We start from the raw sequence: 233,628 nt of genomic DNA on the forward strand, positions 1-233,628 counted from the left end.
GAAGAAGTGCCCATACAAGGAATTCTGCCCTTTATTACGTAATACAGGGCCATACTCGCAAAAAACTTTTCAAAACTTGTACGAACTCTGAAGGAGTGTATTTGGCACAGAAACACTCCGTCATACGTCCAACTCGTGTTTTGAAACTTTGGCCATGTTTAGCAAGAGAATCCAAGTCTTTAATAGTATAAATAAGTCAGAATGCATAAAATAGCATTAGACCTCCCTTTTAATATTTTTGTGGAAAGTGTGATATAGGCCTACATTTTCTTTCAGGATTCTTTGATAAATAGAAAATTCAAAACAACAGCATTTATTTGAAATATACTTTTTTAATAATATAAAATTCTTTACTGTCAATTTTGACCAATTTAATGTGTCTTTGCTAAATGAAAGTATTAATTTCTTCAAAAAACAAAACAAAACATATACTTCTATGGTTATTATGGCTTTAGCACGGTATATCTGTTGTGGTTCTGATATGTTGCATTTTTGCAGGGACTTTTATATGTGTGAATGTGAAAAAGACAGAGAGATTTTACAAATTCAGCATTATCTGCTTTATTTCAGGCTTTGCACAGTCTTACATTGTACAAAGGCAAAATCTTCAGAGAATGTGTTTTTTCCCTCTCATTTCTCTCATCTAGATTAAAACAATAATTACTTCAAAATCAAATTTAGCATCCTTAAAGACTAAACTGGAACCTGTTACCTTTAAACAAAAAGACATACATTTAAACATAACTTCCCATCACCAAGAGAGTGATGTCACATTCGGTACGCCATGAATCCAAGCATGACTGTGCGGTCAGTAATTCGTTCAACATCCCACTATTCCCAAACTCAAACCAATCAATAGAAAGTTTTATCACTGACAGACAAGAACATTAGCCAATCAACGGCAATGACTCATTTATCTGATGAACGAGCCAGCTTCAATTTGCTGTATTGATCCGAGCTAACGATCTAACCTCAGCTATCCAGGAACTGCCAACGTGAGGTGAAATGTTTTTCTCAGAGGATATAATAATATGAGAATTCAACTATTAATTCTAAACTAAATCTATACTACGGATCCTAAAAATATCAACTGTGCCAATTCTGGCCTCTTAAATGCACAGTTGTTGTTGCAGGGAGTAAAATTTGTCGCTCACCAGGGAAAGTAACAAAATTGGCATTGGTTGCAAGATTGATACTGTTGCAGTTTGGCGCTGCTGACAGCAGGGGGAGTTTAGGAGCGCGTTACCCCTTCAGGCACATAATTAGATCAGTAGCATGATTGGAAGTGAACTTATGAGGCTGCATTTCCAGTGTACTCAAACAAGGGATGAGGAAATAACAAAACAAAAGTCAACAACAGATACACATTACTGTGGTGTTTAAACCACAGCTTTTGTGAAACATATTTCCTCCCTTGGTCTTTCTGGAGTCATATTTAAGTAAAACCCTGGTTTCAAAGAGGGTGAAAACTCAAATATGGAAAGTCCCACTTCAGTAATTCATTTCCATGTGCACATACACATACATACAGTAAGACAAAGAATTTTAAGCTGTGCTTTGCTGGCATGTGATTGGTAGGCACCATGGTATTGTACATTCGTGTCTTTGCACCAGAGAATGCTTTGTATTATGTATACGTTCAGCATGTGTGTGTGTGTGTTTGTGTATGTTCAGTGTGTGCGTGGTACGGGGTGTTGTAGCGTCATGTGTTCTGCCCCGGTGAAAGGTAGGCGCTGGGTACAGTAGTGGTGCACCACTTCTGGGATGCTTGGGAACACACAGCTGCTCTTTTCCAGTGTGTAGCCGCATTCTTTAGTCTGTGCTACAATGATGTGCACACATCCTTGACTCGTCCTTTAGAGAGAGGGAAATAAGGATCTTATATCATCTACGTCAGCTTTTCAGGACTGCTAACTCATTTCTTCTTCTCTTGATATCAAGCATACACAAGCACGCACTTACTTGAGGGCAATGGAGTATTTGCTGGTAGCTGATTCGCTGTCTCGCACCAGGAAGCTTGCCTCCCTACAGTGCTGTAGCTGAGCCTCCGCCTCCTGACGACTCACACTGCCATGATACCAGCTGGAGAGAGAGAGAGAGAGAGAGAAGAAAATGGGAGGAGATTCTTATTTTTACATCGTATGATTATGTAATATGAACAGTACTTTGAAAACAGATTAGATAAAGTATAGACTATATAAGAAGAGAATTAGGAGGGATTTAGAAAGATGGACAGACAACTGTACAAATGGATAGATCTGGCAAATATTTTTAGTCAGTGGGGTTCAATGTTGATGTGGGCACAAATTTTATTACAACATAAATATGAATAAATATTAAAATGTATATAAAAGATTAAAAAATATACTCCTATATGAAAAAAATTAAGTGCAAATTCCCGAAGTGTTGACATTCTTCTTGAAGATATACTCCCTGACATGTAAACTAATATTAATTTGGCCTCTATTATAGTAACTAGGTGATCAGATGTTTCACATCATAACTGTTAATATATATTGCATATTTTAGCACATAGAGTCCCATTACTATTTTAATTTCACCATTTCATTCAGGTAATCTGCATAAAATAACCTCATTCACACATTGCCAGTAGTGTCTAAAACACGTTTTAAACACACACCTCTGTTTCTCCAAGGGCAGGGTGGGATCAACTATTGGTGTCTCGCTCTCTGGGGTAGTGCTGGGAGATGATGGGGAAGTCGGGGAGGGGGGATTCGGCCGAAGAGATTTGGGTGTCCAGCTCTTATGTCTCAGGGTCTGCTGTTTTACTGTAGGAGAACCTGATTCTTCCTTCGACATGCGCTCCACTCCATCAAACTGGGCTGTACACAGAATAAAACATCATTTTATGATGGCATCTGCCAATAATGGCCTCCCCCTGTTATCCCAAATGTTTGGAACAACTGCTGCATCATAATCACCCCAATAACATGTCATTAAAACAAAATGACTTTTAAATAGTTTTTCTTCATCATATTGTGTTTATGTAATGGCAATGCTAAATAAAGAAGATGCTGCTAATATGAATGTGAGGGATGTTACCTGACAGTGCTCTAACAATCTGCTCCTTCTTCCACTCCCAGGGCAGCTCATACTCTGCCGGTGGTCTGGGGTCGGACTCAGGTCGGGTCAAGGGAATTCCCTCCAGAACCTCTTCATATGGGACATCATAGATCTGAGGGGGTCCAGATCCTTCACTCTCTCCTCCATTCAACACTACGCACACTTTCAGCAGGTCCTTCGAGCCTCGTCGCCGAATCTCTGCGTAAGGGCACCAATTTATATTTCAGAGTTGTTTCCACAAAAGAAATGTATGGGATAAGAACATCGTTTAGAAAGTTATATGTAGTACATCGCCCAAGCTGCTTTTAGGCTATAATTATGGTAGTTACATAAATGCTTTCATTTTTCTATTGTCAATAGCGTAGCGATGTATGAAGCACAACTCACAAAAAAAGTCACTTTCAAACCAAGCAGCTTCCTGTTAGTCAATGCAGTGAATTTGTCAATTCTGTGTGGGCAAATTGCATGGATTCTTAACGAAATGACTCAATTTCGGCCACAAACATTTACAGAACAATAGTAAATCTGACGGCACCTTCAGACTCAAATTTATCAAGCTTCTACATATTCTCATATTTAAAAACTGTTGAAATTAATATAACACATTCTGTTATGGAATTTGCATATAAAACACTGTGAGCAGCTGATCACTGACAAATTTTTCCAAATTTATTATTAAGAAAGATTAAATTAATCACACTTAGTTTCATTAAAAAGTGGAAATGGATGGCCTTTTTTGTCCCTAGAAATCACTATCTAATGTGCATATCGAGAATCCTTCATGTACAGATATATAGTCTGTGTGGTAAAGATGCAGAACAAGCTGTCAACATTAAATAACTGTGAGTGAAACCACAGGAAATTATGACCAAGTCAAAGTTGAACCTGTACCAACAAATACCACATCAAGTCATAAGTGTGTGCGCCTCTCTGCAGCAAACTAAATGATACAGTAACGGGTTTGCTTCTTTAAAAGATTATACTTTATGGGAGCAAGAGGCAGCAGAACTAAAAACAGCATTTGAAAAATAATTATGATGATGCACAATGGAAATGCATGTGGCCGATATATATAAGCAGAAATGTGCAGCTAAGCATTTTATGAAAGAACTTACATTATATTTTTCTGCTAAAGCTGCAAAGTTTTTCTTTATACACAGTCTGCTTTACCGCTCATGAGTTTTTGTAATCATTTGCCTTTGTGTATTGTATCAGCTAACTATTTGGTTCTAAGTTTAGATTTTACATTTAGACTGAATATTAAAATATGTTTTTAACTTTTGGATAATTCAGATACACATACAATAGGAAAACGTACCCATATAATAGGAAAATGAAAAAAATAAACCTTATTACACAACACAAAACATATCTGATAAAATATAGAAACCCATCTCGAATAAGCCTTTTTAAACTGTGATGAAAAGAAAAAAACGCTGATAAAATATGGCATTTTCTATAATTCTTCTTATATATATCTGTATCATACAGCATTTTCAGTCAGTCTAAATTAATTTCTCTAAATTTGTTAACGTTTAAAGTTCAACATCAACAAAACTACGCCTGGAGCTCCATCGTTCTTCCCTCACTCTCTGTTTCTTTGCTGTCACTTTGTGTCTGGCCTATTGTGTGAGAAAACAATGGTCATACCAGGGGAAAGTCAGACCGAGTCTATGATTGGCTGGCTTAGCAAGCCACTTCCTGAGTTCTGGGAAGTGATTGGGGGGAGTGGGGAGTGTTGGGGGGTCTTTCTCACATAGCTAGGCATACTGGGGGGACGGCAGGGGTCAACTTCCTGTCCATAGAATGGGGCAAAGGAAACACAGACAGGAAACAGGAAGCAGAAAGAGGAAACTGCACCCATTGTCCCAGCACAACACTGTCACCGTGGAAACCACCAACCAGGGGAGAGAGGGAGCTGTGATTTTTCATACTCTTAAAATCCCTGAAAATCTGCTTATTACACTGTCAAAACATTTAAGATAAATAAATGATTAAAAGAAAGAGAAATAAAGGAGAGAAGAGGAAAATAAATGAGTGCTGTACCTGTAATAATAAGCTGGGCATCATAAGGTTCCATGTAGCCATCATTCTCTCCTTCTCTTTCAGCCTCTCTCTGTTCCCTTGTTTTCTCGGCATCAAATGGGTCAGCATAATCCTCCAGGATGATCTATTAAGAGTGAGAGGAAAAGAAGTAAGAGATATCAATGATTTGTGTTAAGGTCTATAATAGAACAGGGAATGTTCTCAGAACTTTGGCTAACGTTCTGGCAAGGTTCTCTCAATGTTCCAGGATGTTCTTCCAGGAATGTTTATTCAAAGATACCTGGTCTTTAATTACTTTCTCAATAACACAATATTATATATACATTGTTCATGGAACATTTTTTTGTTGTTGTTGTTCTGAAATATTTTAGTTGGACGTCATCTAACATTTTTTAAATGTTACTTATTGTTTCAGAATGTTTAGAGAACATTAAAAAGCAATGTTACCTTAATTTTTAAAGAATCATACAAAAAAGTTTTTGAGGTGTAAAGTTGTTTTCTTAATTTTTATGATCATTTTAGTGTTTAGGTGTTACATTGACATGGTAATGAACTTGTAAACAGAAAAGGTTAGTAAGTAATTTCTTCACACTAAAATGATGTTAACATGCTTATTGTTTACATCATGAGAATATACTATTGAAACAGTGAATGTTTTAACATTTAAGGACTGGCCCCATTCCCTTTCATTTTAATTTTAATTTTTAATTTTTTTTAAGAAAAGGAGGAGGTTCAACATTATGCCACAGATGCTATCGATTGGGCTTAAAGCCATAGTTCATCCAAAAATGAAAATTCTGTAATTACTCAGCCTCATGTCTTTCCAAACCTGTGAGACTTTCGTTCATCTTCGGAACACAAATGAAGATCTTTTTGATGAAATCTGAGAGCTTTCTGTCCTTCCATAGACAGCTACGCAACTGACAATTTGACGCTTCATGAAGTTCAAGACATCATAAAACTAATCCATATGAGTTGAGTGGTTTAGTCCAAATTTTCTGAAGAGAAACAATCACTTTATATGATGAACAGATTGAATTTAGGCTTTTATTCACATATAAACATGAATCAACTCACACATCAGTTGTGGTAAATGGAAGCTCAAGCATTTTTGCTTGATGCGCGAGAACCAACAAGTTACGCAGCACATTTGAAAGAGCTTTGTTCTTGCGTGTAAAGCAGGTTAGGTTGAGCTTCTGTTTATGTTCGCTGATCAATGTTTATATGTGAATAAAAGCCTAAATTAAATCTGTTCATCATATAAAGTGATTGTTTCTCTTCAGAAAATTTGGACTAACCCACTCAATTCATATGGATTAGTTTTACGATCTCTTTATGAACTTTTTGAAGTGTCAAAGTGCGTAGCTGTCTATGGAGGGACAGAAGGCTCTCAGATTTCATCAAAAAGATCTTCATTTGTGTTCAGAAGATGGACGAAAGTCTTACGGGTTTGGAACGACATGAGGGTGAGTAATTAATGGCAGAATTTTCATTTTTGGGTGAACTAACACTTTAACTTGTACTGAACCTGGAACAGTCCTTTAATAATATGATGCTAATATATTCACTAGAGGAGCTGAAGATCTACTTCAGAAATAGTGCAAACCCAGCTAAAAAGGGCATTTAGCCAAAACCTGGAGTTAAATTACATCTTATATGGCTGGAATTCTTTGTTCCATCTTGTAGTTGAATAATCAGTATTTCTGAAGAGCTTAAGCTTATTCTCTGGCCCATCTTTCCCCTTTCTTTCTCTGATTCTCCCTCTGGACGTTGTGTGTGTGTGTGTGTGTGTGTGTGTGTGTGTGTGTGTGTGTGTGTGTGTGTGACCTCATGAGATTCTGATTTCTGTGCTATTATGTTCAAAGTGTAGCTAGAGGGGATGTCTGTAAATGGGAGAGGATACAGCCTATGTATCAGGTGACATAATTCTTCAAACACTGCCTTCACCAGGGACTGGAAGAATGGGATAGAGCCATTGTGTTATATATGCATTGTATTCTTTGCGTATTTGTGAGCAATGGTGTGTGTGTGTGTGTATGCGAGCACAAAAGTGTGTTTCCCACAATGACAGAGTGAAGAGAGTGTGCATGACTAGGAAAAGAGACAGGAAGAGAGGCAAGGAAAGGCTCTCATTGTGTTTGTTGCTTTTCAGCTCCGCTGTGTCTGCTTATAATACAGCAGTTCAATGAAAAGAGAATATAGGAAGAAAAAGAGAGACGTAGGGAGGGAGGGAGGAAAGAAAGATACGAAAGAGAGAAGAGGGGGCTGAGGGAGGGGAGAAGAAGATATTGCTTAAACAAAGAGCTGGAAGAGAGATATTGATCTCAATTTTCAAAACAAAGACATTTGTTTGGTTCTCACAGTCAACAGGGGGAGTGGGAAAATTGGAGTATGTCATGTATTAAAAAGAACTCCTGAAAAAAACATCGGTCAATGAGGCTTGCTTTATCACTCAGATCAGGGCTATTCTTCCTTAATCCCTCCTGAAAAACCCACCCTAAGATGCTGGTCTCAGTTGGTTTAAACTGGTCTTAAGTTATTTCAGCTAGCCAGCAAGTAGACCAGCAGAAGAGTTCCCAAAACCCCACTAAAACCACCTAAGACCAGCAAATGGTAGTTTTTTTCCAAAGATGAATTCATTAAATTTTCAGAAAACAGTTGTTACCTATACTTTAAATCTGTCTAGAAACAAATACATAATATAATAATAATTATTATTAATATATTATTATTTATTGTTAGTCTACATTGTGGTGCCTCATTCTCAAACTTACCGTTTCTGTTCTGATTGGTGACTTGGCCCTCTCGCTGTCTGGGGATGATCCTCCTGCACTGGATTTTGGATCATTAACCTTGATCATTCTGCTCATATACGCGTCAGCAAGACTGGTGGTCCGCAGGGTGCGATGGTCTTCAAACCCCTCCATTTTGGTGTTTTTCTTACTTTTCCCAGGGATCAGAATTTCCCATATCTTCCCGTCTTTCATCGAGCCGGTGCTGGAATGGTTCCGTCCCAGCTCGATGGCCGAATTTTTACGATTTCTCCCGTGGAGTAAGGAACCCACACCACCACCACCACCACCACCGCCACCGTTTTCCGCTCCAGAATTTTTACGCAGACTCCCCTTGGAACCAGTACCGACGGTCAGAACCGGTTTGGGACGGGACTGAGTCCCCGATTCCGAAGCAGAACGGATCCGGTCGGATCCAGTCTTCAAACTAGTTGGGAAATCTTTAAACCACCTCGCCATGACGAATACGCACAGGTGTCTGCGCCACTCTCCATACACACGCGCAACTCCTTTAGAAAACTAATCAGCTTCTAAAATATCACTCACTATGGCCCCTATAATTGATTTTTGACTTATTAACAACACTTTAACGTGCAGTTCAATTGACACAAGGTTGTTGCTGTTGTTATTTGAAACAAGAACTCTTTTTAATTTACTTAATTTTAAAAATCTGTCAAATTGATTTAGGGAAAGGTTCCGAATGTTAAAATCCCTTTTATATAATCTTGATCACAGAATTTATCCCATTCGTATTTCTTTTCAGGAAACTTCTTACACTCTCAACTAGTATACTACGATTCTTCACATTAGAGAATAATGTCTTATTTTTGCTTGCTCCCAGTTATTCCCGCAAGATAAAGAGGAGTCTCTGAAGGGCATAAACGCGGAAAAATTGAAAGTTTTTCTTAGCTCTCGCTGAAGATCCCATTCCCGGTATATCCACTCCAAGCGACAGTCTAAATGAAGTGAAGGGGATGTGCATGTACGTGTGCGTTTGTTCTGCAGCTGTGGGTGGGGGTGGTTGCAGTTGCAGCTACTGTTCCCCTAAATGGGAACTTTTCATTTGCTGGGCGCAACCCACCTGTGGATGCAAACCTCACTTAATACTCTGGTGCACAGCAAATAGCCTAGATTTACAATAGTTTTCTAGTTGTCACACTCTTTCCTTAAGTGAATATTTCTCAGTGTATTTTTTTAACTGAAAAAACAAAAACAAAACAAAAAAACATCGATGAGCACGTTGCGGGGCATGTTGTCACACATAAGTCATGGCAATGTGGACTATCTGACCTTATTACAGGCTTTTCAGCTTAATTTAAAATGTAGCCTAAAGCAAATATAAAACAAATCAATTATGACAGGAAAAAAACACGTAACATAGCCTACAAATATAGCATATCTATTTATCTATAGCCTACTAACCAGGCAAGCTCTAACATTTAAATGATGAACATTTATTGTGCAGACACTACCACAGAGGGGCAGCAGTTCACACCGGGTAACTAGCCCAAATCACTTGTAAAAGCAGACACATGGGCAATTTAAAGTCATTTATACTGCCTCCATCTAGTGGCTAATTAATAGCCGTAAAAATGAATTAAAGGCCTACATTACTTTAATTAATTAGATCTGATAAACGGTCTGTTTAAAAAATATTCCTGAAATTCCATAATGTTATGGTTTTTACTGGCACCGAGTTTCATGCTTGCCTACTTGCCTGCTTATACATACAATTTTACATTGTTCTGAAAGTATTTAAATAGTGGAAGTTGAGCTGTGAACACACAATCTGTCTCTGTCCACACACGTGACTACTGGCGGTTAGCCTACTATAGTAAAGAAGAGTAACATCATTATTATCAGTGTGTTTATCAACACTGTCAGTCAGCCCAGCTCATCGTGGAATGTCTTGCAGAATTTATTGAGAAGCACCTGGACCTGTTTTTCCAGTTATTGAAAACGACAAGAAAAAACAATAAGGGAAAATGAAATCCAGATGCTATAAATTCTAGACAGTAGCCTACATACGGGACATTTACTTTCATCGGTGGACCAACTAACTAGCATAACCAAATGTACTCATATTCTGCACTATTTTGACTGTTCAACATGATTTTGCACTAGGCCTGTAGTCAGAGTTTGATTGTAGGCCTACTTAGGCTATGTGCGCTGCTAAATTTGATCATTTCCGATCGGCGATCAAATTCTGATTTTAGATAGGCCTATTTTATTTACAAAAACGGACCTTTTTATTATACAAACAGTTTTGCACCTGATTTTTTCACTGTGGATTAGCCTATTATTTGTAAGAATTTATTTATAGCCTACGAGATCCGTAAAAAAAAACCCTCTCAGTTATTTACATACATAACGAATTGCAAAACAGGCAGTTACATGAACTATAAGCGTGCCATAGAAGTGTAGCCCATTGAGCCAAATTTGTGACAAACTAAACTTTCATTTTGTCTCAAAATCATAATACCGAATTTATTTTTCACGGCTCCACAGACAAACGCGTTCCAGATTTTATTGTGATTGACATACAACCTAACCAATAATCGAAGCAGAAATGGTTTCGTGCGTTCCACCCACGACGCCACTATCAGCCAATAAAATAATTCCTCGCGCGCAAAGTGGGCGGGGCAAGTGGTATCGGTCTGAAAGGTAACAGGTTGTCTTTAGCAAATGTTTCCCTGGGGATTATTAGTTAGACCTGTCACATTCAAAGAAACGTCCTCTACTTTTACACTATTAGTTCTCATGAAGGAGAGCAGCAGGAAGTAACAGAGGAACATTCAGCAGAGTGAAATATAAACTTTGCCGTAATATCAGGTAGGTTAAATGTTATTTTTGTTCGCTATCACCGCTAAACCTGTTAGCCTGTGACTAGAAATTGATGCTAAGTTGTTTGTCGCGCGCCAGATGCTTAAATGCATTTTCGAGCTGAACTTTCTTCCTTTGGGAATGACACACTTGTCTCGCTCGCATACTGTTAAGCTTAGTTGTTTTTGACCTGTTTCGTGTTCTTCTTAAGTGTGCTTCTCTGAAGATGGATTAATGTCTGTTCAAAGGATTATTGTCGAGCCCACGTATTTACAGTATTTTCCATCGGTTTACGCTAAAAATGAGCGCTTTGCCTCGAGACTTTATAACCCATTGAGTTTCGCACGAAGCGCAGGTGCATCGCCAGGTGAACACCTGCGCTTCTCGCTTTGGGAGCAAATCATGAGAGAAAGTATTGACGTGGCAAACAATCCTGTTTTAACAGTGTTGTGATTGTTTACCTCACCACAGCCCACGAAAGTCCGCTAAACACTCAAAGCTTTGTTTGAATAGACCAGTTTTTCATTCAAATGAATAAGTTTCAAACTTCATTCAGTGTCAAACTTGCCGCGATCAGGTTACTGTGTCAGGTTGGCTGTCAAACGTGTGCTGTTTAAAAAGACTTAAAAGGACAACCAACTTTTTAGTTTAGTAGTTTAAGCATTGATCTCGTTTATATTTGATTTATAGCTCTTTTGGTAGTTTCGTGATGTTATCCAAACGCCAGGACCTTTCGAGACCTGAAACCAGTGACTCAGTGTAGAAGAATTTTACAGGCCCAGGTGAGCAGTGGCACACAAACTCTGTACATACTATTTACAGTCATTTTAAATTAGTGTTTTACAGCGTTTTTTGTTATTAGGCTTAAATATAAATGTTACTTTTTATCTATTACATATAATTTAGCTTTATCATTAATATTATTAAAGTGGCTATTATTAAAATGATTCACTTTTAAAGTTGACATGAAATTAAATTTCATGTGAAAATGAAAAGAAAGTCCATTTTCCAAATTATTGTTATTGATCTTGTGTGAATTTATCTGTGCTTGTTTTATTTTTTTTTAAACATTTTTATGTCATAATTCAATTCTTAAGCTCACATTCAGCCGATTTCCCAATACGTCCAATCAACATACTCCATCCAGTACATTTTGTATCTTTTTCAATAATTAATTTAACACAATACATCACAATATGGAAGAAAAGGTCTGTTGCTATTTTCATCATGACTTAAATGAAAAACATTCAGTTCTGTGGGTGAAAAATCAAACTCGCCAAGTAGCTTCTCCCTAATGAGACACATGAGCTTTTGATTTTCATAAGTTTTAAACAATTCTGGAGTAATTTCCTCAAGAAAGACCTAACGGCACATTTTATTAATATGAAATCCAATTAAGTAGTAATTTGTTTTATAGGTTTAACAAAGCTTAATTTTTCCAAGCACCCCCTTGAACCTGCTAAAGTACACTCAGCAGTGCATGTTAAATTAAAAGCTCGAATCATTCTTTGAACATTTTTAGACCATAAAACCAAAATGTATTGTTCTTGCATCTCGCATGTTTACAGTGGCATCTTGGTTATTGACCTGTGACTACATTGTACTGAGCCATGGACAAACATAACACTATCTCTATCACTAACATGAGACGTTAATCCTCTAGTGTGATTCACAGCTGAGAGTCATGCTTTAATTTTTCCAAGCTGATATTAGATAAGATTTCATTTTATGTTGTGTGAGTTTCTGGCCATATGATTTGTGTTTGGCAACACTGGAGTCAGTCATGCTGGTGAGATCCTATAGACGGACAGAAGAAGAAATTCTTGTTTGTCTGTCTTTGAAACAAGAAGAGCGATTGAAGTTTAGGAAGGGTGGGTGGGTGGGTGGGTGGGGATAAAGGAAAAGAGAGATTTAGAGGGAGTTTGGCAGGAGACAAAGAATGCAAAGGGGAGTCGAGCACTAATGGAGGGATACCAGACTCTTTAAAATGAGATGAAAGCTTACGATAGGCTACACTTTCTCAGATGCATTCTCAGAGCAACTCGAGATCTTTAATTTAGACTTATCTAGATGAACTCTATATCTCACCTCTGTCAAGTAAATCACTCCAAAGTGAATTTCAGTGATTGGTTTATCCTTTCTATGTAAATGAATAGAAACTAGATCAGAGATTCAGCCTTTAGGTTGTGTTTGTCTTTAATGAGACTGGTTGTCATACTTTTAATATATGCCACCTCAAAAGTGTTGCTGTCTTAAGTATGCTGAGAGGTTGGTGTTGAAAACCTAAAGGACTCTGGGAATGCTAAGCATGCTTGTTCTTTCTACTGTACCTCCCACGTTAAATGAGGTCTGACCTGACAAAATGTGTCTAAATTCACATTTCATATTGATATGAAGTCTGATGTGATTCATGTCTGAGAAAGATTAAACATGTGACTCATGCATTGATTGTAGATGCATTGACTTTGGTTTGCATTGATTTGTTATAGTCAACAGAGATAATACAAACAATACTGACTGTGCAGATGTCTCCTGAGTCCTACTGCTTCAGTTCCCTCCTAATTCTATTAGACGTTCCACATCTGAGAGTCTCGATTCAATTTAAGATCAGAGAATTCAATTTAATGGGAGAACAAGAGGTCATAAACTCAGAGCTGTGGACAGATGCCCGTGGAGGGTCTTTGCGAGGGTTTTTTTTTTTTTTTAAGAGTGGTTCATTAAGACTTTAAAATTGCAATATTTGTTGTTGCATCATCTCCCAGACCATGTGGAATGAGACGTGAAAGGTACAATACAGAATGTGTCTGTCCTAATGTGTAAGTATATAATAATCAGTTATTTTGACACTGTTTTGTTGTTGTTGTTTGAATCAGCTAAATCTTAATCTGTGTTGGCAGAACTTTGTGTACAAGCATTTGAATTCTGTTGACAGTCTGCAGTGCTTTCTGTGGAATTCTGCCGACACAGATTCTGTGGTCATCATGTTTAAAGGTGATGAATCAAGTGAGTATGCCACTGACTGAAGTAAGATGTAAATCAACCTATGAACAAATGGAGGAAATTGAGGATGTGGGGGGCAGATTAGGTGCTGTGTGTCTTTTTTAACCCTGGGTTAATGTAATCCTGGACCATCTTGTTCCACGTTTCATGTGGTCCAAATTTTGTCCTGGGTTAGTATTTAATCCTAGACAGTTAAAGGGTTAGTTCACCCAAAAATTAAATTTCTGTCATGTCTTTCCAAACCCGCAAGACCTTCGTTCATCTTTAGAACACAAATTAAGATATTTTTGATGAAATCAGAGAGGTTTTTTTTTTTATCTCCCATAGAAAGTAACAAAATTACCACATTCAAGGTCCAGAGAAGTAGTAAAGACATCATTAAAATCAGCAAGTGACTAATGGTTGAACCTTAATGTTGTCTATATTCTGTGTTTGCGTCCGAACTAATTAGAGTTGCCATTAGAGTTGGTGTTCTGACGTAGAACACAGATGCTCTGAACTGCGTCAACTGCGTAGGGGACTGACAGGGAAGAGGAAAAGTTGTTGAATAAAATCGTTATTTTTGTTTTGTTTTTGCGCACAAAAAGTATTCTCGTCGCTTCATAACATTAAGGTTGAACCACTATAGTCACGTTGAGTATTTTAACAGTGTCTTTACTACTTCTCTGGACCTTGAATGTGGTAATTTCATTGCTTTCTTTAGGAGATAAAAAAAAAAAAAAAACCCTCAGATTTCATCAAAAATATCTTAATTTGTGTTCCGAAGATGAACGAAGGTTTGGAACAACATGAGGGTGAGTACTTAATGACAGAAATTTCATTTTTGTGTGAACTAACCCTTTAAGTTATGAGATTGCATGACTTTGTAAACCCTGGGTATATGTTCTTATTTGCATATCTATGAGTTCAATATATTGTTTGAGTTTGAGCTGTGGCTACAGCACATGAGAACGCAACTGCTTGTCCATTGAGTGGTGCAGGTATGACATAAATTTGTAGGCCAAAACGCAGAAACGCATTAGCGTTTTAGCACTTCCGGTTCCATCATCCAAAAGTAAATGGGTTTTTTGACTGGGTTTTTGGTTAAATGGCTGAAATAAGGTATGTGGTTAACACAAGCTCAAGATACTTTCACGTTTTATTCCATGACATAAAATACATCAATGTTACCCCACTCATGACTTTTTTTTTAAGCTGTTAGATGTTTTGAAAAAAGTGGCTGCTAACAAGTGGCTAAATGGGACTACAGAGGCTGTCGAGGACATTTAAACATCATCACGCCGAACAAATAAACTCAGTCTGCTTTTACAGCCTCGTTATGTTTATAATTGTGTTCTTATAAACTATTCTAACTCAAACTTTCTGGGAAAATGTTTTTAAATAAAAACTGAAAGAGTTAGTGGCGGTGACATTAAACTCGTGGGACTGTGGTGTAGTTCGTTTATAGCCTACCTTTAGCTTTTTACTTCTGCCGACTGCATTTAGGCTTCAAAATTCATAAAAGTTGTTCATCTGTGAAAAATGATCTTGATGGACAAAACATGTAAGTATCAAACTTGTTTATCACAGAGCTTGTTTTTGTTGCAATAATCCAAAAGCCTATGCAAACATCTATTGGATTTTTGTCGAAGGAACCAGTGTGATGCTACCTGCCGATTGGCCTACAAAGTGACGTCATACCTGCACCCCTATTTTTGTAGAAATAACATAGAAGTAATACTGTCTTTTCATCACTCTAGTTTCCCTAATGTGTGGAAGCTAAACGTGGCTTGTGAAAGTTTTTGCGACTGTACACTATGAATATTTAACGAGGCAAGCATTGTTTTTGTTTATGATTGGTTGTCGGTTGCTAAACAACTTGCTGTGACCATCTAGCACACTATTGTTTCACATTGTACCTTTCTCACTGCATTTCAGAAGTCTTCAAAACTTTAGAATTTCATTAAGAGGAGTGTTAACCTCCTTTCAGATTTACTAGGATGGGATAGGAGAGAATGAGATAGGAGATAGAATAAGATGGGGTAAGGTCAGTGCGGATAGTACTCTATTAATCTCTGGAGGAAAATTGAGGCATTGCACCACATAAATCATAGAATAGTGAAAATAATTAAAAACAAAATAATTCAAAAATACAATGAAAGAAAGGAAATTTGAAACATTGCTTGTTTCAAGATTAAATCTACAGGCAGAAGTCATCATAAAATCATCATTAAGAGAAATAGATAGAACAGATTTAATGAACAGTGCTTCATTATGAAGAGAGGAAAAAGCAGTGGGTCGATTTTACATTGTTTTGCCCTTAAAGCACAGATACTTGCTCCTAGACTGGTTAAATCAAGTGTGTTTGTTCTGGATGTAAGTAAACGTCTGCATACCGTAGGCTATTGCCTATGAAGGGAATAGTGACATCTCTGATTTGGATCAGTGTATGAGAGCAGGAGAGAGCGAATGTGATAGAGAAGCCAGTGTTCTCAGCATAGCTGCCCTTGTTTTCTGCCCCACTTCACTGTAATAATGGGAAGAGGGTCCTCATACTCCCCCTCTGTCCCACTCACAGGCTCCCTCCATTCAGCCTATCAGATAATGCAGTGCTGAGACGCTAAATGGTGCCTCTGTCTGCCTGGCCACTGACACACTGACACAGAGAAATGAATCGTTTTAGACCGTGACCGAATTTTGGCTGTATGTTTGACCAATGACCAGATCACTGTCATAACTCATAACAGAATAAATAATCTGTCCGTCATCATGTGGATATTCAAAAGTGATTGAGCAGAGTTAAATCAGTGTTGTTATTCTTAACTAAATCTATTAAAATAGTTTGTGTTAATTGGAACAAAGCTGAAATAAAACGAAAAATAAATGGATGACAAACGTTAACTGAAAAATAGAAATGCTGCATGGGAAACTAACTGAAATAAAATAATTTTAAGTTGACATACTAAAATTACTAAAACTGAAATAAAAATGAAAGCTAAATATAAATATTAATAAAATATAATAATAATAAAAACCACTGAATTCAATCTCCCAAACTAACTAACAAGTTGGATGAAAATGACATAATCGCTTATGCTTATGAGACTATACCTCCAATTAAAGGCCTTTTCTGTAGTTCAGGGGCCACTGTCATGGATGTGATTGATGTCACATGCTTTTTACATAGAAAATAATGTAATATATTTCATGAATAGTGCATTGGTGAAGTACTGTTTTTTTTTTTTTTTTTTTTTTTCGAGCTCTTTTTTTGAATAAAAGTAGACTAGCTTGCTTACCTTAAAGGGACTTTAATAAAAGTGCCAGCATTACTGTTTGGCTCAAAGCACAATATCTTTATAATGTGAAAAATTAAAATGATTTATTGCCATATTACATTTGGCTGCCACACAAATTTTTGCAGCATTTGTGTGGGCCCTCAGGATACATTTTCATCATATTCAACATAACAGTGTCCCCCCTGTATCTCTAAAGAAGCCTTTCCTTCTTTATAGTTCTTTTATGGTGTTCAAAGTCTGTTGTCTGATATTGAAACTCCGCCTGTAAGTGTGAGGGCTGGAATTTAATTATCGTCACTGTAAAGTACATAAATCCTTCCGCAACCACAATAAACATAGTTGATGAATGAGACTGTAGAGTGAAAAATGATCAGTGAAGTGCTGCTGCCACTTTCTCACTACACCTGTATAACCCTCCGCCTGTATATCTGTCAGCACAGGAGCACCCGTATGTGAGCTTGGCTCTCTTCAGTCTGCTTTCAGCCGTCAGACACGTCAGCCGTCTTAAAAGTTTTCTGATATATATCTATATCTCACTCTCTCACACACATGTAAGAAGACATATTGGATGTGTCTCTTTAGTTTATTGGACTGATGTAGTTTGCTACTGAACAAGATGGCAAGTTCAAGAGTAAAAGAAAAAGACAAAGAGAATCGGTAAAGATGTACCACTGTCTGGGAATGCACTTTGTTCCCTGTCACACCCTTCATGCTATAATGTTCCTTACTGAGATATTTTCATTCCATCACACCAGCCACACCTTCAGTTTTCTGCTCCATTATATCATGAGTAATGCTGAAGCTTTCCTGAGTTTTGATGAAAAGTAGTATCATGCTAGGTCTTAATAAAAATCTAAAAAAGGTGTGTGGTTTAGGATAGAAAGTCAATTGAACGTCTACACCATGAAAAACAAACGTTTGTGCTCAGGTTAATGAATAATGAAGGCCATTGGGTCTTCTGTGCCAGGAATCGGCGGTAACGGGCAGCATTGAGTAGTGTGTAATTCAATCCTGCCTCACTGGACTGTCTGCATGTCTGTGTCTGTCTGTATCTCAATAGAGCACAACAGTAGGGCTCTGGTAGTAAAAAAATCCCATTCAAATTCTCCTTTAGAGAGTAACATAGGCTAGAAACATTTCAAAACAGACCATCATTATCTACAAGGTCAAGGCCATTTACTTTATTTTAATGCATTATTAATATCTTATTGTGAAGGATTCATAAGTGCAAACAATGTTTGTCTTCATAATCCTTTATCAATATGTAACTTGCACTGCCTCTGAAATAGCTGTTCCTGTTCAGCCCCTCCCCTCCAACCACTTGGCTTCATTCTGGAGTGTAATGCCCACTTTTCACAATCCAATCAAGTCTAAATAAAACACAGAAATCTTTCAGATTATGACATATTATATTAAATTATTGATAATGTTTATTAAAAAAAATTAGTTTAGTATATAAACAGATTATTTCTAGCATTTAGGCCTGAATGCAGAATGTTTTAAGATCACATATTATTTAATGAGTAAAGTAGGACACTGCCCCCAATCCTGAACCAAGTTCCACAAATAAGAAAAGGGAATGAGGAGAGGAGCGTCCGTAGAGGGGAAAGTGGCTTCACATCAGGTTGTGCAGTGGAGTATAATCTGAGGGACATCTTATTGCTTCTGTCAGGGCCTGTATGAGAGAAAGAACATGCAGGGATGTGATGGAAAAAGAAATACTTTATTTCGTTGTACTGTTGTGATTCAGAGCTGGTTGGTTTGGTTCAAGGGTTAGAACATTTTTTATTGAAGATTTTTTTTAAATGTCTTTGCAGAAAATGAGAGGGGAAAAATAGTTCTTGAACCCAAGAGAGTTTTTGATTTTTGAGGTCACTGGAAAAACACACTTTGACACTGTGCATTGTGCAGTATACTTTGACATTTTCTTCCTGTTCTTTTCATCTCACCTCTAGGATGTCTGCTCCTGTCTCAGGTAGGAAGACCCCTGTGGACTATGGCGTACAGATTCGCTTTATAAATGACCTGCAAGACACCGGAGGGGGGGTGAGTGGGCAGCCTCGGAAAGAGGGGCCCAAAAAACAGCAATCTCGCTATGGAGTGGCAGTGAGGGTGCAGGGCATCGGTGGGCAGCCCTATGTTGTACTGAAAGAGGGAGAGAAAGGAGATTCATATGGAGTACAGCTGAGAACCCAACCACCTGCCTACAGCAGCCTGCCTAGGTATGCTCCAAGTCAAATTATTATTTTATTAAATACAACATATTTATTGATTTTTTTTTTTTTTTTTTTTTTTTTTTTTTTTCCAATATCTTTCATTTTTCATTATCTTTAAACTCTTTGATCTAAATGACTGTACGTAAATATAAAAATATTTGTTACCTATATATAAGTATCTTTACTGAATTAAAATACTTTTGAAATCATTTTCTTGATAAAATTAATTTAATCATGAAGATTAATATATTATAAACATTAACATCATGCTTTATACAGTAGTTGCATTTAGAGGATTAGAGCTGGCTGATAATATAGTTAACGTTTTGCTGCGATACAAGCATTCAAGCATGAACAAATCCTTATGCGAGAAAACTATGTATGTGGATTAAGTTGGACATGCTTATATATCCAACTTTATACAAAGAGTTAGGAGAATAATTGTAAATAAAAACATTTTGCAACAAAATAAAAAATCAGGTAGTGTGTACTGTATGTATGCAAATAAAGTTGGATATAATACACAATATATACAACTTTTTATATATAGAGCTGTTTACATTAAGTCGATATAAAGAATCATGAAGCCGAGATTTGCTAATAGTATACATGATTTTACTGTATGCATGCAAGTAAAGTAGGATGCGCTATATATACAACTTTTAATATATATTATATTATATATATATAATATATATAATATATTGTTGAGCAGTGATATAGTTTACATTTTTTGATGATATAACAATCAAGCAGTTGAGATTTGCTACACTGTAGTACATAATAGTATTGTCATGATATTGGAATTTCTATCTTTGATACGATACCTTGAAAAATATCGATATCCGATACCATTTTTGATACCACAGGGAAAACTGCCATATAGATATTTTTATTATTATCTCATAATTTTTTGATAATTTGGGTAATTTTGTTTTCAATAACTTACACTTAGCACAGGGAGGCTTTATTTGAAACTCTGAACTAAATTTACACAAAAAAAGACAAGTAAACAGTCAGTAATAAAAAAAGAACAAATAAACAAATTGGAAATGATAGCACAAATAAATACAATAGAATAAAGAGGAAAAAAACAACAACATGGCTTTAATTTTTTCGGGTGAGCCTAACAGTAGTATTTGGGTAAGAAATACTACAGAAATTAAAGTAATCAAATGTGAAATAAAACTGGATAGTCTTCATTGTAAAAATTAACTGCAGATTAATGTTTACAATTAAAGTTACAAAAGTTATTCAGTCAAGAGCAAAAAGTGACTTTATCTTTCTTTTGTTCTCTGATTAAAAGAATAGTTAGACAAAATGAAAATTATCCTATAATTTACTCACCCTTAAGCCATCCTAGGTGTGTTTGACTTTCTTCTTTCAGCCAAACACAATAATATTCTTGCTCTTCCCAGCTTTGTAATGGCGTTGAATAGTGTCTTTGAATAATTTTTGAAGCCCATAAAGCACATGTTTTCTCTCATGAAAATGTGCATTTTGCAGAAACTTGAGTTGGGATGCAGATGTAAATTTATTTTCATTAACAAAAACAGTAACGTCTATAAAAATTAACATGAGTTACAACTTCTTTTAAAAAAATGCTTACTGAGTTAGGACTCCTCTTTTTAAAATTAACCATAGGTCTTTCATAGTTGCCTATCATTGTAGATAATAACCACAACTAAAACCACAGTACCTCACCTCAAAAACGGATATGGATTCTATGGTATTTGTTATATAAAAAAAAAACATTAGCCTAAACATTTAGTATAAATACAAATGCACAAAAACTGCTATAGCTTAAATACTGTAATGATATTCCATTACTCATTTAAGTCATGTCTACATTAATAAAATAATTCAATTCGATATGTAAATTTCACATTTCTGCAACAATACCATGGTTACAGTTAGTGTTACTACAGTAAATCCATGGTAAATTTTGGTGATTTGTGGGTTGAAAAGCTGTTTCTCCTGTTTTCCGCATCAGTGTTATTGAGAATGTCAGCGCGGTTTCATCTGGCTTTAAACTAGTTTAAATCACAGAGACGTTTGTGGTTTGTATCAGAGCATTCTGTGCTAAACTCAAACTCTTCTCGTTGGATCTCACAGCTCTGTTTAGTGATCGAAACCGGTCAGCGAGTAAATGCACTTGCTTGCTGTCTTTTGGGCCGAGCTGATAAATGTCTGTGTGGCGCACTTCAAATGAGTAGCTTAATGTTTCTCATACACAACAAAAATGGCAGCGCTTATCAGGCAGTGCTTCTTTTTTTTTTTTTTTTTTTTTTTTTTAAACAAATTTTAAATATGTATCTTTGTATTTTGCTGATTGTGTTTGCGTGTTAGGAGGAGAGAGGATGGGGTAATCCAGGGGCCGTATTTCTCATCTGGAGATAACACCCCCTTGCGCCGTGCTCAGTCTCACGGCTCCCTGTTGGAGAGAGAAAACAGCAGCGAAGACTTTACAGATGAACTCCGACGGCCGCTTGGTGATGGACGCTCTGGTAGCTATGGCAACCTGGATGGAGGTGTTGGTATGGGACCAGAGAGGGAGCGGCCCAGAGAAAGGATGGAGAGAAATCAGTGGGGTGGCTCCTACCAGACCGGGCTGAATGGCACTTTAGGAAGAGGAAGAGGTCATTACACCTCATCTGAATCAGTCGAAGGATCTCCACACAACCAGCACACTCACAGCCAGCCAGCTCACAGCTCCATCCGTCAGCCTCCTGCCTACAGACTCGTCGACAGGTTCGACGGGGGCTCTGTTGCACAGCCGGGTAACACTGGGACCACCACCAGGGGGCACTATCCCGTCCTAAAGGAGGACAACAGACCTGCCTCAACCTCACCATTGCCTGCTCCATCTCTCGTTCCAAACACGTACTCTTCACCACTGTCTTCCTCACCTGCTTCTGCCTACAGCAGCCTGGGACGTGGCTCAGGTTCTGTCGCCAAGGTCATGGCCGTCACTTCATCTGCTCCAGTTGATGCACCTGTGAGTGATAGATGAAATATATTGAGGCTTATTAAAAGTATGCTCTTGTTGATTTAACATTGTTTTGATCTAGACTTTGGAACAGAATTTGCATTTGGAAGTGTACCTCTGATGCCTTAAAATGCTGTCAGGGTTTTGGAACGGTGTAATTTGAATAGGTTACAGTAAAGCAATTCATCAACCTGATACTCTGTTCTCTCTGGCATTGAATGTCATTTAGCTTGATGTAGCTTGTTGGTGTCAGCAGACAAAGTGTTACTACTCAGATGTATCAATTGTAACGTACTCATTATTCTAAGAAATGTTACTTAGTTGGTTCGTGGGTTGTGTTTGATGTTTCATAGACTGTTGTCTCCATTTAGGTAACCCCTGACCTGTTGATGGACCAGGGTCAAAGTTCAGGGTCAGAGTTCTCAACCGAAGATCAGATACAGCAAATAATCTACGATGTTCTACGTCAGGGGTAAACCATTGTTCTGATGTGTAAGAAATATATATAGACTGAATGTCATCAGTAACATTTTGTTTCTCCTAATTCCTCAGAAGCACAGAGGGAGATGCTTCCATTAAACACAGAGTTCGAGTCATCTGTAATAAGATTCAAGGCTTGAAGGTACAGTGCATCTTTGTTAATCACATTTTAAACATGTTTTGAACATAAAACATGTTAACACCTGATCACAAAACAAACCCTACATTTAAAACTAATGAATGACTTCTATTTAGTGTGCTTCCACCACCAATATGACACAACTAGTTCAGCTCAAAGCTGAACCTCTGCTCCCAAAACTATTTCAGGTGAACTGAAGTACAATCTGTGACAAAATGAAGAAAAAAGACACAATTTTCTGTACAGGATTCGATAGTATTCAATGACATATATCATGAAAGGCAGTGTATTAAACCAGAGACTGTTTTTGTGTAATTTTTGCCTTTCAGTTAAAAGAGCCAGTTGGCTTTTTTTAATCGAGATACTGCTTGTTTGTTTACTGTAAAATGCACACTTTTAGTGCAATTTGATCTATTATTGAGACATAATCTTGACAGTTTTGGATATTGCCACCATTCCCCATTCAAGTACATAAAAGATGTACTTGTATTATCTACTTAGAAAATAGCTGCCCAGGGTGTAACCAAGATAACCACAGAGTCAACTGACTTTGATTAAACCCAGCTGCAAATAAATCTGCCATTTTTAAAAAGCTATCATAAACAAGTGTCAGCAGTGAGAGGTGATTTACTCTAGTGATAAAAACACCCAGTCTGGCTGTGGAGGTAGGCTCAGTTGGCACTGTATTCAGTACTCAGACAGGCATTGCTAAAATGGGCATTACATTTGATGGCTTTTTAGGTGTTGGCATATTTTGCTAAGCTGTAATGAATTGGCAGCGGATCCCACCTCACTTACAACAGCTGAGCCCATTTTAGAGTGAGAGGAGGAAGGAATGTTTTCCTCCACCATCAGCTACACACACTAACACAATTTTCTACTAATAGACACAAAAGTGTGCCAGTCTAATCTGATATAAATGTATAAATCCCAATAACATACCATCAGAAATTATAAATAAGCACTTAAAAAGACTGCAAGACAATATCCCTGTCAATCTTATATTTGAACTTTTCAGTATACCCTGAGTATATGTTTGAAATGGAAGGCACAGTTGCTCTCTGAGGCAAACAGTGGACCATTTAGCCTCAGTATAATTACCTGACATAGAGAGAGGATCTAGACGCCTGATGGATGCGTCTGGGTTTTGCTTCCAGGAACAAGTTAACATCATGGATAAGTTTCTGAGCAACTGAGCTCAAGATAATTATGAGAATTTTAAAACTGGCACAGCAAATCGAAAAAGAACTCGAAGTTATACTGTTAAATTACTTTTAAGTTTTTTTTTTTTTGTTTTTTTTTTAAACTTACACAACTTATAAACCTGCACACTGTGTTGATTGTTGATGAAGTTAGTTTTTATTTTATGTTAAAACAAAATATTAATATTAATTCAGTGTAATAATGGTCTAATAGCCTATAATTTATGTATGATAAAACATCATATGTATGTATAATATTATTCATTATAGTCTTTGTCTTGAATGCTGAGCTTTTGGGAACTTTTTATAATGTAGAAATCTCATAAACACTTCATTTGTGAAGTAATGATTTCTTAAAAGCAAAGGACTGTTTTTTTCAGTGAGCAATTACTTGGAATAGTGAACTTTACACAGGATTAAGCCTATTATGTCTCAACAGGGGTAGCAAACCACTAATGACTACTCTGTCGTCTAGATAATATCATAGAGGTGCACTTGGATTATAGTGTCCTGGGCTAATTGGAGCGTAATCTGGTAATGCCTTGTTTACATAAAAAACTGTTTGACGCACATGACCGTCCTGGTTAGTCCTGTTAGCCACTGACAGACTATGCATGGAGTGGGCAAAACAATGGAAACACTAGATGTCAGTTTACAGTTATCATGCACTGTTGGGAAATTATCCTGTCCTGTCAGAGATCTTAGTAGATATAGACACTCTTGATATCTTTGTATGCAATTCTGCTCATAGATTTACATTCCCCTGCAAGATGTTAATCTTAATTTATATAGTATATTTTTTTTATATATATATAATATTTTATTTAAAGGAATAATAAAAAAGTTATTAATTATATTATTTATTACATTCTGAATGATTTTACTTTACGTTACGTTATGTTACAGGTCCTGCAAGCTTTGCACATTTGAATTTTTCCCCATAGTGGCTCAGATCATATTGGGTATCATATACTTTGATCACAAACAGTCATTGATGCTTGAAGCAACATAGGATGAAATGTGAAACACAAATGCAACAAAATAATTATGATCTCTGTTTATTTTTAAATATCTTAAACACCTTTGAGATTTCGAAAGGGGGAAGTAAACATAAATATGTAAGCTTATGAGCACAACCATAGAACCACTGTCCCTTGAATTTCAGGTGAGCAGATCTGATGACTTGAAGGAGGAGCTTGAGAAATGTCTAGATGAAAACATACAACTGCAGGAACAGCTGGGAAGGAAGAGCACAGAGCTGCACCAATCACATTCAGAGTAAGACAAACACAACTAGATTTGTCACTATTGTGTATTTACCAACATGGACATTCAACACATCTGCAGTTTATATGCAGTGCAACATAAGGTATAGTTGCTAAGTTGTATTTGTGTGCTTATCTCTCTCTCTCAGGCTAACTCAGTTGCGAATGGACAGAGAGAATGCAGAGTCTCATGTTAGAGAGCTGGAGGATCAGCTGGCAGGACTACAGGAGGAGCTGAGGAGAGAGACAGACAACAAGGCTCAAGCTGACACTATGCATATGGTGATCACACACGCACAAACACGCATACGCCCCAGACTAAGACTAAAATGGTCTGTGATGTCAAATCAAAATCTTTTTGGTGTTGGTGAGAAGTGAAATGTGTTTATATTTTGAAACCTGTGAAAATTCTTACAAATGTTTCATTCACACATAATATACACATTTGAGATTATTAAAAAAAAGATATGATTTGTATGTACAGGAGTTGATGGCGGTGAGAGCTGATTTGGCTGAAGCTGCAGTGCTGCGTCAGAAGCAGGAGGACATTCTGAGGCAGAGAGAGAGGGAGCTGACTGCTCTAAAGGGTGCACTGAAAGATGAGGTCTCCACACATGACAGGGAGATAGAAGCTCTCAGAGAGCAGTACAGCCAAGACATGGAGCGACTACGAGCGAGCATGGAGCAGGTTTCACAGGTACGCATCCAAGGGTCTGCAAAATGTACAGGAAATTAGAGGCACTCAAGACAGAACCCTGGTGAACACCTATAATAAAAAAGTACAAGGAGCAGTGTTAAAACTTGAAGCAGTTTGTGTAGGAATCATGGTGCATATATGTACAACAATATCTCTTTGCCTTAGTCTCAGGCAACTATTGAAGCTGAGCGTCACCGTGTGAACTCTACGGTAAGGTCTCTCCAGCAGCAATTGGAGGAGAGCAGAGATGAGGGAAACCATTGGAGAGAGCAGTTCCAGTCCAGCAGAGAAGAACTACGTAACACCAAACAAGAGTGAGTCACACTTACACTAGTTAGTTTTTTGCTATAGTTGAATTAGTTTTTTTTTTTAATATGTTTATGTCTCTCCTTTTTCATTGTACGCATTTTGTCGGTGCAGTGGACAACGGGTTCAACCTAAAGCAGAGTGAGATACACTGTCAGAGTAGATGAGACAAAATTGTAGATTTATTTGTAGAGATGTGATTGCAACTATTAGTATTTGTAAGTGTGATTTGAAGAGTCTTAAGATCCCGCAACCGTAATTTTAAAGAAATGATTTAATAATAAATTTAATAAATGCTTTTGTGTGATATTTTTAAGTGTACCAAATCACAATTCTAACACATTAAATACTTACTAAATTCAGAGGAACAAGCTTTTAAAAATATTACGATTTTATATATATCTGCTATTCAATTTCATTCTGATTAACCTGTTTCATTAGATTATCACTAGTTCATCATTACAAATAGTGAATAATTTGGAAATAAAATCCTTCTGCTTATTATTATTATTATTATTATTATTTATTTTTTTTTTTTTTTAATTCAGAAAATACACTGCTAATCTACTAATTTAAACACACCTAGCTAATTTCTCCATCTCTAAATGGTTTGCCTGTAACAGAGCAAGATGGCACCATTAATTGAGACGGAGTCTAATAAAATGTGCACATAGGGAACATTGCTTTTATCATTTTTAATCACATTATGGTGGATCTTGACACTAAATCAATAGTTTGTCCACCCAAATTAACTCTATCAAATTATAGGAAGTCCTCATGGACATTTTAATAGCTGCTATACACAGCAGAATATGTACATATTTGATATTAATCACTAACATTTTATCAGTGTTTTGTATATTATGTTTGTGTATTATGTTTATAGTGTGTGTGTATATATGGTATGTTAGGTTACTCCAGTCTCGTCTGGAGAAAGAGGAGTTTGAGGAGGAGCTGAAAGATCTGCAGGAGAAAATGACCACAATGAAACAGCAGATACCAGATCCCAAACAGACACAGACAGTCAGCCAGGTACATACAGTACACTCTAATCTGCTAGTGAATGTTAAATGAATAAATGTTCTCACATTAAGAATTAAAGTACTCATTGTATTTTCATAGGAACTTGAGCGTTGTCGTGCTGACCTGCAGAAGGCCCAAGCAGATATGGATAAATTAAAAACAGATCTTGACAAGAAGACAATGGAAATAGTGTTATTAAAGAAGAGCAAACAGGAGCTTGAAGCAGAGCAGAAATATGAAATTGACAGGCTGAAGGACCAGTCACGCAGAGATAAGGAAGAGCTCACAAAAGCTCACGAGAGGGCCAAACAGGTACAGTATGGCTAAAATTATTGACATAAAAACAGTTGACCTCCCTTTGTGTTATACTTACGATTTTTATAAACCTCCGACAGCTAGCTGAACCCTCACTGGTGGAGGACTTGCGCAGGGAGTTGAGTGACATGCGAGAGGAGGTGGGCCAACTGCGCAGTCAGCTGCTCTCAGCTGAAGAAGAGCTGCAGGCAGAGAGAGACAAACTCAGCTCTGCTCAAGCCCAAGCAAACAATCTGACACATGAGCACAAGGAACTCGAGGAAACCAACACGCGTATGAAGGAGAGGCTCACACGCCTGGAGGTTAGGACACACATTAACATAAGCTACCTCTAAACTAACCTGGATACATTTGAAAACTACTTTTTTTTTCTCTCTCTATTTTGGCCTTTCATCCATGCTGAGACTATTTTTGTCTTGCGAAAATGTAGCTTTTTGAAGACATTCTCCCAAGTGTAGAGTTGTAAAGTGGACTATTTGAACACGATGACACGTTTAGTCATGTGACCCATATTGTACCGATGTTGCTAAAGATAAATCTTACTTTGTACAATCTTTATATTACATTCCTGCAAAGATGACAGAAAATTTACTCTCAATTGCTATCCTGTGAAAAAAAAACAAAAAAAAAAACAAGTGTGTTTTACAATTTTTCAGCTTTTCAGTATGCGGGAGAAACTTGAGGAAAACGCTAATGTGGACTGAGAGGGTTTTGAAATAAAAACCGTGTTTTCAAATGTATCTGCATTTTATGTAGACTTAGCCATAGTTATGTAATTGTACACCCTATTTTCCCTCTCACTCAGACTGCAACAATCTGTTTTCATCAGTTAATGGTTGAAAACTCACAGTTATTGTGTTTTCATGATCCTATCTGCCACTTTTGAAATCCCTAGTTGATGTCATGCATTCAAACAAACATATTACTCATCTGTTCGCTCTCTTTTTCTGTTGTTTAACTGTCTGTGTCTGTAGTCTCAGCTGCAGGAGCGCATGTCTCAGAGTATTGAGGCTGAGCAGGAGCAACAGGAGGAGACCAGGAGACTGAGGCAGCAGCTGGAGGAGTCAAGACGTGAGAACTCCAGACTGGGCCTGGAAAGGGACGAGCTGGCTCGTAATCTGGAAGAGAAGGAGAAGGACAGAGATGCAGTCCGCAAGGAGAACACGCAGCTCGATGACCAGAGGAGGCAGCAGGAGAGAGCGCTAGACAAACTCAATAAAGAAGTATGTGCTCATCAACACAAGTTTGAGTCAGTCTTGTGTCATTTTTCATTGTTATTAGTCGGTCTTTTACTTTCTGTCATTTCTAATCTCCTTCTTTTGCTTCCTCCTGCCCCTTTCCCTCACTTTTTCTATGTCAGATGGAACGCTTGTCTGCAGCATCCCGTGAGGAGGTGCGGCTCCTGCAGGCTCAGCTGGATGAGCAGAGAGAGAAGTGGAGGAAAGAGCAGCAGGACTTGAATAAAAACACCAAAGAGAAGCTCAGTGAGCTGGAGAGAGCTCAGAGCACCATTCTTTCCCTACAGGAGGAGGTGCCACACTCATACAAATATTCTTACTTTTGAATTTGTCCAAGCAAATTAATCAGTCAACAATTTGTGGTCATTCAATTTTGTTTGTTTTTAGTTGGCCCGTCAAAAGAAGGAGCTGTTCTCAAGTTATGAGGATCGAGACAATGCTTTATTAGATAAAGAGCTGCTCACCAACCGCCTCAAACATCTGGAGAGTGAGATAGAGACTCAGCGTACCACACAAAATGACCGTTCACGAGAGATCCGCAGCTTGGAGGTGTGTGTTTCACCTTCACCTTTCCACATCTGGTGTTTAAAGAGTCTGGTGTCTAATGTTGGTGGTGTAACCCTCTTCACTATATGTTATGTTTGTCTCCACCTGCAGGACAAAATCAAACATTTGGAGCTTGAGTTGGATGAGGAGAAGAACAGTGCAGAGATGCTGACAGAAAGAATCACCAGGAGCCGAGATCAGGTATATATATAAACCGTTATCATCAGTGGACATTGCGGACTTAATAAGTGCCATATTATAACACAGAACTACTGTACCAGAGTAAATAATTCATAAATTAATAACTAAAAATTAAGAAAAAGGAAATGAAATGCTTTAATGTAAATGTGGTGCTGTGTGTAGATTGAACAGCTGCGTGCAGAGCTCATGCAAGAACGATCCTCTAAACAAGACCTGGAGCTGGACAAAAATGCTCTGGAGAGACAGGTATGCCTCATGACCATCCAACAGAATAGTAGATTTATCTGTCATAGTGTATGCTGCATTATCTTAGACTGAGTTTCTGTACTAATAAGTTTGATATGAGTGTACATTTAAACAAATGCATTGATTCAGATTGGCCACAGGATTTCATCTAATCTATATCTCTTTCAGATAAAGGAGTATAAGTCTCGTGTAGCTGAGATGGAGGGCCAGTCACGTTCCTCTAATGGCATGTCTCAGCTGGAGAGCAAAATCCAGGAACTCGAGGAACGACTGCGCACAGAGGAGAGGTAAACAAAGGACCTAATGAACTAAAGTTATAAAACCACTACTATGAAGTGGCAGAAACAATTACATTACCCACAAAGCACTACAGATTGCTTGAGAAAAGCACTCCTTTTAATCACTCTATGCTGCTAGAAAATACACAGACTGCAGTTAGTAAAGCAGTTCCCGAAAACCTCTAGTTAAGTTAATGAACTTAAATAATTTAACTACATTTTATTACATTATTTTAAATTACATTCGGGAAATGGCCAGGAGGTTTATTTGCTACTTGAACAGATTTTAATTTGCCCTGCCAATATTTTCGCTGGCCTCACTACAAAAGAAGTTAATTTTTTTTTTTTTATTAAATTTTTAAAAAAGTTGTTTTAAAGTTATTTACATAAAAAAAGTAACAAAATTAAAACGGCACCTGAAGAATCTTAAGCATAAGAAAACTCTCAATACACTACAAATTCAGAACATCCTGAGGTACAAGCACATAGTTGTTTTTTTCAGAGAGAAGACCTCTGTACTGTCCTCTCAGCGACGGTTGGAGAGGAAACTAAAGGAGCTGAACATCACCTTAGATGAGGAGAGACAGCAGCACACGGAGCAGAGAGACCAGGTGAATCATACACACCTTACATGTACACATATAGAGCTATGTGTCTTCTACAACATGTGATGATCCGTGTATGTGGTTGAGAGTCCTGTGGAGTGATTTTGTATTTAATGCATGTTGTGGTCCTGCAGCTGACTCTGCGTGTGAAGGCTCTGAAGCGGCAGGTGGATGAGGGAGAGGCTGAGGCAGAGCGGCTGGAGGGATTGAGGAGGAAGGCCATCAGAGACATGGAGGAACAGCAGGAACAGAAGGAGGCGCTGCAGTCCAGAGTCACAGCGCTAGAGAATGAACTCAAGTAAGTGTGTGTGAAGTCTTTTTTTTTTTTTTCATATAAATAAGAGTTCGTGTTTGGAATACTGAATTATTTTTTAAATAAAGAGCAATTATGGATGGTTTCCTATGTGCTTTTTCCTTAATGTGCTTGGTGCAGTATTCACAATAAGACCTACAATACTTTATACAGTAATACTAGAGATGCACCGATTGATCGGCCAGGGATCGGAAACGGCCGATTTTCCACATGATTGTCCCGGATCGGTGACCGGCCGATCAGTCTTGAGTCTTACCGATTCTGAGCCGATCCGTTTTGTTGCCAGCAGCACAGGCCATACCGTCAGTGCGCACTCTCTCTCTTCTCTCTGACAGCAAAGTAACACACACCCGCATCCTTTCACTCACTCGTTGCTCATAATTTTACTAATTCCCGCAGGATTCGAGCTCACACCAAAAGTGCGTGAACCACTGATCTATATAAGTGTATCGCGCACAAGCCGCTTCTCACTCTCAAGTCTCGGGGCTTTATGATATCCGCCATGCAGAAAACATGGACGGAATCCAGTCATAAAAGCGGAATTTATTGTATAATGCGGAATGTCACAGAATTTGTCAAATTTTGGATGAATAAATCAAAAGTAGGTCAGTACACTTAAATCACTTCGCGATATGGACTAGTGTCTGTGAATATTAAACCGCAAGAAGACTATATAAATATGAATCCTACATGTTCTGCGTGTCTGTGTGTGAATGAATGGCGCAGACACGCGAATGTGTATTACACACATTGAAACACGCGTGATGCTTGCGGTGTTACTATATGACGACATGAACACATGAATCTCCAGAGCTGCTCTGAGAGTCATTTCATGAGCATTTTACCGTTTCATTTGAGAAAAACTATTGTCATTTCATATACACACAGAAAATTTAAGATCTTCACACCAGACCGTCAAAATAAAAGTTCAGTATAACTCGTGACAGAAATATATTAGGATATTGTTTAGTATTATGTACTATTGTATTACTGTTGTACAGTATGTTGTAGGTCTTAATGTAATGCTGCTACTACTACTGATAATAATAACAACAACAATACAATAATTATTAACTTTATTTTTAAAGGAATAATCACACAATTTTTCTTCCATGTTTAAATTTTAACAGTAAACCTCTGTTGTGCAGCACCTTGTTTGCCAAAAAATGAAAGGGTTTATTTAAATTGAATTTGATTAAAATAAATTAATGTTTTATCGTTTAATTTGATTGCCAGAAAGAGTAAAATACATAACACAGAATTTCTGGAAAAAGGGCCCTATTATTGTAAACAAATTAATAAATTAAGTCATTTTTTTTTTTAATTAATTCAATTACTTGGACATGTTTAAGTCATTAAATCATTCAAATGGAATCCAGAAAAATTAAATTAAAAATTAAAACTGAATATGAGGAAAAAATAACTTATTCTATTGCATTTATTTGTGGTGTTTTTTTTTTTTTTTTTTTTTTCTAATTTATTTCTTTTTCCTTGTTTTTTATGAAAAGAACATTTTGCATTGCAGAAAAGTCATTGTTTGTTTGTATATGCTGTCAATTAGAAAATCGGAATTGGCAAAAATCGATGTCGGCAGGTCACACTTACAAAAAATCGGAAATCGGAATCAGCCAAGAAAATTGCAATTGGTGCATCTCTAAGTAATACTCAGTAAGGCCTGCAGAGGGCAGTGTGTCTCTTAAAATACTAGAGTGACCAGACTGCCTACAGTGAAAAATTAGCGCTGAAAAGGCATGGACACAGATATTTTTGCGGCTGACCTTATTGCATATGCATTTGTAGGAGTTTCCCTTTCAAATGCAAAATTTATGAAAGGAGATTATTTAAATGAGTTATGCAAGGTGATTTACTAAGGTTTGCGCTAGTCAATTTACTGGTATTTGCGCCATTATTTACCGCTCAAAAAAGTATGTCTTAAACCAGACGCTAATTTGCGCTGCTCTTGGTAGATTGTGTTGTTCATTATGGAAATGAAATGGCTGCGTCTATGTTTTTTAATTTGCCTTTAATAAATTGCCTTATTTCATCCTCAGGAGGAAGATCCAGCAGGCCCGACAGTCAGCTCTGGAGTCTTCAGTGCTCAGCTCTGAGGATGATGATGATGATGGATTGTATGACCATTCCAGCATAACCTCCATCCTCACCGAGAGCAATTTACAGACCAGTTCCTGCTGAAGTCGAGAGAGGAATCTTATCTGTGGAATGGGGTGTGAATGAGAGCTGCCCGTTGATACAGTACATAAAAGGAAAAGGATTGACGCTTCATTCGTGGACACAGAGTACCTTCAGTCCTGCTCTAAAATAAATAATAGATCCTGAAACTCCAGTCTTCTGGATTCCACCCCTGAGCTTTAACTGCTGTAACACATCAACCCCAATTATTGTACAATCTGGGGTTAAACTCTTTTCTGTCCATAAAACTGGACAACATCTTTTCACACATTGAGACAATTGACATTTTATCTGTCAGTGAGTCTAATAGATTTCAGGCATTATTCATCTAGACCTGAGGTCACCTTAGAGACCCTTTTGAAAGAAAAGCCTTAATGATACCTTTAGATCAGTGTTTAGTGTAAAAAAAAAAAAAAAACAGTAATTTTAGAGGAGATCAGTTCAGAGTTTAAGCCATTTAGAAACTGAATTGAGAATATAAGACAATTTGAGTCATTATGGTTTATTACTTGAAGTAATTAGGGATAAATAGAAGAAACAAGAAGCTTACTTTTGTATAAAGTGAATGAATGAAAGGAAACATGATTGAATTCTGTTTTAAGGGCCCAGAGACCAATCATGAGCACTGATGATTTCATTAGGTATATGTTAAAAGAGACTGATAGGAGATGAAGGATATCAGGGTATTAGTAGAAGGGAAAGGAACACATCAGTGAACATTTTTCCACAAATGCCAGTTGGCACAGAGTAGTCATGTGAATAAAAGAGATATGTATAAAAAGTAAATGTTTGTCATTATAGTGTAGTGTAGCAAAAGCAACACAAAAAACAATGCAGTTAATAGTCCAAAACATGCATCTAAAAATTGTTCCTGTTTTACAGTTCTTACAGGTGAGAAATAGTAAATTTGTTTAGTAACAAAAAAGCTGTAATATGTCATTCTCTGCTTAGCCTCCAGCTCTTCATAATATACTTATTTTTTATGTTTACAGAGTGAAAAGGCATATCTATAGGTACGAGTGACTCAGTACTACACAGATGCGTCAGTTTATAACAATATAATCACAGTAAAGATATTTACATTTCAGCTCCTTTATTTACCAACATTTCTATATAAAACAATGAACTTAAAGAATGAGCAAGTTCAATACTGACTTAACCGTAGCAAATGTCATTTAGCGTTATAAAATAGCAGAGAGTTTTTTTTTTTTTTAAATCAATTGTACTGTGAAATTGTCTTTTCTTATGCAACTACTAAAGCACAACCAGTTTTTCTATTTCCACCAAAACTGTTAATTGTTAACTGGCAGGTGAAAAAAAAAAAAACAAGATCAGTGTTTGTTCCATCATGCCTGATGAAAAAAACAATGACATTAATTCATTTTTTTTGTTTACAGCACATGATATACTGTTGTTAACTTCAATGTATAATACTGAAGCAGATTTATATAAAATAACAGCATAACTGATATTTCCTACCATTCATACAGTAGTTGTCCTATAATCCTGTAGTGGAAAGATTATCTCTGGTGTTTCTTGATACCAAGCTGCCTTTTCTCGTCTATATCTACAGTACTTTATCTATGCACACCTCATATGATTCACGTGAATGGAAAACCACTACAACGCCTTGTATATCTAATAATTATTTTTTTGTAATTGTTCTTGTTCCAAAGTAAATGAGAATGATTTATGTACTTGTATTTTGTATATATTTGTAATAGAATTTGCATCACGCACTGATCAAATCAAAGGTTTGTATTTTTCTGGAAGCAAAACCTTTTCTATCAAAAATAAATTCAGTACTTTAATAGATCCTGTCTTTTTTTTTATGGTGTGCCTATTAATTGCAGTTATACTTGTATTTTGTACATACTGTAGCTGATGTGTATCATAGATATACACTGATCAGGCATAACATGACCATAACATAACATTTTATTCACAAGTAAAGTGAATAACACTGATTATCTCTTCATCGCGGCACCTTTAAGTGGGTGGGATGTATTAGGCGGAAAGTGAACATTTTGTCCTCAAAGTTGATGTGCAGGAAAAATGGGCAAAGGTCCAAATTGTGATGGCTAGATGACTGGGTCAGAGCATCTTCAAAACTGCAGCTCTTGTGGGGTGTTCTAGTCTGCAGTGGTCAGTATCTATCAAACGTGGTCCAAGGAAGGAACAGTGGTGAACCGGCGACAGGGTCATGGGTGGCCAAGGCTCATTGATGCACGTAGAGCGCAAAGGCTGGCCCGTGTGGTCCGATCCAAAAGATGAGCTAATGTAGCTCAAATTGCTCAAGAAGTTAATGCTGGTTCTGATAGAAAGATGTCAGAATACACAGTGCATTGCAGTTTGTTGTGTATGGGGCTGCATAGCCGCAGACCAATCAGGGTGCCCATGCTGACCCCTGTCCACCGCTAACAGTGGGCACGTGAGCATCAGAACTGGACAACAGAACAATGGAAGAAGGAGGCCTGGTCTTGAAGAATCATGTTTTCTTTTACATCACGTGGATGGCCGGGTGCGTTTGCGTCGCTTACCTGGGGAACACATGGCACCAGGATGCACCGTGGGAAGAAGGCAAGCCGGCGGAGGCAGTGTGATGCTTTGGGCAATGTTCTACTGGGAAACCTTGGGTCCTGCCATCCATGTAGATGTTACTTTGACATGTACCACCTACCTAATGGTTCAGGAATGGTTTGAGGAGCACAACGAGTTTGAGGTGTTGACTTGGCCTCCAAATTCCCCAGATCTTAATCCATTCAAGCATCTGTGGGATGTGCTGAACAAACAAGTCCGATCCATGGAGGCCCCACCTCGTAACTTACAGGACTTTAAGGATCTGCTGCTAACATCTTGGTGCCAGATACCACAGCACATCTTCAGGGGTCTAGTGAAGTCCATGCCTCGACGGGTCAGGGCTGTTTTGGCAGCAAAACGGGACCAACACAATATTAGGAAGGTGGTCATAATGTTATGCCTGATCGGTGTACAACTGAGCATTGTATACTGGATTTTTGTCCTTATCCACCTTATTTTTAACACAAGAGAGTGCAGGGCCATTTGCAAATTGAATGCGTCTGGCTCCCTGTGTCGTACACTTCCAGGCAAGGCAAGAGAGAAATATGTTTCCTCTATATCTTCTAAACATTTCTCCTTCAACCCTCAAGGACCCCAAGAGAGGGATACAGTATATCTCCTGAAAGCTGCTGACTGAGACCCCGGCTCTGTAACTTCTCTACGACCGCCTCACCAGCAGACCGAAAAAGCCAGAGTGTGAGATCAGAGCATTAAGGAGAGAGATTTTACACAGATGTCTCTCCATGGCAACTATAGCAACCATTGAACGGTCGATGCACTGGCTGTGTGCTTTGTGGTACGGATGGCTAGACCTGTGGCTTGCGCAGCTTCTTTTTTTTTTTTTTGGAGTGCCTCAGGAGATAAAACCACTCAATATGTGAGCCTGGAATCCCTGCAACACCTGTGTCTCAACACCTTCCTCAGCACTGCTGAGAGGAGATTGGGTGGATTTCAGGGTGTGCAGTGCGCAGGGTGTCTAATGGGAGAATGCAATCACACTGTGCAAACTCGTGATTCTCGTTGCTCAAGAATCGAGCAATAACAGAGCTTCCTACTGCGAAAGCATCACCATGAGTGCCTCTAAACCCCTCGAGAGCTGACGCGCTCTGTGCAAACACTAGATTATTATACCTTGAGAGAGAATCAAGCAAGACCAGAGCTCCTTAACGCAAATGCATCGCAAGGGGCGCATCCAACTCCCTCGAGAGTCAAATGCGCTTCAACAGATTCTTATCTTACACGCGCATACAAACAAGCGGCACCTGAAGACAAAAAAACAAATCAAGTGTAACTCAGGCGCCCTTTTATACTCATGGGTGCTGGACTCCTGGGGCTTTATCTTAGATAAAATGTTTCGTGGATAAAAAGAATTCTCCTAAATAGCAGTAAAAGTTCTTAGTTAAGAGTTTTCTCTTAAAACCTATTCACAAAGCTGCTGAGACAAACTTTTACTAGGGAATAGAGAGAAGCCTTAAGCTAAAAGAAAAGGGCGGGGCTGACCTCGTTGGATGATGTCAACACGCTTATTAACTATGCCCACAGTGATTGGCTGATGGGGGAGGAGTCTCTGCCAGTGATTTATTCAAAGGAATATTGTAGAATGAGGTATCATGTTGTATCATATTTAAATAAAGATTTTAAAATAAAAATATTGCCATATTCAAATAAAGATTTTAAAATAAAGATGTTAAAATATAGGCTAAGGCTAATTAAAGTAGTATATGTTCAGCTAATTGTCAGCCTCTTACATGTCTGCGTCTGTCGAGATCTCATCAAATGATGTTCTATAAACAAAGTTCGGGAGGAGCATGTTCAAATGGTCTATCTAATCAGTTCGAAGCATATACACAGCCGACTCACCTTGACAGTTTTCTGCATCCCTCCTGCCACCCTGACTCCTCACTCTCGGCTGGTGCCTCTTCCCAAGATACGGGTGAGTACTCTGGGTTTGACCTAAATTCCTTGCTCTGAGCCTCACCTCGGACAGCATGGGATCGATAAAGGTCTACGAGCCGGAATTCGAACTCTGGTCACGCGAGCTGCCCACAAGGCTATCGGTGCCGACGATAGGATATTATTTTCAACTTGACCGCAATGTTTTATTCTCTAACATTCAATACATTTTGCCTGTACATAAATGAACCTTTATGTTATGTCATCGCAGATTAAAATCAATGAATCGAAATATTTATTGCATTTATGAAGAAAAGGCCATCGCCTATTGCTTTAATGGTGTACAGTGTCTTTGGGCGGATTGCTGTGGCGGATTGCCAGCCACAACCATTTTAGGATTGTTTGTGATTTGGTCTTAGTGAGTCCTCTTGACTACTTCTAAATTCTACTTCTAGCTATTTTTAGCGCTAAAATGATTTGTGAAATATCCTTAGAGCAAAAATGTAGGAGTCCTAAATTTAGGACTTATACACCCATTATTTTTAAGAGTTTCTCCTAAATCGGCAAGTTAGGAGCTACTTTTAGCCTTAAGATGTTTCGTGAATATGGCCCCTGGTGTTTCATGGATTGCTGTCTGTCAATGAAAATTGGTGTGTGTGTGTGCACATGCCTGAGACACTGGTCATGCTGATGGTGTAGCGTTCCCCATAGCATCCGCACCAAGAAGCAGCTTTGAAGTTCCACTTCGAAAGGGAACTCCCCATCACATGCAGAATCTCACAGAAGGCTTCCATATGAGCACAGAATTAGATCTTGTCTCTTACTTCCGCATTTGATTTAGAGTACTGAAGACAACTCTGGTAGAGTGAAGTGATGTGTCCTTTGTTCATATAGAGTTCAGCTGTCCTGCAGTGAGCATCTGTATATGATGGGGAGTTTTCAGCCTTCATATTTCCAACTTCTATATCTTCTAATAGCGTCTTTATTAGAATGCAAAGGTAAGTGTTACTAAATTAAATTAATTTCCTTTAACCAAAACACAAACAAGATATATAATATCAATATACTTTTGGTGTGTAAACGTGGCATGGGTGTGACATGCATAGGATCAGTATCAAGTCAAGTGTGTTTTATAGCACTTTTCACAGTGGACATTGTTTCAAAGCAGCTTTATAGAAAAATGCTCTAGTATTTTTTTGGAAATTGCTGTTAATCTATTTTTATTTGTATAAAAATATGTAACTGTTTCCTTTTTTTGAAAGTGAAAGTGTTACTGAGTCCATCATGATGGACAGTTTCAATGTTCAAAGATTAAACTGCATTACCAGTTAATTATCACATCACTAGTTGCTTTGGTTCAGAGGGAGTCCAGACAATATATATACAATAGTAGCCAAAAGTGATGTCTAGCCAATCTAATATTATTCAAATATTATTAAAAATGTGTTAAAGATTTTGTAAGCATATTGCGTAGTTGTGCTTGGAGTCAATTGCTTTATTTGTGATAAAGCAATGAAACATGCCAAATTGTGCAGACATAATTTTATATATTAATAACTATTCAAAATATTAATATTTATTAGTATTTTAATTTTAATAATAATAAGTGATTATGTTGTAGTCAATGTATTATTAGTCAATGTATTTTTTTCCCCAAAATAAAAATAAAACCTGTAGCTGAAGTTTAAATTTTGCCAAATAATTTTGTCATATAAATGCCTTAACAAAATTTAGTGTTTTGCTCTACTCTTATATTTAAAATATTTTCCTCATTTTGGTTTCATTGAACTTTTGGCCACTATATATACACACTGACATTCAAAAGGATTATTTTCTTAAATTCTGACAGTTCACTGAGTTGTGAATTTTTTCTCATTTCGTAAAATGTAATACATTTAGAGGTAGAACCACTTGGTAAAAAGTAAATGCTGTTTATTTCAGTAAGCGCTGTGGTTTCCATGTCTCAGCTCTCTCAGTATGTCTGAACTCTCTCAGTATGTCTCGTTTTGCTCTTTATTTCCTTTTAGTGGCGACACAGAGACCCTGCAAGCAGGTCCATTGGTTGAACATAAACTATGTTCAGGGCGACAATATGTCTATTTCGTGCCTAACCACAACCCACCCGCTGGAGTCTCTGACAGTGAAACTACGCAGAACCGACCCGGTTCAACACATCCTAATGTATTCAGACACATCTCCAGCATCAGAACATCAGAGATGGTCTCTGAGAAATGATGCTGGAAATGTTACGCTTGATCTGAAGAACATCAGTTTTCCTGATAACGGACATTATGAATGTCAAGTCTACAAAGATTTGGACTGCCTTAGTGCAACTCTTTTTAACCTGAGGGTCAGAGGTGAGAATGCCAATTCCTGAAATGAGCAAATAGTCTAATCCCCAAATCTATTGTAATAAATATGTTTCTCTGGTTTCAGAGTGTAAAACTTTGGATTCTGTCCATGCAACTCCCGACTCTTTAGTATTGCTGCCATGCTCTGAATATTCTCTACAGCACAATGCTGGACAAGTCACTTGGAAAATCATTAATGGTCACAAACCAACAAAAATAGATGAATACCGCCCTCCAAACAAGCCCTCAAACAGCACAGAGAGAGAGAGGAGGCCTCTGAATGAGAGAGCGAGAATAATAGGGAATGGATCTCTGCTTATAAGGGATGCAGTAAACACTGATGGATCATGGTATCAGTGCAGAGTGAGTGAAAAAACCTGCTATGAGGTGAAGCTGGTGATGAAAGGTGTGTTTTCAATCCAATATTTCTAACCCTCTAACAGACATTGATTACTTTTAAAATATTTAAGTTATGCTAATAAATGTGAGTTGTGGTTTTAGGTTAATCAAAAATATTTTGTTTGGATTTTGGTACTAAATAGGACGGTAAAATATATAAAATATGCTAACAGTAGGTTAAGGTTCAAATTGAAATTAAGTCATGTTGTGGTGATTATTCAGTCAGGGTTCTGTCACCTCTGTTTTTTTCCTGAAACTGTGTGTTTATACTAGCTGGAAAATGTGGGTTAACATTTGTATTATTGTCTAAATATGTTCTGAAATTTTATACTTTTCATACTGTAGAAATAATGTTTGTATTTTGATTATAGGTGAAGAAAAATTGTATTCAACTACAATATTGGAAACATTTTCCACAACATTGTTAGCCACAGGTAAGACCATAGGCCTATATGTGTGTGATAAAAATAACCTAATCAAACTGATTTAAGTTTATCATTTCTCTAGTGATCACAGATGCTCCAACCTCAGCTTACATTCCTGTTGTCCAGACTGAAGGCAACATTGGCCTGAGTACAGCAGTAGTGATGGCCACGATAGTGTCTCTGTGTGTCCTCATATCACTGATCATCTGTGTGAGTCTTTATTTCAAAAAAGGAACGAGCAAAATCAATAGCCAAAGTAAGTCCTTAACTGAGGTCCTGAAAAGTTTAACACTATTTAATTGTTCTTTAACAGTTAAGTCATACTAATAGCTTATTGGAAAGAAGATTGCCTAAACATACTGTGGTTATATTATAATATCTGTCATTCTCAGTTGTCCAAACAGAAACCTGGATCTGCTACAACTTACATTTGTTTATTTTGCAATTGTTTTCTTTTAAATTAGTGAATTTAACTGATGTTCTTATTGCAATTGTAAGATTTGCTGTTAATGTGTCAGAAAGGGAAAGCAACCAAAATAAATGTATTTAGGATTTTAATGTTCTTCTGAGTGTGTTGAAATGAGATGTGAAATACAGCCCATATCATGCCATCATAGTGATGAGAGTCCTCATGTTGAAAAGAAAGACTTATTGTAACTTTTATGCCATATCCTGATAGTAGAAGTTTGATCAGATGGTAAAGTACTTACTTTTGTATCTTGAAATCTAGTTGAATTGAACTGCTGGTCTTCTGTATATTATTGTGAAATTTCAGGAGGTAAGTGATATTCATGCATAAGTCCTTATAAAATATATACAACAAATGTACTTGATCAAGTTTTTTAATTAAATTCTCTTGCAGGGTTTGATGCCCCGTTCAATTCTTTAGTTGAACAGAACACATGAATCATGACCTCCTGTAAGTTACTGCAACATATGACTCGGCGTAATTTTGTAAACCACACAAGATATGCTACAGATATGTAGCTTGCATTGCCAAGTTATTTGTAAACTTTTATTAACTCACTTAATAACATGGCCACATATATGCAGAGTGCACACATTTGCAAATATTCACATAATTCGAAGAATACATTTATTGATTTTTTTAACTTTATCTTCCAACAGTTGGTGTGAACAAACAGAAGCTTCTGAATGCAAACCAGATGAGATGTATGATGATTTAAATGACTGTGTTTTTAATGTGCTATTTTTTGTTATTTTTTTAAATAAGAAAGTCCTAATTTAGTCGTTTAGCCATCTGTCATAAATTATAAAAAAGGGGGAAAGTCAGTTATACACAAATGTTTTTGGTAATACTCTGTGTAATGTTTTTTAATTTTGATTTAATGTAACTGAAATTTAAATCCCCTCCCTTATAAATGTATTGATTATAACTTACTTTAGTCAGCACAGCATCTTTTATTTTCAGTCTCTCTGAAAAGCCTGCGTTGAACCATGTCTTGTTTAAAAATGAATGTGCAGCAAAGTTAAGTGAACAAACAAACAGTGTCTGGAACTTAGTTTAAAAAAAAGTTCATCCACGCTTTCTTAATGTTAAGATCACAAGAAAGGCAATGCAAAGACAGTTTTTCCACAACTTGGCACTGCAAAACATCTTTTAAATCTCAGAGGCATCTTTATTTTGTTGCTGGAGTAATCCTGTGTTTGCGCTTCTCTCGTATTTACTACTACATGACGTGCAAATTTGTTGGCGGGGCTAAAGAGGTAACCATGCAGAAGTAGGTGTGGAACTTCTGCTGAGGCGGTCTTTCATCGCACTGTGATGTCATTCTGAGACAAAATCTGAAACGAGTAATTCAGCAGCTTGCTTTAATAAAAAACTTTTAGTTTAATGTACAATGACTTCTTTGTGTTTTAAAAAGTGCAATTAAAATCCACCCGAGACAAATATAATATTTGTGGAAAATTCTTGCTTAATATCAACTGTCACACTGCTGCGATTTACACAAAACTATTTGTGTGTATTTGATCTCTATTTTCATGAATGGCTTATTACTTTCAAAATGCTTTTTCTATGTATCATTTTAACAAATAAAACTATTTAAATATAGCTTAAATTGTCAGTGAATTTTATATAGACCATATATACAGGTGCTGGTCATATAATTAGAATATCATCAAAAAGTTGATTTATTTCACTAATTCCATTCAAAAAGTGAAACTTGTATATTATATTCATTCATTACACACAGACTGATATATTTCAAATGTTTATTTCTTTTAATTTTGATGATTATAACTGACAACTAAGGAAAATCCCAAATTCAGTATCTCAGAAAATTAGAATATTACTTAAGACCAATACAAAGAAAGGATTTTTAGAAATCTTGGCCAACTGAAAAGTATGAACATGAAAAGTATGAGCATGTACAGCACTCAATACTTAGTTGGGGCTCCTTTTGCCTGAATTACTGCAGCAATGCGGCGTGGCATGGAGTCGATCAGTCTGTGGCACTGCTCAGGTGTTATAAGAGCCCAGGTTGCTCTGATAGTGGCCTTCAGCTCTTCTGCATTGTTGGGTCTGGATCTTCCTCTTCACAATACCCCATAGATTTTCTATGGGGTTAAGGTCAGGCAAGTTTGCTGGCCAATTAAGAACAGGAATACCATGGTCCTTAAACCAGGTATTGGTAGCTTTGGCACTGTGTGCAGGTGCCAAGTCCTGTTGGAAAATGAAATCTGCATCTCCATAAAGTTGGTCAGAGGCAGGAAGCATGGAGTGCTCTAAAACTTCCTGGTATACGGCTGCGTTGACCTTGGACCTCAGAAAACACAGTGGACCAACACCAGCAGATGACATGGCACCCCAAACCATCACTGACTGTGGAAACTTTACACTGGACCTCAAGCAATGTGGATTGTGTGCCTCTCCTCTCTTCCTCCAGACTCTGGGACCCTGATTTCCAAAGGAAATGCAAAATTTACTTTCATCAGAGAACATAACTTTGGACCACTCAGCAGCAGTCCAGTCCTTTTTGTCTTTAGCCCAGGCGAGATGCTTCTGACGCTGTCTGTTGTTCAAGAGTGGCTTGATACAAGGAATGCGACAGCTGAAACCCATGTCTTGCATACGTCTGTGCGTAGTGGTTATTGAAGCACTGACTCCAGCTGCAGTCCACTCTTTGTGAATCTCCCCCACATTTTTCAATGGGTTTTGTTTCACAATCCTCTCCAGGGTGCGGTTATCCCTATTGCTTATACACTTTTTTCTACCACATCTTTTCCTTCCCTTCGCCTCTCTATTAATGTGCTTGGACACAGAGCTCTGTGAACAGCCAGCCTCTTTTGCAATGGCCTTTTGTGTCTTGCCCTCCTTGTGCAAGGTGTCAATGGTCGTCTTTTGGACAACTGTCAAGTCAGCAGTCTGCCCCATGATTGTGTAGCCTACAGAACTAGACTGAGAGACCATTTAAAGGACTTTGCAGGTGTTTTGAGTTAATTAGCTGATTAGAGTGTGGCACCAGGTGTCTTTAATATTGAACCTTTTCACAATATTCTAATTTTCTGAGATACTGAATTTGGGATTTTCCTTAGTTGTCAGTTATAATCATCAAAATTAAAAGAAATAAACATTTGAAATATATCAGTCTGTGTGTAATGAATGAATATAATATACAAGTTTCACTTTTTGAATGGAATTAGTGAAATAAATCAACTTTTTGATGATATTCTAATTATATGACCAGCACCTGTATATAGACTGCTAAAAAAACTTGTTGCATTTACACCCAATTTTGAGACTTATCCCATAATTTACTCACCCTCAAGCCATCCTAGGTGTATATGACTTTCTTCTTTCAGCCAAACATAATCGGAGTTATATTAAAAAATATCCTGGCACTTCCAAGCTTTATAATGGGAGTGAATGGTGCCATTTTTTTTTGAAGCCCAAAAAAAGCACATTCATACATCATAAAAGTAATCCATACGGCTCCAGGGGGTTAATAAAGGCCTTCTGAAGAAAAATAAAATATCCATATTTATAACTTTATAAACTATAATAACTGGCTTCTGGTAACGGCCGTCCGCGTGTTCACGAGAGAGTCGAGTTCCGGTGTGTGATGTAGACGTAGCGTAAGCTCCGGTGAGAAGTGACGAACGTGGAAGCACGCGTTGTTTACAAGAAAGGAAAATGGTGAAAAGAAGTGAGTTGTTTTAGCTATACTGTAGATTTGTATTAGGGCTTGTTCACACAGAATACGTTTTTGCTTTGAAAAAACGTGAGACGCGGGCAGTATTTTCAAGTCGAACTGATTTTAATTTGAGAGCCATGTTTTTAGCACCGTGTCATGTGAGAGACTCTGCAAAAGATGCAAGACGCAAGCGCAATGGTCATACGCGTCCGTCTAGTGTGTTTACATAGAAAAACAATGGAAAAGTAGAGCGTTGAAATGGAAAAACGCATTCTGTGTGAACGGCCCCTTAAAATGGTTTGTTCGTGCATCTATCCAGGATGCTTCAGAATAAATAGAGTCTTAAGATTATGCTACGTCATAAACTGGAACTCAACTCTCTTGTGACTCTTCCATAACCACACTCAACTTAATCACTTGTATTTTATTTGTCTTGTGCACTTTTATTCCTTTATCATTCATGGCATTCATTTAGTAGTTGTGTTAATTTTCTCTGTTTATCTTTTTGTTAATAAAAATTATTTTAATTCCCTTGTGTCTTCCTTGTGCTGATAATACAGAAGAAGCTCTACAAGTTAATGATATCTAACCAATCTTTCAGATGAATCAGCTGACCAAACTCCCTCCAGTTTACATTAATTCTAAGTGATTTACATTAATTCTAAGTGACACTCCCAACTCCCTGTTGGGAGTGTTCTCATTTTTCCCAGTCAAGGTAAAAGTCCTTGACTGGTGCCTCAAGAGAAGGGGAAGTAGTCATCTGATGTACTCATCTGATGTACTCATAACCACATCTTTATATATATATGTATATCTTACATTTGCATCATTAGATATTTGATCAAGTTGAAACCCAGTACTTTTAAAAGTGTTATCTGGCAAAAAAAAAAAAAAAAAAAAATCACTGGCGTGCAATAAATTCTAGGGTAGGCTAGTCCATGAAGGATCCATCTGTTGTATCCTTCATTGTCTGGGAAACAAAGGACGCATTTCGAGGCTGCATTTGAAGGAGCCTTCGAATTGGGCCGCTGTGACGCAATCGGCCTTCAAATGCAGGATGCAGCTTCTGAATTGGGACATAGTTGCGGTGTTTTCTATCATTGTTTGAAAGTTCAACCCGTGGAAACTGGATCTCAAGAATGGTGGGTAAGGAGGACGATGTGCAGAGACCAATCGGACACTGTTTTACTGCTGGAACGTGCTTTGATTGGATCGATCAATCAGATTGACAGGTCTTAGGAGTGCACAGTTAAAACAGCACTGGAAGATCATCACTCATCAGTCAGGATCTTATTACTTGTTATTCTATATAAATATGTTTTATGCTTTATGGTGTTTACACATTTGAGTAGTTCTTATGTTCAGTAAAACACACATTGTTTGGAGAGGTTTTTAAACTTTTGATGAAAAGGCTTCCAAATGCGATATCAACACAAAATTTGGCCCAGATGCAGTTGACATAATTGAAGCACAAACTTGATTTTATGACACAGAGATGGGCACTCAAGTTAGTGACTCGGACTCGAGTCGCATTTTAATGGACTTCAGACTTGACTCTGGTGACGGCAAGAAGGCAGAATTTTCCCGTGAAGATTAAATAAATCCTGGCTCTCACGAGCCAAAACAGAAAATCGCACTGCATAATCTATTTGATCGGTTGATCTATCACAAGGCTGAAGACGGGGTTATCAAATATAAACAGGCTTTTAATCACAAGAAGGCAGGCAGGAGAAACAGAGTGCACAGGAACATAAACGTAACATAAACACTGGTTGTCGGTTGATGTTTGTGTACGTGCAAAGAATGAAAACAGAGGAACTAAATAGACAGAGATAACAAACTAAATGATGAGCAGCTGTGGTGGAGGATTAGTGTCAAGGGAACTGATGAGTGGCGAGAAAACAAGACAAAGAGACATGTGACTGATGAAAACAAACTGAAAGTCCATGAAAGTGAAACTAAAGACGAATAGTCTGTATTGGCTGCAAAATCCTGATCGGAGCATCCCTACTAAAATGACTGGAAGCCACTGACCTGCAAATCTTTTTGACAGAAAAGGTAGATTTGAGATCGGTCTGTAATTAACCAATTCTCTTGGATCAAGTTGCATTTTTTTGAATAAGAGGTTATTAAGAGGTTTATTAACAGCCAGCTTAAAAGTTTTTAGTACGTATCCTAATGACAATGATGAATTAATTTAGCCACTGTATCAAATAAATAACTGGTTGTCTTTGTTCTGTTCTAAGAGAATTGAAAAGTAAACAGATCTAGCAGTTTTTAAGGCCTTTCAGTATGCAATAACACTTTCCTTCCATGAATTGCGAAATACCCCTAGTTTTGTTTTCTTCCAGCTGTGCTCCATTTTTTGGGCTGCTCTCCTAAGAGCCAGAGTGTGCTCGTTATACCACGGTGTCAGACGATTTTCCTTAATGTTCGTTAAGCGCAAAAGAGCAACCATGTCTAAAGTGCTGGAAAAGAGAGAGTCAATAGTTTCTATTGCAACATCGAGTTCTTCTAAGCTATCTGGTACGCTAAGGAGGAGAAACTGATCAGGAAGATTATTTGTAAAACAATCTTTCATGTTAGAAGTGATAGTTCTACCATATTTGTAGCAGGGAGTTGGTTTTGCAGCCTTGGCTAAATGGGGTATACAAGAGATTAGATAATGATCTGAGATGTCATCGCTTTGCTGCAGAATTTTGCACCATCACTTCCAAAAAATGCTTGAACCTAGACCTCTGAGTAATACTGGAATATTACTATAAATTACAGCAACACCTACCTCTTTTCCTTTCAAATGAGGCTCATGTTTATAACAGTAATCTTTTTTTTTTTTTTTTTTGAACATAAATTAAAATTTTATCCTTAAATTGGTTTGGGAACAGACTCTATGTGATGATATCTAGCTGAAAAAGTCTCTATGTGTTGGGATTTATCTGACTTCTGTGACGTGAGGCTGCTAGCAGACGGTCGGCTTAGCCAGTCTGTCTGCTTCTTGACCTGGGCCCTAGTTAGTCAAGTTTCGACTATGTGCCATATTACTAGAGAGAAGAGCGGCACTGCCCTTGGAGGGATGAAGACCATCTCTTTTCAACAGGTCAGGTCTGCCGCAAAAATGTTTCCAATTGTCTATGAACCCTATATTATTCTGCAGACACCACTTAGCCAGACATTGAGTTACAACAGTCTGCTACGTATGTGAATTCGGACATCATTAGTGCCAGCGTGAATAACAATCTTAGAATATTTTCGATTAGAATTAGCCAGCACTTTTAAATTTTCTCTAATGTCAGGTGCTCTGGCTCCTGGCAAACATTTGACTATGGTGGCTGGTGTCTCTATTTTCACGTTCCGTACAATACAGTCACCATTAACTACAGCACTTTTAACAGGCTTCTCAGAGGGTGTGTCACTGAGTGGGGAGAACCTATTTGATGTTTTAATCAGAACAGAAGAGCATGTTTTGTCCTGCAACTATGCCGTCTCACAGTCACCCAGTTGCCCTGCAGCGGGGCCTCTGCAACCGGAACCGAACAATGTACGGGGCTCGCTAAGCTAGTCGCATCCAAAGCAGTATCTATGGCTCTTGCATTCTTACTATCCTCGATTACATTTTGGATGCATGTCTCTAATTCTGAAATCTTCTCGGTCAGCCTCACAAGCTGCTATTCTACATCTTCTCACTGTGTTCCGGTTTTAAAGGTTTAAATTAGGGCGTTAATGCATGTGTGGTCCTGCAGATGATTTTTGCGTATGAAGGCTGTGATAAGGCAGCAGCCAGTGGATGAGGGAGAGGCCAAGGCGGAGTGGCTGGAGGGACTGAGGAGGAAGGCCATCAGAGACATAGAGGAGCAGTAGGAACAGAAGGAGGCGCTGCAGTCCAGAGTTACAGTACTATATATATATATATATATATATAATTGGAGAGCAGTTATGGCTGGTTTCCTGTGTGCTTCTTGTGCTTAATGTTTGGTGCAGTGTTCAGAAACAGACCTGTACAGTATGTGTATAGAGTTTATTACTCACTGAGGCCTGCAGAGGGCAGTGTGTGTCTCTTAAAATACTGGCTTGTCCAGACCTCTCACATCACATCTCTAATCTCTTAAAGGTTAACTTTTCCAAACCTCACTCACATGTGATCTTTCCTCAGATCAGCCAGCACATACTGCTCATCTCTGCTATATGGTGAAAAATCACTGTCACACCCTGTTTATCATATTATGCACATCTTGGAAATCACAGAACCTCTTAAGATGTATAAGGAAACTATATGTTCTTCAAGAAAGACATTTAGGGGAAGAAATTCACATATTGACTGCATGTTTTTGTAATCATTTTAATGAGATTAGATAGTTGTAATATATTAATAACTTATACTATTATTTCATTATTTTTTTATTATATAAATAATAATATATTAATTGAAATGCTTTTAAGTCATCCTGTGGTCCTCCTGTGGAACTTTGCTGAGGCCCCTAAGTTGGCCCCAGAGCCTGGTATGAGAACCTCTGTTCTAAATTTTAGTTTAAAAATATATAAAAATATTAAAATAATAAAAAAAAATTAAAAAATTGTATAAACTATAGTGTAATATACCAATGGTAACACGAAGGAAAATGCCTTAATTTATATCTTTAATTATGTGGAATGAATTATTTGCACTATTATATTGTTTTTATCATAACAACATTTTGTAGCAAATTGATTGTGATTTGAAATGAGTGCAAAATTGCACATGTCTGACATTTTGCACAATCACATTTCCTATTTTGGCACCTTGAAAACAACTGTGTGAATGTAAAAGGTCTTGTGGCTTGTGCTCATATTCAGTCATTCTGCAGTGAGCTGCTTTAAACTCATTGCGATGGCATATTTTCAGTCTTCGTGTTTCCAACTTCTATGTCTTCTAATAGCAGCTTTATGTCTAATAGCAGCTTTCTAGCTGCAACTAGAAGATTTAAAAGTTGCACATATAATGGCTGAAAACTCCACATCACAGAATCTTATTGAAGGCCTCTAAATGAGCACAGGATTAGATCTTATTTACTTCCGCATTACATTTAGAGTAGCTGAAAACAACTCTGCTAGAGTGAAGTGATGTGGCCTTTTCTCATATAGAGTTCAGCTGTCCTGCAGTGAGCATCTCTATATGATGGGGAGTTTTCAGCCTTCATATTTCCAACTTCTATTTGTTTTAATAGCAGCTTTACTAGATTGCAACAGTAAGTATCATTATATGAAATCCAAAATACTTTAACCAACATACAAACAAGAAATATGCATAATATCAGTTTACTTTGTGTGTGTAAACATGGCATTGGTGTGACATGCATTTGATCAATATCAATTCAAGTGCATTCTATTTAAATAGCATTTTTTACAGTGGACATTTTTTCAAAGCAGCTTTGTAGAAAACTATTTCTGTAATAATGACTTACATGTCACTCATGTTTTACATAGTGTATGCACAATTTGGAAATTGCTGTTAACTTTTTTTGTATAAAAATATGTAACGTTTCCTTTTTTAAAGCAAGAAAATGTGTAACTGAATCCATCATGACGGACAGTTTTAATAAACGTTAGTGTGCAAAGGTTAAACTGCATTACTCCAAACAATACATTTGTAGAAAATGTATATACAGTTGCATGAAAAAGTATGGGAACCACTTGCAGAATCTGTGAAAATGTGAATAATTTTAACAAAATAAGAGAGATCATATAAAATGCATGCTATTTTTTATTTAGTACTATCCTGAGTAAGATATTTTACATAAAAGATGTTTACATTTAATTCACAAGACAAAAAATAGCTGAATTTATTAAAATAACCCCATTCAAAAGTTTGGGAACCATTGGTTCTTAATACTGTGTGTGGTTACCTGGATGATCCACGGCTGTTTTGTGATGGTTGTTCATGAGTCCCTTGTCCGTCCTGAGCAGTTAACCTAAACTGAGCTTTGTTCTTCAGAAAAATCCTCCAGGTCCCGCAGATTCTTCAGTTTTCAAGGATTTTTTTGCAATTGAGGGACCTTAAACACAACATTCAAACATTAATTCACTCAAACAGCAAACATTCACTGATGCTCCAGAAGGAAACACGATGCATTAAGAGCCGGGGGGGTGAAAACTTTTTGAATTTGAAGATCAAGGTAAATTGTTCTTAATTTTTCTTCCAGGAGACATGCAAGAGACGAAGGGCAGTACTAAATGGAAAAAAAAAAAAAAAAAAAGATATTTCAACAAAATAAGAAAAATTTGGACATCTTCATCCTGTTCAAAAGTTTTCACCCCCGACTCTTAATGCATTGTGTTTCCTTCTGGAGCATCAGTGAATGCTTGAACCTTTTTTAATAGTTGTGTTTGAGTCCCTCAGTTGTCCTCAGTGTGAAAAGATGGATCTCAAAATCATGCAGTCACTGCTGGAAAGGGTTCAAATATGCAAAAATCCTTGAAAACTGAAGAATCTGCAGGACCTAGAGGATTTTTTCTGAAGAACAAAGCTCAGTTTAACTGCTCAGGACAAACAAGGGACTCATTAACAACCATCACAAAACAAACAAACAAAAAAAAACAGCCGTGGATCATCCAGGTAACCACACACAGTATTAAGAACCAGTGGTTCCCAAACTTTTGAACGGGGTTATTTTAATTAATTTAGCTTTTCTTTTTTTTTTTTTTTTTGTCTTGTGGACTATATGTAAACATCTTTTATATAATATATCTTACTCATGACAGTACTAAATAAAAAATAACATGCATTTTGTATGATCTCTCTTATTTTGTTAAAATTATTCACATTTTCACAGTTTCTGCAAGTGGTTCACATACTTTTTCATGCAACTGTAAGTCTAGGTAACACTTTTCAATAAGGTTTCATTTGTTAACATTAATTTACTACACCAGTTAACATGAACTATACTAATAAACAATACTTCTAAAGCATTTATTAATCTTAATTTTATTTAATTAGTTCATTTTAGTTAATTAGTCAACATTTACTAACACATTCTTAAGTTGTACTGTATCTTTTAATATAATTTATTGGACCTGAGCTGTGGTTTATTTTTATTAACTAATGTTAACAAAGTTAAATAAATACTGTAACAAATGTATTGCTCATTATTAGTTGATGTAAGTTAATGCATTAACTAATATTAACAAATGGTAAATTATTTTAATGTTTTTCCAAAGTTCATTTATGAATTTTATATTTTTGTACAATTACTTTCAAAAGGATAATTTCATAAAATGCTGACAGCAGTTCATCAGCTTGTGAATTTTTTGTTTCTCATTTCATACAATCTATTAATACTTTTACTTTTTACTTTTACTTTTAGAACAGTACATGCTGTTTATTACTGTAAGCGCTGTGGTTTCCATGTCTCAGCTCTCTCAGTATGTCTTGTTTTGCTCTTTATTTCCTTTTAGTGGCGACACAGAGACCCTGCAAGCAGGTCCATTGGTTGAACATAAATTATGTTCAGGGCGACAATATGTCTATTTCTTGCCTAACCACAACCCACCCGCTGGAGTCTCTGACAGTGAAACTACGCAGAACCGACCCGGTTCAACACATCCTAATGTATTCAGACACCTCTCCAGCATCAGAGCATCAGAGATGGTCTGTGAGAAATGATGCTGGTAGTGTTACACTTTACCTGAAAGACATCAGTTTATCTGATCAAGGCCATTATGAATGTGAAGTCTACAAAGATTTGGACTGCCTTAATGCAACTCTTCTTAACCTGAGAGTCAGAGGTGAGAATGCCAATTTCTGAAACGAGCAAATAATCCCCATGAAATCTATTGTAATAAATATGTTTCTCTGGTTTCAGAGTGTAAAACTTTGGACTCTGTCCATGGGACTCTAAACTCCTCAGTGTTGCTGCCATGCTCTGAACATCCTGTACAAAACAGAACTGATCAAGTGACTTGGAAAATCTTTCATGGTCACCAATCAACAGAAATAACCCAATACCGCCCTCCAAACAAGCCCTCAAACAGCACAGAGAGAGACCCGAGGCCTCTGTATGAGAGAGCGAGAATACTAGGGAATGGATCTCTGCTTATAAGGGATGCAGTAAACACTGATGGATCATGGTATCAGTGCCGAGTGAGTGAAAAAACCTGCTATGAGGTGAAACTGGTGATGAAAGGTGTGTTTTCAATGCTATTTCTAACTCTTTATGTCTCAGTGCAGACTCTCTGACAGACATTCACATTTATAGATTTTTAGTTAAACTATGCTATTAATATGTAGGGTGGAAACCTTGTATCTCCATTTTACGTATTTTTTTTTTTTTTTAATAAATCATTACTATTGGTCTCTAGTGATCACAGATGCTCCAACCCCAGCTGACAGTCCTGCAGCAGTAACAGCTAATCTGATAGCAGTACTGATGGTCACAATCGTGTCTCTGAGTGCCTTCATAACACTGATCGTCTCTGCGACTCTTTATTTTAAAAAAGGAAGCAGCAAAATCAACAACCAAAGTAAGTCCACAACTGAGGTTCTGAAAAGTTTAACTCTATTGAATTGTTCTTTAACAGCATGTTTTAAATCATGTATATTGTAATATCTGTCATACTCTACTGACCAGTTATCCAAACAGAACCTGAATCTAAGTCTTCTGAGTGTGTAAATACAAATGTAGAAGTTGATCAGTACTTATATTTGTGTCTTGTAGTTGAATTGGACTGCTGGTCCTCCGTATCTTATTCTGAAATTTCAGGAGGTAAGTAATATTCATAGTAAGTTCTTACGAACAATAAGTGTACTTTTATGAAGTGTATTTAATAAAAGTCTTTCTCTTGCAGGGTTTGATGTCCCATTCAATTCTTTAGTTCTTTAAAACAACACATGAATCATGAACTCCTGTAAGTTACTGCAACACATGATGAATAGTGTAATTTTGTAAACCACATCACAAGATTCATTTCATAACATGGCCGCACATATAAATGGAGTATGCACACATCTGCAAATGTGCACACGATTCAAAGAATACATTTACTGTGCTTTTATTTGACCAAATGAATTTTTCAACTTCCAACATGTTGGTGTGAACAAACAGAAGCTTCTGCATGCAAACCAGATGAGATGTATGATGATTTAAATGAATCTTATTTATCTGCTTAAAACATAAAAAAGGTGAAAATCAATTATATAAAAAATGGGGGTTCTACTCAGTGTAATGTTTTTTTTTATTATTATGATTTCATATATGAACTTAAAGATTTTTAATCATACTTTATCAATCTTTTTTCTTTTCTTTTTTATCATACAAGACAGACTGAAATGTGTTTTGTGAGAGACAGTCACAGATGACACTGATCAGATGACTGAGATCTCATACAAGGGCTACAAGAATTAGAAATTTGAAGACATTATTAGACATTATAGATTTTGCTCTCATCCTTAGCAGCAGCTTTATTTTCATGCTTTTTCTTCAGAAATCTGGACAAGTTGAACATTATCATCATATTCAAGTGAAACCGGAGGCACTCTTTAAAGGCTGAACCTTTTTGTGTTTTACAAAGAGTCAAAATCCACACACAGTGTATAACACTGATTCATCCCAATCTGTGGAAATTATCGCTTAATATCAATTTTGTACTACTGCTACTGTATTAACACATAGCTGAAAATATTTTTTATGTATTTTATCTGTTTTCATGAATGGCTTGGTATTACTATGAAAATGCTTTTTCTATGCATTTTAACAAATAAAACAATTTAAATACAACTTTAACTGTCAGTGAATTTTATAGTCATGGACAGCTAAAATAACTTGCTGCATTTCCACCCAATTTTGACACAATTTGGACTTCTATAAACAGACTTAAGTGTCTTTGTTACTGCTATATGTTTGTATTACTGTGAGAGTCTTTGGGGACAACACATGTCTTTTCCCAGACATAATTATGCTTTAAGATATGTTACAGAGTTTTTTTTACAGTTCAGTTTGACAATTCTTTTGCTCAAGGTTGTAAAACTACAAGCTGTTTATTTAATGATATTTTTATAATACCATTTTTATTAGTTTCATTGGTAACACTTTAGAATACTGTTCCGTCATTAACGAATAACTACACAGGAACAAATGTTCCTGGATGTTTCTGGATCCGGTTGCTGAGACTTAGGGATGTGACAGTGAGAAAATTTTCCCACCATTTAATCGATATGTGACAACACCGGTAATACCGGTGTCCCCGGGGGGCGGGGCCTCTACCTCTTTTTTTTTTTTTAACTGCATCTTTTTATCTAAAAACGCGTGGAAAGCACGGCCACGTCGCTTTCTCCTTGTTTCCAAAGCGCTTGCGCTCGTTTGGCGTCTGTCATTGCTATGCAACCATGGACTGCGCTCTCCGCGACGAAAAATGTTTTTGACATGAAAAATAAAAAGCCGAACAGCTATGATCAGCTGTTCGGCTGAGCTTTCGATGTTTTGTTACGGAAAGGCCGACTTTCACTTTCAAATTAACGGCAATTGCTTTAATGGTGGGTTACTCTTACTGAAAAACACTCGACAAAATGGACATTTTGGCATAATTTGTGTGTGTTATGGTTCGTTAAGAGCAGAAGAGAACTCGATACTGGCGCGCGCACACGTTGTGTGTGTCTGTGTGTGTGTCTGTCACATAGGCAGAACATTCTCAAGACAGCGCATTCTCTTTTGCCTTGTCGCGCTTGAATGGTTTAAAAGCATTAGCATGAATAAGAGCTTGATCATATAATACAGAAAACGGATACTACGTTAATTGCATTAAATGCAAATATTTTTAACGTGTTAAAGTGGAAAAAAAATAAAAAATTAACCTCGGTGCCGCGGTGGGCAAGTGATGAAACCGGTGTTGCGACTGAATACCGGTAACACCGACTACCGTAGCAAGCCTACTGAGACTGCTTTCATGGGTGGCTTATATTCTTGCATGAGAGCATGACCACGTCGGCACACTGGTCACGTCTCGCCTTTCACGTAAGGGCTCACACTTCTCAGTGTGTCGTGTGCCTTCGAGCTCTCGGTTGACAGCATGGGTTGTCACGTCAACCCTGCACGACATTTGCCGCTCTAGATGCGTGGTCAGTCAAGACTCAAGTACCTCAAATGAAGTGGAGTTCCCTCTACTATGCCCCAACCTAGTTCCTCCTTCCGGGCGAGGACTACTTCAGCGAATAGCCAGGGTGACCTGAGGATTACAGTGAGGTCGTCCCCCATCGAGTACATCTCCGTGGGGCTGGGTGGATAATCTTTGTTCTGCCACTGGCTTTACAGCTAGTGCAGCTAGAAGCTGTTTCCTCTATCTCTGGATCCTAAGAGGCCTGAAGCTCTGCCTTTTGGGTGGGGTCTCTGTGCTCCACCTCGCTGCCCCACTGCGGGTACGTATGTGGTTCCTCTGGTCCCGCTTCTTAGTACCCAAAAAAGGCAGTGGGTTACAACCGATCTTGGATCTGTGTGCCTTGAACTGGACCCTTCACAAGCTCCCATTCAAGATGTTAACACAGACACGCATTTTCGAATGTATTCGTCCTCACGGTTGGTTTGCAGAGATCGACCTAAAGGAAGCATACTTTCATGTCTTGATTCTCCGAGCATATCAGTACAGCATATCAGATCGAGCATATCAGTACAGAGTCCTCCCCTTCGGCCTTCCCTGTTACCTCGTGTCTTCATGAAAATTGTGGAGGCGGCCCTTGTTTCTATGAGGGACCATGGCGTTCGCATTCATATTGGCCCAGTCGCAAGCTCAATTGTGCAAACACAGGGACCTGGTGCTTCAGCACCTCAGCCATCTGGGGCTTCCGTGTAGAGGATCTCTTTTCTCGGTATGTTGGACTCGGTCAACATGACCGCACATCTCTCAGTCGAGCATGCCCAGTCGATGCTGAATTGTCTAAATTCATTCAAGGGCAAGAATGTGGTTCCACTGAAACTGTTTCAGAGGCACCTGGGGCATATGGTATCCGCCAGCGGCGTGACTGCGGCTGGATTGCTTCATATGAGACCACTTCAGCATTGGCTTCACGACCAATTCCCGAGATGGGCATAGCGACACAGCACGCACCGGGTTACAACCACTCTGTTCTGCTGCCAGAGACCAATCATGAGCACTGATGATTTCATTAGGTGTATGTTAAAAGAGACTGATGGGAGATTAAAGATATCAGGTATTAGTAGAAGGGAAAGGAACACATCAGTGAACAGTAGTCATGTAAATGAAAAATATGCATAGAAATATAAATTTGTCAATACAGCGTAGTATAGCAATAGCGACACAAAGAGAAATGTAATTAATAATAAAAAACATGCATTGATTCATCCTACATGCGTTCCTGTTTTACAGTTCTTAGAGGTGAGAAAGAGAGAAATAAAGGCTTAGTATCAAGAAAGGTGTAATATTTTATTCTCTGCTTAGACTCCAGCTCTGTATAATACACTTATTATTTTCTTAGGTTTACATTGCAGAAAAAGGCAAATAAGTTCCAGGTACGGACGAGTGAATCAGCACTACACAAATGCATCAATGATGCTAAAATATAAATTTATGACAACAACATAATCAAAATAAAGACATTTACATTTCAGCTCCTTCATTTACTAACATTTCTATACAAACAATGAACTTAAAGAATAAGCTTCAAGTTCAATGCCGACTTACCTGTAGCAAATGTCATTTAACATAATAAAATAGCAGAGATTTTCTAAATCAGCTAAACTGTGAAATTCTGTCTTTTCTGTTATTTTTTGTGCAACAGGTGTATATTTTTCAGATGAAACCAGTTTTTGTGTTTCCACCAATAGCTAACTGTTAATGTAGAAAATTGATTCAGCGATTTAAAATGTGTGCAAAATTGCACGTCACTGACATTTTGCATAGATCACATTTCCTACTTTGAAAAAAGCTTTTGTTGCTTGTGCTCTTATTCAGTCATTCTGTAGTGTACTGCTTTAAACTGTCGATGCAATGGGGTTTTTGTTTTCAGTCTTCATATTTCCAACTTCTAAATCTTCTAATAGCAGCTTTCTAATACAGCTGCTTTTTTGGGGGGACATATGACAGCTAAAAACTCCCCATCACAGACAGAATCTCACTGAAGGCCTCTAAATGAGCACGATTAGAGCTTATTTACTTCCGCAATAGATTTAGAGTAACTGTGGCCTTTTCTCATATAGAGTTCAGCTGTCCTGCAGTGAGCATCTGTATATGATGGGGAGTTTTCAGCCTTCATATTTCCAACTTCTATATCTTCTAATAGCAGCTTTATTAGAATGCAATGGTAAGTGCCATTAAATGAAATCAAATTCCTTTAACCAACATACAAATGAGATAAACGCATAATATCGGTGTACTTTGGGCGTGTAAATGTGGCATGGGTATGACATGCATATGATCAATATCAAGTGTGTTTTATTTATATAGCACTTTTCACAGTGGACATTGTTTCAAAACATCTCAGACAAAATATTGTTGTAATAATGACTTACATGTTTTCATTCATGTGTTACATAGTGAACATGCAATTTGAAAATTACAACTTTTTTTGTATAAAAATATGTAACAATTTCTTTCTTTTTTTTTTTTTTTAAAAAAGAAAGATAGAAAATATGCAACTGAGCACACAATAAATGTTGGTGTGCTAAGCTTAAACTGCATTACTCAACCAATTAATTATGATTACACTGGCAACATCACTAGTTGAATTGGTTCAAAAGGATTCCAGACATTACATTTGTAGAAAATGTATATAACAGTCTAGGTAACACTTTACAAATAAGGTTCTATTTGTTAACATTAGTTTACTACATTAGTTCACATGAACTAACAATAAACAATTCTTCTAAAGCATTTATTAATCTTAGTTAACTTTAATGTCAACATTTACTAACAGATTCTTAAAATCAGAATTTGTCCTGTATGAACAATGAACAGTTGTATTTTTTAACTAACATTAACATAGTTAAATAAATACTGTAACAAATGTATTGCTCATTGTAAGTTGATGTACGTTAATGCATTAACTAACATTAACAAATGGAACATTTTTGTAGTTCTTCCAAAGTCTATTTATGATTTTCAAAAAGATATTTTCAGGAAAAACTGACAGTAGTTCATTGGGTTGTGAATTTTTTTTTTCCATTTCATAAAATGTATTAATACATTTAGAGGTAGAACCACTTAGTAAAAAGTACATGCTGTTTATTTCAATAAGCGCTGTGGTTTCCATGTCTCAGCTCTCTCAGTATGTCTTGTTTTGCTCTTTATTTCCTTTTAGTGGCGACACAGAGACCCTGCAAGCAGGTCCATCGGTTGAACATAAATTATGTTCAGGGCGACAATATGTCTATTTCTTGCCTAACCACAACCCACCCGCTGGAGTCTCTGACAGTGAAACTACGCAGAACCGACCCGGTTCAACACATCCTAATGTATTCAGACACCTCTCCAGCATCAGAGCATCAGAGATGGTCTGTGAGAAATGATGCTGGAAATGTTACGCTTGATCTGAAGAACATCAGTTTTCCTGATAACGGACATTATGAATGTCAAGTCTACAAAGATTTGGACTGCCTTAGTGCAACTCTTTTTAACCTGAGGGTCAGAGGTGAGAATGCCAATTCCTGAAATGAGCAAATAGTCTAATCCCCAAATCTATTGTAATAAATATGTTTCTCTGGTTTCAGAGTGTAAAACTTTGGATTCTGTCCATGCAACTCCCGACTCTTTAGTATTGCTGCCATGCTCTGAATATTCTCTACAGCACAATGCTGGACAAGTCACTTGGAAAATCGTTATTGGTCACAAACCAACAAAAATAGATGAATACCGCCCTCCAAACAAGCCCTCAAACAGCACAGAGAGAGACCCGAGGCCTCTGTATGAGAGAGCGAGAATACTAGGGAATGGATCTCTGCTTATAAGGGATGCAGTAAACACTGATGGATCATGGTATCAGTGCAGAGTGAGTGAAAAAACCTGCTATGAGGTGAAGCTGGTGATGAAAGGTGTGTTTTTGATGTAATATTTCTAACTCTAAAGTCTCAATACAGACTCTGACAGACATTCACGTTTAAAGATTTTAAGCTATGCTATGCTATTAGAATGTGAGATGTGGTGATGGGTTAATCAAAACCATTTTTGGATTACGATCATAAATATAGTGAAATATGCTTGGGTTAGGGTTTAGATTAAAATTAAGTCATGTTGTGTTGATTATATCCTGTGGTTCTGTTTTGCCAACTTGGAATTATAAGGTTCTTTTGTAGATAAAACCTTTTTGTTTTCTAAAAAAAAAGTCCCAAAATGTACAGTCTTAAAATAAATCACAATGTAAATATGTTGTCATAGAATAAGAATGTGTGAATAACTCAATTCTGACAAAAGTGTCAGATAGAACCTTATAATTCCAAGGTGATGGTAATACAGAATGTTTAAACAAACTTGTAGAAGTTTAATGTTTTTAAACCAGCTTGAATATGTGGGTTAACATTTATAGTAGTGTCTACATATGTTATGAAATGTTAGATACATTTCGTACAGTAAAAATTGCATTCAGACCTTTTCAAATTTTTTTCACATTTTGTTGTGTTGCGACTTTATGCTTAAATGCTTTAAATTCTTTCACTCATTCTTTCACTCACAATCCTTCACTCCATACCCTATAAGGTCAAAGCAAAATACAGATTTGATTAACACTTTATTTTGAAGGTCCCCTTTAGACATGAAATTTAGCTTAGGTGCAACCCATTTCTCTGTATCATCTTTGAGATATTTCTACACATTGATTGGAGTAAATCTGATCAAATTCAATTGATTGGACATGATTTTTTGTTTTGTTTTTCGTATGTGAATGCTTCAGGTTGTGCAATTTTTGCTAGGGATTGTAAACGTTTCTTCCTTTGATTCGCTTTTAATTATATTTGCATTCTTTACTGTGGTAAAGTATAAAAACGCTGTAGGACAGATACCTTTTTGCTTGCATGTCAAATTCTATTTAACACACTTTGTGCTTGTTACTAGACTTGGTATGGCGTGTCAAGTTTATTTGTATAGCGCATTTCACACACAGTGATTTTAGTTTTGCTTTTTCTGGCAGCGCAAAATCAAACATAGCCTAAATGTCTTGCCCCTGCGGAAGATAAAATTCAGACCTTTTACAACAAGTGTCAGTTGTTTTGAAAATCAGGAGAAAACATGAAGATATTAGAAAAGAGATTGAAAATGAAAACACTTGAAATTGACAACACTTTCCAAAATATCATTAGCCACAGGTAAGACAAGTGGCTAGACTGAATAGGCTAGTGATAAAAAAAATAACATAAACAAACTGAACCATATAATGATGTTTAATTTATCTTTTCTCTAGATGCTCCAACCTCAGTTGACATTCCTGTTGTCCAGACTGAAGGCAACATTGACATGAATGCAGCAGTGACAACTAATCTGACAGCAGTAGTGATGGCCACAATAGTGTCTCTGTGTGTCCTCATATCACTGATCATTTGTGGGATTCTTTATTTCAGAAAACGAAAGCAGAATATCAACAGCCAAAGTAAGTCCTCAACTGAGGTCCTGAAAAGTTTAATACTGTTGAATTGTTCCATAACAGCATATTTCAAATCATAGTAATGGCTTATTGGAAAGTGGAGATAAAGTGATTTTGTGTGTGTGTGTGTGTGTGTCGTCACCAGAACATAATTGCATTGGTATATTGTAATATTTGTCATCTACTCTATACTGACCAGTTTTTCAAACAAAAACCTGTCTCAGCTACAATGCAGTCTCTTTGGACTTTTGTTCATTTTGCAGATGTTTTCTTTCAAATGACTGAAATTTAATTGATATTCTTTATGCAACTGTAAGATGTTCTGTTAGTATGTCAGTGTGTCAGAAAGGGAAATCAACCAGAACTGAATGCACAGTAGAGGGTTTTAATGTTTTAAAGGGATAGTTCACCCAAAAACGAAAATTCTGTCATCATTTACTCACCCTCAAATGCCATTTTTCATATCATGCCATCAAAGTGATGAGAGTTGGAAAGATGTTGGAAAGAAAGACACTTTACGTTACTGTAACCTTTTTATGCTATATTATGGTAGAAGTTGATCAGATGGTAAAGTACTTATTTTTGTATCTTGTAGCTGAATTGAACTGCATTTATTCCACATATTATTCTGAAATTTCAGGAGGTAAGTGACATTCAAGTTAAGTCCTTACAAAATATGTACAATAAGTGTATTTGTTCGAGTGTTTTTAATAAAAGTCTTTCTCTTGCAGGATTGGCTGTCCCGTTGTATTCTGTAGTTCAACATACATGAATCATGACCTCCTGTAGGTTACTACAACACAATAATCATTAAATTGTAATTATATAATAAATAGAATAATCATGAAGTTAAATAATTCATTTTTCATCTGTCCTGAACTACACAAAACATGTTGACAATTAAGCTGGAATAAATCACATCAAATCGGTTTGGACTAATTTATATGAAATATATAATTTTGTAAAACATATGGCTAGGAACTATACTCTCATTCCGGCGTAATAATCAAGGAACTTTGCTGCCGTACCATGGGTGCAGCAGGCGCAATGATATTACGCAGTATAGTATATTAGAGTATAGTTCCTAGCCACATCGGCCTAGAAAATCGCACATTTTCATTTTCCGTTGGTCTTAGTACACAACGTAACTTGAGTAAAGTGGAGTGTTCCTTTAAAGTCTTCAGCTTTCCAAACCTCACTCACAAATGATCTTTCCTCAAATCAGCTCGCACATACTGCTCATCCCTGCTATAGGGTGAAAAATCAATGTCACACCCTGATTATTGCATCATATGCACATCCTGGAAATCATAGAACCTCTTGAGCATTCACAAATGCCTTTTTTAATGTTAAAATATAAAGGTCTTTTCTTATAGGGGTTCAGTATTTTTTTTTATGCTTTGGCATGAATTTTCCTATTCTAAATTAGAGGTCCCCCACTGTCCAACACAATATTCAACGACCCCTATATTATAATATTAACAGAACTATATCTATAGTATAATATATAATAACCAGCAATTGTGAGATAAAACCATTTCTTTAATAAAAAATGGCAAATGTATTGGTCACTTTGTGACATTTTTTTAATAAATACATTTTCAGTGCCACAACCTGAATCTTTTTCCTGATTGGACTCTACTCACACTACTCATTTGGATGATTTTTTGAAGTAGGGTGAAAATAAAAACAATATTTATTGAGTTTGATTGTTTTAGATAGTTTTAACATTAATAATATAATTAATTAAAGAGAGGAATCTTAACTGTGGAATGGGGTGTGAATGAGAGCTGCCTTTTGATTAAGTGCATACAAGTTAAAGGATTGACGCTTCATTCGTGGACACAGAGTAACTTCAGTTCTGCTCTAAAATAAACAATAGATACTGAAACTCCAGTCTTCTGGTTTCCACCCTTGAGCTTTAGCTGCTGCACCACATCAACCCCAATTCTGGGGTTAAAATCTTTTCTGTCAATAAAATGGGGCAACAGCTTGTGACTTTGAGGCACCTGACATTTTTACTGTTTCAGGTGTGGTTTTGTTATTCATCTAAATTATTTGCACTATTAGATAATATATTCATTGTAACAAACTCATGTAGCTGATTTATTTAGTAATTTAAAATGTGTGTGCAATTTTGGTGTACTAAATTGGTATACTTAAAGTTTACTAAATTTGAACTACTAAATTTGAACTTAATGCACATTAGTTATCAAGAAGTAGTGCTGATGTCCAACTAAAGTTATACTTAAGTATATTTGATTGAGCTAAAACTGAAATATTGCAAGTATACTTTAGGTACTCTTTAAATATCTTGCATTTAAAGACTGATGTAATACAGTGATCATGCTGTCATTACTAATAGTGGTATTAAAGCACATTTTAAGCTTAATATTAGGAAATGTGCATTGTGCAATAAAGAAGTACTCCAAATAAAGTTTATGTGTATATATATATATATATATATATATATATATATATATATATAAAGTCTCAAGCAATATGTTAGTAAATATGTTAATGGCATTTTGACATTTTGCACAGATCACATTTCCTACTTTCACACTTTGAAGGTAAAGGTAAAAGGTCTTGTGGTTTGTGTTTATGTTCAGTCATTCTGCAGTGAGCTGCTCTAAACTCTGACTCTAAATAGCAACAACATTATTATTATTGCTGAAGAAAAAAGTTTAAAAAGGTGAACTTGGAAAAAAAGTTATAAAATTTTACATTTATTATTATAAAAAAATTAGAATATTTTTATAATTTTCAATTTTTATATAAAAAATATATTTTCTAAAACATCAAAGACAAAAATCTAAACAAGCTGTGTTCCAAATTTGAGGTTGATATCTCAAAAAATGAGCTTTCAGTAAGAATTTGTTTGTGTGCAGTACCAGTTTCCAACAGATGAAATTGTGTGTGTGTGTGTGTGTGGGCACAGCAAGTGCCAAAACCTTTACAGAGTTTCGTACCATTTCGTAACATAGGAAACTGAACTAAACATGTGCAAAACCCACCCAGACACAAAACCCAGATAGTCCATTACAACTATATCTGTGCACACGGCTGCGTTTAACTTTACTTTTAGACATACTGTACACTTGTGAACTTCCCTAAGCACTTTCCCTAGAGAGAATCCCCGCCGCCATTTTGAAGTGCATTCAACTTCATCAAGTGGGAGAAGGAAGTTTATTTGGACAGACCCTCGACCCCTTGATTTTGACAGAGAGAGTGAGTAAACTCAATATGTACACTTCAGGCAGATCCATAGACCACAATGCAACATGATTGTGACGTCACAGCAGATCGCACTCAATTTACCCCCATACAACTCTAGTGTATGATCTATTGTTTTTATAATAACAAAATAATGTAGCAAATTGATTCATTTACTTGAAATCACATTTCCTAATTTGGCATTTCGAAATTAACTGTATTAACGTACAGGTGCATCTCAATAAATTAGAATGTCATGGAAAAGTTCATTTATTTCAGTAATTCAACTTAAATTGTGGAACTCGTGTATTAAATAAATTCAGTGCACACAGACTGAAGTACTTTAAGTCTTTGGTTCTTTTAATTGTGATGATTTTGGCTCACAGTTAACAAAAACCCACCAAAACACTATCTCAATAAATTAGAATACTTCATAAGATCAATAAAAAAAAAGGATATTTTAATCAGAAATGTCAGGCTTCTGAAAAGTATGTTCATTTCTATGCACTCAATACTTGGTTGGGCCTCCTTTTGCATGAATTACTGCATCAGTGCGGCGTGGCATGGAGACGATCAGCCTGTGTCACTGCTCAGGTGTAATGGAAGCCCAGGTTGCTTTGATAGCGGCCTTCAGGTCATCTGCATTGTTGGGTCTGGTGTCTCTCATCTTCCTCTTGATAATACCCCATAGATTCTCTATGGGGTTCAGGTCAGGCAAGTTTGCTGGCCAATCAAGCACAGTAACACCATGGTCATTAAACAAGCTTTTGGTACCTTTGGCAGTGTGGGCAAGTGCCAAATCCTGCTGGAAAATGAAATCAGCATCTCCATAAAGCTTGTCAGCAGAAGGAAGCATGAAGTGCTCTAAAATTTCCTGGTAGATGACTTCGTTGACTGTGGACTTCAGAAAACACAGTGGACCAACACCAGCAGATGACATGGCAGCCCAAATCATCACTGACTGTGGAAACTTCACACTGGACTTCAAGCAACATGGTTTCTGTGCCTCTCCACTCTTCCTCCAGACTCTGGGACCTTGATTTCCAAATGAAATGCAAAATTTACTTTCATCTGAAAAGAGGACTTTGGACCACTGAGCAACAGTCCAGTTCTTTTTCTCCTTAGCCCAGGTAAGACGCTTCTGTCGTTGTCTTTTTTGGTTCAGAAGTGGCTTGGTACGTGGAATGTGACAGTTGTAGCCCATTTCCTGAAGACGTCTGTGTGCGGTGGCTCTTGATGCATTGACTCCAGCTTCAGTCCACTCCTTTTTGAAGCTCTCCTAAGTTCTTAAATCGGCTTCGCCTGACAATCTTCTCAAGCCTGCGGTCATTCCTTTCACTTTTACACCTTTTCCTACCACACTTTTTGAACATGCTTTGGCACAGCACTCTGCGAACAGCCAGCTCTTTCAGCAATGACCCTCTGTGGCTTACCCTCATTGTAGAGGGTCTTGATGATCGTCTTCTGGACAACTGTCAAGTCAGCAGACTTTCCCATGACTGCTGTTGGGATTACTGACCTAAACCCAGTATTTATACCCTGAGAATGGTAATTTAATATAACTTGAAATTAAATATTCTAATAATTTGAGATACCGATTTTTTGATTTTGATCAGCAGCAAGCTGTAATCATCAAAATGAAAACAAAAAGTCTGGAACTTTAATAATAAATAATACAAATTAAATAATTACACTTTATTTCGATTGTCCATGCACTTTAGACACTCTACTAACTATAAGTAACTTTGCAACTACATGTCAACTAACTCTCATTAGAGTATTAGTAGACTGTAGTAGACTGTTAGGTTAGGGTATAGGTGTTAGAGTTTGGGTTTGTAGAATAAGTTGACATGTAGTTGCAAAGGTACTTATAGTCAGTAGAATGTCTGTTGGGGGAGCAGCACAATTAAGTCTTGGCCTGGTTTCACAGACAGGGCTTAGATTAAGCCTAGACCTTAGTTCAATTAGGACATTTAAGTAACTTTAAAAAATAAATAAATAAAAATACCTTAGACAAAGAGCATTGTTAGACAAATGACAATGGCACTGACTATTTTAAGATATGCCAGTGCAAGTTTCTTTCAGTTAAAACAGCTCAGACATGCATTTTAGTCTACGATCATAGGCTGAAGCCTTATCTGTGAAACCGGAGGAAAGTACTTTATTTAGTCCCCATAGATCTGTGAAGATATTTAAAAATCTGTAGATATTTAGACTGTTTAAACTGCATTTCTCCAAACAATACATTTGTAGAAAATGTATGCAAGTCTAGGTAACACTTTACAATAAGGTTTCATTTGTTAGCATTAGTTTACTACACCAGTTAACATGAACTACAATAAACAATACATCTAAAGCATTTATTAATCTTAGGTAATTTTATTGAATTAGTTAATTTTAGTTAAATAATGTCAACATTTACTAACACATTATAATAATCAGATCTTTTAATATTATTTATTGGACCTGAGCTGACATGAACTAACAATAAACAGTTGTATTTTTATTAACTAATGTTAACGAAGGTGAATAAATACTGTAACAAATATATTGCTCATTGTTAGTTGATGTAAGTTAATGCATTAACTAATGAATGGTACCTTAATTCTACAAAGATTTGGACTGCCTTAATGCAACTTTTCTTAACCTGAGGGTCAGAGGTGAGAATGCAAATTTCTAAAACGAGCAAATAATCCCCATGAAATCTATTGTAATAAATATGTTTCTCTGGTTTCAGAGTGTAAAACTTTGGACTCTGTCCATGCGACTCCAGACTCTTCAGTGTTGCTGCCATGCTCTGAACATCCTGTACAAAACAGAACTGATCAAGTGACTTGGAAAATCTTTCATGGTCACCAATCAACAGAAATAGCCCAATACCGCCCTCCAAACAAGCCTTCAAAACAGCACAGAGAGAGACCCGAGGCCTCTGTATGAGAGAGTGAGAATACTAGGCAATGGATCTCTGCTTAAAAGGGATGCAGTAAACACTGATGGATCATGGTATCAGTGCAGAGTGAATGAAAAAACCTGCTATGAGGTGAAGCTGGTGATGAAAGGTGTGTTTTCAATGCTATTTCTAACTCTTTATGTCTCAATGCAGACTCTCTGACAGACATTCACATTTATAGATTTTTAGTTAAACTATGCTATTAATATGTAGGGTGGAAACCTTGTATCTCCATTTTAAATCATTACTATTGGTCTCTAGTGATCACAGATGCTCCAACCCCAGCTGACAGTCCTGCAGCAGTAACAGCTAATCTGATAGCAGTACTGATGGTCACACTGATCGTCTGTGCGACTCTTTATTTTAAAAAAGGGAAGGAGCAAAATCAATAACCAAAGTAAGTCCACAACTGAGGTTCTGAAAAGTTTAACTCTGTTGAATTGTTCTTTAACAGCATGTTTTAAATCATATAATAGCTTATTGGAAAGAAGAGAACCTGAATATACCTTATACATTTTATGTGTATATTGTAATATCTGTCATACTCTACTGACCAGTTATCCAAACAGAAACCTGAATCTAAGTCTTCTGAGTGTGTAAATACAAATATAGAAGTTGATCAGTACTTATATTTGTGTCTTGTAGTTGAATTGGACTGCTGGTCTTCCGTATCTTATTCTGAAATTTCAGGAGGTAAGTAATATTCATAGTAAGTCCTCACAAAATATGTACAATAAGTGTACTTTTATGAAGTGTATTTAATAAAGGTCTTTCTCTTGCAGGGTTTGATGTCCCATTCAATTCTTTAGTTCTTTAAAACAACACATGAATCCCTTCTGTAAGTTACTGCAACACATGATGAATGCTGTACTACTGCTACTGTATTAACACATAGCTGAAAATATTTTTTATGTATTTTATCTCTGTTTTCATGAATGGCTTGGTATTACTATGAAAATGCTTTTTTCTATGCATTTTAACAAACCAAACAATTTAAATACAACTTTAACTGTCAGTGAATTTTATAGCATGGACAGCTAAAATAACTTGCTGCATTTCCACCCAATTTGGACTTCTATAAACAGACTTAAGTATCTTTGTCTGTTACTGCTATATGTTTGTATTACTGTGAGAGTCTTTGGGGACAACACATGTGTTTTCCCAGACATAATTATGCTTTAAGATATGTTACAGAGTTGACAGTTTTTTACAGTTCAGTTTGACAATTCTTTTGCTCAAGGTTGTATACAAGCTGTTTATTTAATGATATTTTTATAATACCATTTTTATTAGTTTCATTGGTAACACTTTAGAATACTGTCCCGTCATTAATGAATAACTTTTTTTCATGCCTCCCGGAGAACTGCTAAAAACTACTATATACGTGTTCATAATTAATGTGAATAATGCATAATGTATAATTAATTCTAAAGTGAAGATCATGGTTACTAGTAATTACTCAAGTATTACCAAATCCTTCAGAAGGAATTACTAATTATTTGGATCAGGATTCTAAAGTGAAAAGCATGATATCTCCTTAATATTGACTGGTAAACTTTTGAGTTTTTTTTTTTTTTTGGATAATAATGACTCATATGTTACAACATCCTTCTAAAGGAATTACTAATTATTGGGATCAGTTTTTTAAAGTGAAGATCATGGTAACCCACTAGTAGTGAGCATTTCACCATTTCATTTGATAAAACTATGGTCATGTCAATTACGGTAACTCATAACTCAGAATGTTACGCCAGAACTGAACTGACAAATTGGGATCTCACCTGAGAGCCCAATCACCTTCAAATGAAACTTAAAAGAGCCAATGGACACACCCTGCCCGCACAGCGGGTATATAAGGAAGCAATCGCTCATTCGCCTTTTCGCTTCGGAGCCGAGCGTTTGTGCTCTAAAGCAAGCAGTCATCTTTGTGTGACTACGAGTGTGTTGAAGCTCTTCAGTGTTGGTGTGATGTCGCGTCAGCGGTGGTCGCTTCCTGCTTTTCTTGCATTTCCTGCTGCCACTGCAGCTTCACAGGAGAGCCTTTGCATGCTGCAGATTACAGATACAGTCTATCAGTTGTGCTGCGACCTTCCCCTGTGCGCTTCAGCACTTGAAAAGAGCATTATTTCTCTAAAAGTGCAGCATGGGTCTGTCTTTGTAAAGACGTCATTTCACACGTATGTTTCTGGATCCGGTTGCTGAGACTGCTTTCATGGGTGGCTTATATTCTTGCATGAGAGCATGACCACGTCGGCACACTGGTCACTTCTCGCCTTTCACGTAAGGGCTCACGCTTGTCAGCGTGTCACGTGCCGTCGAGCTCTCGGTTGACAGCATGGGTTGTCACGTCAACCCTGCACGACATTCGGCACTCTAAATGCGTGGTCAGTCGAGACTCGAGTACCTCAAATTAAGTGAAGTTCCCTCTGCTATGCCCCAACCTAGTTCCTCCTTCCGGGCGAGGACTACTTCAGCGAATTGGTGGTCCAGAAGCGCCCCCTGGCTAAACCTTGCAGAGGTGCGAGATGTCGTCAAACTGCGCTTTCTTGATGATCTCACAAGGTGGCCTTTTTGGCGATGCTGTCGAGAACTGTGCCCAGCAGTTTTCTGTAGTCCAGAAGCAGGCTGGGGCTGTCAAGAGCGTGCCCCGACGTGCTACCAGACCATCATGGGCTGCCCCTCACTCTGCTCGTCGCCAAGGGTGTCCGTCCCCTGTGGGAAAAAGAAAAAAAAAAAACTCAACTGCACGCTGGCCCCCCGCAGGAGGTTGATGCCACCTGTCTCAGCAGTTGATAAAACGCCACCCCTGAGATGGGCGACCCGGAGATGGAAGGAGCTGCTCTTCCCCCGAAGGAGGGCCGGGTGGATAATCTTTGTTCTGCCACTGGCTTTACAGCTAGTGCAGTTAGAAGCTGTTTCCTCTATCTCTGGATCCCAAGAGGGCTGGAGCTCTGCCTTTTGGGTTGGGTCTCTGTGCTCCACCTCGCTGCCCCACTGCGGGTACGTCTGTGGTTCCTCTGGTCCCGCTTCTTAGTAACCAAAAAAGGCAGTGGGTTACGACCAATCTTGGACCTGTATGCCTTGAACTGGGCCCTTCACAAGCTCCCATTCAAGATGTTAACACAGACACGCATTTTCGAACATATTTATCATCAGGGTTGGTTTGCAGAGATCGACCTAAAGGATGCATACTTTCATTTCTCGATTCTCCTCCAACACAGGCCATTTCTACGCTTTGTGTTCGAGTGTCGAGCATATCAGTACAGAGTCCTCCCCTTCAGCCTTCCCTGTTACCTCGTGTCTTCATGAAAGTTGTGGAGGCGGCCCTTGTTTCTATGAGGGACCATGGCGTTCGCATTCATACTGGCCCAGTCGCAAGCTCAATTGTGCAAACACAGGGACCTGGTGCTTCAGCACCTCAGCCATCTGGGGCTTCTGTGCAGAGGATGTCTTTTCTCGGTATGTTGGACTCGGTCAACATGACCGCACATCTCTCAGTCGAGCATGCCCAGTCGATGCTGAATTGTCTAAATTCATTCAAGGGCAAGAATGTGGTTCCACTGAAACTGTTTCAGAGGCACCTGGGGCATATGGTATCCGCCAGCGGCGTGACTGCTGCTGGATTGCTTCATATGAGACCACTTCAGCATTGGCTTCACGACCAATTCCCGAGATGGGCATAGCGACACAGCACGCACCGGGTTACAACCACTCTGTTCTGCTGCCAGAGACCAATCATGAGCACTGATGATTTCATTAGGTGTATGTTAAAAGAGACTGATGGGAGATTAAAGATATCAGGTATTAGTAGAAGGGAAAGGAACACATCAGTGAACAGTAGTCATGTAAATGTAAAGTATGCATAGAAATATAAATTTGTCAATACAGCATAGTATAGCAATAGCGACACAAAGAGAAATGTAATTAATAATCCAAAACATGCATTGATTCATCCTACATGCGTTCCTGTTTAACAGTTCTTAGAGGTGAGAAAAAGAGAAATAAAGGCTTAGTATCAAGAAAGGTGTAATATTTTATTCTCTGCTTAGACTCCAGCTCTGTATAATACACTTATTATTTTCTTAGGTTTACATTGCAGAAAAAGGCAAATAAGTTCCAGGTACGGACGAGTGAATCAGCACTACACAAATGCATCAATGTGTCACAGACACGCCAGGCTCTACACTCTCACAGACACAGCGCACGTCATCACCAGAATACTAATCATTCACACCTGCAGCTCATCAGCACCCTCATCACCAGCAGCACAAAAGGCCCATGCTCTCACTCAGTCACTGTCCGGTCTTGTTTGCACAAGGTACTCACCACTTTGCTTACCTCAAGGACTCCTCCGAAGATACTTACCTGTCTCCTGTGTGTTCCCTCGACTCCTCGTTGTCTCCTCGTCTCCCGTGAGTTCATCTGTGTCTGCTCAAGCTCCAAGTCTGTCATCCGTCTGCCAATCCTGCAAAACCAAGACAAGTATCAGTTCCTCATCAATACCTGCCAACGCATTAACCTGTCTTCACTCACCTGCACTCTGTCAGCATTCTGGTTGCTCAATAAACTTTAATACCTGTATTCCTGTGTCGCTGTCCCCTTCTGTATACGTAACACAATGATGCTAAAATACAATTTATAACAACAACATAATCAAAATAAAGACATTTACATTTCAGCTCTTTCATTTACCATTTTTTTTATGGTGTGCTAAATATTTACAGTTGTACTTGTATTTTGTACATACCATACTGTAGCTGATGCATGTTATAGACAAACAGACAAATGGTCTTTCTAACACAGCTGCTTTTAGAAAATTTAAAGTTTGGAAATATGACAGCTAAAAACTCCCCATCACAGACAGAATCTCACTGAAGGCCTCTAAATGATCACAGGATTAGATCTTATTTACTTCCGCGATAGACTTAGAGTAACTAAAAAAACAACTCTGCTAGAGTGAAGTGATGTGGCCTTTGCTCATATAGAGTTCAGCTGTCCTGCAGTGAGCATCTGTATATGATGGGGAGTTTTCAGCCTTCATATTTCCAACTTCTATATCTTCTAATAGCAGCTTTATTAGAATGCAACGGTAAGTGGCCATTAAATGAAATCAAATTCCTTTAACCAACATACAAATGAGATAAACGCATAATATCTGTGTACTTTGGGCGTGTAAATGTGGCATGGGTATGACATGCATATGATCAATATCAAGTGTGTTTTATTTATATAGCACTTTTCACAGTGGACATTGTTTCAAAACATCTCAGACAAAATATTGTTGTAATAATGACTTACATGTTTTCATTCATGTGTTACATAGTGAACATGCAATTTGAAAATTGCAACTTTTTTTGTATAAAAATACATGTAATATGAAACAATTTCTTTTTTAAAAAAAAATAAAAAGAAAGAAAGAAAGAAAATATGCAACTGAGCACACAATAAATGTTGGTGTGCTAAGCTTAAACTGCATTACTCAACCAATTAATTATGATTACATTGGCAACATCACTAGTTGATTTAGTTCAAAAGGATTCCAGACATTACATTTGTAGAAAATGTAGGTAACACTTTACAAATAAGGTTCTATTTGTTAACATTAGTTTACTACATTAGTTCACATGAACTAACAATAAACAATTCTTCTAAAGCATTTATTAATCGTAGTTAACTTTAATGTCAACATTTCCTAACAGATTCTTAAAATCAGAAGTTGTCCTGTATCTTTTATTTTTATTTATTGGACCAGAGCAGACAGGAACAATGAACAGTTGTATTTTTTAACTAACATTAACTTAGTTAAATAAATACTGTAACAAATGTATTGCTCATTGTAAGCTGATGTACATTAATGCATTAACTAACATTAAAAAATGGAACATTTTTGTAGTTCTTCCAAAGTCTATTTATGAATTTTATATTTTTGTACAGTGACTTTCAAAAAGATCTTTTCAGGAAATACTGACAGTAGTTCATCGAGTTGTGAATTATTTTTTTTTTTTTTCCCATTTCGTAAAGTGTATTAATACATTTAGAGGTAGAACCACTTAGTAAAAAGTACATGCTGTTTATTACTGTAAGCGCTGTGGTTTCCATGTCTCGGCTTTTTCAGTTCGTCTCATTTTGCTCTTTTTTTCCTTTTAGTGGCGACACAGAGACCCTGCATGCAGGTCCATCGGTTAAACATAAACTGTGTTCAGGGCGACAACATGTCTATTTCTTACCTAACCACAACCCACCCGCTGGAGTCTCTGACAGTGAAACTACGCAGAACTGACCCGGTTCAACACATCCTAATTTATTCAGACACATCTCCAGCATCAGAGCATCAGAGATGGTCTGTGAAAAATGATTCTGGTAGTGTTACACTTTACCTGAAAGACATCAGTTTATCTGATCAAGGCCGTTATGAATGTGAAGTCTACAAAGATTTGGACTGTCTTAATGCAACTCTTCTTAACCTGAGAGTAAGAGGTGAGAATGCCAATTTCTGAAACGAGCAAATAATCCCCATGAAATCTATTGTAATAAATATGTTTCTCTGGTTTCAGAGTGTAAAACTTTGGATTCTGTCCATGCAACTCCCAACTCTTCAGTGTTGCTGCCATGCTCTGAACATTCTCTACAGCACAATGCTGGACAAGTCACTTGGAAAATCATTAATGGTCACAAACAAATAAAAATAGATGAATACCGCCCTCCAAACAAGCCCTCAAACAGCACAGAGACAGACAGGAGGCCTCTGAATGAGAGAGCGAGAATAATAAGGAATGGATCTCTGCTTATAAGGGATGCAGTAAACACTGATGGATCATGGTATCAGTGCAGAGTGAGTGAAAAAACCTGCTATGAGGTGAAGCTGGTGATGAAAGGTGTGTTTTCGATGTAATATTTCTAACCCTAAAGTCTCAATGCAGACTGTCTGACAGACTTTCACATTTAAAGATTTTAAGCTATGCTATGCTATTAAAATGTGAGATGTGGTGATGGGTTAATCAAAACCATTTTTGGATTACGATCATAAATATAGTGAAATATGCTTGGGTTAGGGTTTAGATTAAAATTAAGTCATGTTGTGTTGATTATATCCTGTGGTTCTGTTTTGCCAACTTGGAATTATAAGGTTCTTTTGTAGATAAAACCTTTTTGTTTTCTAAAAAAAAAGTCCCAAAATGTACACATCTTAAAATAAATCACAATGTAAATATGTTGTCATAGAATAAGAATGTGTGAATAACTCAATTCTGACAAAAGTGTCAGATAGAACCTTATAATTCCAAGGTGATGGTAATTGTAATGATGGGTCGAATGCGTGAGGATCCATTTGCAGCTTGTTTATTAAAAGTACTTACAGAGTAGACAGGGCAAAGGCAGAGACACAAACAGGGACAGGCAATGGTCGAGGCAGGCGGCAGACAAGCAGAGTAAAGTCACAGGCAATGGTCAGGGCAGGCGGCAAACAAACACAGTCCAATAAACAGTCCAATGGCAACAGAAATACAATCCACAAGAAAACGCTCAGAAGTGATCACCGGGGCAAATCAAGACTTCACAAAGGGTGTGTGTGTGTGTGTGTCTTTTATAGTCCAGGTAATGATTTGCAGGTGTGTGTGGCACTTGGTGATTGGTGTGGAGTGTGCAGGTGATTGGAAGGGAGGATTATGGGAAATGGAGTCCAGGAACAGACAGTGATCGTGACAGTAATACAGAATGTTTAAACAAACTTGTAGAAGTTTAATGTTTTTAAACCAGCTTGAATATGTGGGTTAACATTTATAGTAGTGTCTACATATGTTATGAAATGTTAGATACATTTCGTACAGTAAAAAATGCATTCAGACCTTTTCAATTTTTTTTCACATTTTGTTGCGTTGCGGCTTTATGCTTAAATGCTTTAAATTCTTTCACTCATTCTTTCACTCAAAATTCTTCACTCCATACCCTATAAGGTCAAAGCAAAATACAGATTTGATTAACACTTTATTTTGATGGTTCCCCAACAGACATTCTACTGACTAAAAGTAACTTTGCACATGTCAACTTATTCTACTAACACTACCCCTACCCTAAAAGTCTACTAATACTCAGCTAATACTCTAACATTGACATAGAGGTGAAACATTTCTTATAGTCAACAGAATGTCTTAAAGTGTAACCCAGATTTGATATAACTTTGCAAATTTATTAAAAATCAAAAAACTGAAATATCACACTGACATAACTATTTAGACCCTTTGACATTTGAAATTTAGCTTAGGTGCAACCCATTTCTCTGTATCATCTTTGAGATATTTCTACACATTGATTGGAGTAAATCTGATCAAATTCAATTGATTGGACATGATTTTTTTTTTTTTTTTTTTTTTTGTATGTGAATGCTCTTTTACCACCTGACATGGAATCTCTTGTTTCTTTTCCCAAATCTTCACTCAGGTCTCACCCATTTTTGCAAGGGATTGTAAACGTTTCTTCCTTTGATTCGCTTTTAATTATATTCGCATTCTTTACTGTGGTAAAGTATAAACACGCTGTAGGACAGATACATTTTTGCTTGCACGTCAAATTCTATTTAACACACTTTGTGCTTGTTACTAGACTTGGTATGGCATGTTATTTGTATAGCGCATTTCGCACACGGTGATTTTAGTTTTGCTTTTTTTGGCAGCGCAAAATCAAACATAGCCTAAATGTCTTGCCCCTGCGGAAGATAAAATTCGCTTTTCAGACCTTTTACAACAAGTGTCAGTTGTTTTGAAAATCAGGAGAAAACATGGAGATATTAGAAAAGAGATGGTCCCTTTCCTGCTTGTGTCCCGGATTCCATCAAATGAGTTTAAGGTATGAATACTTATGCAATGTGATATTTCAGTTTTATTATTTTTAATAATTTTACATAGATATCACAAAACTGTTTTTTCAATGTCATTATAGGGTATGGAGTATAGATTGATGTGGAAAAATGAGAGAAAATTTTAGCATAAGGCAACAAAATGTGGAGAAAAAAAATGAAAACACTTGAAATTGACAACACTTTCCAAAATATCATCAGCCACAGAAGACAAGTGGCTAGACTGAATAGTGATGAAAAAAAAAGTTAACCTAATCAAACTGAACCATATGATGATGTTAATTTAAGTTTATCTTTTCTCTAGATGCTCCAACCTCAGCTGATGAGACTGAAGGCAACATTGACACAGCTAATCTGACAGCAGTAGTGATGGCCACAATAGTGTCTCTGTGTGTCCTCATATCACTGATCATCTGTGTGATTCTTTATTTCAGAAAACGAAAGCAGAATATCAACAGCCAAAGTAAGTCCTTAACTGAGGTCCTGAAAAGTTTAATACTGTTAAATTGTTCCATAACAGCATATTTCAAATCATAGTAATGGCTTATTGGAAAGTGGAGATAAAGTGATTTTGTGTGTGTGTGTGTGTGTGTGTGTGTGTGTCGTCACCAGAACATAATTGCATTGGTATATTGTAATATTTGTCATCTACTCTATACTGACCAGTTTTTCAAACAAAAACCTGTCTCAGCTACAATGCAGTCTCTTTGGACTTTTGTTCATTTTGCAGATGTTTTCTTTCAAATGACTGAAATTTAATTGATATTCTTTATGCAACTGTAAGATGTTCTGTTAGTATGTCAGTGTGTCAGAAAGGGAAATCAACCAGAACTGAATGCACAGTAGAGGGTTTTAATGTTTTAAAGGGATAGTTCACCCAAAAACGAAAATTCTGTCATCATTTACTCACCCTCAAATGCCATTTTTCATATCATGCCATCAAAGTGATGAGAGTTGGAAAGATGTTGGAAAGAAAGACACTTTACGTTACTGTAACCTTTTTATGCTATATTATGGTAGAAGTTGATCAGATGGTAAAGTACTTATTTTTGTATCTTGTAGCTGAATTGAACTGCATTTATTCCACATATTATTCTGAAATGTCAGGAGGTAAGTGACATTCAAGTTAAGTCCTTACAAAATATGTACAATAAGTGTATTTGTTCGAGTGTTTTTATAAAAGTCTTTCTCTTGCAGGATTGGATGTCCCGTTGTATTCTGTAGTTCAACGTAGATGAATCATGACTCCCTGTAGGTTACTACAACACAATAATCATTAAATTGTAATTATATAATAAATAGAATAATCATTAAATTAAATAATTCATTTTTCATCTGTCCTGAGCTACACAAAACATGTTGACAATTAAGCTGGAATAAATCACATCAAATTGGTTTGGACTAATTTATGTAAAATATGCCCAATTTTATGTGAAATATGCCAAATGTAATACTGTACTGCTTGTCCTCTTCAGTCTGAATTTAATGACTAGCATAATTTTGTAAAACACATCACAAGATATGTTGTAGCTTGCATTGCCATTTTTGCATTGCTGAGTTTCACAGAATTTATTATCTCACTTCATAACATGGCCAAAAATATAAATGCAGTATGCACACATCTGCAAATGTGCATGATTCAAACAATACTTTTTTTCCTTTTTCTTTGACCAAATTATTTTTTTAACATTATCTCACAAGAGTTGGTGTGAACTGCGAAAAAGTGAAGCTCCTGCATGCAAACCAGATGACAATATAATGCTGTGAAATAAAACAGTTTTTAATGATTTTTTGTTTGTTTGTTTTTTACTCAGTGTAATGCATCTGGCAAATTTTTATAAATGATTTAGTATTACAATGAAAATGATTTTTTCTATGTATCATTTTAATAAATAAAACAATTTAAATTTAAACACAATTTTATAAGATTTAATAGCCATGGACAGCTAGAAGACCTTGCCGTATAAGGACTGCTATAAACAGACTTTACATTCTGTAGTACTACAAGTCTGTAAAAATACAGCCCAATGTGTTTTGTTAATATGAAGGATTTTTTCATTGCATTGTGAAATGTCCCAAAACATAACAGAAAACGTATTGCCGTTTATGAACGTACATACATTAAGCACATCAAGTTTGGTAAACGGAAGCTCAAACTTGCATGCTTGCCATATTTGATGAGTTCTATGTACTGAATGTTTGTTGATCAATGTTTATATGTAAATAAAAGCCTAAATGAAATCTGTTCATCAAAGTGATTGTGTCTCTTCAGGAAACTTGGATTAAATCACTCAATTCATATACATTTATCTCTTGTTTTAAATGTTTTGGTAAAATGGACATACAGATGCACTGAAATCTTTTTTCATTAAAAAATCTTAATTTGTGTTCTGAGAATGATAAAAAAAAAATTGTACGGGTTTGTAACGACATGAGGGTGAGTAATTGACAGAATTTTCCTTTTTGAGTGAAATAACCCTGTTTCAACAAAAGTAACAGGGTTGACAGTTTTTACAGTTTAACTTGACATTACAAGTTTTGTGCTGAAGGTTGTAAAACTACAAGGTGCTTCTTAAAGAATGTAATGCTGATATTCTATAAATATCTATTTTGCACCCTAAACAAAACATAATAGAGAAGACTTCAGTTTTTCCTTGAAAAAGTTAACTTCTTGAAAGAATGGGGAAAGATCTTTATGAAAAACTTTCATAGATTTATACAATGGTTCATTGCTGTTAAAAAAGAAAATGATAAAAAGGCTATGAAACATTTTATACACATGAGAGACACAAATGAAAACTGTTTTGTAGAATGACTATTACTCTTGATTAATGTTTTTATTGCAATAATAGATTTAAACTTAGGGGCCGTTTATACGACACTGTTTTCACCAAAAAATTTAAAACTTTTTAATGTGTTTTGGCCATTCATTTACATGACAATGGCGTTTTGGGGGCCTGAAAAACTTTTGAAAATGGTACCATTATTGTCTCTGTATAAACTACAAAAACTCGAATTTGTAAAAACAGTGACATCACGCACATGCGTAGTGTTTCTTTACAAAGTGACATCACCAACTACTGGCCTGGCATGCATAATACAGCATTTTTTTTTATCGTTTTTGCGGATTCTGTGTGAACGGGGATCTTTTTGACAATGTTGTCGTCTGTATGCGAAAAACACATACAGACGACAAACAAACTTTTCCGTTTTTAGTATGTTGTTGTTGTGTAAACGTACCCTTAGAGAATGGTGTTCCAGCATATGACCTAAGTTATTTCCTCTATATTATTTCTTCTGTTACATCCCTGGGTTATAACTTATGACTGTTATAAATTGTTGGACTATCATGTCCAACTCTACAGCATCAACAAAAGTAAGAGGGAGTGAAGCTGCACTGACCCTGAGCCAGTCCTTACTGCTCAGCCCTGAATCATTTCACATTAAAACACATCACATTAGAGCATAAGGAAACTCCCAATACTCAAGTAGGATTGTTTAAGAGAGAGAAAATAATGGTTGAGTATTTAATGTTTTTTTTTTTTTTCATATAAACAAGAGTTCATGTTTGGAATACAGAATTAATTTTTAAAACAGGGAACAATTATGAAAAAGCACAGGAGTGCTTTTTCTTAATGCGTTTGGTAAAGTGTTCAGAAAGAATAAGACATAGTATATGTGTGTATTTATACAGTAATGCTCACTGAGGCCTGCAGAGGGCAGTGTGTGTCTCTTAAAATATTGGCTTGTCCAGACTGCTCACATCGCTAATCTCTTAAAGTCTTCAGCTTTCCAACCTCACTCACAAATGATCTTTCCTCAAATCAGCTCGCACATACTGCTCATCCCTGCTATAGGGTGAAAAATCAATGTCACACCCTGTTTATCGCGTCATATGCACATCCTGGAAATCACAGAACCTCTTAAGCATACGTTAATTTTTTTTTTTTTTTTTTTTTTAATGTTAAAATGTAAAGGAGAATATACATTAAATGTGATATAACCAGCAATTGCGAGATAAACGGGGGAACGGGGGATCCACTGTATAGAGCAATACTCTAATGGAATTAGTGGACTAAAGTCAGTCACACCTCTACTTTCTTCCAAATAACGCACATTTCATTCATAATATTATAAATACAGGCCTATAGTTCCTGCACATTTTTGTTTTTCTGAATTGTGTGAAATGGCTAATAAAAATAGGTAATACAAAACGATTATGTGGTCACCAAGCTGAAATGGTTTAGTCTTGACTTCTGGTCGTGAGTGACAGTGTTGGGGGGGGATGGGAAATCTGTTGATTGTCGAGTCCCAAATAAACACAGAGATGGACAGGACAAGGCCAAAGCCATCAGGTGCCCAGTTTAGAAAAAAAAGAAAAGAAAAAAAAAGAAAAGAAGAAGAGGAGAAACGAGCAAAAGAAAAAAGGTATGCATTAACTATGTTCTCTCTGTATGATTATTACGGTATCCATGTCATGAATGAAGGGCTAATGTTAATTGGTGGGTATAACTCTTAAAGGGTTAGTACACCCAAAAATGAAAATAATGTCATTTATTACTCACCCTCATGCCGTTCCACACCCGTAAGACCTTCGTTAATCTACGGAACACAAATTGAGATATTTTCGATGAGATAAATCCGATGGCTCCGTGAGGCCTACATAGGGAGCAATGACATTTCCTCTCTCAAGATCCATAAAGGTACTAAAAACATATTTAAATCAGTTCATGTGAATACAGTGGTTCAATATTAATATTATAAAGCGACGAGAATATTTTTGGTGCGCCAAAAAAAACAAAATAACGACTTATTTAGTGAAGGCCGATTTCAAAACACTGCGTCAGGAAGCTTCGGAGCGTAATGAATCAGCGTATCGAATCATGATTCGGATCGCGTGTCAAACCGCCAAACTGCTGAAATCACGTGATCTTGGCGCTCCGAAACGCTGATTCGCCCAGGGTGTAATTCAATGTAGAAACGCCACTGTACGTACCTTATGTGGATGATTTTTTTGAGGTGGGGTGAGTTATTTTTCTGTTGTTCCTCAATAAAAACAATATTTATTGAGTTTAGATAGTTTTAACAATAATAATATAATTAATTAAATAGAGGAATCTTATCTGTGAAATGGAGTGTGAATGAGAGCTGCCCGTTGATTAAGTGCATAGGTAAAGAACTAACGCTTCATTCGTGGACACAGAGTAACTTCAGTCCTACTCTAAAATAAGTAATAGATACTGAAACTCCAGTCCTCTGGTTTCCACCCTTGAGCTTTAACTGCTTCACCACATCAGCCCCAATTACAGTCTGGGGTTAAACTCTTTTCTGTCAATAAAATGTGGCAACAGCTTGTCACTTTGAGGCACCTGACATTTTCACAGGTGTGGCTTTGTTATTCATCTAAATTATTTGCACTATTAGATAATATATTAATTGTACCAAACTCATGTAACTGATTTATTTAGTCATTTGAAATGCGTGCAAAATTGTTTCATTTCCTACTTTCAGACTTTGAAAAGAAATGTGAGAAGGTAAATGTCACACCAGGTTGCAAATAAAGGAGATGAATCGGTGGATATATGCAGCAGTTTAAGTTTATTAACAAAAGAACTCAGAAACTAGAAACACAAACAGAACAACCACGTAAAATGCGATGAGAACTGACCAAGAACTGAAAGAAACACAGGGATTAAATAGACCATACAAACCAATCAACAAAAACAATCCACAGGTGTTTAACATAATGATTCAAAGGAAACTTTGGTTAAAAAAGGGTAACATTCAGACTGTCAGTCCAAATCTGATTTTTGTGCAAATCCATTTGAAATCCAATCAGAATTAGCAAGTGTGAATGGCAAAAAATCATGCGAAATGCAATTTTTACAAATCCATTTCGAGCTACATTCATATTTGAAATCCTATTCAAATCTCATTAATGAAAATTCTTTCAGTCTGACCGTTCTGATCGGATTTATGTTTTTATGCTTTATGTGACTTTCTCACGCCACGTAAAATGTAAACGTCAGACCCTGTTATAGGAAACATGCTAAAAGTTGATGCAGAAACGAGGTTGTGTTGTGCCAGATGAGCAGAAAATGACAATATAAGATATGTTTTGAAACCGGTGGAGACAACAGTACCTTATTTGATCTTATTTACCTCCGCAATGTAGAGCATTTGAAAACAACTTTGTGAAAGTGCAAAACCAAAGTGATGTGGTTTTTGCTCATATAGACTTCTGCTGTCCTACAGTGTGCATCTGTATATGATGGGGAGTTTTCAGCTTTCATATTTCCAGATTCTATATATATTAATATCAGCTTTATTATATTTTAAAGGTAAGTGTCATTATATGAAGTCAAATTCTTTTAACCAACATAGAAACAAGATATTGAAAGTACATTGATATGCATAATATCAATGTGCTTTGGGTGTGTAAAGGCAGCATGGGTGTAACATGCATATGATCAGTGTCATTCATAGGCTACATAAAGTTTACTTATTTGGAAACTTTTGTTGACCTCAGTTCTTATTTGTTGTGCTAACAAACGGCTTCTGTATAGCTAAAATTGTAAAGCAAGAAAGTGTTTTACTGAGGACAGTCTTTGTTTTAATAAAAATTGTTTGGTGTGCAAAGACTTACCCTAACAATACATTTATATAAAATTGATATGAAACTCAATGGTAACACTTTACAATAAGGCTCCATAAGTTAACATTAGTTAATGCATTATAATATTAACAATGAGCTTTACATTTGTTACAGTATTTATTCATCTTTGTTAATGAGTTGATAAAAATACATCTGTTCACTGTTAGCATAAGTCCTTTAAGTAATATTAACAGATACAACTTTTGGTTTTAATAATGTATTAGTAAATGTTTAAATGATCATTTACTAATATTATTAAATGCTTTAGAAGGATTTTTCATTCTTGGTTTATGTTAACTAACATAGTTAACTAATTTTAACTTATGGATCAGTATTGTAAAGTGTTACTAAGTCGATTTATGAATTTTTATACACTAGCAATCAAAAAAATAATTTCAGAAAATGACGTTTTTTTACTGTAAACCCTGTGGTGGTTTGCTGATTTTCCATGTATCGGTTCTCTCAGGATCTCTCGTTTCTCTTTTTAATTTCCCTTTAGCTCAGACTGAGAGACCCTGCAAGCAGGTTTATCAGTTGGACATAAATTATGTTCAGGGTGACTATATGTCTATTTCTTGCCTAACCACAACCCACCCGCTGGAGTCTCTAACAGTGAAACTACGCAGGACCAACCCAGTTAAAGACATCCTAATCTGTTCAGACACTTCTCCAGTGTCAGAGCATCAGAGATGGTCTGTGAGAAATGATGCTGGAAATGTTACACTTTACTTGAAAGACATCAGTTTATCTGATGATGGCCTTTATGACTGTCAGGTCTACAATGGTTTGGACTGCCTTAAAGCTACTCGATTTAACCTGAGTGTCATAAGTAAGAATGAAACATTTTCAATCAAGCTAATAATCCTCACTGGAGAGCCATATACATAAATACTATGAATACTACTGTGTTTTTCTGGTTTCAGAGTGTAAAATTTTGAACCCTGTTTATGCAACGGCATATACTTCAGTGTTGCTGCCATGCTCTGAACATTCACTGCAAAACAGACCTGATCGAGTTACTTGGAAAATCGTTACTGGTCAACAATCAACAGAAATAACCCAATATCGCCCTCCACACAAGCCCTCAAACAGCAAAGAGAGAGTCCCGAGGCCTCTGTATGAGAGAGCGAGAATACTAGGGAATGGATCTCTGCTTATAAGGGATGCAGTAAACACTGATGGATCATGGTATAAGTGCAGAGTGAATGAAACAACCTGCTATGAGGTGAAGCTGGTGATGAAAGGTGTGTTTTTAATCCAATATTTTATAATTTAATCTAATTAATCAATATCACATGGGCAAGAGTGCTGTGGTTCCGAATATTACAGCTGTGCTCTTACATGACCAATAAACAAGTTCATTTAGATTTTACTAACTTAAATTGTAACCACAAAATGGCCATGTGGTATAATTTTGCTTCACAAATGAAAATAGTTTCCAGTAAGTTCAAGGCAGAATGAACTTTTGCATCTCTGAGCAACACAACAGTGATGTTTGGTTCCAGAGATCAATTCAAGCCTCAAAAATGCTTAGATTTCCTTTAAAAAATTAGGAAAATGTATCTCTTGGTTTAATTAGTGAAATGTTCTCAATATTTTCTATAAAACACTGAACCACAATTTTATTAATAAAATATACACACTATTTTTAATTATCACCTTAATTTTTTTAATGAAAATTACAAGATCGATGATTCGGTTTTTACAGTGTATAAGACCTGGAAATGGGTTAAACATTTGTATTACTGTCTAAATATCTTCTGAAGATATTAGCAACATAAAATACATTTTTGCTTGCATCACATGCATTAGTTTGAGTCTCTGTGTTTATAAAAGAATGTTAAATCTAACCCTAATTTTTAGACACATTTCTTAATATAAAATGTTTGAATTTTAATTATAGATTATGGGACATCTCAGTCAACAACAAAATTGGAAACACTTTCCACAACTTGTCCTACCTGTCACACAGGTAAGACAAGCACCTATTATGTGTGTGTATTTGCATGTGTCTGGTCAAAATAACCTAATTAAAAGGACTGATATTTAATATGCTTTTTGGTGCATACCTCAGCTGACAATCCTGTTGTCCAGACTGAAGGCAACATTGATGTGAGTGCAGCAGTGACAACTAATCTGACAGCAGTAGTGATGGTCACAATAGTGTCTCTGTGTGTCCTCATATCACTGATCATCTGTGTGATAAATGTATAAGGATTTAGGCAAGTTCTCTGGGTGTGTTTAGATGATTGATGAGGTTGTGTTGCAATAAGAAGTGAAACGCAGCCGGTATGTTGTCTGCATGTTGGAAAGAAACACGGTTACACTTTATTTTGATTGTCCACTTCAGACATTCTACTAACTAACTAACTTTGCAACTACATGTCAACTAACTCTCATTAGAGTATTAGTAGACTGTAGTATAGTAGAGTGTTAGGTTAGGGTATAGGTGTTAGAGTTTGGGTTAGTAGAATAAGTTGACATGTAGTTGCAAAGTCAGTAGAATGTCTGTTGGGGGAGCAACAGAATTAAGTTTTGGCCTGGTTTCACAGACAGGGCTTAGATTAAGCCAGGATTAGACCTTAGTTCAATTAGGACATTTAAGTAACCTTAGAAAAAAAGCATCGTTAGACAAAACAATGGCACTGACTATTTTAAGATATGTCAGTGCAAGTTTCTTTCAGTTAAAACATTTATTTTGGTTCTCATTTCATGCAATCTATTAACACATTATGGCCCAGTTTCACAGACAAGGTTTAGGATTAGGCCTTCGTTCAATTAGGGTATTTAAATAGCTTTTATAAACTTTCACTAGAAAAAAACATTACGGGTGTGCATCTTGAGACAAAACTATGGTGCTGGCATATTTTAAGATATGTCAGTACAAGTTGCTTTCAGTTAAAACAGCTCAAACATGCATTTTAGTCTGGGACTAGGCTTAAGCCTTGTCTGTGAAACCAGGAGTTAGAGGTAGAACCAGTTGGTTAAAAGTAAATGCTGTTTATTACTGTAAACGCTGTGGTTTCCATGTCTTGGCTCTCTCGGTACATCTCAATATGTCTCGTTTTGCTCTTTATTTCCTTTTAGTGGCGACACAGAGACCCTGCAAGCAGGTCCATCAGTTGAACATAAATTATGTTGAGGGTGACAATATGTCTATTTCTTACCTAACCACAACCCACCCGCTGGAGTCTCTGACAGTGAAACTACGCAGAACTGACCCGGTTCAACACATCCTAATTTATTCGGACACCTCTCCAGCATCAGAGCATCAGAGATGGTCTCTGAGAAATTATTCTGGAAGTGTTACACTTTACCTAAAAGACATCAGTTTATCTGATCAAGGCCGTTATGAATATGAAGTCTACAAAGATTGGGACTGCCTTAATGCAACTCTTCTTAACCTGAGAGTCAGAGGTGAGAATGCCAATTTCTGAAATGAGCACACAATCCCCATGAAACCTATTGTAATAAATATGTTTCTCTGGTTTCAGAGTGTAAAACTTTGGACTTTGTCCATGCGACTCCAGACTCTTCAGTGTTGCTGCCATGCTCTGAACATCCTGTACAAAACAGAACGGATCAAGTGACTTGGAAAATCTTTCATGGTCACCAATCAACAGAAATAACCCAATACCGCCCTCCAAACAAGCCCTTAAACAGCACAGAGAGAGACCCGAGGCCTCTGTATGAGAGAGCGAGAATAATAGGGAATGGATCTCTGCTTATAAGGGATGCAGTAAACACTGATGGATCATGGTATCAGTGCAGAGTGAGTGAAAAAACCTGCTATGAGGTGAAACTGGTGATGAAAGGTGTGTTTTCAATGCTATTTCTAACTCTTTATGTGTCATTTATAGATTTTTAGTTAAACTATGCTATTAATATGTAGGGTGGAAACCTTGTATCTCCATTTTAAATCATTACTATTGGTCTCTAGTGATCACAGATGCTCCAACCCCAGCTGACAGTCCTGCAGAAGTAACAGCTAATCTGATAGCAGTACTGATGGTCACAATCGTGTATCTGGGTGCCTTCATAACACTGATCATCTGTGTGACTCTTTATTTCAAAAAGGGAAGGAGCAAAATCAATAACCAAAGTAAGTCCACAACTGAGGTTCTGAAAAGTTTAACTCTGTTGAATTGTTCTTTAACAGCATGTTTTAAATCATATAATAGCTTATTGGAAAGAAGAGAACCTGAATATACCTTTTTATGTGTATATTGTAATATCTGTCATACTCTACTGACCAGTTATCCAAACAGAAACCTGAATCTAAGTCTTCTGAGTGTGTAAATACAAATATAGAAGTTGATCAGTGCTTATATTTGTGTCTTGTAGTTGAATTGGACTGCTGGTCTTCCGTATCTTATTCTGAAATTTCTGGAGTTAAGTAATATTCATAGTAAGTCCTTACAAAATACGTACAATAAGTGTACTTGTATGAAGTGTATTTAATAAAAGTCTTTCTCTTGCAGGGTTTGATGTCCCATTCAATTCTTTAGTTCTTTAAAACAACACATGAATCATGACCTCCTGTAAGTTACTGCAACACATGATGAATAGTGTAATTTTTGTAAACCACATCATAAGATATACTGTAGCTTGCATTGATTTTTTAAGATATTTTTAAATATTAAATTCACTTCATAACATGGCCACACATATAAATGGAGTATGCACACATCTGCAAATGTGTGCACGACTCAAAGAATACATTTACTGTGCTTTTATTTGACCAAATTAATTTTTGAACTTCCAACATGTTGGTGTGAACAAACAGAAGCTTCTGCATGCAAACCAGATGAGATGTATGATGATTTAAATGATTTTTTTTTTATCTTCTTAAAACATAAAAAAATAAATCTTTGAGAAAGTCCTAATTTAGTAATTTAGCCACCTGACACAAATTATATTAAAGGTAAAAATCAGTTATATAAAAAATGGGGGTTCTACTCAGTGTAATGTTTTTTTATGATTTCATATATGAACAAAGATTTTTAATCATATTTTTTCAATCTTTTTTATCATACAGGACAGACTGTGACTGAAATGTTTTGTGAGAGACAGTCACAGATGACACTGATCAGATGACTGAGATCTCATACAAGGGCTACAAGAATTAGAAATTTGAAGACATTAGACATTATAGATTTTGCTCTCATCCTTAGCAGCAGCTTTATTTTCATTCTTTTTCTTCAGAAATCTGGACAAGTTGAACATTATCATCATATTCAAGTGAAACCAGAGGCACTCTTTAAAGGCTGAACCTTTTTGTGTTTTACAAAGAGTCAAAATCCACACACAGTGTATAACACTGATTCATCCCAATCTGTGGAAATTATCGCTTAATATCAATGTTGTACTACTGCTACTGTATTAACACATAGCTGAAAATATTTTAATGTATTTTATCTCTGTTTTCATGAATGGCTTGGTATTACTATGAAAATGCCTTTTCTATGCATTTTAACAAATAAAACAATTTAAATACAACTTTAACTGTCAGTGAATTTTATAGTCATGGACAGCTAAAATAACTTGCTGCATTTCCACCCAATTTTGACACAATTTGGACTTCTATAAACAGACTTAAGTGTCTTTGTTACTGCTATATGTTTGTATTACTGTGAGAGTCTTTGGGGACAACACGTGTGTTTTTCCAGCTATGCTTTAAGATATGTTACAGAGTTGACAGTTTTTTACAGTTCAGGTTGTAAAACTACATGGGTTTAGTGTAATTTAATGATATTTTTATACAATACAATTTTTATTAGTTTCATTGGTAACTACTAAGAACTACTATATACAGGTTCATAATTAATGGGAATAATGCATAATGTATAGTTAATTCTAAAGTGAAGATCATAGTTAGAAATTACTCAAGTATTACCAAATCTTTCAAAAGGAATTACTAATTATTTGGATCAGTATTCTAAAGTGAAAAGCATGATATCTTCTTAATATTGACTGGAAAACTTTTACGCTTTTTTTTTTTTTTTTTTGGATAGTAATGACTCGTGTTACAACATCCTTCTAAAGGAATTACTAATTATTGGGATCCGTTTTTTAAAGTTAAGGTCATGGAAACCCACTAGTAGTGAGCATTTCACCATTTCATTTGATAAACCTATGGTCATGTCATATACACACGGTAACTCATAACTCAGAACATTATGTCAGAACTAAACTGATGAATTAGGATCTCGCCTGAGAGCCCAATCACCTTCAAATGAAACTTAGGGTGTACTCACTCTAGGCACGGTTGCCTTGAACTGAGCCTGAGTGCGATTGTTCCCTCTTCTCACTCCCCCTGGCCCGCACTCACATTGCACTTAACAGACATTTATCATTAAACCAATTAACATAAAATTTTAAAATAAAATAAAATAAATTGGCAATAAAATACTGTAACAGGTCAGATGATGAACCTTTTATGTTTGAATGTGCTATTAAACATTTCATGGAATAAAAGCACAAAATAGTTTTTGACAGAAGAACAGGTGATTCCCAGTGTTATTAGGGAAAAACTCCTCTTTTTGTTATTTTCAATATACAATACAAAAAAAAGTAGGCATACCCTCTGAGATTTTAAGTACATTTACTTAGTACATGTACATTTTTGTTATGATTTAATTATTAGCTTTTCATCTGCCCACAAACCCCCTGCAGTTCACTTATGTAACTCAGAGCTAGACCATAGGCAAATAGTAGCTATTTTATAAAAGTATAGGGACACCTGATCCCTTAACACATTAGTTAGTTAGGCCACATTATGACACATATTTAATGCAATAATGTACTCAGCCTCATGTTAAAAACTTCAAGATTCTTCTTCTGTGGAGATGTTAAAAAGAATTTTACTGACAGGCAGCCTCAGTCACCATTCGCTTTAATTGTGTCTTTGGTCCATACAACGAAAATGAATGTTGACTGAGGTTGTCATTCTGCCAATAATAAATAAAGTCATACTAATTTGGAAAAACATGGGGGTGTGTAAATGATAGAATTGTATTTTTTTGGGACCTGTCCTTTTAATACGATTTTATCCGCGTGGTCACGTGATAGCCCGCCCTTTCTTTTCAAACGCCATGTTTACTGCGCACATACATCACCACCAATTGGCAGCAGCACACAGTGAGTATATTTATTAAAGTGTGAGCGCATGGGTTTTGTTGAGGTTTTATCAGCTGTATTATTTTCTCTCAGTTGTGTTTTTACGTACACGAAAGCAGGACTTACCATGATTTGTTGCAAAAGGAAATTTAATTGTGTTTTTGTGAGCAAGTAGGCGGGACAAACAAGCTAGTCTGCCGTGCTATCAATCTCGCGCCTCCTAAAAGCTTTGAGTCGCGAGCTTTATGTATACGGAAAAGTTTGATTTTCATTCACGTTTGGTTATATATTTTACGTTTTCACCAGTTCACCTGACATTTGAGCGTAATTTCATAGCTTGTTAGCGTGCAAAATGTTTGTGTCTGTGTCTTATACAATTGGGATAGAAACACGCGCCAAATTCGTTCTGCAGTAACCCAGCGCACTGTTATTGGTGTGATTATCGGCGACGAATAGAGCTGTGTTGTGTGTGTGTGTGTGTGTGTGTGTATATATATATATATATATATATATATAAAGTAATACTTGTCTACTTTGGTATTCTGTTGAATTTGATGGTTACAACACCGCGGGATGTCTTTTTTTTTAATCTAATTTAGGATTCAGCTGAAATCATGAGTGAAGAAATTGAAGCTGTTAAGACAGAGGATCTTCCCCATCCTTTCCTGGAAAAAAACAGCATAAAAGAAGAAGAGGATAAGAAGAAGAAGAAGAAAAGGAAGAAGAGTCCATCTGATGGTGATGCAGGGCAGGATGAAGCAGAAGAACCGAAACCCCAAAGCAAGTCTAAACCCAGAGTCAAATTGTGTAAGTTGAATAATACCAACAATTGATAACAAACCTATTCTTTCAAGAAATGTTATTCATGATGTAAATTAATGTTAAAGGGTTAGTTCACCCAAATTTATTACATTTATTACTCACCCCCATGTCGTTCTACACCCGTACACCCATACAGACCTTCGTTCATCTTCAGAACACACATTAAGATATTTTTGATGAAATCCGATGGCTCAGTGAGGCCTCTATAGACAGCAATGTCACCGTCACCTCTCAAGATCCATAAAGGTACTAAAAACATATTTAAAACAGTGGTTCTACCGTAATATTATAAAGCGACGAGAGTACTTTTTGTGCACCAAAAAAAAAAAAAAAAAAATAACGACTCCAACAATATCTAGTGATGGCCGATTTCAAAACACTGCTTCGGAGCTTTACGAATCTTTTGTTTTGATTCAGTGATTCGGATCGCGTATCAAACTGCAGAAATCACGTGACTTTGGTGCTCCGAACCACTGATTTGATTTATAAAGTTCTGAAGCAGTGTTTTGATGAACACAAAGGTCTTACGAATATGAACGAAGGTCTTACGGGTGTAGAACGACATGAGGGTGAGTAATAAATGTTATTTTAATTTTTGGGTGCACTAACCCTTTAAGCATCATAACTTTGTATTGAGTTTTTATTTAGTTCAGCTCATCATGAATTAAATGAAGTTTAGATTACCCACTCACAAGTTTCCATCATTGTCCTTTTGTAATTGTCTTTTCAGTCGAACCTGAAATTCTCGAAGGAAAACGGGAGAAAAAAATCATCCAGAGACTTGATTTAATGGGTAGACGGAAGGAAAAGCTGAAGATTGAGAGCATAGGAAGAGGCGCCAAACTGGGAGACATTGCACGGATTAATCACTCCATCGGAAAGCTTAAAGTCCCTCTGCTCAAACCTCTACATAAGATTGTATATGATCGACCGGGAACTGTAAGATTTAGTTTGAGAACTCACTTAACGCACAAATGGTTAAAACATATGTTAATAAAGATTGTTTTTAACTTAATAATGCTGCTTAATATTCATACAGGCATCAGCACTACGGAAAAATCTTAGGCTATTTAATGGATTTCCTTTTGGGACAGACAGTGATCTTTACATCAAAAAGATGGAGAAAGTAAAAAAGTAAGTCTGTTTAACTGCTTTGGTGCTTTTTGGGGGAAAAAAAAAAAAAAAAATATATATATATATATATTATTTACACGTGTGGTAAATCAAGGCATGAAAACAGAAATTATGCATGCTAACATAGTTAAGGTCTGCCATTTTTTGCCACATCCGATTTTGTCCCCACCACTTTATAAAAATAACTCGAAGTAGGGATGTTGCTGATACAGAGGAAGCATCTTCAACGTTTGAGCAGACATAACATTTTTCTGGTTGAGATACTGATATTTGAATTCTGGCCAGTGCAGATAATATGTGGAAGCAATTAAATATCCAATATTGATGCATACTGATGAAATAAAAAATTATTTTAGGACAATAATGTTATTGCACTCTTATTTCAGTTTTGTGAAGTGACGTCCATGTTAATGCACATAATAAAACCATCAGTAGTTTATTCCATTTGATGCGAGGTCCAATCATTTTTAAGTTGTCATTGGTTTAAAGTGGGTGTGATAATGATTTTTGTCTGTCTGGCAGGCTTCAGAAAGGACTGCTCAAAACCATCTGTCAGACTCTTGATCTGGAGAGGACTGGAACGCAAACTGTTCTTTCAGAGAGGATCATGAAATTTCTCGTAGAGCCAACCAACTCAGGAAAGGTGAGATCTTTTTCTCTGAACCATAACAATACACATTTAATGCCACCGTACAGCCAATGCACTGCTGTGGATTATTGGTGAAATGTCTGAGTGTGTCTTTTGCTGTTTGCCAATGACTTTGTGTGTTTACCATCTGCAGCCTGTCCTAAAGAAGAAAAAGAAGACGACCAAAGATGCCAAAAGAGAAAAATCTTCATCCAAAAGAAAAAACCCACAGAAAAAAGTAGAAAGTGGAAAGTCCAAACCCATTGTCACTGATTCCAGCAGTGATGATGATGATGATGACGACGATGATGAAGAAGAGAGTAAAGAGAACAGTAAGGGCACTGAGAAGTCTGTGACAGCAAGTCAAAAAAATAAAGACAGTGAAGATAAATCTTCTGATAAAGAGGAAGAAGAAGATGATGATGATGATGATGATGCTCCTAAAGAAGATGGTGAGGAGGAAGTGAGTGAAATGTTTCTTTTGCTTTTCTCAACATTTTTGTTGGTACTGTGTGGAAATGTGACACACGTGACAAAAGATTTTAACATTAATTCTCCACATTTATTTAGTTAAGACAATCTATAGACAATCTTAATGTGTTTACATTGCTTGTGTTTTGTCTGCAAATCAACAGAAATCTGTTCCTCAGAAGAAATCTTCCACTATGAAGTCCATGAAGAAATCTGACCAAAAGACAGATCAGACTGCATCAGATGACAGTGACCAAGAAGTTCATGAAAACAAGAATGTAAAAAAGGTTGGGCACAAACCCTTACTATTAGTAATAATTTTGCATTCTAAAACATCTTTTAACATCATTAAAAAAAAATCATGCTTATTTGTATGGATGCACCAGTCATGAGTTTTCACGGCCAATTCCAATTGCCAATTGTTTTTACAATTAAATGTGTCGATACCGGTTGCTGAATATATAAAAATTTTTTTTTTTAATTTTTAAGCAAATTTATTTGTTGTATTTGCTCTCTTACAGGCCAAACTGGCCTTAAACAAAACATATTTGTAGTCATTTGAAATTAGATGCAACCACTGCTTTTTAATCACAATCCAAATGGGGATGAAATGGTATGAAAATTTCATATCACGATTATCAATACTATCATGGTTTTGTTCAAATGAGATGAAAATGTTCAAAAAGAACTGATACACACATTGAAAACATTTCAACAAGTTTTATATTTGAAAATCAACAACAAATAAAATTAGCAGTTCTATGTACTTTTTTTAAGCATAAACATTAAATTATATGACTGTTGTCAATAGCAATGCATTATAACATTATTTATAGCATTATTTTTGCATGTTCTGTGGACAGGGTGACTATCCTCGATTAAGTTTCCCTCAGGACTTTTGTAAGAGCCAAACCTCATGACAATCTTACTATGTTTACATTGCTTGTTTTGTCTACAAATCAACAGAAATCTCCTCAGAAGAAGAAATCTTCCACCCTGAAGTCCATTAAGAAATCTGACAAAAAGTCAGATCAGACTGCATCAGATGACAGTGACCAAGACATTAATGAAGACAAGACTGTAAAAAAGGTTTGACACAAACACTTACTACTAATATTTTTGAATTCTGAAATTTTGTAACAGTTAAAATAAATTCAAGCTTATTTGAGCTTGTAGTTTTGGTATGCTGTTTCAGCTTATGTCAGCAAGAATGCTGATGAGCAATTAGGTCATTTGAATCTTAATTTGATAATGAAAACTGCTATATCTTTCTGAAGAGTTTTGAACTGTCTCTGAAAGAAATGGCAAATGACACCATAAGAACAAGTACATTTGTACCACTTTAGTTTTACAGATTTGCTGATGCTCCAGAAATGTATGTGTTTAAACTGATTTTCTTTTTTGCAATTTTTTTGTACTTGAAATTGTTTTAAAACTAACAATTTAATTCAAAATTTTTCCTAGACAAAAAAGAGGCCTGCGGTAAAGAGAAAAGCTCCAGCTAAGCCTGTCCCTAAAACCAAGAAAGCTGACAGTAGCAGCAACCGAAGGAAAAAGATAGCGAGCAAGAGCAAGGGTAATAATGCAGCAAATTCTTCTGGATGCAAGAACAAAAGTTAAAATCTGAAAATTGTTTTTTCATTGGTATTCGTCTGTATTTTTCCTTCCAGATGAAAGTGACAGCTCTGATGATGATCAGCCATTGATCAAGATGCTTAAGAAACCACCAACTGATGACCAGTTGAAGGAGGCAATCCAGGATCTCCTGAAAGACGCAAACTTGGAGGAAGTTACAATGAAGCAGGTTACCCGACAAGTATGTTATTTCATAGCATTTATCGAGGACAAAATGGCTTATTTTGAGAGCAGGGTTCATACAGTCATGAAAAACCTGGAATGGTTTTGGAAAAATAAACCCAGAATGTTAAGGAAAGGTCATGGAAATTCGTTTCACAAATATATGTATAATAGAGTGTTTAATCAGAGATTGAATTTACTGCGTCTTCTCTCTCCCTCTCTCTTTGTGTTTCTCTCGCTCTCTCTCTCTCTCTCTCTCTCTCTCTCTCTCTCTCTCTCTCTCTCTTATTATGACACGCAAATGGCTTCTGCACTACAAGAGAGCTGCACACTGCGATATAAGAATTTGGCTCGCATTTCGTGGCGTTCGACTAAATTGTCCCTTGCCCATTTGGGCCAGTGTTGCATTATCACTAAAGTTTATCAATTGCTTGTCTTTTGAAGTATTGCCAATGTAAACATTAAAGCAATTTTTAACCATTCGGTACTTGCACACACTCTGGGTATTCTTATAAACAAAGTCGGTTATGTCTTAAGTGAACGTAAACAGTTGAGAAAGAAAATGTCTATAGGCCTGTCGCGATAATTACTATATTGACTTATTGCACAATATATGAACATGACCATAATAAGTTTTGGTGAGGCGATATATTGCTCATTGTGTTAACATCCGTGTGTGTTCGTTTACATAAATTAATTTCACCAACATTTTAGTACATCTCATCTGCTCTCTGTGTCTGAGGCGGAGCTGATGCAGCTCCTCCACACACACACACACACACACACACACACACACACACACACACACAGAGCAGATGGCAATGGGAACAGAGCGTGTGCGACTACCTGCGTCTGTCCTTCAAGTAATTTTTCTGAAAAATAATTAGTTTGCCATCAGTTGTCAGAAGATGAAAGCAATATCTTTGTCATAGTATCTTTTCAACATTTAAGGGATTTCCCATGACTGGCGTCAGTGCTGTTCAGTGCATTGAATTAATGCCATTGATCTCGATGAAGTGAGACATCAGCTTCATCTTTTAGCCAGGTGACGCGTTGATCATCGATTGAGCCTTGTAAAGTGGCACTCAAAGTTAATTTCAACACCTTGTTTCATGTATTAATGAATAAGTTTTTTAAAATCATATTATGAATGGTATAATGACGACTTGCTAATAAAGACAGTCCCTTGCCGATAAAATAGCGATATTGAGACCCTCAAATCACCACAAGGGAAATTCCTTCACCGCGACAGCCCTACATGTGTATCAGTATTGGATATATACTGTTTGTAATTTGTTTATTTTACTGACCGTTTGTAAATTTTTGAAAAATTTGAAATCATGCTTCCTTGTGCGGTGCATAAGCTATTATGCCAAAAATTACCCCATTGTGGAACACAAATACATGGAGTGAGCAAAGTTTATGATTTAGGTGAGATTAAAAAAAATTCTAAAAACGACATTCATATTTTTCATGTTTACATAGACTTTCATGGAATATTAGGTCATGAATATTTGCCTGTACTGGTAAAATGTGTATGAACCTTGTGAGAGGGTACAGTGTTTTGTTGACACTTTAAATGTGGGAATATTATTGCATTAACAATATTAATCTAGCCAAATGGCATCTTCAAACAAATTATGCATTTTCTCAAAACTCAATTCAAACTGAAGTCCACCCCCCCTTTAAGTTCATGCAGGTGTAGTTCTTCACAATAGATATGAACATTTTATACTAAAGTTTGACAACCTGAAGAGTTTCCAAATAATTTTATAAATATGAACTTTCTCCTTGTTGTAGGTTTATGACAAGTATCCAGACTTTGATCTGACTAGCAGAAAGGAATTCATCCGGGAGACAGTTAAAAGCGTAAGTACCTCCAAAGTGATAATCCAGTATTTTATAATCAATTGGTCAAAAGGCAGCTGTTATAATGGCTAATTTTCTTGTTTTTCAGTTGATATCCTGAAGTGAAGAGAAGAAAATGCCTTATTTAAAAGGACGGCAAGGGTGAAGATTGTGAAGACTCGATTACACTGTTCACAGTTGTGTAGTTTTTATTTTTATTTTATATAAGGATTATCAACTTTCCAGCAAATTCTGCTTTTTTGTATTTTAAAAAGCCTTTTCTAAAGTTTGGATTTTCACATTTGACAGCGAATGATATGGATGGTTTTATTTGTCGAAATATACCATATTTTTAAAATGATATTTTTCCCCACTTAATTTTTAATGGCACATAGTCACTACATTGCATTTTGACAGTCTTAGAAAAGAAAATCACAATTGAATGACTTGGCTGTGTCAGTAAGCCCAAAACCTGTGGCCTGCAGTTACATTACAGTTGACATTGCCAAGATCTCGTACGCAATATTTAGGAAGTGTTTGTTTGATTAATCTCACCTGTTATTAGCACTAGGTTTCATTTTTGAGGTCCTGGATGCTGATTTGCAAAAATGAAACTTGTTTAGACATTAATATTTTGGTCTTATTGTATTTCAACATGCATTTTTACAGTGTCAGCCTCCATTTCAGTGTTGTTTAACAAGAATTTGGGATTGTAATATTAATTTTTAAAGAGCAAAAAGCATTGATCATTTTAATTTTTGTTTCAGTTTTGTTTCCATGTGAGTTTTTGTAAATATGCTTTGTATGTGCAGTTTTCTTTCCTATATTTTTAAATTAAGTCATAAGGATCAAACGTATCTTAAATCCTGCAGGTCCATGTTGTAGATTAGGTTCTCTGATAGGACAAGAGATGTTGTATACACTGACCTCAGTAACCAGTTTATCAGTTATCATTAGTCATATTACTCCAATATAATGCGTCACAAAAACTACACAACAAAAACAAAGATGTTTATTTTGTAATAAATTGATTTTTCATAGAATATAACCTGTCTGTTTCTTAAGACTATGGTTCAATTGCCACTTGTTGTTTCTACATTTTATGTTACAGTTAAAATAGTTTTAATGTGTTACTCAACCCTTTGGACTCAGAAGGTCTCCATTGTCCAACACAGTTTACTGTTTACAAAGTTTATTGAAATATTGTGAATAAATGTATTTCCGAGGAACTTTCACACACACAAAAGATTTACATTCCCTGACCGGGAATCGAACCCGGGCCGCGGCGGTGAGAGCGCCGAATCCTAACCACTAGACCACCAGGGACTGTGATAGCGTTCATTAAAAAGTTGAATATCTTAATATTTCCGCAATAAACAAACTTATTTATCCTGTCCTTAAATTACGTTGAGCTACAGCCATCCAGGACTGTCCGACGCCTGTATTTAAATGCACCTGTCAGAAGACAATGACAATTTTTCTTACATTAAAATACAATGGGTTCATACAATGCTGCAATTACGTAACTTTTTACGAACTAGATAATTAGATTTAAGATTCGATTTAATTCGATTTTTTTTTGTCTTTGCTGTACCATCCACTTCATTCCATCTTGTAGCCAGTAGAGTTCCCGGTTTTATGCGTTTTAGAGGTTTGACATTTCCCATTATGGCCAATAGAGGTCGTAGATTGAGCCGTTTTTAGTGTTGTTCTGCTGGAGGTTGAAGTTGAGGGGTCACGTTGGATAGTAGCAGTGGCTTACAGCAGCTGACATGATGCAGGCAGTACAGTAGAGACTTACAGCCACCTGCCTGCTGGAGCTGAACAGGAGCGATTCATCGTTTAAACAAGCCCTCAGAGAGGAAGGGTAGAACCTGTCATTAGGGTAAGCTATGATTTGAACGCTGTTTTTTTGGTTTGTGCTTATGCTGCTAAATTAGAGCATTTTAGAGGCATGGCAGGCCCTTAGTGTTCACTATTACTGTTAGCTCGTCCAGTAACGTGCTGTCAAAGCGCTTCCTAGATAAAAGTGTATAGCTTGCCGCCACATCGATGGATGAAATGTGTAAACTGATTTATTCTATTTAATGTGTATGTACGTCAAACTAATCCATAATATATAACTATAGCAGCCAGGTGCTTTATACATAAACTGTTGCTAATGCTAAAGCGTTAGCTGTTCGGCTAAAGTTAATACCATAGAAACGTGTATCAGGTGCATCTCCTCCTCGCACAAGACAAAGATAATAAATACTATCTGAGGGGTTTTAAAGGGCATTGACGCAGTTAATGCAAAACTGCAGTTATATGTTGTTCAGCGACTGATAGCTTTAGCTCTGTTAGACTGATCTCAGCTCAGCTAATGTGCAGTTTAATTGACTGACAATAACGTGGAAATTACATCAGAAATTACATCAGCCTGAGCACCGCACATTGTATTGTTACGTACGTAGCTTGTGCAGTATCATAAAAGTACTATGGTATTCTGTGAAGTAACATATAAGTAATGTAAACCATTTCAGTAGCATGCTATTTATCAAAGTACCATGGTATTACCGTCTCGTACCTTACTGTACAATGTTAGTACCACAGTGTTTCTTTGTATGTATGTTAGTTTGTTAAACAACAAACCTGTCTGAATTACATGCAGTTTTTGTTGAGTTAGTGCAAATGGATTTGATGTTTAGTGAATTTGATTGTTATAGTGTTTATACTGTTCTGTATCATTTCTACTTAAAGTACCTGTGAGATGTTTTGGAAATAGTTACTTTATATCATTATGTTTTGATTATAAATAATAAACAATTAGATGTTTCTTCAGGATTTATTTTGACCAACAATCTTGCAAAAAAAAAAAAAAAAAGAGCTTGACAGGAATCACTGGTTAAGTTCAATTTTTCCTTTTTCCTTTTTATGCTGCTTAAAAACTAGAGATGGGCATAGAGATCAATAATTAAATTTTTTTTTTTTTTTTTTTTTTTGAAGAAATTAAAATTAAATAGTTATTTTGAAGTTTTGAATATTTTTCTCTTGTTTTGATTTAAGATTTTTTTGTGTGTGTGAAGTGTATGTGAGCAAGGAACTTGCTAAACTATCACATATCCCTGAAAGCTGTTTTGCAGGAGATTTACAAACAGATGATTGCTGAGAGATGTTGTTTCTGAGAATTTATAGTCTTTTTTTTTTTTATTCAGAAGTCTTAATGTTTATTGTCCAGTTTAAACGCCTTTGTTTTGGAAACCAATATAAACTGGTGTATTTTAAGTGCCCTATGTGGCATATGACTGTTACTATTGAACTGGTTGTAATTTGTTTGATGGTTCTGTCTGAAGCAGCAGCCCAGTATGCATGAAAGAGTTACCATGTCTTTGTGTCATTAAACTGTGGTTGCTTTGCACAAACCGGTCCGACTGTCAGCCGCACGTGTTTATCCGCCCGCGCAGCACAATCCCTCAAGAATTTAAAATCATTGCCGTTTCCATGCAGTAACATTTGAGGTTGCCAGGATGTTCAGACTTTGAATGGTGTCTCTGGACTCTGTTCTCTTGAAAGTCTCCCAGATTGATTCAGCAATAGACAGAGAAAGAGAGTGGGCGAATGCAATAGAGAGAAAGAGAGAGACTCTGTGTCAGATTGAGAGTCAACCTTATATGCTGGAATGGGAAAGAGACTTTTAAACCTGGATAAATGGGAATAATTTCGTCATTTACACACTTTCCAATGTGTAATGTGCATTTCAAATGTGTTACTCTCTGTTTACGCTGTTATTCTCTTTTTGACCACAATTGACATGGTGATCTGCATTAACTAGCTTTCTTATTTTATAGTATATTATTGTTGTTATTATTGTTTTTATCACCATTACTGACACCATAATCACTCATTCTCTTCCATGTTTAAATCGTTTTTTTTCTATTTATTTTGTCTCTGCTTTTGTTGTGTGTATTGATGCTTTGGCACCGCTGTATGTATAACAATCCTGCCAATAATGTTCTTTGAAATGGATACATTTGGGGCGGGGGGGAAAAAAGTACTTTTATGTACTGTATATATGTACTGTGCAAAAGTCTTAGGCACGTTAGTATTTTCAAATGGCTTTAAGCCAGTTATTTATATCTTTTTCTGTAGTGTGTCAGTAGGAAATATCAGTTTACATTTCCAAATATTCCTTTTGCCATTAATTGTAATAATCCAGTAAGATTTTTGTATGCAAAGAGTTTGATAACAGCTGTTATGCTCCACACAGAGATCTGATCTCACCATCATCGGGTCCATCTGGGAATAGATGAAGAAACAAAAAACTATAATTTTATATTATTTTTGAGTGAACCATTCATTTAAGGCATTTGAAGCCTCATTCCATTATAAAACACTATTAAGCTGCTCATTATGGTTTGGTTTTAAAGAAGCCTGATCCTTTTAGCGAAATTTTCTCAACTGTCATTTGTAATATCTGCGGTTTTAACAGAAAAGAGGTGCTTGGATCTTATAAAAAGAGAACATTGTATTGAAATCATCGATGAAGTTCTCTTTCTCAGTCTGCTTTTATGAAATCTCTTGCATCATGTCTTAATGCAAGTTGTCCACACACTTGAGTAGTATATGTGTAGCATCTCTGTGAGGCTGTATGTGTCATCTTGTTTATGTAATATTTATAGAAATGCATGAACGGTAGCCACTCAGGAGGTAAATTCCTAAGAGGAATATTTCTGCTCTGTGGTGTAGTCACAGGGGCACTCGTTGACAAAAAAGAGCTCTTTGTAAACCATAGACCGCCAGTATAAACCTTGAACCCTCTGGTTTCAGAGTTTAAAAGTACAGAATCCACCGATGTGGGCAAAGAGTTAATTTGAACATGTTTAATTTCTAAAGAATGACCTGCTAGCTAGCTGTTAACAGAGATGTGTTTAAAGGATTAGTTCACTTTCAAATGAAAATTACCCCAAGATTTACTCACCCTCAAGCCATCCTAGGTGTATATGACTTTCTTCTTTCTGATGAACACAATTGGAGATATTTTTTAATAAATAAGCTCCGGGCGGTTAATAAAGGCATTCTGAAGTGAAGCGATGCATTTGTGTAAAAAAAATTAAAAAAATCCCTATTTAACAAGTTATGAAGTAAAATATCTAGCTTCCGCCAGACCGCCTTCCGTATTCAACGTGCGAAGAAAGTGTAAACTGGCGTTGCGTCATTATAACTTGAATAAAAAAGCATTAAAAAGCATTGTTTGTGATATCTATTTTAACTAATGTTAAATGAATCAAACCTTATTGTAAAGTGCTACTGCTTGGTTTTATGTATCATTTGATGCCTTGTGCCAGGTCAGAATTATAATTATGTTTTAATTGGGAATGTTAGCAGTACATGTGAATTTTTGTGTACTGTTGGTAAAGAATGGCAATAAAGCATGCGATTAAAGTCCGTCTCTTATAACCAGTTTATGAAGCGGCAGGCCTGTTACAAATTTCCCATAATTCTCTGTGGCTGCATAAGAATGATATAATGCTTTTAATATGCATCAGCTGCTCTAAAAAGCATTTTGTTTTTATCAGTAGGATGAAAGCACATCCATTTTGTCCTACTAAAATCACTTTAAATCACAATGAATGAGATCCATATTTAGTTACATGTTGTGTTTGAGCAGATCCCTGGATGCCCGCCGGTGCCCTCGCCCTGGCCGCACACGCAGACTCGATGGCCATCAGCTGACCCCTCCTCCCAGGATGACGGTGAGAGAGCGGCTTCGGCAGAACATCTCAGCCGCCTTCTACCGGCACGGCCTGCTATGCGCCTCCTACCCGGTTCCCATCATTCTCTTCACCTCTGCCAGCATCCTGACCTGCTGGTGAGTCTGCCATCATGATTTTTGATAAAACCAGGAATTAATGAGATTGGGAAGTATTGCGAGTGAGATTTGAACTAATCAGGGACACAGTGACCACTAGGCCACAGCTCTGATGGCCTATGTCAATGTTGAAGTACTTTATGTACTTCTGTGGGTCAGGAAAAGCAGCTTATCTGTACAAATCTGTTTGGGTGGGATGTTTTTAGGTGTGAAAGAAGCTGGCTTGTGGTCGGTTGTTCTGCACAGTTTGATTCAAAAGCAAGATCGCGCCAAGAGGACTGTGTGTAGCACAAACACAAAAGTGGAGCACTGAGCAGGAGAAAACGTTTTTCTCATGCCTTCTCTTTTAACCTCGGTCAGCAAAATGTGAATTAAATCTCAGAAGGATAAAGGACAAAATCCATGTGGAAAAGAGTGAGTGTGTGAACATTTCTCTCAGAGAACAGTCCAGTGTCTTCAGCTGCCTGGAGGAACAGAAGTAAGCTTTGTGAAAATGGAAACTACTTGTCACTACAGACACCGAGTTCTTTCTGAGCTGGAGAAGAGAAGGTACCGGGCAGTTACACAGAATAGCTCGACTCAGCCTCAAGACAAATATTAAAGGAATATTCTGAAGTAAACACAAAATAATTATGACAAAATTATATATGGATTTGTCCTTCAGTTTTGTGTGTACAGTAATGCGCTTACAATGGACATCTTCTAAGGGGCAAGGCATTCCAGAGGGTTCATATTGTATTTTTTTCAATATGATGAGGTTTTATTAATTTGTCCTAAAAATAAGTGTTATTTGCAGTGATTAGAAGCAAGATGTTTCTGTCTGAGCAGAAATTGTATGTTTATGTCTTCAACAGTAGGCGTAATTCTTAAGTTTTTGGTTCTGTCCATCGTTTGTTAATTTGATTTTGGGATGTGGGAGTTGCACTCAAAAATGAATACGATCGTGTAGGGGCGGGGTTTACGTGGATTAAATGATTGGATAAGTGAAACGAAATACGGTGAATTTTAATTTCATGCTGACTTTAATAAACATTCTAATTCTACATCATTGGAATCACTTTCAGAAATATTTTTTCCAGCTGATGAACGATAAAAACAGCTGATGAACGATAAAAACATCTACCCTGGTGCAATCACAAGGCCGCAGCTCACCCGAAACGAATATTTAGTTCGATTTAGTCATCCTCCAGAAAACAGTTATTCAATAATACAGGCTTATTTAAAAACATTTTTGAAAGCCATGAAAAGAGGTTAAGCCCTGTTTAGGAAAAGACACTCGGGTATAATGTAGTTTGCACAACAGCCTTCTGTTTCTCTGATGTCAGCTATGTCATGTGTTTTAAACATTATTCCCATCAGCCTGTGCTTCTCTCTTTAAAACACTGCTGTTTGGGTGGGGGATATTCAGGGCATTTCAATACCTTTTTAAGGAGAGTGACAGATGTTTCTTTTGTGAGAAGTAGGGGCTGGTCATATAGTCCATCTGGAGGGTTTACCAGTCCCTCAGTGTTTGTACTGCAGACAGCATTGTGCGCCGTCTTGCACAATCACTTTTTCCCAGAAAGTGCAGCGACATTTATCTAGTTTTTGTAACCTTAACCTTCTCAAAGCTTGCTAGCCTGAGGATGTTGGAGATGACAAGTTAATCACGTTGATCCGTGCTCCCTCCTGGTGCATTTTTGTTATGTTCACTTCTGCTCCACCTGTTTGTGACTGAGTGAATGCTGTAAAACTGTCAGTAAAAAATGTCATAATTATTTCCCTTTTCATTCAAACTTGATTTGTGGTACGGATCTAGTATGGGTTGTGTGTCATAACAGAAAGACAGTCTTCCATTTAGAGATACCGTGTCTGTGAGGAATGCAGCTTGATGTTGGTAATAAAGATTGATTTGTTGTTCTGTAATCGTGCTTTCTTTTACAGTTACCCTCTGCTGAAGCTGCCTCTACCAGGAACAGGCCCTGTCGAGTTCACCACTGGAATACGAGATTACTTGGTCCCATCCCATGAGTCTCAGGGCGACCTGTCGGAGCGCCCTGATTGGGTAAGATGAAATGCTTTTTTGATATACAACAATATACACTACCATTAATGTTTGGGGTCATTAAGAATTTTTTTAAATAAATTAAAAGGGACCTATTATGCCCCTTTTTACAAGATGTAATATAAGTCTCAGGTGTCCCCAGAATGTGTCTGTGAAGTTTCAGCTCAAAATACCTCACATATCATTTATTATATGGTGTTGAAAATGCCCATTTTTGAGTGTGAGTAAAAACATGCTGTTTTCATGCATGTATCTTTAAATGCAAATGAGCTCATTCTTTAAATGCAAATGAGCTCCCCTCCCCCCCATCCAGAATACCGCTGAGCCTTTACAGCTCTTGCCTCAGATACTAATAAAAAAACTAATAAAACATCTGTTTGGTTTTGATTATAATCTCACGCTCACTTGACATTGCAGTTTTTCGTCATTTTGAAAGTGTATTATTTGTATGCGTTTTAAAGCCATATCAGTTCAAACTTCTGATATGTTTTTCGCTTAAACTATTAAATACACACAAGGTTATGTCAAAAACAAAGTTCACATAAATACAGTCAGTTATGTCTGTGAACGTAAACAGAAGAGAAATAAATCGCATGTGTATATTAGGTGTAATTAAGCAGTGTAATATGCAGTACTTACTGCTATATTTGCTGTTAATATGAATGAAATAACAAGAAAAACAGAAAATTCACTCACTGCTCTTGACTGAATAACTTTAGTAGCTTTAATAAGAATACAATTTTTACTTGAATGCTGCTGTCAAATGCTCTGTAGAGGAGATAAACATGGCGGACTGTGTACAGCTCACTCAGGGCAGGAGCTAAGCTAAGAGGGATTCCGTCACTAGTCATTGACAGGGCCTGTTCCAGTGTCATGTCACATTGGAGTACATTTCTGAAAGGCTCATTTTGAGACACTGTTTCGGATTTATGGGGAAAATAACAACTGCAGTGGATGGATTTTTACAATAGGTTGGTTGTGTTCACACACTGCGGAGACATAATTATGTTAAAAAACAATATAAAAGTTACTTTTGCATAATAGGTCCCCTTTAATACTTTTATTCAGCAAGGACACATTAAATTGTTCGTCTTCTTGCAGTATCGGGGTCCTCCGGTGGCCTTCATACAGCAGGTGCTGGTCAAGGCAGCGGTCTCGCCATGGGACAACAGTCTGGTTCCAGTGGACGTGTTTCGCTCTCCCCTTGGGCGCGTTTTCAGTCTTCTGGAGGAGATCAGAAACCACGTTTATTCGGACAGGTCAAAAGCTTTCTACCCTTGGGACACACTTTTTTTTTTTTTTTTTGACAAATTTTGACCAATTTCAAACTATTTTAATTCATCCTCATTACCACACATATCTAAACCTCATTCTTTCCTGTTTTCCTCACTTGTCTCTTCTTAGAAGTTTGGAGGCGCTGTGCTTGCAGGTGACGGACCTGTTGCCAGGGTTGCGGCGCATGCAGGCGGTCCTTCCAGAGCATGGCTGCCTGCTTGTATCCCCTGGCAACTATTGGCAGAATCGGCGTGACCTATTTGATGCAGATCCAGACCTCCTGAAGACAGTCCACCAACATGAACCCAAAGGCCTTCATACTTCAGCCACTCTGAGAGGCAGGAAGCTGCTTAAATACGAATTAATTCTGGCCTGATTTAAGAGTTACCTGCTGTACATTTAGGGCCGGTGCACTCACCCCATTTTTACTGTGTGATTTTCAGATTTACTCTTTGGTGTCCCGGGGAAGCAGACAGGTGTAAGCCTGTATAGCAGGAAGAGAGTGGTGACATACACCATCACAATTGCACTAAGCTCCTATGATGCAAGGTCAGCCTTTGAAATATTTCAAATTAACGTTGTTTGCATCACATTTTCTAGGTCTTCTAATATAGATCTAGATCATCTAGTTTTAATATTGTTTGTAGCAAACAAAGCATTGTTTCCTTTTCGTTGTTTGTTTCTGGACAGGTTTGTAGCTAGTCTCAGAGCCCGTTTAAAACAGCTTTATCCATCAGCGAACTGCACTCTGCGTGAGGACCACATGGTGCACGTTCATTTCAAAGAGGAGATTGGCATCGCTGAGCTCATCCCGCTAGTCACCACCTACATCATCCTCTTTGCTTATATCTACTTCTCCACCCGTAAGCGTCATCTCTACCTATCTTCTCTGTCAGTGTTTTTCCTGTTATTGGGAGAATGAGTTTTATTTGCTTTAGTTCATTCTGGAACATACACTACCTGTCCAAAGTTTGGGGTCAGTAAAATATATATATATATATATATTATATTATATTATATATATACTTTTTTTTTTTGTTGTATTTTTTTATAGAAATTAATACTTTTCAGCAAGAACAGTAAAGACATTTAATATCTTACACAAGATTTATTTTAAAATAATGCTGTTATTTTGAACTTTCTATTCTTCAGAGATTTCTAAAAAACAAAAAAGTATCTCAAATGTTTCTTGAGCACCAAATCAGCATATTAGAATGATTTCTGAAAGATCATGTGACACTGAAGACTGAAGTAATAATGCTGAAAATTCAGCTTTGCCATCACAGGAATAAACGACATGTTCAAATATATTAACATAAAAAACAGTTCTTTCAAATTGTAATAATATTTCACAATGTTACTGTTTTTACTGGACTTTTTTATCAAATAAATAGCATCATTAGTAAACATAAGAGACTTATTTCAAAACATCAATAAATCTTACCAACCACCAAACATTTGAACTGCAGTGTACATGCATTTTTTTTTGTTTCTGTATTACAGACTACGTGTTTGTAGAATGTAATTTGTTACAATTGTACATGCTGAGTTAGAACTGAGAGTATCACGGTGTCTCATTGATTTTAAGACAATAGATGATATTTTGTTAACATGCTTGTAGAAAATTCCAGAAATAATTTTTTCACTGGGCCACATACTTTCAGTATTTGAAACTAAAATAAGTCCAACCAGACAAGCAGTCAATAATCAATAATATTGTTGAGCCTTGAATTGTGTACATTCTTGTTTTTGTACTTCATGGGAATGGCACGATTGATCAGAATCATTGTGGATTTTGTACTCGCCAGAAACATTATTCAGTGTTTTCCGGCATTCTCCAGATCTTTATGGATGATTCATATCTCTAATAATATTAGGCAGGACCGTAACCACCATAGGCATAATCAATATTTAATATTTTTTCAGCATAGGAATAATAGTGAATGTATGCACAAATGAATGAATTTTCAGTCATTTTTAACGGCCTTGGTTTTAGGATGTAATATGACAGAGTGTTGAAATTGGCCATGTTGCCAGGTGAGTTGGCAGCAGAAAGCTTTCAGATTAGAATTAGCTGTTTGGTTTCTGACTGAGCTTTCGCCAAAAGGTGTTTCAGTCTGGCCTGGCGATTATCCTCAGAACAGCACGTTCAGCATCAAGAATTCATGTCTGCGTACCCACATTCCAGCAGGATTTTACATGGATGTTCAAAAGCTTGATGAGGTCATTCTCATAAAATTCTTTTGGCGAAAATAATTCTGATAACACTCATTTGATCCTTCCCCATTACTTTACAGGAAAGATCGACATGGTGAAATCCAAATGGGGCTTGGCGCTGGCTGCTGTTGTGACGGTTCTCAGCTCTCTGCTCATGTCTGTGGGACTCTGCACCTTGTTTGGCCTGACGCCCACGCTGAACGGAGGGTAGGAGCTCAGCCAAAACACACCTTCATTCATACACTACTAGAATGATTCTGTGCATCAATATCACTGGGCTGCTATTTACTTAATCCCTCAGGAATTAAAATGTCACTTTTGATCTTTAAGCAGGTTGATGTATAACCAATTGTCGATAATAATGGTAGTGATTTAGGGGAATTTCATTGTCAGGTGTTTGAGTGGGCAGGGATATTCTTCCGCCAGCCTATAAGGTTGCATGTATGTACATACAGTCACAGTGGTGTGAGCTCAGGCCATCCAAACAAATTTGGCTTAGTTCACCAGGGCAGGCTACAGTCAATGCATACACACTATCTGGGCCACATGCGTACACAATATTGATTCAAGATACAACAGGGCTGCGGAAGGTCAAGACTTTAGCTAACAGCAATTATTTTCAGAACACTCGAGAAATTTGTATATTTGTTCAACTTCTATCACCTGCTCAATAATGAGTTTGTGTATTTATTCACGTTCCACACATTCCATTTTTAATACATTGGTGCATTTCTTTTTTACATTAAAGGTGGGGTAAGTTGTTTTTCAAAAACACTGTTTGGAAGTTAGTCGGGCCGACACCAACAACAAACGTGTAAACAATCAGCATTAGGGGGCGTATAACGGTCGAGGAGACAGAACGAGCAAGAGGGAGATTAGAAGAAAAAAAAGAAGAAAAAAAACAACTGCAGAAAGAAAATAGGACACAATACAAAAGAGCTCAAAAGAATATCACTGGAATGAAGGTTTATGACTGGGCAAGCGCTTTATAGGACTCGCGTTAATATTAGAAAAGCTTTCCAGCGCTGGAGAGAGCTAAGCGGGAAAACCTGAAAACAGGAGGATTCTTTGGAGGATGCTTTGATTCTGCTGCACATGTGAGTAACACTGGGTTTGAGTGTCATTGATTGTCTGGAGCTGCTGTGCTGTTGGCGACTAACAACAAACACTTGTTTGTATTTACTCTTATGTACTGTACGTTCATTTTTTGTGCTTACTTGTCATTCGTTCATCATCTGCGCTTTATTTTTTGTGAAGCATTTGCCTGCGCTTAAGCTGTGATAAACAGACATACACTCTCACATTGCGTGTGTAACAGTGGCCAGATAGTTGTGCAGGTAAACCACTGCGCACTGACGACTGCTAGAGAATACGGTGTTTAGCGTCATTTTTAGTGCACTCGCCTCGCCTGCCAGCAGCGAAAGGGCCGGGCTTCGAGACTGACTCGGAGCAGGGTGGGGTTAGGATTGGAGAGAGAGTTTTGGAGGCGGAGCAATGAAGAGAGGGGTGGGTTTGTTTGGGTTGATTTCAAATATCAACAATGTTCAACAGCGTTTTTGAAAAACTACTTACCCCACCTTTAAACATTATTTAAATAATTTTCTTACTTTCTGGTTAGTTTTATTGCTTTTCAAAGGTTTATTTGTTTTATCTGCTGCTGTTTTTCAGGGAAATTTTCCCCTACCTTGTGGTGGTAATAGGTTTGGAGAATGTCCTTGTCCTCACCAAGTCTGTTGTGTCAACGCCTGTTGACCTTGAAGTCAAGCTGCGTATTGCTCAAGGTCAGAGATGATGCAATCACTGTTACAATATGCACACAGAATTTTTCTGTCCTAGTGTTTTGAATATAAGTACAGCCCATTCAGTACTTAGCATTATCACACTGTTGTATAGTGATACTTATAAAAATATATATTTTTATTTTTATAAGATATATTTTCCCACAACTGTATGTAGATTAGGCTTAAAAACAATGGACATCAATAATAAAGTTGTTTATGTATTTAATAAATGTTTTTATGTATTTAAAAATCACTGCTTTAAACATGTTATTTATTTTATTTAAAATTCACAGCCATTAAAAAAAATATATATCTAAAAGTCTGTGTGTGTGTGTATGTGTATATATATTTATGTAAGTATGTATATGTATGTAGTATGTATGTGTGTGTACGTATAAAAAATATAAATTATATATATATATAATTTATATTTTTTATACGTACACACACATACATACTACATACATATACATACTTACATAGAGGCAAAAGCCGTAGTTAATAGTTAGTGATTAATAGTGAGAATTTGACCCTAAACTAAAGTGTGACCATAGGTGTGTGTGTGTGTGTGTGTGTGTATATATATATATATATATAATATATATATATATAAATTTTTATTTTTTTTTGGTTCTGCCTTAAGGTCTAAGCAATGAGAGCTGGTCCATCATGAAGAATATGGCCACTGAACTGTGCATCATCCTCATTGGATACTTCACATTTGTACCAGCAATTCAGGTGAAGCTCTTCTAAATAACACAAGTATATAACCTGCTTTTGGTGGTAGTTGTATAGTTGCCGATTGAAAACACCCTTTGCCCCTTTTCTTATGTGTGTAGGAGTTCTGTCTGTTTGCTGTGGTCGGTCTAGTGTCCGATTTCTTCCTGCAGATGTTTTTCTTCACCACTGTGCTGTCTATTGACATCCGCCGCATGGAGGTGAGAACCACCCACACATGGAACATTCTAGAAAGTTGCTTTTACAATTCCATGAGAAACACATGAATCATTCGTTGCTTCATCTGAGTGTCTTATCTTGATTGTTCGGTTTTATCGTGTCATCTCGCTAATCTGTCTTCTCATGTCTTCACACATATAGTTGGCTGATTTGAACAGGCGTCTCCCGGCCGAAGCGGGGATGCCTCCGCCTAAACCAGGCCCTTTACGTCCACGAGAGACACCTCCACCACCTCGCCCCTCTCCCCACACAATCACCCTGCAGGCCCCTGCGTTCCGAAACCTCCGCTTGCCCAAGAGGCTCAGGGTGGTTTACTTCTTAGCCCGTACTCGCCTGGCACAACGAATTATCATGGTAAAAATTACTCACTTAAAAGGTGCATTGTAACATTCTGTGTAGCTAGCAGCATGAAACTGGACTTCAATAATAATAAATAATACAATTATATTATTATACTACCATTCAAAAGTTTGGGGTCAGTGATTTTGTTTTAAGAAATTAAAAAAACTATTCATCAAAGATGCATTAAATTGATCAAAAGTAACTGTAAAGACATTTATCATTTTACAGAAGATTTCTATTTCAAATAAATGCTGTTCCTTTGAACATTTTATTCATAGAATCCTGGAAAAAAAATTTAAACCGCACAACTGTCAGCGTTGATAGAAAAAAAAAATGTTTCTTAAGCACCAAATCAGCGTTAGAATGAGTTCTGAAGGATCTTGTGACACTGAAAACTGGAGTAATGATACTGAAAATTCAGCTTTGCCATCATAGGCATACATTACATTTTAAAATGTGTTAAAATAGACAGTTATATTAAAAGTAAGTTTTAAATTGTAACAATATTATTACACAATATTACTGTTTTACCGTATTTTGATCAGCCTTGGTGAGCATAAGAGACTTATTTCAAAAACATTAAAACATCTTACAGGCCCCAAACTTTTGAGTGGTAATTAGATAAATAAATAAAGTTATCTTAGAATTTTTATGTTATCTAAATGTATTATTTATTTAATAGGTTGGCACTGTAATCTGGATTGGGATCTTGGTCTACACAGACCCTGCTGGTCTGAGAACTTTGCTTGCTGCCCAGGTGTCAGAGCAGAGCCCTCTTGGGGAGGCGGGGCTTCCTCCTCACCTGGGCGTGGCTCCAGTATTTCCTGGTGGAGACCCAACCAGCACACTGAGCGTGCTTCCTGCCCCTGAACCCACCCCTCTACCCGAGAACCAATCCCAGGGTCACCGAGCAGCCCGCCCAGGAGTTGCCCCTGTCTCCAGTCCCCAGATCACTTGGGGCCCTGAGGATGAGGAGCTATGGAGGCGGCTTTCTTTCCGCCACTGGCCTTCACTCTTTAGCTATTACAATATCACTCTTGCAAAGAGGTGCGCTACTTTCTCACCTTGTGATAGCTAATGCGGTTCAGGCCCTCTCTTAACATCTCAGTTTGTCTGTGTGTAACATACTTATTTTTTTCTCTGATTCCCTCAGGTATATCAGCATTCTTCCAGTCATCCCTGTCACGCTCCATCTCAGCCCACAAGAAGCCATAGACACACGTCACCCCCAGGACACACACCACGCTCCTCCTCCCAGCATCAAGACCTCCGATCTGCAGACAGACCTCACACTCTACAAGTCAGTGTCTCGCTTCAGCTATTTGGCCATATATCATAATACCCACTTTTATTAGTGTTACTCGTTCACAAGTTTAGAAATTAACCATAGCTTGGGCAACAATGCCCCAGATATTTAACACGTGAAGCCAAAAAGATACATTCTTGTTGTTGTTGTTTATGTAATTTTTATTTTTTTATTTATTTAATACACTACTGTTCAAAAGTTTGGGGTCAGTAAGATTTTTTTGTTTATGAAAGAAGTGTCTTATGCTCTCCAAGGCTGCATTTATTTGATTAAAATACATAAAGTGTTGAGAAAATATAATTTTTAAAATGTAATTTATTACAGTAATGGCAATTTTCAGCATCATTTCTCCAGTCTTCATTGTGACATGGTTCTTTAGAAATAATTCTAATATGCTGATTTGCTGTTTATCAATGTTGGAAACAGTTGTGCTGCTTAATATTTTTGTGGAAAAATTTTTCAGGATTAGAATTAATGTCGTATGTGTAGGATTTCAATATTAGTAGAATGTTCAAAAGAACAGCGTTCATTTGAAATATAATTTTTTTTGTATCATTACAAATGTCTTTACTGTCACTTTTGCACTGACCCCAAACTTTTGAACAATTTTATTACTTTTTTAGTTATGAATTTAGCATAAGTTTGAAGTATCTGACACAAAGTTTAGCATGCTTTGTTTTTATGTTTTTATATAAATATTGCCCTTTTATAAAGGGTAAAAAATGCCCCCAAAAATGTAATTGGAAATATATAACCCCATGACACCAATTACATTTTCTTGTGGAATTATGTGGTGCATTTTGTGGTGTCATCACAGAAACAAATTCCACCAGCCCTGTCATGTTAAAATAAACAAAGACTCTAGTATCTTTTATAAAACTCCTACACTATTTGGGTGTTCACCAGAGGGCTGTAAAGATCAGAATTTTTTTCTTTTCCCACCTTTTTATTTATAGATCAGACAGTAGTCATTCATTGTTAATCTATAAGTTGCTCAGTGACTTTTCTCAGAAAGCATGTATTATCGGTTTCCTTTGTGGTCTTTCTGTGAACAAATGTCAAAAGGTTTTAAACCTCATGGCCAAAATATTCTTTTAAACAAACAGTTACATTCTTCATTTATGCATGGAAAAAACGCTACTGATTAACTATGCGCTCTCATTCATATCTCATACTAGCACACACTGGAGGTCCAAATATGTGACTGCAGAAACAAACAATAGTCTTTCTCTTTCACAAACAAACACACACTCAGTTTGTGGTGTTCAAGGTCATTGTTCAAAGGCCTCGCTCTTATCTATGAGGCCGTTACGGTTGTTAGATACACATCAGATGGATCTAGGTCAGTTTGCTTTAAAAATTTGACCCCTCCCACTAATGCTTCTCTTGGCCCCCTGCCTGGGTTTCCTGTTTTTTCTGTGCTGCATTTAACCTGTGAGGACTGATCAAGAATGTGTGCAAATGTTCTGATGTAGTCCAACTTTCTGCATGTAATGCTTACCTTTGAGTTCCCATTCGTGGAGGTGGGTGGACTGGAATTTCAAGAGAGACTTGTTTTGCAGTGACCCATTCATTATGTGAAGTGTGTAATTTCTGGGGGCGTACGGCACCAACAGGTTGGAAAAAAATTAAAGAGTGTTTATTAATGACAGGTTTCTCAAACACTCCCCCATCTTGCATTATTTAGACCAATAGGTAGATTTGTACTGTCATTTTTATTATTCTGTTGTAACATAATTTATTATAATGTGTGTGTTTGTGCAGGGTGGCAGCTCTTGGACTTTTCGCCGGTGTGGTGTTGGTGCTCTTACTCTTCTGTCTGTATCGTGTCCTCTGCCCTCGGAACTATGGGCAGAACGGGGTGCCCCATGGTCGCCGGCGCCGTGGAGACCTGCCCTGTGATGAGTATGGCTACTCGCCGCCAATCAGCGAAATTTCCCCTCTGCTGCTGAGAGGCCACAGCATGGTGAGAGTCGAGTCAACATGCACTGAGTTTTTTCTGTAAATGAACTCTGAGATATATAAAAGTACCTTTGGCACCTCTCTTCAGGACATTGAGTGTCTGGCCAGTGATGGCATGCTGCTGACCAGCTGTTGTCTGGCGGGACAGATCCGTGTGTGGGACGCACAGACAGGAGACTGTCTTACTGTTATACCTAACAATGGGTAAGGAAATGCATAGACTCAGTTAACTCGGAAAATGCATAACTTTTCCCTAATGTATGCGTGACTGTTAAAAATTTTGGGGTCCGTAAGATTTTTTTTTAATGTTTGAAAAAAGCTCACCGAGGCTGCATTTATTTGATTAAAAAAAACGTAATTGTGAAATATTACAATTTAAAATGACCTAATTTTAATATAACTGTCTATTTTAAAATGTCATTTATTCCTGTGATGGCAAAGCTGAATTTTCAGCATCATTACTCCAGTCTTCAGTGTCACATGATCCTTCAGAAATCATTCTAATATGCTGATTTGGTGCTCAGGAAACATTTTTTTTATATTATCAATGTGGAAAATAGTGCCGTTTAATATTTTTGTGGCAACAGTGAAACGTTATTTTTTAAGATTCTTTTCTAAGATAGAAAGTAAAAAAAAACAGCATTTAAAACATTATAAATGTCTTTACTGTCACTTTCGATAAGTTTTAATGCATGCATGCTGAATCAATTTTTCTTTAAAAAAAAATAAATAAATCTTACTGACTCCAGACCTTTGTTTATATGTATGATATTATGATTAATAATATTGGTAACACTTTACAATAAGGTCTCATTTGTTAACATTAGTTAAGGTATCAACTAACATGAAGTAACAATGAGCAATACATTTGTTACAGTATTTATTAATCTTTATTAATGTTAGTTAATAAAAATACAGCTGTTTTTTAATATGTACTAGAAAATGTTGAAATTAACATTAACTGAGATTAATAAATGCTGTAAAAGTATTGTCCATTCTTAGTTCATGTTAACAAATGTAGCTAACTAATGAAGTCTTATTGTAAAGTGTTACAATAATATTATACAGTATGTAAAACAAAATATATATATTGTTTGTATCTACTGTAAGTCTGCGCAGGAGCAGCAGCAGTGGTTGTTGGGAGCATCGTGATGGCTGGGATCACATAAGTGCTTGTGAGGCCGAGGGCCTCCTGGGAGCAGACTTTCGAGAACCAGGAGGATCTATGGGTGGGCCAGATGTTGATATTTTCCCAATAAGGAGGAGGACTGCCCCTGCACGCCCTGCACTATTTGGGGACCAGCCAGACCTCACGCCTCTCATCGATACTAACTTTGGGGCTCTGCCCCCATCTCATGCTCTTGGCAGCTCTGGCTTTGACTTTGGGGGACTGGTGGAGAAAGCGTACCAGGAGCATGAGCCCTCGCCAACACTGGCCTTCCCCCCTTCTCCTCCAGCTACACAGCAAAGGCGACGTAGCCTTGGGGACCAGCCTGTCTTACCACCAGAGCTCCCCCCGCAAAGCAGTGGTGACTGGGACAGCTCAGTATGGGCCATGGAGCTGAGGGGCAACCTCATCGCCACAGGTCGCAGCAGCGGCAAACTGGAGGTGAGAGAAAGAGAGGGCTTTTATAAGGAGAACATCTTGAACCATCAATGTCATTAACCTGTCCACCTCATTTCCTGTTTCTCTTTGTCCTATCAGTTGTGGGATGCAGTAGAAGGATCACTACGATGCAGTAATGAAGATGGATTATCTGGAATCACTGCCTTGGCTTTTCTTAACAACAGGTGCATTCACAACAATCTGAAGCTCATACATAAGCCACACCAGTTTCACACACACAACCACTCAACTCGTGTTTTCCTGCTAACGGGGATGTTTTCAATTGCAGAATTGTGGCGGCCCGTTTAAATGGCTCACTGGATTTCTTCACTGTGGAGATCAACAAGCCTCTCGGGTTGCTTCAATATCGCGGTGAGTTGTCAAAATATTCGACAAAGCATATTACAATGCAGCGTTCTCAAAGTCTTGTAAAATCTGGAAATACAGGCCTGGAAATGTTATGCAACTAAAATCTTGGAAGTGAATTTTTTTGTATATTGAAGATGCATTTTTCTGTTTGTACTCAGTATAAATTTTTTTTCAGGTAAACTTTTTTCCTTTTTTTTTTTTTTTTTTTTTTACTCTTTGTGAGTGTGATTTCTATTAAATAATTTTTAAAAATCTTGAAACGCTAAAAATAGGAAGATAAACACTGATAGTTACTCAAAGGGGAAAGTGGAGGTCCAAAATAAAGAGGCATTTTAAGTATTTTACACGATTTTGTGTGTCAGGACCCCCAGGCCGAGGCAGTCTGCCCCCCTCCCCCTGTTACAGCAGCGAGGATGTGATCAGCTGTCAGCTGACGCGCTCAGTGCAGTGTGCCCACCAGAAACCCATCACTGTGCTCAAAGCTGCCGCTGGCAGGGTCGTCACTGGCAGCCAGGACCATACAGTCCGAGTAAGGGACACATGACACACACATTACATCTGGAACAGTTTGTGGAAATATTCAGAATTTTGTTTTTTAATGGTTTTTAAAATGGTAAAACATGTTAAATAGAGCAGAGAATGCCATGCTCTGGTCACTGAATACATTATTAGATAGAGGATATTTAATAAACATGTAAGGATGATCTGTGAATGATTTGTTCAGATGGTGTTTCATTTAATATTTTTTCTTTTTAGGTATATCGTTTGGAGGATTCTTGTTGCCTCTTCACCCTTCAGGGCCACTCGGGTGGTATAACTGCCATCTACATAGACCAGGTCAGAATCACATCACCACATACACCTTGTGCAATACTGCCATTCATATCTCTAATTTCCAATACTGTGAATTAACTGAACGATAGATAGATAGATAGATAGATAGATAGATTTGATTGATTGATTCAAAAATGAAAACATTGTCATCACTCAGCCTCATGTTGTAAGACTTTCGTTCATCTTCAAAACACAAACGGGGATGTTTTTTAATGAAATCGGAGTGATTTCTGTCCCTCCATTGACAGTCCACGCAACTATCACTTTGTTGCCTCAAATAGAGATATCGTAAAACGAATCCATATGAATTGAGCGGTTTGGTCCAAATTTTCTAAAGAGACTTGATCGCTTTATATGATGAACATGTTCTGTGTTTTAGACCATGGTTCTAGCCAGCGGGGGCCAAGACGGGGCCATCTGCGTGTGGGACGTCCTAACAGGCAGCCGGGTGAGCCACGTGTACGGTCACCGTGGTGATGTCACCTCATTGGTTTGCACAACTTCCTGTATCATTAGCAGTGGGTTGGATGACCTCATTTGCATTTGGGACCGTAGCACAGGCATAAAGCTGTACTCCATACAACAGGTGGGTGATTTTGAGAGTAAGGACTGCATGATTTGGTCAACAAATTCAGCATATCATAATTATTACAAAGATAAAAATATCAATATCTCTATTGTATCTCTCTCTGTTTCAGGAGGTGGGGTGTGGGGCCAGTCTGGGGGTGATCTCTGAAAGTCTGTTGGTGACGGGAGGACAAGGTTGCGTGTCATTTTGGGACCTGAACTACGGCGACCTGCTGCAGACGGTTTACTTAGGGCAGAGCAGCGAAGGTCAGAGCGTCAGGCAGCTCCTGGTTTTGGACAATGCCGCCATAGTCTGTGACTTTGGTAGTGAGCTTAGCCTAGTCTACGTGCCCTCTGTTCTGGAGAAGCTGGACTGAACATACACACGCACAAACACCAGCCCCAAGGAATTAAAAAATGTCAGAGTGGCCGGCACAAAAGCACTCACCCTTTAACCTGTATCACCGCAGGTTCATTGCAAACATGAATGCCGTTTCTTGTCTTCTCATGTACCGCTCTACACTTAGTAGGGAGGGAGCGGTTACTTTTTGCCACATCTGAACAGGATATCATGCAAAACCTGATCCTTTGGTGTTCAACAGGCCTCTGGCGCTCCATCAGAGCATTTTGTACTTCTGGTAGTACATCATACAGAATATTCTGTAAATGAATTTGGACAGAATTACGTGAGGGTAGTACAAAAGCTGCTGACAGCGAAAGGTGGCTCACTTAGCCTGCCTTAAGATGTCTGTTTGTGTGTGTATGTGTGTGCGTGTGTGAGTGGTAACAAGCTCATGGTGAAAATGCCAGGCTGCCCAGCCCAGTAACTCACAACTGCGTGCCAGCTAGGTGAGAGAGTTCACAATAATATGTTTGCAGGGGAGAGGAGCAACGATAGATGGTTGTTGGGGCAGAAAAGGGCATAGATCTTTCCTGCTGAAAGGAGTGTTTCTTTGTGTGCAACTATGTTTGAGTGTTTGAATCTTGTGAAAGCTGTTAAGAAATGTTCAGGTTGTATTTCACCCCATAATCAAAAGAATTCTCTGAGATTTGATTAAACTTGAACATCTTAGTAACCACACAGAAATTGCAATAACCTTGCATAAAGACAACAAGTACTATTTTGTTTTTATTTTGGGATAATTAAGATTTTTTTTTTTAAATTTAATGACAATTAAAAACCCTGCCTTAAATATTGTCACCCTAAATTTGTGAAGAAAATGTACTTTGTCATTACAGCTGTAAGTATATTTACATTATGATAGTATTTGTTGTACTGAATTTAATTTATGCTAAGTCCAGACAGGATCATTTTCACTACTGTAACAGCAATGAGTTCTCCCCATATTAAATTAAAGAGAATTTAGGAGGGGGAGTGTGCTTATTATTCATAAAAAAAATGTCACAATGCAAATAATGTTTAAAATTTTTAAATAGACTTTCCTTTTGCAACATATAATTTATGTTCTTTTGATTTTGGGGTGAAACATTGAACCGGATGCTATGTTTCTGTGAGATGAATGCTGTATATGTCTGAAATTAATCTCTGGGGTTGTGGGGAGGGGGTCTCTTTTTAATATTGAAATCAATTATTTATTAGTGAAATTTCTAACAATTTGTATGAAACTTGGCTTATAGATAAGTTAAAGTGGAGATGTGGTCATAAATTTTAATATACAAGGAAAGCTTTGACTAACTTATACCATAATAATATGACTATATTGATTACCAACGGACGTTTTGGATTTGATGTAGTCTACGTTCCCTTCCTAGGGCAGCAACATTGGTAGCCAGAGAAAAGAGAAAGGAGACGTTCTCATTCCAGCCCTGCCTTATTAAACACATGAGAGAAATGCTCCTTGGCACACGCTGTGATGTCATATCTGTTTCCTGGACTCCTGAATGAATATTTGAAACGGTTAACTTGTATTCCAGGTGCGTTTTTAAGCTAAAACCATCAGTACGAATCACCCAAAGTCATTTTAATCGAAATGCAGCAGATGATGCTGAACACATTTAATGTTAGATTACCTTCTGTGCTGAAAATTGATGGATAGGGCTGCTTTTTAATACTAGATGTGTATATTTTTTTATTTTTTCCTGTATTGAAGAGTGTTTTTGTTGTAGAGCAGTTTACAGGTTTCACTGAGATTATAATTTATGTTGACCATTAGTTGTTACTGTACATTTTGAGCCCTGTTTGTAACGTCGACACATTAGTGTATCCAGTCCAGCCCTGCAGAACCCACACAAATGTGTGCATTGGTTTGGTCTATTTTTAATACAGCCATATCAATCAACCAATTCTGTGATTATATTTTGGATGTGCTAGACAAATGCACACATTTGTTGTCCTGAGAACTGAAATTGAATTATTAAAATGCACTGAGAGACTTCTTTAGTTTTATTAGACAGTAGGAGAGATTTAAACATGGTTCATTTTATTTGCAACATTTTCTACGCGTAATTTGCATTTTGGCTTATGGTTTGGTAAGAAAGTATACCAAAGGTGTCCCCATTTTCCATGCAAATGAGTCTTAGGTGTTTTTTGCTGCACTTTAAAACTTCAGTTTGAATCATGATGCTTTAAAGATGGTGTTTCCTATTATTACAGAATAGTTGGTTTATAAATTTTCCCCCATTCTTTTGATTTTTGCAAAAACAACTATAGTCCCCTAAACCAATGAAACCAGATTCTTTTGGTTGCTCAGGCCAACCAGGAAAACAATTTCCATCTGATTATGTGGGGAATTTCCATGCAAGTCAATAGAAATGCATGTGACTCAGTCAGTTATTAGCCATGTTTTACACATGTAAATATTAGTTAATAATTTTGATGAGAGAACTATTGTTTAATTAGTTGTTTTTTTTTAACTACACTCTTCAAACCATGCAGTAGCATTGGTCAAAACAATTGTGCTTTTTTGTTTTTGTTGAAGGTTTTTTTTTCCCTTCTTTTTTTAATGTTTGCATTTTTTAATGGGTTTGTGTTTGTGGCATTGATATGGCTGAACTTTCATAAGACCTACTGGTCTTACAGACTGTGCAGCTGTTGTGTGTAGAGCAAGGATGCTCAAATCTTGTTAAAACACGAAAGAAATAGCAAAAAGCAATCATTTTTACCATGAGATGATATGTGGCCAGTTATCACTAAAGAACAAATGTATGTCTAGCAGCTCTTATTTATAAGAGTGGTTAGAACTTAAAACATTTTACCATCTTGTTTTTAGGGTGTCTGATAATGAAATTAAACATTAACCACATGAGAACAGAGTGCTGAGAGAAGACAATAATCATTTCTATGACCATACTGCAAAGCATTTTCTTGATGGCAGCCATTTTAGTATGAGGAGTGAAATAGCACCAAGCTCCATTGTGTTCATTTTACTGCTCTTTCTCCCTTTTTAGAGGAGCACATTCCTAGACATGATTCAATATGTGCGGTATTCAAGTGAAATACTGATCTCGACTTGCTGTATCTTACTGCTGCTGAGGTAGAAATGGGGTGGAGAATGTTTAAAATGATGTGAAATGCCTGAATGTTGCACTGTTTCTTAAGATGGGGAGGGGGCAGAGAGAGACTTGGTGTAAATATTGTCTTTTTTTGGGCCTGCTCTGCCCTCTTCTGTCTTTCCCAAATACACTACACAGTGTAACCAGACAGTAGAGGATGTAACTAATGCTCTGTTCTATTTTTAACACAAGAAAAAAACTTTGTACTAATTTGCAAATAAAAAGGCTTTCATACATTGTCAGTTTCCTTTCTCTTTGTTCTCATTTGTTAAACTTATGGTATTAAAGTAATATTCTGGATGAAATACAACAATCTCTATCAACAGCAGTTGTAGCTTGCTGTGATTACCACATAAAATTATTTATAATGAATTGACAGTAATACACTTGATTTACACACAATTTAGCAATGTTGTTCTCATAGGTGTAAGATGAGTTGTATTGGTTTTTACAATTTTAAACTAAGCAAAAATGCTACTGAACCTGACAATGAACATGCATTGTCATTGAAATATTTAAAAAAAAAAATCATGATTTTTTATAAAACAACATATACAAATGAATGTGATTTCTGCCAAAGATTGTTTTCATTTTGTTTTTAACTTGCATTCAAATCCAGTTTGTTCAGGAATCTGAGAGTGCACATGGTGCAGCAAGACAAGGACAGATATGTAAATGTCATGCTTGTAAGAGGCCTCAAAAAACACGTATTTGGTAAAACTATAAAATAATTATTACTATTTTGTAGCCAGATGGTGTAGTTATGGCATCTACCACCAGAAGCAAACGAGACCCTCACATTTTGGTTATTTTAATTTGAAAAACAACAATCAAAAAAACAAGAAGATACTGACATTTGTTAAGATTTATTTACATAGTTCAAAGAATGACAAGTTAGAATCAACTCATAAAAATGCTATGATTTCTGAAGTGATTCAGAAATGTAAGTGTTTTAAATATAACGAGTACATCAAGTCATATCAAGTAGTATTTTCATAACCATCTTGTCCCTACATACAAGTTGCAGATCACTGTAGCTCAAAGACAGGTGCAGTGACTAATAATATACAACCCACTGTGCAAGCAGCATGTGTACAAAGGGCGAGCAGATAGTCGCTCAATGAAACTGTTAATATGTTTTCTGATAATGACAATAGTAGCTTGGATGCACTTTTTCCATTCTCCATGATTACATTTTTGGTGTAAAAGCAGATGCCCACTGCAGAAGAACCAAAACTCAGGCACCTTACAGGCAATCACAAACACCATGGCATTAGAAGTGCATGCTAGGAGACAAGACTGGATTTACGGAATGTAACCTAAAACACCAGGATCAGTGCTGGAAAAATGCCAACTGAAAAGACTTGTCAGGACACAAGCAAACAGACATACATTGATGAGGATCAAGAGGCATGAACATGGACAAGGTGTTACATGGGGTCAGAAGCAGCTCGTAAGAGGACTGCCTGTGGCGGAGAAGGTAAAAGAGAGTTCTGTTGTTTTGTTTCAGCTTTTGTTGAGTGACCAGAGAGGATCCAAACTACTGAGTGGATCATCGCCCTCTGGAGGTCCCTGCAGGCCTTTACCTTCCTGCGGCTGAAGGAAGCTTTGTTTGCTAAATCGCTGTTTTCCTCGATGGGCACTGTCTAGCGTGAAGGCTTCAGGTGTGAGAGAAGCCAGCAGGTCTAAAGATGAGGAGGTGGGTGGCGAGGGAGCACAAGGCGCGGCTTCAGCGGAAAGGTGATGATTTGAGACAGGGGAGGCAGGAGTGGACCCAGTGAACCCATTTCCATGGCTGCTAGAAGGCGAAGGTGACTGCGTCTTGCCTGGAGAAGAAGTGCAAGAGAGGGGGGGACTGATGGAATCAGGCATCACTTCATAATAAAGAGGGTCCTGAGAAGGCTGAATTGACGTATCTGTAGGATCTGGTTCCCCTATGCTTGCCGCTTCTGAAGCAGAGGGAATCTGGTCTTGGCTGGGCTCTTGTTCATGTTCAATACTGGGTGGTCGAATGCTTAGTTTGGCTACGGTGGCCTGTATGGAGCTAATAGGCATGTCTCCTCCCAGGACAATGTCTTGAGATTCCTGTCGTGAGTATGACTAGAAAGACACAACATTAGATAAAACAGTCATACTGATGTTCGCTTATTTAAATAGACAAGTGAGTAAATAAGGGGTTACCTTCAATGCAATGTTGTTGGGGGTCCTGGTGCAAGAGGACGTTATGATGCCGTGGCGTTGCAGAACCTGCTCTGTATGTTTAAGAACAGCCTCGTAGCAAAATTTGAGGTGAAGCTGTGGAGATTTTTTAACAAAGTTACCATTATATTCTAGCGATTAAACACTCAATTGCAAAATCTCAAATCTCACTGTAAGTGAACAATTACCTTTTCTTGGAGCATGTTCTTCCTCTGCTGCCTCATTTTCCTCACCAGCTGGATCAGGTCAGGAATACCATTGCCAGCCTCAATTTCTTGCAGTGCTGCATAAAGCAGACAGAAGGCACCAGTACGGCCAACACCAGAGCTACGAGAAACAGAAAAAAGTATTTGTTCTTTTGTACTTAGCTTTGTCTGTTTATTCAGTGTCATTAATAATGTCTTTGATGAATGTTGAAATATAGTACCTGCAATGCACTACAACTGGAGTGTGTAGCGGGCGCTGAAGCAGGTAATGTCCATGGACTTCTTGAATGAAACAGATGAGATTGCTTTTACTCTCTGGAAGGCCCCTTTCCACAAAAAATAAACCAAAAACATGAGTGACAAATGTTTCAAGAGACAGCAATTTTAATATATTGACTCTGAATATGTATGGAGAATGAGTCCTCACAGTTCAGGCCATGAAGTAAACTGGAGGTGTACAACAGTGCGTCTCAGACTCTGGTCCCGATACTGTAGTCCTATCATCCGCTCTATATGAGTAGAAGTGCTCTTCTGGGTGGTAAGGGTAAGGGTGATTGGACCCTGAGCAAGTTGTTGGCCTCTCTCTGATGGAAAGTAGCGCAACACCTTTTGCTGGGAATAAAATAAAACATTGCAAAACTTTAAAAAATAATGTCAACAGCAACTGATATACTAAAAATGACCAGGAGAACTCTTTTCACAGCATATTTACCTTCTCCAGTTCTTGCTCAGACACTAGCATGACGATTACAGAAACCTTCTGCTCATAAACCATGAGCCAGAAGTCAGCTGCAGTTCCAGTGAGGGGAGCCTGTGTTGCAATAAGCCGGGGGCAGTATGCAGATAGGTCCTCAATGAAACTGGCATTGATGTAATCGTCTTTACCGGAGTGCAAGACAACACGATTGCAGTCGTAAGGCATCACATCCTGATGGCGGTTCTTCATTGTGTAGCAACGAGCAATGGCAATAGAAAGCTGGCGAGTATCCTTCTCCTGTTGCTCCTGCAGTTCTTTCCATTGAATATCAAGTTCTGACAGACCTCCCTTCCCTGTTGGACGCTCTAAGGACTGGACTTTTGATCGAAACCGTTCTAGCTGTGCACTGAGTTTTGAGACCCTCTCTGGTGCTTGGTAAGGGTCACCCTGAATAAGTCTCACACCCTCTGCTTTTTTTCTGTGATGTTCCTCCTGAGGGTCAGCTTTTGTGGGTAGTAAGACATTGGCGGTGTCCTTGGTGCCTCCATGCTGGCTCTCAGGGCTTGAGGAAAGTAAGTCATCAGTACTAGAGTTCTGTCGCTGAAACAAAGTGGAGTCAGGTGGAGGTATAGGACCAGTGGGAGTTGGAGCCTGAACTGAAGACTGCGGTAATGCTCCTCCTCCAACTGGGGTAAGAGCAGGAGATGGTCGCTGGGTAACCATACCAAGGGATGGAGGACCAGGAGAAGGAGAAGGTGATGGGGCAGGAGAAGGTAGCACATGTGGTTGTGGTGCCCCTGGTGCTCCTGAGGATGGAGGTATCATGCATTGAGGCCCTGGGGGAGCAGCAGCTACAGGATGCTGCATTGGTCCAGGAGGAATGTTTCCACCTTGTGGAACAGCATAAGATATTGGGCCTCCTGGGGGTAGCTGTTGTGGGGCTAAAGACTGTGAAGTGGGTGGCTGGGATTGAGGTTGCAGAGAGGCCACAGTCTGGTTGGGAACCATAGGAATACCTCCTGGAAAACTCAAAGGTGCAGAGCTAGGAGGAATGGTTGGCTGAGATTTGTAGATATTGTGAGGGAGTGCTGGAGGACAGGAATGGGGAAGGATTTGAGGATGAGGGTGGTTTTGATGCTGTGAAGGTGTGCTGGGGTGCATTTGTACATGTGATGAGAGTGGGCCATGGGGTACCTGAGGTTGAACAGGAACAGTAGCCCTCGGAGGGACTGTTGGGTATGCTGGCTGTTGGTTGGATTGATGAGAAGGGATTATCTGGGACTGGGGGCAGTGAGATAGTGGTTGGGAGACTGCAGGCATTTGTGGGTGAGATGGAGGAGACATGTGAGTAGATGGCACAAGCATTTGTGGCTGCTGGGGAGGAGGCATCTGTTTTGAGGCAGGAGGTATCTGCATATGGGGTGCAGGGCCTAAGTGATGAGAGGACGGGTGTATCTGAGGGTGAGTAGCATGGGGCATCTGACTGATGACGGGAGGTGTTTGGGGCTGGGAAGCAGGGGGAATTTGTTGATTGACATGTGCTAAGTGTGGCATTGACACAGACGGCACTGGCTGGGAGGAAGGGGGAATTTGTTGATTAACGTGGGCTAAATGTGGCATTGACATAGAGGGCACTGGTTGGGAGGACGGAGGCATTTGCTGATTAACATGAGCTAAGTGCGCCATTGACACAGGAGGCACTGATTGGGGGTGTGGTGGCATCTGTGGAGACATGCCTGGATGGGACATCTGGCCTGGGGTGACAGTGTTAACTTGAGAAGGTTGGGACTTCGGAACAAACGAGACAGGGGAGTAACCCTGATGGGGCTGCATATGGGTAGCTGGAGCTCCAAACTGTCCTTGGATTTGAGGTTGCTGAAAGCTTGGTGGTCCTGGTTGTCTTATTTGGGCTATGTACTGTGGGAATTGAGGCTGAGTGTGCTGTGGAGGCTGCGGCACAGTCAAAGGTCTTGGAATTTGCTGTTGAGTTGGTACAGATGGGTAAAACGGCTGTGGTTGGCTTTGACCACCTTGTTGAGCAAATACCTGCCGAGGTTGAGGCTGTGGATGAGGGGCTGGCATTGCCTGTGGAGGTTGGCCCATGGGAACACCAGGTTGTTGCATGTACTGGACATGGGGTGCCATTTGAGGTGGAGCTGCATACACTGATGGCATCGGTTGGTGTTGGCCAGGAGGAGGCATAACTGCCTGGGCAGATGCAGGATTGTAGCTAGGAATAGGTGTCTGTACACTATCCACTGTAGTGGTGGAAGGTCGGACTGGAGTAACTGGTGGGCCAGGTTGGTTCTGTGAAGATGGAGGGCAGTACCCAGACACAGGTGGTGGTGGAAGGACCTGAGGGTTGGGCATCTGTGGGAACTGTTGCTGTGTCAGAAGAGACTGGGGAAGACTGGGACTGAAACTATGAGGTGGTGGAAAACGGGAGATTTGAGCAAGAACTTCAGGAGGTGGTAAATTTGGGGGAAATCGGGGTTGCGCAAAGTGTATTGCTGAGCTAGCTCCAGACCAGCGCAGAATGGAGCTAGCAGCGGCCCCGGAAAGTGCTGCAGGATGACCAGATGGTGGAATTGCGAGTTCAGGAGGCAGGCTGCGTAGCTCTTCTGGGAGATCTCCACCAAGGGCTAGGATAGCAGCATTCAGCTCTGCCAGTTCAGGGTCATCCGAGTTGGCAAGATCCACACTTTGGCCTTTCTTCTGGGGAGGCTTTGGGGCAGTGGGTCTTTGGGGAGCCTTCTGTTTGAGCTCTCTGTTAGACATTAGGCAGAATCAAATTAATTGGAGGTAATACATCAAACTTTCTTTTAAAAATTTTGACAAAGAGTTTTTTGTTTCTGTTCAAAGAATTATACAATTGAGTAATCACATTGGATTGGTGATCAAACTCCAGTTACCTTTCCATAATGGCTTGTCTCTCCTCCTTTCGCGCCTTACAGACAGTCTTGGCTCTCTCCAATAAGCGAGAGGACTTTGTTTCCAGATCTTCATAAAACTCTTTGCCTTCCTGAGATTTCTTCATTAGGTCTTCATAGGCCTCATAGGAGGCCACTAGCATCTGTACAGTGCTGTTCCATCTAAAAAGTAAATAGAAACCATTTATATTCTTTAGAAGTATTCTGCCGATGCTACACATGATATAAAATTTTTGTATATTTGTAACATTTAATTGTTATTCCTCAAGTCATACTTGTGTTCGGTTTCTGTCAGGCCCTTGCGCACAGTGGCATACTGTACATTAGCTTCTGTCAGTGCTTTCAGGATATTTTCTTGAGCTGCCAGGTTCTGATCAATGTATACTTTCACCTGCTCATACTTCTTAAGCTGCTCCTCAAACAGTTTCTATGAGGGAAAAGTGAGCAAAGTTAAAACTACAATGCACACTGACAGATTTCTAATACAATCCCTTTAAAAAGAAGTGCCACAGTCATGTAAAGCCCATACCTTCATGTCAGCACGCTCAGTTGTGACCAGAGCAGTAGTGATGTCGTCCTGCTGAATCAGGTCTCTAAGCTGCTTCTCCAGGGAGCTTCGTTGGTCCCGCATTTCTTGCACTTTACTCAGAATTCTCTTCATAGTCTGGAGACCTGCCATCTCATCTGAAAATCTCAAAAATTATAATTCTCATAAACATACATAACATGATGTTTTTTTAATTATGTTGTAACAAAACACCCACCCTCACTAAGTTGAGGTCTCGGCAATGCCTCTCTAAGAGTGTCTAGTGGACCACCGAGGAGTCTCAGATTGCTGATGTGCAGATTCATGGCCCGATGAAGTTCTGTGTTGGTGAAGCTGGCTTTCTCATGGGCTTCCAAATACTTTTCCAAGTCCCTCCGCAGCTCGGCCAGGGTTGAGGGCCGATCTGGTACAGCCTGCTTCCCAGCAGCCTCTTCTAGTCTTCTCTCCTCTGCCTCATCCTCATCCAACACATCTCGAATCTCCCGCAAAGAGGCTTCCACATCAGTGAACACACCTGAGAGGACTGAGGATGGAGGAAGAATTAAGACTTTTTCTTGATGTTTAATTGTATATTTGCGTAAAGGGATAGTTAACCCAAAAATGAAAATTCTGTCATCATTTACTCATCCTCAATTTGTTCCAAACCTGTATAAATTTCTTTCTTCTGCTGAACACAAAGCAAAATGTTTTGAAGAATGTTTGTAACCACAAATATAGTATGGAAGTCAATGATTCCCCACAACTGTTACAAACATTCTTCAAAATATCTTTGAGTTCAATAGAACAAAAAAAAATTATACAGGCTTGTAACAACTTGAGGGTGAGTAAATGATGACAGAATTTTCATTTGTGGTTGAACTATCCCTTTAATAGCTTGAACTGAGAGGCAGAACTTGTTTGAATAATCAAAGCTAAATTAATTAGCTTTAAATACCAGTGCAAAATAAAATAACCGGGGAAAAAAAAAAAAAACTTCAAAGAGACATCACTAACCCTGCATTGATTGGATGAGATTTTTTACAGTGTCAGGTCTCACACTCAACGCAGCACATTTTTCCATCAGCACAGACGGAAGGGTATTATACATCTCCATATTGTCCACTGACTCTGGGTCCAGACCGAGAGAGTCCATGAACTGCCTATAGGAATATGACATTTGAGACATTTAGATTTTAGATGCATACTGTCTACCTATTTCATATAAAATATAAAAGTTTTTTGCACTCACTCTAATGTCTCATTCTTGCCATCTATTTTTGCCATGACATCCCGTAGCAGCTTGGCCTTCTCTTCACTGTAAATTTGACAGAAAAAGGAAGAGTGTTAATGGTAAAACACTGATACTTTGTCCTATATTTGATTCCCTTTAAATATAGCACAGTGGAATTAACCATTTTCATAATGGAACTGTAGAACTAGAAAAGATGTACTTCAATATTTTACAGCTTGAAGGGTTTTATTTTAGGCAAAATTCAGTGTTTTTGTGTGTGTGTGTGTGTGTGTGTGTGTGTGTGTGTGTGTGTGTGTGTATATATATATATATATACACACACATACATACATACATACATACACACACACACTTTATTCATCCCTTTTAGGGAAATTCAAGCATCCAGTAGCTCACACAACAAATAAAACAAACACCCGACTAATAATAAATTAATCACCACAACAGCTAAGATTAAATAATACATACATTAATAATTTTAGTATTTTAGTTTTACTACATTAGTATTTTGTGTAAGAATAGTTAGGAGTTGAGCCAAACCTGTAAAGAGAGGAGGCCTCGTGGGCAGCCATTGGCACCAGCTTTGCAAAAATGTCTGGGCCAGTGACACTAGGGTCTGTTGGGTTTACAGGCAAAGCTTTCACCAATGGGGCACCTGTGATGAAGGCAGGAGAGTGTTAATCCTTAGTGTTTTTTTGGTAAAATTAGCGAAATTGCAGCAAAATTTTGCGAGCATTGTCTATTGTCTATAGAGTAGAGATGTATGAAGCACAGCTCACACAGAAGTCACTTTCAAACCAAGCAGCTTTCTGTTGGTCAACGCGGTAAATTCACATGATCAACTTGAAAATGAGCGACACCTGCTTGGGGAACTCTTTTGCCCTCACGCAAAACTCCTGACCTTGCGGATTCCTATTGGAACAACTTGATTTCACTTGTGAAATCAAATTTCACCAAGCAACGGTAAATGTGACCACACCTTTACTGATATTTTTTTGCACTTTTTGCACATATCTTATGCACTTATTCTAGTCATGCCATATAACTAATGAATGAAATCACCACAGAGTACAACAACATATGTTGGCCAAAATACCTTTCACAGAGGTCAACATCTCCAGAGATGGCACAGATTCATGGTAAATGAAGTCATTGTCTTTTTTGGCAGAATTAAATCTAAAATGAGAAGTGACACAAATGTGTTTCCTGTGACTTTTATAAAGAATGAATGATGCATTTGGTAAGATGTTAATTATCACATATGCTTACTTCCCCCCAATGACATCCATGGTAAATCGAAGGGCTTCCTGTACACTGTCTGGCTGACCCTTGGCCAGCTTAATTGCTTCATTGAGTTTGTCTATTGAGCTTTGAAGGTAAGCAACCTGTTGAAAAGTTAAATAAAGTATTAGAGTTAGAAGATTTACAAAACAGCTGGTTCTTTATAGGTTCATTTCAAAACCATCCTCTTCCTCTGATTAGTTTCTATATAATAGTCTATGGCAGGGATGGACAACTCGGTCCTGGAAGGAAACTGTCGTGCAGAGTTTAGCTCCAACACTAAACAGGGTATATACAGGAATCATGGAGTTAAATTAAATATCTTTTGAGACCTTTTTTAAGACTCTTTCCATACATTAAGACCTCATCGCCGCTTCAAGTTTTAAACGGTAACATCAGTGATACTTTTACTTACATTTAATTGATTGTTAGATAGCACAACTAAACAGGTAGAGACGGTGTTGTTTCGAAACATTCATTTTGCATCCCATAGCGACTTTGTGCGTGGCACTTCGCATGTGGGACCGGACAGCGTTGATCCCCATCGAGGCTACGCTAATCTCCTTCCGACGCACAGAGCAGTACGCCTCAGGGTTATTCCCAGAGACGGCCCTCATCCATGGTTCCAACTCCTTATCCTCCAACTATTTGCATGAAAACTTGCACTTCCCCATTAGTCAACGATGTTGTTTAACTGGGCATAAAGGGACCTGGGGGGTATTTCAGAAAGCAGGTTATGTGACATACCTGGGTATGTTTAAGAGTAAGTAAGTGGAAAACCTCAACTTTCGGTTCCAAAAACGAAGGTAACTAGCCATAGCAACTTACTCTCTGAACATAACCTGCTCCGGAGCAGGTTATGTTCCAGGGTTAGTTTGTTTAAAAGGTATTCAGAAATACATACATTATATATATATATTATGAAGCACTATTGTAAAGTGGTAATGTTTAAATGTTTATTTAATTCTAATATATGCATTTAATTTATTGTCATCATCTCACACATGGATCTGCTTTATTCCCCCTTTTTATAAGAAGATGTTTTCTATGCTATAATTTCTATAATAAAATACATAGGTGATATCTTATTAAATAATTAGCATCAAACAAACAATATAATTCTTATTCTCAGTGAATAAAGATTACTTATTAAAATAAAAGATTGAAAAAATGTTTGCACAACCACCAAATAGATGGTGATGTGCACTAAGTAGGTTATGTAAATCAGCATTAAACAAAAGAAGAAGAAGAAAGTCGAATGGCACGCTTTTTCTTAGTGTCTGTTTCCATGGTGAATCATCGATTCGTCGCTCTGTTGAGAATGTATTGTGTGTTAACCGGGAACTTACTCCCGGACGCGTTTTTGGAACCAGCATACCTCGAGTAAGCAAGGTTTGGGTTAATCGACCGAGAGTTTAGGGTATGTATGGATTCCATTAATAAACAACAGAATCCCACTATTCACCTACGCGATGATTAAATTCAAGGAAACTTTAGCATATAACCTCTTTGGACAAATATACATAATGAAAAGATGATACAAAATTTAATACCTTGGAAAATGGCATTTAAGGCTTTTTAATACTTTTTAAGGGCCTTAAATTTTCTCTAAATTGATTTATCAACTTTTAATACTTTTTAAGACCCTGCAAACACCCTGCTAAACAAACACACCTGAACCAGCTAATCAGTGTCTTCAGGATTAGTAGAAGGCTACAGGCAAGTGAGTTTTATCAGGGTTGGAGCTAAACTCTGCAGGACAGTGGCCCTCCAGGACCGAGTTTGCCCATCCCTGGTCTATGGTTTCAGCTAGAAATCAAAGTAAATAACAAGAAACATTAGTTACACTGTTAGTTTTTAGTTTAAAAAAAAAAAACCACTCTTTAAACAACAAGAGACTAAGATGGAGTGGCATGGAGAACTAAGTGGAAACTATTTCTCCATGCCAAAGACTACAGATGGCCACTAACTGAAATTGAAGACAGAAAAAAAAGGCAGGTTGTACCCTCTCTCCATATTTCTGCTGCTCTTCGGCCTGTTTCCCCATGTGTAACTGTTGAGAGAAAGAGGATTTAGTATGACTTACTTAGAAACATGCAAAAAATAAATAAATAAATAAATAAACATATGACCATTCTGCTTTGTAGTTATTCCATCAGTTTGAATAGAAGACTCACATGAGCAACTGCAGCAAAGTAGTAAATCTTCATTTGCACTAATTTCTTCCAGTCTTTCTGTATCTTTCCCAACATTGAAACCGTTTCGGAGTTCTCCAGAGCTCTGCACGCCTCTTTGTAATAGTCCACCACCTGAAGACAAAAAGATTTCATATCCAATCAGATATTAGTCATACTACAGCCAGCATGCTCAAATTTAGTAACAAACTGTAATCTTAAGGTGAAATGTAAAAACCCCTCAATATTCTTTGACACAGATGTAGCTTAATTTTAAGGTACTAAATAGTTAAAAAATAAATAAATAAATAACAAAGGAAAAAGTACCTGGGCACTTATTCGAGCAACAAGAAAGCTCTTCCGGTTGTCCAACATCGATTTTTCCAACAGGCACTCTTGGGCCTGACCCTAAAAAGAGCAATTGATACGTTAGTCCAAATCTACAAAATGGCAAATGGGAAAATGAGAAAATATGTATACAGTAAGAATATATACATACACTATATTGCCAAAAGTTTTGGGACGCCTGCCTTTACGTGCACATGAACTTTAATGACATCCCATTCTTAATCCGTAGGGTTTAATATGGAGTTAGCCCACCCTTTGAAGCTATAACAGCCTCAACTCTTCTGGGAAGGCTTTCCACAAGGTTTAGGAGTGTGTTTATGGGAATTTTTGACCATTCTTCTAGAAGCGTATTTGTGAGGTCAGGCAGTGATGTTGGCGAGAAGGCCTGGCTCACAGTCTCCGCTCTAATTCATCCCAAAGGTGTTCTATCGGGTTGAGGTCAGGACTCTGTGCAGGCCAGTCAAGTTCCTCCTCACCAAACTCGCTCATCCATGTCTTTGTGGACCTTGCTTTGTTGGAACAGGAAGGGGCCATCCCCAAACTGTTTTCACAAAGTTGGGAGCAAGAAATTGTCCAAAATGTCTTGGTATGCTGAAGCATTAAGTGTTCCTTTCATTGGAACTAAGGGGCCAAGCCCAACCCCTGAAAAACAACCCCACACCATAATCCTACCTCCACCAAACGTTACACTTGGCACAATGCAGTTGGGCAAGTACCCGTCTCCTGGCAACTGCCAAACCCAGACTCATCCATTGGACTGCCAGACAGAGAAGCGTGATTCGTCACTCCAGAGAACACGTCTCCACTGCTCTAGAGTCCAGTGGCGGCGTACTTTACACCACTGCATCCGACACTTTGCATTGCACTTGGTGATGTAAGGCTTGGATGCAGCTGCTCGGCCATGGAAACCCATTCCACGAAGCTCTCTACGCACTGTTCTTGAGCTAATCCGAAGGCCACACAAAGTTTGGAGGTCTGTAGCTATTGACTCAGCAGAAAGTTGCCGACTTCTGCGCACTGTGCGCCTCAGCATGCGCTGACCCCGCTCTGTGATTTTTACGTGGCCTACCACATCGTGGCTGAGTTGCTGTTGTTCCCAATTGCTTCCACTTTGTTATGATACCACTAACAGTTGACCGTGGAATATTTAGTAGTGAGGAAATTTCACGAATGGACTTATTGCACAGGTGGCAACCTATCACGGTACCACGCTTGAATTCACTGAGCTCCTGAGAGCGACCCATTCTTTCACAAATGTTTGTAGAAGCAGTCCGCATGCCAATGATTTGAAGGGGTGTCCCAATACTTTTGGCAATATAGTGTATATATGTGAAAGCAGGTGAGTGAAAATCATACCAGCATGAGATTGATGTTGAGATTGAGGATCTGGTGACTCATGTCCACACTGAAGTTGTGGCTGAAGTGATCTCGCAGGTAGGTGAACGCTCCAGCTGAGCACTGAAAGTGCGTGCAAGATACTTTCATTCCCTAACAGTGAGGAGAAGAGTGAGAGTTAGGACCCTAGAAAAAAAACTTTTACTGCAAATTGCCGTAATTAATTGTGAGTTCCAGACCAATAAAAAAGAATTATGAAATCTCAGACTTTTCCTACTTAGTCACATCCTCCCACAGCACACCCACAGACTGTCCACAATCTGTTCGATGACAGTCAGATTTATATTGCTCACAAAACTCTAAAACACTTTCTCAATCTGGTGTCATGTTAAATGGCTGCATGCTAATGTACCACTATGAAATACCGCTGTTCCACTGTTCCTTTCTGATATTTGTTATAATTTTACTATTGGAATTGTCTTGAAGTCTGCATGAAATGGAAATTCACACTATTTTCTAAATGCATCTCACTGATCTTATTGTGAACATTTCATCCATGCATGTTTCATTTTTTAACTTCCTTTTTTGAGCTCAAAATTTTCAATAAAAATGTCATATGACTTGCCGAACTTCTAAAACATTTAATCTGCTTAAACTTGCCACCTTGACTGCAAGCTTCCATTCCAATCTGCCTCCATCCAATCAACAATCGATGAGTAGAAACAATCCCCCATCCTACATTTTTTCTTCTTCGATAATCTGTTTCATTCGTATATACGTCACAAATCAGAATAAAATATCTGTTGCTACTTCAGTTACATTGCAACTTTAACAACACAGCAAAGTTTGAAAACACGGCAAAAAAAAGTTTGAAAAAAAAAAATATATATGTTTGTTATTTGTGAAGAATTGCTGAAATAGAAATAAATAATCTCTCAGCCTGATAATGTGAATATTTCAGAGTTGAACCAGCAATTCCAACATGACGTGCGCACTGCATTAAATCACATGACATTTAAATGATTCCAAGCTGTGTCTTCTGTAGTTCAGCTCACCTCTTCAGACACCCTGTTGTCCATGGCTCCCAACATTGAATGGAGTGCTCCTACAGCATGGGAAACATGACTTGAATCAGGAAACAAGCCTGACCTTGAACAATACCCTCTTCTCAACAACACATTAGTTATTTATCACAGACAATGCAGTCATTGACTAGAGGAATAATACGTATCAGTTTAGTTCTAACTCACCCAAATTATAAAGGATGCAGGCCTGCTCATAGCAGATGTCTTCATGGGTTACTGTCTTTCCAGAAAATATCTCTGTCCTATATATTAAACAAAAAATGTGTAAGAGGAAGACGAAAGGAAGTACACAAGGGGGAAGTATGATGGCTGGTTTGGAGCCCTCACCAGGAGATAGGGACAGCAGCTTCCTGCCCCAATCCCAGAGGCACACGACTCTGAAGATAATGCAGCTGCCCGAAGTACTTCCTTAAGGTACTGCAGCCCTCAAAGTCTCGTGTGACATTCACAGCACTCTAGAAAGGAAAGAAAATGCAAGGAATGTAGAAAAGGTATGAACATAGACTTTCCGTCTACCTGTTGCTCAACTGATAGAACATGCTGCTAGCAATGCCAAGATAGATTTTCAGTGAAGACACATAATGATTAAAAATATATCTTGAATGCAATATAAGACTCACCTGTCTGAGTTGCTCCAGTTTCTTCAACTGCTCATTATAATTGTCAGGATCTTCCCCATAGTTCTTCAGTATGAACTGAGAAAAGGGAAAAAGAAGTTAGCAGAGTTACAGCTCAGCAGATAAGGATTGGTAAATGGTAAACGATTGCACTGGTAAATGAAAGAAAGCAAAATGTAGTCTGATCTCTCTGGACCATTCAATTCGATACAATTTTTAAAAAAAATCTAATATTTGGTATATATGGAGTTTACAATTGCTTATTTGATTAGTGTCATGTAAAATCTTAAATATTCCTATTTATTTTATGCCATAACTTTTCTTTGTTTTACTTTTTTTTTTTTTTTTTTTTTTTTAATACTAAAACTTTATGATTTTTCCAGAATTAAATTAAATATCCAAGAAAAATGAAATATGCACTGGTGATTGAAAGAAACAAAGCAAAGAAGTCTTCTGATCGTTTTGGCCACTGAATAGACCATTCAATACAATTTAAAAAAAATCATAAACTGTTTAAATTATTACACAGTAAAAAGACACTGACAAAAATAATCAGGCTTTATGATGGAGCCTACAAGATCTCGTTGAATTGGCTACCTGTAAAATACAAAATTGAGTTCAATATCCTGATCATGGTTTTCAAGTCCATCAATAAACTTGCTCCATCTTATCTCGCAGACCTCCTCGTAAGCCATGTTCCTCCTAGATCACTTAGATCCAGTGATCTTGCACTTTTAACAGTGCCAAGAACTAGATCTAAAAATTCACTTATTTTCCATGGCTTTTTAAAAATGGCTGATGGCCTATGATTGTATTAGTTTTAAATGTAATTTATTATTATCATGCTGATGTATTATTTTCTGTGTTCACCTTGTAAAGTACTTTGGGCACCTTAGTTGTATTTATAGTGCTATATAAATAAATAAAGAAGAAAAAGATATTTTGGAGCAGCAGATCCCCTGCTTCACTAAAATATCATAGAATAAAATATCATGCAACACTATCAATAATTACCATGCATAAACATAAACAACCACCTTTAACAACCTGAACCTGCTATTTATACTTTGGCCTAGTTTGTTAGGAATGGATGTGATAACTAGCATGTATGACGCAAACTAATAAAAATTCCTGACTGCTGGGAAGAGGTGGAGGATAAGGAAGCACATTTTTTTTATAACTTTAATGCATTAATATAAACATTTAACACAATACGACACAGAGAGTAAATTTTATTGTATCCTCAAGGAGGGACACTGCAGTAATTGCAGAGAAAACAACAATGATTATACTTAGAAACATGCAAACATGACTAGTGGTGTGCCATTCCAACTCATAAGATAACATGGCAGTGTTTAGGTTAGTGATTGACCAAATAAACAAATAGGTTCTGATATTTGATTTGCTAAATGACAGATTATGATCAAAAACTTCTTTAAACACTATTTTGCTTGAATTAAATGTGGTATTTACTAACTCTCACGTCTTGCAAAACCCATTTGACTTTCTTTTTCGATGGAACATGAAAAAATGAGTAATTTGTAGTAAAATGTCTGGGTTTTTTTGATACAATAAACGTGAATGGTGACCACGGTTGTCAAGAAAGATTTTCATCATATATAATAGTTTAAATGTCTCTGTACGTTTCTTACAGAAAGCTATAATATGACTCCAGAAGATTCGGAATAAAACACGAGTTGACTATGATGCTTTCTTGTCATTTTAGTGTTGGACAGCACCAGTCCCCACCCATTTTCATTGTATGGAAAATATAAATATGAAAATTATATAAAACATATCCTATTGTGTTTGCAAAAGACATAAAGACTTGGAAAGACTCGGATTTGGAACGACATCTGGGTAAGTAAATAATAGCAGGCTTATTTTGGTTAATGGGATCTTTGGTTGAACTGTTTCTTTAAGAAAACAGAATCGCTCACGTAATAGCTGAAAAACAAGGCCCAGGGCTAAAACTTTAATTTTGTGGCAAATCACCTATATAAAACAGGCTGTTTTGTTTATTTTCAGTGTGTATAAGAGCAATGACAGTAGTGTGTGATTCGATCAGGCCTGTGTGGTCCCTCACCTGTTTGACAGACGGGCTGAACTGAAACTCTCCAGCCTCCTTCAGATCCAGCCAAATCATCGGCATTCGCGGCACGGCTTCCATCGCAGCCGCCGATTTCGCTGAGCAGACTAAAGTAGAATAGTATTATAGCGTTCAAGTACTTGGAAAGACACCTGCGGAAGTATTATTTTGAATTTTACAGCTCTAAACGACTGTGTCATGTCCCCATTTACATCCATACAGGAAGCGATTGCAGCCTCGGGAAGTGACGTCATGAGATCTAAATTCTGACTCTGGGAAATGTGGTTCTGTGCTATATTGTATTGTATCTACAGTGTTAAAAAAAAAAAGTACAGATAAATTATACTTGATAGAATACTGTGTCAAATTTTGAATTAAATGTCAAAATATCAAGCCAGAATATACTTAAGGTGAATTTAGGTTGTTTGGTACACATTTTCCAAGTCATCTCAATGGCAAAAAGTGACCCAATCACCCTGAATTAACCCCTACATTTACAAAATATCTAGTTTTGGACATATAGTTTGGCTTCCGCATGAATACTTTCTGCATTTTCGTCACCGGTTTTGACATTATTTTTGAGTGACGCAAAAGACAGTTTGAAATCTGATTTGAGCAGCCAGAGTGTCCAGACTGAGACGCATCTGTAAAAAATCTGACTGGAATCGCATTTCAAACCACCTCCATATGGTTTGAATCAGATTTGGAAAAAAAAAAAAAAATCAGTGTTTCTTTCGCTGACCAGACTTTCAAAAACCAATATGGATAAAATCTGGATACATTTTTGCTGGCAGCCTAAACATAGCCCTAGACCTATTTTTTTGAATGGATGTCAATGGAGAAGAGGCTTCACTACACTGAGTAAACCACTTTTGTGAGGAAACAGAATGAATCGACTGCCTGTCCACTTATCTTCAACATGTTTTGCACTAAACATACATTTGTTGGGAAAGATAGATTTTTACTATGATAAAAATATTATTTTATAAGAGAAGGCAGAAAAGGGAATGTTGTGACAGGTACTCATTTACAGTATAGTATTTAATAGAAATATTGAGTGATATTGTATATTAATTAAAGTAAAAAATACAGATGCTTTCTTTCTTTGGCTTTCAGGTTTTACCAGTTATGATAAGACTTTTTATAACTGCATCTATGCATATGACGCTGATATTATGTATTTTAATGAAATAATGAATAATTCAATTATTAATATTGTGTTACATCTTATGTTGTTTAATGAAAATAAAAAATTAAGTGTTCTTTCTATCGCTGCCAGGTTAGACTTGATGGAAGTAAATAAAAAGTAAATAAAAACATAAAATGATTTATGACTGTGTGCCTAATGATGATGATATAATGCTTTTTAATAAATGAAGGTGAATAAATACATATAATTTTAAATTGAGTTTTTATTGTAATCTTAAAAGTAATTTTATGCACCCCGCAGTGACTAGTAATTTGCAGAGAAATATTTGCACTCTTTTTCCCACAGTAAAGCACATTCCACAAACAATGCAGTCCTGCTGTACTAGCGATATAACACCAAATATAGAACATTATTTATAAGATCAACGCGTTAATCCACAAGAAACCGATTAACGTAAACTGTAACTGACAGTCATAAAATGGCGGGCACTGACGTCACTGACATTACACGATAGGCTGAGGTGCCTCACGTGATCCAAGTTAGCTGTTACACTTTCTCCAGTGGTAAGAGATACAGACCCTCTCATCTCCCCAATATAATCTCTGGTCTCTGCTTGTCTGCAATGCAAAGGTAAATAAAGAACTGGTAGCCAGGCAACAGACAAGTGACCAATCCTGTGTGGCGACATTAATGGCAACATTAACTAGTGTTTTCCTTATGCAGCGGCTTTGGCAGACTGGACCGGTCAACGTGAGACACCGAGACACCGTGATAAAGAAGACCTTCTACCTTACAGCACATGGATTTAAAAGTTTTAAGAGTTCTGATGATAGTCACTGGTTATTGTCTGATACTGGTTACTTTAGCTCTTCAAATGCGTGTAATTGAATTTTGTTCATTTATGACATATGGATAATATGCTGTTGTATCACTAGCCTATATTTTATTGAAGGTCAGCTATGAAATGTAAGAGAGCAAAACTTAAAATAGCTGTTGATGTGAAGCAATAACATATTTATTGCTTGTTTAATATAAGTAATTGCAAAATGAAAATTTTGAGTTAAGTCTTGCCTTTTAAGTTATCTACTTATACTTAAGTGAATTCAATGTGAAGACCACATTAGGTGAACTTGATAAGCGTTACTCAAGCAAACTGAGGGAATGAGTTTCCTCAAATAATTTGAGTAGTCTCAACTTATTAGGGTTTACAGTGTACTTACATTTGCTATACAAAATATCTAACCAAAGCATACAGTACTTGAGAGAAAAAAAAAAAAAAAAAAAAGTTTAAATTTAAACGTTTATAATGCTTTGGAACATGTTTTACATAGGTAGCAACTTTTAAGAGACTTTTTCATTCTTTTTTTCTTTGCAATGTGTAAAATTTGGGAGGGTCTATTGACAGAAATGCAATATAATATACATAACTGTTTTCAGTGGTGTATAAAGACCTTACCTAATAAACCGTTATGTTTTTATTACCTTAGAAACATAACGTGACATGGAGGGTCCCCCCTCCATGTCAAGTCTTCCATGTCAAGTTTCTACATCAGCCCTAAACAGACATGTTTTTAGAGGCAGCTTGCATCATCATTACGTTGAATATGCATATATTATAATATAAGAAGTAGTAGTAGCAGACTATAGAATAAAACAAGACAACGTCACTTGTATTGTTTTGAATGGGAGAAAGTGCAACGCGCAATATGGCGGAATAAGTCCCGCCTTCTAAATAAGAGCGGTAAAGTCATTGCTTCACTGCGGCTGCCGTTAGAAGCTACGGTTTCTATAGAAACAGTCAGACGCGCGCCTCCGAAATGAGACACAAGATATGCACATTTAGGATTGCGCATGTGCGTTGGCTTGATCCAGCCTGAATAAATATCGTTTTTTGTCACGATTCGAGCGTTTAGAAACAAAATAAAAAAATAAAAAAAACAAGACAGTTGTTGTCAGATTTCATTGGTGATTTCAAATATGAAATTTAATCGAAAGCTTGGCAAACAGCTTTGGAGAATTTAATGTTTCCCCATTCAAAGAGATAGGAGCTGCACTTGTATGCCCGAGAGGCGTTTCAAAGATGGCCGCCGAGTGAAATGACTCGTCTTATGCCGCGGTCACACTAGACTTTGTACATGCGAAATTTTATCGGATGCTGCATAAGACGTGATATGACGTCACTTTCTACAACGTCTTTTTTATAAACGTGAATTCAACATATAACATATAGTAATACATTCAAAACAGTGGCGCCCTGAGCCCCTGCCCCTTTGATCGCGAAAGCCAAAGTGCCCTTTGTGGTCGCATCACGGTGCCCCCGCGTTCCCATTCCCGAACGCGATTTGTACCGCGGGAGAAACCCACTACTGGTCACAAGCTTCACGTTATGCAAATTCGCAGGTCAGAGTTCACCAAACTTGAACTTTGGAACGCAGCAAAATGTGAAACTTTTCGCACAAACTTGCGTTTCCGGTCTGACGCATTTGCATGCATATGAATGGAAGTCAATGGCATCCCAAAAGTGCAGTGTGACTGCACCTTTAAAAGGACTTTGGTACTAGTAGTTGTCTGTTTTTTTTGGTTTTTTAGGATAAGCAGAGATCGTTCTTTGTTAGAAGTAAGAAGAAACCTCATTGCTTGACTGGCTAACGTACTCTCTGCTGTCTCAGAGACGACATCTTTGACTTTGTGTCGGCCACACGGAAACGGTATAGCTTCTCTATTTTGCTTCAAAAGGGAGGGATGAGCTGCCGTTGGTTGCAGTTCACAACCTCAACGCTAGACGCCGCTAAAATTTACATACTGCACCTTTAAGGGTATTAGAAAGGAAATGGAAATGCCAGTGTTTGTCTGTGCAGCTTCTTCTTTCATTCAGTCTTTTTTCATACAGTGACATAAAAACATCTTCTGTAAGCCAAATAACTGAAACAGTGAACTGAAATGCTGCAAATTATTCTACTTCTCCTGCCTGGTAAGAAAAGATTTTCTTGTGTCTTTTGTAAATTGTGTCTGTTGTTCATTCCTTCTCTAATGATCTGATTTAACTGATATCAGATTGCAATAAACTGAATATTTATTGTATACATACAATGGAGATCAAATCTCTTTGGCCACTACAGTAAAAAAAAATTCTAATTTTATAATAAAAGGTTGAATAGAAAAAAATTCAGAATTTCTTAATATCTGGTATATATTGAGTTCACATGTGCTTATTTGATTAGTGACATAAATAGTGCAAAATCCTAAATATTTCATATTTATTAATGCCATAACTTTTCTGTATTTTACTTTTTTCATTCTAAAACTTGATTAATAAAACTTATTTCCATGATTAAATGAAAAATCCTAGATTTTCAATGTGGTCTCAGACCTTTGGATCCCATCGTATCTCCATTATTACCTATTGATTAATTATGTAAGTTATTTATTTAAAATATCACAATAGATAACAATATATATAATAGATCTCAAGATATGTATTAACTATCCCTTTTAATCTATACAAATACTGAATAAAACTGAATAAAGTGTTTTGTGCTCCAGGTGTTCTCACTCTCAGTGATGAGTGGAATGTGAATTATCCTCCACCGATCTGTGCTGCGAGGGGATCCAATGTCACTATTGCCTGTACATTTAAATATCCATCTGCGCAAGTACAGCGAGTGCTATGGTGTTCAATGAGATCAAACTATGATATCTGTCAGAATGAGCTATATGTTTATGACAGTGACGCCAACAATAATCAAAGAAAGTTTCAATACATTGGAGATAAAATTTCAAATTGTTGTCTTTTGATCAGTAATATTAATCAAACACATTCTGGAGAGTATAAATTCAGATTTATAACCAGTTTAGCAAATGGACGTTGGACAGGTAATCCTGGAGTGGAAATTTCAGTACACGGTAAATATAGAAGGTTTATTCTGAAAAAATGATTACTTGATGCTTTTGCTGTTGTTGTTTTGTTTGCTAAAAAAACTTTCAATTTCATTAAGGTGTATTTTTTCTTGTTTTCCGATAGATTTAAGTGTGTTCATGACCAGGTCAAGAGAAAATGGAAGCATTATAGTTGGAGACTCTTTGAATCTGACATGTAAACTCAACTGCTCTGGTAATTTAGCTGAGGTTCAGTGGTTTAAGAATGGTGAACTGATGCAACATTCACACCCCGTCCTCACCTTCAGCAGTGTAACTGCTGAAGACTCTGGGAATTACTCTTGTTCTTTGAGAAACTTTAAAAAAACTGTATCTAAACAATTTAGAATTTACATTGAAGGTTGGTTGAACTGGTAAACATTTTATAAATATTTTCATTTCAAAATGACAGATTTATTGTGCATATCTGAAAGCAAATGATATATTTTTCCTCAACAGATATTACTTTGTCCTCAAAAGATGTCGCTGGATCCCCAACAGTTCTGATTATTGTAGCGTCTTTAGTCTCACTTGGTTTCATTACTGCAGTTGTGATGCTTATAAGAAGGTAGGACATTTTGTTTTGCTTGTACTTGCACACACCAATGTATTATAACTCTTTCAGTCAGTCTGAGTGAAACATTAACTGACACTGCACAATTTAGAAAGCATATAAGAGCTCTGATGAAAGTAAAATGAGTTTGAAAGTTTGCATTTTGAAAGTTTTATGTTGGTGAGAGCCAGCGGTTAAAGCTTGCGACACAAAGTTGACTGCATGTAGCCAAAAGAAATTGCTAAACGGCATCAGATCAGTTCATGCACCTATTTGTTTTGTTTATTCAATAAGTAATAATGAAATAATAACATTTTCTCAAGTCATTCAAGATTTTTAATGTATCAGCAAAATTGTGCTATTTATAATGCATGTCTGTCACATTTACTTTTAGAAGGAAAGCAAAAACTCACGGAAAACCAAAGGAGAAAGGAGAAGAAACCCAGGTTTCTCATTACAGCACTCACCGAACAACTGTAAAGAAACAGTATTTGTAAAACTTAAACATGTATATATAATGTATATTGTACATGTATCTTCTGTAGGGAGTAAAGATGACATGCATAATAAGAACAAAAACAAGTGTTATCACGTTTAACACTGTGTTATACAATAAATCATAATTGTACAAGATGTACATAACTACCCTGTTGAAATGACACCAACATGTTGTGTTTTGCATGCTGGTGTTTGTTTAATCAGCCTCGTTTGGTCAACCACTTTCATTAGAAAGACCTTTCTTTATGCTGAGCTTAGCTGGTAGGCATTAAATTGAACAAAAGATGACAGATGACAACATGTTGTCCCATCTTCTTGCTGTTAGGCCTGAAACAGAAACACCCACAGTCTCCACAGACCTCAAGGAAGCAGAAAATGTGCTGCAGGAAGATGAAGTGCAATATGCATCTGTCAACATTCAACCTAAAAAACCTGCTTCAAAAGTGAGCATTCAAAAGATACTTCACTAAACATTTCTCTGTGCTGTACTTAAATTTTGTAATCTGACCATTAGTTATGAAGATAATGCCAATCTTGTATGTCTATCTTGAAGTAATATTGATTGTGAATATGAATTTGTGAGAATTTCACTGTAATGATTATCTTTATTTCTAGGTCTGCCAATACAGAGCAGGAGAATGATTCATCCATCTACAGCACAGTGATGAATGGTTAAACTAATACTTTTAGCAGTGAATATTCAGTGCTCTCTCTCTCTCTCTCTCTCTCTGTCTCTGTGTGTGTGTGTGTGTGTGTGTGTGTGTGTGGGGTCCTTTCAAACCCTATGTTGTGAGGACCAAATCCCCAAAAAATATGTTTTTTGAAAATGTAAAAATGCAGAATGTTTTCTGTGAGGCTTGTGTTTAGGGTTAGGGGATAGAATACAGTTTGTACAGTATAAAAATGATTATGTCTGTGGAAAGTCCCCATAAAACATGGAAACCCAACGTGTGTGTGTGTGTGAGAGAGAGAGACATAGAGAGACAGAGAGAGAGAGAGTCTCGTTTTGTCTACATTGTGTGGACAAAATGTCCCCTTCAAATAGTAAAATGGGGAGCAAAGGTTCACATTAGGAAAACAGATAATTAATCATAGTAAATTATGAAATATTAATGAGGGTGTTGGTGTATAAAATAGCTTTTGCTGCAATTAACATTAGAAGTCAATGCCCAGATAGCACAAAAATGTCTTCAAGATGTCTTTTAAAGAGTGCTTCATCTGGAAAACATCTAATGTGTACAAACATCTGATAAACGTCTTTTAAAAAGCAGTTTTACATACATTCTAAACAGGAAACAGTCTTACGCATTGCAGAAAAACAAACACTCTAAAAAAAATACATCTTCCAGATGAAAACACACACATAAAATAGACGTCTCCGTGATGTACTGTGCTATGAGGGTGGAAGATCCCTATGATATAAAACCAACAAGCGTTATATAAATATAAATTTGTGTCTTTTGAAACTTTTTTGATTGACAAAAGCTGTAATGCCAGCTGTTAGCATTAAGAATTGGGATTAGGTAGTTTAGAAAGCTCTTGGATAAGCATTTGCTTGATAAAAAAAGTAAAAAAAAAAAAAAAAAAAAAAGGTAATTACAAAAGAGTCTCCAAATAGGCGAGATGAGAGAGATGCAAACAAATTAAAAAGACAATCCAAGATCACGGAACAGATTAAACAGGTAAATTCAAACCATCACAGAGTGAAAGAATCTGAAAAACATCAGAACTGCATTAAGTACTGAAATAAAAAACATCTTTAAACATCTTTGATTACATTAATAAATCCATTAAATTAAGAAACATTCTGAAACAAAATGTAAATATAGAAATGTACAGTGATGAGTTATAAATAGGCTTCTCAAGACCATTTAGCAGGTCCACACTTATTTTTTTATAAACCTGTTTTGTATATATTTTTTAACATTTATTTACATAGGATTCAACACTGTAAGACATACAGATTTGTATATTCTTTTGAAAGTTTTGCTTTTTTTAAATACTTTTTTTTAATGGTAGTGAATTTAATTAATGTGCAGCTATGCATTGTTATAGACCAAATATGCATAATAAATATTTTGTAATATTTTGATTGGTCTTGTATTATTAATTTTCCTTTTTTTTAAGCCTACATGATCCCATAATTTCATGTCATAGCGCACCAATTTACTGATCAAGTCCCAATGATATCCACAACCTAATACATCAACTTTATTTAGTTGACAGTCAACATTGCACATTAGCGCCATCTAAAGGAGAAAAATTCAGCTGCAGCGCTCCCATGACAACGACTTAACACACAGGAAGTTCAGAGCAGTTGGTCGAACGAGTTTCCGACCCACAGGTGAGGTTAGAAAAATCTATCAACTCTAATAATTATTTTTATATAAAATAGAGAGAACAAGTGTGGTGAATTCGATTTTTTTGTTTCGATGTTTTGATCATTAAATTTGTCATGCGTGGCAACATGATGAAAAACTAAATTGTATGTGCGCAGTAATTTTGTTTTTGCTACCCATGTTGACAAAAAAAGGGTGGAAGATATGATGGAATCTTGTTTTAAGTCATTCTTATGACTCAAATGAATGTTGTTTATGTTGATCATACTCATTTTTAAATTCAGGAACTTACCAAAAACACAAAAATAAATAAAGAAAAGAAAAAGAAAAAGAAATAACGTCAAGAGACGTCATCAATAGAGCATTTGTTGATATTTTCTCGACCTTTATCTCTTGCAGTTGGCTGCACTGGATTCATGACTGAAAATGCCCATCTTTCGTGAACGTCCAGGCCAAACACACTGTCTTCCTTCCACACAAACATCTTCTGACCTGAGCAGCCTGATAGCTAACAGATACATCATTCAGCAGAGACTCGGGAAGGGAAGCTTCGGCACTGTGTACCTTGTTAAAGACACAAAGGCAGTAGCAGCGGAGAGACTGTGAGTCCTTTAATACTTCTCGCCATTAATGTCCTTTATAGCAGTGATTCCCATGCAATCTGCTTCCAGGGGTTTCACTTTTCTCATACCAACCTAATTTAACCTTCTAATAATGCAATACGTAATATATATATATATATATATATATATATATATATATATATATATATATATGTGTGTGTGTGTGTAACCTAACCCTAACTCTTACAAAATCCTAAATAAATAGCCAAATTTAGTGATTAAAAAAAAAAAAGTCAATTAAACGTATTAAAACATGTAGTCAGTTGGTGGCACTTTTGAGTGGCATGTGCCTCTGAATTTTATGCAATACCAGTGCTACTGTATATTGTTGATCACATAAATTGCCCATTCTAGGAAACACATGGAATAAATCTATCATGGTCACTACAATAACGCAGTCACATCCATTTCTGAAAGCATGCTGCACTGCTACAGCAATTGCTGACCAAGTATTTGAAGTTTTAGCAGCAAGCTCATTGGCTGCTGATACAGCAGGAACCTATCAGCTGTGCCCTATAGATAATGACATGATTGCAAGCAGACTGAGTTAAAGGGATAGTTCACCCAAAAATGAAAATGATGTCATCATTTACCCACCCTCAAGTTGTTCCAAACCTGTAAAAATTTCTTTGTTCTGTTGAAGACAAAGGAAGATAACCAATTTGTAACCAGGCCGCTTTGGGGCACCATTGACTTCCATAGTAGGAAAAAAAATCCTATGGAAGTTAATAGTGCCCCAGAACTGTTCAGTTACCCACATTCTTTAAAACATCTTCTTTTGTGTTCAACATAACAAAAAAACGTATGCAAGTTTGGAACAACCTGAGAGATGACAGAATTTTCATTTTTGGGTGAACTACCCGTTTACGAACCTATCAGCATGCGCCAACTAGAGTTTCATGACAGAACTTTGTATTTATGACCACCAATCTATATAGTGTCTATATTCTTTTGTAATTCCAAATAAATGAATGAATGATAATGCAAACAGAAAAAAATGTGTTGAGTTATCAAACTCAACTGTGCATTTACAATATGTATTTAAATACATTTTTAAAAATTATATTAAAAAGAAACTTATAATAACTCCAGAATGTAATAAACCCTATGTTGAAAGCAACTTCTTATTAATTAAATGTCATTCTGCGGTTAAGTGCATATGTTACTATATTTACATAAAGCTCCAGCAGACAGCGGCATGTGTCACTAGGATATTGGAGGTGCCACAACATATGGTAACATGCTCCGCAACAATGTCAGTGGTACGTGACGCAATCCATCAGCATGTCACAAGTTTTAGTGGCAACTGGATATGGCACCGAATGTGCCACTAAGCGTATTCAGAGCAGACTGGTGGGAGTGCCTTGGTTGGCAAAATGCCCATTGCATTATGGGTGTTGAAGTTTTCTTACCTATTTGGCAAAAGCGAAGTTTTCTGTCTTTTCTCTGCACCGATTTCAAAACTTTTTTTCTACTTTCTACTGTATAGGCAGCCAAGTTTTATTGAAAGCCCATTTTGCCAGCAGTGAAGTACCCTTTAATACATGGTGTTTACAGGTATTATTAGAGTGTTGACCTTCTACTTTGTAATAATTTATGTATAGTTTTTTTGTGTGAAGGATTTAATGAGTTACTCATTATTCCAGATGCATCCTCTATGTGAGAGAAAATATGCATGTGCATATTGTCGAAATAATTTAAATTATGGCAATATTAAAATTGGTCTTCAAAATTCACTTCTCTTCTCCGGCCACCTGAGAGCAGCATTGGTCTTTGTAACTACTAATCAGTCAGTAATGTTTTCCTTCAAAATAACTGAGGAAAGCTTCATGTTACTATCAACACATCTCTTATTCTTTATGATCATAAATGGTGTAAGATCAAACTCTCTATTATGCTTTCATTAGAGAGCAATATTTATCATTTTAGTACTCTCTTGCTTAATCCAGTTTTCACTGTTAGTAATGTAAATATTTATTTTTCAGTATAGGTGCATTTTTTTCTCAGACAGAATAAATGGCCTGTCACTGGTATATTAGCTAAATTGTTTAAAGTCTTATGCTATTCACAAGATTCTCATAGCTTTTTACATTCAAATGTTAAAAGTCCTGAGGGAAGCTTTGCTGGTATCATCTGGAGGATGTGTTGTGAAATATGTGAAGTTGATTTATTGCTTTTGTAGAGGCCTGCAGTCTTAAACGGGCAGGTTTGCTTTCGAAACAGAGATAAGAAAAGAAAAAAGGAAATTGTGAGTCATTATTTCAGGAGGCATTAGGTGCTTTGGTGATTGTGGCAATATTACATCTTACCCAGATTCAGTTCACAGTGAAGCTTCCACGGTAAATTAAAACCAATGGGTCTTAGTTTATGAGGACATTGCTCTCAGAACAGAACAAATATTTGGCTGTGTCAGTTCTATACATGGATTTATTACATGGCTCTTCATTCTGGTGCCAAATGTGTTTGTATAATGAGCACTTAGCTATTAAACATTTTCATTTGAATGACATCTCTTATCCTCACCAAGGCTGCAATTTTTTAATCAAAAATGAGGTAAAAACACTAATATTGTAAAATATTATTACCGAGTATTTCCGAAAACAGCCGAGTGCCTTATCCCTGGATAACTTTTGAATTACTATAATGAATATAGCATATAGTGAATGATAAATAATACATTTATAAATTCACTACGTTCGTGTTGTTTACATTATATGCACTTAGGCGCCTATTGCCAACAAAACAGACATTTTAAGCAGTTTTACTCACCACCTAAGGTTCCGATTTATGACTGGGATCATTACCGCTGTGACCGCTCCATCTTTCAGTTTCAAACGATCTGTAAATCCAGCGTAAAACTGGGTCCTGTTTATGAAACCTAAAGCGCCGATCCTGAGGGCTCGAGCACAGAAAAACACGAGATTATTCATTTTAACCAATAAAAAAGTTATTGCTACTATCAGTTTCTATGGTTATTTTAATAACAAATGTCGAGAGCGCATCAATGTAATGCGTGAGCACAAAACTCTCAGCTCTACTTAACGCTGAGTTCTTTGGGAAGCAAGGTTATCTTTCCCTCACAACCAAAAACACACTTCTTTGGTGACATTGTTGATTTCGTGAAGTCCTGTGACCTGTGCAGCGCTGCCGACGACTTCCGTAAACCCGAACGCGCGTTGATGGGCGTGCTCTTGCTCTCTGCCTCTGGTCGACTTGTGCGCGCGCGCCTTTCCGGGAGAATTGCCCGTACAAGGAATTCCGACCTTGTTGACATCACTCAGGCCGATACTCAAAAAAAAAAGATCCCAAATCCTGTAAGGGTTTGGAAGAGAATTTTTGGCACAGAAATACTCCGTTGTTTGTCCAACTCGTGTTTTGAAACTTTGGGCATGTGAAAGCATGAGAATCGAACTCTTTAACAGTGTAAATAAGTCAGAATACATGAAATAGCATTATATGCTCTTTACTGTCACTTTTGATCAATTTAATATGCCCTTGCTGAATAAGTATTAAATTCTCTAAAAAAAAAAAAAAACTTTGAAAAAACAAAACTTTTATAATTTGTGAAATTATGAAATTAATTTTTATTAAAATAGTTTTGTGAAATTCACAATAAAATAAAACTTCTATTTACTCACTGTCATATCATTCCAAACCCATAATAATTTTTTTCTGCCATAGAACTTAAAAGAAGAAATTAAAAAAAAAATGCAGCAGCCACTTTTTTCCATGCATTTACAATTAACGGCGATGGAAAAGCACCATAAAAATATCATAGCTGTATTTCAAGTCTTCTGAAGTCATATGATAGTTTTGTGTGAGGAACAGACTGAAACTTAATTTGGAGCTGTATGGGCCATCTTAGAAACTGCCATTAAGATGAATGGGATTGCTAACGGATAGTCTCATCCGTGTATTATAGACCTTGAACTGCAGAGCTCTGTCCTGTTCACCCTATCTGGGTTTATTTTACTTTTTAGACCAACTGATCACATATTATCCTTCACATATTGATTTCTACAGTTTTTGGTCTGAGTTTATAATTATATTCATAAACCCAAAACAAACTACCTGGAGGAGGGCCAATTACAATGCTGTCTGTTCATTTGCTTCTTTTCAGTCATCATGAAATCATATTCCTTTTTTTTTTTTTGCAATATTGCAGTTTTTATATAGATTTATCCATGCACATCATCATTTTTTAAATTCATGTGCCCTCATATAATCTTTAATCAAAATAACTCTTCTCTTCTCTTCTCTGACATGTTTCTGGAGGGCTGTACAACCTGTCACTCACATGAGATGAGATTGCAACAATAGCAAACCACAACGATCCAATCAGTTCCCAATGGACACAATCAAGTCCCGTCCTACATTTTTTTCTTGTTAGAGAAGCCATTTCTCTCAGATATGTCACAATAAGCAAGAAAAGACTATTGCAATTTCCGTTTCATGGTGACTTTAAAGGGATAGTTCACCCAAAAATGAAAATATTGTCATACTCACCCTCAAGTTGTTCCAAACCTGTATATATTTCTTTGTTCTGCTGTACACAAAGGAAGATATTTGGAAGAATGTTTGTAACCAAGCAGATCTTGCCCCATTGACTACCATAGTAGGGGAAAAAAATACTATGGCAATAAATAAGGGGCGAGATCTGCTTGGTTCTGAAATTTACACAGGTTTGGAACAACATGAGGGTGAGTAAATGATGACAGAATTTTCATTTTTGAGTGAACTATCCCTTTAACTGTTTTCTCTGTCTATCACACTTGGCAACAGCCTCTCTGTGAAACCCATATCAAACAAGGAGATGGAACTGGAAGCTAGAGAGATGCTGGTGAAAATGGACGCCAATTAGGAAGAGCTCCACATTTTAGCTGCCTTACAGGCGAGTGGCGTCATGCTACGGGTTACTGTTCCTTTAACCCTGATTGTTAGTCCATCGCAGCTGTTCGCCAGCTTCTGACCCATCACATGCAGAGTGTTGGCACCAAACCTGAATGACCACCACACCTCCTGTCTCTTTCTCTCTAGCACACTTATGCACCAGTTCTCCTTCCTTAGTCTTTTCTCAGCCTTAAAAAAAATCCTGCTGGGTATGTGTTTTGTTGTTATTGCCTCAGTGGCTCTTACAGTGCTATGGACTCCTTTGTTTCTTTGTGAGAGCCAAATGTCAGTGCTGGGCGCTGTGAACTGAGACTGCTGTACCCCTTTCCTCCAGCTGGTTTCTCACTGGGCTTTATTAGCCCAGACAAATGACTTCCTCTTCTGGATTTGCCCCAAAAGTAGGGCTCACATCCTGTGGGTCCCTCAGCACATCTTTCCAAAAAGCCTCTGCTTCATCATTTGCTTAAGCACTCTATTTGTTGTCTGGCTGGAATTTTTATAGGCAGTAGGGCTGGTATTCGATTTTGATTTGACCTAATTTGATTCGATATTGATTAACTGTAGCCTATCATGTACATTACATTGCAAATTTCCTCAAAGAAAAAAATATGTCAACTAATGCTGTAAACTAAACAGGGAACCCCAGTTGGTATATATAAAAGGTTAATATTAACTGATTTGTAGGCTTTTGTAGGCTTTAAAAAAAAAAAAAAAAAAAAAAAATATATATATATATATATATATATATGTATATATAAACATTTAAATGATGGCTGTCATAAAAACATGACGAATTTATTCAAACATACATTAAATATTGAAAAACAGATTAAGTAAAAATACAACGAATATGCAAAATAGTGCATTATTGTAGCTGATTAATGAGTTTTTAGACATTGAATGGGTTTTCTGGGGTAAATGTGATGTTACTTGACATTGTTTACGTTAAAGCTGCCTTTCCACGGTTGAAACACTGATTGAGCAAATTGCATGAGACATGATACCGATTTCAGTAAGTTGTATTGTATCTTTCAACATACCTTCTGATGTTCATTCATGCTTATTTTGTGCTGTAACTAGTAGTAAAGCAGAAGAGATGATCAGTTCATGTGCGCTGCCGCTTCGCTTGATCTGTCACACCACATTAAAGAGCGCCAAAACAGTACTTATTGTTTGAATTTCATAATAAAATTGACAGAATTTGAAAGCTGAGATATTTTTTCAGATTAGAAATAGCAAAGCACAGAGTTTATTGCGGTTTATTGGATGAGAGGTGCTCTACAATGCTTTGTTTGTTAATCAACTAAAAACAGCATTAACTGAAATATCGATTATTGGGATTTGAGAATCGATATCAGTTCTTCTAAATGAGAATGGATTAAAATCAAGAAATCAATATTTTTAACCCAGCCTTAATAGGCAGATGATGATGTAAAGCTCTAGACACTGTATTTTTTGGGGCTGTGCTTCTTGCTTATTTGTGATTTGTAAATAATGTTGCCCTTTTTATCTACTTTTTATGTACAATATGAAGTCCCTCATAACACATTTTAAGACACATTTGTCTTGGCATGTTTCATACCTCTGGTCTGTGTTTGCGATCATACCTCATTTATCACTTAGAAGTCACATAGAGACTTGCAATATACACAAGTCATTTGGACAACTTTTATGATGCTTGGAGCATGAGAATGTAAATCACCATCTACTTTTTTGCATGATAAAAGAGCAGCTGAGACATTTCTTTTTGTGTCAGAAGAAATACAATAATAATATGGGTTTTCAATTATATGAACCATTTCTTTAAGATTTCAAATATATATTCAGTGTGACACAATCTGTGTTTTATCCAGATGGGGAGCCATTTTGAGAAGTGTGACCTTTACACAAACATCTTTATTAACAAAATGAATGTGAGCAGAGAAGAGCAGCCTGTCATCTGCTCTGGTGTTCATTAATAGTCTCACAAATGTGCCAAAAGTACCACTGTGGATGCTAGAGATTTCTCTGTGTCAACAATCAGCACCATTTTTGAAGATAGAGCTTGTGCGTAAAATGCACAATGATGTTTTGGGTATGGATGAATCAATTAATTCAAAAGATCGAACTCAAACAAATCACTCGTGAACTCTCTTGAACAAGGAGATTTTTGGTGCATTTGATATTAGTCAGATTTTGGTGAAAACAAATGGTTTGTTACCTCATTTGTGACTGATGATTTAATCTCTTGACCTCTTGACCCCTCATGTCCCTTTGACACGAGTATTTCAATTTTAAATGAGCAATAGGTGTCTCTATTACAATGTTGCAGTCACTTAAAACAAAACATTAGTGTAGCGGATCCGGATCTTTCTGAATATTATTATATTCTCCTCTCAGAGGCCAGAGGTGGCTTATATCACTCAAGGAGGGGAGCGTTTCTATCCATTTGGCACTGCTAGCCCACTTTCAGCTTGTCCTCTGTGGATTTGCCTGTCAGACAAGATTCCCTGGAGACTCCTGGCAGCAGTGCTTATTTCTGCTCACCTCATGATCCAGCTCTCAGTTATGCAACCTCCCACTTGAGTCCAGGTCCACCAAAAATCTCCCAATTTGTTTTCAAGTGCCCAGGCTCTCATACAGACTGGTCTCTCTCCACCTCCTGATCTCTCTCTCCCTCTCTCTCCCTCCCTATCTCTCTCAGGCACTCTATCCTTTCCTTGCACACCACTGCATGACAGATTTGGGTCTTTCTTGGTCAATGCTGCTACATCTGTTTGATTCCAGACCTTTAAAATGGTTCATTCGCTGACCTGGTTCATGTATCATGGGAATTTTCTCTCAATTTATTTTTTACATTACACATCATGGTAATTGCAACGGTGCCTTTTAAGGTTATCCGACCTTAACAACACCTATAAAAAAGTAAAATATTTTGCCACATTTAGAGAGAGTTGCTCAGTTACTATGGTTGATGATAAACATAATCCATTGATATTGTAGCCAGGCATTTTCTAAAATTGGTATAATGGTGTATGTGATAATCTAGGATGATGTAATTACTCATCACAGATAGGGTGACAGTTAAATTTAGGCCAAGGCTTTGGTTATATTAATTCAAAGGATATAGACTTCGAAAATGAGCAGGAGTCAGTCAACATTTATTGTTATTCATACCTGTTTCCTCTGATCTCAGGGTTGAAATATAATATGGAACCATGCAGGTTAAAATTGCAAAGGACTGTGGTTGGTTATTTGCTCAGCTTTCCTATATCCTCAAAATAGATCTTAAATTGCCTCTACGCCTCCAGAGAGAGACTAAGAAATGGGACATGAACGCGTGTTCAATTATTCACCACAGGAAATTTCAGTGATTGATGTTTTTTTATCGATGATATACCGTTTTCCTTCTGAAGAGGTCTAGCTGAGCTTTTCTTTATATTCTTCCACAGGTAAAATGCCTGGAATTTAAATAAACATGTATTGTGAAACAATATGGTATGGTTAAAATTGAAATCACACATATTTACATTCAGGCTAAATTAAATTGATTTCTTATTGTGCTTATAAGGCAACCTTAGCAACACAACAGAGTTGTATATTTGTAGAACAGGTTTATATATCACTCTATATAACATTTTTCATACTTATGTCACCCTATTAGAGAGAACAGACACTCTTTTAGGTACCTGTATTTATCTTCAGAGATAAATGTAATATTAGGATAGTTGGACAGCAATATATTACTTTTTTCATCTCAAAGGAGTTCAAATGACCCATATCTGTCGTTGACACATTTTTCAACTAGAAACTAATAAATTATGAAGGGGTTCAATACTGTATTACAGTCTTGGTAAGAAAAATTAATATAGGCACATATCTGAAAGAACTATCTATCCATCATTATCTAACAGACTAGAGAATATTGATTAGCAGATGTTTACAATAACAGAATGAATGAATTTTCATGTATTATTCATATACAATAGCAATAAGTAAAGAGAGGTCGTTTTCACTGCTAAATGTTCATAAAAATGTTACTTTATTAAGCACATTTATTAAGTGCCATCTTAATGCAAGAAGATTAAATCCCTGACATGTTTTCATCCTATAAATTGTAGGTTGATATTGATGATCAATTGTGAATAGTTTAGTTCATGCAGTAATTGACTGGAGACTTTACTTGAAATAAAGTGGATGAACACAAACATATTATCTTAGATGATGTGACAGCTTTATGGATGATAATAATATGTTGTTGTTTTGATCTCTTGTCATTATTTGGGTGGAAGCTTCTAATGTGAATCCATAATGCAGAGTGTAAACTGCTTTCCACAACATCAGCTTAACGGTTCATTAGATTGGTCTTGCAACATAATGCATTATAAAGGTATGTTAGCTCTAATGAGACATGAGAGGACGTGGCCAAGACGAAATTAGATTTTCGAAATTAGACTGACCTGTCATACTTCAATGTAATGATTCTCTCCATTAAAGTGAGCCCTGTTAATGTGAGCTTCAGAATGGTGTGACCTAGTGTTTGTGCCATTAAAATCATTTGTTATTTGAGTTTTTACATCACTTCATCAAGTTTACCATACTAGACAAACTCCGTAGTTTATGATCTTTTTTTCATAGAACACAAAGCTTCATCTCTCCTTGGCAAATTCTTAAGAGAAGTAACAATGTCTAATTCACGAATGAATCATTCTTTTGTTTCAGATCTCAATGAATCATTTGACGAAGGTAGAGAGCCCCTAAAGGTGTTCAGATGTGAAAAAAAAGAGTTTTCAATGCATTTACAAAAGTTTTGCTCACAAAACATTCTTTTTAAAACATTCTTTTGCAAAACATTGGTGAGTGAATGCAAAACTGGTAATGGAAATAATATGAGGAGAGGGAGGATTTTTTTTAGTTAATTTTTTTTTTTTTTTTTTTGCAAGCGAATGCAAATTTTCCCCTAAATGTCGCTAGATGACATCATACTTGCAAGTCCACTGATCTATATTAATATAAATATAGATCAGTGGGTGAGTCACAGAATCTAGATAAGGTTTGTCTAAGAAGTTGCTAGATTTGTCGCTAGGCTTTTGAAAAAAGTCTCAAAAGGGGTGAGGAAGTCGCTAAATCTAGTGACAAAATCGCTAAATTTGCAGCACTGTACATCACTGCACTATTGACAGTAAACTTTTTTTTTTTGGGCTGTGACTTTTCACCGAAATTCCTCTAATGTGACCCCACCTGTATAGCACACTAGTCACATAGGTGACTTTTATGAATCTTATGGTAATTTTGCATCCGTTTTGGAGCTTAAAAGCTCCAGTGCCCATTCCATATTACTGTATTCAAAAATATGACCAGCACAAAATAACTCAAGTCATATGGGTTTGGAACAACCTGAGCCGTCAGTGATAAAAGAATTTGAATGACTCCATTAAGGAGTTGCTTTCTGCATCTTTAAAAACACATTAGCTATTAGACCCGAGTCTCAGCTTCCAGGAAAACATGAAGAATGAGAGCAATCCAAGGCCAGCATTGAGCTGCTGAAGTGCACTTTACCTGTTCCCTTTGCTGTAATGATTTTCAAGTAGTAAGAGGAAAGAACAGAATGTAGAAGTAGAGAGAGGAGAGGTAAATGAGAGTTCTCCTTCAACGAGCCGAGAGCTAATTTACAACAAAACCAGGAGGCAGATGCAGTGCGTTCATCTCTGTTGGTGGTATTTTATTAACTCCCTTAAGGTCTAGAAATAAGGTCACTAAAATATGATTTTAAATCCCTCCTTTGTGTTAAATGCTCATTTGCATTTTTCTTCTTGCTAAAAGCCGATGGGATTAAATTAGCCGCTCTGAGCATTCCTTATTTGTCCCTTTAACTTGAATTATGAAGTTTGATCAGCAGACGTGGCGATCATATTTTGCTGCCGACTGGAAGAAAAATGATTCTCCACGGAGTATCTCTCCAATTATCATATAGATCATTCTTAGTTTTTAAAAATGGCTTATGATCACAAGTTCTGCATTATTCAAGATCATCAGTTTTTTTAGAATTTAATAATGGCATGATAATTTATGCTTATTGTTTTTATTCAGATGGATTTTCTCAGATTTTTAAATCAGTCACAGCCGTGAGCGTCTTTCATCTGAAATGCATCAGAGGATTGCTGATTCCTTCTTTCTTCTCATTGCAAAGGGTCACATAGGCCAAGGCAACTTTCTATCAATGGATGTCTCTCCCTTCATTTTATCACTAAAAGCAGAATAATTACAATAAACCCTCATAATTTGTGAGCTAATGACAGACTAAATTTACAGTGTGGCCCTGGCTTCCCGATCCCTTCAAGCTTGAAAAGGTCAGGGAAAACAATCTGTTCTTCCCTAAATGACATTTTTGGGGCCAGGCTACAGATGGTAATTAAGGAACGTGACACTTATATAAACACAGTACATCTGAGCATTGGTGACAGGTTCTGGACAGTAGGAAATTAACGAGAGACTGTGCAAAATTAAAGGCTGAACAGGCAATGAGATGAACAGTTTGATTTGGAGTGCTCTTGAGAGAAAAACCCTCAGCCTATATCACTCTTTAACATTTTTGTTTTTATTTTCCCGGTTGGATTAGCTGTCAATCTAGTGCTTTCTGTCAAAGTAGAATGCTTGAATAGAATATGCACATACAAAATGAATAATGTGAGGAATGATGAATGCGACTGACTTTGCTGCGGTGGACATTCACATTGTTCAGTTTGTGACTCCAGTTTTATTGCTGTTTCTGTCATTTGATAAAGTATACTCCTGGTCAAAAGAATAATTACGATTTTTTTTTAAATGTTTTTTGAAAGAAGTCTCTTTCAGAAATGCATTTATTTGATCAAAAATACAGTTAAAACAGCATATTAGAATAATTTCTGAAAGATCTTGTGACACTGAAGCCTGGAGTAATGATGCTGAAAATTCAGCTTTGCCATCATAGGAATAAATTACATTTTGAAATATAGTAAAATAGAAAATGGTTATTTTAAAATAAAATAATATTTTACAATATTACTGTTTTTACTGTATCGATGATCAAATAAGTGTAGCCTTGGTTGGCAGAAAAGACTTATTTCAGTGTATATTGCATACAGTATTGAAGCATATTGAAACCACGAGCTTCTCTTACTGATGCTAAGACATTATAATTCAAATCAAGATATGTTATTTCTATGATTTTACCCTTTTCACTGTGGTTTATTGTGCAGGAAGGTGCTAAAGGAGATTCCTGTTGGTGATCTGAAACCCAATGAGACGGTCCATGCCATTCAAGAGGCTCAGCTTCTCTCTCAGCTGAACCATCCTGCCATCCTCAAGTTCTACACCAGCTTCCTGGAGAGAGACTCCTTCTGCATCATCACCGAGTATTGTGAGGTAAACTGTCTTCTTGGAACAACAGGTTTGGTTTCCTTTGGTCTCTAGTAGTCATAATAGGTCTGAAGCAAGTCACATGATCGGTATTGGTAAACAATGTTGACCTGTTGTGATCACATGTCTTACTATGCCCTTGAAAGACACACTGGGATAGGAATACTATTTGCAGAGATGTTCCTAATGAAAGTGAGTGATAGGGTCACTTCAGGAACATCCCTTCCCTTAGGGCTAAGCCTTTAGAAAAATGTATATATGATCATTTTAAAGACAACATGAAATATAAATGACATGCTCCTGGTCTTCTTATAAGTGCAAAAAGTCATAGAGTAATAACTTGATCGTTTCTTTGTCTTTGAATTTACCTTTGTAAACACATCATCACATTATGGAGGTAAAATGGGTTGCACATGCCACTTTGTTGTCTTCCTAGTCATAATTCAGGATTTATTTGCTCCTAACCAGCTTTCCATCACCCTACTTGCACTGTCCACCTCCTCTTCCATCCCTGCAGAGCCTTTTCTGCATTCAGCGATGGATCAGAGATGCCAAGAGCATCCTGACATCGCCCAGAGGTCACGTTCATCTCCTCTGCACCTTCAATCTCACCATCTGATCTTTTCATCTTTTCCTTGCTTATTAAGACATATCTGCAGGTCAGACAGGTCTCATGTCATCTCTGCCCTATGCTTTGGAAGGCTTGCTCAATGATTATTACATTTTGCAGGTCTCCTTTATCTGTTTCTTTGGCACACAGGTTGTTGTCTAAAGCTCCTTTGTTCCGCAGTTAAACTCTCAGTGAATTCAATGGACATTCCCATCCATTAAAATTCAGGAATGAGATCTTTGCTTGTTCCTCCTAAACAGCATTGAAAATAAATGGAGAGCAAATGAAGACTTTTGGTTTATCTGCTGCATATTAGATTTCTGAGATGCTAAAATATAGCTATAGTAATCTTATCTAGAGTTTCAGAAGAGATCTCAAATGTCACAAACTCTGCTAATATACAAAAGAGTCAGGGATTTCAATATGAACACATTTCTCATCAAATTTTTCTGAATGCCAACAATTGTCTCATTTGTGCCCATTTTTATTTCTCCTCAGGAATTTTAGGTAAAAAATGACAGACAAAGGTGAAACTTAGATGAAACTTAACTAAGAACTCAGTGAAGTCTCTCAGGCTACCGAGTAGTAATAAAATTCTGTGTTTTCTGGGTCTGTTTCCATGCCTTTTTTGCCCATGTTTAGAACAGATGCTACAGCAGCTACAGCAGTTTCCTTGGAAGTGTGTTTCTTACCCTTGGAATGTTATGGAAATAGCTTGACTTAGGACATCATACTGATTTTTTTTTTCTTGTCCTAATTGCTGTACTAAATTGATGTGTCAGACCAAGTCCAATGAAATTATTAGTCTTATTATAGACCTGTCACATAGTTTGAACCCATGTTGATCTGGACCAAATTTTAAATGTCCAACATTTGCAAAAGTGAAAAGTCTAATTTCATTTTTGTAAAACCTTCCTCTTCATATCAAACATGACTATATGAGAACACAGGCATCTTAAATTATATGAGATCGTGAACTTGTTCTAAACATAATCATGATTTTAAAGTTGAAATGAATCGTTCAGTCAAGTTAACGTTATTTAGTAAAATGATTTCCACTCTAATCAAGAATTATACAACAAACATGATAAATGTAACCATTTAAAAGAAAAAAAATATTTTTTTGTTATAGCTTTTGTAGCAAGGGCGCCGCCAACTTGCAGTACTACAACCTGTGATGTCATGGGGTTGGTTGACTTTGTTAGATTAATAAAGATTAGCCACATAGTGGCTAAGTTTACGCAACTGGCCCCAGGTCTTTTATTTTTTATGCTTATTGCTGCAGTCGTTACTAGTAATTGACTGTATTGGATTGAGATCTGGTGACTATGGAGGCCATTTGAGTATAGTGAACTTGTCATGTTAAAGAAACCAGTTTGAGATGATTTGCGCGCTATCCTGCTGAAAGTAGCCATCAGAAGATGGGTACACTGTGGTCATAAAGGGATGGACATGGTCAGCAACAATATTCAGGTAGGCTATGGCATTTAAATGATGCTCAATTGGTACTAAAAGCCCCTAAGTGTGCCAAGAACATATCCCCCACACTATTACACCACCAGCAGCAGCCTGAACCGTCGATACAAGGCGGGATGGAGTCATACTTTCATGTTGTTTATGCCAAATTCTAACCCCCCCGGCATAAACCAGCATGAGTTCCATGTTGGTCCAGGCTGATTTATGCTGGTTAGAGCTGGTATAGTGCTGGTGGACCAGCATAGTCATGCTGTTCTCAAGCAAGACTGAGCTGGTGTAGTTGGTCCACCAGCTCTCTCGCTTCCCACGCTGGGGACCAGCAACCAAAATCCCATGCTGGACCCAGCATGCAAAACATACCTTATGCTGGTGACCAGCAATGCTGGATTTTTCAGCAGGGCCTACCATCTGAATGTCGCAGCAGAAAATGAGACTCATCAGAACAGGCAACGTTTTTCCAATCTTCTATTTTCCAATTTTGGTGAGCCTGTGTGAATTGTAGCCTCAGTTTCCTGTTATTAGCTGACAGGAGTGGCACCTGTTGTAGGCTTCTGCTGCTGTAGCCCATCTGCTTCAAGGTGCGACATGTTGTGCGTTCAGAGATGCTCTTCTCCATACCTCGGTTGTAATGAGTGGTTATTTGAGTTACTGTTGCTTTTCTATTATCTTGAACCAGTCTGGCCATTCTCCTCTGACCTCTGCCATCAACTAGGCATTTTCGCCCACAGAACTGCTGCTCACTGGAAATGTTCTCTTTTATTACTATTCTCTGTTAACCCTAGAGATGGTTGTGTGTGAAAATTGCAGTAGATCAGCAGTTTCAGAAATACTCAGACCAGCCTGTTTGGCATTAACAACTACGCCATGTTCAAAGTTCTTCCCCATTCTAATGCTCCGTTTGAACTTCAGCAGATCGTCGTCTTGACTAATGCATTGAGTTGCTGCCATGTGATTGGCTGATTAGATATTTGCATTAACAAGCAGTTGAACAGGTGTACTTAATAAAGTAGCTGGTGAGTGTATATTATTATTCTATCATTTAAATTTTTTTATTTAAATAGTAAATACACATTATGGTAGTGTTTGTTGTACTGAATTGGATTTTTTACAGAAATGATTGGGACTGGATCATTTTCATCATATTACGATAATGAGAAAGACAAAAACGTATATATTTATAAGGACAAAAATCTTAATTATACCTTAAAGTTTTTAAAAATGCAAATCTGCAGGAGTTGAATTGATAATTCATGGCCAAATTTCAAATGTCCAACATTCACAAAAGTAGATTTTATATTTCAGTCTGTCCTCTTTATATCAAACACGACTATATGAGAACACTGACATAGAGTTGGTGAACTTGTTAATCTTACCAGTACTAAACATAAACATGTTTTTAATAGGAAAGTTTTTATACTATCCAAGTTGTACAATATCATATGGTTTTGCCATCTCGCACAAATGATCATATGTCATGAGAATGTGTTTTAATTTCTGAAAAACTGTTTTCAGGGCGATATTGTAAATGAAGTTTAAAAACTTGTGAAGTGTGGCAGCTTTTGAGCAGAATAGAATGAAACACAGAAGAAAATGAATCACAACAGCATTTTTACCAGCTGTTGATTCCACATTGTTTCCAAGCTGTTGAGAAATAAAAGATGACAGATGCCATAAAAACAGTTCTAATGGTAATGCTGCTTTGATCGTGTTCTCTGTGCTCTGGATTACCGCATGTCATGTGGAGTTGCAGCTCCTCATTTGTACATAGATTAAGGAAGATCCCTCCTGTGCTGAGCATGTGCATTGAGTTCCTTTCTCCTAGAGACATGGGATGAAGAATAGGCCCTACAATTGATCTTGTGTCTTTCTCGTTCTCAATGTGGCAAAGCTCGCTCTGAACTGCGACATTCAAATAAAGCAAGAAGAAAAAGCTTATGAATAGAATGAAAGCATATCTCTGCTTCCAGCTTCTAGTTCTCCTCGTTCTTTTCTCTTTCATCTTGTTCACGTTTGCCATTGTGTTCCACGTAGGTTGAGTTGCATTTGACAGACACTCACTATAATCAAGATGAGACTTATTGATCTTTGATCTTCTGATGTAGTGCAAGTGTCTAACTGCTTTCTGTTACATAAGATTCTGTGTAAAATTGTAAACAACTCTTATATTTGCACCCATAGAGCTGATATAGGAATATAGGACAAAAATAAATGGATGGATGAATCTTGCTGTCAAGAAATATCCAGGTCATACACTATAGATATGTTATTTTATTTATATATATATATATATATATATATATATATAATATATGTTGTTATATATATATATATATATATATATATATGTTGTTATATATATATATATATATATATATATAACATGTAATTATATATTATTATATATATATTATTTTATTATTATAATATTTATTTTTTATTTAAATAGTAAATACAAATTATGGCAGTGTTTGTTGTAATGAATTAGATTTTTTTTTTTTTTTTTTTTTTTTTTTTTTTTAAATATCGTTGTGTTTAGACCGGGTAATTTTCTTTACTGTATTAATATAATGAGAATGAGATTTTTCCCATTATAATAATGAGAATTCGAGGGGGAAATGCCCTTAATTGTCATGTAAAATAATGTCACAATTCAAAAACCTTAATTATTCCATCGATTGCCAGATTTAAAAAAAAATTAAAAAAAATATGCAGGAGTTAAATGGATAGTCTGTGACTGTATTCAAGATGTGCTATAAAAGCATAATGGGTACAAATATGGAGCTGGCTGATGTGTGTTTACTAATGGTCTGGCATACCTCCATGCAATTATTTGTGGAAATGGTGCCTTTGAAATAGTCACAAGAAATCTATTCTGTTATAAATTAATAGCAAATTTCCTCTACATGACTCACTGCAGATCTCATTAACTCCTACTCCGTTGGATAAATGTCATAGCTCCATGTTAAGAGACTGAAGCCATAGACACACCGAGAGAGGAAGAGGGATGATTGTGGTGGGTCTGACTTCCTGTTAGAAACAGCTCTGGGTGGGAATCATTAGGGCATAGGAAGCCTCTATTACGCTCCAACCCTTTGCCCTTTCACGAACATGCACAGACACTTACATAAAGAAAGTGATTTGATTGCCCCTGAGCACTTTGCACCTGAGCGGTTGAACGGTAACTGCAAGCTGATAAATGATGGAGCTCTGCTCTCACTCCGGTGATGTGGCTCAGATCTGTCCCTGCCAGTCACCCCATCTCCTTCAGCAGGCCAGTCTTCACTCCACCAGCTGTGCCAATAAACCTCCCACCTCAAGGTATCAAAGAGACAGTCGAGACCAGAAGCGTCAAGTCCATTCAAATTGAGATATTTTTGCGTTAAGTAGATTTTGACTGCATCTTTCGAAAAATAATTTATTTCTTTGATAAAGAATTGGGCACTCAGTATTTTTTGTTGCACTGGTCAATATAATAGTTGTCTTATCCACCTCATTTTTCAGGTAAGAACGGGCGTGGCCATTTGTAAATTTAATGTGTGTGGCTTCCGGTGTCATTCGCTTCCAGTTATTTTTAGCTGTTCAATACAGCTCATTATGCTGCTTGATATTGCAAACTAGTATTTCTTACTATATTATTTTAATGTATTGTCTTAATTATAAACACGCTGGTTTGTAGCGCAAACAGTTTTAGTTTGTTGCACTTTGATATTCTTCTCGTTATTTCCCTATAACGGCTAATAAATCAGAAGTCTTGCATATTAACAGAAAACACCTTACTTCCACATTGAAAAATAAAGTGGATACTGGCACCAATGTTCCCAGCATCTTAGGAAAGTGGGTTTCCTAAGCCTGGAAATTATTTTATTTTATAAGCAAAACTGCCACTGATCTTGACTCAACTGTTAAATTTTGCTTGGTTAAAATATTAATGCAGTACTGTTCAAAGTTTTGGGCATGGTAAGATTTCTTAATGGTTTTGAAAGACGTCTTTTGCTCACCAAGGTTGCATTTATTTGATCAATTTAAAAATTCAATATATTTTAAAATGTAATTTATTCTTGTGATGGCAAAACTGCCATTACTCCACTCTTCAGTGTCACATGATCCGTCATTCTTTTAAGCTGATTTGCTGCTTAAGAAGCATTACTTTATATTTCTCAAAGTTGAAAACAATTGTTCTGCTTAATATTTTTTTGGAAACTGTGATATTTTTTTTCCAGGATTCTTTGATGAGAAAGTTCAAAAGTACAGCGTTTATAAATGTCTTTACTGCCACTTTTGATCAATTTAATGCATCTTTGCAAAATAAAAGAATTTCTTTCAAAAAGAAAAAAATCATCTTACTAACCCCAAACTTTAATAACTAATAACTCTTTTTGTGTCCCACACTTTTATAGAGATTGCTCTCTGACACCCCTGGTTTAGATGCATTTGCTCAGAAAACTCTAATTTTTATGTGAGATCCATGAGATTTTAATAAATGAAAACACTCTCTTCTGTAGTGAGTGAAATGGAGCTACTCCTGGCCTACAGGGAGGATTTCATTATTTCTGTTCATGCTACAATGCTTATTTCAAAATTCATTGCTCAATTAAACCTTTGCACTCATGAAAAGCATTGAAAGCTTTTTCAAAGCATTTGAGGAGGCTTTTTGAGTGATGATGGTCATAACCGTAGATAAATATATTATGGGGGTGACAAATTAGCCCAATCCCAATTACACTCATAATGCGACTCATCCTTCGCTTGGACGTATAACGAGCCCCACTTACGTTGAGCAAACACTTCCCTCGGGCAGTGCACAGGAGGGCTTATCCAAAGACATTTCAAATGAACTGTTAAGCCTGCAGTATATCCTTATGCCTGTCACTGCGTAACCGCGTAAACTTTTCTAAGATTTTTCATAACTCACTCTCTTGAGACATTGACAAATGTCTATTGTTATTGAAATGAGGGGTGCTTAGTTCAGCGCTGTGTTCAAACTGAGCTCTGCTTGAGTCATATCATTAGTGGGGTTGATTATTCTCTTGGCGGAAAACAGAGATCCTTAAATATGCTGCAGTTTTATATGCTCATTCTAGTTCCATTATTATGCATACAAGAAATAGTTTATCCCAAAAAATGAAAAATGCTCTCTTGTTGTTTTAACCTTTCCCTCCATTATAGCTTTGGATCTCATTTGCACTGTTGAGCATTTAAACTCTTATTGTTTGAATTCAATTGAATTGCAATAAGTTTAAATGTTCTAAATACAGTATGTATGTATGTATATAGGCCATACTACACAATAAAAGTCAATAGTGTGAAATGTTGTTTTGGTCTTTCAAGGTATGGACTAAAACGGTTCAGATATCTTCTTTTGTGGTTCACAGGTTTGGGATTTTTTTATTTGACCAAGAAAGAAAGGGAGAAGACATTTTAGTCTGTATTTCGGTTCTTTTGGCAGTAAAGCTGTAGGCACTATACAGTTTGTTCTTTTATGCTCCATGGAAGAAGAAAAAAAAATCATACAGGTTTGAAATGACATTGAGTAGCCTTTAATGATGAAAGAATATTCATTTTAGGGGGAAATATCTTCTTAATTGACACTCAAAATGATTTTTAATCATCTTTGATCATTAGCAGTGGGGTCTCTGTCTCTTTCTCTTTTACTCTCTCTCACGCTCCCTGCAGAAGTCTCAGGAGACTCTGGGCATCGTGACTGGCGCTGCCAGTGTGCGTGTGAGCAGGGAAATGTGGGTTTTGTCTGAAGTGTAAATAGGTGCCCAAAGGCTCACATTCTTAAAGATGACTTCGCAAACCACTAATGCAAACAAAGAAAGATCAGAGAGAATGTACACATAATAAAATAGACAAAAAAGCACAGTATTACTCTTTGAAGTATCTTTTCGGGAACAAAGACTGTTTATTTAATCTACATTTTGTCTGCGCTATATAGCCGTGACTAGAGTCCCAGTGCTTCATGCAAAAGAGAATGGATTTTCATTTTTCCCTTTTTATTTTCTCTCTGTTCCTCAGGACAAAGATTTGGACTGTAAGTTGGAAGAGCTAAAACACACAGGCAGGACGTTATCAGAGCCTCAGGTCTGTGAATGGCTCTGTCAGCTTCTGTTGGGAGTACATTACATACATCAGAGGTGAGCCAAGAACACTCTCCTCTTTTTCCCTGTGAATAATTCATAACTGACCTATTTTCTATTTTTACATTCAAAATTATTTGTTTTATGTCTTTTATAGCTCGCCCTTACACAAAAATTTGCACTTTGCAAGACAAATATGCCCACAACTGAACAGCACATCTCTGAATCCTTGATTCTTGCCACTTTGGTGTCTATTGATTCTTGTTTATCTTGCTTAAACAGGAGAATACTTCACCGAGATCTAAAGGCCAAAAATATATTTCTAAGGAAGAACATTGTTAAGATAGGTAAGCTCTGCTTCACAGTCCAAAAGGATGCTTGATGTGTTTTTGATGTTCTTGCAACGCTTTCAGATGTGACTTTTAATGACACCAAAAACCCAAACGCCTCCCATTTGGTATAACAGGCCCTTCTTTTATGACAGTTAAGACACTCATCTACAAAGAAACAGGATCATTACCTAGTATAAAAAGTATGCCGGTCAGCCAAGGCAGACAGAAAGAAGCTGTTCTTCTCTGAGGCAGATAAGCAACACTTTTATATTTTCTAACATAAATAGGTGCACCGATAGACATCAAAATTTCCTTTCATACATTTTTTGTCATCACAGCACTTTTAGCTCATTTCAGTGCAAAATAATGGATTTGTGTATTCTTGAAGGATGAAGTTCTTTCATACAGCAGACTCACTTGAACGCTAATCTGTGCATTTGTGTTGCTTTACGTCAATTTGCGCCTTAGCCTGCCAAAATAACAGGGTTTACTTCAAACTAATTCTCAGGTCACACTGTAAAAAATGAAATGTTGAGAAAACTCATAATATCATGTCAGCATTATACAAGATATTTTCAAGTTCTGGCACAACTTAAATGTTTATTTTTGCACTATGAAAAAACTGTCACGATGCATTGAAATTTTGGAGTTCTTCCAGCAAGTGTACAACAACTGTCCTCAGTACCTCAGCCAACTTGTATTTGTACGTTCACTAAATGTAAAATGTCTCATTTACAGTATCCAATTCATTTGTATCAAAGGAAGCCCACATCTCTTTTTCAGCAGATGTTCAGTAAACAAACCAAAGAAACTTTCATTTGTCTATTACATTTTAAATGACTGCTTGGCTCTGAAGGAGATGACATCTTGCAAGGCTTTTTGTCTCCCAAAAAAAGAGCGCATCTTGCAACCTAATGATGTTTCATTACAGGAAGACACACATACTGTAGACTCTCAACACTTACAGTAACACATGAACCTCAATAGCTTTATAATCAACAAGCACATCATTAAGGATATGAATGCTGAACATCCACACAACAAACTATGATGTCAAAACAACTACAGAATAAAAAAAATGAAACAATAATAATCCTATAACAGTACATGTGTCATTTATGCTGTAAAGCATACCTCCTAATACCTCCTAATTTACATATCTGCAGAATTGCTCAATATTATAGTGTTTGTCCAGCTGAATCTCTTTTAAGCTCTTATTGGGGAGTTTTTTGAAGGAATATTTTTGGCCTAACATTTATTTGTATGTACTGTAGATTCAGATATGTGATTTATATTTCTAACTATCCGTGACTCAAAAATTAACGTTCAAGTGAGAATCCCAATGAGAATGTGCATGGTAATCTCACAAATAATCTCAACATACAAAAGCTTGTTTTGTGGACATTATAGTGTTTGTTAGTCTAAAGTGAACATTTCAGTAAATATTCCTAATTTTGTTACACAGTAAAAAAAAATCCCCCTAATTCAATTTAAAAACTTAAGTTCAGTTGCTGCCTTAAATCTTTAAGTATTAAGTCATTAAAAAGCTTTTTTTAAATTTGCTTAGTTGAATCTTGTATAACTTAAAAATGAAGCTGAAATTGGTTACATTTTTTGATGAGTTAAAGTAATGGTGTAACGAAGCTGTACTCAGGCAGGGATCCAACTGCAAAGCTTTATTAAAAGTGAGCGTGGTCGTACAGGCAGGGCCAAACAGGGACAAACAGGAACAGCACGGGACAGGCGGAATCGTGGTCAGGGTACAGGCAGAGATCAAGACAGGCAGATATCACTCACAGGTCGGGAAACAATATACAGTCCAAAGGCAGGCAGCAGGGAATCATAAACGGTAAACAGACAGGATCGGTAACAGGCAGACAGGTAGACAGGTAGACAGGATAATAACGCTCAGAAATGTACACTAGGTGAAACAAGACTTCGCCATGAGGTGGTGTGTGAGTGAGTCTTAAATAGTCCAGATAACAAGCTACAGGTGTATGTGGCAAATGATGATTGGTGTGGAGTGTGCATGTGACAGGCAGGGAGGATTATGGGAAGTGTAGTCCAGACAGAAATCGTGACAAATGGAAAAACATATGTTGCCATGACTTTTTTTTTTTTTACAGTGTGGATTTGCGTGATATTGCTTGGAACTAAGCACAAACGCACAAACTCATTACCACAAAAGTTATTATTTATTTATTTTTTAATTTTGGGTGTTAAGTTTTTAGTCTGCAAAACTCTTTTTTAAAAAAAGGTGTTTATGCTGATGGAACTTTTTCAAACCCTCTTGAAAGGTGACTTTGGTGTATCCTGTCTGCTGATGGGGTCATGTGACCTGGCGACTACCTTCACAGGTACCCCGTACTACATGAGCCCTGAAGCCCTCAGCCACAGAGGATACGACTCCAAATCAGACATCTGGTAGGAATAACTAAACAATTGAGACATTTCCGTTTATTCTTAACCAACCAAGACTTTGTTCCTAATTTAGTTTTGGAGCTCCCCTACAATAGGTTTACATGCATCTAAGTAAAAAATAAAAAACACTTTAATTTTCTCATAATATACAGTACATTGCAGCATCACCTCTTTTCTCACAGTGTCTGAAACAGATTGATCAAGGATTTGGTCTCTCTAAACCCCTCCTTTTTAAGAGCCTACTCTACTCTGATTGGTCAGATGGCCCAGTCTGTTGTGATTGGTAAATGCTTAAAGTGCATCGGAAACTAAATGCCCATTGATAAGGATGCACTGATACCACTTTTTCCTGAACGAGTATGACATTTTCATTTGTGGTACTTTCCGATACTGAGTACTGATACCTGTATATTCATTGCATTTGTAATTTTTAAAAAATATTGGATAGAGAAACCAAAAGAATATGAATCAAATTAGTTGGCTTAAATTGTTGAGCAAATAGATATTTTCTTCAGTTTTTTCACGCTTAATTATGCCTGTTTAAAATTTACTGTAGGAGCTTCTATTACTTTCATTTACTTTCATACTTTCATTGTTCATTCTGTTGCTGTCATATTTTACCTTTCATTTAATAGCACAATGAATATTTAGTGAGGATTTTTTTTCTACTGGCCCGATTGGGCCAGAGGTTCAAAATTTTAGATAACAGTGAAACATCGCAATTTTCAGATACAGAAATTGAATAAAGTAATCAAATGTAACATAACACTGCATAGTCTTAACTGGATAAATTAAATGTAGATATCGTTATCAAAGTTACAAAAGTGATTCAGTCAAGAGCAGTGGGTGATTTTCTTTTTGTCATTTGTTAGATGGACATTAAGGACAAGGACATCAGTAGGTTTATTAGGCTGCTGTCACTTTTGAGGGGGACTTATTATGAAAAATTTTATTTGCATACATTCACAAAATATAACATGCACTACTTGCATGTTCTGAAAATGAAGTTGGACAAACAGTTGGTATTGATCCATCTTTGAGAATTCTACTCGCTGTGTTTCAGTGTGAGGTTCTCCACACTCCAGTTGTTGCTGCCGTAGTATCCAAACTAGCACGAGCTGTAAAGGCTCCACCCTCTTCTGGAAAGTGGGGTGGGGAGAAACAGCTCATTTGCATTTTAATGATATTAATCTGTGGGGTATTTTGAACTGAAACTTCACAGACACATTCTGGGGACACCTGAGACGTATATTACTTCTTGTAAAAAGGGGCATAATAGACTCACGTGTGCTGAGTGAGTGATCAACAATCAAGAGCATGCAACTCTCTCTTTACCATCAGTTAACGTTAGTAATATGTTCCTCATTTTATTTTCTTTGCTGTTGACATATCTGACCGAACTACAAACTTGCCAGCGATGTCTGTGAAAAAGGGATGCGCTCGACAATTCGCCACTGCGTGCTCAAACCATTTAATTTGTTTAATATTCTGTTAGATAGCCTACATTTACTTCATAGGCATCCTTGTCTGATATCTCCATTCTCCATATCTCCATAGGGAAGGGCTATCAGACTCTGATGTTGAATGACAAAATAACCTTATAACCTTATACACTACACAGTTGAGTACATAGGGCATAAGTACATAGTGTGTAAGTGCATAGTGTATAGTGCTTCATTTGGGACTCAACTAAGGTCTTAAATACACAAGATAATGAACACAATATTAAACAGGTGAGCTTTAATCAATAACATGATGAATAACCTTGACAACCAAGGGCAAGCGGGAACAGTGGAACAAAGGAAACAGGAAACAAAGAGCAGCAAACTAAAAGTCCTTGAAAACAAAACCAAAACACTGGCAAAATGTGACAGAAACCCAATGCTTACATTTAAAAGTGTAATCCAGTAATTTCTCTTAAAAAATATCCTGTTGTCACCAGCGCAATGAATTCTGGGGTAGGCTAGGCCGTGAAGGATCAGTCTGTTGTATCCTTCATTGCCCGGGAAATGAAGGCCACATTTCGAGGCCGCGTTTGAAGGAGTCTTCGAAATTGGGACAGCCTTCATCACGCCGTTGTGACTTATTCAGCCGTTGAATGCAGCCTTCGATGGATGCAGCTCATAACACCATTTGTCGTGCACTTTGATTTTTGAAAGTTTGCCGACCTTTTACATTTACAAATAGCTATTACGTACAGTAATATCTGAAATATTTAAGAACTATGCTTGAAATTATTCTTTTTTACAAAATTTGTAGACTAAAATTGTCACTACATAATCCTCATAATTCCTTGTTATTTATTTATGACTTTTATTTTAAAATGTGAAAATAGTGATTAATGAAGAATGAGTGGGTGCATCCAAACATTTGACTTTTGATATTTATATCTTCAAGCAGTTTTAGTTCTCACCAAGTAACTTGCAAAGTTATTCCCTCACTGAGTCAAACTCATAATCTTTAAAAACAATTCATCATTATGCATTATGCAAAAGTGCAAGTAATGAGGTATTATGTTTGATTGCTGTCAAATTGCGAGTTCTGGCAATCCATGAAAGCTCATCTTGTCAGTGTTTTTTTTTTTTTTTTTTTTTTTGTAATTTTAACTTTAAAAATTTACCGAAAATTGCAATCAGGCATAGTTAAGGATGCGGGCGAAAAATGGCAAGCATAATTAACATGAATTGTGATATCTCCGGTTGCTTATTGAGCTGTAACAATCTGCATCTGAGCTGTGTGTGTGTGTGTGTGTGTGTGTGTGTGTGTGTGTGTGTGTGTGTGTGTGTATGTGTGCTTGGGATGGAATATCAATTCATGGCATAAGACGTTTTCAAAGGCAGCAAGGCAAGGATCCCCCTTCAAGATCCTTGCTAGACAGCCCCTTAACATCACTAGATCTCTGTCCTCTCCTCCCCTCCACTTACACTATGTACTGAAATATATATAAAGATATATGAAGGGAGGGAACCTAGAGAGATGAGATCCACTGGGAAATAGTGAGATAACAGCATATAGTAGTAAAGTAGAAAAAACTGAGGTGGAAAAATGTTTAGAAAACAATAAGATAGAATGAAGGAGAGAGAGAAGACAATCTCATTTGCCAAATGGCTACAGGCACTAGCTGCTAATTTAAGGGCCTTGCGTTTCCTCACACACTCACCTCGATGTGTATGCGCCACCGAGAGCCGAGGGTCTCTGTTCAGACTTGTAAAGCAGCCTATTGGGAATTGGACTCTTCACTCTGTGCTTTCGAGCCTGCAAGAATACAAGCACGAGACACACTGGAGGAAGGGGGTCACTGTTCTGCTTAATACAGATTGAGAGCAAGAGAATGAGCTAAAATAGAGACATTAGATTTTTGTTTATACTTTTTAAATATATAACTTTAAATGATAATTATTACTTTTATTTGATTTATTCTATTTTTATCTTTATTTTATTACACACTAACCCAGGTGTTCCAAACCTTTCTATTGAGATCTTTAAGATCAAATAGTTTCACTAATGGGCTATATGCACGGAGCGTTCTTTAGAACTTCCGCATTAATATAAGCCAGCTCGAAAACTTCCGGTGATATGTCATTTGCTGGTGTGTTGAGCATCAGTAGTGTAATACTTAGTTTATAATCAGAATATAGTCACTTAAATAGTCAGGCATAGCATTAATTTAGTTATTCAAACTTAAGACGGCATAAAAAATAAATAAATAAAGACGTACCTCATTGTTCCTCCTCGGCTAAATTAAATTCGTTAAATCAGTTTTCACACTTTTATGTGAAAAAAAAAAAAAAAAAAAAAAAAAAAGCTTCAAAAATGAAATATTTATTGTGCACTTTATTGTGCGTGTGCGTGTCTAATTACAGACACGGCGTCCCAATAGCTTCGTCTTTATTGCAATCAATAAAACAAAAAAAGGTAAATGTGGTAAGTGCATTAAAATATACAACATTAAAAAGTCAACCATTGATGGTTTTGTGTTGATGTACAGCGACTACAGAATGAACAGCACCGGAAATGCCCGAGCTGGCTTAACGACATCCAGGAAGTAACCGTGCATATAGCCCATTGTGTTCCATATGCTTAAATGATCATGGCTGCTAATATGCATTTCTTACTTCTGCAGAACATAAAATATATTTTGAAGAATGTTGGTAACCAAACAGTTTTGGTTCCCATTGACTTCCATTGTATAGAAAAAAAAAATCAGTGAAAATGAACCTGAAACTGTTTGGTTACCAACATTCTTCTAAATATCGTCTTTCATGTTCCACGGAAGAAAGTCATACAGGTTTGGAACATCTTTTCATTTTTTGTGTTGGACTGTCTCGATTTTTTTCATTATTCTCTGGGTGCAGGTCTTTAGGCTGTATCCTCTATGAGATGTGCTGTTTGGTGCATGCTTTTGAGGGGCAGAACTTCTTGGCTGTGGTGCTGAAGATTGTGGAGGGACCTACTCCATCCCTGCCAGAAACATACACTCAGCAACTCAACTCCCTAATGCAAAGGTACCAGAAACAGATGCTGCCCTGCTCCAGGCACGAATCGGGCCCATGTCATCCCACACCGCCAAGCTATATCTGTCTGTCTGCCCGCTGTGGATGAGTAGATAGACACAAATCAATGGCTTGTTTGATTCAGCTGTTTTTCAAAGCAGATTATGCAAAATCCGAGCAGGTTTAGAAGCATTCAGCTAAAACTATCAGCATTTCATGAGGTCTTAAACATAATTCTCTCTCTCTCTCTGTTCCTGTGTTGCCAGTATGTTAGAAAAGGATTCTTCACGCAGGATCTCGGCAGCAGATGCTCTAAGGAGCAGGTTCATTGAGGAAAGCTTGCAGGTGAGGAGACGCCGTTGATCAGATCAGCCAGACGGGAAGACATCCGACCAGCTGTTCAGAGTATCTGTTTCAAAGGTTAATGGGAAGGGCCAAAATGCACCAGGAAGACTTTGATTGCTGGCCAAGCTCACTAGGTTTCTAAAAGTCTGTTATGCATACTCATCACATCATCGATTCGCCATCACATTTGACTCACCCTGTGCGTAACCTTTTCAGATTGTACTGTTGAAATGTCAGTGATTGGCATGGTTGCCGCTTGGTGATTGTATCGATTGTGGCTTGTCATAGTTCGCCTTGTTCCCTGGCATATATGAATTTTTATGCATCTTTCAGGCAAATGATCAGTCTGAAAATGTATAAAAACTCAGAACATTTCCACAAAAGTTTCTTTAACCCTATTTGGACAGGACTAGTTTTCTTAGATATATTTTTCACAGATTTCAGTCAGGCCCAATTTTCTCAAACAACCCTGGTAAAAATTTCAGAACAAAGCTCAAAAATAAGGATGGTTGGTTTACTCTGCTTGGTACCAAAAGCTCTATGGCCCTATCATACACCCAGCACAATAAGGCACAATAAGTTACATTTTCACGTCCTGCACCACGTTGTTTAAGTAGCAAATGCATTTGCGCCCATTTGTGCGCCCATGGGCGTGTTGGTCTGAAAACAAGGTGTGTTCAGGCGCATTGTTGGCGTGTTACTATTTTGAGGCAACTGAAATAGACTGCGCCATTGACCAATTGAAACCTGGTCTGAAGTCAATGGCGCAATATTTGTTTTGTTATTTAAAGAGTGCGTTAGTAATATGTGCCTATATGCGGGTGCACAACGCGTATACACTCTGCTTATTACACACTCAGGGATGCGCAGCAGCACACAAACATGCCAAATATTAAAAATAAAAGGATTACAATGTAAAAGATTATTATTGTGTGCATAAAGATAAAAAATGCTTTGTTGGAATCCAGCTTTTCCCGTAGATGGTCTGCTCGCATGCTTTAACCTCGTGCACGAGCAGATCCGTTTCCTCGCTAAAGAAGCGTTCAGTTTTTCCACTTGCAAATTCCGTCATGTAAGTAGTGAATCCACCATGGCACGAGCGCAGCTAGTTTTTAAAGGGAATGGGAGATGAGACTCTGATTGGTTTATTTCACGTTATGCCCAAAACACACCCATTACTCATTAAGAGAATAGGGACAGCCCTTTTAGACCATGCACCGGGCGCGCCGACCATTTTTCCCGTTCTTAAACTAGAAAAAGTGGATTCGGACACGCCCTAAGTGCACTTGCGCCGTGCGCTTTAAACCATGTGCTTAGATCGTTAAAATAGGGCTCCTAGAGTGATAGACATATATTTTTATTTTATTTTTCTTCTTTATTTTTTCTTTATTCATAATATTTATAATTAGAACTTTATTTTATTCTGTTTGGCCTGGGGCCACTTCTGGCCAGTTGGCATATCTGTCACTTTCAGGCCAATGCGTTACCATTAAAAATCATATGTTAATTGATCTTGTACACCCTTTTTTTTATATATATACTTTGCAAACTTAAAATGTACTGCCAAAGTCTAGCTGGCTAACATAGATTAAGTTTTGTTGAATTTGCGATATTTAATTGATAATCTTAAAAACATTAGTAAGAATGTGTTAAGAAATATATACCACATATATGCCAAAATATCATTTTGTTGTCCATTGAATGCCATTAGCCATTGAATTAATGTTTATTAATCTATAGTTACATTATAGCTCATAATTTACAACTTGTTGCATATTTTCAGTTTGTAAAAAGATTTCTGGAAAAAAAAAAAGTTATTTATAGTTTTTTAAAAAAAAATCTAAATATTTCTAGCAGTCATTAAAAATTCTTTTACGATAGTGCCAGTGAAAATGTTGGCCCGACCATGCAAAGTGCAAACTTTTCCAAATACAGTAGGAATGTGATTATATAATTTTTTTACAGCGCTTCTCCTCATGTATTTTTGCCTTTGTCAATTACTATAACTAAAGCTAAACTTCTTGTTGCGCTGCCTGGTGTGACTTCATTATGGATCTGGGCCTTTTTCCAACTTTCTGTGTAAAATAACAGTTGGTGGTTGAAGTGCTGCTGACATCCCATCCAATGTAAAAATAAAATGAAATGAGGTGAGTCAGATCACAGACCGCTCAGAACATCTGCAGGTATGATCCTTAATTAATTTTTCCCCTAATTATATACATAATACATAATTATCACATACAGCATATACGTTTTGTTGGATGTAAGCATCCAGATCAAATGACCTTCCCTAATGCCCACATCCAGACAAGATCTTCTGTTAATAACTGCAACCCAAACATCATGTAGAAATCTAGTCTAATAACTGCTTAACTTCCAAGAGCTACTGTACATGTCATTAGTATTTTTCATCACATAAATCATCAAAATATAATTGCACTCTAGGCATCTAATCCCATTGATTTTTTTTTATAGCCCTTGTTTAATGCATCTCGGTTACAGTATTTGCAGTTATAGCGGCCTTTCATCACACGCTCTCATACCGCATTGACATGTTTACATCAGGGAGCTCAGTAATACGTTTTTGCCTTTGGAAGCTAGTGATCCCCTAACCCCCATCTGAAAGCTCCTGGTGGGATGTGTCTTCCACCAGCTATTACACCATCACCATCTCAGAAACATGTAATCAGAGAAGGAGAAGGCATCTAAACGACAACTCCGAACACAGTACTCTCTGATGGCTTTTCCCTCCTCTGTTGTTGTGTACATTTTCCAAGGCTTTCTTCTGCCTGTGTAATTTGCGCCTTACAAATGTCTCGTATTGTTCTTTAAATGTGCTCGTGGCAGATTCCTCCCTGAGGATGATTATATCAGTCTTTCTCTCCCCTTCCCATTTGCTCTGATTCAAGAGTTCTGAGAAACACAGGAGTAAAACACAGGCCTGTGCGACGGTTTGTACTGATTGAACACTAGCTTTGTTGCTGCTGTTTTGCTTTTTGTTTAGCTCCTCAGGAAACAGTAACTTTTACAAGCCTCAGAGAACAGCATTAACAGATATTTCTTTTCTTTTGTTATTTTTCTCACTGCAGAGCATGAAACACAAGTTCTTTAGCCTGACACTGCGAGACAAGTCGATGGGGGGAGAGAGAGATGCATCGCAGATCCTGAGAGCACTGTAAGTGAATCCACAGTCACGAGTCCCAGAGAGAAAGAGACATTTACAGGCAGTCTCACTTCTCTGTTCCTGCAAAGATGCTGTCAGCTGAGAAATGCATGACTCTACACCAGGGATCTCTGGGAACAGGACTGTTTTTGTGTTGTTGTTTTTTTTGTTTGGTTTTTTATCCCTTTTTTTTGCAATTTTCACACAAGCTTGTTGGGAGGACCTAAAAATATGTAGCTGTGTTGTTGCATATCCAGTGTTTGGAACATGATAATCAGGTGGCAGTCTATGAGCAGCAGATTTTCATTCATTCAGTCATCACTTTCCACACTAATTAAAAATGTTATCGCCAGAGCATGTGCCAATCATAGTTAGCTATGACCTAGTGAAAATTTATGCAATGTTAAAGTCAACAGTGCATAGCGAAATCTAGCAAGCGCAGTTCATTGATTCTTGAGTACTGGGACAAAATAGGTTTCAAAACTGACAAAAGTTTTTGTACACTACCGTTTAAAAATTTGGGGTCAGAAAGTTTTCAACATTGGTAATAAGAAGAAATGTTTCTTCAGCAAATCAGCATATTAGAATGAATTCTGATGGATCATGTGACAATGAAGACTGGAGTAATGATGCTGAAAATTCAGCTTTGCCATCACAAATAAATTACATTTTAAAATATACAAAACTAGAATATAGTTATTTTAAATGGTAATAATATTTCACAATATTACTGTTTTTATTGTATTTTTGATCAAATAAATTCAGCTTTGGTGAGCATAAGAGACTTACATTAAAAAAAACTCACCAATCCTAAACCTTAGTAATGTAAAGTGTAATATTTGAATCTTCAGTACTGAAGTAATTATGAAGTATTGAGTTATGTTATGAGGACATGGTTTAGGTAGTAAGTGATAATGTTTTGATAAAATAATCAAATGAAATGGTACAATACAATACATTTGTGTTAAAAACATTCCATTGATCATTTGATCATCAAGTGTTAATGTTACTAGTTTAAAAACAAATGGCAGGTAAAGTTGTGGGACATATTTTGTCTTATGCATCAAAAAATCATTGATTTCATTTGGACCTTTTAGTTATCCTTTTTGTCTCTCCTCACCATGAGGCACAGAGCTTAGCTATTTGCATGAGGCTATATGCGGCCTTGAATTGAACTGAGAATCTGACTGAACCTTTTGCTCATTATCTCTTTCAAACGCCGTTCTAATATGCCTGGTGTCCAAAGACTGCACACAAAGCATCTGAAGCTGTCTAACACAACTTCTCATGAATAACCTAATGATATACTTTTCCTTGTTTGGATTCTACTCTCTTTTTTGTTGGATTAAATTCTAACTTCAAATGAAATTCTCTATTTCTTTTGAAATTTTCATGAATTATAAATACACTACCATTCAAAAATATTGACACACATGCCCTTTCTTTCATATTCCTTTTTCCCTACACATTTTATAATAATAGCAAGCTTATATATATATATATATATGCTGACTAATAATCCCCAATGGCAAATTCATGAACAACATCAACAACTTTATCACATCAGCTCTGATCACAGTCCAAAAAATGTCTGTAAAGCAAAGTAGTCATTAGTCATTTCAGTAAATGCAGTCCTTGAACCCCACAGGCAGAAGAAGGTACATCTGCAGACACTGCGGGAGAGATCAGAGGTGCAGAAAATGAGCCCCAGAGAACGCATGCGGCTCCGGAAACTCCAAGCAGCAGACGAGAAAGCAAGAAAGATAAAGTGAGTGACGTTCAGCGCACTGACCGTGTCACACTGAATGTTAATCAAATGTGACTCGCAGTTCATATTCAGTAAAGTTAGCATGAGTGTCAGGGCTCTTCTGTTTTCATGGTGCAAGGATTTTTGGCATGTGTCTCACATCAGCTCTGATTCTTTGTCTAATATGTGATGCACTGATAGATTTGGAACAGTCATCGTTGACTTGTGTTACACTCAGAAACAAACTGATGTATTATGCACATTATTACACTATATTATTTCTTTTTGTTTACCAAAAAAGAAAATGCTACCCTCATGTGGTTTCAAACCTGTACAGTATGATATTCTTCTACAGAACAGAATATATTCTATCCATATATTAGAAGAACGTTGGGGTCCAAACAACATTGGTCCCCGTTGATTTTAAATGTATGGATAAAAAAAATTGAGTAACACTTAACAATTAACATTAGTTAATATGAACTAAGAATGAACAATACTTCTATAGCATTTATTAATCTTAGTTAATGTTACAGGTACACACTGTAACTTTTTTAGTTCAAAATTTATATAAATCATACATCATTATTCCTTCTTCCAAAACATGTTTTTGTCTTACCCTGACTCATTATGGTATGCCTATTATATGTGTTTATATTTTAGACTGGACGGGATGGTTTTTTTGCGTACATACGTCACTTGCCTGTGCATGTCTCATCATATCCATAAATAGAGAAATGTTGCTCCGGCTACTTTGATGCATGTATGTTGTGGGTAGTGGGTAGGAAGTTTAGTTAACAACAAGAAAGGTTGGCATGAAGCACGCTAAATCTCAAACCTCCAGTGAATCACCCGTTTTACAAAAACGCAGAACTGAGGAGAGTCTGCTGGCAAAAAGAAAATGTGACAGAGCGCGTAATAAAACAAGAATCAACATTGCCTTGGTTTTTCAGAAATTGCGAGAACTGAGGGATTTAAAATGTTGTGAAAGCATTTTTATTACTCAACCTGTAAGTAATGTATTTTATTGAACAGATAAATTGCCATATGTAACTCTCTAACCGAGTTCATTGTAAAGCATTATCTATTGTGAAGGGTCATTTCCTTATGACTGTTTTAGTGCTGTGCTGGAATTTATTTTCAAGGAAGTACCATGTCTATTAATGGGTACAGCTAAAATAAGGTCTTCAGCTAGTCAGCTTGAGATCCTTTCCATCTAAACTGGTTTTACCTCTAGCAGTGAATGTTTTATGAGCAGTAGGATAATCTCTCTCTTTTTTAAATATGAGAAAACCATATTCATCTGCACATGCAGTCACGCAGAGCCAAAGCACAACCAAAAAATTTTTTCGCAGGATGCATGCAGTTTTGTTTTTAACCGCTAGATGGCCAAAAGTTACATAGTGTACCTTTAATTTCAACATTTACTCATACTTTTTAAAATCAAAAGTTGTATTTGTTAACATTAGTTAATACACTGTGAACGAACATTGACAAAGATTAATAAATGTTGTAAAAAAAAAAATATTGTCCACATGTTAGTTATACATTATTGTAAAGTTTTACCAAAAATGTAGACATTTATTTTCTTTTGTGTTCCACATTTTTGAGTGAACTATGCCAGTTACATATACTATGAAAAAGTTATATATGCACATACTGTTATTGTCTTACTATAGGAAAATTGTGGAGGAAAAATATCAAGAAAACCACCTTCGCATGCAAGAGTACAAGTCCAAAAATTTTCAGAAAGTCAGTGTGGATGTTTTAAAGGTATGTTGATAGGATTCCTGTCAGACATTATTCTTAATTAACAGATTTGAAATCACAGCTGTAATTTGTTTCCATTACATTTCTTTTTTTTAGCTTTTATTAGTGTGAGAAATTAGAAATCCCTGAGCAACGTTTGGTACGGCGTTTGTGTTTTTACATCTTTTCAAAAGGTGAGAACTGAAGGAGGAGTTAACAAGACTCAACTGATTCAGAGTGAGACACCAAAGGGAAACTCAGAACTGGCAGGAAGCATTTCTCATCTCTCCGATAAGATGTGCAAGTCTGTGTCAAAAGATCATGGTGAGTGGTATTTAATTGTAACTAAAGGTCAAGTGGGAGCTCTAGGTTGACGCCTGGGCTGACAATAACAATAACCCATGGTTAAAAACATTGCTTAACCCTCTTTCAGAATCACAAGAGTGAAACATTGCATTTTCGAGGGTTAAAAGTGGCCTTAGCCTAATAAGAAGATAACACAGGGTTAAATGTGGCATTAAAAGCCGTTAAGTTGGAAAACACAGATTTTTTTTTCCCACACATTGTTTAATTAGACTTTCAGCAAGTATATTAAAGCAATTCAAAACCTAGCTCCCCTGATACTTTCTCTTGCTTTTTGAATTACAAAATGTGTGTCTGATGAAATTCCACCCATCTCTTTCAAATCAGAAAGTTTAACTTTCCATCAGAAATTACTTTCTCTTTCTCTTCTACATCTTCATTAAAATTCATTGTGCTTGGCGCTCCAGTGCCTCTTTCTCCATGGTTTAACAAACAACAGATCCCAGAACAGAGCGAGGTACCATGAGTATTACACTGCACTGTCAGACACTCACACATTTAAAAGAGATAAAACAATATTCCATTTTGATTTGAAAGTCAAATGATTCCTAGACATTTTAATGATGTTCCACCGCACAGATTTATCAGAGCAGAAGTTGCCTGCCTTTATGAACAAATGATAAAGAAAGTAAGAAGTAGTTTAGTTTCATCCATTATTGAAGTTAGGACCTCAGTACTCAAGCCTGTGAATGGTTTCTGTCATAGACTCCAATAAAAGATGGACGACGCACCTTCACTCACTTCCATTGTAGAAAAGTGAAGCATATGTCAGAATCCCAATATGATTCTGACATCTTTGAACCCGTTTTCCATCTTTGGAGCGTGAAGTGGAGCCGCGGTATCAAGGCCACGCCCACATTCCAGCAGAATCGGTTAGTACATTGACTGCAGAACAACTCATTATGTTGTGTGAAATAAACAGTTATGGAAATGTAGAAATTAAAGTTAAAGCTCCAATCTCCTCCCGAAAATCCTGAAAAAAGTCAGTGACTACTCCGCTCAGAGAAGCTGTCAATCTCAGCTGTCAATCATGACGTCACACCCCCGTTTTTATAACATCAAATAACTAACTAACTAATAACTAAATTTGAGCATGTGATTGCTCTGCTAAGACACTTGTGTTAAACTGAGGGAAATTGACTGAAATCACCTTGGCTGTGTCCTAAACCTGAAAAAGGCTGCATTTGCATTTGTAGGCAGTATATGGAGGTGGGAAGGCATCAAGACACATCCGAGTTCAATATTTGTGTCCCTGTTTTTGAAAACAGCTTAAATGTACAGTACATAATCTTTACTAAGTATGATATCCCTCAATCATGTGCATGTGGTTCAGCAGTTGGTGGAAAGTGGCGTCTTATGGATCGATTCAGTCAGATTAATTCATAAATATGCTATTGTCATTTTGCTTCCAGTTCCACTAAAAAAATAAGCATTGTAGTCATTAAATTCTTGCTTGGTTATGTCTAAAATGCACTTGAATGACGTAATGGTGCCTTAAATCAATTTTTTTTTTGAGGTTTCTTTATACACAAAACGCTGCCTGCTGAGTCATTAGCAGATGGGCAGTAAGACAGATGCTTTAGGTTTCGGACACAGCCCTTGACACCAGTTGGTAAAAGTCAATGCAAAAATGACTCAGGAAAGTGAACTTTCTTTGAGAATAGTTTCACTGTAGCGTCATTAGTTTGCAGATATCACAGGGTTGATGTATTATCTAATGCAATGACATTCAGACATTTAAAATGTATCCAAAAGTGTCCAAATACGTTTTTATGGCCACTGTAAATTATTAATCCATGAATACCAGATAATGGTTTGTATTTATGTTAGGCATGTTTGAATAAGATGACCTGTCCCTTTCTGATTCTCATTTGCTTCATTGCTCAATCATACAATTGGCTTAAGTTAATATATGTGCAGAGGCCGATAACCAGATTTTTGACGTGTGTAATTTTGCGTTGGCTGTAAATATGTGCGGAATCTGATCTGGCATATTGCTGGTTTTAAATGACTCATTCTTTTACCACCATGATTATATGCATCAAGGGAAAGATAAGTTATGGCCAAAACGCCTCCTTAATCGAGTTTTGGTATCATTATGATAAATCTCAGAGACATGTTTTCTGGAAGTCCTGAGAGGTTATCTATCAGTTCCTCCCTCTAATCACTTTAGATTCCTCTGTAAATGAGATGTTTTAAACGAGTGCAGAGCCACAGCTGTGCTCTTAGATGACTTGGGAAGAATCCACACGGTGTGATTTATCGATAAAGGACGCCGGGGTGCAACCACTGTGAATCTGAAATACGTGTTTGTCTGAAATGTTGTATGTAAGTGGGAATATGTTGGAAGGAAAATCATGTGTGTAAGTATGTGGATCTGTATTATTAAAAAATAAAGAAGTGATACATTGTGGCTGGGTTTTGAGACTAATGGAGTCAAGTCTCTTGTCCTTAAATTTAGCTGATGTATTTATTATTTAGCTTCCATAAAACGTTCTGCATCAAGTTATCTCTAAGGCAAGGAAAACCCATCGAATGAATAATGCATAATCAATGCTAAAAGTGTAATTGTGCGCATGTTTTGTATAGTTAACTTAAAATCGCCCAGCAGAAACACTGAGCAGGTTAACCTAGCTACATCATAAACAACGTCAAATGCTCTTCTGGGATGGTATGTATATTCAGATATCATTATTTTTCTTCTCGTCATTTTGACAGTTCAGAGTTTCATATTTGCATGTTATTCAAGGACCCAGACAGCCCTTTCTGGTGATCTTCTTGAGATTGACGTAAATAAACATACGGTCTGATTCTGCTTATGTCTGGAGTTAAACTATAATGACTACACCAGGGACTCTGTGCCTTGAAGAGATGCCGTTCAGATGAATAAGCTCTGACAATAAGCACATTATGTGCAAACCTTGTCAGCATAATTGTCTCCAGCCTGTAACGGGCTCTCTTTAATTTGTTTGCATACATCACTACTGTTAGTATTATTAATTAATGCTCTAGATAGAGTCTAATTAATAATAGGTCTGTCTGTCTAGATAGGCGCATTATTAAAGAATTCAGTTGATATTTGGTCACAGATGGGAATAATGATTTTACAGAATTTGTTTTATAATCACTTTTATAAACTTCTTTGTCTTTGTTTCTTAACCTTTTATGGCCTTTTTAAAATGTGATACTAAAATTCATCTGGTAAAGGTTGAGAGACGCGAGTGGTACGACGTGACAAAAGCAAATAGAACCAATTATAATCAGTGACACTGGATTGCAGCGCGACACGACAAATCCCAGACAGTAAACTGATGCCCCGTTCTATTTCTAATGTCACGTCCAGAATAATGGTCATATTCAGTATAGACAGCCTCAAGCTGTTGAGGTATGGCATGGTGCGACAGTTGTCACGTCTAGTGTAGACACGGTGTAAAGGTCATTTGCTGGGGCACTATTAAGAAACCTTGACCCCAGGGTTGAGACTGTACTGGTTGGGTGCTCTCAGTATTTGGCTAAGAGAGTGGAAAGTAAATGGCAAGAAAACAGCTAATGATTTTTTTTTTTGTTAAATATCTTGGTGTCATTAACATCACTAATTGGAATCAATAAAGTTAGCAATCCGAGGTTTCTCTGAAATATGCCAGCTGTCTTCCATAGGGTTTTTTATTTATTGATTCTAAAGGTAAAATAATTTAGGTAATTTATTGATTCTAAAGGTAAAATAAGGATTTAAACTAGAATAAGTCTTGCATGACCCACAGTCCTCTAATTTTGAACAAACTGAAGTTTTGCCATGATTATATAGTGCCAAATGTTTTACAAAAGATTTCACTTGTGTCTTTTATCTTCACTGTAAACCCAAATAAGTTGGGCTAACTAAAATAAATTGAAGTAATCAGTTACATCAATTTTTTTGAGTTACGATGTTCCCAATTTTAAGTAAGCAGAACTATCAGGTTTTGAGTTTGTAGTACTCATGCATGTTAATTGCTCCTAACTTGAAGTACTGAGCTCGCACATACATTTTGATAGCAATTAAAGTTCCTTGATTATTACGCCGGAATGAGAGTATAGTTCCTAGTCATGTCGGCCTAGAAAATCGCAACTTTTAATTTTCCTTCGGTCTTAGTACACGATGTAACTACAGAAGAGTCAAGTTTTAAATAGGAAAAATATTGAAACTCTTTGGTCATTTTTTAACGAGATGCTAACGGTCTAATCAGATTCAATGAACTATGCTAAGTATAAGAGCCATAATTTGAATAATTTAATTTAATATTAAAGTTATAAGTGCATGAATAGATATAATTTTAATGAGTTTGGATTTATATGTATATTCCTTAAACACCCCCCTGTTTATTCCATAATGGTTTGCTCCGTTTTATCATTGGACAGCCTTTAGCGCCTTTCATTTTTGGCGCCCCTTAGTATGAAAGAAAGAAAGACGGAGCTACACAGTTTTTTGACCGGAGTTTATTTTATTTCTTTTTATTGTACAAGAACATTCAGTAAACCATTGACAATTGAACGAAGACCCGAGTCAATTCTTCGCCCGAGAGTACAAGAAAGATTATTGTTACTACAAAAGTCAAAAAACTGCTCATGAAGGAAGTTGAAGGCAGCTCGCGACAAACGCTGCTTGGAATCATTGAAAGACGTTCCGTGAACCTCAGCGAATATTAGAAAGACGGTACAAAAGGACTAAAGGTACTGTAATTGAAGTCTTTTCACAAGTGGAGTTTGTGAATATTTAGAAGACTACAAATGATTGCAGCAGCTTTATTTAACTGCGATGGTTTGCGTGAAGATCGGCTTTCTAATTAAGCAGAATGGCGGATGATTCTGTGCATGCGAATGTGCCGGGTAATGGCCACAAGAGGGCGCCAAAGCCTACTGAAAAGGCGGCTGAAGAGAAAATTAATCGACTTAAAAATGAGAGACAAGGGAAATTGGCACAGTTAACATGCAAAACGAATGAAATTGACAGATTAATGCAAGATAAAGAAGATGTGAAGACTGTTGAAATGGAACTGAATGTCTTCTGCCAGACCTTATGTCAGTTTGAAGAGTTGAATGCTGAAATGTTACTCGTGTTGTCTGATGAAGATGGGAAAAAAGATCAGATTAACTGGTTTCAACCCAAGATTGAACATTTCCAGCAGTTTATGATTGATGTGAAAAAATGGATTTCAACCACAAATAAAAGAAACGAGTCTGATGAGCATGAACCTCAAGATGAAGATGACGATGGTGTTAAACCAAGTGATAGTGTGTCAGAAGTGATGGCTCCTCATCATAGAAGGAAAAGTGGATCTGTGACAAGTAGTTCTGTGGCATCTTCAACCAGTTCTGCTCGTGTCAAGGCAGAAGCTAAGCGTGCAGCACTTTTAGCTCGGGTATCTGTTTTAAGAAAGAGGCAAGAATTAGAGGCTGAAGAGTTGAGATTGAAGGCAAAAAGGGAGCAGCTTGAACTGGATACAGAAATTGCTGCATCAAATGCTGAACTCAAAGTGTTAAAAGAGTATGAAGATGGTCAAGATGGCATGAATGATTATTACAGGTCACAGACTGGGTCACAAGCTGGTGATTCATTCAAAGGCCGAAAGGAACGACAAGTTCATCCAGTATCTAACCCGTGTAGAAAGTCTGAGACTATGTCAAGCACCCAGGATCGCGGCTCTATCCAGAGACCATCTCAACAAACCACAGATCATGGTAACACTCAACAGTCAACTGATGATGGCAGATATTTGTTTAAGGTGATGCAACGCCAAAACGAAATAACTGAATTGTTGGTAAAGCAGCAGAGCTTGTCCCAGTTACCTCAGCGAGATGTACCAATATTTTCTGGAGATCCTCTTGCTTATATTTCCTTCATAAGGGCATTCGAGCACACGATTGAGAACAAGACTAATAATCCACAAGACAGATTATACTATCTTGAACAGTTCACAAGTGGTGAACCACAAGCTCTTGTTCGCAGCTGTGAACATATGAGTCCTGCTAAAGGATATAAAGAGGCTAAGCGTCTCCTTCAGCAGCATTATGGCAATGAGCTGAAGATAGCTACAGCTTACCTCGAGAAAGCTCTAAAATGGCCACAAATCAAAGCAGAGGACAGTAAGGGAATGAAGACCTATGCCTTATTCCTTATTGGATGTAGAAATACCATGGCTGATGTTGAATTCATGGATGAGATGAACAATCCAACAAACATGAGAACAGTGATTTCAAAACTTCCCTTCAGATTCAGAGAACGTTGGAGAAACACAGCCTTTGATATCCAGCAACGAAATGGAAGAAGAGCCACATTTGAAGATTTGGTCAACTTCATTGACTTAAATGCTCAAGTTTTGAATGACCCGCTCTTTGGAGATATCCAAGATGTTAAGGTGGAGAGAAAAGGAAAGTCCAGTTTGCCAGAGGGGAAGAACCCGAAGAAGAGTGGTTTCAAAGGTAGTATCTTTGCCACAAATGTCTCACCGGCTGCCAAGGACAAAACAGAATACTCACTACAAAAGAAACAGAACACAGAGAAACCTGATTCTGCAGTCCAAAGGGCTTGTTTGTTCTGTAACAAGGAACACATGCTGGATTCCTGTATTAAGCTCAAGGAGCAGGAATACAAGGACAGAATTCAGTTTCTTAAAAGTAAAGGTCTGTGCTTTGGCTGTTTAACACAAGGACACATGAGAAAAGATTGTAAGAAGAGAATATCATGTCCAGATTGCTCACTAAAACATCCAGGCATCCTACATATCGTCAAACAAGAAGATAACCGAGATCAAAGGTCTGAAGACCACGACCTAGCAGTTTCCAATGCTCTTCTTTCACTGTGTCAGGAAACTTGTGGATATACTGGGGCTGGCGATGGTGAGTGCATCCTCTCCATTATACCTGTAAAAGTGAAATCAAAGAAGAGTGAAAAATCAGTAGAGACTTATGCTTTCCTAGACCCAGGAAGCACAACCACCTTTTGCACAGAAGATCTCATGCATCAACTGAACATACAGGGCAAGAAGACTGATTTTCTACTTTGTACTATGGGTCAACAAAGAAAGGTGCGTGGATACTTGCTCTCTGACTTAGAAGTGTGTGGTGTAGAAAGGAATACTTATATCGATCTACCCAATGTCTTGACTCAGCGACACTTGCCTGTGAAAGAAGGAAACATTCCTAAACAGGAGGATATTGAGAAATGGCCTTACCTGCGTGAAGTTCGTCTTCCACATATTGAGGCTGCAGTAGGGCTACTTATTGGAGTGAACGCTCATAAGGCCATGGAACCATGGAAAGTGATAAACAGCAGAAATAACGGGCCTTATGCAGTGAAGACAGTTCTTGGCTGGATAGTCAATGGACCTAAAGAAGAGAGCATCAAGACAAGAAAATCTGGTATACAGAGCTATACAATGAATCGTATATCTGTGGAGAAGATTGAAGATTTGCTGGTGAAGCAGTTTAATCTTGATTTTCCTGAACGTCGTTATGATGATAATTCTGAAATGTCTCAAGAAGACCGACAGTTCATGATGTCTGTGACTAAGTCTACTAAGCTTCTGGATGGTCACTACTGCATGAGATTGCCTTTGAAAGATGACAAGATCAAGATGCCGAACAATCGGGATGTAGCGGAACAGCGTCTCAAGAGCCTTCAGAAAAGACTCAAAAGGAATCCTGAGTTCCATGAGGACTACACCAGATTTATGAACAACATCATTGAGAAAGGGTATGCTGAGAAAATACCTGATGAGAAGTTGCACCGTGGTGATGGAAAGGTGTGGTACATTCCTCACCACGGGGTTTATCACCAGAAGAAGAAGAAAATCCGTGTTGTCTTCGACTGTAATGCATCTTACCAAGGATTTTCTTTGAATGGTCAGTTACTTCAAGGGCCTAACCTCACCAACACGCTTATTGGGGTGTTGTCCAGATTCTGTGAAGAGCCGATCGCAATGATGGCTGACATTGAATCAATGTTTTATCAGGTTCGAGTACCTAATGAGGATGCAGACTTCCTGAGGTTCCTCTGGTGGCCGGACGGCAACCTAAATCAAGATGAAGAGGAGTACAGGATGCGTGTACACCTGTTTGGTGCTACCTCTTCACCGAGTTGTTCTTGTTACGCTCTTCAAAGAACAGCAGAAGATGGAATCAACAACACTACTCCAGAAGCAGCTCAGACACTCTTGAAGAATTTTTACGTTGATGATTGCCTTAAATCAGTGGCAACTGAAGAACAAGCAGTCATTCTTGCAAGAGACATCAGAGTGCTTTGCAATCGAGGTGGGTTCCATTTGACAAAATGGACTAGTAATAGCAGAACTGTACTTTCGTCCATTCCTGAAGAGGAACGAGCCTCTGACATGAAAGATTTAGATCTGGACAGCGGGTTGCTTCCCATGGAAAGAGCACTGGGAATTCTGTGGTGCACAGAGAATGACACGTTTAATTTCAAGATCGAAGTGCAAAACAAACCACTTACCAGAAGAGGTATATTGTCTGTTGTTGGCTCAGTTTACGATCCTCTTGGGTTCCTAGCACCATTTGTGCTACCAGCAAAGCTCATTCTGAGGGACCTGTGTAGAGAGAAAATAGCCTGGGATGAGGAAATTGTAGAGAAAAAGGCTGAGAGATGGCTGTCCTGGTTAGAGGATTTGCATAAGCTCACAAACTTCAGTGTGAGTAGATGTATCAAACCTGCAGGGTTCGGGCATGTCAAGACCTTTCAATTGCATCACTTTGCAGATGCTAGCGAGAACGGATACGGGACTGCCACATACCTCTTGTTGACAAATGATCATGATCAAAGGAGCTGCACGTTCATGATGGGAAAGTCCAGAGTGGCACCACTCAAGCAGGTCACTATTCCAAGAATGGAATTGACAGCAGCCACAATCGCAGTCAAAATGGATAGGATGCTGAGACAGGAGCTTCAAATTGATCTTAAGGAGTCTAACTTTTGGACTGATAGCACCACAGTGCTGAGATATATCGAGAACGACTCCACAAGATTCAAGACATTTGTTGCAAACCGAGTCTCATTAATTAGAGAAGCTTCTAAACCTTCTCAGTGGAGATATGTGAGCTCTGCAGATAATCCTGCAGACCAAGCTTCGAGAGGCCTAAATGCAGACAACTTGATTGGAAGCAAAAACTGGATCAAAGGACCTAGTTTTCTGCTGAAGCCACAATGTGAGTGGCCAGTTCGACCTGAACATTCAATGTCATTTGCAGATGATGACAACGAGCTCAAAAAGGCTTCCTCTGTTAACGCAATATCCACTCAGAACAGTAAGGAAGGTCTAGAAAGTCTTGTTTGTTATTATTCAAGCTGGCATCGCCTAAAGAAGGCCATAGTACGGCTAACACATCTCAAAGAAATCCTGCTGGATGTAAGTCGCAAGAGGAAGGAGATACAGATGAGGATCAATCATGCAGAAAGAGATCCCAATATACAAAACATTCTAGTACAGAAAGAAATGGATACCTACAAAAGAGGCTTGAAGAAAAGAACACCTACCATGGAGGATATGGTGAACGCTGAACTGGATCTAATTCGTTACAGCCAGAAACAGAAGTTTCAGGAAGAAATAAAAATGCTGCAACAAGGAAAGATGCATGTCAAGAAAGACAGCTGCATATACCGATTGGATCCATACCTTGAGGATGGCGTGTTAAGAGTTGGAGGTAGATTGAGCAGATCGGCGATGCCTGAAGAATCAAAGCATCCCATCATCTTGCATAAAGACCTCCGTATATGCTCCCTAATTCTTGAACACATCCACCAAAACATTGGTCACTTGGGACGAAACCATGTCCTGGCAAAGCTAAGACAGAAATACTGGCTTCCTCATGCAAATTCTGCAGTTAGAAAAACAATTCATGCTTGTTTTGTCTGCAGACGATTACATGCAAAGACTGGTGTGCAAAAGATGGCAGATTTGCCAGAAGATAGGCTGCTACCAGACAAACCACCATTCACTAATACTGGGGTCGATTACTTCGGACCGTTTGAGGTGAGAAAAGGACGCTCTATGGTCAAGAGATATGGTGTGCTCTTTACCTGCCTCACCATTAGAGCCATCCATTTAGAAGTCGCACCTTCTCTCGATACGGATGCATGTATCAACGCTATACGCCGATTCATCTGTAGAAGAGGTCATGTCTCAGTAATCCGTTCTGATAATGGAACGAACTTCACAGGAGCTGATAAGGAGTTGCGTGAAGCATTGCAGAATTTGAATCAGTCAGCGATTCAAGAAGAGATGCTAAAGAGGGAAATTCAGTGGATATTTAACACTCCTGGAGCATCACACCATGGTGGAGTCTGGGAACGTCAGATTCGCACGGTAAGAAAGGTTCTGAATTCCACGCTGAGACAGCAGGTGTTGGACGATGATGGCCTACATACATTACTGTGTGAGGTGGAATCAATCATCAATGATAGACCAATTACCAAAATGTCTGACGACCCTAATGACCTCGAAGCCTTGACCCCTAACCATCTGTTGTTGATGAGGAAACAAGTAAGCTTACCTCCAGGTGTGTTCAAGAAAGACGATGTCTATGCAAGGCGTAGATGGAAACAAATTCAATACCTGGCGGATCTTTTCTGGCATCGGTGGACGCTGGAATACTTACCTCTCCTGCAGGAACGTCAGCGATGGTTCAGGTTGAAAAGAAATTTTGAGATTGGAGACATTGTCCTGATTGTGGATTCCAATGCACCTCGGAATTCCTGGATGATAGGCCGCATCATCAAGACAATGCCTGACTCTAAGGGATGCGTTCGCAGTGTGTGTGTTCAGACAAAAAGCAGCACATTGAATCGACCCATCTCCAAAATATGTCTTCTACAGGAAGCTGTCTGACTTTAGTTTGAATGGAAGTTCAAGTTGTGACTCCAAGGACTCTTATTCTGAAGGTTTATGGCTCTATATAATTTTAAGTGGTAATTGATATAGTTTGCCAGCCTATACAATTAGGGGCTGGGGATATAAGAGCCATAATTTGAATAATTTAATTTAATATTAAAGTTATAAGTGCATGAATAGATATAATTTTAATGAGTTTGGATTTATATGTATATTCCTTAAACACCCCCCTGTTTATTCCATAATGGTTTGCTCCGTTTTATCATTGGACAGCCTTTAGCGCCTTTCATTTTTGGCGCCCCTTAGTATGAAAGAAAGAAAGACGGAGCTACACAGTTTTTTGACCGGAGTTTATTTTATTTCTTTTTATTGTACAAGAACATTCAGTAAACCATTGAAAATTGAACGAAGACCCGAGTCAATTCTTCGCCCGAGAGTACAAGAAAGATTATTGTTACTACACTAAGCTATGCTAAAAGTGGTACCGCCAGATCCGGAGATCGGCTGAATGGATTCGAAAACGGTAAAACTCAACTGTTTAACTCTAGGGGAGTTGGAAAATGAGCCTATTTTCAAAAAAAGTGGAGTGTTCCTTTAAGAAACTCAAAGTTTAAGTAAGATTTTTATTTTGTACTCGTACATTTTTATTGTTCTTAACTTAAAGTATTTGAATACACTAATTTATACATTTAACTTAAAATGATCAGGTTATCTCAATGTAAATATTTTGCTAGCTATAACAAACTAATTCAGAAAATGTATTTTGTAGAAAATTAAGTATTTTGAGCGTTAAGATTTACAGTGTTGTAAAATGTTAAGTGGTTAGTCTTGTATGGGAATACTGCTACACAAAACCCTGTTTGTTCGAAAGCCTTCCAACATACACTACTTTTCAAAAGTATTTTTTTAAAGAAGTCTCTTATGCTCACCAAGGCTGCATTTAGTGGATCAAAATAGTAATATTGTGAAATATTATTACAATTTAAAATAACTGTTTTCTATTTTAATGTATTTTAAAATATAATTTATGCCTGTGTGATGGAAAAGCTGAATTTTCAGCATCAATACTCCAGTCTTCAGTGTCACATGATCCAGAAATCATTCTAATATGCTGATTTTGGCCTCAAGAAACATTTCTTCTTATTATATTATTATTATTATTATTATCAATGATTTACAGTTGTGCTGCTTAATATTTTTGTGGAAACCGTGATGATTTTTTTTTCAGGATTCTTTGATGAATTTAAAGTTCAAAAGAACAGCAACATTTCTTGAAATACTTACTGACCCCAAACTTTTGAAGGTAGTTTAAGTAAAGTAAGACAAGTAAAGCAATACAAAGAACAATACAATCCTTGGCAAAGTACAAACCAAAGTTCCTCTGAAATGAGTACGAATCTTCCATACATTTTTCTGTGAGGATGTTTCTGTATAAAACAGACATAAACAGAGTCAATGAGGCAGAACTGAGGTCTGAACACATGATCATTTGAAATGACTGAGCTGAATCACAGAAGCTTCCTGCACGGTGATGCAGTAGAATGCTCTTTCTGCTCTTTGTCATGACTAATCCTCTTTACTGAATAAAACAGATCTGTAGTGTTGTAAATGTGCTCCCAGGGCTCTTTTCTGTAATTCTAAATTGCAGGTTGCTCTTTCATTTGGGCACAGCAATTTACTAGTTTAGACAGGCCTGAAAAACAGAGCATGGTGTGATAGGACACAAGGATCTCGGGTTATTAAACCACAAAAAAAAAAAAAAAAAAAGATTGCAAAAAGATGCATTTCATCAGAATACTTAATGAATATCTGTCAATAAAAAAAGAAGCCAGATGGTGCAGTTACATCATCTACCAGCAGGGGCTAACTGGAACACGCTAAACAGCCAAACCATGACCTATTGGTAATAAGGGCTTTCTGTTATATTTGTGCTTGGGTGGGCATGTTATCCCTGGTTGTTGGTCTTGTAAGGTGGATCTTTGAAGGAAGCAGGTATAAATATGCATGCTGATGCATTACCGTTCTCTTTCAGACCGCAGGATAGTGCTCAGTTGGAGTGCTCTAAAGAAGAAAATGAAACTGTTGAGACCATGAATGGGAAATCCCACAGAGTAAAGTACAGTCTAACACCCCTCTCTTGTTCCCTCCATCTCTCCTGCCATCTTTGTGTCTCTGATTGTGGAGGTCCAGTCGCTGGCAGCTGTCTAATAGAATCAGAGGCATGAAACCATAATCATCTTGGTCGCAGGCCCGGGAATTAATGTGTGTGCGTCTGAGAGGTTGTCGGTGTTCATTTGTTCACAGAAGTGTTTGGTGTAGAGGTATTTTGTGAGCTATTTTCTGTTTCAGAGATAAAACTGGCACAGATCCATTCACATTGTCTGGGTGGATGCTGACAGCTCAGTGTAATCAAGCAGAAAATTTGTTTAAAAAAGTGTTAATGATAGAGGCTACCGTCATATCAAAACACCGCTCAACAATTTAGAGTATCAGTTAAATCTTTGCTACTTTTAAATCGTTTCAGCAATCCCAGAGGATCCTCAGGTGGCGGAGGCATTTTACTCCGTGGATGAATTTGAGTCATGCTCGGAGGCAGATTCAGATGGAGAGGAAGACTCAGAGGACAATCTCCCCACAGACCCTTCCTGTCAGACATTTGGACAGGTGAGGAGAGATCCGCCGCCAGAGAGAAGCTCTTGTCAATCAGCTTTTGTGACTGTTTGATATTTACATTTAAAGATGTCTCGATAAATTGAACACACTGTAATTAGAGTCAGCAAAACAAAATAGTTTAGCATAAAGAGTTTATGAAATTTACAATGCAAGATATACACTCGTTTCTTGTAGCTCTACAAATTAAGCTTTAAAAATACATCACAAATTAAGGTACACTACCTTTCAAAAATCTTTTTTTCTTAAAGAAATTAATACTTTTGTTCAGCAAGGGTGCATTAAATTAATCAAAAGTGAGAGTAAAGACATTTATAATGTCACCAAAAAATGTTTAATTTAAAATGTTTTTTTGTTTTTTTTACTTTTGGATTCTGAAAATTAAATGTATCACATTTTCCACAAAAAAAAATATTACACAGCACAATGAAAAGCCATTGATAATAATAAGAAATGTTTCTTGAGCAGCAAACCAGCATATTAGAATGATTTCTGAAGGATCATGTGACACTGAAGACTGAAGTAATAATGCTGAAGATTCAGCTTTGCAACACAGGAATAAATTACATTTTAAAATACAATAAATAGACAAATAATTGATAATATTTCACAATATTACTTTTTTACAGTATTTTGCTCAAATAAATTTTTGGTATAAATCTTTGGTGTACATAAGAGACTTCTTTAAAAACATTTTGAAGAATCTTACTGACCCCAAACTTTTGAACAGTAGCGTATATGGACAGTTATTCTAAATTGTAATAATATTTCACAATATTAATGTTTTTGCAGTATTTTTGATAAAATAAATGCAGCCTTGGTGAGCATAAGAGACTTTTGAGCTGTAAATATATATGGTAAATTGCTGTACTTCATATAAAACGATTATAAGAATTTAATAATTATTAGCTATATAGCTTTTATGACCTCACATGAATTGAAATGCATAGTATTTTAAAAATGTATTTGTTGCTATGCAGATTTAAATCTAAACTGCATCTACCCATATATTTTAATGTCACATTTCCTTCTATCCTCAAGGTATATCCTCAAGTATCCTCTTTTCTTTTCCAGCATCATTTTTTTGAATCATTCACACACTAAACTCAAAGACACCCTCAAGTCTTAATAAGCTCTCACTGACAGGATCATCTGTTTATGAATCATGGAATAAGATGAATTCAGTCATATCTCACATGCACTCAAGTCCATAGGTAATCGTTAATGTACAGGTAATATGATACCACTTGTCTGCGGTATTATAGTCCGCATTATGCAAATGCATTTTGCCCATAGAGGGTTTCTCAACCAAGCTCAACCTCATTATTGCAGATACTTTGTAGTGCTGGAGTTCAGTGGCATAACAGCAAACACATACGTTCAGATCAGGTGCGATAGAGCCAGGGGCTCATCTGGACTCAGAAGAGATCACGCACTACCTCAGCAGACTCTTAAAGCGGCAATCCAATACCAGGCTTCTGCACGATTCGATCAGGCCAGTCGAGAATAGATTAAAACTATTTGTCACCATTGAGAGAGAGGGGAAAAAAACCTCAGAACCGTGATGACATAAGTATGAAACCAAAGGAGAGAGTGGAATAGACTTCTGCCCCAGTGGATATTTGATAATTAGCTGGCTCACAGTGAGTGTGAAGCTGCCGGTATTTGTGCTGCCAGCCGTGGCCGGGTGAGATTCCCCGGAATGGAGGACAGAAGAATTGCATTTTGTAAATAGCTGCATAATACATAGCTGGTCCTTCTGTGATTTTATTTTTTCTTTTCTCATTTCAATGTTTTGCACAGATGGCATGACTTGATACCCTTGAACTGCCCAAAGGCCTGCCTTCCAACACATTGCACTTGTGTCTCATACGCAATGAATTTGGCCCTGCTTTCTGCAAACCAATTGCAGTTTGAATATGGTTTTTCATTCACAATATTTTGTTTCTTCAACCTCTGGCACTTTATTTTTGCTACTTTTCATGCATTTTTATGTATATATTTTATTGTTTTATCCTTGTCCCAGACCCAGACTTTTAATATTAAAATATGAAATTCATCATGAAAATATTATGGCATATTATAATCTAAACTATAAATTATAATCTATTATAATCTAAACATTCAGTGAAATAATCATAAATCATTTCCATATTTTATTTGTATAAATGATTTGGGAACTTTTACAGTTGTATATTAAATGTGCATAATTTTCAATTAAACATTAGTAATAATTTGTATACTCTATACATTTATAATAATTTGTGGTAACACTTTACAATAAGGTTCATTAGTTAACATGAACTAATAATGAACTGCACAACTACAGGATTTATTCATCTTTGTTAATGTTAATTTCAACATTTACTAATACATTATTAAAATCAAGAGTTGTATTTGTTAACATTAGTTAATGCATTGTGAAGTAACATAAACAAACTATGAACAGATGTATTTTTAGTACACAAAAAAATAACTGTAAAAAAGAAACAAATTTACACACTAAAATACCGTTTTCCATTGAAACAGTAATATACCGTAAAAACAAAGCATTCTGGGTAATATAATTTGTTGTTTTTGAGAAAGTAACCAGGCTACTTTCTCAAAAAAGACAAATATTACCCAGAATGCCTTGTTTTCACAGTATATTCTGTATATTATAATGCATTCTGGGTAATATTATTTGTCGTTTTCGAGAAAGTAGCCTATAGGCGTCCTTTCTTAAAACGATGAATATTACCCAGAATGCATTGTTTTTGTTATATTACTATTTCAATGGAAAACAGTGTTTTACTGTGTAAATATTTTTTTTACAGTTATTTTTTAGAGTGTAACTAACATTAACAAATATTAACAAATAGTTAATACATTAACTAATGTTAACAAATGAAACTTATTGTAAAGTGTTACCTAATTTGTATACTATTTATATTTATTATCATTTGTATACTATTATTATTACACTTTTGTGTATTTATTAGGATATTTGAATCTTAATCTCTTGAATTTTATCCCAGAAATATAGTAAATGAGATGTGGAAATTAGCTTTTGATGGAAATGTTCATGATGTTCCACAAAAATGAAAGAAATATTCCTGTGATGAATGTATATTCACTTTTGGGCATTTTTAGATCATTTTTAAAAATAGCGAGAGTGTGAATATATTTTAGGAGTGTTTATTTTCTAAAAGGGCAAAAGTGCTCATAGTTGAAGAAACACCTTATTATGTTGCTGATGGACCTTTGGTCCTGCTTCAGACTCATTCAGTCTGGATGTTCCTTGAGACTTTCATCACCAAGGTGAATGCCTCAAAGGAATATAAAACCCTTCAGGTTGCCTTTATCATGGTGCCACTTCTTCCCTCCAGGTCATGTTATCATTTCAGGTAGGAGACCCGTTGATCCGAAATAGTGTTTATAGAACCTGAATTTCAAGACCCTTGTGTGGCTAGACTGTCATTAGGGAGTCTAGCCACGATTACGGTTTGATCTAAACAGAATATAATTTCCACTAATATTATAATGTCTCTGTAAGTAGGTCAGAAGGAACATATGGTGTGTTTCAAGCAATCTCTTACATACACCATAGCCTGAACTTGTCCCTTTCATGTGTGTCACAGGACAGTGACCTGGAGGCCATGATCAGACACATGGAGAATGTTCTGGATGGTGACTCAGATGGTGAGTACAGCTTATGGTCCTGGTCATTCCACACAAGAAAATGTATAAAACATTAGTGATAGGCCTGTGTACCAAAACAACCCCACTGGCAGGTACACTCCATTACCAACATGAGATATATAGCATCTTTCTCCAATACTGACTGGCCAATTACATGAGAGGTCAGTGAGCAGACACAAAACTGCTTACTGAAGGACACAGGCCTGTGAAAATGATACATTCTTCTGAAGACACGCTCATTTAGCTCCATACACGTAGAGTGAATGATCCATTTGCTAGTTTCACCCCTCTCAATGTGTGATATTGAGAATTTTCTCTTGTTCCTGATGACTCTGGAGTGAGAATGTCAGGAAGCCTGTTTGTCTGCTACTTGAAGCCATGGCGACATTGATTAGGTCATTCACATGAGGCTATTTACAGTCTCTGACCACATCAGATAAGTTCTATGCATTTCCTCATCGATAGAACTGAAGTATTTTTGTCCAAGTCTCTGTTCCTTCCCTGGTTTATTTTACCTTCTTAGGTTTCAGATACTTTATAAAAATTGCCCTCTTGAACCACATCAATCCCTTTTAGTCTTTCATTTCTTTTTTTTTCTTTCTAAAAAGTACATTCTAGACAGATATGAGACACTGAATGTGCAAATTTATTAACCCATAGTAAACAGATTTTTATTTTATTTATTATTTTTTATTTTATTTATTTATTATTTTTTATTTTATTTTAGGTATTTTATTTTATTATTTTATTTTATTTTTGCATTACTTTGACACCTTGATCGGTTTTTGTGTCATATTAAAACCTAACAAACTTTTGTGTAATGTTTGGTTTGAAAAGTGTGCTTGTGAATTTCTTGCGTAAAAAAAAATGCCACTTGGTATTGTTATCAAATATAATTGCATTCATACATTTCGAAGTGTGGCTTAGGCGTACAAATGCTTTTTGTGGCCGCTGTGAACTATGGCCACTATTTGTATTTATCTCCCAGAGTTAGCATTTGTTTGCTAGTGTGTTGATATGCATTGTGATTTCTTTATTTCTCAATAGTCTAGTCTGTCAAAGCCTATTATTCAAAAAAATAGCCAGATAAATTACTAAATCCTCATATCAGGCCATATATTACAAAAAAAAAAAAGAACACTGTTCAACAATCCTCACTTCTAAACTCAGCTTATCTGCAGAGTTAGATAAATGATAGTGGTGTTAGGACAATGCATGATGGGTAATATCAGCCCAAGGTTGATCTCTTAGGTTCAGTAAGAGAAGAAACCCTTTTCTAAGCTTATCTCCTTTCTTTCACCAGCCACCTTGTCAACACAATGAGTTTGAGATTTGCTCAGACAATAGAAAAAGAATGAATAGGGAAAAAAGGGAGAGAAAAATAATAGTTTTCTTTGGCTGAAACTCAAAGTGGGAAGCAGTAGATTTGATTTCAGGTCGTACTATCTGACTAAATGGCACTTCAAAAGATGGATTAATATGTACTTTTAATGACAGGTAAAATACAGTAACAGGGAAGTGGTGCTATTCATGTTATGATTATGCTGCTGCTAAAAGACCAACAGTGACATTTATACACACAAACACACACTTGATGTACACAACACAATGCACAAGGTGCTCTGACACATGACTTCTGTGTCCCCTCGTCATCACCTGCCGACTTTTCAAACACACACACAATCTAGTTTGGCTTGGTGAACCGTAACGCACATGTCACTGTGGCTGACAGCTCAGAAATGCAGCTTTCTGCTTGAGCTCCACTTTCACATCTCTGGCTTCATTCAGAACTGGCTTACATAAAAGTGTAGCTAAAACTTTACCAAACCTTTTGCTTTATGTACTTGTGTAAAATGACTTCCCTTGGTACTCATTGTCCTCTGTTATTCTCTAATAGCTATGATGTCACACAAGTTGTAAATTCTGTGATATACTGCCATAAAAATGGGCTTTTTATTAGAGATTTGCTCATAAACATTTACAATAAACCTGAAAAATATGTTCAGATAAACACATTTATTGCTCTGGAGTAGATGCACTGTGTTTTTGATTTTCTCTTTTTTATTATATTAATATTCTGCTTTCTTGCATCATAGACAGCATAGGACTGTAATGACTATCTCAGTGTGATAAACTGAATCGATATGGCAGCTTCCTTTTAGATTTAGACCCCTTACTTTTTAGAAACCCAAATCAATTTTTATATATACATACATACAGTAATGTTCAAAATTTGGGATTGGTAAAAGTAAAAAATTTTATGCTCACCGAGGCTGCATTTATTTGAACAAAAATACAGTTAAAACAGTAATATTGTGAAATATAACATTTAAAATAGCTGTTTTCTACTTTAATATATTTAAAAATGTAATTTATTCCTGTGATGGCTGAATTTACAATATCATTACTCCAGTCATCAGTGTCACATGATCCTTCAGAAATATTTCGTATAATTATCAATGTTGAAAACAATTCAAAAAAAGCTGCTTAATATTTTTGTGGAAACCAAATACCATTTTTCAGCATACTTTTATGAATAGAAAGTTCAAAAGTACCGCATTTATTTGAAGTTGAAATATTTGTGAAATTATTTTGAACTGTTGCGATAGTCTTTTCTTCTCTATTACGACGTATATCTGAGTAAAACTGCTTCTGGAATGAGAAACAATGTAGGGTGGGACTTTGTCCATGGGAATTGATTGGATCATAGGAAGTTGGGTGTTGCAAACTAAATGGAGGCAGATCTAAATGTCAGTTTGCAGTCAGCTGTGGAGGATATACCCCACCCGACGCTGAGACATATGTCATAAACAGAACCAATGTTGTTTTGAGGGGGAGGGGAGGTTATGAAGAGTAGTGGAAGATTACGAGTGTATATGATTTTTTTTGTTTAAATAATGATGTGCATGGATAAATCATTTATAATAAACACTGCATTGTAAAAATTTTGATTTCGTTACTAAGTCTAGAAACATATAAATTCAGTCAAGTGAAGTCAGTCCAAACTTTTGCCTGATAGTGTATATGTATTGTGTGTGTTTCAGGAGCTGAAGCAGAGGAAGAGAAGCCTCAGCTGGGTTCTCTGGGAGTGACTAGCATGAACACCTCCATGGCTGAGGGCAGAATAGAGCGGATGAGACAGTGAGTGTGTCATCCTTGACTCGTTCAAAGCCATTACCTGTAAGAGTTTCTTTCATTCCCCAGGAACCTCACAATGAGTTTTATTCACCTAATAATTGCATTTACCCACATAATCAGAAACATTTTTTTATGTTTCTTCCTAGATAAATGTTTAGTTAGTAAGTTACTTTGTTTGTGTATGTGTTTATACATACACACACACTCTCACACATACATATATATATATAATTCCTGAATGAATCAGCTGTTTGAACGAATCGAATGAATGAATGACTCAATGATTTACTCATTTAGACATTTACCACCACCTACTGGCAGTTGTAGTTTCTTATTTAGAGTATCATTTAATTAAAAAATAATTGAATATTTTCATATTAATAAAATACCCATTAAAAGGATAGTTCACCAAAATGAAAATTCTGCTATCATTTACTCACCCTCATGTCATTTCAAACCTGTATGATGTTTTTTTTGCATATAAAAGATTATATTTTGAAGAATGTTGGTAACTAAACACTTTTGGTTTCCATTGACTTCTATTGTATGAACGATAAAAAAGAATACTTGGACATTTCTGAAGTTATCTTCTTTAATGTTCCAAAATGTTGAAATGACATTTTGCTTTAAAAGCCCCATTAAAGACCACTTCAGATCCACCTGCTACTGCAATCAGCATATTGTCTGACACTGTTCTATATTTGAATCTGCTTGTCTTGCTCCAGAGGCTCCTAAAACCCCATCCTGCCACTCTTCTATCCCCAAAGCCTGAGTCTGATCTTCACAGGGCCAGGCAGATGTTTGGCCCAGAGCAAAAACCAGCATGAGCCAAAATGCTGAACTCCTCCAATGATTTATCTTAGTAGAATAGATTTATCAGAAAGTGCCTCACCGATAATTAAAATGCATTTTTAAAAATGTCATTAAAACCACAGCATTGGTTCTTGATTGTTTTAGCAGTGATCATTTAGCAGTTTAATGGCTTTGCCATTTCCCTTTATTTCAATTTCCTTAAAATTACATTGACTTGCCAAGACAGCTTCTGGTACATATTTCCTTTTTGTTTATCACTGTTCCATGTGTGATTCAATTCAAGCGTTAAATGAGCATGTATGAACATTATATGAGCATTATATATGAATTCAAAATTAAATTTAGGGGCCTCTGGACAGTATTTCCTAATGTGAACAAATGTCTGAAAGCACCGAAATGCATATTTATTGGTCTTTCTGTACACTGTTGTACATATCAATATCTGCACCTGCTGTGTTAGTAACCCAATAATCTTGGTAACTCCTCCCTGTGGTGTATTTATCTAGGTACATTTTAATATGAGCTTCTGCTTGGAATGTCATCTGTGATACATACAGATAATTTACTATCTTTCATGTTATTGTGCACAGATGCTTCTCCATTTGTCATTTTCTCTCTCGTCATTTTATTCAGCTTATTTTCTCATTTCTTGTATTGTTTGTACACATCTTTCTCTCCACAGAGCTTTTTTTATTCTCTTCACCGTAGTTATTATCTCCACAAGAGCAGCAAATTCTTTCCTGCAAAAGTTTGGGGTCAGTAAGATTTTTTATTTTTATTTTTTTGAAAGAAATTAATACTTTTAGATATAGCATGGATGCATTCAATTGATTTAAAGTGAAAGTAAATACATTTACAGTGTTAGATGTCTATTTCAAATCTTTTGAACTTTCTGTTAATCAAAGAATCCTGAAAAAAAAGATCAAAATATTAAGCAACTGTTTTCAACATTGATATTAATAAGAAATGTTTCTGGAGCACCAAATCAGTATATTAGAATGATTTCTGAAGGATCATGTGACACTGAAGACACTATTGCTATGGCAATCAAAAAAAATAAAATTGATAATTCTTTAAATTCGTACTTATTAACTTTAATTTATTGTTATTATCTTTTCTTTTCATTGTATGTTTCCGGACCCCAGTTTGAAAACCCCTGCCCTAACTTTGCCATACCTTTCTATTGCATACCATACTGTACCGTTGCATTCCAAACCAAACCATACTACTCTGTACATTCTATAGTGTGCAGTACCGTTCCATAGCACACCATACTCCAGTATTAGCTCGGTAGAGTCCTATGTCTTCCTTTCAGCATGACTGCAGAACCTCTTCTGACGGCAGGCCGAGCCTGTGGCTCCCCTACTGAGTGTGGGCTGAAGATATTAATAACAGAAGCGCTCTTCCTGTGAGGGCAGGAATTAGAGGCTGTCAGCTCCCTCTCTGCAAGTCTCATAAGAGCGTAAAGATGAGGAGGAGGGAGAAGGAGAGCACAGGTAGCAATTTACAGCAGCTGCATTTTCCCTACGCAGCCTCTCGTCAGCTGTGCGGTGACGCTACAGTCTTATTCTTCCAGATGCAGCTCCCATTTCTCTCATTCGGAGTGAATTAATTCTCAGGTATTTGCAGTTGTTACTGATACTAAGTGCTGAACAAGTAAAATTATCTTACTTTGTAAGTTGTTTTTTTTTCAGTTCAGTTACTTTTCAAGTGAAGGTGAAAAATAATAATATGGGTGATTCTTCAAATAGGGAAACTTTTCTATCGTCTAGGATGAATTTGAAGTTTTTATCATTTTTTTATTTTTTATTTTGAAGCATAGATTGTAATAGTGTTAAGCTTGTTTTATTCTGTTTCTTTACTTATTTTAAATGGTTAGTTCACCCAAAAATGAAAATTCTGTCAGTAATTACTTACCCTCATGTCGTTCTACACCTGTAAGACCTTCGTTCATCTTCAGAACACAAATTAAGATATTTTTGATGAAATCTGATGGCTCAGTGAGGCCTCCATTGCCAGCAATGTCACTGAATCTCTCAAGATCCAGAAAGCTACTAAAGACATATTTAAAACAGTTCATGTGACTACAGTGGTTCAACCTTAATATTATAAAGCGACGAGAATACTTTGTGCACCAAAAAAACAAAATAATGACAGCCGATTTCAAAACACTGCTTCGAAGCTGTATGAATCTTTTGTTTCAAATCAGTGGTTCGGATCACGTAAACGAAGCCTCGTTTACTGAAATCACATGACTTTGGCACTCCGAACCACTGATTCGAAACAAAAGATTAGTAAAGCTTCGAAGCAGTGTTTTGAAATCGCCCATCGCTAGATATTGTTTAAAAATTTTGTTTTTTTTGTGCACAAAAAGTATTCTCGGCACTTTATAATATTAGGGTTGAACCACTGTAGTCACATGAACTGTTTTAAATATGTCTTTACATTTCTAGGCACTGAAAGTATAAATGATCTTGCTGGCAATGCAGGCCTCACTGAGCCATCGGATTTCATCAAAGATATCTTAATTTGTGTTCCGAAGATGAACGAAGGTCTTACAGGTGTAGAAGGTGAGTAATAAATTACATTATTTTCATTTTTGGGTGAACTAACCCTTTAAAGAACATTTAAAAGACTAATAAATAAAAGAATGCTAAAAGGTAAATTTGTCAGAATTTCATTTTGGGCAAACTTTTTTAAACTTCCCCTCAATAATAAATGTTTAAAAATGTTAAAATAAGGGAACTTAGAACGTTTTATGAGAAATTAGAAAAGAAAAGAAAAATATGTATTGGATGTATTTTATTTTTGTGTACAATTTGTAATTTTTATGACAAAGAATTGTTGTCCCCTGCTTCCATTTCCATCACACTAAATAATTTAGAGATCACCTGACGTTTTACAAACATATTTTTATGTGATTATAATGGAAAAGAAAGTGACAAGAGAATGCATGACTGCAGGGTAGAGAAGTGACAGTTTGATGATCAGAAAGATCTTTCCATTATAAACTGTGTAGATTTATTAGGTGTCATTACCAATTGTCCATTTCCTTTTATTTTTGTAAAATTAAAGTTATTTTGACTGCTCGCTAACTTGCTGTGCAGATGAAACATGTAGCTTGATAGGTTTCATTTTTCAAGAGTTAATGTAGTCAAAAGCAGTGTTATTTTAGTATTATTTAGTTTTGTTGTATTTATTAATATTTTGAATAAGCTTTTATTTTTATATTTTCATTTTTTATATAAGTTCTAGTAATTTTAAGTGCTTTTATAATTTTTCTTAGTTTTTTTTTTAAATTTATATTTATTTACGTTTTGTTGTAGTAATTTTAGTACTTATTTTATTTCAGTTAATTTCTGTACAGTTTACGTTTTTCATCTAATATTTATATTTTATTTAATCTTTATTTCCATTAATAAAAACAATTTTAAATAGTTTTAGTTTTAATTAACTATAACAACATTGGTCAAAAGCCTCAACTGAAGAATCCTGTTATTTTTGTATTATTTTGTAGTATTTATTAATATTTAGAATTTTTATATTTTCATTTTTTATTTTTATTTTGTTTTTTTATTTCAATTTAGGTTTAAAATATATTTATTTCAGTTTTAGTTTTAGTAATTTTAGTGATTTTTAGTACTAATTTTAGTTAGTTGCCAAGGCAACATTTCTAATTTTATTTACAGTTTGTTTTTCATCTAATATTTATATTTTATTGAATCTTAAATTCCATTAAAAAAAACTGTTTTAATTAGTTTTAGTTTTAGTTAATAACAACACTGGTCTACCAAGTATCACCAGATGTCATCAGAGTTGTAAACTAACTATTAGGCTGTCACAGCATGTGTGAATAATTTCATTTCTGTAAATTTTCATGTCAAAATCTTGACCTTGAAAGCAATGGATGCTTTTAATCTTATTCTGGGCTCTTTTACTGTATGCCCTTACAGATGCATGCCTGTATCAACTCATTCTGATTTTATTTAAAGGAAAACCATTTCCTCTAAAAGCCACTTGTAGCAGTGAGATTTGAACCCAAGCCCCCATCAGAAGTCCAGCATGCTCTTCCTCTGAGAAGTCTGAATCATCTTGAGTTGGCCCTTCTGACAGATAGAACTCTTTCATTCTGCTCTTTAGATTTCAGTACATTATACACTTCTGTATGTGCATTTGGGGAATAACTTGAGGACAGCACTCAAGGGTATGTCAGAAAACAAAAGCATCTTCTCCAGTAGAGGTTGTTTGATGTGATCGTTTGATGACGATAACACTACTCATCCTTCACCTAGTTCATCTCTGCGTGACTTGAGGTCTCTGAAACTTTTGAATGTACGGTATTGCGTCTTCTGTTGATCATTACGCAGGACTTCTTTTGTTGACTTCAGCTCATTACGCCTCTCCGAAATAGCTGATCAAAGCTGCAGCAGGCAGCATGCATTCACAGAGATATAGGTTCTCTTTCATCAGAGTAAGCGTAGAGAACCGGTTTCGCTGAAAAACATCTGAGCTGACGACGTAACAGCTGTAGATGCATGTAAGACATTATGCTTTTGTTGTTGAGGAGGTTCCCAGGGTTTGGGGAGCTCTCTGTGGAAGGATCGACAGTGGTGATTGCGAAAGAAAGAGCCTGTAGGTTGCCAGGAAGCGAATGGGCAGGCGTAGGGCTGTTTATCATGCTGGGAGTGGGGGCTGATTGCAGCCCAGCCTTGATTACCACCACTAATCAGCTGGAAATGGACTATGAGTGGGCATGTGTGTGTATGTGAGTCTGCAGCGAGTTTGTCGACTTGGAAAGGAACGCCTCTCTTATATGAAAGCGCTGTCTGAAATTGACTTATGAGACAACAGTGTTGAAGAGGGCTTGTCGTTGTGATCTCAAAGGTCTCTCAACTGTAATTGTCTTTATTCTTGGCTTCTTGACAAAGTCATGAGTCATAATAACAGAGGGGTCTGATTGCCATGCCTTAAACTTTATGACTAGCATATTTAGCGTTGTCCTTCACAAAGAAAGGACGTGTTTATAATGCCTCTCAATTTAGTTATGTCACAGTACAACTCTGTTTTTATGTGCAACAGTTTTGAAGTATGCATGCACTTTATTACTTTTTTGAATTTTGGGTCATTCACTACACCTCTTAGAAAATTAGGAATATAAACAAAAGCTATCCAGTTAACTTTTTCATTTGACAGTTAAAGGGTTAGTTCACTTTCAAATGAAAATTAGCCCAAGCTTTACTCACCCTCAAGCCATCCTAGGTGTATATGACTTTCTTCTTTCTGATGAACACAATCTGAGATATTTTAATAAATATCCTGACGCATCCGAGCTTTATTATAGCAGTGAACAGGGGTCACGTGTATGAGCTGAAGAAAGTGCTTCCATCCACATCCATCCATCATAAACGTGTACTCCACACGGCTCCGGGGGGTTAATAAAGGCCTTCTGAAGCGAAGTGATGCGTTTGTGTAAAAAAAAAAAAAAAAAAAAAAATCCATATTTTTATGAAGTAAAATATCTAACTTCCACCAGACCACCTTCCGTATACAAGTTACGGAAAAAGTGTAAACTGGCGTCGCGTCAATTACTCTTTCTACGGATGGCGGTCTGGCGGAAGGTAGATATTTAACTTCATAATGTGTTAAATATGGATTTTTTTTTATTCCAAATCATTATTTTTACATTAATTTATGTAATTTATATACATTAATTTTTAATAGATAGATAGATTGGATGGATTGTTTATGATGGATGGATGGATGGATGGATTGATTGGTTGATTAGTGATTTGATTGATTGATTGATTGAAAATTCAGTTTTGCCATCACAGGGATAAATTACATTTTAAGATATATTAAAATAGAACAATTTTATTTTAAATTGTAATACTATTTCAAAATGTTACTGTTTTTATTTTTGATCAAACAAATACACCCTTATCTTACCAACCCCAAACCTTTGTGCAGTAGTGTATCAGATTGAGGCTTCAACAATGACCTTTCTTGCTTTTTTTACTTTCATTAAGACAGTGTTTGACAATGCTGTAACCTCCTCATGATGGGCCACTTTAAAATCACTGTAAATGAACTCATTCGCATATTCCATGCAGTTCATAAAGTAAAATAATTAGCTCTTTCCATTTCACCATGCTGGAGTGCTCAAACTTCCAGAGTCACAGTGAAACTCCAGGGGAGCGTGGAGAGAAGGAGACAGCAATTACCTCACGCTGAAGTGGGCAGGGGGGGGGACAGTCGATTTAATCCCAGACCGCACATGCTCATATCCCATCCCCATTACTGTAGAGGATTGAGCAGGCTGGAGGATTGCGCTCACTGAAGCCCGCTGTCTCTCCCCGCTGATGCCACCGCAGCCCTGCCATTCCTCAGCATCAGCAGCTGTCTGCTGCTCATCAGGCCTGACACCTGTATGATATGACTGAAGGTATGACTGGTGTCAGCCTCGAGGCATAACTTTTCCCAAATACACTTGACATTCTCAGGTGACCTGTTATATATCATGTTAAGACAGCAATAACAGAACTAATGAGAAGTAGGGACAACAGGGTTCCTTCTGAAAAAACAGCATGGTTGGTTGTGTAATAGTTTAGTTTGGCAAGGCCAAAGTGGAGGATCATTCTATGACCTGGTTTAAAATAAATTTCTGTACTATTTTAAACATTATATTAATTTGTTTTTATTGAAATTTGATACTTTGTGTCTTTAGAAATGTAACGGGTACTATGTAACACTTTTACAGTTTCATTTGATTTCTGTTCAAGATCTTAAAAAGGTGCTTCATAGAAAGAAAACTGAATTCTGATATATCTAAAATTTATTAATGTTTCCTTTTTATCAGCTGTTAAACGGTGGCTGAATTTTTGTAGATTTCGCTACAAAAATAGTAAGAATTGGCACATTGTTAAAGTAATCATTTACCAGTGTTATTCTATTATTATTTACAGTATATACTATTATAGTATTTATAAAAATGTGAATTAGATATTATATGTATATTTTCAGTATTCATTTAAATTTTATTTTTAATATTCCTATTTAACTTTCATTTATTTTTCATTTCAGTTTTAGTTTTACTCTTTCATACTTAATCTTATTTTATTTCAGTTAGTTGTCGAGGCAACATTTCTAATTTTAAGTTTTTCATGTAATATTTATATTTAATTTCAGCTTCATTTCAATTAACAAACATTTTTATTAGTTTTGTTTATAGTTGTCAATATCAACACTGTCACCCATTTTGTATAATAGCCCTGGAAATCCTATCCATATTCTAATTAGAGCAATGAAATAATCCTCACCCTATCAGTTCATCATTGTTAAATCTACTATTCACATGCTAAATAGTTTAGTATTTCTCTAACTCCGTGTCACTTTCTCTCTGTGATGACTGTAGTGATCCTTTTTAGGCTATTGGGTCTAAGATTTTTGTCTTTTTACCAGTCTGACTCAGAAAAATGAGTGCACAGATGTGTTATGTCATTACCAGACCCACACGGAATCTGCACCAGTGACATTAATTGGAAGCTGTTCCTCCCTAAAGACTGGATGGCCACTGATTGTTGCCTGTGAGGATTTGCTTTAATTCAGGAACAAGAGCTTCAGTGAGTTTTGGGATGAATTAGAACATTCCACATAATTCCCCTCACGATAAATACAGAAAATGTGAAAATATCTGGTCATTGTGAGTCACCCTACAGGCCCAGATGTACTTGCGACAATTTTTTCCATTTTTTGCCTTGGGAGTAAAAAGAAGTTTGAACTGCTGAGAGTGGCGTTTAGATGAATATGTGCTGCCCGCTTTCCTCAATATCAAAACAAACATACAACGAAAATAACAGAAGTGAGGAAACGATAGTTTGAACTTGGGTAGTACAAGCAAATTCTTAGAACTTGATCTAAGAGTAGGGGCGGGAACATAAGAGTGCATTAATTCTGTAAGATATGAAGGTGCTAAACCATGGCAAGCCTTAAAAACTAGGACAAGTATTTTAAACTGTATGCAATACACAATAGGGAGCCAGTGCAGCTGATGAAGGATGGGAGTGATGTGAGCTGTTTTTTGTTAAATATAAGGGCATGAGCAGCTGAGTTGCAAGCAATTCAGGGGTTTAGTGGGTAGGCTATAAAACAAAGGGTTACAATAGTCCAGATGCAAGGTTATAAAAAAGCATGGATAACAGTTTCAGCATTTTTAAGATTTTGCAAAAGTCGTATATGGACAATGTTGCGAAAGTGGAAAAAACAGGTTTTCTGTTTTGTCAGTATTAAGTTTTAAGAAGTTGTGAGCCATCCATTGTTTGATGATCTGACAAAGAGGAAGCATATAGATTAGAAATACAAACCCGATTCCAAAAAAGTTGGGACACTGTACAAATTGTGAATAAAAAAGGAATGCAATAATTTACAAATCTCATAAACTTATATTTTATTCACAATAGAATATAGATAACATATCAAATGTTAAAAGTGAGAAATTTTGAAATGTCATACCAAATATTGGTTCATTTTGGATTTCATGAGAGCTACACATTCCAAAAAAGTTTGGGACAGGTAGCAATAAGAGGCTGGAAAAGTTAAATGTACATATAAGGAACAGCTGGTGGACCAATTTGCAACTTATTAGGTCAATTGGCAACATGATTGGGTATAAAAAGAGCCTCTCAGAGTGGCAGTGTCTCTCAGAAGTCAAGATGGGCAGAGGATCACCAATTCCCCCAATGCTGCGGCGAAAAATAGTGGAGCAATATCAGAAAGGAGTTTCTCAGAGAAAAATTGCAAAGAGTTTGAAGTTATCATCATCTACAGTGCATAATATCATCCAAAGATTCAGAGAATCTGGAACAATCTCTGTGCGTAAGGGTCAAGGCTGGAAAACCATACTGGATGCCCGTGATCTTCGGGCCCTTAGACGGCACTGCATCACATACAGGAATGCTACTGTAATGGAAATCACAACATGGGCTCAGGAATACTTCCAGAAAACATTGTCGGTGAACATAATCCACCGTGCCATTCGCCGTTGCCGGCTAAAACTCTATAGGTCAAAAAAGAAGCCATATCTAAACATGATCCAGAAGCGTAGGCGTTTTCTCTGGGCCAAGGCTCATTTAAAATGGACTGTGGTAAAGTGGAAAACTGTTCTGTGGTCAGACGAATCAAAATTCAAATTTTGAATTCAAAGTTCTTTTTGGAAAACTGGGACGCCATGTCATCCGGACTAAAGAGGACAAGGACAACCCAAGTTGTTATCAGCGCTCAGTTCAGAAGTGGAAATGGACAGCCTGCAGTCCATATCTTTCACCCATAGAAAACATTTGGCGCATCATAAAGAGGAAGATGCGACAAAGAAGACCTAAGACAGTTGAGCAACTAGAAGCCTGTATTAGACAAGAATGGGACAACATTCCTATTCCTAAACTTGAGCAACTTGTCTCCTCAGTCCCCAGACGTTTGCAGACTGTTATAAAAAGAAGAGGGGATGCCACACAGTAGTAAACATGGCCATGTCCCAACTTTTTTGAGATGTGTTGATGCCATGAAATTTAAAATCAACTTATTTTTCCCTTAAAATTATACATTTTCTCAGTTTAAACATTTCATGTCATCTATGTTCTATTCTGAATAAAATATTGAAATTTGAAACTTCCACATCATTGCATTCCTTTTTTATTCACAATTTGTACAGTGTCCCAACTTTTTTGGAATCGGGTTTGTAGAAGTGGACCAAGAACTGATCCTTGAGGTACACCATGGGAAACAGTGACAGAGCAAAATTTGTGTTTATTAATGCTAATAAATTGCCTGTCCAAGAGATATGAAGTTAGCCACTGAAAGACAGTACCAGTGATACTGATAGCAGTTAGACCAGATACTGTAAGAGTACTGAATGGCAAATAGTATCAAAAGCTGCACTCAGATCCAAGAGGACCAGGAGGCTGAGGGCACCAGAATCAGACGCAAGGAGCAGGTCATACGCTACTCTTTCTTTGTACTGTGGAGAGGACGAAAACCAGACTGAAATCGCTCATACAGATTGTGTTTATCCAAATGACACTGCAGTTGTGTAGCGACCATCTTTTCTGATACTTTAGACAGAAAGGGAAGGTTGAAAATTGGTCTAAAAATACTGTTCTGGCTGTTCATGTTTTTACTCACGGATGTCTGACCTCGACTAACTGAACAGAAGAAACCAGAGAAGATTTCCACTTCAAAGAAGGCAGAGCCTCAGTGCACACCTACCTATAAGTAATCACCACAGACCAATGGTAGTTTGAGGGTGTTTACCAGCCGGCGCAGATTTTTCCAGAAAGTTCGCTTTGGCAAGCTGTTTCAAACTCCCAAACGAACTTCCTTTTGGCCTGATTTTGTTCAAAATGACATCACACCAGTTCATTCTTCGATTTTGCTTGAAGTATATCGGGGCCTTACCTGAATAACTGCTCCTTGCTTTACAGCAGCTTTCTGAGATCTTGAACGCAGAGATATCCAGATATGAACTAAAAACTGCTAAAATGCATTCCTTGCATAGAATGACTCACAAACGTCATTTTGGTCATTATCCACTTACGCTTTATTCAATGGCACATGCCTCTCAACACCCCCTACTTACATTTAACACGTACCTCCACCTACCTGCTCCATCCTGTTCTTCTCCTATAATCTCACCTGTCACCACTGATCTCGTATCAGACAGTGAACTCTGTGAACTCTTTAATATTCAATCATCATTCCCCTAGACACTGTCATTCTTGAATAATCAATTCATAACGGCTGCCTTACATTCAAAGTAGTTAATTTCTTTAATGATGCCCTTCTTCTTTGTCCTGTTTTGCTTTTGTGTGTTTTAAAGTCTTGTTGTTTTTATAATATCACTAATGCTGGAGTCTGTACCTCATGCCCTTGGCATTGAAGTTAAGGCAAAAACAAAACTTTGGTCAAAAATATGCTCTCAAAATCTATTCCAATCAACAGGGGGTGACTTGTCCATTAAAATGTTTTTATCTGTGATAGGAAATGTCTGTATGTTGTGATACAGATAAAAATTGAAAGTCATATTTCATCAAGGGAGCATTTTTCTTCTCATGGGTATGAGGAGAAACATTCATTCTTTTTATTTATACAGTTTGAGTTGACCTGTTTTCATAAAGAATGTTTTTTGAGCCCGTCAGACCTGAAAATCTGCAAATTTGTTATGTTCCCATATTCCTTGAATGGTAGGTGGTGTTTTCTCGTTTAAAAAACACAGTGGGGTCCAAAAGTCTGTGACCACTAGTGAAGATGCTTCTATTTTGCATTCTCATTTAATACATTTCATTACAAATGATATTGTCAGCATAACAGTGTGAGTGAAAAGTTGAATTGAAAAGTATTTTGTATATTCATGTACATGCTGTAGCATTTTTAGTTACTTTAAATTTGTCACAATCATAAAACTGTTGTTTTTAATTAAATTCACTTTTAAATCGTATGTTTTTGATGTACCAAAAACATACGAACCCAACTGTATTTAGTATTTTTAGTATTTTCAGTGTGCATTATATAGATAGTTAAAGTTAGATTTGTTTGCTACTGCATATCAAAATTTCAAGGTTACAGTAGGTTCATCCATTAACATAGTTTGCTCAAACTGATCATTGTATCTTGTGTAAATATTTTATGCTTTCATAATTTTATCTGTCATACGTTATGCCCTTGGTTCATCTCCAAAAGAGAGATATATCATTGTACTTCAGATTTATTAACCTGTTAAGAGATTTTTTGGTGGTTTGAAAAGCCTGGTCAATGTCACAGTTCTTTATACTGTCAGGAGACTGCTTTTGTGAGATTTACCAATAACACCAAGTTCAAGTTCAAGATTTATTAAGAGGCAGTATAGATTGAGATGGCTTGTACAGTACTTGACTTTACAAAGGGACTACAATGAAAAGTGATACCATAAAAGAATTCATTTAAAATGATGGTCACATTAGTTCTCATGGACTAAAGATATGCTGCCCCTGTAGTTCATATCTATCTTTCAACTTAGAAATGTGCTACAGATGGACTGCCACAAAAAGAAAAGCACTACATCAACTGGAGCCTTTGTGTTTCTTTTAATTGGGTGTTTTAGGGGGGATATCGTTCATCTCTTCCACCTGTCTCTTTCATTCCTTATTCTTTTTTACATCCTCTACCTGATGACATTACTTTGGCTTTTGGGTACTGAGTGAAACTAACCCAGACCTTGTAAGGTTGAACCCTCTCAGATGATAAACCTCTGAGCTACTGTGGACAGCAATCCATCATTTACTCCAAGCTTTTCACACTTTGCGTCAAGCTCCCTATCTTGGAAAGTCCAAATCAATTTAGTTCCTTAGACCAGAGAAAACCTGATTTCAGTGGCTCTATTCCTCATAAGAATGACAATTCCTGATATTACCAAGATGGAATTAATTACCTTTTCTTCTGTTATCTAAGCTTCACTGTTGAGCTCATTCTCTGGGACCATTAGTATCCTACTGTCTCTTCGATCTAGACTATATCTTTTTGAGAAAGAAATGGACATTTCTATCTTTACCAAAACTGCCCAACACTTACATCAACTCATAAATCATTCACACATCTCAATCTCACGCTAAATGGACATATTCACAAAGGCATTACTTATTTTTAACACAGCTTGAAGGAAAAGGAAAGACAATCTATTTTTGTTCTGGCAGCTGTTGACATTTCACCTTATGCATTGTGTGTGTGTGTGTGTGTGTGTGTGTGTGAGAGAGAGAGAGAGAGAGAGAGAGGGGGGGGGGGGGGGGGGCAGTTCTGAGGGGTCCAAAGGTGCCAGTAGAGATCACACTGACATTGAGACGAGGAAGTGATTCACGGTGCCTGCTCACATACCCAACACCTGTCAGGGGGCGTTTTTACAAGAGGTCCCGCTTGGATGCATCCACTTGTCCCACAGACTTGAGAGACTGAATGCTGTAGGATATATGTAGAACACAAAATCCAGAAAGCAATTTTGAAAGAATGTATTTGCAAGACCTTTGCATATCCTTTGTAAATGTGAACTGGATTATTTTAATATTAATTCTAAATTTAATTTGGTCTTTTAGGTCGGTGTGTCGGAGGCTAGGAGAGGAGGTGTTCCTGAAGGTCTATGACTACCTGAAGCAGGCCAGACAGAGGCAGGAGAGTGAGGAAAGCATCAAACAGACTCTGATCCAGCTGGTGGAGAAGCCCAGTGATTGCTTTGAAGTAGATCAACTTCTTTATTATGAAGAGCTGCTCTTGGCTGCACAGGAAAACACTGTAAGATAACAGTAAAGCAGACACGCACACTCACAGATGTTATCTGTCAAGAGCCATATAGATCAATTTCTGTACTTTTAAGATCTGCCTGTGATGCAACTTCATATTGTGAGAGCTCCACACTCAACAACAAATACAATAAAATGCTTTGTGAAGGTTGTGCAAAATTCAGAATTTAAGAAATTAAAATGGCAGACAGGATGTTGAATTGGATTGGATGAGAAGTTTTACTGAATTGCAATTCAAAGAAATTCTCACAACAGAGAAATTTCATTAGTCCAAGTTCATTAATTTTGACAAATTATGCTTATTTATTCACTGATATAAAATATTTTTCCTGACTGTTTAGAGACAGTATATGTGTGTGTGTGTGTGTGTGTGTGTGTGTGTATATATATATATATATATATATATATATATATACACACACACACACACACGTAGCAAACAGGATGAAGAATTGCAATTAGAGTTTACAATGTTACCTATAGAAGTGTGTGTGTGTGTGTGTGTGTGTGTGTGTGTGTGTGTGTTTGTTTGTTTGTTTGTGTGTATATACACCGATCAGGCATAACATTTTGACAACCTTCCTAATATTGTGTTGGTCCCCCTTTTGCTGCCAAAACAGCCCTGACCCATCGAGGCATGGACTCCACTAGACCCCTGAAGGTGTGCTGGGTGGTATCTGGCACCAAGATGTTAGCAGCAGATCCTTTAAGTCCTGTAAGTTGCGTGGTGTGGCCTCCATGGATCGGAGTTGTTTGTTCAGCACATCCCACAGATGCTCGAATGGATTGAGATCTGGGGAATTTGGAGGCCAAGTCAATACCTCAAACTCATTGTTGTGCTCCTCAAACCATTCCTGAACATGGTGTACATGGTCTGCAACAATGCTTAGGTAGGTGGTACGTGTCAAAGTAACCTCCATATGGATGGCAGGACCCAAGGTTTCCCAGCAGAACATTGCCCAAAGCATCACACTGCCTCCACTGGCTTACCTTCTTCCCATAGTGCATCCTGGTGCCATGTGTTCCCCAGGTAAACGACGCACACGCACCAGACCAGGCTACCTTCTTCCATTGCTCCATGGTCCAGTTCTCACGTGCCCACTGTTGCCGCTTTCGGCGGTGGACAGGGGTCAGCATGGGCACCCTGACTGGTCTGCGGCTATGCAGCCCCATACACAACAAACTGCAATACACTGTGTATTCTTACACCTTTCTATCAGAACCAGCATTAACTTCTTGAGCAATTTGAGTTACAGTAGCTCATCTGTTGGATCGGACCACACAGGCCAGCCTTCGCTCCCCACTTGCATCATGTCCATGACCCAGTCGCTAGTTCACCACTTTTCCTTCCTTGGACCACTTTTAATAGATACTGACCACTGCAGACCAGGAACACCCCACAAGAGCTGCAGTTTTGGAGATGCTCTGACCCAGTCGTCTAGCCATCACAATTTGGCCTTGTCAAACTCGCTCAAATCCTTACGCTTGCCCATTTTTCCTGCTTCTAACACATCAACTTTGAGGACAAAATGTTCACTTGCTGCCTAATATATCTATAATGTTATGCCAGATCGATACATATATATATATATATATATATATATATATATATATATATATATATATTTCTATAGGTAACATTTTAAACTCTAATTGCAATTCTTCATCCTGATAGCACACAAACCTGATATTTGTGATGTGGGATGCATTCATTTCATATTTCAAAAAGCTTAGGTCCTTAGCTTTATATATTTCATACTTGTAAATATAAAACAAGATTTACAAAACTTGTTTAAACTTGCTGTTTTTGTAATATATACTGTACTATACTTAATTTGGAGATTCTATACAAAAAAAAAATAAAGCTATTTTTTTTCTGCATTCAGACTGTAAATATATGTGGATGTTTTTTTTATTTGCTACTTCATGTGATATATAGGTTTAACTTCTGATGGGTCTAACGGTCACTATTTCATTCTTTTACTTCTTTTATAGGACTGCAGTGTACTGATAAATTACATTTTTAGCTATCTTCTGTAAACCCCTGGTATTTTATGATTACAGTTATTAATCGACCTGTTTTGTGGTGCCTGTTCACCAAAAATTGGCTGATTTCTCACAGCTCAGAAGTTAGCGAGCTGAATAAAACGCAACAGTATAAGATCAATAGCAGAAAACACTGAAACACAGGGACTCTAGCTGAGATACCGCTCCAGTCAGCCTTCTCCATTGTTTTGCTCTTATCACGAAAGCAAACCGAGACATTCATTACAAGTTATCGACTTTTCCATGACATGAATGTAAGAATGTTGTTGTTTTCCCCTTTAAGGATAATCCAAACTCGAAAGATGGCTTTAATAATCTTGCCAATTGAACTGAACACATTGTACCACTCGTATTGTGTTCTTCACAATACCATCACTGATTAATCAGATAATGTATTTGTTTCTACAAACAGCTGTTTGTTATAGTGATGGATTACAAGTAATGCTCGTTATCACACTGTTACAATGAAAGTTCAAGGTTTGTGTGAGGTGAAGAGAGTGAAAGAAAGTGATTCCCTCATTTTATCAGCATTTAAATATGATCAGCAAAAATTTACAGTGCATTTCAGCACATCATGTTCATGCTGTGCTTGTTAACTCTCATTTTCACTTTTTAAATGGCATTCCAGTTTGCTGTCAAGTATTAACCGCTTACCCCACGTCCTCCTACTGTGCACACTTTTCCACATGTCAAAAAAACAAAGCTTTCAAACACCCCACTGCTCAAAGGTTCAGAGAGCTGCGTTAGCGAAGAATCCATTTTTTTGTAATTCTAGTTGGTGTTGTGGCCATATCAATGCTGTCTCTTTACTTTGACTGTGTTATCAGACACTTTATCATGTTCCGCTTGACTGATATGTCTTGACTGGAGTGAGGCGGAATATTGTCACGGATAATGACAAATGTCGTGAGGATTAGCTGCTTGTGCTTCCTCCAGTCAAACAGGGAAAAAAAGATGTTTAGAGATTGACCGAAAGATAGATAGTGAGTTTAGTTTTGACAGGCTACATTCACTCAGTCAGTGTTAGACAGGGATTGTCAGCTGTATTTACTAACACGTGTGACTCTCAAATCGTCTTGTTCATACAACAGCTTACAGGAGCGGCTCGAATGCTGTCTTTATGAACAGTATAAAGTATGCGATGTGAAGCCCCTTTTCTATTCTCTCGATAGCCTCGATAACCAGTGTCAGAAGTACATAGCAAAGATCTTCCACAACACCAGAAACTGACCAGCAAATCACTTGTTGTTTGCTGCAGTTGTGGCTACTGTAGTTATAGTTATAGTACTATAGTAAGAGATGCAATTATAGTGTCATTCCAGGAACATCCTATTTGCAGGATAGTGGTCACAATGATAGATGTGTGGCAGAGAGGAACATTTTATTACTTACTACTCATTCTACTCATTTCTGTTCATTCTCATTCAGTTGGGTTCAAAAGATCATGCAGCTACCATTCAAAAGTTGTTGTTTTTTTTAAAGATTTTTTTAATGTTTTTGAAACTTTCTTATGTTCACCAAGCCTGCATTTATTCGATCAAAAATACAGTTAAAACAGTAATACTGAGAAATGTTATTACAATTTAAAATAATTATTTTCTATTTTTATATATTTAAAAATGTAATCTGAATTTTCAGTTTACTCCAGTCTTCATTGTCACATGATCCTTAGAAACAATTCAAATATGCTGATTCGGAGCTCAAGAATCTTTTAAGTTTCTTCAAAGGATTCTTTGATGAATAAAAAGTTAAAAAGGACAGCAATTATTTGAAACAGAACCATTATAAATGTCTTCGCTGTCACTTTTGATCTATTTAATGCGCCTTTGTTGAATAACAACAACAAAAAAAAATCTTTTGAACGGTATTGTAGCTTTAACCAGCACAGCAAATATGGCTTTCATCATATTTACACCTGATTATTCAGTTGACAGTGGTTGATTGACAAAGCTTACTAAGATTCACAAAGCTCCGCCCCTCTTGGTTACTGTTGCTAATGCAGACAAGCTTTACAAAACATCCCTTAGTGAACTGTGTAAATTTTAGCAAAATATGCTGATAAATTATTCCTACATGGACAGGAATGAAAGGGTTAGTTCACCCAAAAATGACAATTCTGTCATTAATTACTCACCCTCATGTCGTTCCACACCCGTAAGATTTCAAAACACTGCTTCATGAAGCTTCAAAGCTTTACGAATCTTTTGTTTCGAATCAGTGGTTTGGAGCGTGTATCAAACTGCCAAAGTCACGCCCCCCAGTGGTGAACCATTGAAATTTCGAAACATTTATGACGTAACAAAGCCTCGTTTACTGAAATCATGTGACTTTGGCAGTTTGATACACGCGCCGAACCACTGATTTGAAACAAAAGATTCGTAAAGCTTCAAAGCTTCATGAAGCAGTGTTTTGAAATCGCCCATCGCTAGATATTGTTGAATAAAGTCGTTATTTTGTTTAATATCTAGTGATAGGCGATTTCAAAACACTGCCAAAGTCACGCCCCAGTGGTGAACCACTAAAATTTCGAAACCCTTATGACATAACAAAGCCTCGTTTACTGAAATCACATGACTTTGGTAGTTTGATACATGCTCCGAACCATTGATTCAAAACAAAAGATTTGTAAAGCTTGGAGCAGTGTTTTGAAATCGCCCATCACTTGATATTGTTGAATAAAGTAGTTTTTTTTGGCGCACAAAAAGTACTCACATCACTTTATAACATTAAGGTTGAACCACTGTAGTAACATGAACTGTTTTAAATATGTCTTTAATAGCTTTCTGGGCATATAAAAGTGTTAATTTTCTTGCTGGCAATGAAGGCCTCACTGAGCCATCGGATTTTATCAAAAAATATCTTAATTTGTGTTCCGAAGATGATTGAAAGTCTTACGGGTTTGGAATAACATGAGGGTGAGTAATTAATGACAGAATTTTCATTTTTGGGTGAACTAACCCTTGAATTCTGACATTGCAAAAAACTGTGAAGAGCGCAAACTAGAATTGAGTTTTTGTATATTGTCCATAAAATTTTGCACAGATCCTTGTCTAAAAAAAAATGTCAGATGTCAAGGTGGGGCCTCGCTCTTTTAGTACAGCATGTAGCATTGAAAAGTCTGATTAATTTCAGTGAGTATGTGTGTTCAAGCAGATCATGTAAATTAACCAATGTACCTGAACCAAATACATAAAAAGATATCACCCTCATGAGAACTTTTGTTTGTAGCTTGACTGTAGTTGAACTACTGTAAATTATGATTAGCATGTAGCTTGGTGAGATTTGAATTTAATTTAGCTTCCCCAACCCTACCATCCACTGTACAAGAGTATCCATGAGAAAATCCTCGATAGCACACAACCGTTGGGTGTTGTGATCTATAATTGTTACAACTCTGTCAACACCCCAGTGTTTGCACAGAGCGCTGTATTGACCTCAGAATTACAGTGATCACTTAAGGAGGTCTCAAACCCAAACCGAACAGCATTTCGAATCCTGTGAGCGTTTAGCTCAGCAAAGAGCAAGACATAATTAGACACAGAGATAATGAGCACCTTTTTGCCTCCTGCTGCCTTTGGCTCTTCTGGCCATGATCAGACAGTTTTACCAGTATGGCCTAGAATTTTAGTTGACAATTTTTTAATTTTTATTTATTTAGTTAGGACAGTAGGGGGACAGAAAATTTTGGAGGAGAGACAGGAAATTAAAATGTTTAAATTTTATTTAACAAGAATGTGCGAAATCAAACCAATCATTCGAACATCATATGTATGTGTGAAAACTGTTGTGAAATCCTATTCTCTTCTAAAATAATAATAAAAAGTTTTATTGTCATAAAAATTAATTTCAATATTAATAATTACATGCATTTAATTAAAATGTAATTTGAAATGGTTTTATTTTAATTAAAAATTCAAACATTCAATTGAAGAACAAATTTTAATTTTAAAAAATATATTAAAATGTTTTAATAAAAACAAATTAACGCCACATGCTCATTTTTTTTTTTTCATTACCGTTGACGAAATGTTTCTTGATTGACTTTGTTCATTAACATTCATTGTTAATAAACATTTTTGGCACTGATTTCATTGATGACATTGATAGTAGTATCAAATAACAACAACTACAAAAAAATTTGATACAGTTTAGATGCACATGATCTCAGCGGTCCCCATCTGTAAGTTTGCCAGTGAAGATTTATTTATAATTAGTCCTATAAGTTGTAGTACTTTCCTGAGTTTGTGCTTGATGACTTGCAGAAGACGCCACGCTTGGCGCAGGTGCAGGGACCCGATTAAAGAGCAGGTTTTGAATAAGAGATGCTCTACTTAAAATCTCTAAGGAGAATCCACCTTTAGATTCTGCAATCAAATAGACACCTGCAAAGTGAATGCAGCTCAGTATTAATCGTTGTTGGCTCCAGCAGTGCTTTCCAGCTACTGTGATCCTCATGCTCTAGGAGGTCTGGGTCTGTGCCTTTGTGTCCCTCCCCCTGTGGGCTACATTAGTATTCAGCTCAGCAGGTTTCTGGCTTCCAATGGATAAATTAATTGATATTTTGGCGGTGGAGAGCTTGCAACAGTTCCAGTCTTGTAGAGAAAGTTCTTTAAATTGACCCACTTTCACTGGAGTTGGTGCTTTAATTGAGTCATCCTGATTTAGCTCCAAGATCTAAACATACTCAAAATGCATTTAAAGTTGTTGTTTTTGTTGATAATGATGATGACTAATTTGAAGGATAACTTACACAGGGGGTCTGGACTCCCAGAACAGAAGTCTTTAACAATTTAATGTTGTTTTTTTAATAGTTTTTTCAGTCTTTGCACTTTATAATCCTCAACAGCAAATGGATATATCTGCTTTATATTTATACATAGTTCAGTCATGAAACTCTAGATGGCGCAGGCTGATGATAATTACAGCATTAACCCTCTGGGGTCTGAGGATTTTCGGGGCCCTGGAGAAGTTTTGACATGCCCTGACATTGGTGCTTTTTTCAGTTGTTCATAAACATATTAATGGAAAAAGTGTCATTACACTGTATTTTGTATCACATCATTTTGTTGGGTTCAACATCATTGAGTGTACACAAATAAAAGAAGATATTCCAAAAAATTTTAATGGTGTATAACTCCTAATTATATGTGCAACATTGACGGAGTATTTTGAGTCTCTTTCACACTGGTAAGAAAAAAACCGAGGTGGTATCGCCGGCGTGACCGCCGACCCGAGGGAGTTAAAGGATTAGTTCACTTTCAAATTAAAATTTCCTGATAATTTACTCACCCCCATGTCATCCAAGATGTTTATGTCTTTCTTTAGTCGAAAAGAAATTAAGGTTTTTGATGAAAACATTCCAGGATTTTCAACGGACCCCAAACGGTTGAAGGTCAAAATTACAGTTTCAGTGCAGCTTGAAAGGGCTTTAAACGATACCAGACGAGGAATAAGAGTCTTATCTAGTGAAAACGATCAGTCATTTTCTAAAAAAAAAAAAAAAAATGTATATGCTTTATAAACACAAATGCTCGCCTTGCAAGTGCTTCCGCCAGACCGCCTTCCATATTCTTCAAAAAGTTTACGCTGTATGTCCTACACCTTCCCTATTCAACTTAAAGAATGGCATTCTAGCGGAAACTAGATATTTGACTTCATAACTTGTTTAAATATGGATATTTTTTATACAAACGCTTCGCTTCAGAAGGCCTTTATTAACCCCCCGGAGCTTTGTGGAGTACACGTTAATGATGGATGGATATGGATGGAAGCTTGTTCTTCAGCTCATACTGCTATTATAAAGCTCAGATGCGTCTGGATATTTATTAATATTTCTTCGATTATGTTCATCAGAAAGAAGAAAGTCAAATACACCTAGGATGGCTTGAGGGTGAGTAAAGCTTGGGCTAATTTTCATTTGAAAGTGAACTAATCCTTTAACTACTGGCACAAGCTGATTGGTCCATGTCACTTCTGCAGCCAATGAGCTTGTTGCTCACACATTTAAATGGCTGGTTACATTCACTATAGCAGTTTGCAGCACAGTTCAGAGTTCCTCTAAAACCCTCCACCTTCCCCAGCTCCACCTGTATAGATCTGCTATGGGTTTTTGATATATGCTATTTGTGCAGCAACATATATATATATATATATATATATATATATATATATATATTTTACTGTTAGTCAGAAATCTGACTGTGCAAGACTAACTTTAAACTCTCAAAGTTTAACCAACTGCACAGATCAGTACATCCAGTCTGTAAGTGAACATACTGTCTAAAGGAATACATGTTGCTGAGGCTTTAAGCCAGACAATCAGGTCTTGATCCTGATCCTCGACCGGGCATATCAGGCATATGACTCATCTCTGTATTCCTCTGCCTGCCGCTTTGTTTCATCAGGTTCGGGTGGAGAGTGGGCGTTCAGTGCGCTGTGGCCGTGACAGCCGTATCACAGCTGTACCTTTAATCGCTCGTTCCCATCAACCCTGAGACCCTGACCAAGTGTAATGAGGCATAATGCCATCGAGGAGATGATAATGCTGGGAACGCTGAAGATAAGTAATGCCTCCTCTTACTGAGAGAGAGAGTGTGTGCACTGCATACTGTACACTGTTTGCATTCGTCTTTCTCCAATAACCTGTCTGAGGGGCCCGGAGCCTAAACACATAGCATGTAATTATTAACCACCTCCCAATACAGAACTGAATGAATTGCAAAAATTGACCAACATGATATTGTTTTATTTCTGTGTGAAGTACTGGAGATTTGGAAGATATTTGCTCTTGCAGGCAATGAGCTGGTTTGCTGTTACATTACATTAGTTCTGGATTATGTTTAAATGAGTGTGTCTATAATGTGACATTTTAAAAGTTTATGGTCTTAATGGTCTGTTTACACTAATCGATCGTATGCGCATTTAATTTACACCGGGATATAAATCTGATCTACTTGGCTGAATTGAACTGCTATTCAAAATGTGTTTACTAATACCAGCTTTGACTACTTTCACTCGACATTTAAAGATTTTTGCTGCTTGATTACAGTGAGCTAATGCAGCAGAAATTTTAAACGTGTTGTCACAACTCAATTTCATTGCTATTAAGGGGTTAGTTCACCCAAAAAGGACATTTCTGTCATTAAGTACTCAGCATCATGTCGTTCCAAACCCATAAGACCTTCGTTCATCTTCGGGACACAAATTAAGATATTTTTGATGAAATCTGAGAGTTTCTCCCATAGAAAGCAACGAAATTACCACATTCAAGGTTCAGAAAAGTAGTAAACACTACTTAAAATAGTCCATGTGACTACAGTGATTCAACCTTAATGTTGTAGAATACTTTTTGTGTGCACAAACAAAACAAAAATAACAACTTTATTCAACAGTTTCGTCTCTACCCTGTCAGTCTCCTACGCTGTCCGAACGGCGACTCTGTATTGGCCGGCTATTGCGTCAGCATCGCACGCATGCGTCAGGGTGCTCACATGAACACTGTCGGTCTTTACTACTTCTCTGGACCTTGAATGTGGTAATTTCGTTGCTTTTTATGGGAGATTAAAAAAAAAAAACTCGGATTTCATCAAAAATATCTTAATTTGTGTTCCGGAGATGAACGAAGGTCTTACGGGTGTGGGTGACATGAGGGTGAGTAATTAATGACAGAAATTTCATTTTGGGGTGAACTAACCCTTTAATCTAATGAGTTAGACTAAATGACTAAATAAATAATGTTGCATTAACTGAAACTAGACAGTGGATTTTTTTAGTTTCCAGCATGCTTTGCATTTGACTGGATTGGCAGGGTAAATTTTGAATTTTACACTACTGTTCAAAAGTTTGGAGTCTGTTTTTTTAAGTAGGCTACATCTCTTATGCTCACCAAGACTGCATTTATTTGATTTAAAATATAGTAAAACAGTAATATTGTGAAATATTACAATTGAAAATAATATATTTTTAAATGTAAAATATTCCTGTGTTGCAAAGCTGAATTTTCAGCATCATTACTTCAGTCTTCAGTGTCACATGATCCTTCAGAAATCATTCTAATATGCTGATTTGCTGCTCAAGAAACATTTCTTAGTAAAAATCAATGTTGAAAACAGTTGTGCTGATTAATATTTTTGTGTAAAACTATGATACTATGATTTTTTTCAGGACTCCGATGAATCGAAAGTTCAAAAGAGCAGTATTTATTTAAAATACATTTTTGTAACAATGTAAAAGTGCAAGCATTTTCTAAGAAGTGCTGCAGTGGGTGCAAGTAGCCAGAGCTACTGGGTATAAAAACACATTTTGGTTATGGCCACACAAGCTCTTCGTAAGCAGTTTGTTAGATTGAAAATTGTGAGCTCATTTTCTGTGTGGGAATCCTCCTTCTGTGGCCTGCTTATCATTAGACCTTGTCAGCATGTGATAGATCACGCTGTGTGAGATTGAAAAGTAAAGCTCTCCTCCAGTTCTCATGCCTACAGGACAAGACTGTCATGAGCGATTTCCAGGCTGTTGCAGTGCCATAATTGGTTGCTATTGCATCTTTTTTCCTCAGGTGTTATGTCGGTCTTATGGTTTCATGTGACTAAACAAAAGGGAACGTCAGGGCCAATAATATCAGTGTGCCTTTCTCTCTTTCCCTCTGCTCTACTCTTTCTCGTTCTCTCCATCTCTACTTACATTTATATAATGGGAAAGGTCTAGACCCTTTACTATCATATGCAGCTAAAACTGAGATGACAAGCTTAATGGCTGAATGGGGCATTAACTTATCAAATCATTTATTCGTACTGGGCAGCAGCAACACCTGTGAATGAAGGTTAAAGGGTCTAGAGGGCATTTGAGTGTTTCAGATTAGATTGGTCTCCTTCAGTGATATATAAGGCATCACATTTCAGTTCTTTTATCAGCTATCATGCAAGGAAAGGAGGTTTCAAGGGTTTTTTTTTTCTGTCCAAAGAGTCTTTTTATGAATTGTTCATTATCTTTTATATATTTCAAAACATTTTTATTAGCCTTATACACACGTTGGAAATGTTTATTACTGCTTATCCTCTCAACCTATGACTAGATGTTTCATACAGACATGAAAAAGCAGACGAGGGACAGGTAGAGATAAAAGTGAGAGACACCTTGAAGACTGCTGATGAATAGAATTAATAACAGTTGTCTTGTGATCTGCCAGCAGTGGGGATCAAACTGTGATTGTTCACCTAAAAGTGAAAAGTCTGTCGTCATCCTCATCCCCATTGTTCCAAACCTGCGTGATTTTCTTTCTTCTGTCAAACACGAGATCTTTGGCTGGATGTTCATGCTGATCATTTCCTTATAATTAAAGTGAATGGTGTGCTGTCAGGCTCCAAAATAACAGTAAAAGTAGTCTACATGACTTGTGCGCTATATTCCAGTATTTAGAAGCCATGTGATGGATTTAGGGAAACCAAAACTTAATTTGTTACTTATTGAAAATATTCCCCTCCTTCATAGCTCTCATATCTCATGTGTGTGATTTGAATATGTGGATATGCATATGCAATCGGTTACGAGACACATGAGAACCATTAGTATCATTCACATCAGACCTATATTGTGACATGTTTTGACATATTTGCCCTATTTGAAGTATGATTTATTATAAATTAATATTAAATAGTTATTCATTTGAATTATTAATTATGATACAAATAACACGGCAAGGGGGGAATCGTACAACCAGAATTCCGGAAATGTTGGGACGTTTTTTAAATTTGAATAAAAGGAAAACTAAAAGACTTTCAGATCACATGAGCCAATAATTTATTCACAATAGAACATAGATAACATAACAAATGTTTAAAGGGAGAAATTTTACACTTTTATCCACTAAATGAGCTAATTTCAAATTTGATCCCTGCTTTAGGGTCTCAAAAAAGTTGCCACGAGGGCAATAAATGGCTGAAAATGCAAGAAATTTTGAAAAGATTCAGCTGGGAAAACATCTAGCAACTAATTAAGTTAATTGATATCAGGTCTGTAACATGATTAGCTATAAAAGGGATGTCTTAGAGAGGCAGAGTCTCTCAGAAGTAAAGATGGGCAGAGGCTCTCTAATCTGTGAAAGAGTGCGTAAAAAGATTGTGGAATACTTTAAAAACAATGTTCCTCAACGTCAAATTGCGAAGGCTTTGCAAATCTCATCATCTAAAGTGCATAACATCATCAAAAGATTCAGAGAAACTGGAGAAATCTCTGTGCGTAAGGGACAAGGCCGAAGACCTTTATTGGATGCCCGTGGTCTTCGGGCTCTCAGACGACACTGCATCACTCATCAGCATGATTGTGTCAATGACATTACTAAATGGGCCCAGGATTACTTCTAGAATCCACTGTCGGTAAACACAATCCACCGTGCCATCTGCAGATGCCAACTAAAGCTCTATCATGCAAAAAGGAAGCCATATGTGAACATGGTCCAGAAGCGCCGCCGTGTCCTGTGGGCCAAGGCTCATTTAAAATGGACTGTTTCAAAGTGGAAAAAGTGTTCTATGGTCAGACGAGTCCAAATTTAAGAGGAGGGAGACCTTCCAGCATGTTATCAGCATTCAGTTCAAAAGCCAGCATCTCTGATGGTATGGGGATGCATAAGTGCATACAGTATGGGAACTTTGCATGTTTTGGAAGCCACTATGAATGCTGAAAGGTATATAAAAGTTTTAGAGCAACAAATGCTCCCCTCCAGATGACATCTTTTTTTTTTAGGGAAGGCCTTGTGTATTTCAGCAGGACAATGCAAAACCACATGCTGCAGCTATTACAAAAGCTTGGCTTCGTCGTAGAAGAGTCCAGGTGCTGAATTGGCCTGCCTGCAGTCCAGATCTTTCACCTATAGAGAACATTTGCTGCAACATTAAACAAAAAATATGTCAAAGATGACCACAAACTCTTCAGCAGCTGGAAACCTATATCAGGCAAGAATGGGAGCAAATTCCAACACCAAAACTCCAGAAACTCATAACCTCGATGTCTGTTTTGAAAAGAAGAGGAGATGCTACACCGTGGTAAACATGCCCCTGTCCCAACTATTTTGAGACTTGTAGCAGGCATCAAATTTGAAGTAAGCTCATTTTGTGCATAAAATTGCAAAATTTCTCAGTTTAAACATTTGTTATGTTATCTGTGTTCTATTGTGAATAAAATATTGATTTGAAAGTCTTTTAGTTTTAATTTTATTCAAATTTAAAAAAACGTCCCAACATTTCCGGAATTCGGGTTTTAATATTTATTTATTTCAATAATTAAATACTAAATGTTTGATATTAAAAAAATAACAATTACTGGAATTTCTCTTATTTTTCTTAATAATGTGAATTGTTGTTGTTGTTGTTGTTGTTGTTAATGTAATAAGGTAATCTATACGAGGAAAATCATTAATATTTATTTAAATAATAAACTATGTAACTTTTTTTGTTCAAAATTAACATTTATATGAGTCATTAATCCGTCTTCCAAAATGCGTTTTGTTTTTTGTTTTTTGGCGGGATGGTTTTGGCGAGGCTACATAAGGGCCAGGGTGCCACTGGCCCACTCAGATTGACAGCTGGTCCACCCAATCAAATGAGACATAAAATAATTATTTTGTGAAAAAGGAGGAAAAAATCATGCAAACAATAATAATCGCTCAAATGCATGAGTTTAGTGGCTGTCACTCCTGAAATTATGTGGCCGCTGGTCAAGCAAAACAAAAGATGCATTTAAAATTCTGAACTGATATATTGCCTAGAAAGCATGCAAAGAGCGCTCCCTTTATCACCTTTATCACAGTTGTCACTATCTTAGTTCATTGGGATGACACGATCTCGCGAAGTTCTGTTATAATCAATGAATCTGTCTACACAGCACAATGAATCATTTATTTACATAATGTCTACACTTTGTTATAAAGAGAGGATTTGCTAGCGTACAGAACTCAGCACTGGAAAAAAACATTGAGCGGGTTCTAACTTAAACACCTCTGATTGGCCATTGTGTTCAAGAAATCAACAGACATGTCTGCGATTGGCTAAATTGCTCAACGCTGCAAAAACACGCCTTAAATAGAAACCTGTAAATAGAGAAAAGTTGCTCAGGCTACTTTGATGTGTGATGATGTGGGAGTTGTGAAGGTTATTTGTAACAACGAGCGAGAAAGGTTGACATGGAGCACGCTAAATCTCTAACCTTTTAAACCATTTTCTTGGCTTTTTAGAGATAGCGAGAACTGAAACGTTGTAAAGGTGGCATGGTGATGATGTTTTTATTACTCAACCGGTGAGTAAGGTATTTTATTGAACAGATAAATTGCCATATGGAGCTCTCTAACAGAGTTCGTTGTAAAGCATTATCTATTGTGAAGGGTCATTTCATTATGGTTGTTGTAGAGATGTGTTTGCTGGAATTTATTAGGGAAGTAAGGAAGTACCATGTCTATTAATGGGAATAGCTGCAGTAATGCCTTCAGCTTGTCAGCTTGGGATCTCTCCATCTAAATGGGTTATATCTCTTAAGAGATCTCTTTTATGAGTGGTAGGATAATCATATTCATCCGCACAGTCATGCAGAGCCGAAGCACAACCAAAACAATGTTCTTCTGCAAAATGCATGCACTTTTGTTTTTTTAACCGCTAGAGGGCCAAAAGTTACATAGTGTACCTTCAAATAATGGGTATGATATAACCCATTTTTATATGAAAACAGTACTTTTCATCACAATGTTTTCTCAAAAGGTAAAACACCAAAATACCAGTTATTTGGCATCTCAAAATATCTATGGGATGCTGTGGAACAGGGCCAATTATAGGATTTCAGTCTTAGGTAGGCTCACACTTTTACTTTAAAGTTTTTAACTACTGGTGAGAAGGGGATTTAGAGTGAAATACCCACAGATATCTCAGTGCAGCTGCTGCCTTCAGCAAACAAGAAGAGAATTTGCATAACAATTCACATAAAACAGATTTTTAGGTGTGCTCAAGTTCTCCTAATCTAGCAACATCTCTGGAAGACCTCAAATGTCATTTGTGACATCAGTGGCGTGATCTTACACAGTCAGTCTGAACCTGTGAGTAACACTGCGGTTGCTCTGAGTGCCTGTTAGCAAGAGTAGCTGCAGGGTTACAGCAAGGGCGTCTGAGTGATACCTGACATCTTAAACACTTTCTGTTCCATCCTCCAGAAATCTTCGTCCACATTTCACTGACACTGATACACAATTTCCTGTTGGCTAGACAGTGTATCTGGTTCTGCACAGCTCAGCATTACGTATTATTTACAAGATTTAAGTGTTCTTATATTTGGATACACTGTATGTGCTCATTAAGAGAATATGAAGTGCAGTAAAAAAGACATCTGGCTAAAGGGACAGATACATTTATGCGCTTAATCTGAGAGGTATTGTATATCATTTTGTTGATTTTAGGAAAATGTGTGACCTTGAAGTGCTTTGCTTTGCTATGCAAGTCAATACTGGATGTTTTTCTTTCCAGGAGAAATAAATCATGCTCATTAAAACACAGGCAGTATAGGAGGCGTCCCTCATAAGTTTTTACAAAGCACAAGACCTTTAGTTCATTATCCCTGGTTATCTTTTTGCTTGGCTGTTGCATTATTCTTTAATCCCTCAATAAAAAAGCCAGGCTTATAGGAATCAATTTTACCACTTTTCCTTCCCATTTAATTCATGCTAATCCTCGAAAGGCTCTGTGTCTGTTTTGAGAGGAAAAGTTCTTTTAAGGTGTGAGGTTTATCTAATTAACCTACTGCAACGTTCCTCCATAACAATCCCACTACATGCAGATAAATATTTCTTAAATTTGTGTCTCAAACTTTGAGTGTAGTCAGATTGGATGACTTTCACCCTGGTTATTGGAGATTGGTGGGTAATGTCTGGGCAAACAAATGTCCAATGCTATCCTCAGATGGACAATTTGAGATCTCATTTTGAGTGGGCAAACACAATTTGAGTTTGTTTGCCTACCTTTGCCCACTCTTATTAAAAGCTAGGAGCGACACATATTGTTGCTGTGTCTGTAAGTCGGTTTGATTGGCTTGCGACCATGGGACAAGCAAGCCAATATAATGGGTCTCAACATCTGTCATTCCTGTACGGAAAATGTCCGTATTTAGCTACAACCTTGATTAGATATTTAAAGGAAAAGTTCACCCAGAAATTACAATTCTGTCATCATGTACTTGCCCTCATGCTCCAAATCTGTATGACTTTCTTTCCTCTAAGGAACACAAAAGGACAAGTTTGTAAGATTGTGTTGGTCATTATTTTGAATGCAATTACACAGAATGATAACTAAAGCTTTACTTTTCTAAAAAAGGATTTAAAAGCACTTATAAGCATCATAAAAGTGATGGCTATTGCACTATAATCCACGACTTCTCAAGCCATACAGTAACTTTGTGTGAGATGCAGGCTGATGTTTACCTCCATTAAGGTGTAAAACACAGCAACTGGATCTTTGAGTCGTGAACTA

The 233,628-nt window shown here is 37.0% G+C and overlaps 8 protein-coding genes, 1 long non-coding RNA gene and 1 other non-coding gene across 28 annotated transcripts; 7 read left to right on the forward strand and 3 right to left on the reverse strand.

Annotated features, from left to right (window-relative positions):
* Positions 1-545: 545 nt before the first annotated feature.
* Positions 546-8,900, reverse strand: she (Src homology 2 domain containing E). Its single transcript, XM_051866029.1, has 6 exons — positions 7,905-8,900; positions 5,131-5,254; positions 3,064-3,282; positions 2,642-2,843; positions 1,963-2,082; positions 546-1,854 (listed from the first exon to the last, which is right to left on the reverse strand). Exons 1-6 carry the CDS (start codon positions 8,379-8,381, stop codon positions 1,671-1,673), a joined length of 1,326 nt encoding a protein of 441 aa, XP_051721989.1. The 5' UTR covers positions 8,382-8,900; the 3' UTR covers positions 546-1,670.
* A 1,673-nt stretch (positions 8,901-10,573) lies between these two features.
* LOC127497595 (cingulin) lies at positions 10,574-35,082 on the forward strand. Of its 2 annotated transcripts, XM_051866159.1 has the most exons (22): positions 10,574-10,754; positions 11,436-11,527; positions 18,976-19,242; positions 21,586-22,234; positions 22,597-22,697; positions 22,778-22,847; positions 25,212-25,324; positions 25,461-25,593; positions 25,796-26,008; positions 26,174-26,322; positions 27,226-27,346; positions 27,437-27,649; positions 27,733-27,954; positions 28,627-28,875; positions 29,013-29,183; positions 29,278-29,439; positions 29,548-29,637; positions 29,800-29,883; positions 30,052-30,170; positions 30,664-30,772; positions 30,901-31,064; positions 33,131-35,082. In XM_051866159.1, the coding sequence occupies exons 3-22, from the start codon at positions 18,977-18,979 to the stop codon at positions 33,270-33,272; spliced, it is 3,540 nt and encodes a 1,179-aa protein (XP_051722119.1). In that variant the 5' UTR covers positions 10,574-10,754; positions 11,436-11,527; position 18,976; the 3' UTR covers positions 33,273-35,082. The 2 variants fall into 2 exon arrangements, with proteins under 2 accessions (XP_051722119.1, XP_051722118.1); XM_051866158.1 differs by lacking the exon at positions 11,436-11,527.
* A 3,510-nt stretch (positions 35,083-38,592) lies between these two features.
* LOC127497747 (uncharacterized) lies at positions 38,593-88,791 on the forward strand. Of its 11 annotated transcripts, none has more exons than XM_051866446.1 (10): positions 72,785-72,875; positions 73,934-74,263; positions 74,341-74,661; positions 85,196-85,264; positions 86,380-86,709; positions 86,787-87,107; positions 87,233-87,394; positions 87,637-87,682; positions 87,772-87,833; positions 88,331-88,791. In XM_051866446.1, exons 1-9 carry the CDS (start codon positions 72,803-72,805, stop codon positions 87,806-87,808), a joined length of 1,689 nt encoding a protein of 562 aa, XP_051722406.1. In that variant the 5' UTR covers positions 72,785-72,802; the 3' UTR covers positions 87,809-87,833; positions 88,331-88,791. The 11 variants fall into 11 exon arrangements, 9 of the variants coding, with proteins under 9 accessions (XP_051722408.1, XP_051722412.1, XP_051722413.1 ...); XM_051866445.1 differs by lacking the exons at positions 72,785-72,875; positions 73,934-74,263; positions 74,341-74,661 and adding exons at positions 82,839-82,978; positions 83,792-84,121; positions 84,216-84,536; XM_051866450.1 differs by lacking the exons at positions 72,785-72,875; positions 73,934-74,263; positions 74,341-74,661 and adding exons at positions 80,018-81,065; positions 84,216-84,536.
* On the forward strand, positions 74,722-78,708 carry LOC127497748 (uncharacterized). 2 transcript variants are annotated; one of them, XR_007925645.1, is made up of 4 exons: positions 74,722-76,627; positions 76,942-77,100; positions 77,700-77,747; positions 77,835-78,708. It is a non-coding gene; the product is annotated as an uncharacterized LOC127497748 (long non-coding RNA). The 2 variants fall into 2 exon arrangements; XR_007925646.1 differs by having other exon boundaries at positions 74,722-77,100.
* A 1,500-nt stretch (positions 88,792-90,291) lies between the features above and the next one.
* dek (DEK proto-oncogene) lies at positions 90,292-98,159 on the forward strand. 4 transcript variants are annotated; one of them, XM_051866516.1, is made up of 12 exons: positions 90,292-90,432; positions 91,011-91,218; positions 91,964-92,172; positions 92,273-92,367; positions 92,890-93,010; positions 93,150-93,458; positions 93,631-93,753; positions 94,433-94,555; positions 94,931-95,042; positions 95,137-95,282; positions 97,064-97,132; positions 97,221-98,159. In XM_051866516.1, exons 2-12 carry the CDS (start codon positions 91,026-91,028, stop codon positions 97,230-97,232), a joined length of 1,512 nt encoding a protein of 503 aa, XP_051722476.1. In that variant the 5' UTR covers positions 90,292-90,432; positions 91,011-91,025; the 3' UTR covers positions 97,233-98,159. The 4 variants fall into 4 exon arrangements, with proteins under 4 accessions (XP_051722476.1, XP_051722475.1, XP_051722477.1 ...); XM_051866515.1 differs by lacking the exon at positions 90,292-90,432 and adding an exon at positions 90,640-90,658; XM_051866517.1 differs by lacking the exon at positions 90,292-90,432 and adding an exon at positions 90,640-90,658 and having other exon boundaries at positions 93,631-93,744.
* A 206-nt stretch (positions 98,160-98,365) lies between these two features.
* trnae-cuc (transfer RNA glutamic acid (anticodon CUC)) lies at positions 98,366-98,437 on the reverse strand. Its single transcript has one exon. It is a non-coding gene; the product is annotated as a tRNA-Glu (tRNA).
* Positions 98,438-98,825: 388 nt separating this feature from the next.
* Positions 98,826-121,974, forward strand: scap (SREBF chaperone). Its single transcript, XM_051866513.1, has 23 exons — positions 98,826-98,996; positions 102,759-102,959; positions 104,883-105,003; positions 106,105-106,262; positions 106,408-106,616; positions 106,722-106,827; positions 106,969-107,141; positions 108,576-108,702; positions 110,164-110,276; positions 110,920-111,014; positions 111,116-111,214; positions 111,375-111,587; positions 112,258-112,622; positions 112,729-112,875; positions 114,646-114,847; positions 114,932-115,047; positions 115,954-116,452; positions 116,549-116,634; positions 116,739-116,821; positions 117,181-117,347; positions 117,575-117,655; positions 118,032-118,238; positions 118,351-121,974. The coding sequence occupies exons 2-23, from the start codon at positions 102,838-102,840 to the stop codon at positions 118,594-118,596; spliced, it is 3,735 nt and encodes a 1,244-aa protein (XP_051722473.1). The 5' UTR covers positions 98,826-98,996; positions 102,759-102,837; the 3' UTR covers positions 118,597-121,974.
* A 608-nt stretch (positions 121,975-122,582) lies between these two features.
* On the reverse strand, positions 122,583-138,719 carry ptpn23a (protein tyrosine phosphatase, non-receptor type 23, a). 3 transcript variants are annotated; one of them, XM_051866510.1, is made up of 24 exons: positions 138,469-138,713; positions 136,386-136,460; positions 136,093-136,220; positions 135,931-136,007; positions 135,736-135,785; positions 134,702-134,833; positions 133,325-133,405; positions 133,001-133,132; positions 132,829-132,876; positions 130,812-130,927; positions 130,639-130,718; positions 130,083-130,197; positions 129,540-129,605; positions 129,305-129,450; positions 128,529-128,834; positions 128,294-128,448; positions 128,040-128,191; positions 127,747-127,926; positions 124,850-127,601; positions 124,565-124,749; positions 124,359-124,463; positions 124,120-124,258; positions 123,914-124,027; positions 122,583-123,832 (listed from the first exon to the last, which is right to left on the reverse strand). In XM_051866510.1, exons 1-24 carry the CDS (start codon positions 138,550-138,552, stop codon positions 123,239-123,241), a joined length of 6,012 nt encoding a protein of 2,003 aa, XP_051722470.1. In that variant the 5' UTR covers positions 138,553-138,713; the 3' UTR covers positions 122,583-123,238. The 3 variants fall into 3 exon arrangements, with proteins under 3 accessions (XP_051722470.1, XP_051722471.1, XP_051722472.1); XM_051866511.1 differs by lacking the exons at positions 122,583-123,832; positions 123,914-124,027; positions 124,120-124,258; ... (2 more) ...; positions 124,850-127,601; positions 127,747-127,926 and having other exon boundaries at positions 128,294-128,456; positions 138,469-138,717; XM_051866512.1 differs by lacking the exons at positions 122,583-123,832; positions 123,914-124,027; positions 124,120-124,258; ... (10 more) ...; positions 130,639-130,718; positions 130,812-130,927 and adding an exon at positions 130,944-132,632 and having other exon boundaries at positions 138,469-138,719.
* A 3,778-nt stretch (positions 138,720-142,497) lies between these two features.
* sc:d156 (uncharacterized protein LOC100142634 homolog) lies at positions 142,498-145,024 on the forward strand. The gene is made up of 5 exons (XM_051865846.1): positions 142,498-142,592; positions 143,165-143,524; positions 143,643-143,897; positions 143,996-144,104; positions 144,484-145,024. The coding sequence occupies exons 1-5, from the start codon at positions 142,562-142,564 to the stop codon at positions 144,584-144,586; spliced, it is 858 nt and encodes a 285-aa protein (XP_051721806.1). The 5' UTR covers positions 142,498-142,561; the 3' UTR covers positions 144,587-145,024.
* Positions 145,025-146,811: 1,787 nt separating this feature from the next.
* On the forward strand, positions 146,812-217,453 carry nek11 (NIMA-related kinase 11). 2 transcript variants are annotated; one of them, XM_051866440.1, is made up of 16 exons: positions 146,812-146,936; positions 147,326-147,528; positions 159,657-159,822; positions 167,921-168,039; positions 168,265-168,329; positions 170,612-170,738; positions 175,091-175,240; positions 175,495-175,573; positions 178,663-178,748; positions 180,385-180,504; positions 182,163-182,256; positions 182,427-182,556; positions 195,997-196,136; positions 199,763-199,823; positions 202,868-202,964; positions 216,884-217,453. In XM_051866440.1, the coding sequence occupies exons 2-16, from the start codon at positions 147,353-147,355 to the stop codon at positions 217,086-217,088; spliced, it is 1,815 nt and encodes a 604-aa protein (XP_051722400.1). In that variant the 5' UTR covers positions 146,812-146,936; positions 147,326-147,352; the 3' UTR covers positions 217,089-217,453. The 2 variants fall into 2 exon arrangements, with proteins under 2 accessions (XP_051722400.1, XP_051722401.1); XM_051866441.1 differs by having other exon boundaries at positions 146,878-146,931.
* The last annotated feature ends 16,175 nt before the right edge of the window (positions 217,454-233,628 follow it).

The sequence above is a fragment of the Ctenopharyngodon idella genome, chromosome 16 (assembly GCF_019924925.1).
Source record: "Ctenopharyngodon idella isolate HZGC_01 chromosome 16, HZGC01, whole genome shotgun sequence".
Lineage (NCBI taxonomy): Eukaryota > Metazoa > Chordata > Actinopteri > Cypriniformes > Xenocyprididae > Ctenopharyngodon > Ctenopharyngodon idella.

What these genes read in the sequence shown, in the direction of transcription:
- she (XM_051866029.1), bottom strand. Translation starts at nt 8,381, where the DNA reads ATGGCGAGGTGGTTTAAAGATTTCCCAACTAGTTTGAAGACTGGATCC. An exon ending in CACCAATCAGAACAGAAACG is followed by an intron (nt 5,255 to 7,904) that starts GTAAGTTTGAGA and finishes CACTCTTAATAG; the next exon opens with ATCATCCTGGAGGATTATGC. An exon ending in AAATACTCCATTGCCCTCAA is followed by an intron (nt 1,855 to 1,962) that starts GTAAGTGCGTGC and finishes CTCTCTCTAAAG; the next exon opens with GACGAGTCAAGGATGTGTGC.
- LOC127497595 (XM_051866159.1), top strand. Translation starts at nt 18,977, where the DNA reads ATGTCTGCTCCTGTCTCAGGTAGGAAGACCCCTGTGGACTATGGCGTA. An exon ending in AAAATGCTCTGGAGAGACAG is followed by an intron (nt 29,884 to 30,051) that starts GTATGCCTCATG and finishes TATCTCTTTCAG; the next exon opens with ATAAAGGAGTATAAGTCTCG. An exon ending in GCGCTAGAGAATGAACTCAA is followed by an intron (nt 31,065 to 33,130) that starts GTAAGTGTGTGT and finishes TTTCATCCTCAG; the next exon opens with GAGGAAGATCCAGCAGGCCC.
- LOC127497747 (XM_051866444.1), top strand. Translation starts at nt 83,695, where the DNA reads ATGACGTTTTTTTACTGTAAACCCTGTGGTGGTTTGCTGATTTTCCAT. An exon ending in TTGTCCTACCTGTCACACAG is followed by an intron (nt 85,265 to 86,379) that starts GTAAGACAAGCA and finishes ATTTCCTTTTAG; the next exon opens with TGGCGACACAGAGACCCTGC. An exon ending in GAGCAAAATCAATAACCAAA is followed by an intron (nt 87,395 to 87,636) that starts GTAAGTCCACAA and finishes TGTGTCTTGTAG; the next exon opens with TTGAATTGGACTGCTGGTCT.
- dek (XM_051866516.1), top strand. Translation starts at nt 91,026, where the DNA reads ATGAGTGAAGAAATTGAAGCTGTTAAGACAGAGGATCTTCCCCATCCT. An exon ending in AAGATGGAGAAAGTAAAAAA is followed by an intron (nt 92,368 to 92,889) that starts GTAAGTCTGTTT and finishes TCTGTCTGGCAG; the next exon opens with GCTTCAGAAAGGACTGCTCA. An exon ending in TGAAGCAGGTTACCCGACAA is followed by an intron (nt 95,283 to 97,063) that starts GTATGTTATTTC and finishes TCCTTGTTGTAG; the next exon opens with GTTTATGACAAGTATCCAGA.
- scap (XM_051866513.1), top strand. Translation starts at nt 102,838, where the DNA reads ATGACGGTGAGAGAGCGGCTTCGGCAGAACATCTCAGCCGCCTTCTAC. An exon ending in ACAGACCTCACACTCTACAA is followed by an intron (nt 112,876 to 114,645) that starts GTCAGTGTCTCG and finishes GTGTTTGTGCAG; the next exon opens with GGTGGCAGCTCTTGGACTTT. An exon ending in ACTGTTATACCTAACAATGG is followed by an intron (nt 115,048 to 115,953) that starts GTAAGGAAATGC and finishes ATCTACTGTAAG; the next exon opens with TCTGCGCAGGAGCAGCAGCA.
- ptpn23a (XM_051866510.1), bottom strand. Translation starts at nt 138,552, where the DNA reads ATGGAAGCCGTGCCGCGAATGCCGATGATTTGGCTGGATCTGAAGGAG. An exon ending in GGCAAGAATGAGACATTAGA is followed by an intron (nt 129,451 to 129,539) that starts GTGAGTGCAAAA and finishes ATATTCCTATAG; the next exon opens with GCAGTTCATGGACTCTCTCG. An exon ending in CTGAGCGTGCTGACATGAAG is followed by an intron (nt 128,192 to 128,293) that starts GTATGGGCTTTA and finishes TTTCCCTCATAG; the next exon opens with AAACTGTTTGAGGAGCAGCT.
- sc:d156 (XM_051865846.1), top strand. Translation starts at nt 142,562, where the DNA reads ATGCTGCAAATTATTCTACTTCTCCTGCCTG. An exon ending in TATTCTACTTCTCCTGCCTG is followed by an intron (nt 142,593 to 143,164) that starts GTAAGAAAAGAT and finishes TTTGTGCTCCAG; the next exon opens with GTGTTCTCACTCTCAGTGAT. An exon ending in ATTTAGAATTTACATTGAAG is followed by an intron (nt 143,898 to 143,995) that starts GTTGGTTGAACT and finishes TTTCCTCAACAG; the next exon opens with ATATTACTTTGTCCTCAAAA.
- nek11 (XM_051866440.1), top strand. Translation starts at nt 147,353, where the DNA reads ATGCCCATCTTTCGTGAACGTCCAGGCCAAACACACTGTCTTCCTTCC. An exon ending in GAAGAACATTGTTAAGATAG is followed by an intron (nt 168,330 to 170,611) that starts GTAAGCTCTGCT and finishes CCCTCTTGAAAG; the next exon opens with GTGACTTTGGTGTATCCTGT. An exon ending in GAGAAAGCAAGAAAGATAAA is followed by an intron (nt 180,505 to 182,162) that starts GTGAGTGACGTT and finishes GTCTTACTATAG; the next exon opens with GAAAATTGTGGAGGAAAAAT.